This window comes from Phalacrocorax carbo, chromosome Z, assembly GCF_963921805.1.
Source record: "Phalacrocorax carbo chromosome Z, bPhaCar2.1, whole genome shotgun sequence".
NCBI lineage: Eukaryota > Metazoa > Chordata > Aves > Suliformes > Phalacrocoracidae > Phalacrocorax > Phalacrocorax carbo.
In genome coordinates this window covers 13,307,817-13,546,438 of record NC_087548.1, presented here as the reverse complement: position 1 = coordinate 13,546,438, position 238,622 = coordinate 13,307,817, and the positions used below count along the sequence as shown (strand labels likewise).

Genomic DNA, 238,622 nt, shown 5'->3' with positions numbered 1-238,622 from the left:
TTCCCTTCTTTTATTCTACCAATTTTGGCAATGTACAGAAATATGGACTCCCTGATTCAGAAGATACATTTCAGAGCTACATATAAAATACTTATATTTAAATATAAATATAATTTATAATATAAGAATATTATATAAAATATGAAATATGACATTTAATCCTATAATTATACTTAATCCTACAAGAGTAAGCTTTCTTCTGAACTCCTGACGATATTCTCTGGCAGCTTGGCTAAATTCTGCGCAGGAGTTACTGACCTGTGGGCTGGTTATCATAGCTCTAAGTCATGATCTAATAGTTTTTCTGCTAGCTCTGCCGATTTGACTCATTCTTTACTTGGATCGTTTGCAAAACACGTGAGCTAGACAACTGCAGTAAACTTCAGAAATCCAGGAATGATGAGACACACTCACAGAAATAAACCTAGGGTAAGTCTGTTGCTTCTCTAAGGATGTCTGGATGTCTTTTTAATTTATGCATATTGGCATAGAAAATCAGCTGATGGGAGAGTCTGTTAAAGAACACAACTGAGAAAAACCTTTATGCAAAAGAGGAAGCAGTCATCAAAACTTGTCTGTGTAATTATGGGCTATACAAATGTTATAATTACTGAAGCAGAGGAAATGGAACAACTTTAAACTTCACGTTTAAAGTGTGCTTCTGCCAATAGCCAGCAGTTAAAATCTGTCTATCTTCACACCTCTTTGCTTTAGCCCTAATTGATGTTTCCACAGTTCAATAATCTCTGGCATTGCAACCAGGATAAGAGGCCTTTCTATAATCTATTTTTATAGTGTTTATCTGATTGTTTGTCAGAGAATTATCAGGAATCCTTGCGTCTAGGTGTAGATTAGCCCAGGATATTGCAGGTGTTAACAATGTTAGGGGTAGGGGGAAGGGGTCCCTTTAACAGGATAAAGTTTAGAAGTTTTAGAGCAGTGATGATTATTTACTTATTTCCAAGTGATGAAGCATAGTGATGAAAAGGATTATGGGGAAAGCTGCATTAAACTATGTTCTCAAAGAGACTGATAATGCAAAAACTGGGAAAATAAAGGGAAAAAGGCAAAAAACCTACAAGGACCCTTTATGGGAGTCAATATATTTGTCTCTCCCTCCTATAGAGACTAGAGAAGTAGCCACTTCTTGTTATGTGGGGTCAGATGTTCTGTTCATGATTAAATTGCTATATAGTGCACTGGAAGGTCACTCTTTGCTTAATGGTGATCCTTTCTACTCTCCATTGTGTCATGGAGGTTTAGCCTAACCACAGGCTCTCTGTGGAAATTCCCGACAGGTATTATTTTCTCTTTCCTTATTCCTTTGACATTTATTCTACAAAAGCTTTATGGAAGTTGTTGCTGTTTTTCAAGCCATTGGTGCAGAGGGAGAAGCCACCCAGGGAAGGAGCTAATCATCATATAAATAATTGTATCCCTTCCCTAAATTCTTTTCTAGGGCCTGCAGAACTGGGGTCTGAGCCAGGCTCAAGGCACTGGAACAAGCATGCATGAGCAGGGGATGGGGTATGCCATCTTCCTGTCTGTTGCCTCAGTTTAACAAATCACATTACCCAATTTCACACTTGCATCAATTGAATGCGGCCCCGTCCCTTAATAATGGCATCTTGACTTGAAATATTGCTGTGTATCCTTGAAGAGCTGCCCCAGTGCGTCACCTGCATGACCACAGCAGCATGGTCAGAGATGTGCCCCTCTTGCAGCGTCTAATCCTTCTCTGCTGGTAGCTTGGCTTGCAGAGCCCTCAAATCCCCATGCTGATTTTAGGGACGATGTGTACTGGATTGAAGATGCACTAAAAGGGGCTACGCCTGCTCCGTGTCAGTGTGGGTATGTGCCCGGAGGAGTGGGGTGCTAACCACTGCTGCTGGCTTAGAGACGCTGTTTCCCCCTCTGCAGTAGCTTTTGCCACCCGCCGTGTGTTGGTGAAAGTTTCTGACCCACAGGAAAGTGAAATAATCACAGGAACTCTCAGTGGTGCCTGACTGTCTGTGTTGCAGTTTCGTGAGCTCCCAACCAACAGACTTCACTAGAGAGCTGGTTTGATTTCTTCTGTTCTTTGTTTTTCTCCTTTCTTTTCTCTTTCTCTCCCCCTTCCCCCCCCCTTTTTGGAAGAAGACATATTTTTATACCACCTTGTTAAGCTTCAGCATTTTGCATTGTTGGAGTGCTCATATACCTACAAAAAATGTTTGTACTGCGCCCCAGGATGAGGGAACCTGCAGATGACAGCTCTTAGCAGAATTTAGTTTAATTGCACACTGGGGTGGCCTGAAAAGCCTGATGATATTCAGGTTTGCTCAAAGAGGACCTGGAATGACACACAGTCCATGTTTGACCCTGTGTTTGAAGAAGATGCCCTCATGATTGTGGACACTGTTCAACAGTTTGATCCATGGCAGGAAAGGCACTGTCAGAGTAAAGAGTGCTTTGAAAACTGTGTTAAAATACTGTTTTGTCCTCTGCATGGTAAAGCTCATTTTATGTTGTATTAGCAAGGCCAGAAATATGATCAGTCAAGCTTACATAAGAGGGTTTCTTTAAAAATGGGCATGAGCAAGAGACAGAGACCAGCTTGATTTTTGGAGGAAGATGCCTAGACTTTACACAGACAGATGTGATGGCTATGCACGAGTTTCCAAACCCAGCCTTCATTTAGACACATTCATATAGTCTCCAAAGGGAAGAAGGGAGACAAAATCTCTTTTATTTGAGCATAGTCCTCCAAAACACCTTTCCCGCTCTAAAAAGAAATGGAGAGAAGTGCTTACTGAGGATGGTCTTCAGCTCAGTCCTGAGAAACCCCTGATTTTGCCATGTTGCCTCTCCAGTGCTATGTTCCCCATCTAGATGTGTTGGGGACTTAGGTGCAAAAGATGCAATGGAACAAGGGGACACTGTGGGAGGAGTGAAAGTTTGGAAGTTTCCAGAGTCTTTGAAGCTGTTTTGGGATGAAGAAGAAGGGACAAGGAGTGAAGAAGAAAACGCAGGAGACGGTAAAGGATACAAGTACCAAGTTTCCATGTGCTGGGGACAGGTGGACTTGGAAGCAATAACAGGAGCCTCAAAACCTGAATGGTCTCTTATTGTCTTACAGCTGATAAAGCAAAACCTGTGGGTGATGCATGAAGCTCAGTTCATGAAGCTGTAACTGAAGCTTTTCCCAGGCTAATTTCTGGAAAACAGCTGTTCTGCTGCTCTTGGAGTGAAAACACAAAGCTGCTCTGCAGCAAGGAAAACTAATGGAAACCAAAGCCCCAGCATTCAGAAAATCCTGTAAAAATGAAGTCTTTGCAGGAGATAATACAGAGGGAGACTGTGAAACCTTCTAGAAAATGGGTATTGCATCATTTAAACAGAGGGTTAATCTGTTGCTCTGCATGAGTGGGCATGTCACTGCCACCCAGAAGTGACCCAGCAGAGCAGTGAGTCATCTGCTGAAGCAGCCCTCAGCCTGGTAAAAATCCCATCCATTATCCAGCTTTGCTCAGGTCATGTATCCAGCCACCCTCACTTTACAAACCAAACCCTAAGTTACTGATTCGAAAAACCACAAAAAAAAGCACACTCTTTCAAGGCTGTGAGGAAATAAACACCTAAATTCTTGAACTCTGTGACAAGTTTTTCAGACATTACTTGCTGGTTGAAAGGCTTAATCCTGAAAAAGTCCCTGCTTCAAAGCATGCTGAAATCAGTCACCCTGTTTTTGTCATGCTTCTGTAACTAAATATATTGAAAGGTCCCCAAAGCCCGGTACACTAATCGTTTCTATTTATAATTTTGTGAAAAACCTCAGACCTCACCTTGAAGTTTTCTCATAACGGGTATCTTTTTGATTTAAATGTGGTTGTCGATATCTGAGTTTTTCTTTACCTTGTCGTTCAGCCCTGGATGATTGTGGTGACAAAGCTGTTTTCTCTGACCCGCTACAGTAACAGATCCCTTCGGGCAAAGTGGGCTGAGCAGTTTCTTGCCATCATTGCTATGTGGTGTAATTAAAGATCAGTATTGTGTGATTAAGAAGACCTTAATCTGTGCGGCTGATGGGAGTTTATCTGACTGAATGAGCTGCTGAAAAGAGCACTTGCCTTTACCTGGATTTCTCTAAGTGCCTCTTATACTGCTTTATCATTGCTGTCTCGTTGAAGAAGCAATGATCATCTGAAATGAGATCCTGTTTGCCTGCCTCATGGTCCACGCTTTCACTTAATGCCAGTTACTGAAAGAAATAGTGCTCTAAAAGAAAGGGCCTATGAGCCAGTTACAAGAAAGCAGCAGGTTCCTTCAGAAATGTAGCATGTTTCTTGGAGTCTGGGCAAATTGACTTGAAGCGCTGGATCCCACCCTGGAAAACTGAGTTCCAGAGTTACTGTGAGGCTTCAGACACAGCTTACCCATGCACAGAAATATTTCCCGATAGATAATTTGATATTACATGTTTGAAATTCACACTGTGGCATAAATTCCTCCAGTTTGGAGGCAGGCACAATACTGTGCTATTGGGCAGGCGACCAAAAATTCCTATCAGCTGTTTGCAAACAGCTGCAAGTTGTCTCTGCAAGAGAGGAAGGAAGCAACAACAGCTTCTAATTATTTGGAGCTGAAAAACTGATTTTAGAATAGAATGATGTGTTTAGGGATAGTTCTTGGCCAGAGAAACTAGTTAGGTCTATCGAAATTATATTTTCTGACAGCTCCCTGAGTCTGTAGGCTGCAGTCCCAGGCACAGGACTGTGAGCATCCCGGAGCATTGTGGTTTGCACGTGCCCTCTGGAGCCTGGTACTAATGTCACTGGTGGCCCATGGCTAATGTGGGTTCATGGAAGAGGGGATTCACTTTACTCAGTTTTTAATAACAAAAATCGTTTCAGTTGTTTGGGAATATCAGATGAAATTTTAACTTCTGATTCCATATCTTTGTAGATGAGCTGGAGACAGCCGTGGGGCCTGTTTCTGTTTTGCATGAAAGCAACGCATAAAAGAACACAGTGCTGCAAGTTCTGCTTCAACGTCATGAAGGTGCCTGAGTGGAAATTTTAGATGTGTGGCTGTAGTTTGCAGCTTGCTTGGTTAGGGATGAATTGTCTGACTTCACCAGCACGCTAGGTAGGAAGGACAGTAGATGCAAAATGGCCTCCTTGGGGTCAGTGTGAATATACAGCAAGCAACAGGGTGAAGCTCCCATAGCTGTGCTGTTCAAAGCAGGGCAGGGAGCGAGAGGAGGAACATCCATGGCACCTGTGCATTGGCAGGGTCCATGTGACAGCCAAGCCCCCAGCTCTGGCCCCAGCTGCCCATGTGAAGCAAACGGGTGCAGCTCCCTGGCATCTGTGCAGCAGGCTGCAGCCCTGCTGCTGGTACCGATTTAATTTCACACCTGGCATTCATGCTACCTGCAAGCCTCATGGGAAAACATCAAGATGTTCTTGCACATGTGGGTGTCCATTAGCACTTGTCTGTGTATCTTATTCCTCAGGGCCCTCTGGGCTGAAGATCAGGGAGCAGCAAGGGCTGCTCTGCTCGCTGCCATGTCCCTCTGGCAGAGGTCACCCCTGCATCAGCCAAACTGGCAAAAGGAAACCCATGTCTAGCTGGAGCTCCAGCACCTCAAACCAAAGTGCAGTGTCTCAGTCTAAAACGTTTTGATGCCAACCAATGGTAAGCTTTGCTCTGAACTGTCCCTGGGGAAGCATAGGTCTCCTTCAGCTCCCTGTCCTGTGGGGTGAAAGTTTCCTGTATTGGGACAAAGGACACAATTAATAAAAACGATCAAAAATTTTATAAAATTTATAAAATGTCTTCCACTTGGCCACAATGAGCCGTGAAAGATTTTGCTTCTCAGGGCTGTTGGCTTATACAGGTGGCAGGTGCTTGCAGTCCTGGTCCAGAGGTTTGTACAATGCAGGAATGGCAGGAAACTATCCCTGGTTGGTTTCACTCTGATCCCAGCAGCCATGGCTAACTTCCCTCTGTGGAAGAAGTTTATCTTTCATCACTTTCTGGTTTTCTATGTAGCAGGGGGAGGAGGTAAGAAATTGTTCACCAGAAGTGCCCATATCGCCAGCAGTACAGGGAAAGGTACCAAGAGAATTTGCTGTGACTTCCTGTGGCTGACAATATGTAGAGGTGGAAAGGACAGGATCATGGGAGAAGAGTCCTTATTTCAGAATGCCAAACCCTGCAGAACTGGACTTCAAGTAAGATCTGGACCTGCCTGCCCAGTTTAGTTCAGTTCAGAAATGACCAGGCACCAAAATGATCCCGAGCATTCCTGTTCAGCCTGGAGAGATTTCTGGAGAAACCCATCATTTCTGCACATGCCATAATTTCCTCTCCCAAACACCATCCATTTGCATAGGAAAGCAATGATACCTCTGACTTCCCAGGGAAAATGCCTTCTTGCTCCTCTCATTAACCTTTAGTAAAGAAAGCAAGAGTGGGCAAAAATGACACCTACTGGACACATCTGGGTTCCTTCTTAGCAGATGTCTCTAAATCTGAAAATATAAGTCTTTTAAAGCATCTGATGACTACAATGACTTGGCTATTTTGGGGGCTTGAGAGTCTAAGTATTTCTGGCCTTTAATAGGGTTGCAGGGTATTGTTATATTTATAGCAAAATGTGTTCAAATTCAAGATGTCTAAGGGCAAGACCAATGTTTCTCAGGAAAAAATTGCACAATCTCTGTGATTCAGTTCCCCTGCCTGTAAATTGTGGAAGTCCTGTGGTTTTTTTCCCTGCTACATCAGGACTGCATTGTTTAGTCATTGAATGGTATTTTAGAGCTGAAGAAGTATTAAAGATCCTTATTGCTTAAAACTCCTTAAAACACCCTTATGGCACCCATTTTTTAAAAGGATAGAAAGGAGGATCCTGGAAACTACCAACCTGTCAGCCTTACCTCTGTGATGGGGAAGGTCATGGAACAGATTCTCCTAGAAGTTATGCTAAGGCACATATAGGGCAGAGACGTGATTTAAGACAGCCAGCATGGCTTCACCATCAGCAAATCTTACCTGACCAACCAAGTGGCCTTCTGTGATGGAGTGATTTAATCAGTAGACAAGGGAAGACCAACGGATGTCATCTATCTGGACTCCTGTAAGGCCTTTGACATGCTACCCCACAAGATCCTTCTCTCTAAATTGGGGAGGTACGAATTTGATGCATGGACTGTTTGGTGGATAAGGGATTGTTTGGATGGTCACATCTAGAGGATATTGGTCAAAGGGTTAGTGTCTGAATGGAGATCCATGGCGAGTGGTGTCTCTCAGGGGGCCGTACTGGGACCAGTGCTGTTTAACATTTTCATCAGTGAGTTAATGGTGGGATCATGTCTACCCTCAGCAAGTTTGCAGATGACACCAAGCTGAGGGGTGCAGTTGACACACCAGAAGGATGAGATGTCATCCAGAGGGACCTGGACAAGCTGGAGAGGTGGGCCTGTGAGAACCTCATGATGCTGAACAAGGCCAAGTGCAAAGTCCTGCACCTGGGTCGGGGCAACCCCTGGTATCAATACAGGCTGGGGTATGAAGGGATTGAGAGCAGCCCTGCAGAGAAGGACTCGGGGTACTGGTGGATAAAAAACTGGACATGAGCGAACAGTGTGCACTTGCAGCCCAGAGAGCCAACTGTATCCTTGGCTGCGTCAAAAGAAGTGTGGCCAGCAGATCAAGAGAGGTGGTTCTGCCCCTCTACCCCACTCTGGTGAGACCCCCCTGCAGTGCTGCGTCCAGCTCTGGAGCCCTCAGCACGGGAAGGACATGGAGCTGTTGGAGCGGGTCCAGAGGAGGCCACAAAAATGACCCAAGGGCTGGAGCACCTCTCCTATGAGGAGATGCTGAGAGAGTTGGGGTTGTTCAGCCTGGAGAAGAGAAGGGTGAACACCTTACTGCAGCCTGTAAGTACTTAAAGGGAGACTATAATAAAAATGGTGACAGACTTGTTAGTAGGGCCTTAGCAATAGGACAAGGGGCCATGGTTTTAAACTAAAAGAGGCTACATTCAGACTACATGCCAGGAGGACTTTTTTTACCTAAAGGTGGTGAAACACTGGAACAAGCTGTCCAGAGCAGTGGTTGATGCTCTATTCCTGGAAATACTGGTTAGGTGGGATGGGGCTCTGAGCAACCTGATATAGTTGACAATGTCCCTGCTCATTTCAGGGTGGGATGGACTAGATGACCTTTAAAGGTTTCTTCCCGTGCAAACCATTCTATGATTCTATGATCCTTTGTTGATTAAAATTTAAGAGTTGAAAAAGGCAGGATGTTTATTGTCATAGTAGCAAAAAAAGCTCATCACCCCAGACTATTCTGATACAAAAGCAACTTTGTCTGCAGTAGGGTAAGAGTAACTGAATTTTGTTTCTTAACCCTGTCAAATGACAATTCCAGGGTCCAAACCAGTAAGTCACAAGGTTCTGTCCTGGTGTAGGGTGGGCTTTGGGCTGGAGGTCCTCATACAGGTGCATACACTGAGGCCAGGGCCGCTTGGGCAATGCAGGGTGAGAGGGGGCGTGTAAGGTGTACTTCCGTAAGCCTTTACTAAATCACATGGTTCTTCAGATTGGATTTGAGTCCTGTTTTTGGAGTTCACAGCTGACTCTTGATGGGGACATTCAGCCACGCTCAGATATGAATGACTCTGCTTACATACTGAGCAACAGTGGATTTAGTGGTGTTAGAAATGATGGTGAGAACAGAGGGTTATACCTTCTGTGATTTCATAATCCTCATAAGGCTGTTAGACCGAAGCCATCTTATTTAAGCGAACCTGACTCTTCCAAAAAGTACTGTGCTGGGTCAAAGAGGGGATATTCAGCTGGTGAACTGTCACAGCCATCTAAGACAGATGCTGAAAGTTTAACAAATGGGATGTTTTCCCCCACATGTCTACTGCTTCATAGTTACCTGTCTTAAATTTAATTGACCATTTTGTTGTCCAGTTTTTCACTGATGCAAGATTATTCGGCAGTTTCTTGTATATCAGTGCTGCAGTAATAAGGCTGTCCTGCCCCATGAGTATCAGCGCCTTATAGATGGAAGTTATATTTCCATGTTCTCTCTGTTTTGGGGAGATTGCAAGCAATGTAGCTACTGTAAGAAGTTATTGTTGGTTTATGATGTGAAATTCTCTTCTCTGAGAAGTATGGCCAAGGCCAGGATAGGGTTGATGTCAGCACCAACTGAGGACAGGTTCACAGGTGAGCCCCATGGCTTGTTGGCAGATAATGTCAATCTGGAGTTAGATTAGAGTGAGCACAGAACGGAAAAATTTTGAATGTTGCTGCAGTACCTTAAAATATTGGGACTGATACCCAATATATAGAACAAAACATGCTGGTAAAGTGAAATTGTAGAGGAGAAAGTCCTTTTAAAAAAAAAATCCCTGAAAAATGAAAGAATTCCAGAGATCCATCCAGAAGCACTGCATATGCGCTTATCAGCTGAGTATTCAGGTGGGGTTTGGGCTGGAAGAGAAGACCTCACCACAGGGAGGCTTCAGTACCGAGTAATCGGAGCTTTAGAGCAGAAAACTGAATTATACGCCATTTCTCAGTGCCTAGGAGGGAAGTGGTTTTTTATTTTATGGTGGCTTAGCTCCCTCTGCTGTGTATGTGAGCTGAAGGCTGAGGCAGGAGGATTTGGATGGGCTTCTGAGGGAAACCGAAAGGGAGGCTCAGAGGAAAACCATTAGAGGAAATCCTGTGTCAAAATGTGCCAGGCTGTTACTTGTTCAGTGTATTTCTGCTGTTGGTGCCCAACGGCCCCCGCAGCTTCACCAGCACTTGAAGCACCAGTGAGAGGGCCAAGAAACATCTGTAACCCAGTTTATTTATTAGGAGACTGACACTTCCAGTTTCACATGGGAAGATCTTAATTTTCTTCCCATCGGTAAAAAAACAGCTTAATATAAAATAAAAGAACAATGTAACATTTGCATTATTTATTGCTAGGGGAGTTGTTTGCTAGTGGGTAACTAATGGATAGTTAGTGTACATATTAGCATTTCCCTGCTGGTTTCCTTATTTGCCTTGCTAGTTTTCAGTTTCCCTTATTTATCGATTTCCCTTCTCGTGATATTTCTCACTGCAGTAAGTTGAGAACAAACTACTGATGACTATGTGCTGGCAGGCATCTTATCAAAGATACCTCCAGGGCATTTGAAGTGAGTTATTTCATTAGCCTCATTCCTACTATAGATGAATTTAAATAATTAGTGTTTAGGGCTGCTTTAAGTGAACTCTGTTCAGTAAGTTAAGAGGACAAAATACATTAAACAGATCTGAGGTTGGATGGTCTCTGGTCTCTGCCAGCTCCAGCTGGAATGACCAAGGGGTCAGTCAGCACAAGAGTTTGCTTGAGCTGCTAGTTGCTGGCAAAAATCAGCTATCAGCAGAAAAATCTTCAATTCCTGTTAGGTTTGTGTGCATAACAGATCCCAGATACTTCCAAGTTTTACTGTAATAAGATTAAAACTTACTAAGAACTTCCCCTGCCCTAGAACAAGTCCAGCTGGTCTAGAGTCCAGCATGGATTGCATTTGTCAAATGAAGCTGTTGATGACCAGGACTCAAACCCATGCTTGGGTGCCTAAATAAAGGACAAGTTGGTTTTCTCCCATTTTTTTAATAGCAGCACCATTTGAAAATTAGAGATTGCATCCATACGAAAGCCTAAAGCAGTCCATGGGACTCTTTCTATTGGCAATGGGTTTGGGATCAGGCTGTAAATTATTTTGACAGCAGTTAGCAATGGCCTTTGCAAAAGCTCTGTTCATTTCTTCAGGAGCTGTTGTTGAGCAGTGCAGAATATTTTGACATTTCCTCTCCAGGTACAGCTATGTCTAGGTGGGAGAGACAATAAAAAAGCTGCCTCAAAATCTGTGTTCAACTTTATTGTGTAAATACCAGAACTCTGCTATTTCCTTCCTATGTTGTGTTCATCTAGATTGTTTTAACAGACAAACATTGTTCCAGTCTTTGCATATTTGTTTTTCATTTGAACTCAGATTAGATACTGTGACAGGAAGGCTAATATGCTCATTTCAGCCAAGTTTTCATTCCAGAGATGGCTGTTGATTAGCCAAACTATGACCCTGAAAAACCACTGAAAGATGCTTTGAATCAGGCTCTTGGAAGGGCCTAATTGGAAAGATGAAAGTGTGTAAGTTATTTTACCTTCTTTTGCACCAGCTTTTTAGGGACTGACAGCATTCCAGCCCAGGTGACAGGTATATCAAATTTATGATGGTGTCTGCATCCCCTGTTTTTTTTTCCTTTAGCATTACCCCAGCAGAATTATGTTCCTGGGCTTTGTAAGAGAAAAGTAACAAACAATAATGGAAATTAAAGTAATTTACAAGTGAATCAGAAGTAGTGAAGGAAAGCTGCTGCCTAGTTATGCTCAGATTTGAAAAATTGTGCAAATGACTAGTAATTTGATTTAATATGCTTGATTTAATTCAAGGTTACTGGAACACATTATAAATCAGAATGTAGATACTTGTGAGTATATCTTTAAATATACCTGACTACATCACTTTCTACCATGGCAAAGGTCAAGGCACATGGTCATAGTCCAAGGAAACATGAGTCAACCTATAATTGTTTTTAATCTCAGTCTTCAAGGACAGCAGTAATCTGCTCTGCATCTTCAGACACCTGCAGGTGGATTTATTTATTGATCTCTAAGAAGTGGTTTAGTTCTGGTGTCACAGACATTCCCAAAGGGGATTTACCAGGGAGTACAACAGAAAAGTTAATCCCCAAAATGAAGCAGATTCCACTAAATTCTGAGCAAAACACTTCCCTTATTAGAAATTGATTGAATTTGTACCATTGAACGGATGCATCTGTTCTGCTTTATCCCTGATTAGGAGAGCCTCACCTCTGCTGGTGTTGCTAACCCCTGAGGCAGGCAGAAGAATCTGAGCGAGCTGATGGGAATCACATCAGTAAAGCAGGACTGATTTATTAGAGCTGGAGGAGGGGAAAAGGAGATTTGTGGGTGATTAAAACCTGCATTACATCAGGTGCTCCAAGCAATGGCAATTTTTACATAGTAGCTGTAGGACTGATGTCACCAATAAAGAGGCAAACACCCAGGTTTCAGGCCCTTGTTCAAGCGTGACTAAAAATTGAAGATCAGCTTTTATTTTAAATATGTGTAGTCTGTCATCTCTCTTCTTGTATGTCAGATTCTTACTGCCTTGCCTCAAAAAAGTCAACAGTTCTTGTTTTTCTGCTAGATATATGACAAGCTCTTAAAAAATGGCTAAGTCTTGAGCACGGTCATTCTTCTAAGAAATTGGGTTTATAAGCACCATTTCTTTGCATTCAACTACTTCAGGCTTGTAGGCCAATTAGAGAAAGGTCAAAGGATTTGCATGTTTATGCACATTCAGGGCTGAAAATTACTGCATGCTTTAAGCCATGCTACTGCCCCCTTTGCTGGACACAGAGTGCAGAGCTGGGTGGAGGTGGAATTAATTGCTAATCAGTTATCTTATCTGAAAAGCCATTGAGTTAGGAGAAGCAGCACTCAAGAGATGTGGTTGGCTGGGGGGATGACCCCTCACTTCAGGGGCTTGTGGGATCTTTTTTTCTCCAGGCAACAGTATTGCAAATGAAATGAGCACAGTTAAGGCAGTCGAGGGCTTGTTTTGGGAAATGTCAGCACTGCAGAGACATCGCTGAGATGCTGATGCAAAATCACAGCATCATGCTGGGAGCCAAAAGGTGGTGCTGTTACTGCAAGGAAAAGGAGAATAAAGGGGATCCCGATCTCTTCAGTGGTGTTTGGGGTCATCTAGGGAGCAGGGGGAGAGCTAAGGGCTCTCCGTGCTTTTTCCAGGTGATATGGTGCTCACGGGCTATCTTAATGTACAGAACACCTGGTGCTGGGGGGCAGAACCCAGGAAAGCAATAAAACTTGACACAAAAATATGTGTCTGGAGGGAGGGGAAGGAAGAAAAGGGGGAAGGAAATCACAGGCTTTCACCTTGTGAGATATCAGACAGAAAACAAGACTGGAGAGAGGTGGCAGATGATGCTGGGCGGGGCTCTGCAGAGCAAGCAGCCCATCACGCGCTCTGCGAGGAGGCAACCATACAGCTGCTACTCGAGAATAATGTAAACAACGAAATAGAACCATGAGAGGTAAAGGAAAAAGCAGTGGGACAGTGTGGAATCCTTAGCATGGAAGTAGGTGGCAGCAAGATGTAACAAACCCTTCTAAGCTCCTGTCTGGCTTGGTCTCTACAAAGGTATACATCAAATGGGACAGTGACCTAGTCAGACCTAGACAAATTGCATCGAGATTGGCACAATAATAATATTTAGGTGCTGTGCAGGTGGATTAGAGAACTGGTGGTCCAGCAGGGGAAAGTGTTTTCTCCTGTATGTCACCTCCTTGTGAGAGTCCTTCTTCCCATGGCAACCCTCACATTGTGGCAGGGAAGAGTTCTGCATCCAACCTGTTTCCAAAAATACCTCGTTATTGTTGTCCAGCTTAGCAGACACCTGATGTGTGCTGGATTCCGTCCTTTGGAGCTGGAATTGTCCCCAGCAATTGATGTGACAGTGCAATTTGCACAAATGAGAGATTTCAGATTCAGCCTTGGGAGGGGTCCCTCAGGGATGACTTTAGACAACAGTGTGAAATTCAGGGTACAGTCTTGGCTGTTTGGAAGTTGCTGTCTCAAGTCATTTGAGGAAACAACAAGCTAGCCAAGCCCTACTACTCATAGAGTCATAGAATCATATAAATGATTGGGTTGGAAGGCACCCTTAGAGGTCATCTAGTCCAAACCCCCTGCAGTGAGCAGGGACATTGTCAACTATATCAGGTTACTCAGAGCCCCGTCCAGCCTGACCTTGAATGTCTCTCCGAATGAGGAATCCACCACCTCTCTGGGCAACCTGTTCCAGTGTTTCACCACCATCATTGCAAAAATATTTTTCCTCATATCCAGTCTAAATCTACCCCTCTTTAGTTTAAAACCCTCACCCCTTGCCCTGTCACAACAGGCCTTGCCAAAGAGATTTCCCCCATCTTTCCTATAGTCCCCCTTTAACTACTGAAAGGCTACAATAAAGTTTCCCTACAGCCTTCTCTTCTCCAGGCTGAATAATCCCAACTCACTCAGCCTGTCCTCACAGCAGAGGTGCTCCAGCCCTCGGGTCATTTTTGTGCCCTCCTCTGGACCTGCTCCAACAGCTCCATGTCCTTCCTGTGCTGAGGGCTCCAGAGCTGGACGCAGCATTGCAGGGGGGTCTCACCAGAGTGGGGTAGAGGGGCAGAACCGCCTCTCTTGATCTGCTGGCCACCCTTCTTTTGACGCAGCCCAGGATATGGTTGACCTTCTGGGCCGCAAGTGTACATTAGGCCCCCCAGTTTAAGATGGACAGGAAGCTACTTGAGCAAGTCCAGTGGAGAACTACGAAGGTGATCAGGGGATTGGAGTCTCTCTCTTGTGAGGAAAGGCTGAGAGACTTGGGTTTGTTCAGCCTGGAGATGAGAAGACTGAGAGGGGATTTCATCAATACCTATAAATGTCTAAAGGGTGGATGTCAAGAGGAGGGGACTGGACTCTTCAATAGTGCCCAATGACAGGCCAAGGGGCAATGAGCACAAATTAAAACACAGGAAGTTCCAGCTAAACATGAGAAAAAACTTCTTTCCTGTGTGGGTGCCAGAGCAGTGGCACAGGCTGCCCAGGGAGGCTGTGGAGTCTCCTTCCCCAGAGACATTCAAACCCCGCCTGGACGTGTTCCTGTGCCCCCTGCTCTGGGTGTGCCTGCTCAAGCAGGGGGTTGGATGAGATGATCTCCAGAGGTCCCTTCCAACCCCTAGCATTCTGTGATTCTGTGATTGTCAGCTCATGTCCAGTTTATGCACCAGTACCCCGAGTCCTTCTCTGCAGGGCTGCTCTCAATCCCTTCATACCCCAGCCTGTATTGATACCAGGGGTTGCCCCGACCCAGGTGCAGGACTTTGCACTTGGCCTTGTTCAGCATCATGAGGTTCTCACAGGCCCACCTCTCCAGCTTGTCCAGGTCCCTCTGGATGACATCTCATCCTTCTGGTGTGTCAACTGCACCCCTCAGCTTGGTGTCATCTGCAAACTTGCTGAGGGTAGACATGATCCCACCATTAACTCACTGATGAAAATGTTAAACAGCACTGGTCCCAGTACGGCCCCCTGAGAGACACCACTCGCCATGGATCTCCATTCAGACACTAACCCTTTGACCAATATCCTCTAGATGTGACCATCCAAACAATCCCTTATCCACCAAACAGTCCATGCATCAAATTCGTACCTCCCCAATTTAGAGAGAAGGATGTTGTGGGGTAGCATGTCAAAGGCCTTACAGGAGTCCAGATAGATGACATCCGTTGGTCTTCCCTTGTCTACTGATTAAATCACTCCATCACAGAAGGCCACTTGGTTGCTCAAGGCACTGTTGTTCTCTGGCCATGAGAAGCTGCAGTGACCCTCTGAGGGACTGGGCATGGCATTCTGCATCCTCCTTCTTGCTCTGCTATATCGCAGTTGCAGCCCCACTGTGAAAACCTGCCAATGGGATCTGAACTGGTGTTTCTTTTCTCTTCCTGTGACTACCAGCCTTACTGAATGACTGCACTAGAGTATTTGTTAAATGAGTTGGAAGCATTGCTCAGGAGCAGGCTGAGGAGTTCAAGACACCACCCACACCTAGTTTTTTGTGGTTGTAGACTGATGGCAGCAGGTATACGTGCCCACAGTACTGTTCAAGTCATGCATGTGTTTTTGAGAAGTATCCTCTAGTTTTGCAGTTTTGCCTGGCTTATCCTCCAGAACCTCTTTTCCCTCCCAAAGGTAAAGAAAAATAAGTCCAGGAAGAGCAATCCATGACAAAGGGAAAACAGAAGGGTGAAGGGTTAAAAATGTAGGACCAGGAGCCTGAATGGGGACCACCACCACCCAGGTCTCCCTGGAGCTGCTCTGTCTTAACTCTGCCACTCATCTGTGATTTGCTCTGCCTGTGTCCTGGTGCCTCTCCTGGGCTGTGTCAATCCAGTGCCTGATCTCTGGACACTGCTGTATGTTCACAACCATTAGATCTAGAAAGCATCTGCCATGCAAACTCATGTTCTGCTCAGGAGATAAGAATTGGAAAGGCTCTACTTTTGCTCTCTACTTCACAATGCACAGCTCTGATTAATACCAACAGGAGTTAATCAGAGGCCTCGACTGGAGTGCAGCAACATAGGCCTGTAATCAAAATCTTTGTAATCAGAAGCATGCCAAAGAGTAAATGTATGTGTCAGCCTGTCCCTATGACATAGGTGTGTTGTACCTGAACAAGAGATAAGTGGAAATAAACAACAAATGCTTGGAAGAGTAGTTGCTATATTTCTCTCTGTGTTAGGGAGCTTGCACGTAGCTCAGGGTTCCTGCTGTGCAGTGGTATTGTCTGTACTGGCTGTTTCCACTTCTTATCATTAATGTCTTAAAGCTTGTTTATTGAACTCTGGGTCAGTTTATTCAGGTTTAATGACTGTTCCACTGCGTGTTTTCATTTCAAGAGCATGAGGGTTGGGGGAGGAGCGGGTGTGCATTTTGTGTGCTGTTGCATGGCTCTTTCAGGAGGTTGATCTTGGGTCATTGGTTGAACTAGTGTATGAATGATAGGAGTGCCTGTTGTGGTTTCTTTTCCCTTTCCCTTTTTCCTTTTCTCTTCTGCATAGAACTGTGGAATTAAATGAGCCATGTTTTTTTCTTGGTGTTGCTGTAATATTTTTGAGGAAATCATGACAAGGAATTCAATTATAGGATATATTTGTGGTAACACAAAAAAGTTGTGGCTTCAGTAAAAAGCAGATTGGGTTGTTCTGTCTTCATTTTTTGTTTGTGTGTTTCCTAGAGGATACTCTGTGACAGGGGGATATCAAGTTGTAATAAATCTCAGTTTTCTGGGTAGTTCCCACACTGTCTTCTCATGCTTTCACAAGCACACAAAATAGCCTCCAAAAGCCTCCATACCAAACACTTGCAGAGCCTGGACTGGCAGGTTGGGCTGTGTTTCTAAATGCACATCTGGAAAACAGATACTTTGACCTCTTAGTTAACCAGCAGCTTACAGATGTGTCTGTTCACGAGTGAGAGCGCGCACTATGGAAATCGTCATGTAAGCTGCTTCCTGTATTTCAGGCTATGGTGACAAATCATCCACACAGTACAGTGCTTCAGAAAGCCAGGGAGTATTTCACTGCAAAAAGGTTGAAATTTCTCACTAAGAGATGAACATTAGTAGTTTTTTCATCCATCTGATGGATATTCTGAATATCTATCTGAATAGCTCTGAAGGATGTTCTCAGAGGCTTTTCAGTGGGATGTGTAATGGATTTGAAGCATCTCCAGCCAGTTGCCTGTGGCTTATTTTGCTTACCATGCAAGGGGGTTTTTGCTTTTCTGCAGATAGGGATTGCTGAAAGTGAGCCTTTGCTGTGGAAGATACTGTGGATCCTGACCATACCTGTACTCTGCCCTTTACTCCTGTTCACAGTAAGGAAGCTGAACTTAAGATATGAGTCCTCTGAGTGGGAGGACTGGGGCTGCCAGAGACATAAGGTTCCCAGTTTCGCTTTTCACAAGGCCTTTCACCACTTTGTACTTAAAGAAGCATGAGTGTATTATTCTGATAATTTATTTTTAATGAAGAAGTAAAAAGAAAAATGCTGCTGTCTGATTTAAACCTGAAATATCATGGAAAGCACAGTAGGAAAAATGAAGAAACCTGTCACAACTGACTTTAGTGGGGTTTCTTTCCTTAACGTGGTGTAACATTTTCAGCCCTGTGCAATTTGGCTTCTGTGTGAAAGAGTGTTAATGGTCCTCCCTCCTCTCCCGCCTGTAGAGAACTCCCTTTGTGTTAAACATCTCTGCTTTTCAATATCTCTTCTAAAAGTAGTAACTTAGAGCTTAGGTATATCTAAATGCAAAACAGCTCTCCTCCACAGAATAACCTGGATTTTTAAGAATTTTTCTCAATACTTTGAAATCCGAAAAGGTTCTCAACACTCAGTGAACAGTTTTGAGTCTTTGTAGTGTTTTGTTCACTTGAGAAACAATCTTAAGGTCCTGAACAAGGACTAGAAAGACCTATTAAATACCTGGCTCTGCCACAGAATCTTTTCATGGCACTTGTTGAGACATTCAATGAATTTTTCTGATTTACACCACCAATAACTCCTTGCTTCATCAAATTATTGTGATAGATTATATATGTAGCTTTAGAAGGGTTGTGATTGGACTCTAATATGGCCAAAGGCCAGATAAATACTTGATCTGTTATTTTTGGTGGAATCTGCCATTCATCCCCAATAGCTTTTGTTATTTTTAATACAGTATTATTATTAATTATGTGTACCTGCAGAGAGAGTCAGAGATTGACTTGCAGTTGCTGTTGAGCACTCTGTTGATTTGATGGTCATTACAAACACAAGCAATTGCAGATAGAGAGTTCTTGGAGTGACTGGATCTAGCTATAAAAGGGGAGAGCCTGTGGAAGTTAGGATAGTTGTTCATAGCATAACTCCTTAAATTATCTCAGACCCCTTCTTAAATTCAGGAGAAGAGAGTAAAATTTGATTCCATCATTTGGGCTTGCTCCGTAGGTTGGGCATGGATCAAGCTTAGTGATTGAGGTAAGAACATACCTAAGGGAGGGAGAGGGAAAAATTCTAATGGATTTATATTGAGAAATCTTTCCGCATACTGAGGAGCAGTTCTAGTCTAAGAGTGATTTTTGTGCTGATGTTAAAGACCTACATGATGAGCTAATCTGCAATAACAAATTATTCCCAGGTTTTGTGCACGGGCAAACACCATTACTGGGAAATGTGGCCAAACTTGTCTGCAGCATACAAAGCAATAATGAAGTTCTGTGCAAGGAAGTGTATTTAATGAGTGACATCTGTCTCCTTCACTATATCTGCCATCTCCATGGCAGTAATTGCCTCATTTATGTGAATAAAATGTTTGATTCTTATGTCTGATATATCAATTACATCCTGCGTAGCGTATGTTGCACATTAAAATAGTTGATGTTGAAAGCTTTCATAATTAATTTAAAAAGTACAGTAGCCATTCTGCTATATGAGTATGGAATAAATTTGTTTAAAACAAGAAATCATTACGAAACTGTTCAGAGCTCTGGATGTGTATGTGTAAAAGCTATTTTAATGTAAAAATCAAATACATGAGAATGAAATGAGATCAGTCTTGCTTGTGAGTAAACTCTTGTTTGCAAGGCAAGAGCATTCCCTTGGCAGCTGTGTGCTTTTGACTGTATGTTGGGGATACGATGGCTCTTTTTAAAGTAGGCTTGTTTATAGGCGGTGTTGTGGATTCAGAGGATTCAAGTATAACTAACTGGAGGCTTGCAGCTGTATGTGTGTTGTGTGCTTGAAGTCTGTTCAGTGAAGAAAGGTCTTCTGGAGATCTATACACCAACCTCCAGAGAAGTTTCGGGAGTTTTTTTGGGCAGTGGGAGATGAGCATTTTCTGTACCGATTCCTTAAAACTGACTGCACATCTACTTGATTTTTGTCTTTTTCCCACCCATTTCCATAAGAACTACTAGGGCTTTCTTTAGCCAAGTATTCCTTGCTGTATCTGCCTGATTCCTTTGTACCAGCACTTTTCATTCTCTGAGGCTTTCTCTTGGCTGTTCAGCACAAATGTGGCATTACTAATTGTTTCAGTTGGCCAAAAAGGCATGACTTTGCACTGAGTAGATGCTGACTTCATAAAAGCTAGCTTTTTCCCCTGATCCTTTCAGCACAAAAAGAGGTCATTCTTATTTTCTGTATTCCACTTTGACTACCTGCCAAAATTTCAAATTTCAGCCTACGTTCTGGCCGTTACATCATGTATTTTACGTGGGTTTTCTAAGCAATACTTCAGGGATGAATAATGCTGATGCCATTTAAATTGATGTTAAACCTCTTGTGCCCTTTAAGTGGTCTGGAGACCAGTGCTACACAAGTGCTGACTGCTGCTGACAACATCTGTGTGAAAGTGTGTGTCCTCCCAGTGATGTCCATATGTGTTGTTGGTTTTGGTTGAGGGCTTCTTTTGACAAGCTGGGACTTAACAGGGGATTTTTTTCACCAAAATTACTATTTCTACCTCTGAGATACCAACCACCACTGGAACAATAATTACAGTCTGTTCAGGAATGGGATGCTCAATTCTATTTTCTACTGCAGAAACTTGTCTCTCCCCCTTTATTTGGCAAATTTTAAAACTTCTAAGAATGATATTTCAACACATTCCTACAACACTACTGCTCTGAGTAATTTTGTTAACAGCAAGGCTCAGACAACTGAATCATACTGGTGTTAGCAAATATAGCCCAAAAAGGGGAAGAAATATCTGTCTTCCATCTTCTGCCCCATATCTAATCTCTGGCCATTTTTCAGGTTGGCAGTGCAGTATGTGTCAAATGATAGGAAGTGGATCACTTCTGTGAAGTCTCTTTTTTTTTTTTTCCAGTGACCTTTGGTCTGGCAAAGAAAGCCAGGACACGCCTTTTCATAGGGGACAAAATTACCAAAAGAAAGAGGTCTAGGTCAAGTGGGAATCATCTATATCGAAACAAACAATCAGAGGAATCAAAAAATGGAGCACAACTTGTATGTCAGCAAGTTTGCCTGAAAAACTCTTTGGCACGTGCCAGAAACAAGAAATATTGGCAGTGGCAGAACTTCAGAGGAAGGGAAGGAGAGAAATGACAGAAGCATTTCAAGTGAAACTAGTTATGTAGAGGTGCCCATGATAACTTTATTGCTCTCCTGTTGTCTCCAGCACAGCTCCAATGTGTTAGTCTCTGTCCAAAAATAAACAGGATCTGCTAGCTTCAGGCTTCCCCAAAGCTTGACATGGCCCCATCCCAGCAAGATGAACAGATTTGAGCTCTCCCTTTGCCTGCTTTGATGATCTCAAATGACACGTCCTGGTAGATCTTGGTCTTATTGGTTGTGTAATTACATATCCACAGGTGTATGCCTCAAAGCAATTTTCCAAACCACTTGCTTTCAGGATCCCTTTTATCTGCTGACCAATGATTCTAGTCTGGATCTGAGAAAATCTGTCAAAACTGTTACAGTTCTGTGATGGGTTTAAATTTTAACAAGTCAGCACTTCCTAAGAGGAAAAAAGTACTTTTTCTGAGAAAGCTCCCAGCTAGTACCACTCAGGTCACAGTATCTGGTATCTCTCTGAACTGAAAATGGATGGAAACTTTTAGGGCATTTCATCCTGCTCTTCCTGTTCCTAATAATTTGCCTTCAGGAGGTGGGACTTTGAGAAACGCTAAATCTGGTAGATGGGTAAGAAAATGCGATAGTTGGCAGTAGTGAGTGAGATGATCCTGAGAAGCTCCTTAAGTTTCATCTCCTTGATCTATATAGCTGTTGAGTTTGCAGCCTCCAGTTTAATGGCTTGACTGCAATGATCTCATACAACCAACTTGGTAATGGTTAAGATGCCCCTTCCACTGTGCTTCCTTCTTAGCTTTTTCCTATTTTTTGTTCTCTCTTTTGGCAAAGTTCTCCCTTTTCTCTGGTCCCCTTAAGGAGGCTACAGCCTATAAATGTGACTGCTGTCCATGTATTAAAGAACAGGATGGGAGGTACCCTATACCTCCATGTCTCTGTTCCCACTGAAAGGAAAAGGACGGAAGATGTTATATTGACCATACTGGGGAGAAGCTCTCAGAAAAGAGCACTGTTAATGTATCTATATTACATTAAGTAAAAGACTCTTAACTTACCCAGGACTTCTGACTCTGTGTCTTGCTAATTTTGGACTGGGCATGGCTCCTTGGTGCAATGGGAGTTGGAGAAAGGGCGGATGAGTTTTGCTTTCCACTTTGGTCTCTGATTGAAGTTGTTTCCTAGAATAGAGTTGTGTCCTGGGAACTATGTGTTGATATGGGGCTGAGATCTCTAGGCGGTGGCCTCTCATTTCTTTGTCAATTCTATTCCAGGATTGGCATGCATGTATTGAGAAAATGTTACATTACACTTAGAACATATACGCACCAAGAATGCATAATGGGTCAGGATAAAGGTCTATCAAGCCACCTACAATCTCTTTAACGATGACCAGTAACAGATACTTTAGGAAGAATTTAATAAGGCAAGCCTAGGGTGAAAACTCCAATGCTATACTTTTCAGGATCCAGTAATTTGGTACGTGGTGACTTACAGAGCCAGAGATGGTATCTCTGTCTTGAGAAACTCCTGATGGTTTTAATTCCATAAATCCACCAAGCTGGATTTTTAATCCATAAAAACATTTCGGGTTCCCATGGCAGTGAACTTTCAGTTCAAATAGACAGTGTGAAGATATATCTCCTGCTCACTTAGAAGCTGTGCCTTTCTCTGCAGTTAATCTGTTCTACCATTTTGACACCCACCTGCTCAGGGATGTGGGGGCCTTCTACTGCCCTGCACAGTACTTCTAGCTGTGCCTGCCACCTTTCCAGGTCACCTATAGGTAGGGCATCACAAATCTTGGAGACATGCACCTGGGTACCTTCTTCCACTGAGAAAACCTCTTTATTTGTACACTTTTTTCCCCAAATGTATGAATGTGAGATCTTTCCCTTTTGTCCGAGGACTCTTTACTTTCTGTGGAGTCTCTGGTGAGTGATATTGTCAAAAGTCTTTTGTAAAACCATAGCTTGAGTCTATGCTGTCAGAAAACTGCTTCCCAGCCATGCTGGTTTGATGATAATGCAGGCACAGACAGAGGCTGCCTGATTTGCTCCCTGGTGAGTTAACTCAATGAGCATCCGTTTCTGAGAGGTGGTATGGGCCAGGCAAGTGAGGCCATGCTTAGCTCTCCTCCCCATTCTAGGTAGCTCTTCAGTGCTCTGCCAGCATCTTGAAAAAGGCCTTTATGCCATAGCTGAAGGCATGCAACATTTAATCTTAAATTCATATAATAAAAACAGAACTCTGGTGGGCTACAACACAGCCCTTACATCATTTCAGATGCTTAAGTGCGTCTCTTTTCTATCCCTCTTTTTCTTCCCACACCAAACTACCCCAACCAGTTATTTCAGGGCAATTGAAAAACTATGTTTCCCAAAGGACAGCAACTGCTATGAAAGTCTGCACAGAGGGCTAGCCCTGAGCTGTGTGAACATAAGAGGCTCTGGACCACTTGGCAGTCCCTGTAAGCCTTCACTTGCGTTCTAAGATACGCTGAGTTGTCAAACAGTGCTGAGCATGGGAGAGTAGGTGGGTTGCTCTCTTGGGGTGTCCCTTGCAGCTGTTCTGCAGAACTGAACCTACCTTCTGTTCTTCAGGTTTGGACCAGGTGGAGATGGAGGGTCCTGCAAGAGATGATGTTGTCAGGAGGGCAGGTCTGCAGGCATAAGACACATTTTCTTTGAATTACCATGGAATCAGTATGAGAGTTTCTTTCTGGAAAAGACCTAAAAGTGAAGCTCCAAACAATTCTGGTGAACTTTGCTTTTCAGCAGCTGTGCCTGAGCAGCCCTTGCCTACTGCTGCCTGCTCAATTCTCACCTCTGACGTCCTCAGTTATACTAGTGCTGTGCTTCACCACACAAGGTGCTGCATGTTGTGCTGTGTGAGAGCTGGTGTTTGTGCAAGGAACTTTTAAACTACAAAAAAAACCCCACCCAAAAACCCAAAGGAGGAAAAAGGAGTGTTTCTTACAGTGGCATTGCTGCCAAACGAAACATGTGTCAAACTGACTATTCATATCTGGTAGCACTATTTCTTGGCATATTTGTGTTTAACCCCATGTATTCATAAATACTATGGTATGAATCTAGACTGCAGGTCATTGTATTCTTATCTTTAAGCCCATTCCTTCAATGTGTTAATAAAAAAAAATCTGTTTACAGCTCAGTGTATTTTTGTAACAGCAATAACTAAATTAAGCAATAAATGCAAATCCAATAAGCTCCTCTAAATCCCTCTATTCCAGTCTTCTCAGTCAGTCAGTTCTCCCTGGAAACTGGGCTAGGGACTCCTTGCACTGCTGTGTGCGAGGAGGCAGAAGACTGACTCCAGATTGATGCCAGCACATGAGTGAGGAGAAAGCAGGGCCAAGATTCACTCCTTCAAGTCCAGAGGTTTTGCCTTCGCTTCCCTTAGCTTTTTAGCTCTGCACAGCATTGGAAGGGGTTTTTGTATAAGAATGTGAACCAAAATAAAGCTCTGTATCTGGGAATCTGTTTTTACACAGAAAGCTGGCATGCAGAGGTTCTTTTCTTCAACAAGACTCTACTACTGTGAGGCTTCCCGCATACAGTATTTAAGAGATTAGTCCATATGAAATGCCAAGTCATCAGCATTTTATTTCTGGACTCATGGCTGCTACAGCCTTGATGGAGTTTGATGCTTTCCAAGAAGGAGCAGGAATTTCTTTGTGGATATTTACCCATGCTACTCACAGAGCAACTGCTTAGCGCTCTACAGATCAGCCCCTGTGAACAATCTGTATTTTGGAAAAGAGGTTCTGACAGAAAAAACTTTCACTGAGCATAGTTTGCATCAGTACACCTGCAAAACAGCATCTATGACATTCGTATGTCCCTTATGTTAAAATATATGGGTTTTTGTGTATGCTAAAAATCACAAACCCAAAGCATAAAGAATTGCTGGAAAATGAGTGAACTGTGGATCATGGAAAGGGAGATTAATTTCTCAAACAGAAAAACAGAGCCCATGAGAACTTGCCATTTCCCCCAGCCCCACAGAAGATTGCATTGCTGAGAACAAGATTCACTTCTCTGGAATTTCTGCTCAGTGTTTCTGTTCAAAAATAATAGTTAAAAAATGAAACAAATGCACAGTGTGGAGCAACTCATCAGCTGGGAACAGTTCTGACAATGATGCTCGAGACTGCACGTTAAGGCTTCAGTAACATCTTCCAGTCTTGCTGGCAGGAGAAGGAAAAGAGCACTAATTCTTATTTGTTTATACTAGTTTTGGCTGTTTTGAATTATTGATATGTCCCTTGAAACAGTCTCTGATCATTTCCCATTGAGCACAGAGGCATGTGGTGGTAAGCAGAGACCTGGCCTAGTTGCTGGACTTTCTCCTGCTGAACTCAGCATCTGAGATGTTCATAGCAGCAACAGATGTTTCTGCTTTTTAAGGCCTGTGGGAACTTCACTTAACTTTTTTTCCCCCTTCTTCCTTGTAGGAACAAATGCCAGTATAGCCAAGATCCAAAAAGCTTGACCTCAGCTTTATGTTATTATTAGGAGGTATTGTGACTGGATATCCTATTGTCCATTCTCAAGTAATAAAGCAATAGCTATTAATGCTGTATTTGCTTTTTCACGCATAGTTTCTATGTGTTTGTTATTCAGCTACTTCCTGGCAATAAATAGGGGAACACATAATCACTGTTGCCTTCAATGCAAGGGGGTCTGGGAGATTCATCTTGTTTCAAAAGCATTAGGCAAGCTTAAAAATAAGCTTGATAGCAACTAAAACAACACATTGCCTTTGTCTTGTTAGTGCAGTAAGCACTAACATGCTACATTGTATTGAAAGGATCCATTTCAACACTATTCATAAGGTGTGACTCTGTCCTGAGTGCCGAGACGTAGATACCTCAGAAACCTGAGATATGTGTGTTAAACCTGAGACTTTCAGAGTAAGCGACTATATTTGAATTAGTTGGGGATTTGGGGTATTTTTGGGTTTTGTTTTGGTGTTTTTTTTTTTTTTTTTTAAGTTAGAGCTTAAACCTGAGCCTGGCTTCAGTCCCTGTATGTCAATAGTACCTGCTTTTGCCAAAGGGACCCTTGCTAGACAGGGGATTTATGTTCAGGAAAAGACAGGCTGTATGCCATGTTTCCACAGGTAGTTTCTGAGTGTGAATTAACAGCTTTAACTTCCAGCAGAAAGTCCTTAGAAATGTTCTTGGCAGCATTTGATCAGGGGAGGTGCCAAATTCAAGCATCCCTTGGCCTCCCTATCCAAGTCCCAATTTTTTCAAGGTCTCAGCACTGCCTTTTTTCTGAAAGAGAGCTGGACCTCGTTGAGTGGCTGGAGAGGAGCCACAGGGCAAAGCTGTGACTGGGCAGGGCATGAAACACGTCCCTGCTTTTGCAGCATAGGCTCTGGCTTCCCTCCTGCTCCACGATCACTGTCAGCTGCTCAGCAAATAAGCCAGCTGGCTGTGTCTTCTGTGGGGTTGGGAAGTGGGAACGATGTCCTAGGACTGTGGTGGTCACATGCAGTTCCTGGAGGCTAGGAGGGAGGAGGAGGGTGTTCGGGGCAGGCACGGTCTGTCTGCTGTCATGCCCAGCAAAGGAAAACTGATTACTTCTCCCACAAGCTGTTTTGCCATTTGGCTTGTTAGAAAAACTGTTGTCACAAGCCCAAATGCAGCTCTTGGTGGTGGCCTTAGAAGGAAGCTGTGTTGGCAGGGTGACAGGTTCACCATCAATACATGTATATGATAATGACTTAAGGTTAAGTCATTAACCTCTGCAGGCAGAGGGGTGACAAACTGCCCAATGAGGTTACGCTTCAGTCTTGAAATGAAATGTTTTCCTGTTTGGGTGAAAAAGAAAAGGTGGTCCTTTATTTCTCTTTACTGAGCTTCCAGCTTTCTGGGCAGTAACACTTCAGCTGTATCAGATGTTTCAGGAGGCTACTGGGGAAACACATGCTCTTGTTGCTGTGCTGCCTAGGGCTGGTGCAGGGGTTAAAGTCTGCCAGCCCCACGTGTAAAATGTGGTGCTGGAAGGAGAGGAGGAAACCAGTGCCCTGCCATGGGAAATGTGAATCCCTCCAGCTTCCTGCTGTTGCTGTTTGTTTAGAGATGGCTTAAGACTGCAAAATGGGGCAGATCTGGAAGTGGTCGCTTTACCGAATTTTCTGTGTGCTGGCCTGGTACTGTGCGATACCAGTGTATGCCTGGCATACAGCACCCACGGGACAGCCTATGAGACAGGATTTCACCCTGTGATTCAGCAGTAGCAAGGTGCACAACACTTGTCAGTCCTAGCCACAGTGGGGGTGTGACATAAGGATAGCTGCTAGAAATACACCCCTCCCTCGACCTGCTTTGGTCCTCATCCTCCCACAGGAAGGTCCTCAGCATGGAGCTGCCAGCTGAGAGCTGCTACGAGCATCTCTCATGGGGCTTCTTGCAGCCAGATCTGTTCTCCTCCAGCATGGCATTAGCCACTGCAACTTCTCTGCAAGAGCTCAAAGGAGGGTACTCTCCTGTCTACAGCCCAGAAACAGTCACAAAATTGCATTGAATTTAAAAGATATTAAGTTTAAGACAGGGACCAGTTCAAAGTATGGGAGGATCAAAGTGTAAGCAGTCCCTTTAGTTTGTCTTTCTAAAATCTGGCTTTCAGTATATCTTCCCCTAGAAGCCAGCTCAGGATGGAGACTTTCCTGGCCTTTACACTGCATCGCAAGCTGCTTGTCATGTAGCTTTTGCTCAGAGATCCTGTAAATAGATTTGACGTTCAAAAGCAGCAAAGAAATGTTGAATAAAAAGAGATGGCGATAAAGTCCCAACTGACATGCATGAAGGTAGTGCTGTATGTAAGGGTTATGGCATGATGCCTAGTGGATGGGCTTTCCAAAGTTTCACTAACAGTGAGGGAGAACATTATTAAATGCCTCCCATATTGCATAGACTAGAAACAGTTATAATAATACAGAACCTAATGTATGACATTTTGTCTGCTAATGCTTTGTTAGCTGTGCCATTCTCAAATACAAAGACTCCCTACATTCTTATAGTAACAATAATTAAAGCAATAATAAATAAACTACACAAACATTGTCACTTAGCATATCTATACAATGTTCACGCTGATTTTTTCTTTAAATATGTGCAAGAGCAGGGCCTGTGGCCTGTGCATTTGGGGAAGAACTGAAAGGGACAGCTTGTACTGGAAATTTTGCCATCACAGTGACAGTAAAGACCTTGGATCAAGCCCTATTGATGGTGGCTGGTTGTGTGGATAAGACACTAGTGTGTCAGTTGCCATAAGGAGGTTTTGCAGTCTGCCTTCGCATTAATATAAGATATGGTAAACAACAGGTACTGTGTAAGTAGAAGTGAACAGCTGCTTGGTCTGAAGCTGGGATATGGGACAAAAAAGGCATTTTTAACAAAAGTGAGGATGATACTTACAAGACTTAAGACTCCAGTCTCCCACTACCAAGTTTTCTTTCTCTGGCTCAGTGAATATCAGTAGCTTGTGTTTTCAATATTGATACTTCAAATATTTTTTTTAACTTTTTTATATCTGTACATATGGAGTGTTTGGCAAATTCAGCTTAAATTACAAATTATTTCAGATGAATTAAAACTACAGTTTTCAGTGACCAAAGACCTCATCAATTAAATACTTTTGTGTGTCCTGTTGGAAAGTAGCAGAAAGACAATATCCTCCGAAAGACCCTGTTCTCTCCCCCTTTTCCTTTCTGTCTCTGACACTTACTAGTTTTGCAATTGACCCCAGTGTCAGTGGCACCAAGAATAGACCAAGGGCCTCTTTATTCTAGTTGCTGGGCATCCTAAACCCTCTCAAATCTACATTTAGCAGTAACTTTTCATGGACTGGCAGGATGAGAATATTTCTGCCATGATTAGTAACTCCTCATAGTATTTTTATGGATATAAAATGTCAAGAAAGCCACTGTATGTACACACCGAATACACACACAGTACCGTGTATGTTGGAAAAGACCTTTAAGATCATTGACTTCAACCATTAACGTAACACTGCCAGTTCACCACTGCCTTTTCACAACCTGCTTTCAGGTAGTTGTAGAAAGCCATAATGTCTCCCCTCAGCCTCCTCTTCTCCAAACTAAACAACCCCAGCTCCTCAGCTGCTTCTTGTAGAATCTGCTCTCCAGACCCTTCACCAGCTCCGTTGCCCTTCTCTGGACACGCTTCAACACCTCAATGTCCTTCTTGTAGTGAGGGGCCCAAAACTGAACACAGTACTCGAGGTGCGGCCCCACCAGTGCCCAGTACAGAGGCACGATCACCTCCCTGCTCCTGCTGGCCACACTATTGCTGACACAGGCCAGGATGCCATCGGCCTTCTTGGCCGCCTGGGCACACTGCTGGCTCACGTTCAGCTGACTGTCAACCAACACCCACAGGTCCTTCTCTGCCGGGCAGCTCTCCAGCCACTCCTCCCCAAGCCTGTAGCGTTGCATGGGGTTGTTGTGACCCAAGTGCAGGACCCGACACTGAGCCGTGTTGAACACTGTAGAGTTGACCTTGGCCCATGAATCCAGCCTGTCCAGATCCCTCTGCAGAAACTTCCTGCCCTTGAGCAGATCAACACTCCCACCCAAACTGATATTGCCTGAAAACTGACTGAGGGTACATTTGATCCGCTCATACAGATCATTGATAAAGATACTAAACAGGACCGGCCCCAACACTGAGCCCTGGAGAACACCACTTGTGACCAGCCCCCAGCTGGATTTACCTCTACTCACCAGAACTCTTTGGGTCCAGCCATTCAGCCAGTTTTTACCCAGCAAAGAGTATACCTGTCCGAGCCATGAGCAGCCAGTTTCTCCAGGAGAATGCTGTGGGAAATGGTGTCAAAGGCTTTACTAAAGTCTAGGGAGACTTTGTTTTGCAAGGATAGGTTAAGAAGGCAGACAACTTCTGGTGACATCCCACAGATAGCACAGCCCTCTGTGGTATAAATCTGCTGGTCAAATATTTCCTTTCTGCAATGCAATAAACACTTACATTAAAGCAGCCGGTGATGAAATGTGCCTGAAACACAGTTGTGTATGATGCAGTGATCCCATCACTTCCCATGGGTGTGGTGCAGCTTCTGCTTGGAGGCTGGCTCCAACTGTGTCTGTGGGGCAGGACCTGCCCCTGTTTGCTTGCCTCCTCATCCTGTCTTGTAAAACCCTTCATGCAATAGGTGTCTTAGTCCATAACTGGTACTCAAAGACTGTGGCAATACTAACAGATATCTCTGACAATGGAGCTATTTTAGATTTGCTCAGCCTGACTGTGATTTTGCTGTTTGTTTTTTTTTTTTTTTTTCCTTAAGCTTGGATCTTTTGTACATTCCAATTGGAGAGTGAAGTACACTTGGTTCCTATCATAGCAGAGCAAACCTGCTGCACTGATGAAATATTTTGTTTCCTCTTTCCTTTCTTTGTGTGTTTTATATTTAATTTTTTCATTCACATTGTATTTCCAGTTATCTACATAAATGGAAACAATGTTTCATGCTAAATGTTTATAATCATAATGGCACTGTCAATGCATGATGGAACATATTTATTTGTAGCACCACCAAAATATTTTGGCATTGTTGAGAATAATTTAGGATGCACTGCCATCTAATGGCTTCGCTAACAATAGAGGAAACATAAGAGTAAGCTTGGCTCAGATTCAGAAAGAAAAATTAAAAGGTTTTTAGTTACAATAAGGGAAAATGTAATTAAAGTTCATTGCTGAAGATAACGTGTGCAGACTTGGCTCCTTTTTGACTGTTTGGGGTGCTGCAGTCTTTTGCATTCTTCTCTGGTCTGCTATAGGAGTCTATAAGTAAGTACAGGGACACCTTTGTATTTTACTGACATGTAACTTGAAGAATTCTTGAGCCTGTGTCATTAAACTTAATGATGCTTTCTAAACCAGAAGTTCTACTACATTTTTGAATTCCAGTTTTAGAGGTGTCTTCCTCTGGCTGTGGCTTGACCTGTTTTAGTGGTAAAAGAGGGTGAATATATGCAGCCTGTGACACTCTGAAAAAGAGGAGCTTGTCAGGACCATATCTCACCTCCTCTGCTGAGAACCCCCCACAAAACAGCCTTCATGATGCATTTTACCATGATGTCTTCTAAGTGCAGAAACAAAAGCAGCTCCCAGCAAGGCTTTGAATACTTCTACTGGGCAAACATTTCTTTTTGCTGCCAATGACTCAGCCATGTTGGAGCCTGAGCATTGACAGCCATGAGCTGCTGGCCAGAGTCAGCAAAACAGCTGGTGCACGGGAAGACCACTGTGACTGTGAATGGGAAATCCTGCAGAGAGGGTACCATGCTTCTGCCTGTGCTTTGTACAATAGTGGGATTGTTGCTCCTGTAGTCAAACAGGAAAAAATGGTGAATGATTAACAGTGTGAAAGTGTCTTCCCTTGCCTCTGCAGCCCCACCTCTGACTCTGTTCCTGCACTGTCCACCACTCTGTGGCGTTCCCCTGAACACACATGCACTCCCTGTTTCTCTCATAGGACCTGTATTTGGGTCCCCCCAGACTCCTTCTGCTCAGTGCCTGTCCCTGTGTGCCTGATCCAAGCCATGCGCTGCATGCTGCTTTGCTGGTGCTGCACCATCCCAGGAGAATCCAGGGGACAGAGGGACCCTTGAGTGTGTGGTTGGCTATGTACAAAGGGAGATCTTGGGTTAGAAGCAGCCCTGTGGCTGAAGTGGTGCCCCAGAGCATCTTTTCTCCAACTCTGCACCACCCAGGGAATGAGCCCACATTTAGAATTGTTCCTTGATCTGTTTAAACTGATTACCGTTTGTTAAAGCAGCCCTTGGAGCATCAATCAACAGCCCTGTGTAGTACTAAGTGCATGGCATAGTGCAACTGTCCAAGCAGTATTGCAAACTGTTGTATTCCCATCGATGACTCCAAGGGAAGTGGGGAATGTTAACTTCTCATTCCTGCTGAATTTTGTTAGTGGCAGCCTTGCATGCATGTCTGATATCCAGAATGCATAACTTGAATATGCTTTTAAAAACCAGCGTGTACCTCATGTATTATCATTCATATCTCAAGCTTAACTGAAGGAGGTATGGTGATGGGAAGGGTATGACTGCATAAAAATGTGATAGTTACAGAAATAGCCATGGTTGAAGTGGCCCAGCTGGGTAAAAGTTCTAGCTATGAGGTTAAATTTCTTAATTCCCATAAGATTTCAAGAGCTAAATTCACATTCAAGTTCTCTGACATAAACAGTTAATGTATTTATTCATATATTTTTTAAAAAATCCACAACATTATGCTTAAGTTACCTATGCATAATGATGACCTGTGTGAGTGCAAATGAGTTGAATTAAATGACTAAAACTCTCATAAGCATATGAAGATCATTCTGTCAGTGTCCATCCCTAGTTAATGCCTAGTTAATCCCCAGAGCGCATCCCTAGTTAATGCCATAGCCCCCTGATTGATCAGTGCTATGGGCTTGATCCTCGGCGGAAATGAAATCCTGTGCAGCCTTCAAAGAAGGAACTGCTGTAAGTAGAAAAGTCACTCTGCAAATATGTACAAGGAAGTTATATAAAGCAAAAAAATCTGTCTCTGCCCTGTGTGTAGGGACAGCACATATGAAAGGGTTACGCTTCAAAAGGGAAGTTTTTCGTCTCTGCAGTAAGAGGACCAGTGAACAAGAAATGCAGACTGGTGTTTGTCAATGTGTGAAAGGTTTTCAGTAAAGAGTGAGCTGAGGCTATTGAGGCATAACCTCTCCCTACCAGCCTGCTTGCCTGAACCCTAGGCTGAACCCTAGGACAAGAGGTTTCTGGCACATTGCACATACATTTTTCTTCTTCCCAGCTTCTTCAAGCTTGCAGTTGGGTAATCCTGGCCTAGGATCACCCCTGGTCCTAATTGATTTGCACCCAAGGTCACTTTGGCTTAGGTCCTGCATACCCAACAGTCACAGTGTTGTTCTAAGAGTGATTTATCCTCCTACACCCAAATGAGCACTCTATGCCAGTGTCAGATGGTGCGTGCACAACTGGGAAATTCAATTTTTCACTTGGATGCCGAAATTCCACACGGGACGAAGTTCTGTTAAATCTCATGTAACTTTGATAATTTCAAATGAAATGTCAGTTGCCAACAGGAGGTCAAAGGAAGTAATTTAAACTGATTGTTTGTAAAGGAAGCTATCAGTTAGGGTTTAATGTGTTTGGCCCAAGATGAACTTTAAAACAGGATCTTAAATCGCTTTTAGGTTGGCCTTCCTCTGAGCTGACTCCAGCAAGCACAGTGCTGCTCTTCAAATGTAGTAACTGTTTTAGTAATTACTTTTTAAAAGTCTGCCCAGAAAGCCTTGTACAATATAACAGCCACTAGTGACATGATAAGCTAATTCAGGAGGAAGAGTAAAGTCTCATACAAGGGGATTTTTTTTCCAGTACAGAAGAGACAGGAAAAGGTGGGAGAAATTAATTCTTTGTTTCCATTGCAGCGAGAAGGCAGCAGGAATGATTTTGGAAGTCTTCACCTCAGATAAAAAATATGATGTCAGCTAATAAAACCTGCCTTTTTCACAGCATAGCAGCTCATTTATAGCTGAGTTTAGCATTGATTGATTTTGAACACAGTCCTAATTTAATGCAACAGAGTTAGCAACTCTACGTTTTGCTACCTGGGAATGCTGTTGTTCCCTTGGTCTGTTTTGCCTTGCTCTTCCTACCCAACAGTGCCTTTCCTGGGGTGATGGAAAAACCTCTCCTGCAATCAGGCTTAGTGTCCCATTCACTTAATGCCGCTTCCTTGCTCAACAGACCATGTATGACAGTCACTACAGACAGCAGCCCTGTCTGAAGCAAGGGAACATTAAAAATGCTCAGGGAAATCTCCATTCAGCAAAAGTAATCAAAACTTCTGCTTGCAACCTAAAAGGCTCAGTTGTCAACAACCTCTCCTGACTGATACACAGCTGCTGGCTCTTACTGTGCCCTGTGTGCTGGCTTCTCGTCCGCCCCCATGCAGAGATGTCAGCAATAGTATGGGCACTTGCTAAATCTTAAAATACTGATGTTTTGAGCTGATGAATTAATTACAAGTGACTTCTTCACTAGGCTGGTGTCCCAAGCAGTTCCTGGCATGGAGAGCGCCTTTTCTCAGGCAGCTGGGCTAAAACTAAGCTAAAATCAGTTTCTGTGTCCCTTTTAGAAAGAAATTTGTTCATACAGCCCATGTTTGCTCACCTTACCTTGACCATGATCTTCACATTATCTGAGCTACCTATGCACTATGGCTTGTGCCTGGAGTCCCTGAAACAACTTCTTCATCTCTCCTTCCTATCCCCTCCCTTTCCGTTGCATTTACATATGGACAAGCTGTTTGAGTGCTGTGCTAATCCATGTGTGATGAAGTTAAGTTGTTGGCTTTTTCTCAGCTGTTTGTTTCTGGCAGCTGCTCCTTCACAGTAGTGCACTAATGGGGCATGTCATTAAAAATGTATGAGCACAAGGAAAAGATGAGGAGAACTTCTGCAAAACCTGGGATGCCTCTTGGTGTGAGAGAGACACTGTGGGAAAGACCTTGCAATTGTTTGTCATTGGAGCCTTTCTGAAGCAGAGCCAGCAAGCTGGGCCAGAAAGCTGGCAGAGTTTTTGGTTCAGTTTTGGTCTTCATCTGAAGCTGAGGGGCTGTGACTGCTGCCAAAAGCAAACAAAAGAGCTCTCCTTCCCACTGCTGCAGCTTGAGGATTGCAGTGGTTTATGGTGATGGGTGAGGGAGTGAAAAGACGCCGGGGTGGAAAGCTGGGCTGCTGGGCTGCACTAGTTTGCACTGAGTTGTGGGGGCAAGGAGGCCATTCCCATCTCTGCTTCCCAGCCACAAGCAATGACTTTGGAGGAGAGGAGGAGATGCTGTAGAGGAGATGGTTTCCTATCTGGTTTGCCATCATGCTGCGAAGCAGCATCCCATACAAATCTGAGCAGATGCTCGCTTCCCTCAGGCCTCTACCTACATGTGAGAGCAGATGCCACCAGCAGCTTATTGGCAACCCCCAGCCCATGGCTGAAGGGGCAAAGGAAGGGATGACATTGTCATAGAGATTTTCATACATGGAGTCCCACAGGAGTGGGCGGGGTGCTGGGAGGGTGTGCCTTAAGAAGACACAGTGGTTTAACTTTGACATTTTAAAAGAGATGTGGAGGGAAAAAAAATTCATCTATGTTGTATTCACTCCTAATTTATTCCTTTTGTCTCTGTTTCCAGTTTTTTATTTGCTGGGATGAGAGAAAGGACTTTGAAGATGTATGTATTTCCATCTATTTACTTGCCTTGCTGTCCTCACAGATGCTGGAATACAATGAGCAGTGTTCCACTGCCTTTGTACCCAGTTGAGTCTGTGTTTCATCCTTATGCTGAAATTTTGTCATGCCTGGGTTTGTTGCATCTCCCTTTCTCTCCTCTGCTCTGGCTGTGCTCTGTGTAGCTCAGTCAGATATGCACATCCTGGGCATTTGCATGGATCCAAATATTTTGAATAAGAAAGTTTGCCTTGTGATCTATGTGCGTGAACATGAAGGAGTCTGGGCTCTGACTGGGACATACCACAGGTAGTATAAAACTGGCCTTCAAAACTACATTGCTTAAACCATGTTAGAGGACATTTTGTCTCTCTGCTTTGCAATGACAAGGCTTTCTGGTTTGGTCTGTGTTTTGCTGTTTGCCTTAGCGTGACATTTCTCATTCAGACTGACAACCTGACTTTGCTAAGAGAAATACTACCTATCTCCAACTAGTTCTGGTGGGACTTCATCTGTGTGGCTCTTATTCATGTTAACACAGAATCAGTATTCATTTTGCCCAATGGCTGCAGATAATTTGGACAACTGGCCAGAAAAAAGACAGGAATGTGTGTATACTAGCCACAGACAGGGTAAGTACAACTGAACGCGTGAAGATCTGTGAGTTATTTTAATGTTGACCTCTCCTGGGAATTACAAACCAGTGGAAAAAAAATCTTTCCCGTTGTGGGCTCTCATCAGAGTAACAGGCAACTGTAGCTGCTCCCAACACAATTTTTTAGCCATTTAAAAACATAGAATCATGGAATCATTTAGGTTGGAAAGGACCTTTAAAATCATCAAGTCCAATTATTAACACTGTTGAGTTCGCCACTAAATCCATGTATTTCAGGGCATGGTTTAGGAGGCGTGGTAGTGTTGGGTTGATGGTTGGACTTCATGATCCTAGAGGTCTCTTCCAAACTTAATGATCCTAATATTCTATGATTCTAAACCATGTCCCTAAGCACCACATCTACATGTCTTTTAAATACGTCCAGGGGTGGTGATTCAACCACTTTCCTGGACAGCCTGTTCCAATCCATAAAAATACTTTCTGTGAAGTAATATTTCCTAATATACAATCTAAACCTCCCCTCATGCAACATAAGGCCTTTTCCTTTTGCCCTATCACTTGGTACTTGGGAGAATAGACCAACAGCCACCTCACTACAACCTCCTTTCAGGTAGTTGTAGAAAGCCATAATGTCTCCCCTCAGCCTCCTCTTCTCCAAACTAAACAACCCCAGCTCCCTCAGCTGCTTCTTGTAGAATCTGCTCTCCAGACCCTTCACCAGCTCCGTTGCCCTTCTCTGGACACGCTTCAACACCTCAATGTCCTTCTTGTAGTGAGGGGCCCAAAACTGAACACAGTACTCGAGGTGCGGCCCCACCAGTGCCCAGTACAGAGGCACGATCACCTCCCTGCTCCTGCTGGCCACACTATTGCTGACACAAGCCAGGATGCCATCGGCCTTCTTGGCCGCCTGGGCACACTGCTGGCTCACGTTCAGCTGACTGTCAACCAACACCCACAGGTCCTTCTCTGCCGGGCAGCTCTCCAGCCACTCCTCCCCAAGCCTGTAGCGTTGCATGGGGTTGTTGTGACCCAAGTGCAGGACCCAACACTGAGCCGTGTTGAACACTGTAGAGTTGACCTTGGCCCATGAATCCAGCCTGTCCAGATCCCTCTGCAGAAACTTCCTGCCCTTGAGCAGATCAACACTCCCACCCAAACTGATATTGCCTGAAAACTGACTGAGGGTACATTTGATCCGCTCATACAGATCATTGATAAAGATACTAAACAGGACCGGCCCCAACACTGAGCCCTGGAGAACACCACTTGTGACCAGCCCCCAGCTGGATTTACCTCTACTCACCAGAACTCTTTGGGTCCAGCCATTCAGCCAGTTTTTACCCAGCAAAGAGTATACCTGTCCGAGCCATGAGCAGCCAGTTTCTCCAGGAGAATGCTGTGGGAAATGGTGTCAAAGGTTTTACTAAAGTCTAGGTAGACAACATCCACAGCCTCTTCCTCATCCACTCAGCAGGTCACCTTGTCATAAGAGATCAGGTTAGTCAAGCAGGACATGTCTTTCATTAACCCATGCTGACTGGGCCTGATCACCTAGTTATCCTGTATGTGCTGTGTGAGGGCACTCATGATGATCTACTCCATAACCTTCCCTGGCACCGAGGTCAGACTGAACAGGCCTGTAGTTCCACAGATCCTCTTTCCAGCCATCTTGTAGATGGGTGTCACATTTGCTAACCTCCAGTCAGCTGGGACCTCCCCACTTAGCCAGGACTGCTGATAAAGGATTGAAGGAGGCTTGGTGAGCACTTTTGCCAGGTCCCTCAGTACCGTTGGGTGGATCCCATCCAGCCCCTTAGACTTGTGTGTGTCTAAGTTGTCTAGCAGGTCATTAACTGTTTCCCCTTGGACTATGGGGGCTTCATTCTGCTCCCCGTCCCTGTTTTCCAGCTCAGGGGGCTGGGTACCTAGAGAACAACTACACTTACTGTTAAAGACTGAGGCAAAGAAGGCATTAAGTATCTCAGCCTTTTATCCTCCTTTGTCATCACGTTTCCCCTGCATCCGATAAAGGATGAAGATTCTCCTTAGGCCTCCTTTTGTTGCTAATGTATTTATAGAAAAATTTTTCATTGTCTTTTACAGCAGTAACCAAATTAAGTTCTAGCCAACTCTAGCTAGGCTTTGGCCTTTCTAATTTTCTCCCTGCATAACCTTGTGATATCCTTGTAGTCCTCCTGATTTGCCTGCCCCTTCTTCCAAAGATCATAAACCCTCTTTTATTTCCTGAATTCCAGCCAGGCCTGTCTTCCTCCCTTTTGGCTTGTCTTTTGGCACATGGGCACGGCCTGCTCCTGTGCCTTTAAGATTTCCTTCCTGAAGAATGTTGAGCCTTCCTGGACTCCTTTGCCCCTTAGGACTGCCTCCCAGGAGACTCTGTCAACTAGACTCCCAAACAGGCTGAAGTTTTCCCTCTGGAAGTCCAAGTTCTGCTAAGCCCCCTCTTTACTTCGCCAACAATCAAAAACTCTGTCATTTTGTGACTGCTGTGCCCAAGCGAGCCTCCAACCATCACATCGCCCACAAGTCCTTCTCTGTTCACAAACAACAGGTCCAGAAGGGCACCTTCCCTTTTGGCTCCCTCACCTGCCGTGTCAGGAAGTTATCTTACACACACTCCAGGAAAATCCTGGGTTGTTTCATCTCCACTGTATTCTATTTCCAGCCAACATCTTGTAAGTTGAAGTCCCCCGTGAGAACAAGGGCTAGCAATTGTGAGACTTCTCCAGCTGCTTAGAGAATATTTCCTCTGCCTCTTCATCCTGGTTGGGTGGTCTGTAACAGACTCCCACCATGATATCTGCCTTGTTGGCCTTCCCCCTGATTCTTACCCATAAACACTCAACCCTATTGTCACCATCGCCAAGCTCTAGGCAGACAAAACACTCCGTAACATACAGGGCTACCCCACTGCCTCTCCTTCCTTGCCTACCCATTCTGAAGAGTTTATAGCCAGCCGTTGCAGCACTCCAGTTGTGCGAGTATTCTCACCATGTTTCCTTGATTGCAACTATATCATAGTTTTCCACTGTACAATGGCTTTCAGCTCCTCCTGTTTGTTTCCCATGCTGTGTGCATTGGTGTAGATGCATTTCAGTTGGGCTATTGATCGCTCTACCTTTTTGGAGGGAGAAGCTCTAATTCCTACGTGACCATTCCTTCAGGCATGTCCATGGTTTCTAACATATCAACAACCCTCGCATCTTTGCTGTCACTTGGCTCTCTATCCCCTACCTCCACTGAGACAGCACCTCACTAGCACACCATCCCTCAAATGTTGGTGTTCCACCCACAACCTTATCTATAGTGAGCCTGGTTTTATCCCTTTCCTCCTTCAAATATAGTTTACAGCTCTTTCAATGAACCCTGCGAATTCACAGGTTTGACAGTCTGTAGTCTATTGTAGTCTTTTAACTAACATCCAGTTAGTTAAAAGTCAACTCAATTCACCTTTGATAGAAGTCTGATTAGGAGCTTTGCCATTGATTTCCACAATGGCAGGAACCAGCCCTGGTGTTTGTCACCTTGTTCGTAACATACCTCCCATGGCACCTCTCGCTTGAAATGTTCAAGAAATCTCTCCATTGCAGACAAACATGGCCTGAAGTGGGGCCACAAGATCTGAGCACTTGTGTAACTGTCAGCAGAGCAGAAAGCAACATATTTCTCATGAAAACTCTGGATTGCGACAACCTGGAACATACAGAGCAGTGATTATAGCTGGGCCAGGAGGATAGATAGCAATATATAAATAATTCATCACCAGAGTGCACATTTTCAAAGTAAAAGTATTTCATGTCAGGAAATTTATACTTGCCACTCTGTATTTCAGTTGTGAAGGGCTCACCAGAGCTTTGGCAGCATCTGCATGTTAGATATAACATGGGCTTTGTCAGCACAAGCTAGGGTTGCGTGACACATGCTGAATGCCCCAAATTATTTTACTGAGATTGGTAAAGACTGCAGTAAATCAGGAGCAACTGAAGAATAAACATGTGTGAACTAGTTTGCTGGTTTTTTGCACTATTAATGATTACCCACCCTTCATTATGGAGCAGCACGAGTAGCATAGCTGGCATATCTAACCGTTAGCTAATGAATGCATTCACTTCTATTCATGAATTGATAATGGGAGAAGGTGCTGTTAAAGTTATACATTAATCATGTCCACTGTGGAGTGGCTGATGCCATCAGTCCCTGGAGCAGGAGCCTTGCCCATGTCAGGGCTAGGATGCTGCACAGGGCTGTTGTTACCTCAACTCCAAACCAGTGTGCTGAGGGCAAGGAGGAACTGATGCCCACCCAGGCAGGGGAGTGGGAAGTCTGGCATGGATGGGTGAGTGGAAAGGCAGAGAGGAAAAAGGCTTGGAGGAGCAGGCAGTAAGCCTGGAAATGAATGGCTTAGAGGCCAGAGTCGTCTCATACAAACCCCACATCTAAAATAAGTTGGGAGACTCGGTGGCTGGCAAGAGGCCTCAGACAGACACTCCTCAAACATTTCTTCTCCTCTGCGGGAGGCAGTTGGCTGACGATGGGACTAACCTTAGCCAATGGACATGCTGTCTAAAATCAGGGCAGGTACTGAAAAAACAGAGGACCGCTTCTGAGCTGCCCCTTGGCTGCTCTTTAGTACTGGCCTGAGACCTGGAAGAGGAACTGGAGGGAACCCTCACCAAAACAGGCAGAAGACACAGGGCAGCAAGGCCACGCTGATGCATCACTCAGCCAGTTTCTGGGCTATGCCTGCTTACACCATGTCTGACAGCCTGCTTGCTTGCATGGCTGCTCGGCTTGGGAACGCCTTATCCCAAGTGTAATATTTCATACACATTCTTGTAATTCATTGAAACCCCCTTTGCTCTTATGGCAACTAGCCACCTAGATGTATTTAATCCAAAAATAAGTGTTGTAGATTATAAATAGCTCCTGCACACACTACGAACGTATTCCAAGGAAATATTGGACACGATGCCTGAAGGAAGAGTCAGTAAGAAAAGGCAGCTTGGTTCAGCTAAGTGCCAAGGTATGCACTGCTCATTTCCCTTGCTCGGTAGAAATGAGTTACTGTCAGGATTGTTCCTTTGTTTGCTCTTTCTTTCTGAGCATTGCTTTTTAGGCAGGAAAATAGTTGGCCTAACTTTGGTAAGTAATAGCTGCAGAGTCATAATATAAAAACATCTTATTTTCTGGATTATTGAAATCACCCACACCTGCTTGAGAAATCAAACTAAATATCATTTGACAGATACTTGTTTTCTTCGTGTGTCTGTGTTTTTTGTTTTTGGTTTGTTTTTTTTTTTTTCCTGAAGCATGGATCTGGAAAAGCTATTACTTGATACATACCAAAAAAAAAAAGATAAATACAGTTTTCTGGCTGCAAAGGACAATTTGGAATTACAGGAACAAAGTAACTTAATTCTCCAGTGTTTTGGTCCTTCCAGAGCTCTGCTGGAGATGCTGAACAATGTTAAGCCCTTTAATAGAGCTGATGATTTTAGCAAGTCTTTTGCAAGTGCGTGGATCCCTGTTATCAGCATGTCCTGAGGTCTTAGACCTCAGTCTGTGTTGCCTTGAAGACACCTAGAAGGTGTGCATCATTAATCGCCAAGTGCTGTCAGGCCTCTGCGAGGTCTGATAGAGGGGAGCATGAAGGGACCGAGACCCAGATCCTGGAAGGCCTCGGCATGTCTAATGCCTGCTGTCTTCCCTGGCAATATGGAGTCTCTGTGGCTTTGGCAGTCTGCAGCCCAGTGGCTCCGCCACCGGCTGTGAGGAAGCACGTACCTGAACACAGATCTCTCTGTTCTTGGGGTTGTATGGAGAACACCACCCCATGCATTCAGTGTTGCTTGCGAGCCCCTCAGTGGAACTGTTTGCTTTGATTTTATGGTGGTCACCCAAGCAGTGAGCATCACCTCTGGAAACTCATAGAGATCAGTGAGGGCAGCACTGGTAACATCAGGCTCCATGTGCAAAGAGCCGCAGCAGGAAGAAGGATGTCTGTTTTCAGCTTGTGTTCTCGGTTGTGTCCAGTGTAAATGCCTGCAAACGACAATGCAGAAGGAACTGAAACCATGCTCTGGGGAAGGTGCATGCCCTTCACAGCTGCTGCTAAGCTGGTGCAGGCTCTTGCTGAGTCCCATTTGCATGCTGGGCAGTGTTGATCAGATAGGAGACCATGACTTTTCAGTTACCTGTGTTCTGAGCTAGCACGGACACTCCTCTGAGTTACTGTCACATCTTTGGATCACAATGTAGATACGTGGATGGAGAACAGGAACAGAACTGTGGGGTTTGTCTCTAGAAATGCCCTTTTCTTCCATTTAATCTAACGGTTGCTGTAAAGCTGTGCAATTGGTACAGATGGTAAGAGGAGCAGAAGCCAGACGGCAAAAGGCAACATTGATGCTTGGGTGAGTGTATAACGATGCAAGGCATGCAGGAGATCAAGTCCTGACTGCTTGTAATATTAAAGGACCTGCAGAGGGGTAAATGTGAAAAGGAATGTGTCAGATTCATGGGTGTGAAGTACTCACAATTTCTTAGTGAGTCTAATCAGCCTTCTAGTGATAGACAAGGACTAGGGCATTTTTAGCCTGAAGTCAAACCAGATGTAAATTGATTGTTTTGGAGAGGAAGGTCCTTTTCAAGGCAAAATTCTGTATTTATCCTAACAACTAATGCTTCAGTGTATGGACATCTGAATCTGGATTTTCCCTTTTTCTGGCAGGAAAATTATCTTTCCCAACATGCTCTGTTTGCTTGCTGCCTGTGCTTGACAAACATGGAAGTGTCCCGCCATCCATCATTGATCACTGAAAGCATTTTACAAGCTAGAAAGAATAGATTTTTATGGTTTGGTGTTTTTTTGGGTGGTTTTTCTGTTTGTTGGTTTGGTTTGGGTTGGGTTTTTTTCTGTCATTGATTTTCTTCCCTACAAGTGTCCCGTGCCACTGCTCTTCGTCTTTGGCCATCCCCTGTAAGGATCAGGCCAGAAGCAGTACCGTTGCTATTGATAGAGGCGCTGAAAGATTTAAGTGATTTTGTATACTTTTCACACAGCTATCAGCAGAATTATACAGCGTTCACTGCTGATCATGGAGGGTGCCTGGAGATAGATTTTCCTGCACTGAATGTGCTAGAGCCTATTTCTGAGTGATTTATTGTTGATTTGTCAGAGTGGTCAGTCCTCATAGAAAACAGTCTTTTATCTCTGACGCAACCAGCATGGCTTTAATGGGAAGGGACTCTTTAACCGAGACAGTTTAAAAACACTTGCCTTTTGACCCCTTTCTTTGAGATGTGATTGAATGTGTGGAGTGTTTTTGCAAGGAGTGCAGAATAAATAAGCAGTGAGTGAGCTGTCACAAGCTGTGGAGTGAAGGTCGTATTCTTCTTTTTTCCACTTGTGTTTTGTCAGATTAACTTCAATGAAATGGGTGACCGGTCTGAATTGAGCCCATTTCTGTGATGAGTTACATGTGTTGCACCAAATGGCAGAGTGAAACTCTAGTAAAAGCTGTCTCATTTAGAAGGAAATCGGTACTATCAGTACTAATAAGGTGACAAAAACAGTGTGCAGGAGATGAAAAGCATGAAGCATACTGTTATTTCCATGGCAGGGAAAACTGCACTGTCCGTGCAAGGCTGTTGCTTCCACTGTCATGCCAGACTGATTTTCAGTTTAAATAACCTGCCTCAGTCTGTGAGTGGAGGGGTTTATGCTTGGGTAAACTCTATTTGTCCACTTATAAATTACATGCAAGTTAAAACATTCTTTCCTCAATAGATTTAGAGGTAAGGGTCCAGGGGAGCTGTGCGTGCAGACGTGTGTGTGTCCGTGTCCCAGCTTTTCCAAGGAGGGCAGGTGCAGTTAGCACCTCAGGAGAGGCAGATTGCAAAGTCTGTGGCATACCCATATGCCTCTCAAGCCCCTCCCCACCGAGCTTGGCCCATAACTATACGAACAAGGACTCCATAACTACACGACAAGGACTCTGCATTCCCTGAGAGGGCTTGAAAACTTAGGGTTTTCCACCCAGTCGCATCCGTGTTAATGCATCTGTCATTGGAGAGTGCTCACGTCTCCGCAGGAGCTCGAGCCAAAGAAAATACAGCTGGGGGAGATGCCACAGCGGGGGCACGTGTACAGAGTCTCCAGGCTGCATTTGCTTTGGTGCGGGTTCCAAGGATTGCCATCAGCAGAACAGCATGAGGGCTGCTTTCCTTTCCCCTGTGTCACAGACCTTCCCCAGCTTCTCTGCATAGCTTTGAATACGGGCAGTACTTTAAAGCAATGCTAAGGCGAGCTGTGGAAAAGCAGCTTTTTCATGGGCGTAACCACAGCTACCTGAGCTGCTTTGGGCTGTGTGAAGCTGCAAACCAGCCATAGAGCAAGTGAGATAATTTTGCTGCTCTTCAGGTGGGACTGTAGGCTGCAGCAGGCTCTGTGTGCAGGGACAACACCGTGGTAGACACCAGAGCCTACTACCACTTGCTTCGGACGGATTCATAACAGTGCAATTTTGGTTTAGCAGCTCTGGAAGAACACAATGAAATTAGCACTTCAGTGTGCAGCACTCCGCAAAGAAATCTGAATCCCGAACAAGAAGAAAACGACAGTTCTGTATTCTATAGTGTAAAATATCTATTTCTATACATAACAGGTATATGTTACACTTTTAAAGATATATACTTTATATTTTGATACTGTGATCAGGGTCAGATTTTGCCCCTCAAATAAATACCTCAGAGTTTACATAAGCAAACCTGACCAAAGGTGGGAAAGAAGAGATTAGGTCATGTTATAGATGGTGTGCTGAGGTTCAGAGATTAGGACCCACATGCTTAGAGGTATTTAGACTGTGGAAGGTCTGGGCCTACATCATTTACTGAAGGTTATGCAAGCAGTTTGAGGCAGAGGAAGTAAATGATAGCATTTTGTCCACCTTTTTTCTTGCTTGTATGCATAGGAATTACATGTGTGTCTGTGTGTGAGCATACTGAAAAGCACATTTTTGGACAGTTGCTTCATCCATTCTCTGCAGATGTCTTCCACATATGTGGCTTGATGCCTTACTGGAACATCTTTCCTAGAATTTGCAAACCATTGATTGAAACTGATACATCTTTGTTCTTCTGTGAGCAGGATTCTATATTCCAAAATAAAGGCTTGTCGTTTAATCATATGTAATTTAAAAAAACAAACACCCCCCCCGCCCCAACTGTAAATTTTCAGTTAACAGATCTTTCACTAAGGCCTCCTCTTGCTCAAGCCTTTATGCCTAATCTCTGCACTTTTCAGTGCAAAAACACCCCTCCCACACCTTGCTGGGGACCCATCATGACCCAAAATGGAAGCGGGGTGTTAGAGTATGGCCATTTACAAGCTGTTTTGGTGGCACGCACTCGCAACAACCTTGAGTGCTGTGCTTCCTTTGCCAGCCACTTGCATGCTAAAACACGGGTTCCACCATTTTTTTTAATCAAAGGACCACCTAATTTTTGGGGGAGAAAAAGAAATACTTCCCAGGGCCATCTTCCTCTGTGCTGCCAGCATGATGTGCATTTGTAAACAAAAGAAAGAGTGCTCAAACTTTACTTCAATTTTTATCTAGCTTCCCACCTATTTTGTTTCTTGTGTGCACATGTGGGAACTGAGTGGGTATTTTTGTGTAGCTGTGGTTAAAAAGTGATTTCTCAGTCACTTTGGAAGTGACCTTCCAAAGTCTTCCTCACCACCCAGGGCTTCTGGAGCACAGCACTGCCATGGGATGACCATCACAGGAGCAATTGCTACTTTGGTGGAAAGCCTCACAAACCTCAGAAGCACAGGGAACTCATTCCAACTATTGCAAAGGGTGGCTAGAAGGGATCTGTTTATCTTGCTTTTTGTGCACTTAGAGTGATGGCCCAAGCCTTGTCAAAGGTCCCCAGACTGACAAGAAGCACATACGCACCTCGGAGGCCGATGGTATTTGATAGCCAGGATGCCATGGAAGATTTCACATTCTTTAGCTCTAATCTCCTATAACAAAATGGAATTCAAACCTAACCTTCGAGAAAATAAGTCAGCTCTGGTTAGTGTCATGCCATGTCCCATGTATCCATCAGGATTTGTTTTTGGTGGATTAGAGCTATCGTTTACCTATTTTCTGCTTGATCAGCAGTGCTATTGTTTTAGCTGATATTTTCAAAAGGTGTTTATTTTTGCTGCTAATCTACGATGAGTCCTGTAATTATCTGTGAAATAGAGGAAGCAGTCTGGGGCAATTCCTTTCTGTAGTTGTGATGTGCTCTGGAAGCAATGCCTGATGGTCACCACTGCATGTTTTCCAATGTGCCTTTTCCCATGGCTGTTTTAAAAACAATTGCATCACATTTCAGCTACCTTGGTCCCGCATTAAATGTTTTACTAAAAATGTCTCTGACAGAAAGCAGAGACTTTTTGCCTCCTAGATGGATTAAGGGCTGTAACAGTGCTTGTGATGAGAAATATCTTCCCCCTGCCTCAGTATTTCTATTTAATGCACATTTTGTGGCATATTTCATATGTTGGGTTCCAGAGGTAAGGTAACACCTAATACCTACTAGGCAAAATAAAGTAAATATTTTCACTTTCACAGTTTGTCACCTTTTGAAGGTGCAACACAGATGTCTGGAACAAAGCGATAAGAAGCATAATGGCCTTCTTCCCATTTTTTAGCCCTTCTTCTCCTCACCCTCTGCTCTTTGCCACCCAAACATATCTGTTGTCACCCATATCTGTGTACTCTTTCCTGCTCTGACAGATGCTTTGATGGCTGCTCTACCATCCTCCTTCAGGGTGTAATACCTGTTTAGACCTGGGCAGATCTCAGCCCCTGCTGCAAGGCTCCCTAACATTTCTTCAGTTCCTTTCTCTTCCTTGGTTTTCATCTGCTTCTCCCTCTTTTTTCTGTCCTTCCTGTCTCTTCCTTACTGTCCCATATCTGCTTCCTGTAGACCCATGGATCATCTCTGTCAGCTTTTGCTTTCACTCTTTGCCTTTGCTCTGCCTATTTACTCCTTGCTTCACACAGCCTTTAAAGACCAGCCAACTCTGTTAATCATAGACAGGTTAGGAAGAAACTCACCTCTCCTCAGGGAGCTGGATATTATTATTCAGGACATATTTTTTGGCTTTTTTCTGAGATGGGACACTGCTCTAGATGCTTTCTGGAGTTGAAATGCAGTGCAGGAAATCCCCACATTGCCCAAGCCTGGGTGAGTGTTTAGCAGCTGAGCTTGGATTGCACAGTATTCCTTGGAAGTACAAGTCTGGATCTAGCCAGGTTCAGTCTGGGCATTCACCTGGAAGGGAACCTAGTTCTCAACTCACAACACAAGGCCTTTCAAATCCAAAAGGTATCCTAGGCCCAAGATGTTCTTTAAAACCTCTGTTTTCTGCTTGTTTACACTTTCAGTCCTGCTCTCATCTTCCTCAACATGTCAGTGCCGACAGCTGGAGATCTGGTGGAGTTGCCACCAAGGCATTTGATGCAAACACAATGCTGTAGTGGGATTAAGACTATTTACAATAACTGGTTACTTGCTTTTTAATTGAGGCAGATGGAAAATGCACTGATTAAAATGTCAGTTGTAAACGGATTAAGGAAAATCACAGTGCATACCTCTGGCAACTCCAGTGAAACATCTTAAAGAAACAAAAAACCCAGCAACCTCCCACCCTGACGTGACCATCATAGTTCTTTTAAAGGTGGGGATAGGAAGTAGGGAAAAACTACCTTCTATGTTCCAAATCACCATTAAACTTTGAAACCATCTCATTTGTACTGAGCCTAATACAATAGCTCTGACTGAGGTCTGTGACTAGTAGGATAATATTTTAACTGCTCAAGATCTTGTGAGCTCTTCCTGGATGCAAATGATGTCAGTGTATTTCTAAGGAGTCAGAGGTGTCCTGTATGCCATTCTCCTCCTGCTCTGCAATGTGCAGAGGTTGTGCTTTTCCACTATGGAAATAGGCTTCTGAAAAAGCCTCTTTGGAGGTCATCATCAAAGTTTGTTTCTGAGCTATTCCAGTTACCAGCAAAATCCAGAAAAGAAACTTGAATATGTATTATTAATTTAACAACATCATTATGAATGAACTGCAGGAAACTGTGCATCTTCCTACATAAACAGTATAAATAAAACTTATGATAAGCACTTTACTACACTGAATTCCTCATTCTTTTCTTTGAGAGAGTTCCAAAATTTAGTGTGTGGCTTAATCAGCTTCATACGTGCTTGAGTCAGGCAAGTCAAAACTAACATGACCCTGCACAAGGAAAAGCATCCCTCGCACGAGAAATCGCATTCTGCTTATTTACTATATATTAATTCAGTCCCAGATCATTCCTTCCCTGAGGCAACAGGAACATTTCAGTGTTTCCTTAATTGCTGCCACCCTTCAACACTTTCTGGGAAGCAAGCCGTGTTCTCAGGATGGCCCTGGCTGCATGGCTGTTAAAGGTAAGATGAAGCTGATGAAGCAAAATGACTTAACTCTCAACTTTAATGCATTCGGTGGTAATAGGGTTACTAACTGTGAAGTATGGATGTTGTTGCATGGTGCTGTTGAACCACTCTTTTCTATCTACTATTCATCACACTTAAATTCTTCTGTATGTAAAACCTTGGGCCCTACTTTTACAAAGAGTTGAGTACAGGATTAGCTTCACCTGCAGATTACCTTGTTTAACAAGGCTGTCTGTGTGAGTTAAATGAAAACATATCCAAGCTGCTATAATATTTTTAATTAAAAAGATAGTACAGTGCTGATACAGTGCTATGTGGGTGGCAGGCATTAAAGAAAAGGCAGAGATCCTACTTAAGCAATTCAGATTGTGAATCAGATCTGCACTGAATGGCAAAAGTTCTGGAAAAAAAATACTTTTTAGAAGCATACTTACCCCAGCCTATACAGTGATCCTTCTCAAATCAAAGTCCTTCTGAAGTCATGATGCTTGGGTCTGGGTTGGAAATCATCCAGAGGACTGGGGCTCTGTGCTCAGGTATGATTCAATTTCTTAAAAAAAATATCGAGCTTTCTGGAGGGACTGTGACCACTTCTGGAATGTGGTAAATTAAAACCTTTGTTATCTATAGACAGACATGGCAGGGGTTACAGCAGTGCAAACCTCTCTTCATTTCAGACCTTGTCACTGGATACTTTCCAGTTGCAGCAGGAGAGTAAAGAACACTGGGTGGAGACAGGTGTCCCCTGAGCGCTTGGGTCCACGCACCCAGGTCCTGCTTTTGTTCCTGTTATCTCCCCATCAGGAGCGGATGTGTGCGAGGGATGAGGGCTCAGGCCTGCGAGAAAGAGACACAGTTTTCACTGGCTTCAAGACAGCAATTCCTGACTTTGCTTACTCATTATTTGCATAAAGGGAAAGAAGCAATTACAAAGGAATAAACACCTAAAACATCCTCTCAACAGTGACAGCAAAACCAAGAAAAATCTGCCATGCAGAACTCCCTTGCTGAACTGAGGACAGGAATTGAGAGGATGTGCAGCGGTACCTAGAGCAGAGGAATACCTTGAAGTTGGCAGTTCACAGCATGTACAGCAGACCGCAGTGACAGCAGATGCTGCACAAGTCAGGGAAAACTTCTGACAAGCCCCAGAGTTCCCCAAATAAGAGTCCATCTATCATTAGCCTTCTTCTGGGTACCAGACAACATACCAAAGGGATTAACATCTTAATCGTAGCTGATTTAGATATGGGGATCTGCATTGTTTATTTATTTATTTTACTATTAGGGTCTTTCTGTCACAGACAGGGGAAACTGAGGCATGGACCAGTGAAGAGCAAAAAGTAGAAGGAGGGTTGTTCGAGTCCTCTTACAGCCCTTTATTCTATGATTTTTTGATTCTTTGATTACTTCTGTGCTGGTTTAATGGAAGAGCTAGTTTGTTACTTGCATATTCCCAACTTTTCTCACTGAAACAATATATAGGTACAGTCTGTGCTCACATATTTCTCATTCTTCTGGTTGTAAAATTAGGTTATTTATACTATAGGTGAAAGTACAAGTCAGGCTGATTTGCACACCCTCATTTCCCTGGAGCCTTTCATACTTGTAGGAAGTTATGTGGTGATCAAAGCCTATGCATCAGCCAAACACTTTGAAAAGGCATCATCGTTTTGCAGGCTTGCTTCCCTGGTCCCAGGCAGTTTAACCGTGAACACAGGATATGGTACAGTGGGCCAGACCTGATGCACTACTTTATCAAAACTGTGTTGTTGTTAATGTCCTTTTTATGAATGGCAGGAAAGTGGCAGCCATACACAAGGATAAACAACCATCGCAGCAGAGATGCTTTGAACTGCTCTGCTCCTTTGGGAAAGAGATTTAAGATAAAGCAGAGTCCAGAGAGCATTGGTGATGGTGCACCGAGAGACACTCATCACCCCCATGGTTTTGGACCCTTCCATCGCTCTCTGCCCCGCTCACGCTGGGGCAGGCACTCCTGCTTTCCCTGCGGACACGGACCAGCAGCATCACCCACCCGTGATGGCGAACCTTTGGGGAAGAGCAGCGTCCCCGTTGCTCCTGGTAGCAAGGACCGTGCTCCCTGCGGCCGGGGGACCGGGCTGGGGGCGGGGGGGGTGAGGGTTGGTGTCCCCTCACCCCCACCGCACATCTGCCCCGACCCCGCCACATCTGTCCGCCGTGCCCCGCCCCGCCGCGGGGCCGCATCTGCCGGCACATCTGGGCGGGCGCGGCCCCTCCCCGCGGGCACATCTGGCGGCGGCGGGGGGCGGCCCTCGGCCGGGGCGGGAGGAGCGGCGGGTCGGCGCAGCCCCGCCGCCGGCCGGGGCGGGCAGAGCCGGCGCAGCGCGCAGGGGAGCGGCGGCCCGATGGGGCGGCCGGCCGGCAGCCTGACCCCGCTCCGGCTGCTGCTGATCCTGGCGCTGGGGCACGCCTGGACCTACCGGGAGGAGCCACAGGACGGCGACAGGTGGGTGTCGTCCCGTCCCGTCCCCCCGCCGCGGGCCCCCGTGCTCCTGTTTCTGTGCGCTTCCCCCCATCCACCACCTCCTTCTTGTTTTTTCTCCCCTTTCCCCCCCCCCCCTTCCTTTTCTTTATTCTCCTTTTTTTTTTTTTAATTATCCCACTCCCCGCCTCGCAGGGAGGTTTGCTCCGAGAACAAAATCGCCACCACCCGGTACCCCTGCCTGAAGCCCACGGGGGAGCTCACCACCTGCTTCAGGTGAGCGCGGCGGCCGCGGGGGGCGTGAGGGGCGCGGAGCCGCGGGGCCGATGCGCGGCCGTGGATCGGGGCTGGCTGCCCGCGGGGAAGGCGCCGCAACGCCCGGGGGTGGGAGTGCGGGGGGCACACGCGAGACGGCGGCGGGCGTGGGGGGCCGCGGCAGTGGCATCTGTTTGCCTCCCCGCTGCTCCACACTAACCCACCCTGGGATTCCTACCCCACCTCCCCAGCCCCAGAGCCCCACACTGTGTGGAACGGATAACTCAGCCACGTCCCTCTTGCATGCGACATCTCCCTTGGCAGGTCCCGCTGTTGCCCCAGTGAATGGTTTTAGTAACTCACGGCAACTGTCACCTCAAAGGCATTGCCGGAGAGGTTGCGTGTGGTTTTGTTTGCCGTATCCTGGCTGTCAGTCATTGAGAGAGGCTTCCTCTGACCTGGATGTCTAGGATGTCTAGGAGTGCATTTGTGCTGCAGCTGCATCAGTTGCAGGATAATCAGTGAGATCAACTGGATTCACGCCACCCAAAAAAACGTTTACATTTAGGTAGATGAATCATACCCTCAGAATGAGTAAGTTTTCAGCAACCAGCTCTGGGGGAGACTTCGGCAGAGGGCTCTCAAATTAAGCAAGATGAATCCTACACTCCGTTTTCATCTTTCAGCTATGTATTTGAGAAACATCATCTGTTTTCAGAAGAATTTTAAAGCTTTTTTAATCCTGACAAATGTCCAAAACACTTGACAGTAGATGTGGTTTTGAACAAATATACACAAAGTATGAGCACACATGCATCCTTTACCAATGTCCTCTGATTAGTCCCATCCCCACAGATGAGATGTTCCATCTACAAAAGCCACTTCTTGTGAGAGCTTACTTTGTGGGTATGACTGTGCTCTGCCTGTGTGTGTATGTGTGCATGTGCCAGAGAGCCACTTACATGTACCAAAAATACGATAAGGCACACTGATGCTTGTGAAAAGCATTACAGAGATTGTCCATTTCCTCCCAGAGCATTTTCTTTTTGGCATAAACACCAGTGAGCTGAAGATGCATGGTGCAGCAGTGCTGTGCCTAGCTCACATGCTTGGGGCTGGTTCGTGCCCTCCGGCAGCCACAGCCACCTGGGAAGGTGTCATGCTGCTGCCCAGTTCTCAGCAGCGCTAGCATTCTTACAGCCCCTGGGAAGGGTTCTGCAGGGATTGGAGACCACCCTTCCCTTATCTTCTCTCTCCTCCCACTGTGAAGGTGAGGCAGGCCCCACTCATAAGAAGCTCTGTAGCACGTGGCAGCACACAGCATTTTTTGGAGAGAGGCAGTGTGTAGGTTTTGCAGGGCAGGAAAATACTTGGTTGGACCTGCAGTGTTTCTCTGGTTTGGGGGCAGAGCACTGAGGTGAGCAAGGTTGTGCTGAGTGGGATGTTACTGAAGGGAAAAGCCAGAGCAGACACATTGCTGTCCTGCTAGTTACTGCATGTCCCCAAATCCATCTGAGCAAAGTGGGTCTGTTTTGTGTGTATGTGTACGGGATGAGGACTTCACAGGCTCCACTGGCTGCTGCTGACCACCATGCAAAGAAAGCAGGACTCTGTCCGGCTGCCAAGTCCCACTTGTACTTTCTTTCATCCTTGCTGAGGTATTTCTGACCTTTGGGTCCTCGTTGTGCTGAGGCCTCCCTCCCTCCCCAGCTCTCCCCCTGTACAATCCCAAGCAGTATTCACCATCCCAAACCAGCAGAGAGTGTGAATGAGCATTTCCAAATCACTGCATTGCACTCTAGGTTGTTTTGGTTCATGTTTTAAAATCTTTTCTATATCTATGACTGCAAGGGCTGCCTTGCTTTAAAAAAGAAAAAAATTAATTTCAATGTACTCATGTGTTTTCAAGGTCTAACCTTTAGGGTTGGGTGAGGAGGGCTCCAGCCACCACCCTGCGAGCTTGCTTTCTTGTTGTCCATATGCACAAGAGCAGAGCCGCGTCTCTGAAACGGAGGCATGCTGCTCAGCAGAGCAGCTCTGCACAGAGGACATATCTGTGCTGCGGTGTGCTGCTGGTCCTGCCCCTCGGAGGTGTGCCGTGCTCCGATGTGGGCCAGCAGCATCACCCACCCATGATGGTGAACCTCAGGGGAAGGTTAGCACAAGGTGTGCTTCCAGCAGGCACATGGGATTAACCTTGGTAGAATGTGTTCATTGAAGATTCATTAATATTTTGAGGTTGAGGCTGTTAACAATACGGCAGGAAACTTGCAGGTGTTGATGAATCCTGTGGTACCTCGAGGTGGGTTTTTTTTTCACAGGACATTCAGGTATTTAGGAATCAGTTTTCATATCTGGAATGAGAGTGAATGTTTAAAAACTTCAGCTGGACGGAAACTCAGCTGTGGCTTTAGGGAACTTTCACTCCAGGTTTCTGAGAAACTCAATTTTGGTGGTCAAATATTTAGTCTTACAAAATTCAAAATTTCATTTTTTTTATCTTCCTAGGCAGTTTTTTCACAGTATTTAATAATGACAATAGTTATGAATAATAAATTAATTTATATACATTGTTAGAGGTAGTTTAAAAGAATAGTTAATATCAGCTGCTGTTTACTATTAGCATACACACCTAATTTCTTTTCTAGGTCAAAGTACCTTTTGTGTAGAAATTAAACAAACTGACAAAAAATCTATCTCATGTCATAACATGCCAGGCATAAGGCAACATGCAGCACTACTAATGCTCTGCTGTGCAATTAGTTAAATAAAAAAAGAAATAATATCTGAAGTCAGATGTCAAAATTCCTGAGCAAAATTAGTTTTCCAAAGCATAAATTTTTGACTGAAAGCAATCTTATCCCTTTTTTCCTCCTGCTGGAAATTTTCATGAAAATCAGCATGTTTGCAGAGCACTTCAATAAAAATAGCATCTTTTAATCTCAAAAAATATTTCTTGAAAATTTTTTTTTAACCAGATTTACTCATGAATAAAGATGAGCCAAATGGAGGGCCAAGCCAGAAGTGGGGCCAAGCACTGAGAATATACTGGCATTTTTCCCTGTGGTCATAGCAACCTTGTACATAATTAGATGTATTTTTCCTTTTTGAATGTGTGCAGTCTTGGCTTAGCTTGATTTGTATTTTTTTAGATGTTCTCTATATTTATTTTCATAAGAGTACAGAGGAACAGATGCAAAAACCATTGGGAGCTTGTACAATATCTTTTCAGTGCAAATTTCATTTAACTTTGGTATGTAACTGCACAAGGTACCTGGTACTGATGGCCCCATCATGTAGGTACAGAGAATAAGTTCTGCAGATTTGTTGATAATGTCCAGTATGACTTCGAATTCCTACTGTGTGCAAAATTCATCAAATGTGATGAAATCTGAGCAGCATGAGAATATGAGGCCCTGATCACATGTTACTCTCTCCTCTAGCTATTTGGATGTGATGTTAACATGTTTCACTCTCAGATAGACTTTTAAACAATTTGTTGGTATGTTAATTTACATGAATGTTGTTGCAGCTTTCTTCAGTGCTTCCATGTGTTAACACTAGCATGTGACAATTCAGTTTGTACATCTTAGCAGCTGTCCCTTTCATTACAGTCCTTCATTCATTTTCATCTTAAACAGTGCTACCATATATTGTTTCTGTGGTCCAGAAGGAAAAGCAGCATCTGGAATAGGCATCCCGTTGCTTTATCCCGATTGTGCAGCTGTGTTCCCGTAAGGGGATGGTAGTGGTTATGTCACTTCCAAGTTCAGGAGGCTCAACATCTAATCTGCTATATTTTATTAATTGGAGTTGCTCCCTTTTTAAAAACCACCAAAACTTGATCACCTAATTAACTGTTGTATATTAGGAGAGCTAAATATTATATTCAGTTAGAATTCATAGATTGTAGTGACAATGATTCGGAAAGACAATATACAGACGTAACAGAAACATACAGAAACATTTGTTTCATGTTCACATGAAACAAAACCAGAACATTTGCTAGTGGGAAGCTGCCCATCACAAGTTGTAGGAAGATTCAAGCATGAAAGAGATGGGAAAATGAGAATATTTGTATCCCCTGACTGTGCAAATATCTTTCTACTAGACACTTAAATATTGTTGTAAATTGACTTGAAATAAATAGGTTTGCTTCTTTTCAGAAATTTTGATAAAAATAAAGAGCTAAATTAAGGAAACTAGCATACATGAATCAGGCAGATGAATATTTGAACCTGGATCTGCATAACCTGGAAGAACGCTTTAGCCATTGCCTTCATGGGCAAAAGGAAGGGGTTTTTTTTGCTTTTAGTCAGCCGACACCATTAGTCTAATTCCCTCTTACAACTTGCAAATAAAAATGGCTAAATCAGGTGATGAAACTATTTTTTTAAAAACAAATAAACTATTGACCCAGTGAGAGAAACGATCCATCTTTCTCTGACACCATGGTGAACACTCTCTATTTCCTGTATTTTTTGCTGAAAATGAAGTGTGCAAGTTCCTCAAGGAACTTATTATACCTAATTTTGTGTGTAGTGATGGACGCTGCTTCTGCTCCTTCCTTCTGTGGGACCAGCCAGGAGTAGAAGGTTTAGAATAAGAGTGCTTGTCAGAATAGTCCTAGCTAATGATGGTAAAATCTTTGTAAAGGACGTGGCAAACGTTTACATGTTATATCTGCAAATAAGCCCCATGTTGTGGGGCTTAAATCTTGGCCTAGAATTTAATCAGTAACTTTTTTGAAGTATTTCACAAGCAAAAGGTCTTTAAAATAGGATGAGCACATTTCAACATAGGTTGTCAGCTTCTTCATCTGTTAATTAGCAACTTCAAGTATTTTAGAGAGGCCCTCCCACATTTCAGGTTTTAAATTTTGCTGAGAAAGATTGCTCTACACTTCATAACAAAAAGACAATTCAAATGTATTGCAGAAGAGAACGCATGTATACTTATACCCTACTTAATTCTGATGCTAACCAGAGATCGCATGCCTCAAAAAGCATTTCTTTTTACTTGCCTGAATGCTGATATTGCTGGTGGAGCCTTCTATTTTTATAGACTGTATCATTTTGCACATTCTTAAAAGATAAAAGTAATTGCAAGTAAGTTGGATTGAAGCTGTTTCACAAAGAGCAGCACTTTCACTAATATGCCCTTGGGGACCATATGCAATTCATGGTTCCCAGATACCCGGCAAGCATGTTACAGAGCTTTCCAAAAGGAAAAAAATTGCTGTATACAATTTTGAAGCTTTCAGCTGGAGTCAGCAAGGATGACGTTTTGTCATCTTATCTCCTGACTTTTCTTTTTAGAGATTTCTTTTTTATTATTGCCATTGTGTTTCCTCTCTGAACTTTTGCTGACTGTTTCAGTTTTAATAAAATTGAAAGAGCCCCAATTGATATATTATAATATAACAGTAAAAACAAGGAATTTATCTGATTAGAGCAAAGTACTGCTCAATGTCCAGTTATCTTGCAGGGAAATGCACTCCATGGTGGAATTTTGCTGAAAAATTAAAAGGATATGATCCTGAATTTTGTTTCAGTTTTAGAAAACTAAACATACACAACAGTAGTAATTCCACATCTGCCAAAAGAGTTTCTTTATGTTTCAATAAAGTAAAAATTCTTCTTTTCCACGTAGTTCAGTGACGATATGCCATGAGCTGCTAACTCTGCATCATGAGTCTGGCAACAGCAACCGAAAGGTCCCCATGTAGTCTGTGAGGACTACTGAAAAGATCTACAGCAATGCTACTTGGTGATCAGGCTGAAAATGAGGAGTGCCAGAACTTAATAATTTATTCATCCTATGAAGTGGCCTGTGAATAGGCATATAGCGTTGGGCCTTTTGAACTCCATATCAAGCCATCATTACGAAAACAATGTGTTCAGCAGCTCTGTGATATGGCACATCCTTGGAAGGGGTGCTGCTCTCTGAGTCTCGCTAGTACTGATCCTACTCATTCATTCACTCACTAGCATGGTGTTTTTGAAAAGATGCAACAAACATAAGTGTTACCCTAGTTAAAAGGTTTTTGTTGCCTGTTTTACATCTACATTTAAAAAAGAATCTTCCTGGAAGTTGTCATCACAGGTAGACTTTTGTACATATGAATACATAAAATTTTACTTCAGTACACTACTTTTTTACAAAACGGTGTGTGCTATAATGATATTAAGACATTTTCCCCAGTTTTCCTAGACTTTTTTCTCACTATTGCTCTGAAAGTAGCACTTCCAAGCATCATGGTTCTGGCTGCAGCCAGTCCTTAGTTTGATTCAATTTCCTTTGCTGTGATTGCCAAGGGAACAGATTGCTTGCAGTTACTGAGACACATTGTGGATATTTCCTGGTTAAGAGTAACACCAGTGCTACACACGTGTCTGTAGATTTCCATATCATGTTTGGGTGGCCATGACCTTCTGGGTCACTTTGCTGTCTCAGGCGCTAAGGCTAAGGATCTTAATTGTTACTGAACTTTGGTGAGGTTAGGGACACTTGAGATCTCAGGAGATGTGGATGCTGCTGGCTGGAGCAAAGCCTCCTGCAGCACAATGTGGTGTTGCTGCGGTGCTGCAGTGTCTCCTCTGTACAGCTAGTTCACTCCAAAATGAACTAATGTAATTAATGATCTTTCAGAACATTGCATATTTGTTGTGAGTGCTGCACTGAGGTAGGACTTGCTACAATTAAAGGGCAAGGTCTGGCAAATGGTTGTTCCTGTAGTCCAGAAGTTTTTGATGTTCACATCAAAGCAGTTTGGAGAAATCTGGCAAGCCAAGAGCTTTATGATAAGTGCCCTCCTTGGTGGTTTGATTGATAATGAAATCCAGGTGCATTGCATTATGGTTTTCATCTACAGAATATAGGGTTAAATATGAACTGACTTTCCTGGGCATGTTGTCTAGCTCAGAGACTCCAGACAAACAAAATAGTAGCCCCAGGGCCTCCCGTGGCTGATACAAAATATGTTATAAAAATAGGCCGCCAAAGGGAATATGACTTTTGTAATTATACTAAGTATTGTATATGCTCCCTAAGGTCAGGCTGCTTTGTCCTTAAAAAAGTGATTGCAGTCTCTTTTGCTAACAACAGGATGTTATTAATACTTGTGTTACTGCTCCCATTGCGATAGAGACCCATTGAGCTGGGTTGTTCTGCAGTGATTGTGGCCAAAATAGCGAAAACAGAAAAGGCAGAAATGGAAGCATAAAGATATGGAGCAGCAAGGAAGAGAAAGGGAAAAAAAAAAAAAACACCAACAAACCAGGGGCATGGAGCAGGCAGAAAAAAAAATAATATGGATAGAGAAAAAATCCATCTTGCTCGTGGTTTGTGACAGTGAAGTGTGTGACATAAGGGAGGTAATCACTCCCCAAAGAAGTATAATTTAAATGCTTAAAGGCTTCTATTCAAGTAGAACTCAGGAAAACAAAACATAAGCCAAAACCAAACAAAACCATACATGCACACACCCCGGGGGGGATGCCTGTTCTCCCAGCTAGAATTGGAGTTAAGCTTCAGGAGCTGATGCATCTTCCCTTGACAGCCGGTCCCCTTCCTTCTGTCTTCAGTTTGGAAAATCTTCGTCCCCCTCTGTAAAGCGCAGGTCTGTGAGGGGGCAGGAGGAACACATAACAGGCAGGTATTTAAATTGCCCGTTCCATCTTTGCTCAATTCAGATTGTCTTTGCTCATTGTCATAGCACAGAATTATTGGAGAGTAGCTGACCATGAAATATTTAAACTACGCTTGGAAAAATAGATCAGGCTTGCTTGGCATCCCAGATAAGATGGGATTGCCCACACTCTGCTGTGAAAGCCATTGCCCAGTACAAAGAGCATGTGGGCGACAGGTTTTCAGAGACTTCTGCTGTGCTTGCCTGTTCTTCTGTCATTGCGTGTTCAGAAGAACACTTATTCTGTGTGTACAACAAGGTCACACAAAGCAGGTATGCACAAGATACCTGGTGTGACCTGTACCACTGATTTACAGATGTGCAGAGACAGTGCCTGGGATATATCACCTTTCAGATTGCACTCGCTCTTGTGCAATGCTGGTCATTTGGGGCACGTGTGATTTTGGGTTTCATTGAGTTTGTGCTGAATACTCACAACCTTGAATTTAATCTTTTGTTTTTGTCTCCACCACAGTGCCCTGAGCCCTGAGATGACTTTTCTCTCAATGTGTGAATCATTGCTGAGTGTTCAATACCAGTGTCGCTTCAACTGGAGCTTCTGGGGATGGCAGAGGGTTTGCTTTGTGCTAAATCAGTGACAGGGAGAAGATCTGCTGTGGAGACCTTCACTTGTGTCGCTTATGTCTCCTACAGACCCATATGGGTCGCTCCAGGGTTCCTCTCTTTAAAATTCATGCTTACTAAGAGGCTGAGACTTGTGCCTAGCATCCAAATAAGCAGAGCTGGCTTCGATTTATAGCAAAAAAACTTTCCCCAAATTCTGCTCAGAATTTTTTTCTCTGTTGTCCATTTTCTGTTTCCGTGGTTTCAGTTTTCAAACTAATGGTGGCTTCTTTTGTAAACTAACAGTAGCAAATGTCACTCTACTGCTCGGCTTTGGCATTTCTTCTATGTTGTTCCAATTGTGAGCAGAAACAATGGAGAGCAGCATCCACACAGTGCTGACTCAGTTTCTTCTTGGCCTAGGAAAAGCAAGCAATTTGTTTGCATCTCCTTGAGGGTAGCTCTGTTTCACAGTTGAAGAGAAAAACAATTTCAGTTGTAGACAGTAATCTCAGAGCTTAGTTGTGTTTGGAAAATCCTTCTCACTTAAGGAGTGTTTTCCATCATGTTGTGTTCATTTCATTGTTGATCCTTGTTCAAAAAACGAAGTACAAGACCGTAAAGCATTTAGCGTACATGCAGCTATTAAAAACACATTCTTCTGGGTTTTTGGTTAAACTTAAGTTCTAACCACATCCATTTTAACTGATGATCTGTGCTGCAATTTAAATAAGGTGAAATACACAGTGATCATATTCACTGTATTAACATTAGCAACCATTAAGTAGTAAATGCACATCAGAGTTTTTCTGCTTCCATTTCAAATGGGCTGGGAGCTAAAGTGGTGAATACAGAATGTTTTAAGTGGGGAAGAGAGGCAAAGTCAAAGCTATAATCTGAGTTTTCAAATAGATTGTTCTTGGAGAATGAATAGGCTTATTATAAATCAAAGCCAAGTTACACTAGAGAGAGAGTTTGGAGAAATATAGGACAATATTCATCTGGGCTAGCAGGCATATGATAAACAATAGCCTTTCTATGGAGAAATTAGTGGTGCGTGGCTTCTGATGTGAAACAGCAGTGTTCACGTTGGCTTCATAGTCTTACGCTCCCTCATGGGGGAAGGTTGACCACCTAATTCTCCATAACAAGACGCATAATTCCAAGAAGTTAGATGGTACAGTCTGCAAAATGAATAAAGAAATACATAAACTATTATCATAATATTTTATGAGTAATGCATAAATGCTGACAATTTAGAAATCTGTGAAAACACACCAAAAAAACCTATGCTTAGAATTCTTTTTACAAGAAAGAGCAAATAACTTTATTGGATACGTTATTTCATTGTAAATAACTTCCTGCCCAGAGCTCCAATGTCTCAGTGGAATGTTAATATCTCTATGATCACATTCAACACATTTACTATATGTTGTAAATCTGACATCTTGCCTATTCAACAAGATGTTATTATCATACTCAATTTTCATTATAGAGTTTATTATCATAGCTGCACCAAAAAAGTGGTGTTGTTTCCTAAGCATTGCTCTCTGGAATTCTGACAAAACCCCTTAGTTTAGAGATTATTGCCTTTGAGAGTTGAAATTAGTTATACTTCAAACAAAAATAGCCAAAGGGAAAATGATTTAATCTTTATAACAGGATCTGTGGGGAGAATAAAAAAAAAAAAACGGGTGAAAATGGGATTAAGGGTCTTTGGTAGACCTTAGTGGCTGAGAAGTGGAGGGTGAGAGAGAGACTTGATGGACCAGGGGTCACTAGAGCTACTGTTTGGTAAATGCTTGATCCTCCCGGGAATACGCATTTTTAACTGCAGCTTCCTAGGGCAGGAGCAAGGAGCAGTGGCAGACAGGCATATGGGCACTCTGGGATGATCTATGCCTGCCGCTCAGAAATCAGTAGCATGATGAATCCAACTGTGGTTGGGTCGGCACGATGGCCCAGACAGTCTATGGACAAACATTGCCTCAGACTATGACTATTGTGGTGCCTCAGATGTTGGCTTCTTGATACATTAGGTAATATGCCACTTGTACAGAAAATAGTATATTTGCTTAGGCAGATGTAGGAAGGTTGCTTTGATGTATATTTGGATTTTAAAAGCTCATTAGGGTTTTTTTGTTTGTTTTGTTTTTTCCTGAAGAAAGTGTATGTCTACTCCACTGGAATTCCTACTCCCTGGAGGCTACAAATGCATATCCAGAGAGCAGTTGGTGAAACTGATTTAAATTTCAAAACTGAGGGATGAGGAGCCTCTAGCAAATGGGTCATTGTTTCCTTTTTTTTGGAATTTTCCTGGAAAAAATTCTCATTTCAAGCTCTTCTGATTTTAAAACAAAGAAACACAAAATGGAATGTGATTAAAAATGGAGAATGTGGGATAATACATTTTCATCCTACCTTGTCCTGCTTGCCTTCTATCTTGTCTAACAGCAAAACACAAGATATTAAAAACATTACTTCTGAGTGTGCTTCCCTGCCCACTCTCACCCTTCAGTTCCCCACATTTTCTTCTTCCAGACAAAAACCAGTAAATCAGGGATGAGGGAGGGAAACAGAGGACAACCCGACACTTCCCAGTTTTCAGACCTTTCTGTTAAGAGTCTGCTTTAGGAGTCCAGGCTCAGTCTGCTCTCTGAATACAGTCAATGGGGAGAAAGCGAAACAGTTATCCTTCAGGGCAGGTTAACATGTCCTATTTCCTCTTGGTTTTAAAACTTAACGAGAAATGAAAATTTTGCTGTGATATAACTTCAGTGAAGAGCTTTACCCACAGAAGTTTTATGAAGACAGACCTGCATTCCTGGCATCTCCTCTGGGTTTGAAGTAGATTCAGAGTGCATTCAAACCTTCTCCTTGTATCTGATCTTAAACTAGGAGCTCAAGGAAAGTACTTGGCATGCATGAATGTGTTTGCAGGACTGGTCCTTCCTTGATTATTACTCGAAGCTCACCTGTGTTAAAGAATGGCTCTTTTTGTCCCCTGCATGGGCACTAAAGATCCTGTATGAAAATATTTATGGAGGATTGCATTTCCATAGCTCTACTGAATTCCCTGGACCTATAATGAAGTGCATTAGTTTGGGAATTCTTCATAATTCTTCATAGCATTCCATGAAGAAAGAATGCAAAAAGTTGTTAAAGCAGATTGAATGCATCTTACCAACAAAGCGAGTTCTCTGCTTGACTTTCCAAGATAAGTTTATTGACCAGAGTCTTGTTTGTGCTGTTTGTTGTCCTTGCACTGACCCATATTTAAGTTGTGGTTTTACTGAGCGTGCCTGGAAGGCTCCTTGATGGTGCCTCTCTGTATTAACATCAGTGGGAGCACTGCAATCCTGGGATGCAATGTTGTTTAACCTTAGGATGGACTTACCAGAAGTTGAGTTGTAGTTCTAGATCCTGGGCTAAATTTTTGTGCTCCTCAAGGAGCTATATCATGCCAAAATCTGCCTTCAGTTAGCCACTGAGGTTTACTATGGGATGTCAGTATTAGCTACTTCTCCCACTACAAAATGGAGGAAGAAGCCTAATTTATGACTCACAGAAAAAATAACTTGATAGCTTATGCTGAAGATGTAGTGTTCCTGTTGTAGCAAAGAAGGTCGCCATAAATCAAATCTTCAAATAACTTGCTGGACTTTGTTTACTTATGTTGATTTGATATCATTCCAGTTCAACAAAATGCTACTGTTCGAGATAAGAAGAAAAAATGCTCCTTTTTAAAGTATATTTTTTCATATCCACAGAGAGAAATTAGATTTTTGTGATTTTTTTTAATGTTGTAAAAATATCCAGAGTATTTCCACAGTGGGAGTAAGCTAATGGTACATCACTGGAACATCTCCAGTGAAAATAGCTGTGGTGGACTGAAAAGAGCAGCAGAAAACAAGTAGTTGGGAGCAAGAACGGCTAACATGGACACATATATTTATTTACACATCCTTGTTTGCAATATGGACTACTGGATATTTTTAAGTACCAGGAAAAGACACTTCAAACATTTTCATTGACCTTACAGCCATTACAGTTATAAGTCGTTCCAATGAAAAGAAAATTGTTCCAAGGGATTTTCTTTAAGGACTTCACAAAGACGCAATGTAGGACAAATATATCCTCAGGATGGAAATAGAAAGAAAACTTTCCTGTGCTCAGATTTCTCTTAATTGTGTATTAGGACTGAAGACCCTGGCTGTATTCCATATTGTTGAATTTGTTGCTTTGCTCTGTAGGGCTTCTCTTTTGCAAGGAAGAAACAAATATAGCAATCCTTTTATTAAATACCATCTTGACCTTGCTTATTGGAAATATAATGGCCCAGAGGATGAAAAATTACAGCAAGTGTTTATTACTGAAATCTAGTCTCAGTTGTGAGAAGATTAACTGTTTCAAAGGATTCAATATCCTGCCTGCTACAATGGGATGCGTGTGGGAAAAAGCTGCAAAGCAGCATCAGAGAACTGGAAAAGTCTGTGTAATGTCTCACTCTCAAACCACATGATTTATATTTGTGGGAAATGCTTGAGAATACAAGCTTCAGAAGTGGTCCTAGTCAAATGCTACCATCCCTGATTGCCCTATTAGCTAAATGGGGCTGTTACGAGGAAGACCTGGACCATGAATCCTTACATCATCCCAAGCTGCTGGTGATAATGGCAGAGAGAAGTAAAGGCTTCCAAATTTTGGGTTTGGAAGTCAAGAAGTCAAGTGTCAAATAGGTGTTCTGCAGCTGCATATCAATATCTGAATGAAAAGCTACTTTACTCCTTTTTTTTTTTTTAATTATGAAAACTGTAGTTCCCAAGCCCATTTACATAAGATGAAAAAAAGTCTGTTTATGAGGAAGGCTTCTTTGGAAGAGCAGTTTTTTGATAAATACAGAAGCAGATGCTAGCTTCTGTTAGAAATAGGCTTTATATTTTAAATGGTTAAACTGCAGACTTTAAATAATTTGAAGTTTTTCCTTGTTACTGGAGATAAAATGAATTTATTTGTCTTTGAAAATGGTTTTCCATCTTTTCTGTCATAGCAGGAAGACATTCCCCATTCAGAAGACTCCCTGAACCTTTCATGATGTCTTTATGAAGTGTAACTGTTAGATTCCTGGAAAGAATAATTTTTTTTGGCACCCCTTCTTACTGAAGCATGAGTTTTACAAGTAAATGCAAGATTTTTTGGTATTGTTTGATAGCAGCTGTAAAAATAACAAGACACGTAGAGCATGGCAGCTTATTTGCCTGCTTTACACCGACTAAATGCACTATCTTTAAAAGACTTTGAAAGGCACAGACAGCTACTGCTTTTTGTTTGCATTGTTTATAGTAAGCCTTTATTACTTTACAAAATTTTTTTAACTATTTCCTTCTTAAGAAGTAAATTTTCCACAATGTACTTTTCTATTAAATGCTCCAAGGTAGTTCATTGGCTACAGTTGGATGGTCAGTCATTCCCTTTGTAAAGTCAATGTTTAGATGGAGGATTAGCCATAGAGTCCTTAATTATTCATTTTACAGCATATAGATAAAAAACATAACAAAAGGAAATTATTTATTAACAGCATCTCAGTTGTTGAACTTAGGAAGGTTCTGGCAACATCTTAGCTCTCCTAATTGGCAGAGCATGAATTGCCTTGGAAGTAACTTAGTTCAAGATATAACAGCATATACATATCAAAATGCTCCATAAATTACTGTCTCATCCAAGACAGCAAGAATATGTCATGTTTGTTTTCTAGTGCCTGTGAACAAAGAGGTGAGCTAGAGTCAAAACCTGTTTTGCAGAACCAGCGCAAATTGCATGTCGCTCCATTGGCTTTGATTGAGCTTCTCTATATTTATGCTGCTTTAAGTGATGGTGAAATGAGATTTAGCCCCTGGAATTCAGCTTTTGTGAAATGTATCCCAGTTCCCTTCATGATGAAGTAACTTGATTCTATTTTACAAAGAATCGTCTAACTCAGCAGTTGTTGTGTATGAGCAATTAAGTTCTGGATTTTAGAACTTTTCTGCCTCACCATAGATTTTTAAAGTTATTTTTGATTGTGCGTAATACAGGATTATTTTTTTTTAAAAAAAGCAACCAATAAAACCCAACAAAACCCAGCTTCTCTCTTGCATAATTTGGATAATCAGAAGTTCTGGGGTACATATAAATAAATAAATAAAATAAATATATGCAATTTTAAAAAATGTTAGAAATCTTCAATGGACTGGTGTAGCTTCACTAGAAACTATAAGCAGGCCTTTGTATTTACAGCCCTGTCTTGTCAAGATCAGCATAAGTTTATTCTTAGCCCTGTGATGCCCTAAGGGACGGACCGTCAAACCAGTTGGATGCTTCACACAACCAATTCTGGTAGGAGTAAGGTGCCTATATATCATCTCTAGACCTGTGCTTAAGTAGAGGGTGTATGGAATAAAAGATTAGTAAGGATCAGTTAATTCCTGTATGTGGTAGCACTTTGTAACTTACTGACATGAAAAAAAACCCAAACAGATTACAAATCTCATTTTAGAATATGATCAAGTCTGTGTTCAATGTCTTTGACAAGCCAGCTAGGATGATGTGTATTCCCTTATCCTCAGATCACTCTTCCAGTTCTTCTCTGAATTATCCTGCATTATCAGCATCCCTGAACTGCAGACAGCAGAAAAAAACTGCTTAATTTTAAGGTTATGTGTGCTGCTTCCAAATGCCAAGGCAGAACATACTCTCTCTTTTCCCTTGTTAATTATCCAAGAGTCTCAGCAGTGGTTTTGATTACGAGGCTGCATTTTTCCCTTCCTAGATGTGTGACTTTAACTCACGCAGTTCTGTAAAGATAGCTCCAAAGGTGCCTCAAGGTTTTCTTTTTTATTCACTTGCAAATATTTTAATTTTGTTAAACAGTGCTGCAAGTAAGCATAGAGGTGGAAAACACTTCAGCCTTACCAGGAGTCTGGAGAGAATGTGTAAGTCTGCCAAAGCAGTAATTAAATATGCCCAGAAGGGAGAAGCCCCCAGCAGCACCAGGGCATAGCAGGATTACACTGTCCTCCACATAGTCCCTTGCATACTGCTGTATGACATGGTACTGTGGGGTGGGTCTGAGAGGAAATTAAAGACATAGATCTGATCACAAACATAGACATGCACAGATTTTGAACACAAAATTGTTCCTGGATCATTTCCATGCTGGAGCGTGTGGAGTTGGAAGTGCAGAGATGCAGGATGAGCATCCCTGAAATCCCCAATCTGCCAAAGCATGGTGGCAAAAAGGAAAAAGCCCATTAACTTGAATAAATAAGGGGAAACCAATGCCTTTGAAAACTCTGGGTTTTTTGCAAGAGTTCAGAGAGAAACTGAAGCAGGCTTTTCCCTGGGGCATCCAGAATGGTGAGGAGGTGCTCTGAAATACCTTGTTCAGTGGTCTGACAAGAGCCAAGGAATGTGCATCTCAAGGTAGAAAACTGCATTTTCTGTCTGCTTTAGAAATGTCACTCTGGTCAGACTTTCTCCAGTGTTTTCCTAGAGGAACATATGCAGTCACTGGAATGTTTGTGTTTTTCCAACACTCTTGCTTGGTGGATCATCGCCTCTGGTACTTAGATATTTGGGAATGAGAGAAAATAAATAGTGGTCAAAACTTGGCAGGAATTGATACCCAGCAGGGATTACCTAAACCCTTTGCTGTTCCATGTATCATTTAAAGAGGCGGCTTGCTGTAGGTAAAATAAATTTATCTGGCCCAGTGGGATTATTGGAGCAATTGTCTCTATCAGGAGTCAATGCTGGATGTGAGAGGTTCATCAGCGGAAGAGGCACAGGAGAAAAGGTGTGATCTGGAGAACCAGGAACTGGAAATGAGAAAGGCAAGTGTGGTGCCACAGTGTATGCAGTGAAGTATTTTCAGTAGTGGTGAGAAAATTTTAACGCTGCTGTGCCAACCCTTAGCGAGACCTCAGCTGGAATAAACTGTGCAATTCTGGTTGTTAAGTTGCAAGGATGAGGACGTGAAGGGGAAGGCTGTCAAGGCTTTCAGGGACATGGACAGGCCACGCGATGGGAAGTAGTTTAGAGATGGAAAGAAGCCACATGCCTCTTGGAAGGGTAAAAGCCAGTCCTAATTTGAACATTGTATTGCTATTTGAGGGATGATGAGTCCAGAGCTCACATCTAACAAACCAGCAGCCCCCAGGCTGTGGCCGTGCTTACTCCAGCCTGGAGGTGTTTGGGGTCAGCACAAGCCAGCTGTTAGGGACACCAGCTCTACTCACACTGGTGTCTGTGGTTTTACCACTGACTTCTGCTGCAGGCTGGAAATCCTCAGTCTCACAAATCAAGGCCGGGTGCCTTAGTATCAGGTGCTCCTTCCTCTCTGGCGTTCTGGCTGGGCTTTTAGCTTTGTTATTGAAAGTGGTGAATATGGGAAATCTTATCTCTTGTCTGAATGACTTCCATAGCTGTGTTCAACACCCTGTGATGGTGCTGTCTCTTTATGAATGTCTCCCTTGTCATTGTTAATATGGGACAAATAACCCTGGAAACAAGCGAAATAAAGAAATATAGAAAATACTTGCTATAAAACAGAACTGCACTTAAATTGAAGGTCTTCCCAAGGATCTTACTAAGACACATTTAGAGCAAGGCAGGCTTTGTCTAGCCCTGAATGTTGACTTTTCCTTCTGAATCCTAGCAGGATAATGTAGGGGGTTTTTAAATGTCAAAGTCTCTTTCATGGAACTAAACCATGATAAGTCTTTTGTACAGAATGATTTAAAGGGTGAAATAGAGTTAGAGCCTTAATATCACGAATGTGCATGAATTCTTGAAAAATTGGGGTTTTAATTAGTTAACAGTATTCTATTGTAGTAATTTCTGAGAGTGAAGAGAAATGTTTTGAGTATGCTTTTCTCAGTACCTGATCCACAGATCTGAGCATCAGACATATAGTATTTCCAGGGATACGGTTTTGGAGAATAGCCTACAGTGTTGTTCAAAGAACAGAACTCTTTATGGAGTTGTTCCTAGTGGCGGTTTTGGGATGATGTGTCTCAAGACCTGCAAAAAGATAACTTTTTGAGAACACATGCTGCCGGCTCAAATCCAATCCAGAGGCTGCTGGTACACAGGTTGTGATATTTTGGCTTTGCTTTCTTTCGTTAGGAGAGTGAAGAGGTGGGTTGTCTTGTTAGGTGACTTTCACAGATGTTTGTTACCCAATAGTAACAGAGCAAAGACACAGCCTGGAGGTTGACTCTCCAGTGACCCTTAGAGTTGGAATAACCGAGAAAACAGCAGTTACACAAATAAAAGCTTCAAATAAGCTGAGGGCTATGAAAAGGGAGGTTGTTGCTTGTAAGAAGAACTGAACCAATGCCAGGAGAAAGCTGATACAGGAGCAACATGAGCGATATTATCTCCCCAACAGACATGACTGTGTTCCAGAGGCTGCAAGGTCAGACCCTGGGTTTGCGTAAGGGCACATGAAGACAAAATACACCCTTTCTACACTACTGTAAACAGGGATCTGAAACAGGATAATTAGCATTATTAGAATGAGGTCTCTGCTTGGTGGATCTTCTCCGTGTATTTCTCAGCCAAGAAGAACAGAAGAGTCTTTGAAAAAATAATTTTCAGCAAGTTTGAAATGACTAAGTGGTCAGAAAGAGAGAGGCTATGGCCACACTTTCTGCTGTGTGTAGAAATTGCTCAATCTAGATTATTTTTACCATGAGTAGGATTGTACTATGGAATGATGATTTACAGGATGAAGTCAAGGTGAACAAGTCCCAGCCATCCACTTAACTTCCAAACCAATATTTAGAGCTGTTTTCTCCTCACCTTCTGTATTTAAGGGTCATTAGCTCAAATACCAGAGGTTTTGAGGCAGATTCACCCATTTTTATTATTTTTTGAGTCCTTGGGACATGAGTGAAGGACAGCTCAATTGTGAGTCATGGCGGCAGACCATCTCCAAAGGCATTCTAATTGCTTGACAGAAAGAAGCCCAAGCTTGCCAAATATTTGAGAGTTACTGACACATTTAGTGCTAGATATGGTCATGAACAGTTCTTTAGAAACAGCCACCGCAAGCATTGGTGACTAACTGTGAGGAGGGCTCAGGGGTACTGGAAGATAATTTTAGAGCAATGCAGTTGCATGGATACTTGGTTTAGGCACATGCCATGTGGTGACAGTTCTGTAACTTCATATGTATAACAAACAGAATGGAAAAAATACAAATAAACAGTACGAATGACTTTTTCCAGATCCTGATGAAATTGTTAAGTGAAATGTAAGACTCTGTCTCAGTTTAACAATCTGACAAGTCTGATGTCAGGAGGTAAAATGAGCTAGATGAACCATTTTACAGAAAAGTAAACTAGTAGACTTCAGCTTGTGAAGGGGGGTTGGTTGTTTGCTTTTTTTTTTAATTAGGATGTGGACATGATGATATTACTTGCTGTGAGTTAATGTGTTCCCAGCTGCAATGCTTAACTAAATCAAATCCCATGCCTAAACCTGCTGAGCTTCAAGAGGGCTGCCCCAGAGCCTGTGGGGACACAAGCCAGCAGCTGCAGACGTTCTCAGTCCCACCAAGGAGCCAGACCACCTTTTCAGATGGAACAGGTGGATACAAACACTTTCCACAGTTGTATCCTATCTCATCCTTCGATTTTACTTTTTTTTTTTTCATTCTGTTTTGCAATACAAAGAGGAATATGAATTTTTTTTTTTTTTGTGGTGTTTACCAAAGAAAGCTAGAAATTACAGCTTTTTGCTGTAATTACTTGTTACAGGCTAAGAGCAGTTGCTTTGTGTAGTTCAGGATTTGAAAATATAGTTCCAGTCCTAAAGCCAATAGCCGTATCTCATGCTGTTATTTTGGCAGTGTTCTCCAGACGGGGTACAATTTAGCAAAAATGGGTGGAGACCTCAACAAACATTAACTTTCTTGGAAAAGTCTGAAAGGGCCAAATATTATGGGAAGACTGGAAGAACACAAATTATCTGTAATCTCTTGAGAGGTATCAGAAGTAAGGTTTTCTCAGGGAATATATGATCTGTCATATCTATCAACTGAAATGAAAATCCAAATGTAGAATAAATAAGGGAGCAGTGTGTAGAATCTGACAGTCCCTGATATCCCTAATTTATACCTAGGTTACAGAGAAACATGAAGCAGTATTTTAGGATGTGACAGCTCTAAGCTTGCTGTAATTTTTAAGAAAAGACAAAGTGAAGAAGGAGCCATAATTTTAGTGGGTTTTAGCATCCCTGTTCCACTTGTCTTGAATGTGATCTCAATGCATGCTGGTGAATGAGGTCAGCATAGGAAACTTTGTGCTCTAAATAGAAACTAGGTTTATTTTCTTAAATCCCCAGGCAATGCATGATTTGGGGGGAAAGAGGGAGAGAGATCACTGTATTACTAACCAGTATAAACATTGCTTGTTCCTCCAATATAGATTAGCATTTACCATCTCCCAATCTAGTCCACGTAAAAGATTTTTAGACACTCACATGTCATTTGTTCATTTGTTGCATTGCATGGTTTTTTGCCCAAACTAGTCTGGCAATTTTAATTTCTCTGTTACATAGCACTGGTGAAATAAAGGAAGGACCACAGGGACCCTGAGGACACAACTGGTGTTTCGTATTCAGGGGAAGCCAGAGGAGATGTAAATCCTACAGGAGGGGCACTGTGAACACAGCAACTTGTAGTCTGAGGAAAGCCGTCCCGAGCCCCCCTAAGTAAAACCTCTGCTCTGGGTGTGCAGAGCACCCCTGTTGTCCCTGTATCCTTCTGCACATTTCCTGTGGGAAGATGCTGTGGGCTGGCAGTAAGGGCGCACAGCGGGAACTTGATGCATCTCATTGAGGACACTATTTTTTATTGCTCAAGCAATAAATCTAAACCACATCTGTGCCTGGTAATAGGAGCCAGCTCCTGCTAATATCAGTGTCCCCCATCCTCTGGCATTAAAACTGACTGAGTGGGGAAGATATGGGTAAGAGGTTACACTAAGTGCCCACAAAGCCGTAACAGTGATCTGTTTTGAGGAACGCAGTGGTACTTACTGTGGGATAAAAACCTAAATTGCTTGTGTTTTCACTGACATTTTGCCAGTGGTGTTTTAGAGCCTAGACCACACAAGGAAAATGGTGTTCCAGGATATATTGCCTCCTTGAAGAGAGACTCTGAGACTATGACCTAATGTTTATAATTTTAAGAGTTATTGAGAGTCAATTGAAAATGCAAAAGTCCCAAGTGACTGCATTTATCACTTGTGTGATTAGCATGATTGTGGAGCATAAACAGCTGAACAAATCCAAATGGTTCATGCAGTTCATCAAGAGAAAGAAAATTAAAAATATGTCAGATATTTTTGAAAATGTAGGTAAGGCAAGATTTTAAACTCTGCTTAAGAGAGGATGATCAAAGGGTTTTTAATGGGCTTTTCATCATTGCTGGTCCCCATAAATGTCTGGGCACATAAAGTTTACTTGGAAATTGATAGGAATATTGATAGCATCACTGTACTCAGTGGGATTTTACACATTCAGATATGAAAGCTTGCTTTATGGATTACTTGAGAGAGGGTTTGGTTTTAGCAAAGTGATCCTAGGACAAGCTTTACTTTAAGCATAAATATATTCAAATATGCCTCTCTGTCCCCCCTCCCCATCTTTATAATGTACAAAATAAACTTTATAATATATATACTCTTATATATTTATATATTGTTATATCAATACATTATTTTATATGTATATATATAATATATATATATATGTGTAAATAAAATCTCTTTACCTTCCCTAAGGCACCATTTTATAGCATTGCATTTGTGTGAGTGCATCAAAGGTTTCTTTAGGTGAGATTACCATTTGAAGTCTGCAGCATCTTGAAATTTTTTAATGCAGATTTCAGTGTATATAGTTGAAATTGTCATATCTTGGATGACAGAAGGCCAGATATTTAGTGCTGGTCTGTAAAACCTGGAAGACCTGTTTTGTTGTAGGTGAAACACAATTATTTCTGCATATTAGTTGTGTGTTATTTTTACATCTTTGTTGGCTCAAGAAAGAACACAAAATTATTTTTTTTAAGCTTCTTTTCAGAAATATTTATTATTTTTAGGTTTTGGCTAAGGTTGAAGTTAAGCATTTTTCCCATTACTCCATTCTAATATGCCTTCATCCTAGAGAGAGAATCTAGGAAAAGAGAGGAGAAACTAAGAGTGCAATTACAACTGAAAGTTGCGGATAAGTTTCATTGACTTCATAACAAGATTTGCTTTGTGCTGATTTACCCTTTCTTGTTTATATACTATTTTTAAGGCATGTCAATGTTAATCACAAAAAAAAATATCTTTTTTCTCTTTCTTTTTAATAATAAGGGAAATATGAAAATTTTCTTTCTTTTAAAGTGCTCATCTGAAAAAGGATACATAGACAGCTGGCTTATCAGTGGTAACTACTGCCAAAATTATTATCCATACTACTATAATATGGGAATGTTTCACAAATAATTCCTTACTTCCATATCTTCATTTTTTTGTGAACGTAAATTCTGCTGATCCAGAAACTGCAGAGTTGTCTACAAGGCCTTCACTGGAAACCCAGGCTGGAAGGTTCTTGTCCAGGGGGTAGCTTCAAGGCAGATTTATGCAGCTTTCTGCCTGCGTGCAGATGGAGTTTGCTGAGGGGTTGGGAACACTGTTTTCATTGATTTTGTTCTGGTTTTTTCCTTTGGCTGACTTTGCCCGTTTTCGTTCACTCAGCCCCGGGAGTATGCTGTGGCTGGGACCTTGCACTTAATTCACATCAGCAGTTTCAGTAAACACTTAGTAAATAACAGATCATGCACTTAGGAAAAGATATCTTTTGGGATGCATTTCTTTAACAGCTTTAACACCTGTATTACCGATTGGTTTTAACAACGCTGTATGTTGCATGACTGTAATCCAAGAACAGTCATACATTGATTTTGGAGAGGCAAATACTTGCAGACCAAGGGGGCCTTTTCCATCTGCTCCCTCCTGCCCAGCATCAGATCCGCATGTTGGCATCGCTTACGTTTTGGATTACTTTTTCATAAAAGCCAGAGTGATGAGGAGTCGAATACCTCGTTTGCACACGGCATGCCAAACTTCTGTGGTCGTGGTAGCTTGCAGGATGGAGGACTGCCTTAAAACCACCCTCTCCTTCTACCAGCCATGTGTCTCATCTGGCCTCTACGAAGGTGGTGGTTTTCTCAGTAAAACCCATGACTCACATTTTCTGCTTAGATTTATTCTTCAAAATGGCCCTAACACGCGTTTCTCGTAAATGGCCCATAGCGTCACGAGAGCGGCTTGGCTCATCTGCTGTAGCTTTTGAAATCCTAATGACCATTTAATTGAGTAAATGTGAGATAAGCTGTGAGCTAGAGCTGGTTTCATGGCTCTGCTTGCATTTAACAGTGTCGTGGTCTTCAAACGATACGTATCCTAAAGCGTTAAACCATCCCGCTCATTGATGGCACTAAGTTATTTTCCATACCCACCATCTAGCTGCATCTGCAGCTCAGTGCAAAATGCCCTGCAGTTGGGAAGCCACAAATATCCATGTGCACTGTCTTTTGTTACACAGCTTAATGAGATTTCCGCATCCTCTGGGAAACCAGCATGGCCCGCAGATGGGTGATAACCACGGTATTTTTCTACTGCCACCGTGTCCCCATATTTCTGTGATCCTCTCCAAAGAAAAGGCATACTTATGTGCAATGGACTGTAAAAAAACAGAAGTTAGAACAAATGCCAATACTTCGTAGCGTTAAAATGTATTTTAAAAAATAGAGGGAAGGAATACATTACACATTTTTTTGAGTTTCTTTCTGTATGAGCCTTCAGTAATCCTGAGAGGCTGGTTTGTAATTTCTGTGCTAATGGCAGATGCCCAGCAGGAGATAATTACATTTCAGGAGTGCCTGGCTTCTTTTTTAGGGACTTAAAATAACTGGCCAGCAGAGAAGAAATTGTTCCAAATTTTCGTGCTTGGGAAGAGATTTCCCAAACTATAAACTTTTATCAAGAACAAACGGGATATTGAATGAGCGTGCAGGCAACCACTTAAAATCTGACTAAAGGAAAATTCTGCTCCAAAAAACACAAAACTACAGGAATGTGTTTCGTCAAAGTCACAATTCATTGAATTAGAATTTCTCAGGGCTGACTGCTCTCCCCTTCTTACAGAGCACAAACACATAACATGTTTTTCCATTTTCAGACCCTCCAGGTCTTGAGTCTACACAGCCATCAGAGAGAGAGGAGCTTGGTCGTGTAGCTATGACAGGGAATGTAAAAGTTCTGTTAAAACTTTCTATTAATTTGCATCTGCACTGTGAAAAATGTTGGGGTATCAAATTAGAAAAAGAGTATCAACCGGGTCACAGAAATTACAAGCGACTTTTGTCATTGGTCCTTCAGTAGTCACCATGCTGCAGTCTGTGTTTCACCAATCTTAACAGAGCTCTTTTTACGTGATTGTGTATAATGGTGGTATAATATATACTATTAAATGTGTATTTTATATAGTCTCTTTCAGTACTGCTGCAAAACTTTAATTACTAAAAAAAAAAACCAACTAAACCAAACTGTAGAAATGTAAATGTGACTAAACATCAAAATTACAAACTCATTAAAGATGATGAAGAATTGTGCTCAAAACTGGCATCCTTAAATCATTTTGTATTTGCCTCTTAAAGACAATTTTTCATCTTTGAGCTATAAGAAAGCATAGGCTACCTACCTCTAAAATAATGATTTGAACTTACATAATTTCTAAGTATTTTAAAGTGAAGAAATGTTTAGAGTAATTTCGTGTTTCCAGGGGATGCCGTGCCCAGAAATGGAGGAGTAGATCTATTTCTCTGCTTGCACCATGCACATCCACAGGACATCCTCAGCCAGCCAAGCACTGTCCCAGGCTGTAAAAAAAATGAGGCTGAGAGTTTTGAGCTAGTACAGCTCTAACACATTGTGTGTGCTTCTTTCACAGTGAGGACTGTCACGCATTGGAATAATCTCCCCAGGGAAGGGGTTGACTTGGCCACATTGGACACCTTCAAGAGTTGCCTGGACAGGGTGCTGGGCCATCTTGTCTAGACTCTGCTCTTCCCAGAAAGGTTGGACTCGATGATCTCTGAGGTCACTTCCAACCTGGGATTCTGTGATTCTGTGAAGTATTAATAATGCAACCACATCTTCCTCCAGATTAGAAATACGCTTTGCTGTACATTAGATTTTCTATGGAATTGTATCTTCTCTTTAAGGTGGGGCACAGTATTTTTACAGTCTGCATGGTATTTTGAATATAAGTGTTTAAAGGGTGTGTGATTAGACTATTTATTTCTGGTTGAAGCATAGTGGGTGTTTTGTAACACCTGTTTTTGGTTTTGTGGTGATAAATGACTGCCTGACAGATGTGTGATAGGAAATAATGGTTGTCTCAGGCAAGCCAGGGCATCCTCTCCTTGGCATAACCAAGAGCCTGATCTTTTCCTGGTTATGCCAAATTAATACAGACTTACATTCTTGACTAGGAGATTTTTGTGTGGGCAAGAGTTTTGTGGCTTGAAATATAGCCACAGGAAATTAAGTAGTCATTAATGAATTTAGAGTAGATGAGTATACAAACTGAAAACCAAAGAGGACTCTCTGTACTGCTGTGCTGAAAATGTTAGCCAACAATGGATAAAAACCTATTTTGAGAGGTCTTCGGTCACACTGGAAGCTGCAACATCAACTTTCAGCTGCTGTATTGTTGCCCAAAGGGCTCGCTAATATCACACAATTCACTGAGGCTACAAATAGATCCATAATCCGCTTGTGAGAAGAGCTGCTTTTTTAAACTTTGCCTATGTGAATGATGTTAGTCTTTCCATTTTTGGATAAAATTATGTCCATTACACAATCTACTAATACTTTTCCTACAGAAGTCAAATCCTCACACATCTCTTGGGTGTTATTTCTCATGCAAATTTAGATTATGTATTTAAAGACATTTTTAGCCTCTAATGCTGATAATGCTTGGTAAAATTACTTGGTAAAAAGGAATACAACCCCTTCACTACCCACCCAATGCCAGCAGGGATAGCTACAAGCTATTTTCTTACATACTTTTCTCACCCGTTGCCTGTCTTCGGTCTATGAGTTAATCCTGAGGTCAATTAACTGAGATAATTATCTTAAGCTTTGACAATTCGGTTATGAAAGCAGTTGCACATGTAAATAAAAAATAAAACCCATCTGCTTTCAGCACTCTTGCAATTAGGCAGCAGTGGTATGGTTGGCTTATCAGGAACAACAGTGGAAATTTTTATCTCTTTAATTGAGGACAAGATTGGTGCTTGATTAGTGACCTCTTGGGACTTCAAAGTTCTAAGAGAGACCTCAACTATCACATGTGCTGTGGTGATCTGGTGTTTCTTTGTGATGGTAAATGAATACATTTGCACCCCCAAATTTAACTAGTTCCTCAAGGCTTCTGTGATGCTGAGAGAAAGACTTGGTATGAAGTTCAGACCAGATCTTTAGCTGGCATGGTGGGACAGCACAGTGTGTTTGACCTCAGCAGAACTTTAGTCTCTTCTTCCTGTTGATTTAGCACAAGGCTGTGTAATTGGTGGCATTGGCGGGGAGGTCGCCGTCTACCTTCAGAAGAGAGCTATGGGCACAGCATCCTCACTGCTGTGGATTTTTTTGACGTTTTATATGCATGAAAACAAAATGCATCAAAATAACATTCAATCAATAATTTCTATGAATTAGAGGCCTTGCTTTGGTTACGGTTTAGCAGTAAAACTTACACCAAAGGCTTTTATCAGCATTTAACAGGAGTGGAGACATCCATCAGAGTGTAATTAAACTCTACTTACAGTGTTTAATTTGTGCTTTGGTATTGAGGGAGTAATTCCAAAGCTTAGAATTATAAAGGTGATTTAATCACAAAAGATTAAGTAAATCCCAGCTACATTTGACAAGTATTTCACTCTTCAGTAAGTCATATGATCCATAATTATTCTCCAAAAGCCTAATTAGCTCCATTCCTTATTTAAATCATATCTCTTCCACAAGACTCTTCTGGTGTGGCTCGACCTGTGTTGCCTTTTTGACGCATGTTTTGCTAATCAGGCTTCTCATCCAGCCAGTTAATCAGCTCTTCCCTGCCACGAAGCCTAGCTGCCATACTCCCTGTTTAGCAAGATGCTTTAGACATCTCATAACCCAGCCTCAGAAAGCTTGTGTGGCCAAGTGCCCTGGGGCAGGCGATTGCAGGAGTCAAAGGCCAGGGTGATGGAAAGCAGGGTGATTTAAACCTGTCTGAAGAAACCTCTGAAGAGGTTTTTGCTGGAGGCTTTCATTCCACCTGTTGCCCTATGACCTCCTCCACTGGGACAGAGACATGATTTATTCTCTTCATGGAAACTTTTATTTTCTTCCCTCAAAACAATACCATTTCTCTTCTATGTTCCTGTCCTTTTTTTCTGAGTGGGGTTTCTAGCAGGAAAAACTTGGGGTATATTCCCCAAGGTTAATACAATTTCAGTATCGTACTGGGTGCATGTCATTCTGCCAAAAGCACATACTTGGCTCAGGACAAAATCAGATTTTTTATCTCATCAAAAATTCCTCGGCCAGAGTGCATGAACTTTTCCAAATACTTGAAATTATTAATGGAGATGCCTTATGAAGTGTAATAGCAAACCTGCATGTTCCTGTAAGCGGATATGTAATCTGTTCACATCTAATAGTGCTGGGGAACAACATTTGTCAGGGTTCATTTGGCTGCAGAGAGCCCTTGTTTTTCCCCTTTAAAACTCAGTTGCAGGATTTCCACAGTACTTTCTGTTGAACAACAGCAAAGAAACAAAGGAGCTCTCATGCATACTAATGGATGCATGTTTTTGCCTGAAATCTTTAATGAGTGGCTGCAGCTGTGCAAATGCTGTTTCCTCTGCATCAGGGACTGGTTTGGAGCTGGAGGCCAGATCTCTGGAGAATGGTGTAGCACTGCCATATTTTCTATAGCTAAATTCCTTTAAAGGTGGCTTAAACCTCCGCATCTGGCTGTGTTTCTCACTGTACTTTAAGCTCAGCTAAGTGACTGGACTGCCTGGGAGCAGGAGCGTGTAAACCCTGACGCAGGTATCCGAGCAATGCTTTACAAATACATCTCAATTCCACTATGCTCGATTTCACTGATCAGACATATCCCACTGAATTTTTTTATTAGTTTATTTTTTATTCTGTGATGCTCCAAGTAGATAGCAAGTAATGTAGGTGTCTAGAAAACCAACCCAAACCCTGCTGTGGGGTGGAAGAGTGCTAAATGGAGAAGGGTTGAGTTGTTTGAGCTGATAATGGACAACTTTTTTCCATTTTGTTTCATAAGATTGCTTGTTAAGGCCAAGCAAAAGCCCAAGTGAGGTGTACAGTCCAGTCCCCCTCTGCTGATTATGTGTGGACTACAGAGGGGAATTAATGAGCTGTGGTTAATAGAGGCTGCAGGTTTTCAGTTCATATTGCATGGGCTTCACACTAGAGATTGTGAGATGTCACCTGCAACCCCTTTGGGGGTTTTTACACCACCGGAGCTGGTGTCGATGGAGATGCAGGGTCTCTGACCTGACTGGAGCTCTGTACCAAACCTCTGAGGGTAAGAGCGATCGCCATGAGATGGCAATTGCCACGGTTAGGACCAAGGAAGGCAAAGCTTATTAGCAAAGCCTGGGGCAGAAGGACCCCCTGGCAGCAGTGGTTTGGCAATTCAGAGCTGCCGTGTGCACTCTGCTTTGATTGTTTCTCAACCTCCTGGTGTTTCTGTCCCAGTCTCCTGACTTCCAGGTGACATAAACTCTGCCAACAAAAATCTCATTCATTATATACCAAATCATTCAACACTGGAAAGATTCCTTAAAATCACCCTGTGCTCTCAGACTTTTGCAAAGAGAGATTTCCCAGGTGGTCACAGCAGATGTCAGATGTTCTGCTTCTAGCATCTTCAGTGTTTTACCCTGCCTTAAAACAGAGGGATACACCAAATATTTTAAAAATTGCAATCCATAGCAAAGGGGAACTATTTTGCTACATTGGTGCAGCTAAAATGTTTTTCTATGAAGTTATGATATGAAATCAGTTATAAATTTAAAAAAAAAAATTTTAGAGATAAGGAAGTCTGAGTCCTGAACATGAGGTAGTCAATGGCATGTGAACTTAAATTCTCCTTACTCATGTTTTCTTTATTATCCTGTGGAGTTGGGTCTGAAAATAACAAAATGTATAGCCAGACCTGAAGATGAGAAATATCACCAAGGAATAAAGAACATTGGCCAATTTATCTGAGGATAACTTGTTGCAGGCTTTTCTAACAACAGCTTAAGCATGCCAAAATTTAGAACACAAATTGATTTTTTGGAGAAGTTTAAAAAATAAAAAAGGAAAAACAAAAAAAAATTGCCCAAGGAAACATTCAGTGTTTATAAAAAGCCACATTACTGCAGAGTGCACCTCTCATTGTGCCAGGTCCACCTCCCTTGGCACTGATGAGGAGCAATGCCAGTGGCACGGATGCTCCCCATCCACCCTGTGGACCAGGGCACTATGTGATGCTCCTTCTGGTCCTTATCTCTCTGGCTCCATAGATGATCTCCTGCATTCCCCTGCACCCTGGGGTGTTGTTAGTCCCCAACAGTGAGAAGTCTCTTATCCAGCCTGAATTAATGCACTCTGAGTCAAGTGTGTCCACCTCACCCCTGCCATGCTGCAGGTATTATTTGTGTGCCAGCACTGAACGATTCAGGTACATCCCTAAAAGAAGGATGGAGAAGACTAGGGACATAGTCCTGTTACACTACTAGGGACATGGTGTAAAGAAGGAGGACAGTATGGAGTGTAAGAGGCAGGAGTATTGGTAGCAGAAAATACAAATTCCCAGCTCAGGAGAGGCATCCCCGTGAGAGGCACTTTGGTCCCTGATGCAGCATACCTTTGCAGCTGCAGTTTAGTCCCAGATCCTAGACGAAATTGTTAAGAAACTTGAGGTCTTTCCAAGATTTCAGAGAGGCTTTGTTAATGCACTAAAGCCTTTGTTTGACCTTTTCCTGTAATCTTCTGAGTGCAGCATTGTTTAATCAAAAAATAATAATGTCATTATTTTGTGAATAATTATAATAATAATAATAATTGCTTTGTGATTTCTTTTTCACAATTTTTAAACCAGCAGTCATTTACCAAAAATAGTTGAGGTGTTTACATAATTAAGAGCTTTTAAAGAAGATATGGTCTACCTCATTGTCCTGGTTAGTTCAAATATTTAATAAATCCTGTGCCAGATAAAGCCATGGGACATTTGAAGTGGTGTGTGGGAGTAGAAGGACATAAGTGTCACTGGCTTTGGTGAAGCCAAGATTTTCAAAAGCAAATGAAGTCTGTTTACTTAATTTTTGGGGTCCATGGTGATTAACAGGAGTCTGACTTTTCTGGGATGGAGTGGGGAACATTTTGAAACCTGAACTATGGGAGCCAGGACACAAAGATGTCTCAGGTCCCCAGAGAAACTCCTTGACCAAGCAGGTGAAGAGCTGGCTGGGTGCAGCTGAGGGTCAGCTTTTCTGTGTGATGCATGGATGACATATTTAATGCTGGTCATGTGGGTTGGCTTTCCATCGACCATAAAGTCAGTTTAGGGTGCTTTAGGTAGACAGGGCACAGCTCCCTGGGGAGCAATGCAGGCCCTGAGAACAACATCCAGGGGCTGCACATCAGGCTGGTGCAGAGCCCACTGGGGTCCCCCAATTTGACATATTTTGTCATCGTAAAAACACCCATAAGGTTAAAGACAGCTCTGGTGGTAGCTGTTAGACTCCACATTGTGGGTGCCACCTCCTTGGGATGCCACCTCCTTACTGCTGGAAGAGGAGAGGGATGCAGGAGGAATGCCATGACGTGCTTCCCTAAGATAATGCTGGAGACAGGACCGGGATAGATGGACTCTTATTTTGACCTACCTATGGCAGTTTTCTGGTCTTATCATCACTGGTTATTTATGCTGCTCTTATGTCTATTGATTTCCAGAGAAGCCTTGTTTTACAGTATTTAATCTTTCTGGGCATTTGGAGAACACATGCATGTACTTAGTGAGGTGATGGTCTGATTTAGTTTCCCAGTAACTCAAAAATAGAATATACCTCTTACAAAATCGTGAAAGATTTGAAGAACCAGAATGCTACACTTAAAAGTGGCAAAACACTCTGAAATTTGCTTTAGCAGTTTGGATTCACTAATACATTCCTTTTATCCCTCCTAAACTTCTTGGCTTACTTAAAAGATTCCTATCCAGATTGTCTCTAACAAACTCATCCTACAGATGAGTTGCACAATTAAAACCAATCTTATTTTTCTTTCTTAGGCTTTCAGTGTTATTATCAAATTCTGGATTGATTATTGCTTTCCAATCTTAATTATCATGTCATTTTAAGTGCACAGAGGGGTTTTAAAAATAATTTGAGCTGGGATCATGCCGAAAGCTGCATCTGGATTCCTGGAGGATGAGGGAAGCTTTGAAGCAAACAGCTGGTAATTTTGCTGGGTAGAGGAAGGTCAGCACAGTGCTCTCAACCTGTGCAGATATCAGCAGGTACTCTTGGCTTCTATGGCAGAGTTGCTCAACCTTGTGGTTTCATTGGGAATCTTGTGTTCAAGGCTCTGCTTAACACCTGAGCTGCCGATATGTGGCTGTTCTGTGAAAAAGCTCCACTTGGAGGGGAAGGGATGGATTTTGTTGTTGCTGTTAATCGTTAGTTTTAAGCTGTTCTCTGCAGAGACACTCAAGACGATGAACCCAAAAGCCAAAACCATTGAGTGAAGCAACCTACCCACTATGCAGTATCCCTGTGGCTGCTGCAGGCTGCCTCCCTTGGCACTTTACACTGGTGGGATCCCACTCTTGTGAGACCTTGTTCCCTCTGGGGCTGCAGGACCCCAGGGCCACTGTCTTTGCAGCAGTTGAGGTGGTTTCATGGACCCTGCTGTAAGGGTGTGAGTGAGCCCGTCTCATCCCAGACCAACAAGGAAACTTAAAATCACAAGAGGCTACAAGCTCTGCTTGGTGCTTGTTGATTTCTGGAGACACTTCAAACCTGTGGGGCTCTGTTGTTAGCTCAGGTGGTGTCACATCCCTGTGAGCCCAGGTCAACCCTTGCAGCTTTAGGGCTCAAAGAGGAACTCTGATTGAAGATCACTTCCCTCTCTATAGCTCTTCCTGGACGTGCTTAACATGACATACAGAATGGCCTTGCTTGTTGCTAGAAAAAAAGATGACTCCATCATGGGTAGTGTCATCAGGAGTGTTCCATTGGAAATGCCATGTCTGATATTCTGCTTGTGCAAACTGGTGTTTCCCAAGCTAAGTTTCATCTGCAGAGTACTTGGTGGTACTACAAGTTTCTCATTTCTCCCCATCACCTCGTGCCATCCCCACACTGCACCGCCTCAGCTCTGCCTGCATGGCAGCTTCAGGCTGACACCAAGAACTGGGTCAGGGAATGGATCTTGCCTTTTTGTTGTTGGGTTTGGATATTTTTCCTTCTTCATTTTTGTTCATTTTTGTTTTTAAGCCACAGAGGTTCCTGATGTGGCTAATGGAGTGGCCTGTGTCTGGGCTGGGGAAACACCATAATGGGTGCAGTGAATCCCCTGAGAGTAGCAGAGCTGTCAGGGAGGCTGTGCCCCCAGTGCCGCCATTTACCCACAGAGTTATATGTTTGTGCCTTCAAAAAGGATTCCTAATTTTTTTTTTTAGCATGTTCACAAACAAACATATACTTTCAACCTCACCTGCTAGTGCACTGTTGTTTGTTTGCGAGCAACCAGTGTTGCAGGGTGCACACCAAAAATTCACTGGCTACAACAGAGTCCTGGAGCTTTGTGAATTTCCCCTTAAATTATGCATGTCCAATGCTGCCCTCCTTTTCCCAGTCCTGACATGAACAGTGTGACACAACTGAGTTAATTCCAATTATTAGCGTAAACGTGAACATTACCTTTGGTGTGGCAAAGCAACAAGTATATTTCATACCAAGAGTACCAGCATGCTTTTAGGGAAGGTGTGTGTGTATATGCATTTAGCACATTGTATGCTAATGCGAGAAGGCATTCTGGAAGCTGGATGGACTCACTGATCTTTGTGTCACTAAACTTAATACCAAGAAGTATTCTCCCTTAACCCCAAATAGCAGAATTGCACATTTAATTCATTCATTTTTGTAACCAGAAGCATATTTAATTTCAAACTTCTGACTGTCATGCAAAAGTTGAACCTGAAGTACTTCCCAAGTTTAAAAAATCATTGTAATACCTAAAATAAGAAGAAAAATAGCTTGTGTCCAACAATGCTTATTTATAAAGACTTTTAAAGGGGAAAAAGAAGAAACAATGTAGTTTTTGTGACCTGAGCCTTTGGCACCCACCCAAACCCGTTTGCATGCTGAGTCCTCCATTATACTCTTTGTCAAATCTTTCATATAATCCCACTGTCTCTGGTCTTAATCTTAAAAAAATAGGCCTTTGTTTTGTATTTGACTCTGGAGGATAAAGAACAGGAGACTGTCTGCAGAGTTGTCAGACCTGGGTGGGCATTTTAATGTGCCTTATACATTTTTTCTATTGTGTAAGGGCATTTCCCTCTGTCTGTGTGAGTCCGCTGGGTGTCCATTGTTTATATCCTCCACTGGTGTTATCTCCAAATTCCTCTTCTTCTCCAAGGGAGTAGATTTCTCCACAACAACTTCTCTTCCAGGCTCAGAAAAGTTGTCTTCACTCGGCCACTGGCAAGGCACACAGCTCTGCTCGTGGGCTGCCATAGGGTGAGCACTCCTGCAGGGATGAAGCCTATATTAAGCTTTTCTGGAGAAATACAAGGAAAATTGCAATACCTCAGGAGGGAGGGGGATGTAGGGCTGCTCTGCCAAGGGCAGACTTTGTACCCCAGGCTGTGCAATCAGAAACTGAGCTTCTCAATAGACTGAAATCTGCAGCCTCCATTTCTACTGATTTTAGGCTATACTTTATGAGTTTCACTATTTTCTGTAAAGGAGCACTTTGCTTGCAATAGCCACAGCAGACTTTGTGTGCAGCTGTTTATTGCTTTTTGTTGATGCAATTGGTGATGTCAAGTCCCAGTCTCTATCTTTGCATCTCTTGGGAGAACAAGACATATTCAGCTGTCAAAATATCACATTCTGGTGGGGAGGGAAGAAAAGGCAACATTTAGTCTTGGATTTATTTAAACTGTTGTTTGTCACCTATCCCCTCCATTTTAGCTCAGAGTTCGGATAGCCTCCCTGTGCTCCCTGTGGTGCTGAAAAAAATGTAAGACCTTAGATGCTCTGTTATTTTAAGATTAAAACAACATTGAGCTGGCCCTCGTTATGCAACTAAGAATTGTACTTCATAGTTTAGAGAGTTTGTATACCATTAACCTTTTCTTAGCTAACTACATTCTTCTAGTTTTTGCCAAATGTCGGTAGCTCAAGGGTTATGAGTGCAGATACCCTGTAACATGTATTGGGAAAATATTCAGAATTGTGGTCAGATTGGTATGGAAGTGATAAAGGGATGGGTTATTCCATAGCAGCATCTGTCCAGAAAAGCAGAAGGTATCAGTTGGTTGCCTGCAAGTTTTCTGTCAACTCATTATATATATTCATTTTCTGTGAAATGTAATTTCTGTTCTTTTCCCCAATAATGCTATATCATTGTGCCAGCTGAAAATATTTTCTACCTGGAGCTGCTGCTGGTCCCTGGGATCAGTCTAGGTCCTGTGTTTAACCACATCCCTATAATTCGGACATGCAGGGCCCGTGGTGTTGTCCTACATCCACGCCTTTTCTTAAGGACACCTGTTAGAGGATGATTTGCTTTTTACGAGTCAGTTGATGAAACAAAACAGAACTGCAGCACAAACTATTGCCAAAAAGTAAGTGCATATTGAGACTTAAATCACAAGAAAGCCAAGCCTTTGCAAATTGCAACAACAGAGGCTTGCTGCATTTCACCCCAAGGAGGTCAGCAGAGGTGACACCAACAAGAGTAGAAGAAACAGCGTGGTGTGCACATGGGCTTCAGCTGTGGGATCTGTGGGACTGTGATGTTGGGTAAATATGTTTTTACTTGTTTAACTGGAGCAGGTCCTTTGGTTCCTATACACAGAAATGGTCTGTTCCTGTTTGCTGGTGAATCCCCATCTCTCCTAGGTAAATGTGCATGAGATGTGATTACTCAGGGGACCTGGGTGAGCAGGCTGCAGCTGCTTCACATAGCCCTCTGCAATTATAATACTTACTAATTCAGCACTTCTGGCACCTCTTGTCCACCAAGCTGCAATGCCACAGCCTAAAGCACCACCTAAAAACACCAGAATCATTCAGCTGGGTGAAGCTGATGATCCACAAGTCCCAGTGTGAGGTCTTCATGCCTAGCCAAAGTCATTCTCCTCAATACTCTCTGATAGGTTTTCCCCAATTTTCAACCATTTGCAACTCTGGGACTCACAAAGCAGGAGGTAGTTTCTGTATATTTAGTTAAAATAATGGAATTCTCTTCTGCGACTGTGTTCAGTTTCCCCTTTGACTGATGAAAACTTTATCATCCCTTAACAAGTAGCTGCACAGTTCAAATAGCCATTGTGTTGGTAAAATTTATGTTTATTTTATTTGTACATGATTCTTACTGGCTTCATCTGATGCTCCCTGCTTCTTATAATGTGCCAATGATGTAATATCACATGGTACAGTAGAGTCATGCATTTTGAGGGTTTTCAGCTTGGCCGACTCCAGTACATTTTATGGACATTTATTTGGTAAAAGCTATTCCAGCACAAAAGTTCCTCCTACAAAGTCTCTGTTTCTAACCCCTCATATTGCTTAAATCTGGTTTCTGGGACAAACATCTTAAAATATATTTTCCATTAAGTAAAAAGTTTTTCATTTGTAGTCAAGAGAGGAATTATTGAGGGACTCACTTCTGTTGAGGTGATTGCGCATTTGTAGAAACAGGGAGGAATCACAGCCAGGTTTAGCTTAGGCAGATCTGGACCTGCAAAGCCTGGGGCCTGTTTCTGCTGTCACAGGGATGGTTGACCACCGCTGTGATTCCCTGAAACCTCCCTAGCTGCCTGCTATGGCATTGTTATGGATTTCTGACAGATTTCCAGGCTTGCTCTGGCCACATGCACTCCTGAGATGGTGCACTTCCTTCCTACAGCTGGTTCTCCAGCCCTGCTGGTGGCTTCTGTGCAAGAGCTGTAACCTATCCTTGATCTCCAAATCTGCTTGATCACCAGCCCTGGGGCAGTGCTGCCTGTGTGGTCATGGCTGAGGCCAGCTCCCCACATGGGTCTAGACCTGAAGGCAAGCACCTTCTGACCAGTGTCTCTTCAGAGACCCCAGGAAACTGTTTTGTCACTTGGCTCATGCAAGAAACTCATTCTCCTCTTCCCTTTACTCAAAATGTGGCCCACAGGCAACCTGCAGGTTGCCTGCTTCTCGTCCCCACTGGTGGACCTGACATTGCTGATGCTAAGGAGCAGCTCTTCAGTCATCCTTCCTTAGGCTGGTGTATTGCCATGCTGGGGCAAGCAGGGAACATGGGGCCTTTGTCAGCTTCCCAGAGAGGTGGGAACCCAGCAAAGCAGCTGCTGGTCACTAGGATAGCTGTGCAATGACCTCCCTGGGAAGATGCACATGGGGGCTTGGAGAGAGGAGGTGAGCCTGTGAGTCCTGTGGCCTCTCTGGAGATGTAGGCTCTGCCACAGGCATTTTCCTGAGGTGACTTATTCATAGAATCAAAGAATCATTAAGGTTGGAAAAGACCTGTAAGATCATCAAGTCTAGCTGTCAACCCAACACCCGCAGGCCTCCTAAACCATGCCATAAAATGCTGCATCTACACTTTTTTTTTAACACCCCCAGGGATGGTGACTCCACCACCTCTCTGGGCAGCCTGTTCCAATGCCTGACCACTTTTTCAGTGAAGAAATTTTTCCTAATATCCAATCTAAACCTCCCCTGGCACAGCTTGAGGCCATTTCCTCTCATTCTATCACTAGTTACTTGGTAGAAGAGACCAACCCCCACCTCGCTACAACCTCCTTTCAGGTAGTTGTAGAGAGGGATAAGGTCTCCCCGCAATCTCCTCTTCTCCAGACTAAACAGCCCCAGCTCCCTCAGCTGCTTCTCATAAGACTTGTTCTCCAGACCCTTCACCATCTTTGTTGCCCTTCTCTGGACACGCTCCAGCACCTCAGTGACCTTCTTGCAGTGAGGGGCCCAAAACTGCACCCAGTACTCGAGGTGCGGCCTCACCAGTGCCGAGTACAGGGGCACGACCACCTCCCTGCTCCTGCTGGCCACACTATTGCTGATACAAGCCAGCATGCTGTTGGCCTTCTTGGCCACCTGGGCACACTGCTGGCTCGTGTATTTACACAGAATGGGGATCATGGGATTTAGTGATAAACTGTAGGAAATGGGAGAGCTGGTGAAATGAAAGCTTCTTATCCCTGCATGATGTGGCATGCAACCCAGGATATAAATTACAGTTTTCACCAAGTACTAATGGAGGGGCTGTTCCTGAAAAGCAAAGGTAAAGCTGTGAAACATACTAAGCAGCTGTGTGCTTTTTAACTAAACTGCTAGTAAATGACTCCTCAGATAACTACATAGCCTGAATATCTATAGACTGTGGGCGTCATTTGGGTGGGAGAGGTGGGACGCTGAGAAAAGGGAAATTTCTGTGCTTCCCGGGATGTCCTTAGGGTGGGTGTGAGAAGAGACACAGGCTGGATGATAATGAGTTCAGCAGCTGCTAACGTGATGTTATTTTCCCACTGTCAGCGTGGATGCTGTGTTGCCAGGCTGGGTGTTTTTAAGATGATGGATACCTACAGTCTGGTGCCAAAGTTCCTTCAGTCTTTGTGGGATTTTTTTCTTTGTCCCCTCTAAGTTTTAAACCAGTTCTGCTCTTACAGAGCTTCTCAACTTTCTTACTAGTATTTTATATCGTAGGCATAAAATGTATATTTTTTAAGCTGTTGACCACATCTTTTAAGTTCTGCTAATGCCTAATATTATTGACCTTGTCAGTGGGTTGTTATCCTGATCCCTGTTATTCCGAGTGCCATAGACATGGGCTTGTGTGCTTACAGGAACTTGCAGAGCAAGTCTTACCAGTCGCCCAGGTCTATCTTATGTGGCCGTCCTCTCTTGCTATTACAAAGCATAAATATCCCTCTGCAGGCCATGTTTTCCAAAAAGTTCAGGGACAGGTCTCAGTATGCATGGTTGAATCATGTCTTCCCCTAAACAAGAGTTAGCTTTTATTATTTCTAGAGGTTCAAGCCCATTGCTAGAATATTAACGCTACTAGTTTATCTTTCTTGAGGCAGTGTAATATTTTCTTGGCTATGTAACCCATCTTCCTGTGCAGCGAACAGATGTTTTCACTGGATTCCTCACATCTCTGAGGTCTCTTCCCTGGATGTTTTACATTCAGTTAGAATTTATGAATGTGTAGAAACTCCTTCTGGGATGTACTGCATTTCCCAGGGTGCTGGGATGTCTGTGGGCTTTCTGGTGTCTCTCAGCCTTTTGTGAACATAACTTTCCAAAATGCTTTGTCAGCCCAGGGTCTTGCCACCTTTTGCAGCTGACAATTAACAGGCTTTAATCATTATTAACAGCCAAGGCAGGTCTTTATCCTACTATGGTTTTTTTGAGGTTTCTACCCTTTATTTAGAGGTGCGTTTTTTGAAGATGAGTATCTGTCATCTGTACTGCAATGTGCCTGACATGCCTGCACTGCCCCATGAGTAACAGCAAGCACAGCTAATCCATGCTGTTCCTCATACACTTTTCCAGTTGAACATACGCAAACAATTTGAGCTGAAACTTCAGCTTGGCAATATTTGGGTAATAGCTCTGTGTATGGGACAAAGCAGTCTTCCGCTATGGGATTACCTCATGGGAGAAGTCCTTCAATTTGTTCCAGTTTGGCCTCAGAAATATGTTTTGGTTTAGTTGGTGAATTTCTAAAAATGAAGTTAAGACAACTAGGGCAATGGTTTAGATGAATGATTAATGAACACTGATCCAGTAATAGCTGTTCTGTGCAGCTTTTTCATTACCCTAGCTACAGAATAAAAAAAAAAATCCTATTCATATGTTGTTTTACAGCACATGCCCAGAATTAATTCTTAAACTTACTGATTTAAAAATAAATGTTAAGCTCATGTGTTTACAATAAAATTTATCTTTTTGAAGTGGGGTTTTTTACATATCTTCTCTGTCTTTTTTTTCCCCTCCCCTCTGTTTTTCTGCAGGAGAGTGTGATATGTGTTATAGAGATCATTTATCCACCCTAACACATTAAGCGAACTTGGCAAAGGGAGGCATGGGTTGACTGCACTGACTGTACACAGAGCCTTGGGCTGTCCCCTCGTGTCCATCTTTTATCTCACCTGATTGTGCTGTACTGGCCCCCAGCTGTCAGATTGTGAGCTTTAAAGCAGTCATCTTGGGAGATTTTTCGACTCAATTTTTTTTTCAGTTTTCAGAACTTCTCAGCACTCCTAAATCCCAGTTTGGAGTCAGAAAGAGATATGTGTGCTCTGTGCTTGGAAGCTGGGATGCATCTATATCTTGTTCAGAGAAGTGCTGCATGCATCTTTAGAAAGGAGACTATTTGGTTCAGGAGTGGGTCCTTTAATCACATTTGATGATCTTGGATCTTTCTTGGCTTAGCTACAGCTGCTGGGTGTCATTAGGTGTGTTGCTTTGGGCTAAGCCAAAAGGGATTTTGGTATTTCAGTGGCTGACTCGTAGGCACCCGGCCACCTAATGAAATCCAGATCCCAAAGTCAGACATCCAGACACATCTAGGGAAAACAAAGGGCCTGCGAGAGGGAGCATGGTGAAAGCCTGTGAGATGGAGGGGTGCTGCATAAGCAGACCAGTGGGGGATATATGTTAAGATGTTGCTCAGTGCAGCACTGGCAGCTAGGAGCCCTCTCCTGGAGCTGGGTGCTTAAGGCATTGCAGGCACCTTTTTTTAATGGGGGAAGCAGAGACCGTTGTGATGAGCCCTGCGTGACAGTGGGAGGTTTGCCTCACGTGCTGGGTGCACAGGCGCTTGGTCATGGCAGGAGCAAGACACTGATGCCCTTCTGCTGCATGCCCCAGCATGCCCCAGCAGAAAGGTTAGGGGCCCCTGGGGCAAGCGGCAGGGTTGCCAGGGTCAGAACTGGTGCTGCACTTGCGTGCTTAGTCCTTAAATTTATATGAGTTTGGGGGGTATTTGTTCTTCTCTCCAACTGCTTTGCAAAGGACAGGGCTGGATGAAAAAAGCTACATGGAAGCTAGGTATCGGGAAATAAACACTTTAATACTTGCCTTGTAAAGCTGTTTCAACGAAACTGTCCGTAACACGTAATATACTCCGTCATTTCACAAGGCTGAAATACCTCTTCAAATAAAAAGCAGCCATGCTGGCAAACAGTCTTCAAAGGTAGTGAAATAATCCCTAAGGGGAGATCTGCTTTTGTGAGGAATTCCCCAGCAGACGGCTGGGAGATCTTAACAAACAAGTCCTTTTAAACTGCCATGTACTTTGAAGCCTGAGTGAGCATTCATTCATTTGGCACAAAAAGCAACAGTGAAGGAGGGGGGGGGTAAGGGGTGGAAAGGCTTAGTCAAGGTGAAAACGAAGTTGGGTCTTTACCCAAAGCCATTGTGGGTACAAATGAATTGCTTCAGTGGAGGTAATAAAGATATGTTATCCCACATTTAATAAAAAGCAACAGTGAAAATACAAAGAGCTCATTTCAGGCTTCAGTTATCTCATGTTTATTGCACACAGCCCTTTCTACAGGGGCGGAGACCCAAGAAGCGTATTGCCCTTTGAAGTGTGCGCTGTGTGGCCAGTTGCCCATTCGCAGTTTTATGGCTAAATCTGCTTAATATGATCCACTTTCATCTTTCCAGTGGCAGAGGACTCTGCAGAGGGGAGAAGGCAGACAGGCTTCTGGATGAGCCCCCAAATGTGCATTGAGGACGGGGAAACCAGACAGCGCTTCACCCTGGGGCGCAGGTAGAAGGGAGGACATGGGGTGAAGCAGAAGCTGGGCTCGGTGAGATGCAGAGCACACACAGCTTTCAGCAGAAGCAGGGTGCTTGGCAGGACTGTGAGGACCACAGGCTGTGCAGCGCAAAGCACTGAGCAGAGCTATTGTGGAGTGAATTTCTGTTCCTTTTGAGTAGGAATGATACAACCTGGTCATAATTTTTGCTTATCCTGCTAGTATTTTCAACACTCATCTGAAACCATGCAGTTATCTCCAGTGGTTAGATCATGGTATTTGGAAAAACAAGTTTCTTGATGGTGCATTTCCTGCTAACTAAGATATTAAAGTCTGTGGAAGAATCCCCACTAACATCAACAAGCTTTGGACTGGGGCCATAGTCCACTTCCAGGCAGTAATAACCACTGCACATTTTTTCTATCAAAAGCAATTACTTTACATATGAACTGTAATAAACTGGCTGAGAAGTTTACCTTTGTAATGCCGTATAGGAAAAAAGCATCAGTGGACTTGAATCACAGTCATGTTTAAATTTTCTTGTATTAAAACTGTAACGCAATTTTAAAGCTTATCTTACAAAATATTTTCCCTTATGCTAAAGCATTTTGCACTAGATTCACATTTTTAAGCAAGCCCCCAAAAATTCAAGCAAATGGAATGGATTAAGATAGACTTTTTCAAGGAACTGTGTTATGACCGTTCTTAAAATAACATCTTTCTTTCCTCAAAAAGTAGATTGGTGTGCTGTGATATCATTGTGGAGTCATAACTTTGAGAAAAAAAAACTTATTTATATTAACGAAAAATATTTCAGTTGAAAACACTGTCAAAACAATCTCCAGGAAAGTCATTGTTGTGGACTGGAAAGAATGCTACTTCACATGTGTTTAATTATTGGGGGAAAAAAATGAATCTTGCCTTGCATCACAAAAATCAATCTGCAATAACAGGAAATCCTGAGCCATTTATGTAGAAGTTCCTCTTTCATTGGAACTGGCAATTGGTTCCAGCTTCTAAAACCTGTCTAATTCTTGACAGCTACCATAATACTGCCTCAGATGGACTGTATGCAGCAACACTCTGATTGTGAGTCTGACTTAATGTTGTAAATAAAAAAAACAAGCCAACAATGGAAATGACATGTCGGCATACAGTGATGTTCTGTTACTTTTTGGTTATGATCACAGAGGTCAGTAAAAATAAGAAAATGTCCAAATCCATGTGCAAGGAGCTGAATTTTCTCCTTCCTTTCTCAGTCTGTGCATGCTTGAACCTACACAAGCTAAGGAAATAAAAAGTGAGGTCTGAATCACTGTTACAAGTGCTGCCCCAGAGCCCTGCATTCCCAGCCCTGGCAGAGGACACTGTTGCATTAGTTACTGCACAAACACACAGAGGAACATCCTATGTGCCAAAACACTTGTGTTTTGTGATCCAGATCGAAAGGCAGTGAGATGCAGGTGCAGGACATTGGGGTAGTGCAAGGAAGCCACGTGATGGTGTTGGCAGCACATCAGCAGTGAACCATCGCAAAGTCTGTGGTGCACACAAGAGCAAAGGAAGCTATCGAGGGACTACGCAGCAGCCACTGCTTCCCGAGGGTCAGACACAGGAATTTAAACCAAGGCCGTGCAAGGTCTCCCTGCTGGTGAGTAGCATCAGCCCTCTCATCTGTGAGAGCCACTGGTGTCTATTTGACACCTTGTTTGATACTAATATATGCAGTGCCTGTATGACACCTTTTTTATCATCTCCATAGATCATTTAACTAGGAAGTAATTTCACCAGCTCTCTTGTGGTGTTCAGTGTTTCCTCCAAATATAATGGAACTGGTCCAAAACGGCATATATCTTGACATGCGTGCTTTCAGTCTTGTCAGTGGATATACTGTGTATTGTTTGTATTCTGCTTTCCCTTTATGTTCCTTGATTTTTGCTTTCTGATCAGTTCTCTAGAACATGTGCTTTTTTATCCTCCTCTAATCCATTTTCCACCTGGTGCACACACACACACTTACAGACAGAGTGCTTGCTTAAAAAAGAAACCCACAAAACTAAATTAGTGGGATTTTGGCGTAGGGTAAAGCTTGGACAGAGAATCAAACCTCTCAAACAGGACATTTGGTAGCTGTCAAAACAGTGACAGGAAGGCACCATTGTAGGGGTCCCTGGAATGGCCTTCTAGCAGGATGAGGTGAGACTCCCCAAACTGCTGTGCTGCTCAGTTCTTACAGTCCTCCTGGCCATGCTCCAGTGGACGCATGGTCCATTGCTACTGATTATCTTAGAACTAGATAAAAAACATCTCCTACCTGCCTTAAAAATACACATAAGACTCTCCTTTATGACTATTTCTGCAACTGCAAGAGCAATTTCTTCTGGCCATTTGCAAGTATCTTTCCTACATTCAGCTTTGGCTGCACTGGGGAGCCTCTGGGATGACCAGATTCTCCACTCTGATGTTAATACACACAATGAAGTGTACAGGTAGGGTCTGTCAGCTGATCTATGTCTGGGCTGTCCAAAATCCCCACCTGGAGCCCCCCTGCAGCAGAGTCAAATTTTGTGCTGTGAAGCTGGCTAGGAGGAGGGTTGATCCCTGGGTCTCACACTGGGCTCTTGCACTCCCAAGCAGAGACATGCTGGGGAGATCCTGGACCACCCAGGAAATTATTGACTAAGCATGGTGGGTGTGCGCACAGGCACAGCCCCGATGCTTGGCTGCACCACAGATGCAACTGTAAGACAAGTTTGAATTTCATCCTTATATTGCAATTATAACTCATATTCCATAGATCTTACCGCGTGCTTTGCAACCTCTGCATTGAAAGGCAAGCACTGGTTGCTGCCTTCCAGATTCGAGACAAATGTCTACTTTATCACTGCTTGGTTGCTTAATAACCGGTTGATAATTAGAAGCGAAAGTAAGGTGAGCAGCGGGCTCCTTGTGTCACATCCATCTGTACCTAGAGTGGCTCCAGAAGACGACGATCACTGATTATTTTCAGATTCATTACAAAAGACTTGCAAACTGCAAGCCATGTCCATGCTGTTGCATGCTTTTCCACAGCCTGTAAAGTTCATGCCATTTAGCTGATCTTGAAGGATCATTTTCCAGGCTGTGACATGACTAACATATGATTTCTCTTTCCTTTGCCTAAAGCTCAGTGTTTGCTATTCATTTCCTCCGATAATGTTTGTACTGTGTATTTGGAGAAGAATGTGTTTGTCCCTTCTTTTCCTACGTGTGAAGGCATCCTCCTTCTGTAGGGATTTTGTGAGTAGCAATCTTCCACTTGCAGGGGACATCTTCTCTTCCTACGCTATGCCACGGAGTTAATAGACTAGTCATCTATGCTAGTCAGCATCAGAAACCACCACGACTGCAGACAGGCAAGACTAAGATAACCCTCAGCCTGGGTTTCTGCCACAGCTGGGCTGCTCACAGGGGCAACAGCACTAATCAGAAGCGTGGATCAGTTTCCGTACAGAGAGGGATTGAACAGCTAAGGATTTATTTTGGAAAAGAAGAAAACAGAGGTGGAGCAATAGAGGTCTCTGAAGTCAGCTGCAGATCATGCACTGGTTTTCATAATGCAAAATCTAGATGCATTTTATTAGATGTTTAATAAAATTATAAGGTAGTAGGCTCACTGCTGATAAATTATACACAGAAAATTTAATTAAGGGAAGAAAAGTCCACCCTGAGCTCTTGGCATCGTTAACATAAAGACACCAGCTCTGCCTTGCCTGCTCTGTTACTTTTATGAATGACAACCACGGAAAAGAAAGCGCTGCGGAAAAGAAAGTGCTTCTTTCGCAAATAGTGGATAAAAACCTTTGCCATGCAGACTGGAGGCTGTTCTTTATTAATAATAGAAGAAAACAATATAGCTACCCTGGCTGCAGGATGCCCCTTCTAGGGGCAGGCTGGGGACTTGTTACACAATTTGAGGCACTTTGGACTCCTGTTTTTTCATAGGGGGCAGGAATACAACACACACACCCCCGCGCCCCAACATCGGCTGAGTATTCTGTAATCGTCTTATTCAGAAAAGAGATTGTCCAAAATCTGATCAAACTACAGGCTGGCGTGGCTTGGAGAGTTAAACTGCAGCTGTGAAAAGATCACGGCAGGGCTTGCCAGATGTCTTTATTCATTTTTAAGTTATAGACCTCTCTTTCTAATATTTGGATTCTGTGCTTGTTTACCCAGGGATTTATTGGTTTATCTGCGCTGTGAGTCACTGCCCTCTGTTTGGAGAGCAAATGCGTGCTGCCCTGCAGTGTGCTCGGGGCTGGACGTCGTGAGCTGCACAGTGATGATGGGGCAGCTCGCCGCTGAACTGCACCAGCAGCTGGTGGCACTGAGCTGCTTAATGGTTTTTAATGCAAATACATTCGCAGAACTACTTAACTTCAGGTCTCAGATTGAACACACGGTATCTGTCCACATTACATGTTCTGTCCAAAAGTATGGGGTGGCCTGAACTCTTGCCATATGAACTTACCAAAATTAAATTGTCCTTTCATAAGCAAGATTCAAAGCTGGAGACATGTTTTCAGTTGATGTCCGTAGTGAGTAGCATGTTTTGGTGATTCACTGTTGCTGTTCTGCCACATTTTAAAATCAAACCAGAAGTAGGAGCATGAAGGAAAATGGGTGGCTGTGGTGTGTAAATGAATCATTGCTAGGTCAAAAATAACCCGTGGAAACAGGACACTGTTATTTACAGTGTATGTAAAAGTAAATCACAGCAAACAAACTGGCCAAACTAGTGCTGGAGAATGCATGGATGGTTCCTCTGCTGAAATCAGTAGATGAGCTCATGGCTAAATTACAGGCACTGCAAGTAGCATGAAAACAGACTTGAATGGATTGTTTGCAGAACAAAAATGCTCACTTTATTCAGGTTCTTATTGCAAGTAGAATGAAAGATACCCACTTTTAAATGGTAAGATTTGACATTCAAGCACAAATTCTTCTCTTAACCATTGCCACTGAAGTTACCTGAGATATTTGTGAGCACTGTGAGCCTGGATGTAGTTGGTAGTTGTTGCACATTCTCAGTGCTTTGGAGAGCAAGACTTGTCATTCATCCTGTCAGGAGCAAACCCAAGGGATTTGGCATTGGTTGTGCACCTAAGTCAGGAGCAGAGACTAATTATACCAAAGAGTTCACAAATGAATGTGTCGGAAAACAGGCAATAACAATACTTGGGGCGAGCTTTCTCCTGATTTAAGGTATAAAATAAGAATTTCAAAATATTTTGTTGCCTGAAACATTTCTGTGTAAGAAAACTTGAATGTTCTTCAAAGTACCTGGGATTTTTTCTGTTGAAAATGTCATGAAAATTGACAGAGTGATACAAGACACTTGAATCATAATTAATCAGCATTTCCCAATGCCAGATGGGTCTTCCTGGAGTTTTTGACCTCGCCTGTTCAAGTCAGAGACGAGCCGCTTAGCAGGGAGCTCCTGAGAGGTGGTTTAAAAAGTGTGATTTCATTTTCAAATGCTGTAGTTGACATGCGATGATGCAAAGGCAAAATTCATCTGAGAAGTTGTTCACTGTTAACCATTTACCCATTTCAATGGATGCACACATACATAGATATATTTATATGACACTAGGAAGGATCAGATTACTTTGAAAATTACTGGAGCTGAGTTAATTTGTTTCACAATATAGCACAGTATAAAGTCTCACTTCTTTGTGGGACACAACTATAGCAAATAATTCAAGCAACCTCATCCTCTCTGTTATTGCCAGCGAGCTCTCCCATGATGTGAGTGAGTCATGTTGTGGGGAATAACTGCATTGGGATCAACTGAGAGATGAACGTGATGGTGAGGGGAGGCCCTGCAAGATGGCACAAGAGGCTAGTTTGGAATAAAGCAAGTTGCACAGCATCACTGTAAAGCAATCGGGGCAGGAGCCTGTGCACGCACACTGCCTGCCCCGTGCAGCATATTCCATGATCTCGGCATCATCAAAGTGCTATTAATAATTTTCCTGGGAGTCTGGAACACACCATTGTTCTACATAATGAAAGGAAAAGTAAATAAAATAACTCCTATTGTGGCTATTTTAAAATACTCAATCTGTGGAATGCTGCTTTTTAAAAATACTCTGGTTTGGGTTTTTCCCTCCATGTGGACTGACTCCGGCACTTTTCTAGTCAGTGCTGTTCACTCAAAAGTCTGGTATTGATAATACAGAGGCATTAGGGGTAACCCCTTCCCTGCTGTAATTCCACTGTTAATAATTTAATTATGTCAAGGATAGCTGTGGAATTTAACTTTTTGTTTTAATTGTTGCATAGCAAATGAGGCATTAATCAGTCCTTGAACATCCTGCTGGGTTGTGAACTTCCAGAGTGTGTGTAGGGCTTTTCCCCCCTTTTTTAGTGATAATGCATGTTTGGAAGCAGTTGTGGTTCTGACATCCATGTCAAGAGTTCTTCAGATGACATAGGGAGAGATATTAAAAATGCACCCTACCGTCTTTGAAAACAAAGATCATACATGGCATCATTGGCCTGTATCACGCTTCTTAGTCTTTGAGGTGTATATGAAACTGGGTGGCTGGCAGCTACAATAGGACGAGAAAGTAGCATTTTTGGCAACCTCCGACATGATTGAAACAGTCTGTGTGGTCACCAGAAGACCAATCCTGTTTTATTTACTATTTTTCCTCTGTTATTTATAAAACACTGCACCAACATAAATATCCTACATGAAAAGCTTATTGCATCCTGTTTAAAGTAGTTGTTTTGTTGTGTACAAGCCATATTTCCTGGATAGTTAAAACTGAATTTGCCGTCTAACTCTCCCCAGCATTTATAGGAAGATTTATGCAGACGAACACAGATTAATGTTCATTCACATCTCTTAAGTGCCTGTAGCGCTTGAGCCTGGGTAGTAAAGTACCTTTGCTGCAGGTTTCTGCAGGGATGCTGCTATATGGGACTTCTGATTGAATTTGCTGCGTTTTACAAAATTGAAGTAGCTTCACCGTGAATGGTGTAAGAAAGCTACCACAGAGCATGTGATACTAAATGGATTACCAAAGAGCCTTCCTGCTGGCTGTGGTGCTCGCCTGCCTACCTCCTGGAAACAAGCACAGGAACATTTTTTTGTGAGGGGAAGAGAACAGCATGTTTTCAGAGAAGTATCATAATTTTTCCCCTAAGGGTTCATTGAAGAATATTCTTTAGAGTAATTATTTTTCAGTGGGATAAGAAAGCCTGTAGGATTTTAGATGTTGTACGGGTTCTGGAAAAATCCCAGCTAGGGAACAAACTTTCTTTTCTTTTTGTGGTAAAAGCTTATTATTCACAGCAAAGAATTCAGCCTGACAAGAAGCTCAGATCTGGCTTCCATTTTAATAACCCTCCTTCTCCTCCCCTCTGCTCTCCTCCAGCAGACTTTTGTGTTTCTTGCAAAGGTTTTCATTTTACCACAAGTGTAATTCCAAGATGCAATAACATTGTTCCCTTTATTGGGTTGCTTTTAGTTGTTGCTTAGTTGGTAGTGCCGGCTGGTGCACCCAGTCCGTGCTGTGACTCACCTCAGAAGAATGCCCTGAGCGTAGCTTTACCCCATACGGGCAGTGGCTTTCCAGCCTCGCCGGGGCATTGCAAGTTGTATTTTTGTCCCTTGTATCCCCTCGCCGGCACTCTGCAGCTTCTCCAGGACTTGGGGTTCACCTGGTATATCAATTATTTGGTTTTGACTGATACAGGACAGCGCTAGAGGGACACCTAATCCTTTGGATCAGGAAGCAAGCTAGAAATGAAGATGAAAGGAGACGGCTTTCATCTCGCATCTCCATGGTAGTGATCTAAACCAGGCCAAAGCAGGCAGCCTGGCAGCACCGGGAACACCAAGCATCTGAAGGGTGGGCAATTGCCCCTGCCTTCCTGCCAGCCCAGGGCTCCTCTTTGCTCTTCTTCAGCAAAGCAGCTGTCGGCTGCCTCCTTCCTTACACAAACACAGGATCTCGCTGGCGTGTCATCCTCAATTACAGCCATGCAGCTGACGGTTTGCATTCATTAATCATCGCTTAGGAGGAATGCTGGGGAGGGAGTTGTTGTGCAGTTCCCTCTCTTGTGTCCTTGCTGATACAAGGTCTTCTCACATTCTGGTATTAAAAACATGACTCCCTCTTTATCACTGTCTGCAGACAGGGTACAGCTGTTGTCAGCAGCGCCAGCCATCCGGAGGTGCAAACAGCCTCAGCCTTTCGCTACCCCTGTTTCTTGTTTGTGGGTGCAGAGGACAACCCCATGAGTAGTTCCACAGGTGGAGCCATCTGCCCTACACACCGGAGCAGCTATGGGTATCCTGGCCAGTGGGAAAGCCAAGGTAAAAACTTCAAAGAGAAAGCAAAGGGTGTTAACACTCAGTGAGTCTCTGTAGTGTTGGAGCAGGCAGTCTGCAATGAAGACATAGGTTTCTCTGACTTAATAAAAACCAGCAGAGGGTGAGCTCTGCACTGATCCCCAAAGATGACTGAGCACCAGCACATCCCCTCCACCCCACTGGTGCTTGAGACACTCAGCTCCCTGCAAGATCAGGCCCTGCAGTTAGTAAACACAGACAATAAGACTTGGGTTTTCCCCCTGCTCTAGTGTTTTCACTGCCAAAACCAAACTTTATGTGTAACAGATGGAGCTGGTCTACAAACTCAGAGTGCCTGCTCGTCTCCCAGGCTTGGCCTTCGCATGTAGAAAATGGCAGGGAATTCATACTAGCTATTTTAGCCATCTCTGGCAGCTTGATTGATTTTTAAGTGCTACAAAACATGTTTTGCGTTTGAAACAGTTCATTAGAATTGCTGGCTTTGCTTAGCATTGCGACAATGTGTTTAAAAAGAAAACTAAAGAGAAACCTAATAGTATAGCTGGCTTTCTGGCTCTGCCAAAGGTTCAAGAAGTATGAAATTAAATAATATTCTAGCACAGAGTCAACTGCTAGGCTTCAAAGCAGGAGCATATTTAAATTCACTTTGGGGTAGTGGCTACTTTATTGAGACTTTAAAGTGAAAAGAAAAACATAGTCAGCTGTTGTCTTGCAAAACACTCCACCAACATGAGAAGTTACTCTCCCGTGGCTTACTGTTCCCCTACATCGAATGGCATGAAAAGAAAGGAGATGGGGAGCAATGTCTGGCAGTCCTCCACATGCAAGTGTGTGAGGAAGAGAGGGAGGAAAAGGCACCTCTTTATCCTCTGCAGTGCACCAGGAGTTACCCACTGCTGCTGTCCCAACACATGACGGTTGCACAGGAAAGCCCTTTGTGGAGGTGGTGGGCGGATGAGCCCGTGCCCGAAATCTCTGCCCCCAGCCAGGGTCCTGAGGATGGGTGTCTGCCCTGGGGAGAAGGTGGGGTGGAAGATGAAATCCTCTTTTATCAGCACCCCCTTCCTCCTTCGACCCCTCCCTCCCCTTCCCTCCTCTCAAGGACAAAATCAACAGATTTTTATCGGTATGACCCGTTGTTTCTGGGAATGCTGAAAGAGGACATGTAAAAATGAAGCAATGACTGCAGAAATGGGAGGTTGGGGAGAGCTGGAGCTCAATTTCCAGCTCCTTCTGGTGCAGCAAAAATGTTTCGAGCCCTTTTCTCAGGTGACAGCTGGCTTAGGACCTTGGTTTGCATTTGCAGGAGTAGTGACCACGGCTGCACCCAGAGTCACAGGGAACCAGGCTTAGAAAAAACACAGAATGGTGCAAAACCTCTGAAAACTCAGCCTCTTGTGATCACAAATTGCTCCACAGTAAGTGGAGTGGTTTTTTTGTCTTTATCTCCCTGTGTTTCAGCTCCCTATCTGGCAAAGAAAGGAAGAAACTATCCACCACACAGAAAGAAACTGCTTATTTCTGTGTGTATCTAGAATAGTGTGTACCTAACTCACTACATAAAATTAGCTATATAAAAAGGAATACCTAATCATTACAAAAAATCTCTTGGACAACTCATTCATCTTTCTTTTCCCACTGGTAAAATCCTGATTCTGACCGAGTAGTCATGTTTTGTCTTTTTCAGTCAGTGCAGTGTTCTTAATCCTGTAATATTTCCTTTTGGCTTCAGTTGCTGATCTCCAATCTGACTCCTATAAAATGCTTTTTGGAAATGTAGGCATGTTGCTGAAAATGTATGCACACTAGTAAATTTTCTTTATCTCTCATAGCAGTAATGCTTTCAAAAAACTGTAGCACAGATAAGGACGTGTGCACATGAATCTGTCCTTAGCTGACATGTGGTTTTGAAAGTGTTTTCTTAGCCCATTGGTAAGATCACTTCCAGTGTTTCCTTTGCATCTCTTGGTGCTTGCACTGGTCAAGAATTTATTGCAAAAGGTGAAATGTCCTTTCCAAAAATGCAAAAGCACAGATCTCCAGTCAAATGCTGCAGAGAAGTCTATAAACACCATGCAGATCATATAACTGAAAAAGTGATTGAATCGTTTGAGCCCAGTGAACACATTGTCTGGTCACTTTTGGGGTCCTTCTCATCTGATCACTGTCCTGAACAGGGTTTTTTTTCTGTGGACTCTTCCCATCTGCTTTCTGAAGCTCTTTTTGTCACATAGGTCCAGCAGCAAAGCAGCTGCCTGCCCAAGCGCCTAGCAGTGGCAGCAACGCTCCGACCACCCTCTTTCCTCCTGCAAATCAATCCTGTCTTGTTTGTCCTGCCCCTGTTAGAGCTTTACTTTCATATTGAAGGGCTGATAGCACAATCTTGCAAAATATTTTCAATTCTGAGGGAAAAACAGCAGTGCTCCTCTCCCTGCCCTGTGCGGCACTTTCAGCATATAGCCTGTTGCGGTGTGCATGTCGCTGTGGCTCCTGTAAGCTGCTAGGATATCTAAAGATGCTCTAAGCCCTTGAAAGAAGATAAATAATAAACACCACCTGGAATTAGAAATGTGCTATTTGTTGCATGGCTGCTACCTGCAGGGTTAACATTTTTAATGTCTGTTTTTTCATCTGCACGAAGAACAGCCCCAGAGCTGCCCTGTTTTCTTTGGCTGCCATGTTATGGCGGGGCTGGCTTCTCACCAGTGTTCTCCCATGATCCAGCCCTGTTCATCTTTTGGGTCTAATGCTTTTGTTAAATGGTTCTTCACTGCTGATATTTATGTGGAGCACAGTGTGCTCAGGAGAGGCCCACCAAGATTTATGTCCTGTCATGTAAAGCATGTTTTTAGAAATAATGGCATAATTGACTAAGAAAACAACTCCCTTTCGCAACAAGCCAGCCTGTCGTGATGGTTAGCACAGTGACCAAGGGCCACTGGTGAAATTTCAGCTTTTGAAAAATGAATGCTGTATTTATGATGTAGGGAAAGCTTGCCACGTGCCTCCATTAAAGTAGCAGAAGCATACTGGGGAATAACAAGAGCTCAGCCTGAAAAGGGCGTCAGTACAGCCACCAGTTCCTCTAATGATTTAATTATTTGCTTTTGGGTGATGCATTAATGATCATTCCTTGATTTTGGTTTCTAAGCAAGATGCTGCTAAAAATATCAGCAGATTTCTTGGAATTCACAGCATGTTGCGTTCTCAAGTGAGAGCTGAAAGTTGCAAATTATTTGGGAAAAACAGCAGTAGCTTGGGGATCTGAGCTGACGGGATTTGGGGTTGGGCAAGCACTGATTGCAGTGGTTTTTCAGGCACTTCAATGTGAACATTTACCACACAAAGTGCTGGTCAGAGAAAGTGCTGTGAACTGCAGGCACTGCTGCCTCTGTCTCCGTCACAGTGCTCAGCAGCATGTGGTTGCTGACTTGCTGCGTTGTTTTGTTTCCCTGAGTACGGAGACTGGTGACCATGGGTGTCAGGAGGGGATGACTGTGCCTGAGGGCAAAGACTTCATGCGAGCGCCTGCTTTTTTCTGCGTGCAGTGATCTGGAGTACGGGAGGTCTCTGCTGATGTGCTTGCTTTGCAGTGCGCCTTTTCATCATGCCCACCTTACGAAAACCCATGAGAACTGTGTTGCAGGGCTGTGCAGTAGGACGCTTAACCATGTGGGTACAAGAGTTTCTGTCTCCCACGTTTTCTCAAGAGAACAAGGACTTGCCTGTTTTCTTATACATTTATCTGTGCCACTGACTTAATGGGCTGTGTTAGTACACACTACTCCCTTCTTTTGAGAACTGCTGAGAAAGACCTTCTAACTGGGACTTTGTTCTTGGTCTTAGCCTTTCAATGCTGACTCTTATTCCCTGTTAACATTACGCAGTACTAGCAAAGCCAATACCACAGAATTTTTTGCCAGTTGCATTGCCACCACTGGCTGGTTTTTAGACTTTCTGCCAGTCCTGCATTTCCACAAATGCCATGCCAGATGTAGATGGACCTTTGGAGGAGGTCAGCCCCAGAGCTGGTTCATGTTGCAGTGGCCAGAATGCAGGTTCAGGAGCCCCTGGGTAAAATCTCCTTGCTGCAGCTCTAAGGCATTGAAAGCCCTGGTATAAAGTCTTGTTGCTTGTAGAAGTGCAAGTTCATCTATCTATCTGTCCCCATGCACATACATAGGCACATACTGGCCCACTGTGAGCCCCTCTTGCACAGTCATTCAGAGCAAATCCAAACGGAGCCCATCATTCAGCTGGCATGAAGTACAAGCTGAAGTCCAGTCTGCATGGAACATCTGCTGGCAAAATAAATACTGCAGCAGCCTCCTAAATCCACATTTACTTTACACCTATAGGTTGAATTATGAAATGCAGTGAATCCCATTGCATACTCCACATGTTCCCTGTTGACAGTGAAGCAGTAGAAGCAGGCTGGTATCCATCCCTGTCGGAAGCGTTCATGTCAAGGTTTAATTCCAGGAGAATCATTTGGGTTGTTCTGTAAACTAACTGAGCTGATCCATAACCTTTTGTCCGGCTGTGCCAGGGACATGTAGTGCAGTAAGGGGGGAGGCCTTTTCCACTCCCAGCACTTCAGACCACTATCCAGGTCAGGTATGATCCAGGAATGCAGTTGTAATCCTCGTTTGCTTAGAGGAGACCATTTAGCTTGCAGGGTGACATTGGAATTACTACTCCTTTCACAGGAGAGAGATTATGGCCATGTGGGTTTCCTTTCAGATTTGGGTTTTGGTTTCCATTTACAAGCGGTTCTTGTAAACAGAGCCTCTGCTTCATTTTTGCTAAAAGGCTTCTTGTCATAACACTTGGGGGGCTGCTTTATCTTGCCTTCAAAAGAGCCCAGGTAGCTAAGAGCAAGCTGCTCTTGCTTGACATTCCCATTTACAGCAACAGCTTTGAAGCGAATCAAAGCAGACTGTGCAGCCTTGGGCCGCTAGTGTTCAGCTGATGATAGCAGTTTCTAAGGGGCTAAGATAGTGAGGTGGTGGGTAACAGTATGAGCTTAGATAAAACGCTGGCAGATGGCAGCACAAAAGCAGTGCTGGGGAGGACTTCTGCTGTGCCTACCTCTCGTCTACAGCTGGCAGCATCTCTATACCTGCCTGTGCCGATGGGGACAGACAGGCTTTTGCCTGTGGTGCCCACCTAGAGCCAGTCCTCATGAATTTGTCCGAGCCCTACGTGAACCTCCTTAATCCTCTATCCATTACCTCACCCCAGATATTGCAGTTTAGGGTTGCAAGAAAAAGTACTTTTTATCTGTTTTATTTAAGTCTGCTGCCTCATCATTTCCTTGGGTCCTCCCTGAATTTGACGAAGTGAGACACAGCACAGCACTGCTCCACAGTTGCTGAGTTTCAACCCTCTGTCCCACCTCCCTTTCACTGTCCCTTTTTTTTTCCACTGAAAAGACCTTGCCTTATTTACAAGTTTCCCTTCCAGTACTGTTCCGTGGTTTTGAACATCCCTGTTCCTTTTTTCCAGACCTTTTACATCTGAAGATCTGCCCCAGAGTGTGCTTGTACAGGTGTCCTCTCGCAAGCTCCCTCAAAGCTAGGGATGCAATTAGTTTTAGATCTGGAGTTGCCTTCAGGAATTTTGTCCTAGAGCTGTAGATCCTGAGAACCCCTTTCACCTGCTTGCAAGCTGCTGGGTTACAGAGCAGTAGAGCCTGTAACAGGTTTGGGGGCTGCAGCAGAGGGAGGGCTGCTGGAGCCTGAGGTTCCCAGGTGATGCTGGGTACCGGGCATGCAGCGTTCAGCTAAGGAGTGAGGAAGGGGTACCCAGGCTCTGCCTAGCTCTTTGGGCATCCCTGTACAATGGCCCTCTTGACAGAAGGACTTCTGACTGCAAACACCTTGGTGCCAGGAGAAGCGGGTCACTGCAACAAGACAGCAGCTCCACAGTGTCACCCCAACCGCAGGGCTGCCTCATTGGTGTCCCACTTTCACAAGACATTGCCATACATTTCTAGGCCCTTTGGGAATGCTGGAGCAAAGAAAGTAGGTTAGTGCCCTCCAAGACCCTTGTGTGTTCATGCAGCAGGGAGATGTTGAATTTCTGTGCAGCTCAAGACCCTCCTTTTCAGCTCATCCTCTGTGTGCTCCCTTGGTTTCAGTTCAACAGGAAACTTAAATGTTGCTTTTTAAAATTATTATTTCCCACATTCTGTTGGGATGCCATGCCAGACCTTATTTCCTTGTTTTCCTTTCTGCCTGGTGGCCTGCAGGGACAAATCTAGGCAGGCTGAGGTGGGGAAGGCAGACAGGACCGTCCAGCACATACTCTGCTTGGTGCACTTGCCAAGCTCTCCCTCTGCATCCAACTCACATTGGCTAACCCAAGCTCTGCAAATGCGGGGGAAATCTGGATGTGATTCCTCATATATTTAAAAAGCCCAACTATTTGAAGCCCTGCTGAACCCAAGAAAGGCGGGTCTCTGGGGCGCCATGTATGCAGTGCAGTTCAGCACCACAGTGATGGTTTTCTTTTTAACAGCATTGATGAGCCATTGTGTTATATAAGGGTTTTGGCCATCTCTGTGTGTTTTCCTGTGAAATGGTGCCATTCTCTTGGCTTCCTTCTCTGAACTAGACAGGCCTACATCAAAATCTGTTTCCTGAGTGAGTAGCCATTAGTGTTTCCAGAGATGGTCCTCAGTGCATTGTGGGCTGATGCATTTGTTCTCTCCTCCTGTGTTTCTAAGTAGCAAAGAATGTATAAGTAAATAATGATTTGGGGAGAGAAATTGGAAATGGAAAAAATAACTTGAACAAGATTTGATAAAAATGCACTATTTTGATTCAAACTCATGGGTTACAACCATTTCCTGCAAGGCAGTGGGAATTAGAAAACTGTCTTTGTGGGACTTTGAAATGTTAGACATTTCAAAAGTGAGACGATCTCTGTGCCTGTTACAAAACATCAGACAGCAATCAAGTTGTATCTTAGCAAACAGCTATTGGGGTAGAAAGCATACACTTTCTTTCAGCCTGCCATTGCTTTGAGTATATTAATACATTTTTAACTTTTAGATTTTGAACCCATAGTGGGATTACTGTGATCTTTTAATAAGCCATGTTGCTGAGAGGAGATTAACCCCTATTATTAGGAGTTCAGCTAAATGTAAGGCGAAGGCATTAAGCTGAACCAAAAATCTGTGCCACTGGTAAAGTCCATGAGTAACTCCCTTACTGGCAAAATGCTTTGTCTTGCTTGGATTTAAAACAGACCTGCTCTGAAGAGAGTTGCTTATCAGACCTCTTTTCCCCACACTGGTTGAATGGTGGACAGCAGCGTCCTGGCCTGGGACCCCTCAACGTGCTGGGACGAGAGGGACAAGCCACGCAATGGTGGGTGTGAGTCCCCAGCCCCAGCAGCTGAGCCTAAGCCAAGCTGCAGTCTTGCTCCGAAGCTCTCAGTCTGTGCAGCTGGGGAGGCTGGTAGCACCGTCGGGCGCTCCTGGTTGAGTGTGCTGCTGACTGGCTCTGAGCTCACTGAGCCCAGCCGGCAATGCCATCATCACAGGGGTGAGACCGAAGCAGGGGTGCACTGATGTTCAAAGACTGAACTGGAAAAAAGTCAAGGAGTGCAAAGCCTCCCATAAAACACCCATACTTGGGGCTTTGGAGTCTCCTTTTTGCATTCGAGAAGCAGTCGGACACTTCTGATCTGCAAACACCGCTTCTCAGTAAGGAACTGAATCACTTGGGCCCTCAGGTTCTTCTTAGTTTTTCCTTAAAATCAGTCATTTCCTGAAACAGCACTGTTCTTAGGTTCTCCCTCCCCCCTTCTTCCAGTGAACTCTTTGTCACCCAAAAAGAGAAGAAATTCCCCAGCTTAAAGCCTGGGTGTCCTTGAGGCCAGAGGAAGAGTCACAAGGTTTGCTGTGGCTCTTCATCCTGGAAGATGCACTCACAGATTGGCTGGGTCCAGCCTGGTGCTTCCAGGCTGCCTGATGGGTCATGCTTAATTGCTAATTAACTACCTCCAGCCTTTTCTCTGGGAATTATGATAATGAACATAAAGAACTGTTTATTCTAAATGAGACTTCCTGAGGGTAACAGCCTCCTCGGTGCCTGTAGAAATGGAAAGCAAGCCCGAGGAAACACCAGGGTGCTGTGGTTTTTGGCAACAGATGATAAACATTTCTTTGTGGATGGAGCAAAGCATGTAATTTACTGCCCGGCTCTAACAAGAGCTGTCTTGACCATTTTGCTATTCTCTGTCAAAATGCAACAGATAAATCCCAGTCAGAAACTGTGCAGTTGACATTTATGTAGGTAGCAGCATAAAATTTACTGGACTTTATCTGTAGAAAATGAATTCATCATTTTTATAAGATCTCAGACGTTCTCATAACTGCTTCATTGTTTGTGGCAGGGCAGGCAGGTCACATAGTGGGATCACATAGTACCTAGACAGTTGTGCAGCTGTGTCCAAGGACAGAGGCTTCTGTTGGACTCCCTGCTGGGTTTGCATCACACAGGTAAAAGGTGATGATCTAAAGACACTGAGCTTGCTGCTCAAGCACAGTCATCAGTTATTTGTATCAATTCTGAGCCGCATTCACTTCAAAGACTTTCTCCTGGCAAGAAATGACAACAGTTGCTGCTTTACTGCAATTTTGGTGACAACCCAGTGGACAATAAATGTCCTGTTGTCCATTTTTTACCCCCCAAGCCATAGGATAATATAGCAACACAGATCAATACCTGGGCAGTGATAGATGCAGACAGCTGTCCCACTGCCAGGACTATGCTAGCACATTCAAAACGGGCTCAGGCATCTTTGAACAGTCCTGCACGATATTGCATGTGAATAGTGAATTAAATTAATTAAAATTCAGAGATTGGAGTTGTGTGCCAGTAAGAATATGACCTGTGCCATTTAGCACTGAAAATGGGCAGTGCCCACAGGTACCTGGCACAAGTTGTTGGAGGGCCTTCAGGCAAGTCAGGGTTCGTGCTTAGTGGTGGGGCACCCTCAGCTGGTTTCTCAGGGGGGTTAAGTCAGAGACCCTGATACCGGTCTAGAAACTGAACACTGGGCTAGGAAAGATCTGGACGTAGAGACTGGAGTTCCCATTCTCATTATTTTTCACCCCAGCCTGTGTTTTACAGATGTTCCACCTTAGCCAACTGCCAGCGCTCCTGGGTGGTCACTGGGCTGGCACTGAGCCACTGCGGCAGCACATGGGGTTGTACTGTGATGCTCTGGCTGCATCTTCTTCAGGACGGCATTCGTTAAACCATTCTGGCAGATAAAGTAGAGGTTGGACATTTACTGGAAAAGTACAGGGGGACAAACATTATCTCTGATGGGTTCAAGGAGTGCTGAAAGGGAATTTGGTGTGTTGGAAACAGTGGTTAAATAAAGTCACTGTTGCACACAACAGTGACCTTGTGAACACGCAAAGTGCTCACAAATTAAGAAAAGCCAATGTGAACCACACGCCAGCATAATTTTCACTGGACTTCTGTGTTTCTCTGTTATGATTCAGCATTTAATTACATGATTGTAGTCTGGGGTTTTTTTCTAGTTCTGTTTCTGGAAGGGTTTTCTGAGAGGACCGAACACGATGAAGTTTTAGTATTGCAACATCTCCCTGCTTTACAAAACAGCTTAATCCACAGGGAGGGTCGCTAGAGCTACGCAGCTGAGGGGGCGGCTGCCCTTGTCTGCAGCTCTGCAAACAGAGTTCCCCTAAGAGTTCCCTCAAGGCTGACCCCTCTCTTTAGGAGCTCTTGGTTCACAACGCTTGGCTGTCAAACCACAGGCACATGCCCAGCCTCCCACACCGGCTGATGCATTTGTGCGTGGGGGTGCTCGGGTTGTCTCAAGGAAGTACCTCCGTAGGGTCTCCCCACCCCAGTACAGGAGGGCTGCAGGCTGTGGCGGGAGACCATCAGCAGAGTGAGCAAGGAGGCAACAACCTCCTGTTGGTTTTGGTGCCAATTTCCTCTTTTCATGTCTTTTGACCACCTCCCATAGCAGTGAATCTGTGAAAGAGTTTTTAAAAAAATGCTGAAAATTAGGACATTAAAGCCCAGGTTTTCCCTGCCTACCTTTCTCACTTAACCAAGGCACTGGAGTTAGGAGATTTGCCATGCTGTTGCCAGGCTGAGCCACTTCCAGAAGTGTCTGTCCCTCTCTGTTGAACACAGAGGGACCCATGCTTAGCCAGGCCCTTCACTGTGCACATTGACGGAGTGAATTTGAGAAGAAATTCAGCTACTTCACAGAAAATCATGTATAGTTATAACAAGGGATGTGATGGCATTGATTATCCTGCACTCACAAGATAGTAATGTGGGGAACTCTGCCCTGGTCTGTATATATCTGCCTTCCAGGCCCTGTCACAGTTGTGGCTTGAAAATATATTTGGTAGTAAATCTAAGGAATTATCTCAGTGAGAAGCCTAAGAAATCTAAGTAAGAAGCACCAGTTTTCTTGGAGATCTCTTTATGATGAACTTGGTTTCTATTTGCGGCACTGACAATCTAGTGGTTAACATCATGGAAGTAAAACCATACTGTTACTACTACCAGTACTAATTAGGAGTGTGGAAAGGTCCAGAAATCCAAGTCAGAGAAAAACATGTAATACAACACATTTCTAAATGAAGGTGTACTTTTTATTTCAAGGAAAAGTGGGGAGTTTTGTGCCAGCAAACACCACGCAAGCTCTCAGTAAAAGCCACAAGCTCTATGTAGAAGCAGGAAAGCATGGTGATGTTTTTCAGGTTATGGACCCCCCTGCACATGATGACATTTATTACTGCTGAGCACCAGTGCTGTGGATTTTGCTGGATCCTTCAAGGAACAAACAGAAATATGGTCTCGGCGTGACCTACTGCCACCCCTAGTTTCTCAGTTTCACTGTAACTTGGATTGCTTCGGTATCTCCATGTTACTAAGGGCTGCATGTTTTTCTTCTGCATGTAATGTAATCTGCAAACTTCATCTATAGCGAAGTACTCTGCTTAACATCCTGCCTTACCTTTAATTTGATTTTTATTGCTGCATTTTAGGAGATTCATCCACAGAAGTGTCTGTGTGGGCAACAATAAAAAGACCTAGATACATTTATTCTGAGTTATTATCTGCAATTGTGATAGATAGTAGATACTGGATTTCTGTTAGTATTGTGATTCATTTAAATAAAAACCATATGGCCGAAGTCAGCGCCTTGGAGGTAAGTCAGACATCTGGCCGAGATTCCACATTTGGGAATGTAAATGATGCAGATGGTGAGATGATAACGCATGCTGTGCCCATCGGGTTATAACAGTGACGAACAAGCACTTCATTAGGTAGAAAAGTGGGTGAAAAAAAATCCACACTAGGAGGTGAAATTTCTCAAGGAATGTGAGTGATATTTACTTCAGTTTGAAGCTTGCATGCGTTTGGGGGAGTCTCCTTTACATCACACGCTAAACCTTTATTCCAAATATATTAGAGCGTGCCAGATATAATATAGCACTTTCAAACAACTTTGTAGAATCAGATTGATATCTCAGGCTGTAAAAATGTTGGGTTTTCTTCCTTAGAGTGTTTTGGGAATAAAAACCAACTTGTGAACAGAGTAGGAAAGAAAACAACTAGTTTCTCCTATTCTGTATAAAATATTACCTCCAGAATAGTGTAGTCGTGTGAACCGTGGAGTGGGCTCAAAGACAATGCAAGATATCATGTAGGAAAATTGGTGGGAATGTAGAAGCAGTCTACACTGACACAAAATGTATGTTCTGAGGGGAAAAGAAGTATGAATCTTACAATGCTAATCATGTCTTTGCTGATACTGATTTGGCCTCAGATCTAAATCTAGCTTAGTCTCTACAGGCTAATATAGACCGATGCTGAGTGTACAATGTGTTTATTTGCGATATCACCTTTTGGAGACAACATGGACTCTCCAGTGAGAGCTAAAATTAACTCAGGGAGACCCAAAGTGACTGTCATCCATGGTCACACTAATGACAAGCCAGTCAGAAAAAATACACTTCTCCCTTATCTTCTAGACTTCCTTAGCATATTATACTTATTTAAGTACAGCATCAAGTTGAAAATGTCCGGAAGTTTAGTACTGACAGTCAGAGCATGAAAACACATCAGAGGACCATACGTTAATAGGAAGAAATCATCCAAACTTTCCCAAGTTGTTTGCTTTAGGTGAAGGTGTCAACTCTTGCTTATGATCAGAGTCGTGGTTCGTCCTGGGCAGTTGGTCACGATGCACCTGCCATTGCTTGTCAGTGCTTTTCACAGGTGATGGGGCCCCATCGAGCTGCTGGCCATGGCCACAGCCATAACCTCCCTGCTGCAAAAAGCTCTTAGTGTTTTCACTCATTTTATTTCGAAAATAGATTTTAAGAGCCCAAGGTAGATCACACTCAGTCGACGCTTCTCCCATAACTATTCTCAGAAAAAGAGATTTTTAAAACAGTAGGTGACCCCAAGATGTTGCTGGTGCGGTTGCTGTGGCTGAGGCAGATGAAACCACTGGGCACCCCCTTGCACTGCACTTTCATGATTCATCTCCTGAGTACCTGCATCAGCCTTTCTTCTCTTCACCTTGCATGAAGGCAAGAGGTCTTTCCTTTCCAAAGGATCCAGCTTGCTCCCCCCAGCATGAGGAAGATGCTCCTTGTGCCCGTGAGGATGTCCTGGAGGAAAATGGTCTCATCTCGGCAATAACTGCTGTGACATGAAAATGCTATTTAAATACTGTATAGAGAATAAAGCACTAGCAGAGGTGAACATATATGTTGTAGCAGTCGTTTAACCTTCATGTTAAGAACACCACATTTATCAGGTTTATGGTATGGTTCCAGTGAGAGCTGTGCACACAGGTTCAGGTCCCTCCACAAGACTCCAGCCTTCCCTATATTTCCTAGGGGTCAGTAGGTGTTACATTAATGGAACATTTATACTGTAATGCCTTAAACGTGCTAATGGTAAAGGAAGAACAAGAAACATGGAGCTGAGCATTGTCAAGAAACAGTAGCCTGAGCTGTTCAGAAAGGCGTTTTTCCCAGATGCACCAAAATTAGCCTACAAAAAGTGACATTGTGCGAGCAATGCTGAAAGCCCGTGGCAGAGTGATGGGGAGAGATGAGTTCCCACAAGCAAACAAGCATGTGGTCAGCAGTGAGCGCTTCTTAAAGCTGACACCCAGCAGGATGCTTGCCTTTATCATGGCTCACGGAAATAAGGCAGACAAAGCAAAATCCAGTCACCAGATCAAAACAAACGTTTGCGAGTGAGTTGAAAAGACCCTGTGGCAGCAAAAAAAAAAAATCACTGAATGCCACAACTGGGCTGGTGCACAGGACGGTTGTTCAGGATGATCTGCAGGGAGGGGAAACCTGATGAAATAAGGCAAACTGAGGGATGTTTATAAAGAAAAGTGGCGTCTGCTGCAAGGAAAAGCTCTGATTCTGTACAGATGAGCTCTTACAAAGTGCCTGCAAAGGCAGGCTGGTAAAGTCTGAAGCCAATAGTCCTATGTGTGTGCCTCCGAGGAGTGATGTTGGCCCTAGACAACAGCACTAACTGCATATATCCTACCCCATCATCTGGGTAAATTGGTCAGTGACCCTGATTTTGATATCACTCAGGTCTTGGGGTTTTATTACTTCTCAGCCCAAACTTTGAGCCCATTTGGACATTTCAAATGCTGCAGTGATCACAGCTCTGAGTTTCTGCCTGTAGGACTCCTCCACCAGCTTCAGCAGAGTTATCCCCAGTTCACACTGGTTTTAGGAAGGGGTGTAGAAATATAAATTTGATATGTGTCTGCAGGCACCAGTACGTGAAAACAAAACCTGTTTCAATTGTGATGCATAATTAATACAAGGGTAATTCTACAATACTGCAAGGCAAAAAGAAGAAGGAAAGAAGGAAAGAAGGAAAGATGGAAAGAAGGAAAGAAGGAAAGATGGAAAGAAGGAAAGAAGGGAAGAAAGAAGGGAAGAAAGAAGGGAAGAAAGAAGGGAAGAAGAGAAGAAGGGAAGAAGGGAAGAAAGAAGGAAGGAAAGAAGGAAGGAAAGAAAGAAGGAAGGAAAGAAAGAAAGAAAGAAAAGAAAGAAAGAAAGGAAGAAAGAAAAGAAAGAAAGAAAGAAAGGAAGGCAGGAAGGAAGGGATCAAAAGATCTTTGGTTTTGCACCAATAATACCAAAACAGCAGCCAGAAGCATCACTTGCTATTTTGCAAAGGCCTCAGTAGAACAGTAAAATTACACATATTGTAGGAGACAAATGAGCACCACAGAGGAATGGAACTTCATCTTTTTAGATGAAGTGAAATAGCCCAGAACAAAGCAATTACCTGAGACAAAGCACACTATAATGCAAAAGGTTAAATGTGCTTTTGTACGGGCCACCCGACTGTCCATAAACCCGCCAGTTACATGTTGGTAATAACTTTTAGATGGAAAACACCTTCATCACAAAGTGCTTTATAAAGCAACACGGGGTATTTTCTCAGGTATTTACCACTGAGGACATACACCCACTTCTGAAGGACAGCACAGCAGTGGGTTGGGAGCTTAGCCCAGCACACCCCACAGTTCAAACAACAAGAATACTGGGTCCGTTTTGAATTTTGTGGATAATTTCCTTGCAACTATAATTATTTTCTTCCCGTAAAAAAAAAAAAAAGTAAAATAATATTATGCAGTGGGCCAAAAGTCTAAAATTGCTATGCTCCATTTCTTTACATGGAAATATTTATTTCTTGATAAGTAAAGTGAGAATAATGATTATCAAGCAATAAAAAAATATTTTTCTGGGTGAAGCACATACCTTCACTACCACATGTGCAGTGGGTCAAAGTCATACAGCTTAGTTTCTCTGGCTGAGGGGCTAAACCAGCTAAAGCTGTTTTTTTCTTCCCAGGCAGCATAATCTTGGCAAGGTCGCAGATCCTGACAGTGCAATTTTCCTTTTTCAGGAAAGATCTTGTTTAGATGAGTGAATTTCTTAAAGATGGGTAGAATTCGGGGGGTTGGTGGTTGTTTTCCAGCATCAAGCAGCGGTGTGAGAAGTTGTGCAAGTTTCCTCCCAGAAGTCATCATGCTTGAGCTCCCTATATTTCAGCACAAACAAACCCCTCCAGATATGGACCACATCTTCCCCTGCCATCTGAGGATGGAAGGGCCTAGGTTTGAGTCTGTGACCTTTCCCCTCAGCTCCTTTGTTCATCTCAAAGGTTTTTGCTTTCAGGTCTCCATCCCAGCAGCAAGGGCCACCCTGCAGCCGGTCCACTCTTTGGCTCATTTCCACCCTTTGCTCTCAGTGTTTCATAGCTGGCCAAAGCAAAGTGCCTCTTGGTCCTCTCTCAGGCTGTCTAGGCATGATGCCTGGTAGCAGAGCCCATCCCCGGTTTTAGGGCTGTGGGTTACAGGGAGCTGGAGGTGGAGGAGAGGCTTTCTTTCAGTTGGTGGACGGCTGCAAATAGCAAGCACACAGAGTGAAATGAGGGGTGTGTTGACCTAATAGCATTTCAGCGTCTCCTAAAAGTCTTGGTTCAACCTCAGTAGGTTATTCATGGCTAAACCCATCTTCCAGCAGCAGGGTGGGGAGGTAGGAGCAGCAGCCAGTGCCAGCTCAGTTAAATGAGGCAATAGGAAATGGGGTCTCTGTGGGGCTGTGGTTTGCTTGGTTAGGGCACGGCGTGGTCATTCCTGCAATTAGTACTTGGCTAACGGGCGACAGACACCAAGTTCAGGCTCTGTCTGGCTTGAAAGCTGAGCCCTGTGTGGGACATGGCATGGTAGGGAAATGGAAGGAAGTTTCTGAAAACAGCTTTGCTTCTTATTTTTAAAACTGGCCTCGTGCCACCCATTTGGTCACAAATTAAAGAGGAGTGGAATGCATTGACTTTGAGTGGGCACCACCGGTCTGGTGCACTCCGTGCTCAAATCACCACGGCCCATTCGTTGGCAGGAAGATGGGACAGATGGCATTCCTCCTCCTGCCATTTTTAGCAGAGGAGCTAACTGCCACATCAGAAAGCTGCTTTGTGAACTTCCCATCATCTGCTGACTTCAGTCTAAGGAGAGTAGCATCAGCTACACAGGCAGTGCAGATACCACTGCCGCGTCCCAGATACCAAGCCGTCTAGTGACACCATATAAATAACAGCTCGTTCCAGTAATGCTTGTCTGCTTAGCGAATTGTTTCAGGATTTACTCCATCCACCCTACCCTGCAACAAATAACCTGCAGATGTGTGGCTCTAAAAATAATCCTTGGCATTGGGGCCATGGTACAGCATCAGTACGTAATTCAACAAGTTTTTGTACTGCATTGTTTTAAAAATGACTCTTTTCTGTATGCTGGAAGTGGTTCATAGAGACAGATTCTGTCCTAACAGAGACTGCTCTGTACATAGAGAGTATTTTGCTGTCATCTCTGTGGACAGTAAACATGGATCTGACTTGTGAACATTATGTTAAGAATGATTTCTTTCTTTGTCCAATTCATTAAATCTGTATACTTAATAAGCGGTTTCAGCTTTTACAAGGTCTTCTCTGAGAACAATAAAGCAGAGGGAAGAAGGAGAGAAACATCTGGAACAGTGAAACACTTTGAAATAATATATTTTTTAGTGTCTCTATAGAGATTTCCAAGGACTTACATTAAGAAGTTAATTCCATTGCTGCTATTGATGTTGGAAATATATTAGAAGCAAAATTTTATCTTGGTCTTGTTGTTTAGATAGCAATCAGAGCTGGCCAACACTTTTGTTTGAAAATACTGTCATGACAAATAATATTGTTTGTATTTCATTCAAGATTTACTGATTTTTTTCAGTTTTTCTCCTTTTAAAATTTTATTGAATTTAACATGTGAAAATGGAGAGGAGAGGGGAGAGAAAACAGTGGGAGGACACCAAAGGTGCAATTCCATTGCAATTTAGCAAATAACTTTTTCTCCTTCTTTTTCTTTGTCTTTTGTTTGTTAGTTTCCTATTTCTTTAGTATTTTTAAATAATATCTGCTAGTGATACTTTTTGATTTGGCTACCTACAGTTTTGTACACTAATCAAGAAACTGGAGCTAAGATGCACAGAGGCTGAGCACATTATATTCAAGAAGAGCCCAAGGGAGCTGTGTTTGCTCAGTCCCAAGAAGAGGGACCTAAGGGGCAAATTTAATTGGTGCCTCCAGCCACCGAAAGAGGAGTTACAGAGAAGACAAAGCCAGACCTTCATCAGAGGTGCACTGCAAAAGGACATGAGACAAGAGCCATGAGTTGCAGTAGGGACATTTTAAATACATATAAAGGGGGGAATACACGGTGAAGTGGTTAAGCACTGGAAGAGGGTCCTGAAGAAGTGAGGCAATCTCCATGCCTGAAGATATTCAAAACTCACCTGGGCGAGTCTCTGAGCAGTTAGCCCTGCGGTCAAGTGTGCTTAGATCAGATGATTTCTGAAGGTCCCTTGCAACCAAAATGATGCTGTGAATCTATTTTTCTGAAATTGTGGGTGTTTTCCTAGGATTTATTTCTGCTGCTTATAGGATAGCTGAAACCTTGACTTGAAAAATCCACCTGGCTGTGCTGAAGCAGGATCATGCCCTGGTGAATTTAAGCCAGTACTGGAAGCATAAAAATCCTTAGGCATAGGTGGCTGTTAAGCACTCTTATGTGATTCATAATGTATAAAATTAAATCACTATGCTTTGATCGCTTTGCACTCTTATAAAGTATGTGCTCCGAAGATAGTAGCCATGGACAACACCCTCAGACACATGGTGTGAAGTTTGGGGTTGTCCTGTGCTGGGACAAGAGTTGGACTCCATGATCCTTGTGGGTCCCTTCCAACTCAGGACAGTCTATGATTCTATGATTCCCTGATTTCATACCCCTCACCTGTAGATGGTATATAGAAAATGCCCAGTTTCCCATTAATTTGGGACAATCCATATAAACCTCCATACCCTGAGTGGATCTTGCCCTTTCAGTATGAGTCTTCCACACCAGAGAGGCAGAGTATCCAAACACAGATATCCTCCTCATGCTGTCTGTTAGTTTCCAGCTCATTGCTAGAAACCAGGTTGTCATCTGGACATTGAGGGAAGCCAGCGTAGAGAACAAGGTGCTCAGAGTGGCATCTTTCTTAAATTATTTTCCATACTATTTGACTTTCCTAAAAGCTGATGGCTTTGTGTCTGGCTCTCCCCACTTCTGGACTATTTAAATCGGGAGCGTTAGCCTGGCTGGACTTTTTTGCTTTTGTTCTTCCTGGAGTTGAATTTCAAGAACCATCACAAATGTAAATATCTAGACTAAATATTTGAGTCTGTGGCTAGGGTGTACATGGATAGTCTAGGGTATAGATGGATGGCGTGCCTGTTGGGGGGGTATAGGAGCAGGGGTACTTGTCAAATCCCAAATCCATCAAAACCAGAAAGAGATTTGCAACAGTTTCCAATGACAAATGTCAACCAGACTTGGTTAAGTTAATGCCACAAGTGATTGTCTGAAATTGTTCTTCCAAGAAGTCCCATTGTAGCACATCCTCAGAGCTGAGCATGTGCTCACCCATCATCCTAAGTCTTGGTCCAAGTCTGTTCCCAACCTGACATGCGTTCATGGCAAAGCTGCCAGGGATTTCTGCAGAATCAGGATCAGGCCCTTATGTGGCATCTCACCCCTAAGTGAATGTAGACCAAGTTACTAGCTTGTCTCTGAAGGTTAATTGGGATTTATGTCCTGTTTGGAGAAATCTGACTTCCTTGCATAGTTTCTATCATGTTTTTTTCTGTGCATGCGTGTGTAAAAGGCGCTTGCCTTTTATTGTTTATCGAAAGAAGTTTATTAGACATTGCTTATGCAGCATTTTTGTGATCTTGTTGATGAAAGATGGGGTTGGATTGGACTGGATTCAGTAAGTCTGAGAGCTTGCCAGCAATTTATTGCTGCTTGACTCCAGTGACTGAGCACCAGCACAGCAGCCAGCAAGTGAGCACAGCTCCTTACAGCACTGCTCTGGCTCTGCCTTCCATACTGAAATGGAATTTATTACTCTCTATCTTGCATGGATATTTCATAGGAAATTGGAGCTACAAAATGAAGAGTCATGGAAGTTTAAAAAAATCCCAGAGCCAGGACAGATGTGCTATGATTAGTCCTGTACTCTGGCTCACCTTGGGTTAGATAAATAACTGAATGTGTGCCGTCAGCAATACATGCTATTTACAGACTTGGAAGGAAATTTGGCTTGCAGTCCTCTAATTGGAAGTCAGAGGTGGTGGAAAAGAAAGACTTTTGCTTGTTTTTCATACTTTAAATCTCAAAGCTGTGAGCTATTGTAGAACATGGCCTCAATCTTGGATCATCTCAATTGAGATTTAGAAGGCTACTTGTTCTTAGAAATGACAATATATTTATGAGGACGCATTATTCTTTGCCAGTTCATTAGACTATGTAGTTGATGCAAACAGTGCTATCTTTGTGTAAAATACTTTTTTTTTCCTCCTTCAAATTTCACATCTGTCAAACATTAATTTGATTCTGCAAAATCCATACCAACTTCACCTGTGAAACAAAACAAAATCATTTTCTTGGTACAATGCCAGAAAATAAAAGAAATTTGTAAGAAAAGAGATCAAGACAAAGCTGACAGCATGTATATAAAGCTGAGTCTAAGCAGATGAGAACAGTCAAAAGTCTTTTATTTAATCATTCTGCTATTTTTGACATGCTGTCTAGTGATAAACCATATGAGCATTCCCTTGCATTAAGAAAAAAAACCCATACCCAATGAAATAAAAAATCCAGGAAAGAGGGGAAGAAAGTACAGGCCAGCACTGAAGGAATCCCTTATGTGACTTTGAGGATGATGTTTACGTGCATGCAAAATATCAAAAAAATGGCTTTTCCAGTGGCACTACCTTTTTGAAATTGTGTAACATTTTCCTTCTGAGAGTGTCCTTCTTTGCTTAGAGGCTATTCACAGGCAGATTTTTACTTAGTCATTTTTGGACATTGGTATGCTAAGTGAGATACAAGCACTGACGGTTACCATGCTGGCAGTTGGTCTGTGTGACAGATTAGTCTGTGGTTAGTCAATGTGTTTGCAGCACCAACGCTCTGGCTAGGCTAGGGACTGACAAGGGCCAACGTTAGTTCTGGCCCTGTAGCACAGTGTTATGGCTTCCCCGCAAATCTGAAGCCCCAGTCTGTATGGTTCACGTCAAAATCCCAATATGATCTTTTTCTTTCATTATGCATCGGAAGGAAGGATCACAGGAAACTTTTAGAAAAGTCTGTAATCTGCCCAGAAGAGACTGAGAAAACCAATTCTTCCTGTGGCAAGCAGAAGCTCATTAGCTTTTTTTTTTCTTGTGGGGCTGCCTGCAGGCTTTTCATACCAATGCCCTTCTCTGTATCCCAAAAGTCCTAAAATAGTCCAAAAGTGGTGGTCTCCTGGGACTCCTGATTTGCTGAGACAGGGGGATGTGTTGGGGAAGCGGTCTGCCTGCCCAGATTTTATTTGAACACCTCTGCTGAACACCTCATCGCATCTCACTTACTTAAAGGAAACCACAAACCCCATCATGGCGAGATGTCCTGTGCTGTGTCCATGGAGAACAGAGGCCCAGGGATTGCTACAAAAAGAACGGACATTTTTTGTGGCTAACGTCCCCAGACCTGTGATGTTTTGCTTTTTGTGCATTCTCCAGTTTTGTGCAGGTCAGCGTCTATGCCCCACTGATACCCACGCAGCGTGAAGAGTTTCTTGCACCCCTTGAAGTCTTTTTTTGCTGTTATACAGAGGAATGAGCTTCATACATTCACAAATACTGTGCTTTTCAGGGGCTGAAAACCTTTGTATCAGTTTGGAAGGTCCCTTCTGAGGAGAGGAACCACAGTTTATACTCCAGTGCCATAAAACTCTCTTTGACTGTAAAAAGATGACATGAAACAGCACTTTGAAGAGAGGAGGAGTCAGTTAACAATATATTACACTAAGGAGCAGCCAAGGAGCATGTCTGAGAACTTTCAAGAGCATTGACCAGAGCCTCTCTGGGTAAGCACTGGCACGGTTCCCCAGAGTCAAGAGAGGTATGTGGCTTTTGCCAGGAGAGGATCTGGTCCCTGGTTTGCGTTCACAGAAGAGGAGCCCAGGAACTGTGAATCTTATCAAAACTTTCCCATTAGCACTAACTGGAACAGGATTTCATTTCTGGTTTCTGTCCTAACAGCCAGAGCTGAGCAAAAGAGCAGATAGCAGGGCTTTTCTTTTCTAAGAAAAAGAAACTTTGTATGTGGGTAAATTTATTTGACTTAAGTAGCTGATGAGAAACATGGCTTAGACTCAGGCAACACATCGATCACTGAAAATCTGACTTTCAGAAAAATCAAGCAATAGGCTGCAGTAATTTGCTGTCAGAGGTCTGAGTTTCAGCTTTGCTGGTGAAGCTTTGTCTCTGTGGTTGTTAGGCAAATCCTGCTTTATCCAGTAAGTTAAGAGAAATAAAGAAGCACACAGATACACACAGCAGTCATAGGTACTGCAGCATTTCCTAGGCAGTGGAAGACATCACCGTACTTGTGTTATTCACCCTCAGCTGGGACAGCGACTGGAAGGGCCCATGCTGGCCTTGGACATTGCATTACACCCAATGTGAACACAAATTATCTTTACAAAACTGTGAAAAAGGACTAAGTCTAGAAATCATGGCAAAGTGTATGCTGAGCAAGTGTCTGCAGGGAGCCCATCCTCTCTTACTCAAGATTTCGGTATGCATCCCACAGAAAGGCAAACAAAAATAAAGTGCAAAGCTTCAGTTTTACACCGTGTTGCCATAAATCTTCTCTCCATGTGAATTACAGCGAAATTGTGCACAGCTACCGAGCAGCTTCCTTAACACGCTTGCACTGCAGATGGGCTTTGTCTGTGCATGCTTTGGCAGACAGACCTGTCCCTCATTTGGATTTTATATAGAATATGAGAAAAACAAGGTTTGGTTTTGTTTGTTTCTGGGTTTTTTTTATGTACCTTGTTGGCTTGCTTTTATAGCTGCCTAATTATTTTTTGTAATTTAATTGCTGTATTTTATATTTGCATTTTTGCTGCACTGTGTATTTCTTAAAGTCAGGGTGATCAAAAAGAAACACTGGGCAGGCACAATAAGGAGCCAGTCTAACAAAGACATCTTTGTGCAATTAAACACAGACATGCCATGGCCTTTACTGCCTCCGGTCTTCAAGATACAGCACAAGTTCTTCTGAGTTCATGTTATGATGTTGTCTGAAGAAATCTGGTTAAAATTCTTTTTTCCCTCGTTTCCCAATAGGAAACTGGGTTTTTTATTAAATACATTTGTGTGACTGTATTATTCTTACTTTCTACCAGCACCGACCTGCAAGAACAGTGTTGATATATCTAAACCTACACAAAGTGTTAAGCAGCTCTTACGCCCCCTAAACTGTGACTTTTCTGACACTCATGGGTCAGAAACAACGTGTCAGAGAAGCGGGATTTGACCTGCCTGATGACCTGTGGAGCTGCTGCATCTTCCAGTGAAGCGACCTCAGGCACCAGCTGAGCTATAGAAGCTGCCCATGCGTGTCCTCCTAGACCCGATGAATGGGAGGCAAAATGCCCCTGCTTGAATTACTTCTGTCTATGTGGAGCCATCCTGGAGGCTGACTGTCTGTCTGAACCCCAGTGTTGTAGGGATAGAGAGTAATATTTTATCATAAGAACTCACTTTCTGACTCAGTGTAGGGATTCCTGTGTCTGCTTTGCTCCTGGGAGGCAAACATTTCCGAGAGCGGACTCTTCTGTTTCTACTTTTGACATCTTTAGCAAGAGTTTCCTTAACATAGTATGTTAATCTGAAAACAGTATAAAACTTTTCTTTTTCTCTTCCCTTCACATTTCACCTTTGCCTTCCTTTTTTTCAATCACTAAATGGCCATCATGTATCTTTTTTAACATAATTGTCATTATAAAGTTTTAGAGTTGCCCCTTTGCTGAATTTAACCAAAACCTCAATAATGCATCAAGCAGCGCCAAGCCAGCCCTTGTCACAGCCCAAGTTGCTGCTGTATTACTGCAGACAGATACAGGTTAATTATCACTTTAAATGTTTGTCCTGTTATTGTTTGCATTTCCAAAGCATTTCAGCTGCTGTAGAACCTGGAATCACTCTCTTCCCTCTTGCACAGAAGTATTTTCTTGGTTGAGCATACCTCAGTCTCCCTGGCACTGCCGCTGGCCACAGTGTCCCAGGGCAGAGCAGGAGGTGGGCTGGGGGTGATGGCAGCTCTGCACCAGGTGGAAACAATTATGGGAAAAAACGTGGTCCACACTGGATGAGTTACTGCTGATAGCTGCCAGATAAGCTAACTTAATAAAGTGGTAGCTTAATTAAGCCACATTCCTTGCATCTTGCCTTTCGTCCTGCCTGTCTGGGCGATGCTATCAAGCAGCTACCACTTTGCAAGATGGGGCAGGGGGTGCTGTGCTGGTTCACCGCTGTGTGGTAGGCACAGGGGGGACCTGCAGGCAATGGGACATGGGGGCGCTCCTGGAAAGCTCAGCTTCCCTCTCAGTCTGCAAGGTGATGGCCCACAAAGGCCTGCAGCAAAGGCAGATCCGCTGCTTGCCTATTCATGGCTGTGTTTATAGGTATCAAAAGTTTGACCCTAAATCCCATCTTCTGACATTCAATGATCCAGGAGCACCTTGACCTCCAGAGCAGAGGAGAGCAGCTCAACATCTCCCTGCTGCTCCTGCAGCTACCTTCCAGAAACAAAGGGTGACTTTGCGTTGAAAGAGTACCTGTTGCTATGGGTTTTCTTACAGGTAACACAAAAGCTAGACATTGCAGTGGTTGCAATCATCATGCCCAAAACACACTGTAAATTTGGGCTTAAGCAAGTTCCTGAGTGAAGATTGCATAGGAATCGGGCAACTGCTGTATTTTTAATGGCTGAAGCACCCCATTAAAAGCTGTAACAGAAAAGTCTGCCAGAAGTTTCTCCTTTCGGAAAACAGATTTAACGTTAATGAATCAATATAATTTCTACCTAGATCCAGGTTTTAGTGGTTGAGCTTCTTACACAGCCAGGTATTAGTTTGCGTTTGCTGCGTACTCACATGTACAGCTGCATAGCAACCACCTCGCTGAAAGTTATTCAGTAGCTAAAATTATCAGTGGGGACCCCCTCTCACCCCTCATTATGTATAACGAGATCGCTGCTGTGCAACATTGATTAGATATGTCAACCTTGAGCTGGATGCCTGAAAATGAGTATTGCTATTAAAATGCCTTTGCTAATGACCAACTCATGTGTCCATCATTTTGACAGATTTCTCTTTAAGAATGTAAAAAGCTAAAGCATGCAGAAATCCCAGGGTTGCAATGTAATGTTCAGAGAAATGGGTATTGTTGTATTGTATTTCCTGTGCATTAACCCTAAAGTAGCAGTTTCCCTGGCAAAATGATACTGACGGTTGAAGCTTGCTGTTGAGTAAGGGCTGCGCTAATGTAGAGATACGTAATCTTGAATTGTGAACAGATTATCATGGGGAATTGGTTTCTCGAGTGTGATCCTGAAATCAGGACATCCGTCCTCTAAACCACTTTTTTAGGCGTGATTTAAAGCTTTCATGATGTGGAAAATCTTCAGGTATTTACAGAAAATATTTCCAAATCCCCCTACCAGCAAACACTGGTAAAATGCAATAAAAATTGAAAGGGAGGCTGAAAACAAGGGAAGGATTTCTTGAAAACATCTCCTCCCCCCATGGAACTCATTCTGCAAGAAGCCATTGAAGAGAGAGATTTCAGAAGGAACTTGGGTATCGGGTATCTGCCAGGGCAGCAGGATTTTCCAGTCGCTTTAAATGGAGCGACCCCCAGTAAGGCTATGCAAGGCTGTCCTTGTTTCAGGGTGCCAGGGCAGTATTTAATGGCTGTAATTCGGTGCTTGGTGTGGGAAAGGGGCTTGATCAGGGCAAGTGGTTTGGCTATCAGGAGAATCCAGGAAGGCAGATAAAACCAGAGTTTAGCCACAAGAAAGCCAACAAGTCCAGCCAAAAGCCACTGCCAGCCAAGTTAAGAGGAGAGAGGCAGCTTCTGCAAGGTTTGGAGCAGGCAAACTCTTACCCAGGAGCAGGCTCTGCTGGCTGAGGTTTGCATCTGCTGCCACAAGCCACTCTAAGCCTGAAAATCAAGTGGAAATTCTCAGATAGTAGGGTAGAAAGGATGAAAACTGCTGCTCCCTCTTTCTGGTTAGTTCTGGCTGGCACAACCCCACAGGTCAGCATCTCGTGGTAGGGATGCCCTCCGCTCCTTTTCCATCTTCCAGCCCACTCTTAAGCTGGGCTATATCTTCCTCTAAAGAGCAGCTACAAGCAAGCCTTTATCAGCCTCCCTTCTTTGGCAGACAGGAGGAGATGAATGTGTACTTGGAAAGCCATTGGCATGGCTTGCAGCATATGATCAGCCTCCGGAGATGCACCTTTGAACTCATTCCTCCTGCATTTGTTTGTCTTGCAGATAAAACTTCACAGCAGTGTTTGGAGAAAAGTCTAATGAGGGACCACTGTTTGCATTACAAAGCAAGGCTTCCTTTTCAGATGTTCAGCCTTCATTAAGCATAATTTATATTCTAGCTAATCTTTGGAAAAGGGTAAAATATGGAGCCAAAGTTTGTTTTTACATAGTTTGGAGTAATGCATTATTTGTTTGAAGTGGTCAGTTGCAACTGAAGGTTGATTTAAATTCAATGTAATGATGATTTGTGATGCCTGCGTGTTGTCTAGGCGAGTGTTGTGTCATTGACTGCCATGGCTTTAGCACTCTTCTGCATCAGTTACTGAATTAAAGGATAAGACCAAAATGGACGGTTTCCCAGTTTTGCAGATATTTCAGCATGTCCACAAGGCATTAAAAACTGTGAATTTTTAAATGCAGGATTTCTTTTTCCCTCAGACTCATGTATACTTGATAAAATACTGCACTGAAGAGAAGTTTGCTTCTCTTGCGGCAGTCCTGGTAGCCACCACCCTGGGACCCTTTGAAGGTCACTGGGCTCCTGCAGCAAGTAGCTCTGAGGTTGATAAGGGACACAACCATTTGTAAAGGCTCCTCAGCTCTGTTGGGAGTCCTGGTGTCTTGATGTAGTTTGCTGCCTAGAAAGCAAAATAAGCAGATATAGCTGAATGCCTAAATGTTATTATAAGCGATTGTGTAAGAAATCTTAATTTCTCAGCACTCAGGCTTTTTTGTATCATACGCACATAAAAATATCTCATCCTATTGACTCTTCACTGCAGTTTTGTCCCCCTGCCTGTATAAGATACTGTCCCTTGCTCCAGCTGAAATACCTAATATATTTCACTCATCACCTTTCAGGTTTATTAAAAGATGAGAAATGACTGATAACATTTATCTTGTGTGTACTCCTCGCTAAGACTTACCCTTTTCTGCAAGTTTACATTGTAAAGGCAGATGTTTGAAAACAACCTTCACCATATCATGAAAATTATGACCTGAGTTGTGTATGTGGACAGCACTAAGGTGTGCTGCATCCTTTCAACACAAGGGATACTTGGGATGTTAAGTGGGTCAGCATTGGGATACCCAGCCCCAGGCTCCTGAGGTGGCTGGCCATGCTGTCATTTAAAATGCCTCATGGACTGAGTGGTGGGTTTGTATGTTGTGTTCTTTAATGCTCAGATACCTCCAACTGCAAAGCTCAGGACCTTCATATTGTTTGGTTCATCACATCCATGATCTACCTATGACTCTTTTTTAATGGCAGCACCAACCTTTAGAAAATTTATTTTTTTTTTTATTTATTTTTTTCAGGAAAAAATGCTGTAAGGGTTATAAGTTTGTTCTTGGACAGTGCATCCCTGAAGGTATGTGATTTCACTATTCTAACCCCTTGTGTCCCTGTGCGTTTGTCTTTCCCCATTTGCCCTTTTCTCCACACTGCCAGTTTGGAAGAGCATCCTGATATAACCACAGGCTCGGCTGTATCTCATGTGTCAGTGGGGAAATTGTTTCCAAGAAATGGTTGGGAAAATAAAAAAGAATCAGCATCTTCCAAAGTTTCGCTTAGCATGCCAAGCCTTGATCCTCCCTTAAGTACACGGGGCTGCACAGATCTTGTACCATGACCTGCTGCAAACAGAGGGACACATTCTGCTCTTGGCTATGTACGCAGGAGCCCTCTGTGCACCCAGGAGCACACCTTTCCCAGCTAATGGTTTTCACCATGTACCCCTTGGATCTGGCACAGCCAATTTGGCTTGTAAGTGCACCGGGTGTGGGTGACTTGGTGAGTTACCTGCCTTTAGTTATCTATTTCCCAAAGATATCAGCGAGCGGAGAGCATTGCCAAACAGTGTCTCTCTTCCACCGCCTCTCCTGGTCATGGGCATGGCTTCCTTGTCACCAGGGGCAGAGGGCGTTGGGGAATCACTCAGGTTAGTTCATGCAGTAATGAAAAGGGAATGATCCCCACCTCGCAGAGGGGAACTTTCTATACTCACAAAGTATAGACTTTCTATATTCACAAGGGCAGCACTGGGGTCCCAGTGCTTGGAGGTTTCTGCAAAGCGATTTCATTTAGGAAAAGGCTGAGCTCTGCCTGCCTTAACCTTGGGGGAGACTCTGTTGGCTCTACCCAGCTGACGGCTTCACTGAGCAGTAGCAATGTAACTTCTTCAGTTGCTCCCATTGCTTTGCCTGATTCAGGTGAAACTGGCTTTGAAGTTATAGAAGAGGAACTGTCAGGCAGAAGCAAATGGCCAGAGACCACATGCCAATAAACCTTGTTTCTCCAAAAAATAGGTTAAAAAGTTGGTTTATGGTAACACACACTTCTATTTGATGATGTATGGAAAACCTCGAGTTGACCTGAGAGTTTTTGCAGTTTGAGATGGTGATGTTTGAAAAGAAAAGTGACAAATTAACATACTGGAGAGAGTCATCTGGTTTTTGAGTTACAGCCTCCAGCCAACAGGGATTATAACCCAAACTCTCTTCCTGCTGCTTTTTTTTTTTTTTTTAAATTTTTGTCTTCCTTGCCACTGGCTGGAAACATTAAAGCAGTGGTTGCAAAAAAAAGAAAAAAAGAAAAAAAAGAAAAAAAAAAAAGAAAAAAAGGAAAAAACCCATGTCTGCACAACAGAAATTGTGCACTTGCTGCTTCCTTGCAAAGAAACAACGCATCATGCCAGCCTGAGCCCTGGGGGAGCTGGATAGGGTTTGGGTGAAATCGATGTTCACAAGGAGTTCTTTGTCCCATGATTTTCAGTGAGTTTTGTCTTGGGGTGTGTGGCCTGAGATGATAGTTCCAGCACAAGATGGACACTTGGAGGAGGTGGTTGTGATGTGCTGTACAAAGCATAGGAGGCAGAAGCTCTGAATCTATTTGGGGTGGAAAGACGCCAGGACTCTACAGTTTGGCCTCTAGCTTTCCTATGGATTGTAATGATTTTATACACTGGCTATTCACTAAATATAATGGCTACAGTAGGAGAAGTAATAGGAACAAAAATAAAATGAGAGCCATGGCAATATATTATTTTAGGTTTCTAGTTTTAATCTCTTATTACGTACCCACTAATGTCACTTAGTCCTGACTACTAACTGCATCTCAGTAACCTGACAGTTTCTGCCACTAATTGAATATCTCTGCTGGCTGTGGGTTCTCTCCCTTTGCATCTCCATTCCCCCTTTTTCAGCTTGATCTATATTTTGTCTTGAACGTCAGAGGCCACAGCAATTGCTATAACATCTGAGACAATCTTGGGCTGTTGGTATAGGGATGAGAAACGTTATTCAGTGAAGCACTCATTTCACTTTGTTATAAGACATCACTTGGCTCTTCACACATTGTTTTGGCATAATCTTGACAGAGTAGCAGTGTGAAATGCATATCTCAACACAGGCACATAAATATATTACAGATGTGAGCTTATTAGAGGACATCTGCACCTTTTAATCCAGTACTGGCAAGTCAAAGCTCTGAGAAGTAGTTCCAGCCCTGTCTTCTCCATGATTTAGCAGTGGTGGTAGGGAGGAGGGTTGGGAGACAGATAGACCCTCCCTTGTCCACCCTCTTATGGCTGCCTCAGAAAAATACTGATCTCCTTCTTGGACAGATGATATTTAAACAGACTCTTTTCCAAAGGGTTGTGTCTTTGTCCATGTCCATCTTTGGATTCTGTCCTGTTATTTCTCATCTGCCCTTGAAAAGCAACAGAAATCAGTTTAGTCCAGTATGAGTCCATGCCCCCAGGTTCTGCATTTCATTTGCTATGGACTCACCTTCTTGCTCTGGGCTTCAGCTGCAGGAGCAGGGAGCAATGATCCTCAGGAAACATTGAGAGGAGTTTGCTTTGTGTGTCTGATTCCCCCAACAGCACCTCTTTCTGCTGCACCTGACCAGTGAAGCAGGTCAAAAAATATCTCCTCTCTGTTTTCTCCTGATTGATCTCCTTCTTCTTTGCTTTGGAGACTCACAGCTCCAACCAGGTCCTTTTTCATGGTGTCACCAAGAGTAAAGCAGGGACAGATGTAGTCTGATACAGCTTCTTCTGGGGAGCACCTTCCTACCACTGGTTTGTTACTTGAGTTTCTCAGCTGTGGGTTAATTCAGAGCAAAATACTCTATGACAGGCAAACACTAATCAGATCTGCTCTTTCCTCACTAATGCTATTTCAGAAATTTCCTTAGTACAACCTTCCATGCTGCATTGTCATTTCTGGGTTCAGTGAAGTATACATAGAATCACAGAACGGCAGGGATTGGAAGGGACCTTTGGACATCATCTCATCCAACCCCCCTGCTTGAGCAGGCACACCCAGAGCAGGGGGCACAGGACTGCATCCAGGCGGGTTTGAATGTCTTCAGGGAAGGGACTCCACACCCTCCCTGGGCAGCCTGTGCCACTGCTCTGGCACCCGCACAGGGAAGAGGTTTTTCCTCATGTTTAAGTGGAACTTCCCGTGTTCCAACTTGTGCCCATTGCCCCTTGGCCTGTCGTTGGGCACCACTGAAAGAAGTGTAGCCCCATCGTCCTGACACCCACCCTTTAGGTATTTATAGGTATTGATGAAATCCCCCCTCAGTCTTCTCTTCTCCAGGCTGAACAAACCCAGGTCTCTCAGCCTTTCCTCATAAGGGAGATGCTCCAGTCTCCTGACTATCTTCATAGCTCTCCACTGGACTTGCTCAAGCAGTTCCCTGTCCTTCTCAAAGTGGGGAGCCCAAAACTGGACACAGTACTCCAAATGTGGTCTCACTAGGGCAGAGTAGAGGGGCAGGATAACCTCCCTCGACCTGCTGGCCACACTCCTTTTAATGCAGCCCAGGATACCCTTGGCCTTCTTGCCCACAAGGGCACAGTGCTGGCTCAGGGTCACCTTGCTCACAGCCATTTTGTGATTTGGGTTGGCTCTGTGGGAACCACCAGCAAGGAGATTTCCACCTCCTGGACCCTTCCCTAGCTTTGTATGAAAGTAAATGAAGCAATGGTCATGATGTATCTCTGCTAAGGTGGATGTGAAAACCATGTTTAAAGACTAGTTACATAAATTATGGCAAAAGAGAGATGATTAAAAAGGACCGGAGATGTTTAGTCTAGAGAAAAGGAGGCTGAGGGAAAATGTGGTAACAGTTTTTAGGTATGTGAAAATGCTGCAAGGGGGAAAGTAAACTGTTCTTCATGGCCAAGAAGAAAAGGAGAAAAATAATGGGCTTAAACGGCTATAAGGGGAGTTTCGATTAGATATGAGTAAAAAGCTTTCTATCTGCAAGCATATTTAATCTTGGAAATAGAATGCATGCTGGAGCATCTGCAGCCCTCAGGGATTTCTAGGTACAAGTTAGATGAATATCTATTAGGAAAGGTTTATGCATAGCTAATACTGCTTGTGGTGGAAGATGGTCCCTTCCAGTGCTGTTTTCTATTATTTTATTAGGGCACATCTATTCATGGAAGTGCAGGGAGGACAGAGCTCATTTTGGCTCCACTCCGAACAGGCTGAACATGGCACAGGCCGAACATGGCACAGGCCAAGCCCAGCCTGGATCCGGGCATGCTGGCTAAGAAGCAGGCATGTTCACCTCAGTGCTGGGCACACCAGCCTGTTCTCCATCTGATTTTATTTCAGTGGAGAATTAAATTTGGAACCGTGCCCAGCTCCACACGTAACAGGAGTTTGCAGACCCAGCATCACCTAAAAAGCCCAAACTAGCCTCCAGGCTGCCCGTGTTTGAAGGCAAGGACCCTGTATTTCTTCCATGCTTGTGCAAGGCTCTGCGCTATTCGACCCTGGTTCCCTCTGGGGGTCCTGACACTGCCATTCACTGCCACAGCACTGGAGGCAGACTTCAAGAGTTAAAATGAACACACTTGTGAATTAAAAAGGAAAGAAAGGATGCCTGCTATTCAAAAGGTGACAAGCACAAGAGAGGAAATGCGTGGCACCGCTATAAATAGCATTTTTTGTTCTAAGGGACTCTGGTGTAAGATAAAGCAGCTTGTTAAGCCTCATTTCATGCTTTTCTGTACCATGACACGTTGTTGCTTTTACCCCCAGTGCCACACATGGCTCTATATACTCCATACAGCAAATGTAGTTTCAGTTGCTTTGCCATCTATTAGTTAATTTTAATTGTTTGGAAAAATCATCCTACCCAGAGATGTCTGCAAGTCATTAGCTTGAGTCAATCACGAATTTGGGTTTTAATTATTTTATACGGTATATATGGAAACACAGTGCATCGCTGGGAACTCGGTTGAAACACTTAGGTTTTGTTTAGGTGTATTTTGTCTGGAGCAGGGACAGGGTATTTATTCTGTGGCCCCTAGTACCCAGTCACTGGAGGGTCACAGTGACAACCACATGGATGCTGTGTGAAGGATGGTGCTCCTCTGAAATGATCACAGAAATTGCCCCTTGCTTTGGCAAAAATCCTGACCTTCACCAGGATTTGCCTGAGCTCGTTTTGAGACTTATGTGCTGCTTCAGCTCCTGTCTTCTCCTGGTGAGTGTTCCCCATGGACCTGCAAAGCCCTTGCACCCACAGCTGGCCACTGCCTGTCTCCTCCCAGCCCTGCCACCAGCCTGATGCCAGAGGCCAAATCCAGCCCATAGCGGGGCAGGGATGCAGGTCAGACCCTGTTTCAGTCTGGTGTCCATTCCCTGGACTGCATCTCTGCTGCTACATAGCAGTGAAATCAGAAACAGATTCAGCATCTTTCGGGTTTCAAATGGGGACTTCAGTCTTCTGGTATTTCACTGAGAAGCCCAGGCATGACTTACTATACCTTAATCCTCGCATTGCTATTATTAAGAGTGATGATGGTTTTGTAACAATGTGCTCTATACTAGAAGGGTGGTATCTGGCTTTGAACAATTGTGTGATTTTAATTAACTTTTCCTTACGGTATAATTTCTGCCTAGATTTGGCAGTTAGCCTCACAGTGTTTCACAGCATTTTGCCCAGTAAATATTGCTATCAGCACTTAAAAATTTGTGGAACAAAGCAGCAAAAAGCTTTTAGGTAATTTAAAAGTTCTGTGAGAATAATTCTTATATTCTGCAAACTGGGAAAGTGCCCCTTGCTTAAAATCCAACTTTAAGAAATAGTCTAATTACTGTAAAGCTGTAATTAGCAATTACAATTTTACTATAATTCTTTGCTTATGTCTCATAAATGTTTTATTTCTAGGTTTCTTCAATCCTCAAAAACAAAGTAACTTGACTTTGTTACTTAGCAGAGAGGTGAAATATTTCCTGTCATAGTATCATCCAGCTACTGCCGTTGGTATTTTCCTAACCACATTTTTCTCTCCGTAGACTATGATGTCTGTGCCGAAGCTCCTTGTGAACAGCAGTGCACAGATAACTTTGGGCGAGTCTTATGCACTTGCTACCCTGGGTACCGCTATGATCGGGAGAGGCACAGGAACAGAGAGAAGCCCTATTGCCTGGGTGGGTAGAAGTGCGTGTTGAGCTCATCTCTGGTTAATGATGTATCCTGCTCCCTCTGGTCTTCTAGGAGTCAGTTTAGATCTGAAAACTTTCTTATTCTCTTTACTATTACAGAATAAATGTGGTTTTTAACTACATGAGGGATTGGTTCCCAGAACTAAGAGATCTAAATCCCACTGAAATTATTAGGAAGTAGTACCTAAAGCAAGACATACGCACCCAAACACTTTGAAGTCTTGGGCTGATGTAATTTTCCCTTTACTAATTCCTCCTGCAGGTTTTGAGTCATATCTGGAGTTTGGGCCTGAGACAAGGAACATGATTCTAACATTCTAACACCTAACAGTAACCCTTGAAGCACTATAACTATGCCTAACTCTGAAAATAAATCCTTGGGTTTTGATTCAGATGGCCAATATCTAATTCAGGACCGATCACTTACATGTGGTCCTTGTGTGGCTAGTCCTCCCTGATTCAGTAGTCCTGCCCTGTGTGGTTTGCTGTGCCAGGGAGCCAAGATTTGCAGGAATGAGCTTTGCTTGGAAGTTTTCAATGCAAAGAAATGGTCATGCAGTGTTCACTGATAAAACAGCAGGTGCATTAATAATAATAGTGCAGTTTGCACAGAGCTCCAGTCCAAAGCACCAGCAGTCCTTCAGTTATTTGTTTAGCCACAAAATCTCCTGATACCTTTAAAGGAAGTCTTTTATTGTATTTGAGGCCTGAAAACTCTGGCTTTAGGACATTTTCAGCTCTTGTTCCTCTCCAGATATCGACGAGTGTGCCACAAGCAATGGGACTCTGTGCCCTCAGATCTGTGTCAACACCATGGGCAGCTACAGGTGCGAGTGTCACGAAGGCTATATCCGGGAGGAGGACGGCAAGACATGCACCAAAGGGGATAAAGGTATATGCTAGTGGCGGGCAACGGTCCTGGACCAAAGTGCCATCTAAAAGGTTGATCTGTCATAAAAAGGAACTGCTCCCTGTGCTACACTTGGAGCTGGGGGTCTGAAGCTGAGATGCAGGTGATGCCACTGGGGACCCCGGGTTGTTCACTGAGCACCTGAGCACCTGTGGAGCAGTCGTGCTGCATGCTTTCCTGCCCCTCCACCCTGGTTTATGAGCTGCATACACACAGAAGTAAATCAGTAGTCACATCTATAAAGAAAGAGCACAAGTACATTGAAGGACGTGGAAAGTATCTTCCCCTGGAGAGGCAGAGTGGCTGATCGGTGAAACTTGCTGTTACAGCTTTGGTTAGACCATTTCTCCTTGATCCAACTGATAAAAACCATATTTTGCTCCCATACCAACCTGGATTATACCTACTTTGCAGCCCAGGGCTCAGGAGATCTAAGAAAAAAAATTGCCAGATGCCGAACCTTTTAAGCCTTCATTAATTTCACATGTTAATTAAATTAATTTCAGTGAGTTTAATTTGTATTTACATGCTGACATCTGGGGTTAGCAAATCACTATGGGTTGGGTGATTAGTGCCTCTGGGCACTCAGAAGCTCAGAAAAGGCGTGCCTGGGAATTCCATACACCTTTCAAGCATTGCTTAAATAAATTGCTAAATTGTGTTGAGTAACACTGAATTGTGCTGATCCGCAATTAGTTTGTGTGTCTTGTGACTTGGTCAGATTTTTTTTCTTTTCTTTTTATGAAAATAATATGTGATGGGAAAGGGGTAAAAGTGAGGTCTTGTTCTTGCTTTTCACTGTTGTTTTCAAAGTATACCTCTGCTGTGTATAAATGATTTAAAAGTTTTTGACCTCATCCCAGTTATTAAATTACAGCATTTAGGGTACTGCAGATTAAATACTGATATGACAATGTTAGAAGAAAAGAGGAAGACAACAATCTGGGCTCTGGGGAAAAAAACAAAAACAAAAACCCACCAAAAAAAACCCCACACCAACCTATTTTGATAAATGGTGACTTACCGTATGTTCATCAATTAATACATGAACACATATATCATTGGGTGCTCCAAATCCCCCTGGATGGCCAGAACAATTTATAATTTTGATTCTCCTCTGAAAATGTGAAACTGGAGCCACTCCATTAACTTTAATTGTATTTTGTAGTTTTAAAATGTCTTTTTTTTTTTCCCTTATAAGCGTGTGGGCGTCATAAAGGAAAGAGGTGTAACCTATATAATCCCCTTGCAAATAATTTTAATTCAGGATAACCAGCCACTCAAAATATTCAAGGCTGTGGAAACAATTCTAATATTTGAAAATCACCAATTTTACACTGAATGTACACAGCACATAAAAATATCAGTTCCAGTAGTTAATTGGAATGAAATACGCACTATGTCTCATGAGATTTCCCAAATCAGCTGTGTGAAGCAGAGGACACTTTGTGCTCTGTTACGCTGCTGTTCTCCAAGGTAATGTTACTAATTGCGAGACCTCTAGCGCAAATGAAAGAGGAGTTAGCCATCACTATTCCACAGGGCTTGTGTCTGTAACTCATCCCGAAGAAACTCAAGGTTTTCTGCAGCCGCGAGGAAGCGGCCGTAGCAAGGCACCACCCCGCGGTCAGCCCCAGCCCTGCACCGCCCCGGCACCGCGTCCGTGCTGGAATGGGTTCCTAATAAACAGATTATTTGCTTTTCATGGTAGCTGGAACACTTACATTTGATTTTAAAATTTAATGTGAGACATGAAAACACATGTATCCCTTTCCAGCTTTAACCACGTTGCATGTTTCCTGGGGGATTATTATTCACATTTTCATCGTGCCATGCCTGAAGGCTGCAATCCAGGCCCTTTTTTGGCTCTGTAAGTGGGCTTGACTGAGAACTTTGGGTTTATGAGTGGGGCACAAGAATAGGGAGCATTTTTCCCGCATCTGCAGTCATGTTGCTTTTGACAGAGACAATACAGCTACCCGCGCTGAAGCAGGCAAATGAAACCATCTCAGCAGGCTGAGCCCAGATAATACAACACAGATGATCGATTCAACCGTCTCCATGCAAAGACTGCCCGCAGGACAGCTCCCCACAGAGCTCTCCCCAGCCAGCATCTCCTTCTCTTCCAGCACCAGCAAGACAGAGTCTTCTAGCTCACGCAAAGAAAACACATCACTCTGCCGAGCAGATCTCTTATCGATAGGCACCACGGGGCTCACTGGTGTCTCACTGAGATAAAAGGAACCCTGTCAGGACAGCAATGTCACGCGTGAGCTGGACTTCATGCTTTGGAAAGCCTTCACAAAATGGGGCTCGTTTAAGCCTTCTCTGAAATAATTTTAGTTTCCTGGTGTAGGTCTATGCAATAGAAACAGGCTATGTAAGTGCCTTGCTCAGTGCTGGCCAAACTGACCCTGGTAGGTGACCTTTGCATCTGTGCTGCGCGTGGGTGGCTCCATCTAATTGCTTCCTGCCCCCTCAGGCCTGTCCTAGTGGCTTCTGGCTTTATCCATGCTTTATTCTGGCTTTATTCATAGTTTGGTCCTGATACAGGATTGGATGGGGGTACAGCAAATGTTTGATAGATGACTCCTTCCCTGGGCAAATCATCACCTCTGTCTGGTATGAGTTAGGGGGATTCCACCTCTCTCCTGGGACACAGTTCACGCTTGTTTGTGACACTGTTGGACTTCTTCCTCCAACAAGTCAATCCAACTGGATTTGCAGAAATCTCACTGGTATGATATTTCCCAACGTTAGCTGACCCCTCCCCCCCGCCGCATTCATCTCCATGGATTGTTAGAGTCCTGCTTTATCGATACTTGTCAGCCCCATGTACCACATCCTTCTGGAAGATAAACTTGATTTTATAATGAAACACGAGGCCAAATTCACCACTTCTTAATCTGCACATAATTCCACTGATTCTAGTGGGATTGCATTAGGTTTTGACTAGCAGAGGCTCTGGCAGTTTCTCCCTATGACTGTGTGTTGCTTTCAACAGCATTTCTTAACACAATATGTGCATGTTATGAGGGAACTCATTTGGTAAGATAGGTATTAAAAGCAATTTTGGTTAAGACTAGTTCCAAGCCCAAACTTTATTTGAGTCTGGGAAAAAAAAAAAAAAAGACATTTTTTCTAACGGGTCTATAAATGTGCATCTGTAAATCCAAAAATGGACATGTCAAAACACTGTCTTTTTTTAAAAGAAGCTGAAAAATCAGAGAGGGAAGAAGAACTGTATGGGGGAGCCACAATACTGACTTGTGGTCAAGAGAAAACTTACCTTATAGAAATATCAAGAGGTATCTTGATTACAGAATAACACCAGAGAGGTGGTGGTGTCACCATCCCTGGAGGTATTCAAGATCATGTAGATGTGGCACTTTGGGACATGGTTTAGAAGGCCTGGGGGTGTTGGGTTGACAGTTGGTCTTGATGGTCTTAGAGGTATTTTCCAGCCTTTATGATTCTGTGATATCAATTCCTTGTCAAGGGAAAAAAAAAACCCTGAGTGCTGCAGATTCCTTGTTCTATCAGAGAAAGACTTCTACGTAAAGAGGCTTTGGAAGAAGTCAAAGGTAAAACAATTAGCGTTAGCAATACATCAGTGAGGAAGCCAGTGGATGCTGCATATTCAGGTATCTTCACACAAAGGCTGGAGTCCCTCTGGGAGGTGTTGTGGCCAAAGAGTCTTGGAGCCAGTATAGCTGCAATTTGATGAAATTCTAGTATATGTTATGTAGAGTTCATTGGAAAACTCCAAGCAGTAGCTTCTGGCCTTAAATCTTTGAGCCATCTGAACACTGTACAGAAGGCTGTTTAGATATTACCAAGCTGTGTGCTATCAGAAAGGGCTGGGAAGAGCAGCATGCTTACTGCCATAAAAATGCTAAATAAAATAAAAAGGAATATTTTGTGGTATCGTAATGCCAAAGAACTGCAGCTGCGGAAGCAGGCAGTTGATGATTCAGGATACCCTGCAATCCTTTGCCTCCCGAACTTCTGATCAGTTCAGCATTAATACCAACATCTCACTGCTGCTGGTCATTCCAGCATCTTGCTGGAAATAAACATTTCATAGAACCATAGAATCACAGAATACCAGGCTGGAAGGGACCTCAAGGATTATCTAGTCCAACCTTTCTCAGCAAAAGCACGGTCTAGACAAGCTGGCCCAGTACCCTGTCCAGCTGAATCTTAAAAGCGTCCAGTGTTGGGGAATCCACCACTTCCCTGGGGAGATTATTCAATGGCTGATTGTTCTCATTGTGAAAAATGTTCCTCTTGTGTCCAGTTGGAATCTCCCCAGGAGTAACTTGTTCCCCTTACCCCTTGTCTTTTCCGTGTGACTCCCAGTAAAAAGGGAGTTGCCATCTTCTTTGTAGCCACCCTTTAAATACTGGAACATGGTGATGAGGTCTCCCCTGAGCTGCCTTTTCTCAGGGCTGAACACACCCGGTTCTCTCAGCCTTTCCTCATGTGGCAGGCTTCCCAGTCCTTTGACCATCTCTGTGGCCCTGACACCCTCTCCAGCCTGTCCACAGCTTTTTGCATAGCAGGGACCAAAACTGAACACAGTATCCCTGGTGTAGCCTGAAAGAACTGAGTAGAGTGGAATAATGACTTCTTTATTTCTGCTGGTGATGCCCTTGTTCCTGCAACCCAGCATCCTCTCGGCTTGCTGTGCTGCAGCAGCAGGTGATTCACTCACATTGAGCTTGTTGTTGACCAGGATGCCCAGGTCGCTTTCAACAGAGCTGTTCCCCAGCCGGGCAGATCCCAGCCTGTGCTGCACTCCCAGATTTTCTTCTACAAGCAAGCATACCTGAAACGCATTTTATCCAATGGACTAAACATAGTGAAAATAATTTTTTCCTAAATTTGTGTAACGGTAGTCCATAGATGACCATCTGCTGGGTGGAATGTTCCTTATTGGACCCTGCAAACATTTAACATCAAGTACCACATGATATCTTTAGTATTAGTTCAGTTTTTATTTAAAATGATGCAGATGTTTTCAAAATCAATACACATTTTTGAAAAGATGTAGGACATTAAAGTGTGTGTCCAAGTGAGAAGTATAATACAATTGCTGAGCACATTGTAGGTGATTCTTCTGGAAGATTTTGGCTTTAACCAGGAGCACCTGCAGAGTTTTTCCATTACGGGACATGCTCTGAATGGTCAGTGTTCATACGTGTCCAATAACCCTTCCAGGTAATATTGTACAAGGCCACACATCATATGCAGGGCCTCAATACACTTGATGCTTCTCTACAACTACATGTAAAAATAAAAAAGCTCACCTAGGGTTTGCCAGTAAGTGTCACACTGTGTTTTGGAAACCACATTTCTATTTAAGCAGACATCTGTTAAAACAGTGCTTGTTTGTTTGTGAAGCAAAAGTGCTTCACTGCGTTTGCGAATGGGAAAAGAACAAAATAAAACATTTGCAACATCTTTTACAGTTTGAATCATTTAATGGATTCCTGAAAAGATCCCATTCATGCATAATATCACAGGTGTGACCCTTTCTCTCGTATGGATTTAAATCCCTGTCATTAATCTCAATCCCCGTCTCTGCCTAGGCTGATTCCATCACATGGAGGAATAACCAGCGATGATAAAGAGCAGTTTGTGCAAAGTTAATTAAATGACCGTATTGTGAGGGATTTTACTGTAATTTATAGCACATGAAAAGTTGCCCTGTGGGGGACTGTAAGTCAGTTCAGATCCATAGGGTTAGTCTACCCTACATATAAAGATAAAAGAAGGGGTGTAAACTTTTTCAGGTATTAAAAAAAGAAACTCTTTGGGGACTGTTAACTGGAAACAGCTGCTTTAAGAATGAGCTCAGAGCTGTCCCTGCAAAGTTTCTCAGCCTTACATAGCAATTCACAGTCAAAGCATTAATAATGGCAAGATGGTCTCTTCTTTTCACAGTCTGGGGAAATCTAACAACTCTCCAGTTGCTTTTGCAATCACTTTATTAATTTCTTTGCTTTGGATCCTTATATTTGTATTGGAAACTGCTTTCTTTCAGCTGGGCTTCCTGAGAAATCTGAAAATGTGGTGAAATCAGGGACATGCTGTGCCTCTTGTAAGGAATTTCATCAAATAAAGCAGACGGTTTTACAACTGAAGCAAAAGGTATGAACATCGATCAGTCATGTATTTACCAGATCTGCATGTTTTATGGCAATTTAGGTTAAATTTAAGTGTTTGGAGCTGTCACTGTCCTGTGACTCTTGTGACCATAACGATTATGGCAACATATTTTAAATTCATCTAGGAATGGCATCTCTGCCTTATACTGCTGTATTGCTTGTAAGCAGTTGCTAACCAAGATCATGGAGCTGTGTTACCAAGCTCGAGGTAACAGAGGCTGGCAAACACCCATCCCAGTCTGAGCCCAGGTTTCTTGGCAATCAGCGCTGGCCTCAGCTTTTCATTCATTCTGAATGCACAGAACTTTGGACTTGATCCACCTTTAGTAAGTGCAAGACATTCTGCGGACGCAGGAATGAGGGGGAACATGGTTTTGCACTACGGCAGGATTCTTGCCAAATAGGTGGTGTGTGGCTAAACAAAAACATCACTATGAGGTGCGTTACCTTTGATTTTTTAAAAAATAAAAAACCCTCAGCCTTAACCTTTTTTGTTTTCACCTATGTCCTTACAAGTAGAAAATAATGCACTTAAAATCTGCCTTTAAATTGAATTGTTCCTATATGTGGCTTCCTTCTGCACTTGGGTAGGATTGAAATAACCCAGAGACCCAGCCCAGGATTTGGAGAGCCAAGCGCAGGGGTGCAGGTGTAACACTTTTTCTGGTGACACCCCCTTCAAACATTCTGGCTCTCTGAAATGGAAACAATCTGCAGGAATATTCTCAGCATTGCATGTTGACAGGCTGTAATTATTTCACCCAGGGTGCTCATTTAAATTCATTGTGTCAAAGCACAATTTGGTATATTCACTTGTTGCTTTCAATGTAATTCAATGTAATTCATACAGTGCAATTTATATTAGGAAAAAAATAAATCTGCTTTACAGATTTAGAGATTTATAGAAATACAAGGAGGTTTGAGATACTTTTTTGGACAAAAATCTCATAATGTCATGTTTTCCTTCTGAATCAGTATGAAGATAAATGTGGAAGTGATAGAATTTAATGTGTGGTGGAAATTGTGGTTTTCAAACAAATGGTAGCAAATAGGTTAAAAAAGGATATGTGCTTCTGAATGGCTGTTTGTCCAGCCGCAGTCTGTGACGCTGAGCAGGCTCACACAGACCCCCAGGGAGGGATCTGTGGTCACAGTGTTGGCCAAGTCATTTGCTGCAAGAATTGATGGAAACTAATGGCCTTAATTAATGGAAAGTTTTCTGTGTCTAACTTCCACTGTTAGGTGCCTGTGTTCAAAACTCACTCCTGGAAAACTAACACCATCAATACCTGTCATTGTGGGCACTTGCTGTTCAGAAGCCAAACTGAGTAGCTCACTCTTACCTCATAGCTAAGCCTTGTCGTGGTCCATAGCCTAAATTTTCCCCAAGTATCTTCCTAGTGGGACTTGATCTATCTGGCATCCTCAGAAGGAGCCCACTGGGTTGTGCCTCATACAGACAGAGCTGGAAGAGATGGTCCCCCAATACCCTCAGCCTTTTTTACCCCACAGAGAGGAGAGATTTCATCCATGCTGAGAGGAGATCTGGCCTCATGCTGTTTCTCTGCCCAGGGAGAGATGAAGTCTTGTGCTTCACCAGCCACTCCTCATGGCCAGGTTCTTCTGGGGAGGACATCACTCAGTATCTGCAGTTGAATTTGTTCTGTTTTGCACAAAGTTCACTCCTGTCTGCCAGAGAGACAGTTTATGGCATTGATTCTTCAGTTTTGTGGTTAAGGCATTCACATTTGATGAAGTTTATGCAAAATTATATTTACCAGAAGAGCCTGCAAAGGATCAAATCCAGCAAACCCTACAACTGGGAACTGGCGTATGCTTCTGCAAGCAGGAGGTGTAGTTTTGTCTCTCCTTAGAAAAGGACAGGGCTCTGGATAAGGTGGACACACCTCTGGGAAGACTAAAGTCAAGAGGTGCCACCTCTGGTGATGGCACCAATAGCTTTTTGGAGGATTGCAACATCCATTCCAGATCCAGGACAGAGTAGTTCTAGGATCAGGAACAGAAAGTCACCTTTCATGGTCTTCCAGTGGGATGCACTGCCCCAACATACTAGCGGCTGTGGGCAGTCTTAGATTAATCTCCTTCCTGCTGGAAGGAAGAAGAGTGGAAAGCTGGAAAACTATGGGAAAGATATCTGACACATAGCCAACCATTTAAAAAAATCAAGTAAGCAGTTCAGCACTTGGAGTTGGGGAATTGCTGGATCCTACTGCAGACAGTTGTTTAAACATCTTAATTAGAAAGCCATGTGCCACATCACTCCTGTCAAGCACTATGAAAGTCATCTAAACCACAGATCTCCTAGAAACTACCCAAAACTCCAGATGCAGCATGCAACACAATATATAGAAGTCTTGTTTCCAGTACTGTCTTTCTTTAAAATTTACCCCCACTAATATTTGCATGCACATGGAAAAAAAATAATTTCCAAGGGCCATTAAGATTTGGAGCTGTGGATAGAGAAAGCCAAGGTCACTCTGGACCAGGATCCTGGTTCAGTTAAAAGGTGAAACAGATATTACGCCAATGAGTATAGCCAGTCTCTAAGAGGATGTGAGTCAACATCAGAAACACATGGTTTGGCCCCAGTGTATATAATAACCATTTTCGGGCCAGAAGATATCAAAGAGTATGAGCTAGACCAGAGCCTGGGTATTTTGGCACTCCTACTGTATGCTTCAAGTCCAGCTGACTCACTGGGGAAGCATGTGTAGATCCTTTCACAACAGCTACGTGGTTTTTTTTTCAACTTACTAAGTTGCTAAAACAGCCTTGCTGGCAGGAACAAGTGAATATTTAAGCCACAGAAAAGAATACTCTTCCAAATCATCTTCATGATGAGTCTTTACCACTAAATCCACCTTTTTACTCCAGCCTGGCCATTTGCAATATAGCCTGAAGAGTATTCATGGCAGGGACTATATAGTATGTGATGTCTGTTTATAAGCTGGGATAGCAATAGATCCCTAAAATCTGATCTGGTCAGAAATGTATGTACAAGCTCTAAGAGGATATTAATTAATCTGTCACTCAACTGTGGCCACCCCTAAGGAGAAACGCTCACTGACAACACTGAAAATATTCTCACAAAAACTACCTGAAAAACATAATGCTCTCAGGTAGTCACAGGATTTCACCCCATGTCTCGGTTTTAGCATGGCAGTGTTGGCATTGCGGAGCCCTTGGTTGATTTGTGCCACATAATGGAAGTTTTGCAGAATGACGGTCCTTCCATCCTTCCATTTGTATCCAGCCAGGACCCTGCTCTGGACAACATGGACACACCTCTGGGAAACAAGACTTTGCAGTGTGCTGACCAGAGCCAGCCAGTGGACCACGTTGTGCTGGTCCCTGGCCAACGTGGCTGTGAGACCCCCCAGCTACTGATTTTTCCTCTTCAACCCCAGGTGTAAGGTGCTGTGACCCATGGAGCAGCCCTTTACCTTCAGCAGTCCCACGCTTTGGTCTGTGTCACGATGGCTGAGATGTTGGCTGAGAAAGCTGCAAGGTCATTGGTAAACAGAGATGTTTTTCTTTGCAAAACCAAAGATGACAGCCCACCCCAGAGCAGTACATGTGCTGAATCCCCACTTTGTGTGTGAGCAGATTCACAGGAGTAAGCATATAAGAAACACCCTGTAGGGCTTCTGTGAACTGCTGACCTCATCCAGCCACTGATTTGTGTGGGGATGGAGTGAATCTACCAAATTCTTATAAGACTTACATCATGTCACTTAATTTGCCTTTAGTGCAGTCATCTTGTCTTTGAACTTGCAATGCTCTCCAAAACCTGAAACACAAATGGCCAGTAAATCTTCATATTCCTGTCTTCGCACTTTGAATTCCAGCCTGAAAAATCAAACTGGTGTTTTAGAAGTGCCACCAGGAACTGTCTCAGCATTTCTAACTTTTTTTGTTCACTATTGCTTCCTTTGGAACTGTTTGGTGCATCCAACCCCAAACTGCAAGCAGCACTGGCTGCATTCCTTAATGAATAACTTGTTTGCCAAAAGAAATTTGCCCAGTTATACTATGTACTGTAAGTGCATACCATTATTTTTAGCCTGAGCTTTACAAACATTAGGTTTGGACTAAGGGCAGAGTGGTGTATATCAGAAAATTATAGAAACAAGTAGGAGTCTTGAGAACAGTCCAGTGCAGGGAATTCCAGATAGCTGTTTAAAAGCATTGTCACATAGCAGGAGTCATCATATACTTTATTTAATGCAGCTCTCCACACAAATGTTGCAGAATCCAACATCAAATCATCCAGTGAACCAAATTCATTCAGGGCAGCAGCAAAGCTGCTAGATCTGCCCTTGTGTTGCTGAAATAGATCTTCAGTTCTATTTGACAGAGCAAAATTCCCAACCCTACAGGCAGGCACTCACCACTAACAAACTTCTCTCCTCACTGCAGACCAGCGTCCTGGCTTGTCATCTCCCCTCAGCTGTCTCTGGAGAGACTAAACATTTGCAGAGCATTTCTAAATATGTTTCATTATTAATTATATTCAATCTTGGAAAATTAATGTTTAATGGATAATTAAACATCTGATGTAATGGCTAACGGCAGTTTAAACCACAGAGTGCAATTTTTCTTACATTCTCAATTAGTTTAGCTTTGTGTCTCTACAGAGAGCAGATCCAGACATCTGTTGGGTTAAATAGCATGGTTACAGGGCCAGATCCACAAAGGATTTGGACCTGTCATTGAAACCTATGGAAAGTTAGGGGTTTGTGCAGCAATTGAGAACATAAATATCTGAGCAAATGTTATCCTAAGAAAGGGCAGTAAGTGGATAGAGGAAAATTCAAATAAAGAAAAAGAGGTTTCCTGAGAAGATCCTAGCAGTTATGAGACTTAAGTTTTTGACAACTTATTGCTGTATAACTCCTGAATTTCTCCTACCTCCCATTTGGATCGATTTGCAGTATTTCCATGGCAACTTGAAAGGTGAATAGCCTCATGGAAAACATCAGGGCACTGGTTCCAAGGAAAGGAAAGTACCAGAATGAATAAATGGCTTAAAAGCAAATGCTGCCATGTTTTTCATCTGTCATCTTTCAAGCCTGGGCAACCTTCTGGGTATATGATACCTGAGGTGTGGATCATCTCTAGGATTCCCTACCCAGAGGTCATGCCACACACATACACACACCCCATGCATGGAAGACAGAGGAGGTTACCATTTCTGCAAACCTGACTTGTCTCCATGGGTCACCCAAAACATCCTGTGAAAAGGTGTTGTAGACTGTTAGTCTCCAGTACAAAGTTTTCTCATCAGATTTCTGCAAGGTGGTTGGTCAGAAAGATGTACAGGTGGGTGTAAGAGTCCCCAAGCATGCTTCCACCTGGTTCCAACAACTTGTAAGGAGGTCCCATTGTAGGGTCAGGGAGCCAGTTTTCCTTGGGACTACAAAATATGGCAGCAGCTTCAAGAAATCTTCATGTCCATACTTGAAAAAGATCAAGTTGGCCAGCTTAGGAGAAAGTGCTGTCAAAAGCTTCAGCACAGTCGTATTTTTTTTTCTGATTATTTCAATGAAGTATTTAAATATGCTGTTGTTCACATGAAAGCTTAACTAAGAATGTAATTTATTCAGCTGAACGATGAAGAGCTTACAGTGGTTTTTGGTTTTGGCAGGTTGCTTTGCTACCAAATAATGCTGCTGATCTTAGCAAGCAAATCACTGGTGAAAAAGTGCTTGCATCTAATGCATATATCCCCGGCCCCCCAGGCCAGCCTGGCCAACAAGGCCCTCCAGGTAAGATACAGACCAGAGGGATGTGAATGTGCAATAGTGCCATGAATAAAAATTATAAGCTTCAATCTTTCAGTGTGAAAGGATTTCATTGGTTTCATATTTTGATTGTTCTTATTATTATATTTGCATTTGTGCTAAATTTAAAAAGAAAAACTTTCTGGTCATTATGGTCAGCCTCTGCCAACTGTCTAACATCATCCATTGTGTCTTAGTCTCCATGTGTTTCTTGGCATGCAAGCTGTGTTTGTCCTGTATGTGTCAAATTTCTCCCTCTCCCTGGATTATCTCACCTGCTTCAGTTGTCATTTCCTGTATTTCAACTCTGTCTTAAATCACTCTCCATTTCATTTCAGGAATACCTATTGCTTTAGCTCACTCTCATTACTAGAGCAGAAAATGTGCTTTCAGTTTGAGGGGGTTGTTTTTGCCAACTTTTCTTTTTCTTCATCTAGTTTTGCATGGATTCATTTGTTCATTTTATGTGTGTTCCAGATTCAAAGGAATCTGAAAAGAAAAGTAAAACTCCACTCACACCTTCTTTGCTAAGGTATAGGTTGAAAAAATGAGAAAAGCAGAGAGTTCCTAGAGCTTTCACTTGCAACCTGCAGCCAGTGATGCTAAAAATTTTGCAAACTCTGCTGAATGCAGATCTAATTTGGGGTTAGTGATAAATCCAAGGGATTCTAGCATTGTTCTGGGTTTCAGGAAGATTCTTACAGAGGACTATCAGATATTCCTTACAAAGTTTGATTAACTCCCTACTGAACTGCCCAGCCCCCCCCACCCCCACCCCACTTACCCCCAATTTTGCAGTCTTACTTTGGCTTTTGAGTCTTTATCTCATTTTCTTGGAGGATTAGTATCTTCAGTCTTCAGTATATCAGAAATGCAAGGACAATGTGGTTAGAGATTCTGTGTCAGACTCTGAACTGTACAGTGTGTCGCCTTGCAATCTCTCTAACGTAGGCCTGACCCTGCAGGTCTTCCATCTGGTTTCCCCATGACTGAGCTGTCCAAGGTACTGTAGAGTTGCCTATTCCGCTTGAAAACCATCCCCGGTCACCTCCTCCTCTGCCCTGCCGTTAGCAACAGTGCGGCTGGGTCTTCAGTAGGAGTCCGAGAGGTTCATCACTGAACTTGATTTTACTCCTTTTGAAAACTCTAACTGTACGTATTCTGTCCTGCTGAACCTTTTTTACTCTCTGCCTTTCATTTTCTGTTTTTCACATGCCTTCATTATGAAGAAAGTGCTTTCCCTTTTAATTATAAAGCAACTCAGCTAGTGACAGTTACAATGGCCTTCATTTTGTGCAACTGCTGATTTTCTGTTTTGCTTTTCATAGGGTTTCTCTTGAGCTAAACATATGCTTTGTTGCCAGTGTGCTTGCTAAAAACAAACACTCTCTGCTGAGCTAGCAGAAGCTGAAAGGGATATAAAAGACAATGGAAGAACAGAGCCTTTTTTGCCCCTACACACTGGCTACTCTACTGAGCAAAGAGAGGTGCAACCCACCACTGGAAAGGGCTTGCTTCTGTGCCAGTCATGTAGGTGCCTTTGACCCAACATGCCCATGAGTTTTCTGAGGCTTTCTTTTTATGAGATGTTTCTCAGATGTGACTTGTTCTTTTCTTCTTTGTGTGAAAATGAGGTATTTCTGCTTTTGTTTTCATTCCCAGTCTGTGTGCCTAACCACCTGGCAGTGGCAGTCTTGGCTTCTTTGTATACTCAAGGATTAATTGTTTTGTGAAGATCCCTTATAGTTACTGTGACAAAGAGTCATGTCAGGTTATCTCAGACGACTGCTGTGTTGGTTGTGTTGTTGTGGATTTGAGGGTGTTAAGGCAACCAGTCCACTGGGCAGTTCAAAACATGGTCCGTCCCCACTGCTTGTACTGATGATGTGTCCTGAAAGCTCTCTGTGGCAGGTAACCTTTGCTGTCGATTACAGGGGCTCCAGGACCAAAAGGGAGTCAAGGAGTTCCTGGGTCACCTGGACCTCCCGGACAGCCAGGCCCTCGTGGATCAATGGGACCTATGGGCCCATCTCCAGACATATCACATATTAAGCAGGGCAGACGGGGCCCTGTGGTCAGTATTCTCATCTCCTGGCATGCACTGCATAATTAGTCTTATCTCCACAACCTCTCACATCTTTGTGAACACCTTCTTTTCTCTTGCAGGGCCCACCAGGAGCCCCAGGGAGAGACGGTAGCAAGGTGAGGATAGGTACTGTTTTCCATAATGTGGGCACATGCATATATGAAGTGCAGGTTTGCTAGAGAGACCCTCTACACACTTGCAGGAACACCCTTTTACCGTCTTATTTCCTTTGCTAAGATGAAAATGTCCTGTTGTCCCATCCTTCATGTCTTCCTTCTGCTATTTTGTGCTTGCCATTCCATAAATCTTGCAAATAGCCCTGCCATCCTGCCTGTCAAGCAGACTCCTTTTCTACCTCTGCAGCTCTTTTGACTTTTCCATGAAGAAAGGTTGATGCTTTAGCCCACTGCATTAGACTGCTGTTTTGTAAATCTCTCCTGTTAATTGGTTTGCTTGTTACCATCTAGGAGAAATATCAGCAGTGCCCAACTCTGCTCCCGCTAGAAACAGTGGCAATTTCCTTGTGTTCCTCCCTCACTTTTTTTGAGCAAGTGTAAACTGATGATTTTTGATCTGGGGACAATAATTAACAGAGTCTACAGGGACAAACTGTGATTTTTTTTTCATTTCCTTTAGTTACAGCAAACTAACTGAGGTGGTATTGATTACAGGGGGAGCGAGGCGCACCAGGACCAAAGGGGATACCTGTAAGTATCGCTCCACAACAAAGTGGTGTTGATTACTAAGAACAGGTCAGCCAAAAAGAAAAAAAAAAAGCCAATGCTCTCCTGTGTCAAGAGCACAGTGGAGCATACTTTACATGCACTGAAAATGTTAATGGAAAGAAAGTAATTACCGGTTTCCACCCAAGTGTTTTTGCCTACACACCTCCTCCACTGCCGAGCATGGCACTGAAGGCAATAAGTGTGCTCTCCCCTACAACAGCGGTGGGACATCCTCAGAAGGCAGAGCCTGAAATCCCATTCAGAGTGCTAGTTAGTACAGTTTGGTCACTGCTCCTAAGGGGAGCTGGATCCCTGGAACCTTATAAAATCCTGCCCCTTGTCCATCTGTGGGATTTGGGAAGCTATAGGCTTTGAGCAAGTCATCAAGAGAAGGATGAGTATTTACACTCTGATTTCAGGTGAAATTGTTTAAAAATTTGTACCTCATTTTCTCATTGGTGGAATGGATTTTTAAGGGTGTGTCCTGGATAAAACAGTGTGCTTTACTGTGTGAAGTCAGCTAAAAAGAAAAGATTATTTTCTAAAATAAGATAAAACCAGACGGATACTCTCTGCATTATAATAACCAATATATTTAGTGAGTGATGGACAGCAGCAGGGTTACCATATTGAAAAGATACCTTCCAAATATCAGCATTATTGAGAAAAAAAAATAAAATAAATAATAATTACTGATTAATTAGTTATTCTAAGAACATAATTTCTATCAGTTAAGTATGAAGGAACACAGGGAACCAAGATTTATCTCCTCTATTCCCATGAGGTGTCAAGATACTCCTAGGAAGCAAATATAGTAAAGGAACTGTTAAGTAACAAAAGGGCGAAGCGTCTTGTAAATGTAGGCTCTTTCTGCAAAATCATTTACCTTATTTTGAAAATTGTTTCCTGAGCAGGTTGATTCAAAAAGAGAATGTTAACTTTTGGCAATTGACATGAAGCAGTATTTTACTGAGTTACCCCTGCATGAGTAATTATATCAACCTGTTTGAAAACTGTAAGAGTGAGTTATTATTAATGACTGTGCCTTGTGACTGCAGGGCCCACCAGGTTCATTCGATTTCCTGTTGCTGATGATGGCAGACATCAGAAATGACATCGCTGAGCTGCAAGAGAGAGTGTTTGGACACAGGACTCATTCATCAACAGAGGAGTTCCCATTACCTCAGGAATTTACAAACTATCATGACACAGTAGATTTTGGATCTGGAGAAGACTACAAACCACGGGCAGCACCCAGAGACTCCAGGATACAGAAGGCAGCCCATCCTTAGTTGGGCCTACTGAAACATAGAGCCCCTTTAGAGTTGTTCAATATAAAAATGCACTGACAATGTAAAATATATATATATAATATTTCCCAGTTTTCTCTCTGCTTTTCCCCAGCCATGCTGCCTGTACTGTAGCTGTCCTGGTTCATGGTAGCTTCCTTCCAGTAATTCCATGCTGTCAAGACTGCACTGTGCATTGTACCCAGACTATCAAGAAAACCTTCATAGTATATAATATGATTAAGGCATGCTATAGCTAATGGCGCACACCATAGCATTTCATCTGCCCACCTAGCATTCTATGTCCAAATGATCCAGTACCTTGATTTTGCCAGGGGTAGCTGAACGTCATCCCTGAGTGACATCAATAATGAAAACCTTGGGCAACAGTTACTTTATACATGTAAATATATTATACTGCTGAACTCAGGTCTTCAGCTACTGTCCCCAGGCTTAGGAGAGTGTGAAAATTGGATCCCTGTTTCACAGCAGAGGCCAGCTGTAAGTGAAATATCTTCTTCTATTATGCTGCACTATGGCAGAAAAAGGCCAAAAAAAAAAATGGTGAAACAGTGATACAAGAGTGCTGCTTGTTGATCTGGAAATTATTTGGCTTCGTGTTGCTAGAGTATTGTTCAAAGAGAGTCAAAAAGATCTGTTTGTCCTAAACTAACACTACTTTTCCTTTACCGTTCTCCCACTGCTCAGTGTGAAGGCCAGTTCCCTTCCTCAACTTATTTCATGCTGGATACATTACACAAAGATGAGCAAGAGAAAAGGGGATATATAAAGCAGGAAAACCAGGCATAAGCAAATCAGGTAGGCTTATTGGCAAGCACAAAAGCAATCCCAGACTTGCAGAAAGAATTGCATTCTGACCTCCTGTAGATGCACGTCTTCCTCGGTGAAATGCTGAAGTCCAAGTGAAATCAAGATCAGAGAGAGGCCTCACGTTTGCAAAGAGCTTCCATCTGTTTTGTTCCTCTGCTGCGTGAGAGAGACCTAAATGGCATTCATGGAACTGGAGCAGAGAGTTGCAGCGTATTTGGCTGGGTATATCAGGAGTATGAGTAGGTGCAGGTGTGCACATGACAAAACTTTTCAACTGGTACGATGATGGCTAAGGTGAGGTGGGGATCCTGTATTTGTGAAGAGGGATGAAAGAGAGCTCCTTTTTTTTTACACTGGAAAATTGGATGCACAGGTTAGACCAAACCTCATGGGTGATGTATGTCACCATTTCTTTTGGATTACGACAGCTGCTGAGGACTTTGCCGTGCTTGGAAGATAAAGGAGTATATTGAGCACAAAGCTTCAATGTTGTATCTGTGTAGCTGCTAATTCTACAGTGTGTTTAGTGCTGGGTCATGTCCATGTTACAAATGCAAATTAAAACTACTTATTTTGCCATGTTTTTCAGGGCCTGCATGTTCTAATAGAATAAATACAGGTAAAAATATAAGCAAGCCCTTTACAGACAACCCATAAAGGTTTGAATTCCCTTCCATATTCTCTGGGCCAAAATATATTTGGTGTAATCCCTACACCACTGGTACAGGTCTTGTGTAAACAGTTGGCTGCCTAGACCTTTCATATCTTTTGGATATTATCTTAACAGGAAGTGTTCGTTACTGAAATTATTTCCCAACTCCTCGCTATCACTATGCCACAAGCAAGGGCATTAGCTTTAAGAACACTAACACTCTGTATTCCTCTTCACATTATATGTATATCAATATTTACAAGGTAATGACTAAGTCAGTGCGATAGCTTAGAAAAAATGATAGTGCTTTCACCCTCTGGTCTTTGGGCTTCCCTCTGGGACAAGCTCTCCCAGCAGCTCCAGATCCAAGTAGTCTTGTGAACCAGGTACTAGGGAAATCAGTGAGATCTGGGAAGGAACTTGTGGCCAAAAGAGGTATGGTCTTACGCGCAGCAGGCTGAAAGAAACATCTTGAGACAGTATTAAGTGAGGCATTTATGTCTTATTTTCTTAATTTCAAACAGGCAACTAGGTATAAATACCATTGTTCATGAATATGCAACTTTTAAGTAAATTTGTTGAATGGCAGATGTTACATTTGTAACTCTTGCAAATTATGTAACTCTTGCATATGTTTAACACCGCACTCCATCACCTGCTAGATCAGGTCGGTTCCCATTACGGAATTAGTAGCTGCAGGTTTATTGACCATCGGATACTGAACAACGAGTTAGATGAGTCACTTCCTACCTACTGCCTAAATTTTCTTACTCCCTGCCCACAAGAAGATGTGTTCTTAAAAAGGCACTTATGTTATTTCTAAACCCTGCTCTTATAAATATAGACAAATACCAAAAAAGAAGTTCCTACAGTTTGCCCATCAAAATCAGGGGTGGATGACAATTGCCCTGCTGTGCGTAACTATCCAGGGAAGGGAAATTCTGAGATTGCACCAGAAAAGCAGATAAAATACATGGCTCACTCTAAGTAGAGAAATCTGTCCTACAGACTCATGAACATAAAATATGGCACATGTTCACATGGCTTTCTGAATAGAAACCTCAACCATTTCGCTTTCTGGAGCCTGCATTGTTGCCTGTCATGGCCGAGAGCTGGGTTTTCCAACAGACATGCTTACTCCATAAAAAAAAGGTGAAGGAAAGCGCACCTTGGGTTTGTCCTTATGCTTCACCTTCCTCTTTCCAGAATCCCTGCCCCAAAGAGGTTGTCTGAGTCCCAGCAGCAAGGAGGGGACCTGATGGCAAAGACAAGTCCACTCCAGAAGGCACAGGAATTCCTCCAAGCAGGGAAAGCCCCTCTGAGCACAGCTGGCTGGAGAGATTCAGCCTTCTGTCTGCATCCTGCTCAGACCTTTGCATAGACCTTTCTAATTTTTTTTCTGATCGTATGGAAACTTTCACAACACATGTATCAGAAACATTTCATTAAGATTTCTGCATAAACACAGACACTCAGACAGAAAAGTGACATTTTCTTCAGCATACCCAAAGTTTTATAAAGCCAAACCAGAGGAATAATCTCCAATTTTAAGCTTGGTTACCGGGGAGCTAGGGAAGTCATTACCTTGTAAATTATTTATTATTCTGTGGCCCCAAAAATAACAACCCCCTCAAGAATCCAAAATGAGAATGTAGAAACGTCTACACTCATGCCTAGCCTCATTACTAGGCTCATGCACATGACAACTTTGTTTCATATAAATACTATGTATAATTTTATTAGAAATAAATATTATTTTTATGTTAAGAGATCAAGTTATAAGCAGAAGGATAATAAAGAGTTTGTTATTTTATTAATATTAGAAATATATTTAATGGAAACATTTGCAAGAGTGTGTAGTGATGGCAAAATGCTGATTGTTAATGGGTTTAACAAAATAGTAAACCTTGGAAAATGTTTTCTTTCAACACTGTGCCAGGTACAGACAGGATTAGCCTTCCCTGCAAAGCTGGAATACTGACACAGAAGGATTCCTATGTAGTCAGGCCAGACCAGGAAAAGGAAAGGAAAATCAGTTGTAAATGGAATTAAGGTAATCCCTGGACTTAGTGCTGATATCACAGTTTGAGTAACCTTCCTGGAGTATTTTGGAGTTACACGCTAAACCCCGGAGAAGCAACAAAAGATGGGGGTGGGGTCCAAGAATTTGTTAATTTCACATTAAAATCTGTACGTTTGTTCCTATTACACGTTCCAATAACTATACTGTTCACTTTATTTATGTAAGTATATGAAATACTAAAATGTGTATGAAATGACTGTGATTTTATGATGTATGCTAATAACAAAGATATTTTTTCTTATGCTGCTTTTGTTACGCATCCTTCCTCTGAAATACGGAAATGTTGACTGCAAGGGACGAGTGGCAGGAAACCTCCTTATGCTGTCTTTTAGCATTTTTCTTGCAGCTGATTATACACGCTGCCAGGACTATAGGGGCATGACACCTTGCAGAATATGGCGGGTTTCTGCCTTCGTGGAAACAAGGCAGAACCTCCGCGATGAGGCTGGTGCCTCCCACGCCCCGCGAGGGCTACGTGAGGCTGCTGGCATACCCAGCTTCTCTGCAGCCTGGGGGAGCGGCTCGAGGTCCGAGACTCCCGCGCCATCCCGCCACCGGCACTGGGGAAAAAGGGAGGACAAGGTGAAGGCTCTGTAAGGCCCCGCTTGCCCGCGGCGCCTAGCTGAGGCCCTCCCCGCAGCCCCGGGGCCACCCTGTGAGGGCTGTGCCCCACCACCCCGCCCCAGCTGCGGTGAGGAGGAGCGGGAAGGCTGGGCACGCTCCTTCCGCTCCTCAGAGCCCACCCTGCCTTCCCGCCCCGGGGCGCCCCGATGCCTCAGAGACAGGAGCGGAGGGTTGCTACACCCGCGGTCTGCGCTGCGGCGGGACAAGGCCCCACAGCGGCGGGAAATGGCGGCCGGTCCCGCCGCGCCGCGGAACTCCAGCTCCCGGCATGCCCCGCCTTGCGCCTGCGCAGCCCGCCCAGGAGGCCGGGGGCCCCCTCGGCCCCTTCCACCTGGCCGACCCGGTTTCCCTGGCCGGTTCGGCGCTCTCGGTACGCGCCTCCGGGCTCCGCTTCCCTCCCAGCCCGGCCGCGGCGGCTGTATGCAGCAGGCGGCGGGTAGGGGTGCACCGCAACCCAGCGGCGCGCCGCAACGGAGCGGCGCGGTGCGCGGGGGCTGCCGGGAGGCGCCTCCCGTGGTGCCCCGCGGCGGCGGTGGTCGGTGCGGGGGGGCGGCAAGATGCGATTGTCGGTGGCCGCCGCCATCTCGCACGGGCGAGTGTACCGGCGGTTGGGGTTGAGCCCGCGCTCTCGCCTCGACCTGCTGCGTAACCTGGTGACGGCGTTGGTGCGGCATGAGCGCATCGAGGCGCCATGGGCGAGAGCCGACGAGATGCGGAGTTACGCGGAGCGGGTGAGTAGCCGGGGCCGGGGCGGGGGGCGGCGGGCGGCTGAGGGACCCTAATAGCTGTGCCTCCTCGCTCCCCGCAGCTCATCGATTACGCCAAGCTGGGGGACACCAACGAGCGCGCCATGCGCATGGCGAATTTCTGGCTGACGGTAAGTATAACCCCCACCCCGCCAGTCCTTCCCTGCTCTCCGCAGCCCCAGTGCTGGAGCTGAGCGTGCCGCCCCGCAGGAGAAGGACCTCATCCACAAGCTGTTCAAGGTGTTGGCACCCCGGTTCCAGCCCCATCCCGGTAGCTACACCCGCTTGCTGCAGATCCCCAACCGGGATGGCCTTGACCGCGCCAAAATGGCGGTCATCGAGCTGAAGGGGAACCCCTTCCCACCGCTCATCTGCCCGCGCCGCGACACCGAGAAGACGCTGCTCAACCAGCTGCTGAAGGGCTATCGGGAGGACATGCAGCAGGCAGCAGCCCCACAGCCCCCCGAGGGCACCCCTGTCTAGGCACCCCTCAACCCTGAGGGACACCCTCTGCACACACAGGGAGGGAGCTTGGCATAAGCTGCCCACCCCCTGGCCAGCTTGGTGCTGTCCCGCAGCACAGGCATGGAAGGTGGCCCAGGAGGTCAGTCACTAACCTTGAGTTGCCATGACAGGGGTGCAAGCTCAGGGTGTACCTCGTTCTTCCTGTGGTTTGAATAGAGACTCAGCAAGAGAAAGAAATCAAGCTGGGAGCCCTAATGGTTTGTATTCTCTGTGTAAATAAACTGTTCAGAAAGTGAGTTTGCTTCTCTGTGGACTGTATTCACGTGCACCCAGCTAAGACTGGGTTTGTTACAGCTTCTGGTCCACCAGCCCTACTCTCTAGAGCAGCCTCTCCCCTTCACTGTGACAGAGCTAGTGTTCTCTAGAAGCCAGTGTGCAGCCTTTCAGGGCAGGAAATGCAATGAAAAATAAAGTTCATTTTGCTATTTCAGAAGTACTGAATGCAACATAGGATGGTAGCACTGAGGTAGGTCTTAAAAGAGGCGGTACTACATAGACTTGTATTATAATAAGGAGGAAACGTGCACAGCAATATGAATTACGTATACCAAGCTCTTGGTAGACATCTCAGCCTCAGGTACAAGGTTGCAAGAAATCTCTGTATTAACCTCTTAGAATAAAAAGGGAGAGTACCAGAACTTTTTTAGAGAGCTATAACTACTGGGGCATAAAGAACTTAAATGGCTAGCTTTGCCTATGATTTAAAGCACAGCTAATACTTGAAAGCCCTAGCTGTAGCTTCTGAGTGGAGGAAAAAAGAAACAACAAAACAAACCTAAAAAACCCAAAGATACTGCCTTCCTCACTCCAAGTTTCACAAACTTAGGACAAATGAGTGATCTTACGTAGTGAGCTGTATAGAAAGACCAATTAAAAAAAGGTGATGTTAAAGAACTTTAAATTTGTTAATTTTCTCTTCAGGGCATGTCTCACACAGTACCACTTCTGTTTTAATGAATTCACAGAATGGCAGGGGTTGGAAGGGACCTCTGGAGATCACCTTGTCCAACCCCCTGCTTGAGCAGGCACACCCAGAGCAGGGGGCACAGGACCGTGTCCAGGCGGGGTGTGAATGTCTCCAGGGAAGGGACCCCACAACCTCCCTGGGCAGCCTGTGCCACTGCTCTGGCACCTCACAGGGAAGAAGTTTTTCCTCATGTTTAAGTGGAACTTCCCGTGTTCCAACTTGTGCCTGTTGCCCCTTGGCCTGTCGCTGGGCACCACTGAAAAGAGTCAAGTCACATTGTTGTGACACCCACTTTTCAGATATAGGTATTGATGAAACCCCCCAGCCCCCCTCAGCCGTTTCCAGGCTGAATAAACCTTTCCTCATAAGAGATGCTCCAGTCCCCTGCTGATTTTCATAGCTCTCCACTGGACTTGCTCAAGCAGTTCCCTGTCCTTTAAACTTTGCAGTGAGAAAATAAAGAAGCGGGGGGGGGCGGGGGGCAAGGGGCAAAACACTCAAACTACTAAAAGGTCAGTGTTCAGATGGACCTTAATAGTTAAAGATTCTAATGACCTTGAAATTGCCCTCTTTGCAGTTGACCTAGTGTCTTGTTCAAACAGATGTTTTCCCCTTCAGTAGAAGAGGTGAACTAAACTGCTATTGCTGCAGAGATTCCACATTATTCCAAGCTGAGGTTTTAATGAAATACTCAAGAATAATACCTTCTCTATACTTCTTCCTTAAATTGGTCTTCCATCTTAGTTAACTGAACCATGGCACATTACCAGCCATTGATGACCATGCTGACTGTAGCTCTCTGGAGATTTTCCCTGTGCATCAGGAGCAGAGGTGCTGCCCAAGCTTTTAGCATCACAGAATCATTAAGGTTGGAAAAGACATGTAAGATCATCATGTCCAACCATCAACCCAACACCCACATCCCTCCTAAACCATGTCCCCAAGTGCTGCATCTCCATGTTTTTTGAACCCCTCCAGGGATGGAGACTCCACCACCTCGCTGGGCAGCCTGTTCCAATGCTTGACAACCCTTTCGGTGAAGAATTCTCTTCTAGTGTCCATCCTGAACCTCCCCTGACGCAGCTTGAAGGTGTTTCCTCTCGTCCTATTGCTTGTTATTTGGGAGAAGAGACCAGCCCCCACCTCACTACAACCTTGTTTCAGGCAGCTGTAGGGAGCGATAAGGTCTCCCCTCAGCCTCCTCCAGGCTAAACAACCCCAGCTGCCTCAGCTGTTCCTCACAGGTCTTACTCTCCAGACCCTTCACCAGCTCTGTTGCCCTTCTCTGGACATGCTCCAGCACCTCAGTGTCCTTCTTGTAGTGAGGGGCCCAAAACTGAACACAATATTCAAGGTGCGGCCTCACCAGTGCTAAGTACAGGGGGACAAGCACCCCCCTGCTCCTGCTGGCCACAAGCATTTCAAAGTTACCAGGCTGCTGCATACCTTGAAGGCAAAGGCAAGGGCTGCTTTATCTGCATAATCTCTTAGGATTCAGATCAGAAATGTGAATGCTGCTTGATAAGCATAAGTCTATGTTACCTACCAGTTTATTTCAGATAGTTCAGCAGATTAACTTTTCTGTGGGATTGATGAGAAACTGAGAGGTAGGACTTTAACCACTAAACCATTTTCCCTTGATCTGCCCACCTGTCACATTCTTGGAGGAAGAGGAACAATAACTGTCAAACTCTTTTGGTAGAAAACTCAAGGATATGAATAATAAAAATATGTCAAGGGAGGAAGATTCCTGTGGCCCTGTAGTACCAGCTGAAAACACAGTGTTATGCCCATGTTACCATTACCCAAAAAATCCACATTACCCAAAACATCTGTTTTGATGAAAGGACCCAGAAGCAAGAGCAGGTAGACATACACGTAAACAAATGTGAAAACACTGATTTAGAAAGTGTTGTTTAAAAACATTTCATGAGGGAAAGCAAGTCAGCCTCTCTTCTACTTGTCCTTAAATTAATAATCTGAGGGGGAAAAAAACTGTAGAAAAGCTAGAAGCTTCTAAGCTAAGTTGGGGAAAAGTCTTGATACAGATTTTTTTTATATACAAATCCTTAGTGTGCATACCTATTTTTTGCAATAGCTGTATTAAGATTAGGACACCTGACAAAGCATTCATCACCTCACAAGCACAGCATGTAGTCCCTCTAAATGCTATTCGCCTACTATATGTCCTTGAACATTTCCTAAGATTGTGTAGGCTTCTATCAAGAGGGGCGGTAGTCCTACCAGGTTGTCTTGTACTCAGGTGAGTCAGATTTTCATCTGCCTGTAGAGCAAAACAAAGGGTAAGTTCACTGTTAATACATGAAATCTGTAATTACTACTCCCTTCTATCACAGCTGCCAGAGTCAGGTCTTCTCTACCAGCCTTATAACAATGTAATAATGCAAATACTCAGGTCCATATGATCATTTTTATGTCCCCCCCTCTTTCCCTCAGCCCTTCCACCTCTGGATAGTAGATGCCTACCTGACTGCAGCTGTAAGACTCCAATACCAGTCATTAATATCTTCTTGGTCGCTGGACATCAACAACAGTGTCTTGTGTGGAAAGGAAAGCTGAAAGGCAAACAGAATCTTGTACCACTTTGTGGTATTCCCTACCAAGGCAGCAACTCTGATAAAAAGCAGAGCCATCACCACTGAACTCAATTCAGCCCTGCATGCTGAATTCCACCATTTTTTTTCCCCAGATAGAAAAAATTGAACATTGGTACTGGGAGAGGCCAGAGGCTGGACAGTACAGAGCAAGTGCCAGATTCTTCCATTCCTTTCAGCCACAGATGACAGCTCACTTTGACTTAATAGGGTGTTTGGAAGTGGGCAATTACAGCTCTCAGCACATCTTCATCCCGTTTTGTCCCTTACCCCAAGCTGCCCATAGGGGTCCTTCCACTACCATCATCTACAGATCACAACTTGCCCAGGGTGATTGCCAAGACCTTCCTTGACCTAGGAAGACCTGAACTTGAAACCCCTACCTAAGGCACCAGTCCCAGTCAAAGACCTTGCAGCCCTCAGGGCATTAGATGCACAAGCAATTTCTGTTGTGATAATACCCACATCTTTCTTCATTCTGTTTTTCACAGTTTTCTGTAAGCTCAGTCCACAGTCACTGTAATGCTGTGTATTTCTTGTCACCTGACTGTGGGGCTGCCCCCCAAATACATGCTCGGCTGAGGGCACATCAGTCTTATCAAACCCTCCTCACCTGAGCTCAGTGAAGCAAACAGCAGCCTGTACCCCAGAGTGCTCTGGAAGGCCTACACCGTGAAGGGAAGAGGACCTACATCACCCAAGAAGAGAACAGTTTTCCTAACTCAGACTAGTTCATTGCATTTCCTGTTGTCACCTCTCACCATCTCAGTCCTGCTGCTGCTAAGACTGCTAGAGACCTGCTTCACAAGTCTGACTCCACTGATGCTTCTGCCAGGCAGAAGCATGAAGACTTACACTGAGGAGCCCTCCCTGGCTCTGCGTGTGGCCAAACACTTTATCCACTGTGCACTGGTGAAGCGGGTAGACAGCCTCGCATGCCAGTTTGTTCGAGTTCAGCAGGTGCAGTGGGTGGCAGGGCTTGGTTGCAATAAAGATATCAGAAAATAGGAAGAACATCCTGCGCTTCAGTTCTTCTCCCTTTGAAGGCACCACCAAAAGCCAGCCTTCCCGGATATACCAGCGCCCTAGGCACCCAAGGGAAATAAAGACAGTTGTCAGATGATCATTGGAAAAAAACAAAGCAAAACAAACAAACAAAAAAAACAAAACAGGAGTACAGTGAGCTACCCTTGAAGGTTACCAGGTTCTACATTTCCAGCCACTAGAAAGCACCTAGTATCAACTGGGGCCAGCTCATCAGCACTGATAGCAGCCATGAAGAAGCAGTAATCAGTGCAAAACTTTCAGTATATGAGGAGCAGACTGAAGCTGTTATAAATCTACTATGTTAATTAAGATCATATTATGATATGCAAGTCTGTTTAAAGAGACCAGAACAAAAACATGGTTTGAAAATGGTATGCATACCTTTAAATTAACATAAGCCTTCAGAAAACATACAATGAACTATCTTAAATTGTGTTGCCCAATGGTTTGTCTTTACTGGTGAAACAGAAGTTATAATAAATATTAAAAACTTAGGATGTTTCTCTTGTTTTGTTTGTGCGTGCAATTAAAAAAAAAACACCCACATTTCACAGGTCATCTAACTGTATATGGACCTCCAGTAGTTAACAGGTTACAGAATGCAAATAGTCGTTCTCATGAGAAGATGGCAAAGGGGATACAATACAACATATTAAGAAGGAAGGTCTGAATAGGCAACCTTCTCAACCTTCTCTTACAGAATAGAGTCCAGTGTCATCTACCCATGAAATGAACTGAAATAAAATAAAAGGCAGAGAAATCAGCAGGAGAAAAATTAAAACCATTTGATAAACCTAGCTGTAAGCAGCAATTTTAAAAATAGCATCTACACAAAATGGTTTGATTAAAGCAGTGCATCTAACTAGAAGGATTATTGTACAAGACAGCCATCAACTCCTGGGAATTAAGAAGACACCTGCCAACAGATTATTTATAAAAATTGAAAGCCATAATAAGATATTGACATCTGGCCTGGTCTGGGTAACACCTGCCACAGAATTTCAGTCACTGTTTTTCATGCCTTAGCTTCTGGCTGAGGTAATAAGTACCTTTTAGAAAACAACACAATTTTGTTTTAATTATGGATTGTGTCTTATTTGGTACGCTACCATCACAAAACATAGAGGCAAGTGAATTCCTGCTTAGCTTACTCCACAGGACCCACTCATCTTACCTGAATAAGAAACTGAGAAAGAGAAGGGTGAGATGCAGGAACCAGTCCAAGTTTAAAAAAACAAATGGAAGGGAAGCCCAGCATGAGGCTTGTCTGGGGACTGTTTCCTTCAGGCTAAGCTGTGATCAGACTCCCTGGCATACAGTCTGTGTTAGACTGTGCAGGAAGTCTTGGGATATAGATCCATGTTCAGGATTCCCAGGCACACATGGTTTAGGGAATTTTTGTAACACAAGAGCAAGGAAATATCTGTAGGGAAGCTAGGGATGACAGAACACTGCTATGTTATGGAGGCAGTTCTGGCTAAGATGGTATTTGCCCTGTACACAGAAGGCAGCAAGGAAAGCAGGGTCTCTTTTCATTGGGAACAGTGCATCTCAGAGACATTGCCAGCTATGAGATATCCAACTCCAAAGCTACTCCCTTATTCTGAGTCTATAGCATTATGTTTTCTTACCTCTTCTCTCCTAGTAACAGGACTCAATCTTAACCATTCTGCAAAAACTAGCTTGCTTCTGGCAAGCCCCAGCTGCCTCTTACTTTTCTGCTTCTCACATTCAATAGTACCTGTTTTACTCCAGCTCAACGTTTGTCCTACCACATGTCTCAGAATAATCAGAGGCCAAAAAAAAAAAAAACAACCCAAACCAGACCCAACATTTTCAAAAGAGGGCTATTGATGGTCTAGCTCTACTGTTTTGGGGTTGGGCCTTTTTGCCGTGGGGTTTTAGTTCTGTCATTCACGATAACTGATTTACCTTTTTATTTATGCACTAGCCCAATGTGCCCAGGCACCCCTCCTCATGTTCATTCTCAGTATAAGCAGAGCACACCTGAGTTAGCCCCCTTTCATCCAGCATCCCCAAAAGGATTCCATGAAGAATGGGAAAGAGAATTGTAAATTAATCTGCCCATTGACTGAGCATCTTAGAGAACTGTAACGTCTGATAAACAAACTCTTTTTTTACCTGTACAGGTTTGGCTGGGGTAGAGTTAATTTTCTTCATAGTAGTCAGTATGGGCCTCTGGTTTGGATTTGTGATGAAAACAGCGTTCACAATACAGGGATGTTTTAGTTATTGCTGTGTAAGCAGTGCTCAGCATCATGATCTTTTTTGCCTCTCACCCCACCCCACCAGGGATGCACAAGCAGCTGGGAGTGGACACAACTGGGACAGCTGACCCCAAATGACCCAAGGGATATTCCATACCATATGTTGTCAAGCTCAGTATATAAAGCCAGGGGAAGAACAAGGAAGGGGGGATGTTTGGAGTGATGGTGTTTGTCTTCCCAAGTAACTGTTACACATGATGGAGCCCTGCTTTCCTGGAGACAGCTGAACACCTGCCTGCCCATGGGAAGGAGTGAATGGATTCCCTGTTTTGCTTTGCTGGTGTGCAGAGCTTCTCCTTTACCTGTTAAACTGCTTTTATCTCAACCACAAGTTTTCTTACTTTTACTCTTCCAATTCTCCCCGCCATTCCTCTTGGGGATTTTTTTTTTCACCCCAAAATCCCCACGTGTGAATTACAGCCACATTCACAAATACCTGGTGGTGTGCCTTAGAGAACTTTACACATAGTGACTTTAACACTCCTCTCCAGCTGCAGCGCTGTTTCTAGATGACCTCTGCAATAGCAGTGTTTAGTGAGGGCACACAGGGAGCCTCAAGTGACTACTTCATAGTTGCCCAAACTGGACACATTTCTCACAATACATAGCTTGGAGTGTGCTCTCGGTGCAGAGAGCATCCAGTCACACAAGAGGTCATAAAAAAGCCTGTTATCCAATTAGAAAACCTTATATGCCAATGACTGTAACTTTATATATCTCAGCTATTAAGAGAAACACTCTGATTTTTGGCACAGTTTAACCATGCAGGTAAAAAGACTCTTCATGTGAAGGGTGTGAGCAGAAGTCCATGAAGCTTGTAGCTTAAGGTAAAACACACCACAGTCCTTGGGACCTTCACACTCAGAAATCTATGGTTCCTGCAGTGGAGTAGGAACAACACCACTGCTTACACTCTTCCAAAATTATGTGATGTCTATCTTACATTCTCACTCAGGACTTACACCCCTGACCTCCTTAGGTTCCCATTACTAACTTTCTAACTACATATCACCAACTTCTATCTGAACATCAGGGAATTAAGCTGCTGTTTATCCTTACTCAAAAATTCTTCATTAAAAAAACAAACAAACCAGGGCTTGAATTACTAGTTATATTCCTTCACCACCTGTCTATGGAGTTTGGGCAGAAGGGGAAAACCAGTTAATATGTGCTGAGTCAGAGAGGAAGACAGGCATATCTCCTGTTAGCTCAGCTCAGAAGAAAAACAGGGAACTGTCAGTAAGACCCACCTGGAGTCAAAACCTGGGTCTTCTGTCCTTTGAGCAGTTTCTGAACCCGAAGTAGCTGCAATGAGTTCTCTCTCTTATGAATGATGTCTTGGACCCACTGAGATACCTCAGAAATAGATTTCACAGCCTCTGAAATTACAGCAGCATATTCTGAAGTTATCACAAATGAGTATGTATTATGCCTTATCTATCTTGCTGTGAAAAGGTAAGATGAAACTAAGAAGCAAATGTTTTAAACCAAATATCAACAACAGATTTATTCAGTAATTTTGGCAGGAGATTGGACTAGATGACCTCCAGAGGCCTCTCTCCAACCAACACTTCTGCAGTTCTAGAAAACATTTATTTGCCAGTCAAACACTAGACAGATGAATAATTTCCTGAACTTGGAAGCAAAAAGAGGAAAAGTGCCCCACAAGTCATGTTAACTGCTAGTAGATGTGTCATGAAAGACATGAATTATGCTAGAAAATTGAGGCGCATGACCAATAGAGTCATAGGATGGTTTGGGCTGGAAGGAGTGTTTAAAGATCATCTAGTCCAACCCCCCCTTCCATAGGCAGAAACATTTTTCACTAGATCAGGTTGCTTAAAGCCCCATTCAACCTGACCTTGAGCACTTCCAGTGCTAAGGCATCAACAACTTCCCTGGGCAACCTGTTCCAGTGTTTCACCACCCTCACTGTAAAAAGTAGAGCTGCCATTTCTCTGACCTAACCCACTTTCCCAGTCAGTTACTCTACATTTTTATTCCCAGTGTGTTCTCAGGGACATCTTGACCAAGATAGAGGAGGCAAACAGTAATCCACTAGAACCCCAGAGAGAAGAAGATTTTTCTTCATGTGAAAGTAGACAGAGGACAAGAATCCAAATATTAATAGCAAGAAGGCTAACTCTGATCCGAGTGCCAGCATCTACAGATGGAATCATACTTGTGAGTTTCTGGTACTCAGTACTGTCTGGGCTGGTGTTCTCCAGTAGGTCTCTGAAAAAATGCTTGTACCTAAGATAGAGAGAGCAGGTTTATTTCACAAAAAGTTATTTTACAAAAGCATCTCCTGTTAGTGACAGAATGATCAATAACACTCTGCCAGGAGATGGAGTATACACCTCTAAGCCTACCCAAGCAGGTTTTGGTCACAATTCTTTGATCATGTTCATTTTATCTTCAAATTTATCAACTAAATTAACCCAAGTATTTTATATACTTGCAAGCCTTTGGCATTTCCTGGAGATCTGAGAAAAGCAACCACATATTACTTAAGTTCATGAAACTATCTTAGCATTCACATAAAAATGCCTTCAATAACAGACTAATTTCTCTTTGAACTATTTATTTTTTATGTCTGAATGGTAGCATTCATACCATATGTCTCCTGCCCACACAAGAAAATAAAGGCATTTCTATACGAACTCAGAGCTGCCTTTTTCTTTTTTCCTCACCAGCCTTTACCAGTCAGGATCAGATCTCCACAAATGCTTTTTCCCAATAAAGTAAAACTATTTTCAGTCTGAAATGGCAGAAGAAATATCACGTTGTATAGATTCATGAACTGACAGAAGTCATATGACCTGCAGTATATGTAACAGAGTTTTGAGGAAACATGAAAGAAAGACTAATGAAAAAATTAGACCTTCTGTTAAAAAGCCACCATTTTTCCAAACAGTTGGACAGGAACAAATATAATGCTATTTTACAAATTTAAAGGAACGAGCCAAAGAATTACAGTAAAAAGAAAGCTTATGTTTATATCTGGCAAGCTGACTAAAAAAGTTCCATAAATCTACCTGAAAGACTGCTCATTCTGAGTTATTTTCAAAGAAACGAGGCTATCAATCTCTCAGATTTGCTTTAGAACCATAGAATAGTTAAAGTTGGAAAAAACCCTTAAGATAGTCAAGTCTAACCGCTAACCTATCACTGCCAAGTCCACCACTAAACCATATCCTCAAGCACCACGTCTACCCTTCTTTTAAATACCTCCAGGGATGGAGACTCCACCACCTCCCTGGGCAGCCGATTCCAATGCCTGACAACCCTTTCGGTGAAGAAGTTTTTCCTAATATCCAGCCTAAACTTCCCCTGACGCAGCTTGAGGCCATTTCTTCTCGTCCTATCGCTTGTAACTATGGAGAAGAAACAAACCCCCACCTCGCTACAACCTCCTTTCAGGTAGCTGTAGAGCAATAAGGTCTCCCCTCAGCCTCCTCTTCTCCAGACTAAACAACCCCAGCTGCCTCAGCCGCTCCTCATAAGACTTGTTCTCCACACCCTTCACCAGCTTCACTGCCCTTCTCTGGACACGCTCCAGCACCTTGATGTCCTTCTTGTAGTGAGGGGTCCAAAACTGAACATAGCATTCAAGGTGCAGCCTCACCAGGAACATGGTTGAAGAGCAGCTACACAATCTATGGCAGCAGCAGCTGGGTTCCCAGCAAACTATCTGTGCTCTGTATTACCCACATATCCTCCCCAACAAAGGGCAGCTCCTGAGTGCATGTAGCACTCACCTCGTGCAGTCAGCCAGCCTCTTCAAAGGATGCCTCAAGGGGGAAATGCAGCAATCTAGACTGGATCTGTCCAGGCTCAGACAACTGAGAAACGCACAAAAACTGAGGAAGGCATATGGCCCTGATAACCTGAGAGGGAACACAAGCTCCCCCGTGTTCATCAATCTCTTCTCTCTCCAAAAAGCAACCATCTACAAGAAAGGAGAGTCACCATGCTCCAGGTCAGCAATCCACATGAAAGTGGAGCAAGACCATCTCTGGCAGATAACACTACTTCTGCAGCACTTCTGACAGCTTGCTTTTGTTCAGGAGCTAACTTCAGTAGCTGACAGAGATGACAAAAAGCCCCCACTTCAATTCTGCCTGAGGGCTAGATGAAGATCTTAGGAGCCAGGGCTAAACACAGCTACTGTTCTGCATCATCCCCTGTCCACATACACTGATTCCACTTCCCAGGCACACCTTCGGGTCTCTCCATTGCTGTCTATATGCTCCGATTTTGAGACACATTAAGCAACTTCACCTTCCACAGCAACCAAGACACTGTTACGTTCCTTTTTTCCTCTTGTTTAACATCTTGAAGACTTAGAATTGCTTACTTACTGGTGCAGCCTCTGCAGCGGCAAAGGAAGAAGATCCTCTAGCTTCCTCCCTTGAAACTGAGGTCGAGTCTCCTGGAGTTTCTTAAACCGTCGAAATGCCTTATTTTTCCTCAATTGCTCCTGTATGCAGCAGAAAAGGTATATAGCTTTGAGACTATAGAAAGAAATATATGCTCTACTCTGTACCAGAGCTTGAAACTCTTAGAACTCTTACAGTTTAGGACTCCAGTCCTGAACACAAGCATCAACAACTTCTTTTGTAGCTATGGGCAAGCAATTCCCTTTCTCCTGACCACCACTTTGCAGCAGGTAATGGAAGCAATATCCCCTCTTCATACATGCACAGCAGTATGAAGCTAGTATACTCAGAAAATGGAAATAAAGGACAGAAAAAAAAAAAAAGAGAGACACTTAGGAAAACAAGGAGACAAGGAGTCCACCTGTGGCTTTTTGCCACTCATTTCAAGACAAAGCAATGCAGCCCCGCATTCCCATCACATCAAGATAAGTATGCAAAATGGGTTTTTCTCTTAGGAAATAAAAAATGTGAATATATGCATGTAGACAGAAAAGAGGGGAAACATCCCAATACATCCTGCAGCTGGGAACAAACACAGACAAAAACCAGAAGTCGGGTGGTTTAAATTCCAGACACAGCTGTCAGGACTTTGAAAGAAAAATATATCCTTCTGAAATTTCTTGGAAGACAGATTGTATTTTGAGAGGTAAGTGGGAAGGAAAAAGTTTTCTTCTACCATAGAACATAAATCGGGAAATCCCAAGAAAAAGGAAATCCCACTGTTAGGATACATCTGTGGTAGTGGGAAAGACTAGGAGACCTGATAATTCTCCAGAAAGAGATCACTGACCCCTAGTGTTCCTCCTGCAAACTCTCCAGGCTTGCCAGCCAAGGATGAGTGGGCATAAACACAGAACTCCGAGAAAGCTGTACTCAGTGTATGCACATACATACACAGATACCTGAAACAAGCTTCAAAAATTTGAAGCTCTAATTAAGTAAAGAAATTTTCACCATTCGATCATAGCAGGAAGACCAAGAAAATAGGGGCAGCCCAGAAGGAGGAAGAAAACTGATCACTCCAGAAACAGAAGAAAAAAAAAGGGAAGGATGTAGCTGTTTCCCAGAACGCAGAAAGAGAGGGAAGAAAGAACAGGAAGAATAAAGGAGATATTTACCTTCAAGGTTTTATTTGCCTGCTCAAAATTCTCAGTGTAGTGGCCATAAAGCTCTAGATTCTGACAGAAATTTTCCAGTCCTGGTCCCAAATTCCCTCTCTCCAGGTGATGCGACAGAACACTGTGCACAAGAGGCAAAGATAGCTCATGAGGGGTACATTACTGATGGAATTTTCACAGTGCCCTCTCATTTACTCCTATGCTGACCTTCCTTTGTCAGTCTCCACCTCACACTCAGTTTCTGTGCCAGATATGTTTGGTGGTCACAGAGTAAGCTACAGAAAACATCCCTTAAAAATTCAGCAGAGCAGACTTACTAGGTTTAAATCACTATCCAGAGAGCAACTGGGCATCCAGATATGTGAATACAGATCAGCAGTTTCCTGGGTTCACCTGCAAATGCCACCAAGGCTAGCAGCACTAGAATTGAATGCCTGGTTTACAAGCTGTTAAGCTCTATTGCCTGAAATCTTACTTTCTCATCAATATAGGGTCCTCCCCATATAATTACAGGAATCACATCAGTGTGTTCACTTACTGGCTGGCTGAATATATGGATTCCAGGGGTCCAAATATGGTTTCCAACACAGCAGGATTCAGTGTCCCTTTGGCCTTTAAAATTGTCACGAAGAACTAAGTAGGAAAAAAGAAAGAATTTCGAAGTGGTAAAATTCACAGGTCGGTCAAACATGATTTGTGGCACAAAGCAGAAGCAAGAAGTTGCAGCCTGCACACTCTTTAGCTTGAAAGGATATCAAATATGGCGAATGCCTACATAAGATATCTATCATCAGATGTAAGCCTTCTTGGTTACTTTGACCATAACTGTAAACGTGGAACAGCACTGATACATCTATTTCAGTATTCCTCAATGCAGCTGTTTTACACCACCTTGTTAATAATCTTTGTCCTGTGTGTCCCTATGTTTCATACATCTCTGGTATCTTAAGGCGACTCCCCTATACAGTCAAGCTTAAAGATTTATGTCTGTGGACAGACCAAATCCAAGGGGCCAAAACCACAACTTATCGGATATTACAGAGGAGGTAAAAGAATAATAACAAAAAACACCTTTCAGCCCCAGCAGTTGTCCCACACAGTAGGAATGCTTCAAAGTCCTGCTTTTGACCCTTCCCCATGACAACACAAATAATTGTGCGCTGCCTGAAGGTATCCACATATCACAAGGGCTGAAATACTCACTGTGACCACCAAATCCAGCTGCTCGAGGTATTTGTGTTCAGTTTCCAGCAGCTCTTTAGCTGTCCGGCTGCGCTTTCTCTCCCAGCGAGCCCTCTGCTCTTCTACAGTGTTTGTTCCAGCCATAAACAGCAAGGATGAGTCACTCATAGCAGCCTCAGGGCTGGTATACAGGAAGGTGACCAATCCTGGAGAGCCAGGAGAGATGGATGTACAACAAAAGAATAAACTATGCCACAGGGTAAGGTTCTGAGCTACAAACCCTACACTTTAATATGAAGATGGGAAGTCAATTGCTAGCAACCATCATTAACAGTTTCCTTCTGCATTCCAACCCATGGGTACAGGAGCCCTGCATCAACCAGAAGAACAGTGTTAGAAAGACCAGACTGTGAAAGCAAAAGCAGCCCATTACAATACATGTGTAAGCAAACCTCAGGTGTACAATCCCACTCACAAGCCACCGCTTCCTGTGCTTTGCCCCATTCTTTGTGCAAAATTCTCAATAAACCCAAGGAAGTTAGTGGGTGGAAGAGGTACTGCAGGTAGTAGAAAACAGCCATAAGATTTTTCTTGGGAAGGGAAAGGGAGAAAAAGAAAGAGACCAGTCTTGCTTGTTTTCCCATGGAGGTTTCCGAGAAGCAAGCGGTTTGCATTGTCATTTTCTAACAGTAATTTGTGGTTCCAGAGATGAGAGACTGAGCAACTGCTGTGAATCACACTATCCACTTATTAACCAGCTTCACTGCTGCTCTTCTCTTCTGCAAGAGCATCACGGGTTTGTTAGGGAGAAAAACACTCCCTTTTTTATCACCCTCTCTCAGAAAAAGACATATTTGTTAGCAGAGCACCGGTTAAATATTGCTAAACTGATCAAAAAGTTTGTTAAATTGATCAAAAGGCAGTGCAAGCTGTTCCACACTTGCCACGGTGGGAAGTCTGCAGTTTCTCTGGAAGCTGAGCTACCTCCACAAAAGTTCCGCTCCCACGCAGACGAGCTATTCTAATACAGAAAGATGTGTCATCTTAGAGAAGGCAAGTTGTCAAATACAGTCTCCCAGAGACATTTTAGACATCTAAACCAATATCTGAAACAAAACTTTCACATCAAATGACTACCAATACTCATATAATGAGTTAGCAGAAGGCCTGAGAGCTGAGGGACACATGCAGTATTTTATAGTAGCAGGAGCTTCTCCAGAGGTTTATCCTCTTATTTACTCACAACACAACCTCAAGCCTAGCCGAGGCCATGTCTTGGTCAAGCAGGGCAGACCTGGCACCCCTGCAGATGGGGATGGACTGCAGGGAATACCATGCAAGAGCTTAGTGTTAGTGTGCAGCTGCAAAGTACTCACCAATAATAGACTAAAATGCTACCATTCAGAGAGCACCTTTAGCCAGGGTAGGCTGTAGTCATGGCTTTCATTCTCCTGCCCAACTTCTTTTAACAAATAATTAAAAAAAAAAACACAGACAAAAAAAATTATACCAGGTTTGACCGTCTCCCACTTGCACAAAGCAGTGCAAACACTCCCATTGTCCCAAAATATATCACATTCTAACTGTCTCATGTCTGTAGGGTGAGAGTCATCTGGAGCCCACGGACAGACAAGAAAATACACCTAATGGTGACAGGGGCACTCCAGCTCACTTCTTTCTTCTCAGACTCAGAAGTAGCTGAATACTTTCTGTACAGGTAACCCCCTTGTGATGCCCCGTTAGCGTTATTCCCCACAACATTTCTAAGTGATCTGTTTTGAATATCCTCCAAAAATCTCCCTTTATTACCACAGGATAGCTGCTCTTGGTGTCTCAGGGGCGCTAACCGCCTCACAGGCCAGCTCCACGGGCACCCAGCTCCACATCCCGCCTGAGAACGGTGGCTTCTGTGGAAAAGGCTGCAGGAAGGCTCGGCCTCGGAGGCCTCCGGGCGGCTCTTACCTGCTCCTCGCTTTAAAACGGCTCACACCGGAGCAGGGCAGCCTCCCACCCGCAGGGCGGCTCGGCGCTGCAATGGGGTGTCTCCCCGGCTCACCAGACCCGTGCGAGGGCCTCCAGGCCCCCCCACCCCCGGGCTGCGGGTCAGAGCGGCGGGGCGGCCGCTCAGCACCCCGCCGCACACCCGCCGACCCCGCAGCGTCTCGGCCACCGCAGCGAGACCCGCGAGCGGCCTCAGCCCGGGCCGCCCCCTCGCCACCGGCCCCGCGTGGGGTCAGGCAGACCCCGCCGCCCGTTACCTGATGGGCCCTGCCGCCGCCCCGCGTTCAAACGGGCGGCCCCGCCCCGGCGGGCGGGTCCGGGGCGGGCCCGGGGCGGGGAGGCAGGCAGCGGGGGTAGAGTCATCGAATGGTTTGGGTGGGAAGGGACCTGTAGAGGCCATCTAGTCCAACCCCCCTGCAGCGACCAGGGACATCTTCAACTAGATCAGGTTGCTCAGAGGCCCGTCCAACCTGGCCTTGGATGTTTCTAGGGTTGGGGCATTAACCACGTCTCTGGGCAACCTGGGCCAGTGTTTCACCACCCTCATTGTAAAAATTTTTTTCCTTATATCCAGTCTAAATCCACCCTCCTTCAGTTTAAAACCATTACCCCTTGTCCTGTCACACCAGGCCTTGCTAAAAAGTCTGTCCCCCCCTTTCTTATAAGCCCCCTTAAAGTACTGAAAGGCCTCAGTAAGTTCTCCCCCAGCCTTCTCTTCGTCAGACTGAACAACCCCACCTCTCTCAGCATCTCCTCACAGGAGAGGTGCTCCAGACCTCAGGTCATTTTTGTGGCCTCCTCTGGACCTGCTCCAACAGCTCCATGTCTCTCCTGTGCTGAGGGGTCCAGAGCTGGACGCAGCACTGCGGGGGGGTCTCACCAGAGCGGAGCAGAGGGGCGGAATCGCTGCCCTCGCCCTGCTGGCTGTCCAGCAGGCTGTTGCTGTGGGACCTGGCGGAGATGGGTGAGGCTGCTGCCCAGGCTGCAGGAGCAGTTCCTGCAGCTGCAGATCTATGTGAGTGCCCTGGGAGTGGTGGGCACCTGGCTGACGGGCTCTCCCCCCTCTGCCAGACCCATATCAGGACATCCTCATCACCATGAACCCCTTCCAGCCCCTGCTGCTGTACGAGCGAGAGGTGTGTCCCCACCACCCCCCACTGCCCCCCAGCCCCATCACCACCTCTCCATCACTTCCCCCCCACAGGGCACGCTGTCACCCCACATGTTCGCCATGGCCAGCTGGGCCTACCATGCCAGCTGGGCCATGTACCAGCTACCTGAAAGCCAGTGTGTCACCATCAGGTGAGGTGCTGGGCCTGGTGCTCACCAGCGCCCAGCAGAGGTGGGGGCCCAGCTAGTGGCCAGCAGCCTCTTGCTGGGCACTCCCCACTGATGTTTCAGGCAAATCTCATCTCTGATGCTGTTGGTGAGGCAAGACCCAGCTGCGCTTGCAACACATCACTCTTCCCGACCTCTCAGCTTTCCAGACGGGAGAGCAGGCAGATCGTGAACAGAGGTGCATGGCAAACAAAGCCAGCCTTCGTGGAGCAGCTCAGCTGCCGATGCTGGTAACACAGCTAAATATGTTGGGTTTGCTTCTGGAGGGATGTGGCATTGAAAAGATTTAACCAGCTCTGGGGAAAGCCACACAGTGCTTTTCTTTGGTGAAACAACTCCCACCATAACTGCTGTAATGAAGGTTCTATATAACAAAAGGAACCTGATTTCCCAATGTGGAGCTTCCCGTATATAACCAAAGAGCAGGAGAAAGAAAAACAGAAGCTTTTTTGCCCTAAGACCTTTGGGAATCTGGTCAGGGAGAATCTTGTTGTCATGGGCAGTTCTGTGCTGTAGAAGGGGAAAAAAAGGGCTCTTGTAACCAAAGAGCATATCAGTGTCACAAACATTTCACTCAATGATGTCACTATTGTTCTGCTGAAACTGTGCAGGGCAGCAGATAAAATCAACTAGCAGAGAAAATGTCAAACAGCATTGAGGAGAAAGCCTCAAAACACTAACTGCCTGTTCTAGGTATTGCAGAGAACAGTTTAAATGTCATCTCAGTTAAAATGTTAATTGTCAGCTTGTTTGATTTAATATTCCCTTATTTATATTGGCCTTCTGATCATTTTATATTCAGTCTACATGGTGTAGACTTGCTAGGAAATGACTTGCTGAATCACTGCTGAGTGTTGTGGTGGGACTGGGAGCTGACTTTGAGGGTCACTTGAGCCCCACTCATTTCTCTAGCCTACAAGACAACAGTGCCTGTGCTTTACATCAAGTGCTCTCATGAATTGGTGACTGTGGAGTCTGCAGGTGGAAGAGGTGTTGCTGACAGGGCTCTTAGGGATGAAGAACAGTCATAGTATTTGTCTTGGGAGATGCGAGGCAAGCAAGAGTTACCTGTGGGCATTTGCCAAGAAGTCAGTGGTCTGATTGTTCTCTGCCCGCAGTTTGTGGTCTCAGAGATGAGAGTCTGAGCTACTCCTGTGCATATTGCACAGGACATATTAACTGATCTGTGTGTTTTTATCACAGGAAGGACATGGTTTTGCTCTCTGCAAGTGATGAAACACTCATTAATAGGATTACCTGGCATAAGCAAAGCTGGGGTGGCGGGAGAGGAGAAAGTCACTCATGTTAGACCACAGTTCATCAAAACAGCATGGGGGTGCACCGGGCTCTACTATTCTTTGTGGTCTCTTTGATATCTCCAACTTAGTCTGGCAGGTCTGGATGGCATGTTTCAGAGGTTGATGTTGAACACAGTGGCTCCCCCCAGGTGACAAACGCTCATAGCAATCAAGTTGTCCTGTGCTGCAAATTCCACTGGCTACTCTTGCCTTCCTGATCCCAACAGATGTTAGTCACAGCCTGGGTATGCTGTGGTACCACACTTTGGTCTCCTGGAGATGATTTTGCTTTTCTTCACAGTCTGGTGCAGTTACACACCTGCAGCTGGATGGTGTTTGCAGGACCCGGTGAAGATGCTGTCCTTGCTGGAGGGTAAAAGGACAAGCTTGAACTCACTGATGATGACCTTGTGGACAAAGGAAGTAGCTGAAAATGAAAAAACATCTTATATACTTGAGCAGGAGCGCTGTCTGGGTGGCATGTTCTCAACTGGCAAATTGGTCTTATTTTATTTGTGCATACTGATATGGTGATGTCCTGATCTGTGTTTGAGATCAGGTATCTGTTGTAGTATTTGAGGTATTTAGCCACCTATGACACATATTTGACCATAAGTGCAGAGCCACTGGGAGCTACAAAGCAGTAAGGCCACACCAGATGCTGAAAGGTCGAGTGTGGAAATGGAGACCTGCCCTCAAGTATACTTTCAGTATTTCATGCTCTTTTTCCTTCTATGCATACACTAAGGTCCTTTGCCAGTATGATGTTGTCAGTCAAGGACACATTGTCTCACTGATTGTACGTGCCCCCTCCCAGGACTGGGGAAATTGTGCTTTCCAATTGCTGCTTCTCTGACATGGAGGTGGAGGTGCTGGGCCTGTGTGACAGCAGGGTGATGTGCACCACTGCTGCTGTGGGTGTGCAGGCAGTTCTGTGGCTGTGTGCCCATGTGATGACGTGAATGTGCAAAGCTTCTGAGGACTGAGATTGCCGCAGTATCTCAAGATCAGTACTCAGCTGTGGATATGAGATGGATGGGGCAAATCTCTTTGAAGAAAGAGGAAGCTGTCAACTCCAGCATATGTGGGGGAGTTGGTGTATCAGATCACTTTTGGAGAAGGTTGTTTTCCAGAAGTTCAGTATGTTTTTTCTTAAGAAGGAGAGTAAATGGTCTGTCTGGTGCACCCCGTCGAGAAGTGACAGCATGGGGTATACCTGTACTCCCTTGCAGATGGGGGAAAATTCCCCTGAGGAGGGATCAGAACCTCGTGGGACCCACTGTGTAAAGCTGTGGTGTGAGTTTGTACTCAGATATGCATTTTAGCTGAAAAAGTTGTGAAACCCTTGGACAGGAGAGCACTTGCAAGTGATGGGGCACAAAAACATAAGGGGCAGAACAACTATACAGCTGCTGACTCCTTTGCTTTTTCTTGGCAGTGGAGAGAGAGGTGCAGGGAAAACAGAGAGTACAAAGCTAATTTTTGCAGCATATAATGAACATATGCAAAGGCAACTCACAGCTGGAACAGCAGATCCTTCAGGAAGGTCATTACAGGATGGTGCTGAAGATGCAGAAGAAACACTGCTGCAAGACAACTTGTGTTAGGCTCAGGAAGCCTGCTGATGAATCACCACTGGAGCAAAACATAAGACACATAAGAAAATAGTGGATGAGAATGGTGAAATAGCTGACCACAAATTAGGAGGATTGGTAAGTTAGTAATTTTATTTGCTGGGAATGTAGTGGTATCTTAAATGATAGAAAGCTATTGCAATCACTTCTTCAAATATATCAGCAGTAAAAGGGAGACTGGGGAAAGTGTGGGCCCTCTGCTGAACAAGGTGGGGGCCCTGGTGATGCAGGATGCACAGAAGGCAGAGCTACTGAATGCCTTCTTTGCTTCAGTCTCCACTGCTCAGGCTGGCCCTCAGGCATCCCAGCCCCCAGAGGTGGGAGAATGGAAGAATTTCCCTTGGCTGAGGAGGATTTTGTCAGAGATCACCTAGGCAAACTGGATCCTCACAAATCCATGGGCCCTGATGGGCAGCACCCATTAGTGCTGAGAGAGCTGGTGGGTGTTCTTGCTAAGCCACTCTCCATCATCTTTGGAAGGTCGTGGAAGGCAGGAGAGGTGCCCGAGGACTGGAGGAAAGCAAATGTCACTCCAATCTTCAAAAAGGGCAAGAAAGAGGACCCAGGAAACTTATGGGCCAGTCAGCCTCACCTCCATCCCTGGAAAGGTGATGGAGCAGTTCATCATGAAGGTCATCTCCAGGCATGTACAGGAAAAGAAGGTTATCAGAAGGAGTCAACATGGATTCACCAAAGGAAGATCATGCTTTACCAACCTGATAGTTTTCTATGATGGTGTGACTGGCTGGGTAATGAAGGGAGAGCACTGGTTGTTGTTTACCTAGACTTCAGCAAGGCTTTTGACACTGTCTCCCATAACATCCTCATGGACAAGCTAAGGAAGTGTGGGTTAGATGAGTGACAGTGAGGTGGATGGAGAACTGGCTGAACAGCAGAGCTCAGAGGGTTGTGATCAACCGGGCAGAGTCTGGTTGGAAGCCTGTAACCAGCAGGCTTCCCCAGGGGTCTGTGCTGGGCCCAATCCTGTTCAACATATTCATCAATGACCTGGATGAAGGGACAGAGTGTAACCTCAGCAGTTTTGCTGATGATACCAAGCTGGGAGGAGTGGCTGATATGCCAGAAAGCTGTGCTGCCATCCAATGAGACCTGGACAGGCTGGAGAGCTGGGCCAAGAGGAACCTGATGAAATTCAACAAAAGCAAGTGTAACGTCCTGCTCCTGGGGAGGAACAGCCCCAGGCACCAGTACAGGCTGGGAGTGACCTGCTGGAAAACGGCTCTGCTGAGAAAGGCCTTGGAGTGCTGGTGGGCAGCAAGGTGACCCTGAGCCAGCACTGTGCCCTTGTGGGCAAGAAGGCCAAGGGTATCCTGGGCTGCATTAAAAGGAGTGTGGCCAGCAGGTCGAGGGAGGTTATCCTGCCCCTCTGCTCCGCCCGAGTGAGACCACATTTGGAGTACTGTGTCCAGTTTTGGGCTCCCCACTTTGAGAAGGACAGGGAACTGCTTGAGCAAGTCCAGCAGAGAGCTACAGAGATGGTCAGGGGACAGAGCATCTCCCTTATAAGGAAAGGCTGAGAGACCTGAGTTTGTTCAGCCTGGAGAAGAGAAGACTGAGGGGGGATTTCATCGATACCTATAAATACCTAAAGGGAGGGTGTCAGGACGATGGGGCTACACTTCTTTCAGTGGTGCCCAGCAACAGGCCAAGGGGTCAATGGGCACAAGTTGGAACACAGGAAGTTCCACCTAAATATGAGAAAAACCTTCTTTCCTGTGCGGGTGCCAGAGCAGTGGAACAGGCTGCCCAGGGAGGGTGTGGAGTCTCTTCTCTGGAGACATTCAAACCCCACCTGGATGCGGTCCTGTGCCCCCTGCTCTGGGTGTGCCTGCTCAAGCAGGGGGTGGGACGAGATGATGTCCAGAGGTCCCTTCCAAACCCTACCATTCTGTGATTCTGTGGTCATGTATCTCTGTGACACGGGATCCCCTAATCTAGACAAATTTTTCAGAATAATTTCCTGTTGGAAGTAGAACATGGACATCTATTAGAAAAATGAAGTCTTGATTTAATGGTACACCAGGAGAGAGAATCCACATAGCTTCAGTCACCTTTACTTGGCTACTTATATTAACTGTCGGGGACATACCTGTTAACTGGCTAACTTAATATTTGCTATTGTCATGTGCTGTTTCTAGCTGGTTTTGAAACATTTTTGTCTCTTTGGCCTGAAGTATTTCCAGTTGAATTGCTCCCCAAGAAGTTGTGGAATTTTCTGAACAAATCATACCTTAACCTTCCACATGATAGATTAAGCAGAATGATTTTTTGGATTACTTCATTTTAAAGGGTGCAGAGGAAGTATAAGTACTAGTCTATGGTGCCAGAAGCCTTGGATGCTGCTAAAGGAGGTGAACAGACATCTCTATCATGATGGGAAGCATGGAGAAGCCCATTTCCAGGATGCTGGACAGCCTAGAAGATGTTGTACACTAGAAATTTATTTTAGATAATTCCGTGCTCCTATCACCAAATAAGAGATGCAGGAGAGCCCACTCAGCTTCATGTCCCCAAGTGCAACGTTTACCCTGTCACCTTCTCGTGTGCAGTGCAAGGTGCAAAGCTGAGCGAGTACCTGTTAGAGAAGTGACAGGTAGTGCAACAAGGTACCGAGGAGAGGAGTTTCCATATCTTCTACTACATGTCTGCTGGACTGTCTTTGGAGGAAAAGGAGATGTATGGTCTATTGGGTCCTTCATGCTACAGATATTTCAAAGGCAGACCTGAGGTTAGTCTTCATGATGTGGGATGGAGGGGAAAGCAGCATAATGGAGCCTATGCCTCTGCCCTGTTGCTCTATTTGTGGAGCCTGCTACAGGTAGACAAGTGAATGGAAGCTAAAGTGGGTTCTGAATGGATTTGCATGAAAAGATCTTATGGGGTCATGATGGAAGTTGGGATGTCTGGAGTCTCTTTGTTGCATTGCTTTGGAAGAGTTTCTTTCCCTTTCATACCTCCACTGCTCCTGATCTGCTTTGTTTCTTTGGGACTGACTTACTGTGCTGATTGTGTAACAGTTCTGTATGGAATATACACTTTCCAGGTACATAAGTGGACGATTTGGTACACAGGATGTAGCTCTGTGTTGGAAGAACAAATACCAAAGGTTGTGCAGTGCCTTTGACATGGAACAGGACAATTCTGGGGTCATTTAATTTCCATCTGTGCTTCCTGCAGGCATAGGGTTTGTTTCTCACTGCTGTTTTGAAGCTCAGTCCTATTTGTCTCCTCTCCAGATTTTCCAAGTTGCTTCCAAACCACCTGAGTCTGTCAGACTTTGTGTAGAGCCTCTTCCCACAGGCTGTGTGTGCCTTTCCCTCACCCCTCCAACTTCCAGGGCCTCCATGTTGTATGTGTTACACATGTATATGTTACACACTGATAGGTTTTCAGTCATCTTGCTTTTGTGTTTTAGGAGCAAGTGGCCATGCAGACTATCTTGGCTGGTATGTTGTCTCTGGGCAACACGACCTTTGAGCCTGAGGAGAGCAATAGGTCTGTAAAAGTGAGCAAAGCCTCCCAGGGATGGCTGAAGGCTGCAGAAACTGGCAGAGCTGGCAGAAACCTTATGGATATGATGCTGGTTCCCACTGGCATTGTGACTGCAGGAGCTGCTTCTGCCAGAGTTGGCAGAAGATGTTCCTGCCCCAGAGTGTGAGAGGTCCTGAAGAATAAGGAGTTTTTCCAGAAGTGCACAGTATGATCCCACAACTGCATCTGTGTTCACTGCTATTCATTCCCAAAGAGACACCTCCCAGCTTCTCTCTCTGTCTAGAACGAGTGCCTTGCATATGGCAATACCACATGTGCCTTGTTGACTTCATACAATACAAGCTTTTCAAAATTAAATGTTGTATGTTGTTAAGTGTGATGATGCCTTGGAGAAATTCAGGTGTGCAGTATCTGAACACTAGTTCTGTGTTTTTGACAGATCTTGTTAAAGGATACCACCTTAACTGCTATCAATTTTTTTGGTTGTCCAGAATTAAACTTTCTAGTATTTGACATGAAATTATCACAGATTAAGAAATATATCTTTGTCAAGACCATCCCATTTTTATTATGTGGGATGGAAACATTATCCTGCTTTGTTAACAACACAGAACAGAAAAGTGTAACGTATTTCTGCCTTTTCTATGTCTTTTTATTTTGGCCTATTTGAAATCCCAGCACCCTGGGTTTTTGGTTTCACTCCCATCTCTTTGCCTCTTTCCCTCCTACACCGTACCTGAAACAACCACTTACATCTGTTCAGCAGCCAACTTCTTTTTGTCTTACTTCTTGAAGTCTGCTCCTTGTTTTTTGCCCACGTGAGGGGGATTCCCATTAAAGCAATCACTGAGGAGTTCAGCTCTGAGTTCCCTTTGTTTCCTTCTCTTTTGAGTTCATGTGATTCTGTTGTCTGCTGAAGCTCAGACCCTCAGCACCTGCCCAGTCACCTCTGTGTGGTGCTGTTTAATAAGGCATTAAACCACTCAGCAGGGACTGGCATGGCTCCCACAGAAGGTGAAATGTAGCAGCACTGGGAGAGCAAAACAGAAAGCATTTCAGAAAGAGTGCAAGCGTGAGCTTGATCACTGCCAAGATAATGCGTATCTCAGAGCCCACATCTGACTCCAGTGCTGTGAGATGTTAATAGTAATACTTACCTTAGTGTGGAGCTCAAAGGCCTTAATCTGAATCGTGACCACTTTGCACTGTGTTGCACAGATGCCAGGAGATGCAATTCCCACAGGTAGAACACAGGTTTACTATTGACTGTCCTCTTATATTTCATCACACCCAGGGTCAGTTTCGAGTCCAAGAAGATGAACTGTTAAGATGCCTGATTTGTACGATGTCAGTGACCCAAGGCGAGTCCATTCAGCATTTTCACACCCAGCAGCAGGCAGAAGGTAAGAAACATAATGAACTGCAGATGTGCTGGCTAGAAAGACTGGCCCATATTTGGTGGAAGGGTATCCTCACACATCTGCAACCTGTTGGGAACAAAGATGTCTGTCTGTGCCCCTTCATTCTTCTTCCACAGAGGCAAGTATATCAATGTTTATCTATTTAGTCTCTTACTGACTTGTAGAACCATGAATGCTGCTTTTGTTTGACCTCCAGGAGACTGCAGAGATTAAATAAGAAAGGAAGGAATTAGCATTGCTTTCTCCTTCAGTCCAGCCTAGAAGGAAACTGTAGGTATTTGTACAAAAGAGGGGAAGGCTCCTGTTGCGGAGTGCTGGCAGTGTGCAGAGTTCGAGACAGTAGATGGAGAAATAACTGAAAGAATCAGTAAGCACAGTATCAGGGAAGGAGTAAGATGAAAGGAGAGTATGTTAAAGCAGCAAGCACAAGGTGTTATTTTCTTTTCAGAAAGAAAAGGAAATAATCCAAGAGAATCTGTACAAAAGGTTCAGTTCAAATAAAAGATTAAAAACAATTTTTAAAAAGGCATGAAATCCCAGGATTCCTAGATTATTGCTTAAAATAAATGAAAGAAAGAACTGAAAATGGGGAATTAGCTAGTTCTGTTTCCCAAATGTCTTCTCTTGCATAAATCTAGGCAATAAAATAAACTTCTCCCATCAGTAAGTGCATCATGCAGTAGGTCATGTTGATTTGGTCTCCTTCTTAGAATGTCAGCAAGTTTTCCATCAATTGCATCCTCCTCTTGCCCACAGCGTTTAAACACTTGGCAGCTGTGGTCTAGGAGGAACAGAAACATTCAATTTTCCTAGTGCAGCTTGGAGCATCTCGCTTGGTTTAGCAGTGAGGGGATCCACACTTGGTAGACCTGCAGAGGGCAAAGCAAGTCTCTGGATATTCTAAAAAGGGGCTGGACATTTTCTGAAAGGAAATTTTCAATTTTAGATGGTGTCACAAGTGCCCTAGTATGCCATATCTGATCTTGTAGAAAGACTGAAGATTTCAGAAGGAAAGAGATCTTTTTGAGCTTACAGAAGGCAGGGACAATCAGACAGATATCTAATGTTTATATAATCTTTAAAATAGTTTCATGAACCACTAGACAAGATTGCTAGAAGCAGATGTACTGAGCCAGCTTGTGTGTGCTGTGTTTCCTGCTCTCCTTGGAGCCCTTCAGTGAGCTGCTGCTGTTCTCTCTGTGCAGGTGGTCAGGACTCCATTGCAAAGGTGACATATGGCCGAGTATTTGGCTGGATTGTTTGCAAGATCAATGACCTTCTGGCTGAGAACGTCGATCCTGAGGTGGAACCGAGGAAGATAGGTGAGTTCTGTCTGCCTCACTCCTGTTCTGTCCTAAAATGCGCGTCTCTCAGCCACAATGAAGGAAAGGCACGATACGAGTTTTCACAGAGATTGCATGCAGGGATCCATTACCAAAGACATGATCATGATGGAGATACTAGTCAGCAGCATGAAATCCATATGGCCATGGCCAACGTTGAGCAGTTGGTTGGTCTGAAGCAACTGTGAGTCTGTAGTTCTGGGATGCTCTGGTTTTGCAGGGGAGCCAGGGGTGGGAGTGGGGCTTCTCCTAACTGGTTGTCCAAGAAAGTTATGGGATAGGTGCCACTGGTGGCTTGACTGGGATTTTCCTGTGATGCAAGAGCTGGGTAATGGGAAATTTAGTTGTGTGTTGGGGTACATAGCTATCTGGAGGGATGGTCTGCAGGCTCCATAATGTGCTCATCTTCCTTCTTTTAGATATCCCAGATATTTTGGGGTTTGAAAACTTTGCAATGAATCATTTTGAACAGCTTTGCATAAACTTGGCCAATGAGCACAATGAGCTGCAGCACTTCTTCAACCATGTAAGTCTGCTGAGGGTGATCCCACCTTGTGTGGCAGAGAAAGCAGAGCACCAACCTACCTGGCGTATGAAGGAGAGCTTGGGGAAGAACAGGTCTGTTGCCTGGAAGGACAGAAATGGTGACTAGTGAAGCAGGGTGGAGAGCAGCAACCTTCTCTGCTGTGGCAGGGGAGTCACCGGGGCAGGGAAGGATGAAGTAGAAGGGTTAAGCAGTGACCAAAGTTGGCAGAGCAGGGACACTTACACTGTGAGGAGTGTTCCTGCTTTATGGACATGCACCAGTGACAGATGAGATTGCAGAACAGCAGTTTTATCTTGTGCCTCTCATGCCATGGGTGAGAGAGCCATGCCTCTGTCCTCCATTCAGGTTGGGAAGAAAGATACTCAGGGTTGTCTACCCAAGTCTGCTGGGTGCTCCAACCTCTCCTTTCTCTGTTTCAACACATTTTCCAGCTGGAGCAGGCTGCCTATAAGGAGGAAAAGCTGCCTTGGGACACTATCACATTCAACAATAATGAACCTATTCTAGTGAGTGAGAGGACTGACGGAAGGGAATTGCTCCATCCAGCCAAGAGAGGAGTCTTGTTCTTTCTGTCATGGGGAGGAGATGCACCTGAGAAGAACCTTTTCAAAGGGTGGTGTAGTGAGAGTGGATGCCCTGTACTGCTTTAGATATGTGTAATGTGTCTCCTTTCCCACAGAAACTGCTTCTATCCATGGCACTTGGTCTCCTGTCTCTTCTAGATGAGCAGAGTGCATTCCCTCAGGTATGTCTGAGATAGGGTACAGCAAAAATAATGTGGGGGAATGTAGTGATAAATATCTGGGCTGCAGAGAGAGCTCTTATGTTGGAGTGTGGCTTTAAAGAGCAGGATAAACAGGGGTATCCCCATGTGTGACTGATGAGACAGGACAGCCAGATCAGGGACAGCCTAATGATATTGGCATCCCTGTCAAGAGTCAGATTGAGGGTACAGTACAAAACTGTTGCATAGCCAAGGACACTTCGAACACTTTCTTTTGCTTCCATGTGCCCTGATCAGATCTCTCTTGCAGCCTTATTGTTTGATTATAAAATCTGCTTTCTTGCAGGCAACTGATAAGAAGTTTGTGGAAAAACTAAATAGCAGCTTCAAAGGGAATTTATACTTCCAGCCAGGACAAGGCCATGTTTTGAGCTTCAGCATCTTTCACTATGCTGGTAAAGTACATACAGTAGTACTGTTTGCAGGGAGAATGTTGTTGTAACGTATGTAGGAGGGGGGAAATGTGTTGCTTGACAAGTAAGTCTTTTATGTTAAGGAGTGTATGGTCTGACAATGAGAATAACCAAAGTGATGTGTTCCCAGGAGTTGCCTTCTAGGATTCCCTGGGATTTCTGTAAAAGGTATAGGAAGAGAGGACCCCTGAGGAAAGTGGAGCTAGCTCTGGGAAGCATAGGGTATCAGAAGAATCTGTTATACTTACCATCATTCTGTTGGAGCTCTAGTCTTAAAATAGTCCTTTATAAAATAAAAGTCCTGCACACACTGTGCAACACCAGAGGACAGTCTGAAGGCTTTAACTTTACCTGTTAGGTTCCAGAGCACAGCAGTCACAATTTTATTGCAAACACTGAGGAACACAATGAGAGCAGCCAGGTATTTAATGTTTTGAAAGTGGAGGTACTTATTTATACATTCAATGGTATCTAAGCAGCTTGAGGTTTAGGACTATTGCACATAAACTTACTGCCACCAATTTTGAAAGCATAGGCCCAAATACATTGAATTGATTGGAGATAATTTTTGGAGTAGGAGCAGACATGACAATTCAGGTCATTGTAGTATGCCATTTAGTAATCTAATCTCACCATTGTTGAATAAGTTATTAATTGTGACATTCTTTATTACAAAAATTCACACTTAACATAGGAGACTGGTAGGCTGGAGGTGAGAAAGCAAAGGAACAAGAGAAACAAGGGGGTGCATGACAAAGGATGGAAGCCATTTCGTAAGGAAGAGGGGGAAAGCAAGGAAAAGAGTGAAACACCAGAAGTGAATGAAACTTCATAATCAAGGAAAGGAGAACAGAAAAGGTGGATGTCTCAGTGTTATGCTGCACTCCTGTGGTTCTAATGCCTCAGTGCCATCCACAGGGTTTTGTTCCTCAGGATTTGCATCTGAATGGGGTGCATATGTATTTACAAAATTCACACGGGAACTAGTGTACAGAATTCATATGCAAGCCAGAGTGCATTCAGTTTAACAGCTGGTCCTGGCAAGCTGTGGTGGTGGCTTTCACAGCAAGCCTGCGAGCACTGCTGGACTTAGCGACTTGCTGCCTTTTCCCCTAGGTACAATATACTGCTGAGGGCTTTCTAGAGAAGAACAGAGACACCTTGCTAGCCAACATCCATGAGCAATTCATCAATAGTGTCACACTCTGCTCAGTGTGCTCTTCACAGTCATGTCCCTCTGCTATGACAGGGCATCCACACGAATCAAGTCCCACCTTAACAAGAGTTTAAGGTGGGGATGAGGCTTATGAGCTATGAATGTGTTTCACAGCTGGCAGCCCCAGGGAGACTCTGGGAAGGCTGTAGCCTGGAATAGGGCTGCTGGCATATACCCGTTCATTCTCCCCTGGAAAGCAAGGCAGGTTGTATCCTCTTTCAGAGAATTAGCTGCTGCTTGTATGTTTACCCTCAGATCACCCATATTCCCTAGGGCCAGTGCCCGACTGTCTCCACTGGCCCTTTGCATATGCTCTGTTCTTATCTAGAAATGAAGCTAAACAAGCTAAACAAGAAGCTAAAACTAGAAGCTAAACAAGCTTCTAGTTGTTTGCACTGAAAATAGGTGCTGTAAAGTCACAAGCAATGAGTTTAGAGATTATCCTTTTCAAACACATTTTGATTTTCAGGCACAACTTGTTAAAATCTCTGAGATCGTGCATTATTTATCTTCCAACACTACAATCCCTTTTTCCAGTTATTGATAAGCCATCAAGGTCTCCAAGGCTTCATGAAAGGAAACATTTAAAGAAAAGTCAAGTTTCCTTGGAATTTGTCTGGCTGAATACAGTGCTTCTACTGCAGGTCTTTTTTTCTTGTCCTGTTCAGTCCATGCCACTTTATGGCATTTACAAGTAACTGATACATTTAATTTCTATTCTCCACTGTGTTTTTCAGCTGTTCTGCTCAGGAGTGTCTTTCTTCATTACCACGTCCACACTGCTACTGAAGATACTTAGTCTAGTCCCAACTCTTTGAAAGTTCATAAACAGCAGAGGTAACCTGTTCATAGACTGGTTGTGCAGTCCTGGCCAGCTATCCTTAGGTGGCCTGGCTGGGCAAAGGGTTTGGCCCAGATGACCTCGAGAGGTCCCTTCCAATCTCAATCATTCTGTGATACTGTGATTCGCAGAACATGAGACCATTGCATCAAGGATGTGCAAGACTGTCATTAGATCATTCAGTAAATTGAACTTCCCTGAATTTTTTATCTTGTAATTGAATTAGTTGTAAGCTATCTGACTTTTTATAACCTCCCATCTCAACTGCTGTAGACGAGGTTCCCATTTGCTATCTATATTTCTTTAGAAGGTCATTTACAGTTGTTCAGTAACCTGATTGCCTTGTCTTCTCAGTGGCAGAATATAATATTTCTGCATTGTATGCTTCATATATTTGTATTTTCTTCTCTGTTTCTTTAGCTCTTTCCTTGTATTTCTGCATGGTGAAACCTAACACCCTGTCTGTGATTCAGTATTTTTAGGGAGACTTTTGTGTGAAGTGAGGTTCGAATGCTTAAACATGGTTGATTGCAAGCAAAGGTACAAAATTAACCATTGTCTCTGTTCTTCCAGCCACTGTCTCCAGGACAGGGACACTGATATCTCATATGAGAGCCAAAGTATTGCACTTCGGGTCCACATGGCAATTGATAAAGGATGGCATAATTACCTGATATTTATTATTTGAGAAAATGGCTTAAAATGAGAGCAGACAGAAATTGCCTGAAAATAAGAGCAGACAGCAATCTGCCTACAAAAATTTCTCCTTTGTTTTTCACTGGGTTTTATGCTTGCTTATGCTGATATATTTAACTTGTCTTCCCTCCCCTGCAATCCATTCACTCTCCTTTTCCCATCTGCCTTCCAGCAGAGCTCTTTGGATCACAATCAAGCACTTCCAGGGGTGATCTTTTGTTTGGGTCTGGTTTCAGATCGTACCAGGAGCAGACGACAAGTTCAAGAGCACGTGAAAATACTCTGCCAGAGCTTAGTTCAGGTAAAGGGGCCCTGCAGTGCCCCTTGAAATGAATGCAGTAATATTTCAGTGAGAACTTCCAGGCTGCTCAGCATAATTAAAGCATCCAGCATGCAGAAAGGGTTTTTTTCTGGGTGCCGTGCACAGCTGATCATGGTGGGAATGACCCAGTCATTATCAGAGCCTCAGAAGTTGCTGTGAGGAGGGAAAACAGTTCTTGCTGCATGATATTGCACACCAGGCTCTGGCAGTGCTTTGGCTTTTGGCTTACTGGCCTGTTGGTCTTCCTCTGCCCTCACCAGCATTCTCTGATGGTGCTCACAGAGAGGATGTATTCTGCCAACCGGCATTTTGTGCACTGTATAAAGCCCAACAGCCAGAAGGAGCCAGGTGTGGTGGACACCAGGTGGTGCTGCTGCACGTGAGGAAAAGCAACGTCCTTTACAGGTACTTCTGCCACATCTCAGTGGGGAGGGCAGACCTCACCCATAGGCTGTGGTGACAGTTGGAATATGACTGGTCTGAGTCTCCCCTTGCAAGAGAAAGAGTAGGCACAGTTTTTATGCATGTATAAGGTTCTGGGTACTTGGTTGTTTTTGTGACATAGACTGCTAGGTCTGGGTTTTGCAGTCTTAGTTCTCTCCCATTTCTTCTTCATGAATTCAATGAGATCTGCTTGTCAGTCACTCAGATTCATCTTTGCATCTCCTGGATGAGAATATCTACAGACAGTACTCCAGAAAAAATTATGCTTCCCAGAGGAGACTGTTCTCACCCATTAGCCATGGCAACTCTGAACAGGAGCCAAGATGTGGTTGCTTTGACAGGAGCTGAAAAGTGCTGATATGACTGGCTTTGGATATTGCATTAGGTCTGAGATCCAGATGCTTTAAAGAATACTGAAAATTATCAGAAGAGTTCAGAAAGCTCTGTGGCCTGTTTAATGTATATAAGAAAGGACAGGATTAAGAGGGAAGTTCATCCATGCCTCAGAGTACTACTTTGTCCAGATTCATAAGTAAAAAGATATCCTCTAAGGGACAGAGGCGAAGCAGTACCCATGGCTGGAAGGTGAAGTTATTTCTGTCATTGGTTTTTATGGTTTCCAACTTTTAACTGAGAGTGGTTAATCATCAGTTACAGGATGTGGTAAATTCAGTCTTTAACCAAGGAAACATTTTCAGAAAGAAACTTTTTTGTTTTAAACTAGAGAAGTTTAGGGCTGAATGAAGGCATTTCTGGCTGCAGAGGAACAAACTGATGTCCTAATGATCTGTTTCTGTTTGATTCCCTGATCCTCTTTGTGGTGCTGCTTCAGCTCTGGTACAAAGTCCTGCTGGAGACAATCCATACCCAAAGAGACGGTTCTTCCTGGACACCCTCATTTGAGGAATTTGCTGAAAGGTTTGTTAAAACCTCTGAATGTTCCTTGTTAGAAATTGTTAGGGAAGCAACTCTAGTAACTAGATATTAGCAAGGAGAGAAACAGCCTCTTTAAAGTTCACGTGCCTGAGATCATGGGGTTGTTTGCTGTGGGAGGCTGAGTGGGAAACACAGTGATTTATTGTTGTTTGCTGTGAGAATGTGGCCTTGCTGTGTTGTTTTGTTTTTCACAGATATGGAATTCTTAAACCAGATGTTTCCCTCACAAAGGAACGGTGGGAATCCTTCCTTTGTTATGTGCAATTTAGTTTGTTGTTCACAGACTTTTGCTCTGAGTAGCATAGGAAACTGAGTAAAATGAACAAAGTGAGGATGGGTTTTGGTGGTGATGGGGAACACAAATCCCTCAGCAAGGACAGTTAGTATTTAAAAAACACTTGGTAGAATGATGAATTAAATCTTTCTTGAATTGCTATGTCACAATTCAATTACTATAAAGCCTTGCTATCCTGCGGAATGAGCACTGGCTAAGGTACTCAATTTAGAGAGTCACAGTAATGGTTACTGGTGTCCACCACACGCAGTATGGCAGGGGATCAGCACAGTTGCCGGGTGTCTCTCCAGGCTTTTATCCCGATGGCCCCATGAGAGAAGAAGATAAATACAATGCTGATCAAGCACCCAGCACTGAATGTCTGCCAGGCTAGAGACTATGTTTCTGGTCCAAGAATTTTTTGTGTGTACAGGTATAATATACCCCCAGCACTTTCAGAACCTGACTGTTCCTTACACACACAAATGTCCCTCCAGTTTTGCAGTCTTACCCTATCAGCTTTTTCCATGTTACATCTAGGGAAGAAACTCCTCACCTCTTCTTTTCCACTTTCCCAGTCCTGCCTTCCTGCTATGGTCAATTGTGACTGGAAGTGAAAATGAAGCCTGTAGGGCAGCCAGCTGATTTTTTTTTTTTTGTTTTGGTCTTTTAAAAAGAGAATTTGAATGTTCTCCTAGAAAAGTTCTCTCCTGGAAGTAGCTCCACCACCCTTCACAGAGCTTCCTTGGAGTTACTGAAATAATAAGATTAATTCAGATTAATTAATTGATACTGAATTAATAAGAATTGCAAACCAAATTGAGACCCAAGTCAAAAGAGAGTCTTGTGAATGAGAGGCAGCATGGTGTGTTTTCAGACACAAAAATCATAGGATGCTTTTGAGAAAAGAATTACCTTGGATATAGATCCTGGTGCAGCAGAAGCTGGCTGAGATAGAAGGAAAACCACTTCTGCTTTGCTATGTGAGATATTAGCAAAAAGTGCCACTATGGTTTCACAGCCTGGATTTGCAGGCAGAGGGAGGAAGCTGTCTGTGTGGTGCAACTAGTGTATTGCTTTCAGTTCCAAGGGTTGGTGTGTCTTTCTGAGTGACCCAAGCTTTATCACTACAGTCTGCAAAATAAAACTGGAATTGGAAAACAGACTTTCTCCCGGAAGTCTTGCTGTGCCGACCTTGCAACTTGTGTACTCCCAAGAGCATGAAATGAGGAAAAACAGTTCTGAGAATAAAATAGGTTCTGCAGAACTGCCTCCCTGGGCATTGAAGGAAATCTGCCTCTAGGAAACCCGTTTGCTGGTGTTCCTGAATGTGATCCTAGCTGTACCTCAAGAAGCACTGCATACTGACAGCTGGTTACTGAATGTGACTGGGTGACGGGGGACAGAGAATGTAATGCAGAGTCATTGAGGCACTTTCTCCCCCTTCATGCACCTAAAACCACTGGCTGCATGGTGTTCACTTTGGGTGGAAAATTATTTATTTCACTTTTTTCCTCTCTTTCAGGTGGTTGGAGATACTGCAAAGAACAAAGCTGACAGGCTGGATGTGTGGGTAGGTGTGGGTCACTGTTGCTGGGCATGAGGGGCCTGAACTGCAGAGACTTTATACACATGGACGGTTATCTGGTTCTCTTCAGGGAGAAGTTTGTGGCTGTAGGAGAGGCCTGTCCAAAGGGAATGGCAGGAAGATGTGCCAGGGGAGGGTTAGGTTGGATATTAGGAAAAGGTTCTTCACCCAGAGGGTGGTGGAGCACTGGAACAGGCTGCCCAGGGAGGCAGTCATGGCTGCAAGCCTGACACTATTCAAGAAGCACTTGGACAACACCCTCAGACATGTGGTGTGAATTTTGGGGTTGTCCTGTGCAGGGACAGGAGTTGGACTTGATGATCCTTGTGGGTCCCTTCCCACTCAGGACATTCTGTGATTCTATGATTCTATGAAAGGATGATTGGCTGCAAGTTTAGACAAAGTTTCTCACTGGTTCTTTCTCTCCCCAACTTCTCAGGAAGTCATGACTTTTCTCTAAATATTGGCACCAGGACCACCTGGCAAAGTATGTGGAGCGACTGGAAAGAGCAGCAGATGTCATACATAAACGTAAGCACAAAGGCAGGAGAGTCCCTCCACTATGATCTCAGACCAGGGCAAGGAAAAACTTTTCTCCAGTCCCTGCTCCACCATTGCACCTTTGCAGGTGACAGAAAGGCAGGCCAGACTCCACCTCCATGTCACAGCCCTGTGGAGTCAGAATGCTTATTGCAGATACCCATCTCCTCAGTGCTCATCCTCAATCGGGCAGAGCCATCAGACAGTGTGAGCCTTGGAAAGGGAAAGCTTGTGTGCAGGAGAACTGAGGTGAGCAGGGCAAGCGTGTGATTTGGCTGTGTCCTGAGATCTGTGTAGCCATCCTCTGGAGTGAAGGCGTGTTTGTTAGTGGTGTTGAACTGAGGTGAGAGAAAAGATGATGAGTGAAGTAGACCTCATTCCTACTTTCAGAGATAGGCAGAAAGGGATGAAGTTTTGTTTCAGTGTGGTTTTTTTCTTTCCTTTCTAGGTAGCATCTCCTCTGTCAGCCTGTTTCTCCAGAGCAGGCACTGTGGGCGGTTTGGTACTTCCCTCTGCACAGGCTCCATGAGGACTGTGCAACCAGAAGGCAGAGGATGTCATCCTGCCTGGTCCCTCTCTGTTGTACTTCTCTTCTGTATGGGTTGTTGCACTCCTGAAGCATCTAAGCAGCTTCCAGCTTTGCACCCTACAGTATGACAAACATCAGACTGTCACATGCTGTGTTGTTCTTATCCGTGGGGAAGATGTGTGGGTAGTGGGAAATGAGAGATTATGGCTTTCAGTTCATGTGCTTTAGTACCTGGTAAAGTAGGCAGGACAGTGCAATGTCTCTAAAGCTCCTGATGATCCCTGTGATGGCTGCTTATGGGAAAGGTTATCCTGTGGGCTGACAACAAGGAAATCCCATCTCCTACACGGAAGAGTTTTTCTTTTACTCAGTAGTGTCTGAAGGGTACCAGGGAGGCCCTTCTGTGAGACTTTGTTTTTTAGGTATCCTGTGCCTTGGCATTAGAGATGAGAGCTTAGACCTGTAATTAGATTTTTTTAAATCCATGATCTGGCAGCTTAGAAAGTACAGTTCTCGAGTCAGTTTGACTGCCTGCTCAAGTAGAGTCTGAATTGTTCTTTATTAACGTGATTGAAGTGTTGAGAGCTTTGCACTGGGTGAAGGAATATCAGCCAGTGTCCTTCTGCCAGGGATTGGCAAAGGCATAAGAAGCATTTTTCTCCTAACCACAGCTTTTCTCTGAATAGTTTTCAGGGAATTCAGATACAGGTGGAGCTACCTGAAGCTGATGGCTAGGCTGAAGGCTCAGGCACAGTGGCTACAGGAGGAGACAGAGAATCAAAGAAGCCGGAAGCTGGTGGTGGAAGCAGAGGCCCAGAGTGAGTTATCCCAGTCCCACTGCCCCTGTGCATGGCTACTCGTGTGATGATTACCTCAAAGTGCCATAAGCTCCAGATGACGATGGGCTGCCCTTGGCTCTCCTGGGGCTGGGTGCTCCACCAGTGTGGTGGGCAGGGATGTGCTGATGGACATGATCCACTGTTGAGTTGAACAGTTTGGCAGGGGTTAAACCCCCTTGCTTTCCAACCGACCTCAGATAATTCTGGGAGGTTGGGGGTGGCTGGGTTTAACTTCTGATTAACTCTAATATGTTATCGTGACTAGGTTCCTTTTACATTCTCGGAAACAGAATTAAGACTCAAAATGGAGTCAAGTGCTAAGTCACTTTATTGGCCAGAAATAGATACAGAAGAGAAAAGCACAGAAAGAGAAGGGAAAAAGAAAAGGTGAAAAGGGGAGGAAGAGGAAGAGAGCGAGAGAGGGGAGAGAGAGTGGGGCTGTTGTAATAGCTACCACCACAGATCATGCAGTGATTTGTCCATCTCTCTGGGCAATCCCTGTGGTCTGAGCCTTCCCTGCCATCTGAACGGTCTAATGTATTGTCAAGTCCGGTGGGGGGAGAGAGGTTCCAGAATGCTCTCCCCCTGCCTCTGCTGTTTTTTCCCTTTTATATCATTGTTCTCTTGCATAGTCAGTAACTGTTCTGCACACCCCTGCCTCCCACTCGGCGGTGAGGCGCATGCCCAGTACTGTCACTAAGGAGTGCTTGAAAGTTCTAGAGGGTCTGAACCCCCCTCCTCCCATATGTTGCCAGTCGGCCTTGGGCCCAGGTGTATGTGTGGAGGATGAGCATTCCGAGATAACAGGGCACACATTCCTGCCGCCTCGACCTTGGTGATTAAACTGTTCCATCCAGCTGCAGTAGTGATTAGGTTATAGGACTGAAACTTGCCTGCCAACAATGTTGAGACAAGTTTTTAGTCCCTGACACTGATGTTCGTGCCATTTGAAAGTGCAGCTTTCTCTGCAAGGAGTAGAAGCGGCATGGTGAACGTCGTTTGTCTGGCTGTGTTGGGAGGATTGCCTAGCTGTGACTTTCCCACATGCTCCATGCAGCAGAGCCTGTCCCTATCCTGGGCACGTGGAGGACAGTCCTCACGGATCTTGGATGCTAGATTTCATCTACTTCTTTCCTTTGTTGCAGAAAGTATCTTCCTTCCAGTCCCTATGCTGCAAAAGAGGTGCCCTCAGCCTTGTCCCTATCCACCTGATAAGCCACCACAACCACCAGTACCATGGCCACACAGCAAATTAACAGAGGTAGTGATATTGGCTCTGCTTGTGGCCCCTTAGCCAGGTGTGCTGGTTCCCTGCTCCTTCAACCTTCTGCATGCACATGTTCTCTGGCATGTGGTCCCAGGAGGCATTACCATTGTTGTTATGAGAAGTGGGAGGGTCCTTTCCTACTGTGGTTAGTTAAAAAGTGTGGTCAGGACCTTTGAGGAACTGAAAGCAGCTTTTGATAGTTTGCAACTAATCTCGTCTTAAGGGACTCAGGAGTGGGATCACTACCAAAGTGAGCCCTTCAAAGGTCCCCTGTCTTTGACTTTGCTTTCATGCCTACTTTCCCCCTCTCCCCACTTGCAGTCTACTCCCTTTCATAACTTAATTCTTGGACCCTTCTGCAACTCACAGAGGAACAGAGTGCAAAAGAGGCAAAAATGAGGAAAGTCAAGAGAGGAGCAGGTCTCCACTGGTTCAAAGACACACAGGCCCAGGAGATCATGCAGGATGATGAGGCCTTTCCAAGCTGGCTTCATGGCATGACCATCTGGAGGTGAGTATGCTGGACACAGTGACACCACAGCTTGAGCTGTGGCAGGCAGGCAGAAGCTGCTGTGTCCTTAGGAACACTGCATAGGCTGGATTTGCCAGGATTTGCCTCCTTAAGGAATAAGAGTGGCCTGCATAACCTTTCACTTTTGCACTGTGAACTTCAAACCCTTAGGGGAGCTCCCCATCACAGGATGCAAATGCTGAAACTTTACATGGGTCCAGGGAAAGACTGTGGAAACTCATAACAAATAAGTCCACTGTGGGTTCCTAAATATAGAATACTGTGCAGGGAAGGGAGCCTTGGAAAGTACTTGGAAAGGAAATGCACACATGTGTTTACCCTGTTGTGGCCTGTTTGCAGAGACATGATATGGAATGAAGGTGGACTTTTGGTCTGACTCATTATGACTGTTTTCATATCTCTCAGTTTAGGTCAGGAGGACACCTCATCTTACAACAAAGGATACAGAATTCAGTGTACATTTAATTTTTAAAAGTACTAAGAGGGGCTTTAGTGAGTACCCAATAACAAGATTCCCCCAAAGCCCTCAGAGATGGGAAAAAGAACACTTTTTTTTATATGTCTGGCCATCTAAGGACAGTGCAGTATAGGGGGAATTTAGATCCCTATAGGCTGGAAGAGACATACAGAAAGCCCTACCTTCTTATGGAGTTGTTTATGAGACTGTGAACTCACAAGCTTTTTTGGGAAAACCTTTATTTAAATGCTTGACATTTTGCTACTGAGTATGCCTCACACTTCACTCTCTTGGCTGAGCCAAGCACTACTTTCCAAGCAGTGATAATAAGAGAAATTCTGATTATTGCAGTGATCGGATAGGAGCAAGACAGTGTGGTTAGCAGGTAGACATCAGAATTTCTGGCTATAGACTCCCCTGTGTGCAAAATATTCTATGGTACTACATGCTTGCTAACTGCCAGTGTCCCTTATGTGGTGGGACTTGTGTGTGGGCACTGCCTGTCATTTGAACATCCTTATCATCTCGTCCCAGTTTGTAACTTTTTTGTGTTAAAGCTGCACATATCCTTCAGTCTGACTAGATCACAAGTTCCTGGATTTTGTCAGTTTATCAGCATGAACATTACTCAGAGACATTATATAGCACGTCAGCTTAGTAAAGGACATTACAGTAGCTGACAGGTCCCTGGTAGCTGCATTTTTTTCTTTTTTTTTTCTTTTTAAGGTAATTAAGAAGGCCCCCACCCGCATACATGCTTTTTGTCCACAGATCCAAGAATGCAGGAGAGGAATTAGCACCTGGAAAGCAAAACTAACTGAATTCTAATATAGGCTAGCCATGAACACTTCACAATGAAGGGCATAGCAGATCCTCCCCAAAGACACTGAAGACTGAATACTTTTGAAGTGGTGCAGGAAGCACCAGCAAGGAACAGGAAGTTGCTGGATTTAAGTCTCCATATAGTAATGTAAGCTCAACCTCTTGTAACAGAAGAGCCAGAGCAATGCTAAACTGCATTGGTCATTTGCAGTCACCTCTAGCCTGGAGCAGGGCACATGACAAGCACAAAGCAGTGCTGTCTGTTGGGCAAAGAGGGGAAAGACATCCTTCCAGCAGGAATTTTAGAGTGCCAGATTGGGGTAATCCAAGTTCATGTTTTCCCAAGGCACTGGGTTTACCCCACAGCATCCAGACTTCTTCCGTTAGCACTGGAATGTAGGAAATGCATGTGTGCACAGTCCCCTTATCTCAGCAATGCATTTTAATGTGCTCTGTGCTGGAAGGTAGCTGTTGCTATCACACTAGTCAGACCACGGGAACAGGTTTGGAGCAGCTGTGCTTGGAGAGGCTCTGGTTGAGAGTATTGTGCCTCCTCAGCCTGCTAATGCATCCCTGCACCAGCAAGCTTGAGTCTGGAAACCTCTAGGTAGGAACACATGGGGCAGATGCTGGCCTCCCTGTGGACTGGGAGCACTACCATGGTAGCACAGGAAATAGGATAGGAATCCCTGCACAGAGGCTCACTGTCCACTGAAAACTCTTTCCTGCTTCCAGGGAAGCTGAAAACTTGCTGATTGACAAGCCTTTGGGTTGCTTCCTTTTTCAGATCAGCCAGAGCCAACCAGGCTACATCCTGACATAGGAGTAGGTAATAATCCTTGCAGAGAAGGAAAAAGAAGGTCCTAAACTGAGCTATGCATCACTGGAGGAGTTAGCCTCCTCCACAGAGGAGTCCATTGAGGATGATGCTCAGCTTCTCCTGTTGTGGGTGCCTCATACAGTCTGGAGTAGCAGACAAGACATTATGGAGTCTGTCTCTTGCCAAAAACTAGATCTGTTTGTGGGTGGGGTCCTGCGGCTCCAGGGGTGCAGGCCCTGCTTGGGCTGTGCTATATGGCTGAGTGGTCAAACCAGGTTGGAAGAAGCATTGACTGGAGCAGAGGAGAAGAGTCTGGAGGAGGGCCTGAGGAGAGGCAATTGGTGTGATACAAGGGCATGGTATTTGTACAGCCTCAGGCAAAGAGTAGGGCAGAGTTTTAATGTCGACAACAGGCATGGGAGGTGGTTCAGCTTGCTGGAGTTTGGATCTGACTGCTGGTGTTCTCCTGTCACTGACTTTGGGGAAATTGCTGCACCTCCAGCACCTACTAGCACAGTATGTGACACTCCAGCATGGTGCATCTCCTGTATCCTTGTGATATTTGTTACTGAGGCTCCTGATCACATCTGGCCTCTTGAGACAAGTGCAGAAAGCAATGGCTGGGTCCTGGAGAGAAGTTGCGGCCCTGTGCAATGACTATTTCTGTCTGCCTGTCTCCCCAGGAGCAAAGGCAGCTGCAGACACTACATGATCCAGATGCAGCCCAATGCATGTTATGTCATCCTGGGGGAAGACGGAGCTCACACCTCACTCACCAAGCTGGTTCTGTATCACCAGACTGTGAGCATCCAGCCCTTTATGGAGATATTGGCTGTTCCCTGTGGGCAGGTAAATGTTGAGGATCTGCAGCTGGAAAAGGAGATGGGGCATCGGCAGTGCCCTGAGCAGATGGAGTAACTGCAGCAACATCTCTGTTTTGTTTTCCTGTTGGGGGTATCCCATTCTGCCCAAGCAGCTTGGCCTCTTCTGCATGCACGGAGAAATGCTATGAGCGGGACACTGGGGAGTCCTGGAGTGGGGGAGAGGCCCTGGTGGGTGGATGACATGCCCCTGCTCCTGAATGTCAGCAGTGGTTACAGCTCGGAATTCCTCTTTGTTGTGCTGTTTGGCATGTGTGGAGGGTCTGCAAGCCACTGCTGAATTTACTCTTCCCTCCCTCAGAAAAGTAGTGAGAGTTTGGATTACAAAGATCTGGAGTGCTTCAGGCTGGGTCCACCAGCAGTCAAGAGGGAGACCCCTCCAGAGGAGCAGCCCTGCACCTCCACCAGCAGACCTGTTCCACAGTCAGGAGGAGCAGCCGCAGTTCTCAGACACCTGTGTTTCAGGAGGACCAAGGATTGCCAAAACCAACAGAGCCTGGATAAGAGTAAGACAAAGCAAAGCTTAGGCAAGGAGAGAGGCAGCCAACAAGCCTTCACTCACCTCCATTCTTCCAGACGTCTAGTGATGCAGGAAATCTAGCAGGTTAGCTGGGGCATATCCTCTGCCAAGCCTTGCTGCCCATGGCCACTCTGGGACACGTGGAGCTGCCCTACCCAGGGGCAGGAGAGAGGAGGCTTCCACAAGTAGCACTCAATTTCCCAACTCTAGGGTCACAGGTTTTATTTGGCAGTCTTGGGTCAAGGCTGTGTTCACTGGAAGTGCCAGGCTGGGGGAGACCATGGGAGAGGCTTGCTGAGATCCCCAAAGAAAATTCCACAACAGAAGGGGCTGTGATGTGGCCAGTGTCCCAGCCACTGCTCCCGTGATACTGTCTCTCTTCTTCTCACTGCAGGTTTCTTCCACTCTGTACAGAAATATTGTCATGCTCTCAACACTGAGGATGTTGAACCCAAGCGACACGGTAAGAGGAGACAGCACACAGGAGGGCAGATAGCAATTGTGGCTTCCTCAGGAAATGGAAGAGCAACGGGCCCTTCCTTTACTGCTCTTGGCTACCAACTACCTAGAAAGGGAGTGGGAAAAGTGGAGGGCAGTGGCCAGTTTCCATTCCAGAACTGCAAAGAGACCAGGAAAAATGGGAAAAATCAGCATAAGGTTGTGTTCCCAGCACCTTGGTGCACAGTGTGCTTGCAGTACAATAACAGGGCTGCTGGAGGGAGCTCACAGTTTGTTAGAGGCCTGGGTCTGAAAGGACGAGTACTATCAGAAAGCATATCTGCACACTACAATAGTCAGCTACTGTGGCTTAATGTTGTGGAGAGGCATGTATCAGAAGTGGGTCCTGGGCAGAGAGCCCTGGGGGTTAGCAGAGACAATGAGCCAAAGGCAAGGCTGAGAACATAAGGGAAGGCAGCAGTCTGAGGATTTTAAACAAGGTGTCAGCAGCTAGAATCACTGAGGCTGTTATATACTGGCTAGGTTATAGGAGTATATGGAGTGGGCCGAGAAGGGCCATCTGACACAGTTGGCTATGCCCAATGCGTTAATTGTCTGAAGCATCTAGTGGATGAGCAGCTCCCCTGTGCAGCCAGTGGGTAAATCCCTGTCCCATTCAGTTGCTGAAGGCAGGATTAAGCAGTAGAGGTGCTGTTGTACGCCTCTGCAAAAATCTGGATTTGTGCCAGCTGGGAGTGGAGAGGGATGAGAAGATCACGCTGTCGGCTCACAGCCTTGCACCAGGATTGCCGAGCTCCCTGCGTGGTTCCTCTCCCAGAAATTCGTGTTGGAGCATGAGCTGGGGCCTGTCTTGTCTTCCTCTTGAATGCTGAGAAAATCCTCTCCCTGAAGCGTTTGACTCAATTGCTTTATTCCTGTACCTTGGGGATGTTCCTTGTGTCTGAGGTTAGGCAGAAGAAAGACAAAACATGTCGGGTCTGCATAGATCACTGCAAACATGTCGTACTGTATTGCTGAATGGAGCCCTGTTTTTATGTCCTCCACTGAGTTATGTTTCTTGACTTTCTTGCAGGTCCAAGTGGCTCAGCCCTATTCTCTTCCAGTGCTGCTGGGCCTTGCCTAACTGGGTGAAGATATACAGACATACAGCAGCCTTTTTTCTTCTTTCATGGTTTTTTTTTTCTTTTAGTTTTTGCTGCACCCAGCTGGCCCTGTGCCTTTAGACAGGACTGCTGCAGAAATGAACACCAGCACTCAGCTGCTCTCAGTGGCTGAGACTGCAATATCTGGACCAGTCTTATCCTGTCAGAGAGGTGAGAGGACGGAAACAGACGCAGTCTGCACAGACCCAAAGTGCCTGACCATCTGCCTGTCAATATTTCAACATGCCTGGAGACTGCTTGCCTTACACTGTTAATAGTCACAAACTGGATATCTCACAACAATGTCTTATCTCACAGATACCTGTACTGATTTCCTACCTGTTTCTTCTCTAGTCCACTGTCTCTGTGTTGGTGCTGTGTATCCGCTGCTTTGGGTGCCAAGGGAAGCTGAGCTTGGGTTTAGGAATTAAAACGCCCATGTTCACCCTGGTTGGAATCACTACAACATACAGGACCATGCTACTTGTTACGTATTTTCCACCTCTTAAAATAAACCTATTTTCTTCCTATAAGGAGAAGCTTAGCATTTTCTGTGTTTCTGTTACCTGCAGTCAGTTCAGCCACAGACAGCAAACGGAGAGCAACGGCTAATACAGGATCATGTGAAGTGTCTCAGTGGAGATGAAAGCTCATGGGCCAGTAAACCTGGTGTACAACTGCCACCTGTAACAGTGCTCTCCTTCCACACCAACCTCATCTCCTGTGTATGCCACAGGCAAGACCTCCCCTTTGCAGCCTGTGCCAGCTCCCTCTTACTCAGGGCTTGTCTGGCAGATCCCTCTGTACCGGAGGACAGCCACACTGCCCACCCCACTTCACTCCTCCCTGGGAGGCAGAGTGCGGCTGAGTCCAGGTTGCATAGGCTGGCACTACAGCCAGAGAAGCTTGTCAGTGTGATACAGGATGCTTGTGGCACTTGTAGCACTGCCTTTAGCCATGGGACTATTTCTCTTCCCACCCCCCACCCCCCCTGTGCTCTTGGAAGCAGTGGTGCTGAGCTTGCACTGGGTCACAAGGGAGCACTGCTGGGACCAGACAGGGAAGCAGTGGCTGTTTCAGCCTGACATCCTGGCTCTCCCCAGCACTGCCTTGCAGTTTTAACACACCTTTTCTCTTCCTCATGCTGGATTTTGGCAGCTGCTTTGAGGTTGGTTGTTCAGGACAGAACTAGTCCAGGCAGTCAAAGGCTGCTGTTTGCAGAGTCTTCCTGGCTAAGCCCAGGGGCGTTTTGCTGGGCAGCCTTAGCCTCTGTGCTAATGTTCTCCTTGGCTTCCTCCACTGCTAGGCAGCTGGAAAGTCTGCCTTCTGGGTAGCACGTAGAACCACTTCATGGCCAAAACATTTCTAAGAACTTACTAATACACAGAACTGAGGCATGTATGAGAAATGCATTTCAGTAATGGAGCTGATCTGTAACTGTTTCCTAGTTGCTGTGCCACAGAGCATGGTGTGAGCCCAGGGCTAAGATTCAGCTGTAAAACACTGTTTGATCCTGTTCCCTGGCAGGGATAATGCTGAACTAAGGACAGTGGTGAAGAGTGTCCCCCCAGCAGCTGCCTCCAGTACTTCCTGGGTGCTGCTGCAGGCACAGCTCACAGGTGACACTGAGGGGAAGGACATCAGGGGAGCATCAGGACATTTCGCTGGTGCCTGTGCATGGCTTTCATGGGGAGAAATGGGTGCCAGCATTGGGGAAAAGCTGGGAGAAGAGCTAGGAATAGAATAGGCTGCTAAAGTCTAAGATGCAGATTTGACATCTCTAGCGTGGTCTTTGCCTGCATGCTTCCAGCTCATGTCCAAATTCAGGTGCTGGAGCTTCAGCTCTGTGTGAGAGTGTGAGTTATGCTAAGGTTTTCTTTCATCTTCTCCCTGAAGATGATCTTCTCAGTTGAAAAGGAGCAGCTGCATGAGCAGCCCTATCTCATTTCCTATGGCAGCTGCTTCCCTTGTGGCACTTGGAAAAGTTATATCTTAGAAAAAGCAAAGAGCAAACCCTGTAAGCCAAAGCGGGAAGACCATTCATGTTATATCATGCTATAGTTCAGCTGGCATGCAATGAACTGAATGGGATATACTCACATAAAAGGCTGTGCTGGTTTTGGCTGGGATAGAGTTAATTTGCTTCATAGTAGCTGGTATGGGGCTATGTTTTGGATTTGTGCTGAAAAAAGTGTTGATAACAGGGATGTTTTAGCTGTTGCTGAGCAGGGCTTACACGGAGTGAAGGATTTTTCTGCCTCTCCCCCCGCCCCACCAGTGAGTGACTGGGGGGGCACAAGAAGCCAGGAGGGGACACAGCCGGGACAGCTGACCCCAACTGACCCAAGGGATATTCCACACCATATGACATCATGCTCAGTATATAAAGTTGGGGGAAGAAGAAGGAAGGGGGGACGTTCGGAGTGATGGCGTTTGTCTTCCCAAGTAACCGTTACACGTGATGGAGCCCTGCTTTCCTGGGGATGTCTGAGCACCTGCCTGCCCATGGGAAGGAGTGAATGGATTCCTTGTTTTGCTTTGCTTGTGCAGGCGGCTTTTGCTTGACCTGTTAAACTGTCTTTATCTCAACCCATGGTTTTTCTCCCTTTTACCCTTCCAATTCTCTCCCCCATCCCACCATGGGGGAGTGAGCAAGGAGCTGTGTGGTGCTGAGTTGCCAGCTAGAGTTAAACCACAACAGTCTTTTCTGGCACCCAGCTTGGGGATCAAAGGGTTCAAGATAATGACAGGCTTGATTGGAATGTGCTAGATTGAATTTATAGCTGTTATTGCTGTTTACCTATTAATTGGCAGGCTTCTGTGCTTGCGATGAGGCTTGCTTGCCTTACTGTATTCTGAAGTCCAGTGCTCATTAGTGGCTGCTTTTTGCTTTCACCACTTGCTGTACCTCTGTGCTGCTGATCACCTTACTCTGCTGTGCCTGGGGTCACACTGATAACAGCAATGGCAATAAGCCTGGGCTGGCAGGTGGCCAGGGCATTTCTGTTGCACTGGACAGGCTGGAACTCCAGTGTGAACTCGGGTCGAAGGGATTATGACCTGTGGATGAGTCCATGTGGGAGCAGGACACCCCTAAGTGTCTGTGGATAAGCCCCCACCAGAGCAGGTGCATCCCTGTGGCCGCCGTTATGTCTGTGCCACAGCAGGTATACCTCTGAAGGGATTGTGGCCCAAGGATAAGTCCATGCTGAAGAAGGTACACCTCAAAGTGTCTGTGGCTGTAGATAAGCCCTTGCTGCAGCAGGTACACCTTGAAGCATCAGTGGCTGTGCATGAGGTCATGCCAGAGCACCTCAAAGCAAGTGGCCACAACAAAGCAGGTACACTGCTGGAGGGACTGCAGCCACAGATAAGCCCATAACAGAGCAGTTACACCCCTGGAGGGACTAAAGCCATGGGCAAGGCCATGTTGGAGCAGGTTCACTTCTGAAGGGACTGTGGCTATGGGTAAAGCCACACTGGAGCAGGTACATCTTTGCAGGCATTGTGGCCCATGGAGAAGGCCACGCTGGAACAGGTGCACCTCAAAGCAACTGTGGCTGTGGGTAAGTCTATGCCACAGCAGGTACACCCCTGGAGAGACTGTGGCTCATAGATAAGGCTCCACTTGAGGCAGGTACAATCCTAAGGGACTGCAGTCTGTGGAAAAGTCCAAGCTGGAGCAGGGGCAAGGGGAGGAGTTCATTGCAATGTTAAACCCTATGGTCTGGTCCAATGGGACCAGGGTGGAGATTGTAATGGAAATACCTTTTTTTTTGTGGTAACCACTGTTTTGAGCTGCATGTTATGGGAATTGCTATAGCAGGAACCACCTGAACCAATGGAGGACAGGCCTTACAAGAAGCACTAGAAGCGGCAGCAGTGACCTGACCTGAGCTGGCTTTGGTGCCCAGTAACTCCACACAACACACCACCTCTCCTGCCCTGAGCAACCACCAGAACAGATGGAGCCCAAAATCATGGGCTGAATGAACTCAGTGGACATTTTGTGGACATTTGTGGGAATTTTATGGACATTTTACAAGGATGGTCCATAGACTGAGGGAATTATATCTGTGAATTATGTCAAAGGATAGGAAGTGGGGGGGTGATTAATGAAGTCGTATTGGATAGTGTGGGACCTAAGCATGACATAAATGGTATGGAATGAGGATGGAAATGTGCTGGTTTTGGTTGGATCAGAGTTAATTTTCTTTATAGTAGCTAGTATGGGGCTACGTTTTGGATTTGTGCTAAAACCAGTGTTCATAATACAGGGATGTTTTAGCGGTTGCTGAGCTTTACATCTGAACAAACTTGCCTGTAAACAACCTTTTAGCTAATCACCTCTAGGTTAAGACCTACTCCAGATCAGTGTCTTCTGTCCAAACTAAAGCTCTGGCTTGCCTTTTGTCCTTAAGGTATTTGGCCAACAACTCCCCATCATGCTAGCTAAAACAGAAATTTTTGTCTTCCCTCCTTGCATTCTCAACACTTCTTGTTCCTGCTTTTCCCAGCTCTGCTTTTTCCTCTCCTCTCCTCAGTCTGGCCATCATCTTTGATGTAGGCTTCAGGTTTAGGAACGTAATCCCATGACCCAAGGACCAGTACGGCTCTTATCTCTTTTCACAGAATGGGCAGTCTTCATGTCGTATGTTTCCTTTCTGGGCAATGCTATGGTGTATGTTGACATATTTCCTTCCCTAAACGTGTTTTAAGGACCTGTTTGGCCCTCAGCCCAGACAAGGTTCTCCACGCTGCCCTTAGCCTCACTCCAGCTTATGTCAAGTGACTGTAGAGTGTAGTCAGAGCATCTCTGAGATACTACCTTTCCTATGTTGTAGTCAACTTTGCCGTCCAGACCAAATGTTCTCATGTGTGCCACTGCTTTGCGGCAACAATTAGGATAGTCTACTTGACTAGGTCTTTGCTTCTCAACTTGCTCCTCCTGGTGCATCACAAGAGCATAGAAACTATTGTGTGAGATGTAGGGGTCAAACCAGCACATGTTCCTGGCCATAAAGGTGGCCAGTGGGATATGCTTAGAGCAGGCTGAAGAGAAGTGTAGGCATAAAGCCATGCTTCTTCTGCTACATGTTTTGAGCAATACTCAGTTTAATCTTATTCTGACAAAAATATCCTCCTGTCTAGCGGTCCTTGCTGGGTTGCTCTTCCATAAAAGCATCTGACTGCTTTTGATCAATTCTAGATTATTTGGCCTCCTTAGCATCCCTAGGCAATTGATTCCTAAGACTTATGACGCATAGTGATGAATTACTTAAATTTGTTTGGTTTTTAACCTCCTATGTCATTATTTAATCAATATACCCTTGTTTCTATACTATAAAACATCACAATTAATTGCTTCCAAAACACTTCGTTCACTGCACATGATTGTTTGTATGTGTGTTTCTTTCCCTCGGCTGTCTTCTCTGTCCTATGCATTTGATTTTCCTTTTCACCTTTTCTGCCTCCTTTGTATTCTACTGTATATTCTCTGAGAGGGAAGGGAGAAAACACAGGTCCAACCTGTAGGCCCCTTTCCTGAGTGGGGATAACTGGTCTGAACTCTATCCTTCTGCAGGTAGAGCTTCTCCCTGTAAATTAGTTTACATCTATCAACACTGAGTTTAATTTGTCATTTTATCATCCAGTTGTTCATTGTGAGATCTTTCTTGAACTCTGCAGTGGGTACTGATTTTCACTATACTGCAGACCTCAGCCTCACCAGCAAACTCTGTCCCATCACTGCTCACAACCTTTACTGGACCATTTCTGAATGGCAAAAATCATAAGCCCTAGCACTGATGCTGCTGGGACAGCACTGGTACATTCCTCCATCTTAAACACTGACCGTCTTCCATTCACTATCATCAGCCTTGTTATTAACCATGGCAATAAACATGTTGTGGAGAAGAGCGATTAAGGACATTGGTGTAGGACGTGCTGAAAGTGTTTTGGGCATCCAAATACATCCATCTATCCAGCCACACCCATGAAACAGGATTCCCCACTCCTCTAAGGAGTCAGGCATGACTTTGTTCTGCTAGAGTGGGGTTGTTTCGTCACCTTTAATCCCATTTCTTTATGTGCCCAGGGATGCTGTTCCTAATTCCCACTGTGAAACTCAGATTTACAAGACATAGGTCCCCAAATTAACACAAAACTCTTAAAAAAAACAGAAGCCCAACCATGACATCTCATTTGCCTCATGTCATTCCTCTGGTTTCAGGCTGATTTAAGCAACATGTTGCATTAGAGAGATCTGTACTGGGGTTCCTCCAGAGCTCTTGGATAAGTGCCATCTGTCATTTACTGTTTGTGTTACAAATTCATTTTGAAACATACCCTGCTGACGTTTTCACTTGAAGCAGGTTGCCTCATTTGTCCCTACAAAAGGAGGTTGCAGCATGGGAATTTCCCTTCGTTCCTTGCTAGTGTGGATAACTCATTGTGCTTTTCTGCTGGGCCTCTTTCTTCTTTGAATTGTCTTTCACACCTCTGTTATCTGTTCACTCTGTGGCAAGCTTCCAGTGTGAAAACGTATTTTTGTTTTGGGGTGGTTTGGTGGGAATTTTTTTTTTTTTCCAGTTTTTCAGCTTATCACTCTAATGGACTCAGTTATAGTTTTCCATTTAATTTGTTGTGGTTACTCTACTTCAGAGAATTCTTCAGAATTTGGTGTTCCCTGGAAACCTACTAGAAAATCATATCCTCTTAGCCAACTTTCTGCCTCTCACAGCCTACATTACATGAGAGGTTACACACTACTTAAGATTTCAGCAGTTTCACTTTGAGCTCCTTTAGAGCTGCTTTTGAGGAAGGTGGGACACGAAGCATCCAAAGAAGGTGCAGGATTAAAGCCCAAAGCAGCGCCATGGACCTGAGTCCAGCAGCAAAGTTTCGGTCAGTCTTTATCCCATTCTGCACTACATTCACACTTGAATACGGTTCTGGGCAGTTATTGACCCCGCTGTCATTGTATTTTGGGATGCTGCTGACTACACGGGCACATTTGCAGCAGTGTCAATGGAGGAAGAACAGCATTTCTGAGACTCACAGCCGCTCAGGACAGGGCAGGCCAGGCTGGAGCATTTTCAGCTTTTGTTTTGGTCTGTGCATCGAGCTTGCCATGTCTGGTGTCAGCTCTTAGCATCACAGGTCCTGGCAGTTACCAGCTGGGGTACCCCTGGCGTACCACAGATTTTGTTCCCAAAGCTCTGCTTGACTCCCAGTCAAACAAAAGCATTTGGCAGATGTGGATGTTGGAAAATTAGGAAGAAAAACCACTTCACAGTGTCAGAAGACCTGGGAGAGCCTTTCAAAGGGTTTCTCCTGATGCTTTTGTGCCTTGGAAGTGTCTGCCAGCAACAGAGCCCTGCTGCGGCTGGTGTAGGGGGCATCACCACAGCTGCTGAGTCTCTGCCAAAGGCATCATCTCACCCAAATATTGTCTGGGCTGGAATGACAGCAACCACACAGCAAGAGCCTGCCAAGCTGAGGCTGCACCAGCCTCACCCTGCTGTATGAACTGCTGGGAGGAGTGTGGGGGGAAAGTGGCAGGTACAGCAGATGCTCTGCAGAACCCAAAGGACAGCGTGGTGGCTTCCCTGGAGGAACTAAGGCCATGACACCATGCAGATCCCAGTTAGGAGCAGGCAGTTGTCACCCTTTTTTAAGGCTGTAAGAGATTACTTGTGTGTTTGTATGGTTACAAGTTTGCTGTTATCCTGGGTGGAGCGTGAGGGGGAATGGACTGCAATCCCAATGGGTAGGTAATGGCAAGTATTTGTACTGAGGACACAGAAACACTTCTGCAGAAGCCAAGCTGGATCTGGCATGGTCACCCTGGTCCAGAGCTACTACACCTACCACTAGCTGTTTCCTGCAGAGCTGTTTTTATATGCCCAGTGTGCTCCCTAATGCCGAAGTTGCATCAGGCATGGGGGTATTAGCATGGGTCCTGCTCCGGCTCCAAGCCAGCTCTGCATCACGATGCATACATCAGCCAAGAGTGTGGGACACCACGTGGCCTCTGCACAGAGCCACACAAGTGTCTTGGTGCACAATCCCCAGTGTTTTGAGATGGAATGGCACAGATATTTGCTTTAGCTCTTCTGAAAAAGCAGCTGAGCTTTTTCTAGCCTGGAAAGCACACTATAAAGATGTTTATGTGTCTTGGCTATGAATGGAGCCACTTCCATGTCTTCACATCGACAGCACGGTTAATCTACAAACAGTCCTCAAACAAGGGAGAGTTGGAGTTTCAGAGGGGACTTTGTATTTGAGATAGTGCTGCAAAACATGACCCTGTGCCATAGCCAACAACGTTCAGTTTTCAATTGCAGTTCTGTTCTGGTTTTACCCAAATTGAGGTACCACTTCTCAGTAACTAAATGCAGATCTTCCAGCTGTAGTTCCACTTCTCCATAACTGAATTTTTCATTCCTCTGTAACCTGTCACAGAGAAAGAAGAAAGGAAGCTCCTCCGGAAGCATCCGATTTCTCTGAAGAAGACTCACAGGTCATGGGGAGTGGCTTGTTTGTGCCAAGGGCTCCAAGAAGAGGTGCCATTTTTTCTCAAGACCAGTGCAATCAGCCTGTCTAGCTCATGCAACCTCTAGCTCTGCAGCTCCTGTGACCTGCTGCAAACACAGGCCATTCCTCCAGCCCTGGGGTGAAGGGAACTTGGCCGCTTTTCAGCCAGATGGCTAACGGCTGGGGCAGGGGACAGCAGTGCTAACACTGCATCAAAGGCTTAATGAATTCCAAAATCATGTGCTCCACGTGACAGCACTAATGCTCCCCTTCAGCAGCTCATTTGGGATTCAGTTAAAAACACATTTGTCTGACAAGTTCCCAGAGCTCGTTACTGCTCTTTGATCCTGTTATCCCCTTCTGGTTCTGCTGCAGCAAGAGCCATAGGCCGGTCCCGGGCCTCTGCTGGGCTGAGCACTCAACGGGCCCCACAGCTGTCCCTGGGCATTAGCCTGGCGGTGGGCAGCAAAGCAAGGAGAGCAATGCCACCGAGGCTGCCCTGCCAACAGCTGGCTCACAGGGACCTGGAAGCCCTGGCTCTGGGGTGGGATTCCCTCATTTTTTTGCCAGCGTTTGCTAACTTTAGTTTTTCTCTGACTGATTTTATCCTCTGTAGAGGATACAGTTTGAGAAAGAGGCTGGTCTGCAGTTTAATAATAAATGGCCTAGGTTCCTCTGCAGTGCGTGCAGATGACTATGCAGTTGTCCAGATTTTGTGCTTAACACCTGGTGCATTCTGCCTGCACTGGCCAAACTCAGTGTGATGTGTTTTACAGAACTTTTCTGCTTCCTCTTCTCATATATACACACACACATGCAAAATAGTAAAATCATTCTGTGTTCTAAGTTTCAGTGATTAACATCCCTGTTTCATTTTATCTCCTCACTGTGTTGACTCTAGTTTGCTATACTGTATGCAAGAGCAACTTGCACTTGAATGAGTCCCTCTCTGCTTCTCCCCAGTCCAAAACAGCCCAGTTGCTCTTCCTTTGCCCACTTTGTGTAAAATTAATCCCTTTCTGTAGGGATTGCTGCCAAAGGAAATGGCTGATCTAGTTGGACTTGAGTAGGAGAGGAGAATCTACTGTTTGCAGAGGGTTTTCCTTTAGCAGCTGGGGACCGCCTATGGGTTTAAATTTGTAACATGAGCTTTGACTTGGTAGAGCCCGATCTCTGCCATCCTAGTAGGATCTGAAAGGTCTGGAGCTTCTTGGAAGGGGCAATGTCAGTCCAGACCAAATGCAAAGTGTCTTCATTGCTTTCAAGTCTTGGATGCATGTAATGTCCATCTGCAGCAACAGCTGGATATAGCACTGAGGAGCTCTTCTGCAGGAAGAGCTAGATAAATTAGAGCATTAAGTCTCAGCTCTGTGATTGCCTGATTTAATGACACTTAATTTGTTATTGCTAGGTGTTTTGCTAACTCTTTTCTCCTCTAAGAAAATGGGATATGATGTGTCAGACAAACAAAATGCTGGAAGACTAATTGTGCAAGGAGGGAATTACCAGCATCTGATGGAACTAAAACTGTACTCTCTGCATTCCTGCTGTAATTATACCTGCTGGAGAAGAGTCTCTGCCTAACCAGGTCTGCTTAAATTGCCACCAGGAAAGGACTTGTCAATTCATGCTGTGTTAAGCCCATAAGAGACCATAGGATCACCTGGCCAGACCTCTCAGATGGTGCAGGGGAAGGGTTTCATGCAGTCCTCACCACATTGCACAAGGCCTCCTCCCAGGGTGCATGTCAGCTTTGCTGCTAATAGGTGGCTTTTGCCAGGTCATTATTCTGTCTTCTCAGACTGCTCATTTGAAGCTTCGGTGGTACAGCAGCCTATGCCAGGTGCGTTGGGCCATCTCCCCACACTGGGACAGACTCCTGCCTTGGTGGCTCTGGGTTGTCCTGGCATCACCTGAGCAGCAGTGGGAATGGTTGCTCCTATCTGCACTGTGCAGAACATCTGCCCTCCTTCTGCTCCTCTGGGCAGATGTGTGCCTTCCTACCAGCTGCAGCTGCCTGCTGATACCACCCATACACCTCTCTCTCCTGGGAGCACTTTGCTACAGTGCCTGCACAGACTTGCCGTCTTGCTGTTTTGGGCTTTTCCACTTGCCTGGCAGATCAGGACAGATGGACACTGGTGTCATGCAGTTCCGTGGGTTTTCTCATGCTGCCCTTGGTTCCCTCCATTTTGCATTCCTGCCTGGGGCAACAGCATTGGTTACGTTTGCCACAGTATGTTGCAGCAAGTTCTGAGCCCCAACTCACACCACATCCACAGGAGCTCCTGTTGTCCTTCCCACATGGAGATGCAGCTCCTCTAGCAGTGACAAAGCATCCCAGGGGAGCCCTGTGTCTTCTGTTAGCATTTGAAGCAAGAGATGCCTGGTCTGGAGCACGTCAGCAGCAAAACTGATGCTAAAAAAAGCCTTAAGAGGTTATGAAGGGTTTCAGGTAGGAAAGTACTGGGAGAATACTGTGCAGAGAGCTGCATGGGGTCAGGTCCCAGCTGTTATATGAACATTGTGGGAGCACTCTACATTTTGCTTGCAGCATCAGCTTCCTCAGGCATCACATGTGCCAGGAGTCAACGTGACTGAAGACAGCATCTAGGCACAACTGGGTCAGAGACCTGCAGGGGCCAGCTTGGTTGACAACACTGGTGTGGTGAGCTAATGAGGCTACAGGAGGATTTACTAAGGAGTCCTCTGATTCCACAGGAGGCAGAAATACTGACTGGTCTCTAACACAATGGTGGGCTGCAAGTAGGTGTCCCCCACTGAGCTGTGTGGCCCTGGGACACCCCAAAGCCATTGTGCTCAGAGTGCTTCCTGCAGCTCAGACTCAGCACTGCTGAGTATCATCCCATCTGCCTTGCGCTGCCAGCCAAAAGGCACAGATTAAGGTAGCGAAGGAACCTGGTATATGATACCAAGGTCCTGCCAAGAAACCTGGGAAACAAAACTATTTTGCCAGAGCACATTGGTTGGGTAGTGCTTCCCGTGTATGCCAGCACTAAACTCAGAGGTTAAGCCCAGGAAAATCAGGAGGAGGGCAAGCAGGGAGGGGCAGAACCATCTTGGGAAAACCAGCAGTTTACTAATAGCTGTTGTGGTGAATTGGGACATCCTCACGTCCTCTTCACAGTGTCCTCCCAGGAGTCATGATTGCCACCACTGTCGCATGGCTGTGCGTAGGAGTGACACAAGGCATAGCTGGCTCACATGCGTCCCTGCTGCCTTGCACCCCGTGTCCTGCTAGAGCTGTCATCCCCTCCACCCTCTTTCAGGAAGGAGCTATTCAGAGGCATGCAAGGGCCTCCCCAGGAACTGCCGTCTTTGCTAGCAGAAGCACATTTCTATAGGCTTTCCCCCCAGCTTTTCATCATCTCAGCTCATACTGTGCTACTGATCACGTCCACCCCAACACCCCGCTGGCATAGTTATCTGTGGGTTTTATCGCCCAACAATGCGTGCAATGTTATTGTGCTAAAAAGAAAACAAAGCCTAATCCATTTTAAATTAAAACAGTGACCCAGTGTCATGCAACTGATGCAGACATGGTTTAGCTGTGCCGTCCTGCCAGCTCCCGGAGGGCTTCACCCTGGAGGTGCTGGGCTGCCTGCTCTGCTCCCAGAAGACCTCAGCCGCAGCCTTCAGGCTGGGGGGGGGGTGGTTTGCGCAGGCCCCTCTGGTCTAAAGCCTCTGAACTCCTCCATCTCCTAAACAGCTGCATCACTTTGGGTGAAAGGCAAAGCACTGCCATGTGCACAAAGTTAGCAGCAGACAGAAACCAGAGAAGATAGAAACATCTGGGACCTTTCCATGGTGGTATAAGGCTGCTCTAGAGCCTTGGCCAGGTCTGGCCTGGGATTTATGAAGTCTCAAACAGTCTGAAGAGGAGGTGAGCAAGGGTATGGTGTTTGCAAAGCAGGGCACTAGTCCCTTCAGCCCAAAAGACCATTTTTTGGCTATACCGCTTGTGTTCTAAGGAATTAGTTTCTATGATGGCCCCTTGCAGCTGCATTTGTCACCCAGCAGTATTACAGAGCTCGCTAAGTAGGCAAGGCTGGCCCTGGGGGTGCTACCTAGTGGGAGCGCTTTTTTTCCCAGCCCTTCTCCAGGGTGATTTTGTTTCCAGCTAATGTGCGCATGGACACCGGCCACAGACGTTGTGCAGGGCAGACCTGTCGTGCCCATACTAGATTGCACAGTAAAAAGGAATGTTTTGTGGTTGTGATGAGCAGGCTCATCACAACCTTCTCTTCACCCCTTAATCTGGCAAGATGAATAAAGTTTCATCCCATTGTGATGGGGGACACGCTGTGCTTTGTCAGCTCCACTGTGCTGGGCAGAGCTGTTTGGCTTGTACCATGTATAGCTCTTTTATGTTTGCACTGTTGTGCAGCAGTCATGGGTGGGCTTCACCCAGTAACCATCGCATTGCAACAAGTCTTGCCAGTGGAAGCTCTGGCTGTAAATCCCGTCTGAGATCCCTGCCTGTCTGCTCTTCTGCTGCTTGCCACTGCATGCAGCAGGGCCTGGCTGCCAGGCACAGGCTGCCGAAGATCGAGGCTAGCATGTGCTGACGGAACTTAAGACCTGTTAGCCTTTTATAAGCCTGATTTGGGCAATTAAGCCATGCGGCCATGAGTAAAACCTCTTTTGTTTGTGTGCTGCACCTCTCTGCATCTGACCAGTGCCCTTCTGTGACAGTTGCGGTCTCCGTCCTGTGGCTGTGCGTCTGCAGCTGGCACTAAGGCATGGGGAGGATGGGTGCCGGGTGGCAGGATGGAGCTGAGCGCCCTGCAGGGGAGCGCTGGGCTGTGCTGGGACGCACTAGCGCGCTGTCTCGGGGAAACGTGTTTGGCACAGGGCGGAGCCTCATGATTTATGTGCAGCATTCTGACTCTTAGCTCTCCTCTCCTGTGTCACAACTGTGCAAACGTCATTTGTGAATCTGACTTCCTTTTCTTCAGCCTGTTTTGCCAGCTCATCTCTGAAGATGATGATGATGAACAACAGAGATAAGAGTGTACTGGCTCTCCCTTGACTCTACAGTACCTGCTAAGTGTTAGAGAGACCTCATATTGTCTGACTGTTGGCTTCCACACGGTCACCACCAGAGATGCTCAGGACATCCAAGCTTCAGAGCTCAGCTTCTGGAGATGTTTGATGGCTGAACAGTTCCCTCCTGTTGTAAAACACGCTGCCTGTCTGACTATCAAGGATTCTGTAGAGACTGACTCTAGATTGGGGTAATCTCTGTTTTGGAACTTAGTATCAGGGCCCTCTGGTAAAATCCCAGCTGCGCCCAAAGGCTGGTAAAATGAGGATTGCCTGTGAGGTTTGAGCAGCCTGAATCTCTTTGAAGGTATGGCCCGTAAAAGCTAAGCATGCAGGCAGGGAGCATGGCAGACTTAAGGAATGAAAGAGTTTTTCCTGGAAACCCATGCGCTGGAAAATTATCTTGAGTCCTATAAGTAGAATAGAATTAATTGCTACCAGGGTGCTGTGCCAGGAGGAGCTAATGCTTTTCCAGCCAAGGATCTTGGACGAGCAAGTGGGAACAGGAAAGGGATTCTTCCTCCATGAGCAGTTTTGGTGGGGCCATGACTGACGTAAAGGATCCTGTTCTGGTGTCCACATTTTGAAATTACTTTGATGGAAAATTGGAGAGGGCACAGGAAAAAATTACAGCTGCTCTAAGGCTGGGAAAATGTCCCCCAGAGCAAAATTTAAAGGGCTTCATTTGGTTAGTTTATCAAGGTGGCTACTGAGAGTTTCTTTGAGTAGGATGTGGGAAAATACATGGGGACTGTTCAGAATCCTGGACATGGCATGGCAGAACAAGGACCAGCAGCACAGGGTTATGGTCAGACTGCTGAAAAACAGATATGAAGCATACCATTTCAACATCCATTGGAGGAGATTGCTAAGGGAAATCCTAAGCCCCCCTAAATTTTTGGAGCTTTGTCCTTTGAAGGTTTCTGATCAAACCATGTTTCCAAGAAGCAAAGATTGAATCATGCACAAGTTACTGGACTCAGTGCCAGGGGTGACTGGGTAAGGTGATGCATAGCCAGGCAGAATGGTCTAGTGAGTCTTTCACAGCTGTGAATCTATAAGTGCAAACTCCTCTGCTTCTCCTGCCGTGGGATTTCCCACACCCCATCCCAGGTACTTTCTATTTTGTTTTAACTGCTTTAGGTCAATAAGACACTGTCACAGGAATTCAGAGTGGTTATTTTTAACTCGCTGTCCTATGAATTCCCCTTCTTTTAGATATCTGGCTTGTGGTCTTATGGACCCAACAGAGGCTTCATTAGTTCACTTCCCTTTTTGGGGAAGCTCTTAAGGAAGAAAAAGTGTCCATGCAGGACATCACACAGTCACTCCTGATGCCAGTGATCTGTCTGAGTAGCTCTAACCAGCACCAAGTATCTAAGTAGTGAAACATGTTTGGTTTCTAAGGGTATGGAGTTTGCAGTTCTGGGGAAATGTTTACCAGGAAGCATTTCACAACTTTCTGTAAATTACAGAAAAGATCCTCAACTCTGCTTGTTTCTTATTCATTGAGATGTTGTTTCTCTTTCCCTAATGCCAGTTCACACTGCAGAAACAGACAGAGTAATTTCCTGTGACTATAACACGATTCAGAGTTTGCTAGTGGCTTCTAACACTTCCTTTCTAACAGTAGCCACTTCGCCAGTCACTGCTTGCTCAATTTAAACATCGAGGGAGCTAGCCTCAGTTGTTAGTCATTAACATTGTTTCTTAGATGTGGGAAATTATTGTATACAAGCTGGTTACAGAAAATAACCTTATTTTGAGTGATAAAATTTTAATTACATGAAGTAGAAGGTTAAAAATATTTACAATCATGATTTTTAATTTCAAGGACAGCAGCCAGAGAAATAAATTACAGAAACTAGCTAATGAAGTCACCTGGTTTGAGAAGAATGAGGACTTGGCATGGATAAAAAGTGTTCACTTAGTACAAAGGCTGTCTGAAACTTGTGTCCTGAATAATGTGTAAATATTTTAAGAGACAACTTAACCAGCCCTCAGTGGTTGTATAACTACGGTGAGTGAAACTGAGGATGAACAAAGAATCTGCTCATAGTAGTGAAAGTGGTGGATCAGCAAAGGATGCTGTGGCTTGGAGGTGAAGATGTGCATGGAGAACCTGAGAATTTTTCCCAGTCAAGACCCTACAGAGGAAACTCTAATGCCCCACAAAAGGGTCTTTAGTAGTACTTGAAGGGGATTGGGGGAATGACAGAGGGGAGATGACCTCTACGTAAACATTAAAAATCAGGTGTGAAACCACAACTGAATGAGTGTCTGCCTTCCCGTTGCTAGACACAGGAACAGAAGCAGAGGAGTCAACAAAAAGCAGCTATAAGGACAGGCCACCCCACCCAGGATAAAGCTTGAAGATTAAGGTATTCATAGGGCTTGGACTTCACAACCTGAGAGCTACATCAGCTTGCAGGTCTGGTGTCCAGCTGGAGGTGGTGCCACACACGACACCAATAAACTTACCTCCTTTTCAGTGGAGAAAAGCAATCTGGATATCTTTAGATGAAGGAAAGTTACAGAATAAGCAGAAAGAAGGATAAAATGGAATTCATATATGCTAAAGTTTTTTTGTACCAAACTAATCTATTATCTCTCTGGACAAAGGAAGTGTTCTGGGCTACTTTACCAGAATTTCAGTAAGTTATTTGAAGTAATTTCAGGTATGAGTGTTAATTAAAGTGAAGAGGTAAGGACTGTAAAGATTCAATAAAATGGAAAAATAATAGGTCATCTCAAGAAAAGAGGCAATGCGCAGTAAAGAAGATATTACTGAAGCCCACTGAAGTGGGTTTTAGGACCCACTTTCCTAAATATTGTCACTAGGGACATTCACAAAGTGCAAGAATGTGCCAATGACACGAAGCTGGGAAACTGCCATTGCAGTTGGAAATCAAGCTATTGCAGCAGGGTTGTGAAGGTTGTCTGTAGTAGTATGAAACCTCGTATTCCTGAGTACTGATGAGCTGCTGATGAGAACTCCTGGTATAAACTACTGTAGGAAAACAAAAAAGAAAAGCATGCAACTGTGTGCTTACTCTGAGCAGTTTCACATGTAGCAGAAGTATTTTCCATACAACTTAAATTTAGCATGTGTACATTCAGAAAAGATCAATTAAAACTTGAAGAGGTGCAGAGAGTTAATGCATTCAGGAGAAGAAGGGGCATTTGTTTTCTGATAAGCTAAGCTCTTTTGGACTTCTGTCTAACCTTTTGAAGCACAGTTTGGGAAAGGATAGAGTTGCGGGCTATAAATACATTGGAATAAATTCTACTGAAAGAGCAACCTTCACACAGAAACAAATAAATAAATACAATTTAATGGAAAAAACAAAGAAGATTCATAAACACGGAGGTTTTATAATAAACCCAAAGAAGTCCAGGGCAGGAGGAAGAACCCTGCTTTCCACACAGAGCTTAATCAAGTCATAAGGGAGGCAACGTAGTTGTTTTTAACAAAAAGGGATCAGACTCAGTGCCCAGGCAAGTGCTGTCAGTCCTAATTTGCACATAGCTATAGGTAAAATCTTGTTCTGTTTGCTGTAATTAAAAAGATTGACTTATTCGCTGCTTGAGAGAGATCATGGCACAGCTCAGTGATCTTGGAAGTGTTTGCCAGCCCCGAGTCTCCACATTTTTATCCTGCTGGTACAATACTAACACTGGTGTCTGCCAGCAGCGGCTGGGGAGGTTGCTTGCCTACCTGGAACAGACTGACACAGGGATCCAGAGACTCCTATGTAGACCTTGCCTGAATCTAGACTTTCTAGTTACCAGAAGTTTTGATATTTTGAAAGTTAGATTTGGAAGCAAATCTCTTAAAATTAAAATAAAATTCACTTTCTCATTACTCAAGATCCCAAGATAATTTTTTTTCAGTTTTTACCAATGGGTAACAATGGATATATAAATATTGTACTTTATAATTGCATATGGAAACACAGAATTACATACTTTAAAACATCCCTATGAGAGCTGCCAGAATTCATAGCTCCAAAGCAGCTGCCATATCACAGGGGTGGCCTTGGTCTGAGAGCTCCCAGGCCAACAGGCTCCTCTGGCTACCTGCTTCCTGCAGTTTGGTTACAGAGAAAAGCAGACCAGAATCTGGCCAGACCGGGTCTAGAGCTCCATAGCACAGGTGCTGGGATTACTCTGAAATTAGGAGCTATTATTCCAGAAAACCAAGGGACAGCAACAAGTTAATCAACACTCTCGCATCAAAATATTTCTCACCATCCTACCTTAGGCACTGCAAGGTGGTTGTTTGCTGGAGATAGGCTATTCACTGTGGTGGTGGGCTTGGGTGGCCGACAGTACCGGCACAATGAATGTACAGGTGTAGAGACAAAAACAATTGATAGGAGACATTTTATGCAACTTTTGCAATTGCAAAGCAGAGTCTAATATCACCTTGAAGGAAAGACAATTGTTTAGACAATTCTAACCAAAATCTGTAACAAAATACTGCTGGTGCCGGTGTCTGGGATTCACCTTGGCAAATGGCATAGATCAGCTGGGTTTCATTTGGAAGTCTTCCAGAGAACCTCCAAGTCATGAGTGAATTAGCACAACAACTGCACTGACAAACTAGTGCCTGCTGCTGATATATTAAAAGTAACAGACAATAAGCCTACAAAAGAGCTCAGGAATTCATTAGTGTATCCTGTGGGAAAGGATTACTGATACGAGTTTGAATCAGGCCCAAAGTCCCAAAGTTCTTCTAGATGTCCAAGCCTTTCCTCAGCATGAGTTAATTTTCCTAGGAATTACGTCTTTTTCCTGAGGATAAACCCTTTTACAAGCATTTAGAGGTAATCCCTCCCCACAGCACTGGAGCTAAAACAAGGCCAGCCAGTGTTTCCAGAGGTAGATCCACTCTAGCTCAGCCCAACGCATCTCGTGCTGCTGAGGACTGGAGAAGCTTCCTGGTACATTGTCAGTGCTTTGTGCCTCAGGCTGGGTCTGTGCTGAGCTGAGCAGATGTTTGATGCTGTGCATTTCATGATACCTCATAGCAAAGAAAGGCACAGAGCTGCACTGTTTACAGGGGCCTGAATCCAGCTGACCAGATCTCCTCAGAGATAAGTCTACCAGAGAAGCCCAGGGGACACCTTTTGGTGAGGATATTACGTTGGTGTGAACCTTGTACAGGAGGACAAACACTGTGCTCTTCTGCTTGGCCTGCAAGGCTCATGGGATGGGGCTGTGATCCACACACCCACTGTTCCCAGAAGGCACATCCAAAGTGCCCTGATGATGGAATCACCTTTCATTCTAACCGTGTCCCCAGCTGTCAAGTATCACCTCTACAAAAAAGCTGACAAAGTATAAGAGATCACAGGTGGAAAGAAGACACATGAAATTACAGCTTCTGTGATATAATATGCTCAGCCTTGAAGAGCAATGAAGGGGGAGGACAATGAAACCTAAAAAAGATAGGGCAGCAAAGGTGGTGGCTCCACGATTACTCCATTTGTGCAGAGCTGAAGCAGGGAACGCAAGGTCAGCTCTCTGGGGAAGCAGGCAGAAGGGGTATACTCAGGAGTGAGGGGGCAACCACGTGGGGCTTGTCCTGAGAAAGGGATAGACCGAGCCTGCCCTTCCATTGCCATATCCAGATGCCTTCTTCCTTTTCATTCAGGATAAAGGCCATTAATAAGGTAAAGCACATGAATATGAGAAGGAAAGACCATTAGAGTTGTGTTTTATGGTTTGGTTTTTCCCCCACAGTCCCATTTCCTTACACCTTGATAAATGAATATCTTCTTACCTGATGGTTCAATTTATCTGGTATTGGAGGAACAAGGTGAATCAGGATAAAGCCTGCAGTTTGGGAACGCATTGATCCTACCTGCAGGTCACCACCGGAGAGGGGGCTCTCCAGAGAGGCCATGTGCAAGGGAACATCTCTGACATAGCAGAGGGCAGGAGCCCGTGGTGCCAGGTTGCCAAAGGTCAGCAGCTTGTGTTCCCAGCTGCCAGCTTTTCGGGAGAGGTTCCTTCTGCTCGGCATAAAATCCAGCCCCAGACCCAGCTGGATCTTCTGCACAACATGACAGGTCTTGAGCCCCCTTGCAGCAATGGCAGGTCTGTGGATGCAGATGTATTCACACAGGCTACGCTGAGCACATTCATAAAGGAGGGTGCTGAGATGACCAGTGATTTGGGCTGGGAAATAGCTGGGCAAACTGGTTTAGCAGAGGTGTGGGACTTATGGGGCACGGCACAGAGCTGGGATTCTGGCAGTGCCCTGGAGCAAGGAGCCTATTAACTTGTCCGATATGTTCTTGCGTGGGCACAGGTTGCATGTTTGGGGAAAGGAGTTCCCCCATTCCCGTCTGCACCACATGGAAAAATATTTTGATGGTTAGGCTCAAACTTCCTGCTTAATGATTTCAATTGATTGTGCCATAAATCTAGCACCCTGAGAGAGTTCTCTGCTCCCTAATTGTGTACAAGGTAGGATGCTACAGGCACAGACTTCACTTCACCAGGCTAGGCAGCCATGCCTGCTTTGCTCCTTCCTTGCGTGGAAACCACCCCTGCCCCCAAAGAGCTCTGGGGCCCCCGTGCGTGCTGTTTCTGATTCTGACCCTTTTGTAAGGGGAGAAACAAAACCATGAGCAATAACTGAGACGAGGGTTCACCTAAGATTTATACAACAGTAGGACAGGGCTGGGGGGAGGGGGGGTTGTTCTGTTCTTTGTTTCTTTCTTTATAATCCCTGATGTTTACTTCACTTTTTTCTTGGCAAGCAGTTAGCTGACATCATCATGGCTCTCTGATCTCTTCTGTGAGTTGCATTAGCCACTTCCAGTCCACCCTTGTGCCATGCATCCTTGATTACACCTGTGCATCACTCTGCATCTACCAACACAGACCAAAACCTGCTGTTGATGTGTCTGGTCACTCAGCATCATTATTGCCCCCTTGAACTCTTCAAGGCAGCTTCAGTCCTTTGCTACCCTAAATCAGTGTTGCAGCTAATTCTGTTCCATCACTGCTTATGTGCTTTTTCAGTCAATTTATGAAGGTGCTGAAAAGCACAAGCCCTAGAGCAGCTCCCAAGGAAGGCATCTCTGGCACCTCCCTCCCTGTTGAAAACTGACCTGCCATCCTACCTTCCATTGCCTGTCTGCTTAACCACAGACACTGGCGTCTTATAGCATGAGATGTGCTAAGGACATTTGGTGCAGAACCACTTGTTCAAAGATTTTTGGGATCCAGGCACACTATGTACATACACTGAGCTGCGCCCACACGCTTCCCGCCACCTCTGAGGAGCCGCAGAAAGGTGAGACTTCTGCCCAGAGTGGAGTTGGGTCATCCTCTAGCCTCAATAGAAAGAAATGCTTTTCCTAACTGTATATCAGTAAGAGGGGACATCCACCGCTGAGGGGTCCCTCACCTATTGCTGAGGAGAGGGGACACCCATCATTGAGGAGAAAAGTGTCGTGGCTTAACCCCAGCCAGCAACTCAGCACTATGCAGCTGCTTGCTCTCTCCCCATGGTGGGATGGGGGAGAGAATCAGAAGAGTGAGAAAACTTGTCAGTTCGTATAAAGACAGTTTAACAGGTAAAGAAAAAGCCGCCTGCACAAGCAAAGCAAAACAAGGAATCCATTCGCTCCTTCCCATGGGCAGGCAGGTGCTCAGACATCCCCAGGAAAGCAGGGCTCCATCACGTGTAACGGTTACTTGGGAAGACAAACGCCATCACTCCGAACGTCCCCCCTTCCTTCTTCTTCCCCCAACTTTATATACTGAGCATGATGTCATATGGTGTGGAATATCCCTTGGGTCAGTTGGGGTCAGCTGTCCCGGCTGTGTCCCCTCCTGGCTTCTTGTGCCCCCCCAGTCACTCACTGGTGGGGCGGAGGGCGGGGAGAGGCAGAAAAGTCCTTCACTCTGTGTAAGCCCTGCTCAGCAACAGCTAAAACATCCCTGTGTTACCAACACTGTTTTCAGTGTTGACACATCGCCCCATAGTAGCCACTGTGAAGAAAATTAACTCTATCCCAGCCAAAACCAGCACAAAGGGACACCTGCCGCTGAGGAGAGGGGACACCCACGGCTGGGGGGTCCGAGGAGCTGACTGGGGTCCCCCGTCCCCCGCGAAGGAGCCCCAGGCATGAGCCGGCAGGGGGCTGGGGTGGGGTAGGGGCAGCCCCCGGGGGTGTCGGAGGTTCGAGTCTCGGGTCGGGCAGCTCACCTGGCCGGGCCGGGCCGGGAGGCGGCAGACTTTGCCTCCAGCCTCTATAAAAGGTAACGGCGACGTGAGTCAGAGCCACCGCCTCCTCCCCGCCCGCTCCCACGTACGCGCAGCCGGGCGGGCAGGCACGGAGCCGCTGGCCGTCCCGCACACTTGCTGGAGATGAGTCGCGCCGCGCTGCTGGTCTCCCTCCTGCTCCTGGCCGCCCCGGGCCGCCCCGGTGCCGGCAGCGACCAGGACCAAGACCATGACCAGGAGCACGGCAGCAAGGACCCCCCGCACTCCCAGGAGAAAGGTGAGCAGGGGTTCGGTCCGCCGGGCGCGGGGCGCCCCGATGCGTGGGGCACCCCACTGCTGGGTTTGCGGTCTCCTGTGTATGGGGTACCCCGGTGCTGGGTTTGGGTCCCTGGTGCCTGGACACCCTAATACATGGGGCACCCCAATACTGAGTTTAGGGTCCGTGATGACTGGTGTGCCCTCGTGTACAGTGTTTCTCCACCTTCGCAGGATTTGGGATCCTTGATGCATGGGGCACCCCAATGTATGGGGTGCTGGATTTGGGATGCCTAATGGTGGGATCCCCGGTCCTGAGGAGCTCTCCCTTCACTTAGTTTGGGGAGGCTGCTGTACCTCCTGCTGCACCCTTGTTAGGGGTCCAGGTGTGCTCCAGTGTGGGGTGTCCCTGTGCGGCTGTGCCCCCCAGCATTACCCAGCTGTGGGAGCTACCTCGGCCGCCCCCCTCCCCCCCCTCCCCCCCCCCCCCCCCAGCACGTCCCTGCCTTTGTCCGCGCTCCCGCCAACTCCTGTGCAGCCCGACCCCTGCCCAGGGGCTGGGGGCCCCTGCCTTGTGTGCAGCCCTTTTCTCCCACTAAGTCCCTTTTGCATCAGATTAGGAGGCTCGCGGCTGCGGTACGGGGGTAGTCAGGGCTGTGCAGCAAGCAGTGCCTTGCTGGGACCACTCGGAGGGTCCAGCACCGGACCCCAGCGTGGCAGAATGGCAGCCGGTCCCCTTTGTCCTGCAGCATAGTCTCTTTCCAGCGGGGTCCACTGTGCCTGGCCCTGCACCCGCCTTGTCCCCCCCACAGGCTAGTGAGGATGGGGTCCGACCCCACTACGGAGTTGGTGGGGGTCTGCTCCATGGCTGACGATGAGGAACAGGGGATGTGCCTGAACTCGGGGTGTGCCCCCTTCCCGTCCCTCCCCCGCCCCCGAGATCTGTCTTGCTGGCAGCTTTCAGATTTCGGGGTCACTGTTTTGGGGGGAAAGTCCTGGGTCTTTGTTCTCGATCCCTTTCCTGACTGGGGACTGTGGTGTTGCCAGCCCTCAGCAGGGATTCTGGGGCAGCACCATGCATTTACTTGCGTGGGGCTGAGCACTGCACTGGAACATTCCTGTCCCTGGCTACGCACTTCATCCCAGCTTTGCCCGCGGGTTTGTTTCCTGGGATCAGCCTCATAACATGTCCTTGGTTTTGCCTCTGGTAAGGAATAGCCCTGACCTGTGCCAGGACAGCTGCCCTGTGGTGTGGACCAGCAACTGTTTGTTGCCGGTGCTGCTTTTGTTGTTGCAATGAATCACATTACTTACCAGAGCCACTCTTGCTCTATCTTACTGGATAGAGATGGGGGTGCAGATGGTCCTTGCCACAGAGATGAAGTAACCCAGGCCGCAGGGTGGGAGGGTGTCAGGCACCGAGCATACCAGTGTGGTGTGCTGGCAGCAAGCGGCTGGGCACCATGTGGGATTTGGGATGGGTGGGTGGGGAGACTGGGATGGAGATAGCAAAAGGAGGTGAGGTATGGGAGGTGGCAGGGAGGTAGGTAGGGAACAAGGAGCCTGGCCCACGCTGTACCAGTGTCAGGGGCTGAAGATATGGCTGGAGTCCCATGAGGGAGCAGGTCTCAGCTGGGACCTACCAAGGTTCCTGTCAGACACTAGAAGCTGTGTGTCTCAGTACTGCTGCCAGGTGATGTCCTGGCTCCCTCTTTGAGGCTTGTGCATAAGGTAGGCCTAGTGGCCCCCCAGCCCTGGGCACTCAGCACAAGCTGGGGGGGTGTCACTGAGGCTTTGCCAATGGGCTTGCTCTCTGAAGAGCCTCTGGCTTGCCCGGAGTCCTGAGTCCTGTGTTACTGTTTCTTAAAGACACCCATAACTCCCTTTCCCACTGCAGCCTGTTTTGGCACCCAACGTGGGACACAAAAGGTTTGAGATAATAACAGTTGGTGGGCACAGCATTGATTCATCTGTTCTCAATATTAGTTTGTCCAGTCTAATCCATGCTGACTGTGAAGTACACGTTAAAAATTGCTGTTGGCTTTTGTAGTTTGCTGTGCTCTGCAGTGATTAGAGATGTTTTGCTTTGGAGATTTGTTATTAAAACCCTGGCCTTGAGCATTATCTGTTATTTAGGTCTTGCATGGAAGCCGTTACTTTACTTCGGCTACCACCTCATGGAGACAATTAGCAATTATACCTTCTCCTCTGAGAGGTTTTTTATGGAGCAAATACAGAATGGCACCCTAGCTGCCATCTTATAGAATGCTTCCTCCTTCATTACAACAACTTTTCAGTATCTTGAACTTCCTTGGGTATTTAAGATACATCTGCTGGTGTTGCTTTGGCAGATTGTTTCAGTTCTGTCTAAGGTTAATAAGCAATTTAAGAATATCATCCAGAGATCTGCCCCAAGGTTTGATAGCTATACATGGCAGGGTATGTGGGATAGTATGGGCAAATGCCTAAGACGGTGGGCATCCCCAGTGTTGTGGGACTTCACCCCTGCATGAGTGCAGAATCCTGAAAAACTAGTAGAATGTTTGGAGGAAGTATGTTGTCACCCAGGCAATTCCAGAGAAATACAAATCACTACAATGTGCTGGGGCCTGGCCCATGCCTACCGAGTCCTGGTTAACACTATTCAGAACCCCCAAGGGGAAGCAGCAACCACAGCTCAGGGACCAGCAGCATCAGTCAGCGGGTGGTGAGCGGTTGTATCATTTGTGTTTCTGGCTTTTTCCTTTTTTCCCTTTTCCTTATATTATCATTATTGTTATTACTATAATAATTATCATTATCTTACTTTAATTATTAAACTATTCTTATCTCAACCCACAAGTGTGGTTTTTTTTGGCTTTTGCTCTTCCGATTCTCTCCTGCATCCCAGAGGGGTGGGGGGACTGAGCGAGCGGCTGCGTGGTGTTTAGTTGCCAAATGAGACTGAACCACTACAGTCCCTCCTATTCAGACCTGTCCTACCCTTTATGTCCTCTTCTTGCTCATTACCTGATGCCCTTTTCCTCCAGCTAAGCCCACTTCTCTTGCTTAATACCCTTTATTCATCTCATTCTCCAGCTGCAAGCACTGATCTGTTCCCTGGGATTTCCCCATTTTTATCCCTTCTGCTGGGATGGCCCTTTCTCTGCAGCACTCTGCAATTGTTTCTGCTTTTCCCTAGTACTTGCTGGGGCAATTGGGTTCACAGCAAGCAGTAACGTGCCCTGGAGTAAAGCCTGCCCCATGCCGTCCTCCACCCAAACCCTAGGACCTCTGGAGAGAGGCCCAGTCTTGGGCCCCATAGCCTGAGCAGTCCTCCCCCAGGAGTACAAGGAACAACTTGCAGCGACCTGTTACCAGTGGCAGATTAAAGGCTGATCCCAAAGGCTTGCAGTGGGTCAGAATTTATAAACACAAAGGGGCTTTAATGCAGCCAGGCTTGGGAGGGATGAGTGCCCCCATGGGCAGTGCATGAAGTGGTGTCCTTGGCTAAAAGGACACAGGTGCTGCACGGGGTGTGTGTCTGGATAGAGAAACCAGGGCTGTGCTGGTGGAGGTAGGGCTGGGACAGCACAACCCTCCTGTAAAGGGGATCCTCGTGAGGCTTGGCAGAAGGATGGTCAGGTTGTGTGCCCACTGTTCAGACCCCATGCCTGTGCCATTCTTGCCTCAGACTGGCCTGGGGAGCTTGATGCTGGCAACTTGAGCACAGTGGCACAGCCTGGGTACCCTAATCAGGTTATTGCTTTCAAGAGACATGGTGCTTGAATGTGTTTTGCAGGCTGGGACCTTGCTGCTGTGTCTCATCACTGCTCTGGGACCTGTACTCTGTGCATATCTACATGTCCTAGTACCTCCTGGCTCACTGAGCATCAGGAATAGCAGCCCACTTTCCCTCCTCTCTGAGCCATGAGGTCCACGGGTACACCCACAGCCTGGGACTGATCTGCAGACAGGGGCTTCTTCCTTGGGGGCACAATAAGGTGGTCCTGCCCTGGCACCCCTTGTGAACCAGCCTCATCCAACAGGGCTTTGAGCTGGGTCTGGCCCAGGGCTGGGTCTCAGTAGGGAGAGGAGGCTCGCTGTGGCTGAGCACAGGGCATCGTGTGCCCAGCTGATAAGAGAGCAGGATGTCTGAGCTAGAAGCAAGCCTGTTGCCCTGCCTGCCACACACAAGCCATTGAACTTCTGCTGGAGTTCAAGGCAAGCAGGCAGCACTGATGGCTGCGTTGCTGCCAGGCAGGATCTGCGATGTGAAAGGCACACGTGTTTCAGCATTAAGTGCCCTGCAGCTTCAGACTCTGTACCCCTGAACATGTGAAAAGCTGAGGATGGAGGGGACAGACATATAGGGCAGACCCTCTGGTCTGCCTCATTATTGCCTTTCTCTGCTGAGGGGTGTCTCTTGCTCTGTGCAAGTGATCCTGACTCCCCTGGGTACATGGTCCATCCCTAAGTCCCCATGGTAAGGTCTCCTGGGAGCAGCCTGCTGCATTGGTGCCTCTCCTATGTGGGATTAGCAGCAGCTTGCAGTTGTGCTGGCTCCTCACCCTGCCAAAAGCTGCTCCTACCCTTCCTCCCGGGCTGCAGGACATGCCGAGCAGCACACTGGTAATGGCAGCGGCTGCTTGAACTCGGCAGGAAAGTGTTGTTGGGTGGTGTTGGATGTCAAGGAGGGAAGGGAGCTGGCGCTTGGCAGCAGCGCCAGTATCCCAAAATGGGAGGGCCAAAAGGGAGCGAGCGATAGGGGGAGAAAGCATGAAGGAGGGAGGGAGTGAAAGGGGGAAACTCGGCTGGATTGCAGGCTGCTAGTGGAAGGGGGGCGGTGTTTAGTGCTTAGCTGGAGCGGGGGGGCTCTGCGTGGCTGAGCATGGAGGTTTTCTCGCCTGCAAGGGTAGGCAGCTCCTGTTGGTACACTACTATGTTTTCATGCTGGGACCCTTGCACGGATTCTTCTTCCTGCATGTTATCTCCCAGTGTGCTCACTGCAGCAGCAAGGTTGTTTCCCCCCACATTTTTGAGAGTGCTTGGCAGTCCCTGCCAGGACTGTGGCTGCTCAGAGGTACGGCAGAGCCTGCAAAGATCTGCAGCACCCACCACCAAGGTGCAGCCACATCTGTTGTGGTGAGTGGCAGCAGTTCGGCAGAGAGAACTGGCACCACGCAGCTTTCCACGAGAGAAGACATGCTCCAGCAGGAGTGTAGGAGGCAGGTTGAAATTATGCAAATTGACTATTGGGCAGGGCAGTGGGTTAATGTTCATGGCAAAGGGCTGCGAGATTGTAAAAGCCTCCACATGGAAGGGACCAGAGTATTTCAGGGCTCCTCTGAGCCACATTGAGACTGGGGCAGGTGCTGAGAGCTCAACTCAGCACTTAGGCCGGGCTCACCTTGATGCTCTCTTGCAGCACTCAGTGCTTGTGCCAAGGGAGCCCAACCCTGCACAGCTGGGCTTGCAAAGATGCCTTCCTGCACAGGTGGCCTGGCTGTGCCCAGATCCATGGGATGGGGAAACACACTTGTGTGGCTTCAGTGCGTGGATAAGTGCTCATGGGTCCTCTTGGCTCTGGTGCCAAGAGACCCTCAGGGAAGTCTGTTAGAATCAAAGAATCATTAAGGTTGGAAAAGACCTCTAGGATCATAAAGTCCAACTGTCAACCCAACACCCCCAGAGCCTCCTAAACCATGCCACAAAGTGCCACATCTACACATTTTTTTTAACCCCTCCAGGGATGCTGAATCCATCACCTCTCTAGGCAGCCTGTTCCAATGCCTGACCATTCTTTCAGTGAAGAATTTTTTCCTAATATCCAATTTAAACCTCCCCTGATGCAGCTTGAAGCTGTTTCCTCTCGTCCTATCACTTGTTACTTGGGAGAAAACACCGATGCCCACCTTGCTACAACCTCCTGTCAGGTAGTTGTAGAGAGAGATAGGTCTCCCCTCAGCCTTCTCTTCTCCAGAATAAACAACCCCAGCTCCCTCAGCTGCTCCTCATAAGATCTGTTCTCCAGAACCTTCGCCAGCTTTGTTGCCCTTCCCTGGACACGCTCCTGCACCTCAATGTCCTTCTTGTACTGAGGGGCCCACAACTAAGCCCAGGATTCAAGGTGTGGCCTCACCAGTGCTGAGTACAGGGGCACCATCCATGATCGCTGCCCTGCTCCTGCTGGCCACACTATTGCTGATACAAGCCAGGATGCTGTTGGCCTTGGCCACCTGGGCACACTGCTGGCTCATGCTCAGCCAGCTGTCAGCCAGCACCCCCAGGGCCTTCTCTGCTGAGCAGCTCTCCAGCCACCCCTCCCCAAGCCTGTAGCGTTGCACGGCATTGTTGTGACCCAAGTGCAGGACCTGGCACTTGGCCTTGTTAAACCTCATTGTGTTGGGATGAATCAAACTAACTCCTGGTGCAGCCTTTGGGGTGTTCAAAGCTGCTGAGCTGGTGGGAGGCTGCAGGGAGGGTCCAGAGCCCCCTTGGAAGTGGTAACAGAGAGGCATGGGGGATTTGGGAGCCTGAGGTGAGTGGCATGGTGCTGCACAGCAGGGCAGGTGCTAACATGGTGCTATTGCTCAATCTACAATATGATGTTTGAGCTTCTTTCTGTCAAGACAGAATCCGTGGAGGTGAGCAGAAGTGGGGTTCTGGGGCGGGCCGTGCTGGCTGAGGCATGTGCAGTGAGCCAAAGAACTGCATGCCAATCCTGGGCTGCTGTGCCTTACCTGTGCCAGGACTGCCCAATGTGAGTGCCACCTAGGGGGGACTCCCATGCTGATAGGCACCATCACACTGCAGGAGGGGAATCCTGCCTAGCAAGAGGCAAACATAGCTCTTGTAAGCCATGACCATCTCGTGCAGATAGTACCAAGTGGGGGAAGATATGCAGTGTTTCTAGAGTCAGTGTAATCTAGAAAGATTTTGGTGCATAATCAGTGTCCAGGGACCAGGTAACCTCTGTGTGAGCAACGTGGGTAGGATGAATCTTAGCTTGCTGCAGCACAGCTGGGTGCATTCCAGGGCAGTGCCATGTGAGCAGGCATGGAGAGGGCACTGAAACCTGTCCCAGGGCACACATGTTCCTCCTGATGCAGGTAGCTATAGCATGCCCAGCCCTCTGTTTGCTGCCCTTTCTTCATATGCCTTTGGGAGTACCCTGTGCCTGGGCAAGTGAGTCCCAACCATTGCTCTGAGCATCAGAAGCACTGCAGAGGTGAGTCACTAGCAATGCTGGAAGGAGCCCCGGGGACTGTTCCCATCTCTGCAACCCCCTATGCCCCTAAGCACCCTCCAGCTCTTCCCAGCCTGGTTTTGCCATGGCCATCTGCTCTCCAGGGTGGCAGCAGGACCAAAGGCCCACAGCAGCACCCATGCCTGGATCATTGCTGAGGGAGGGCAGGATCCCGCTGGGCTTGGGGCCTTGCATAGGACATCTGGGCCTGGGAAAGTGTGCCTCTTCCTTTCTCACCCCTGAGATGGAATCTGCTCCTATTAATAGCAAGTGGCTGTTGATAGCTGTTGCCAGCAGCAGGGATGGGGACCGGAGCAGTGCCTGCTGGGCCCCTCCTGCATCCTGGAAAGGGTGGCAGGCGCTTGGCCCTGCCAAGAGGCAGAGACGGTATTGGGGCTGGACTGCACCTGCTAAATGCTCCTCTGTGTCCTTGTGTGCTGGGGAGCTAATGGAAGTGGGAGTAGATGCTCACCCTTGCTGCTGGGTGCATGCATCCCTTTGCCCCAAGCCTGTCACAACCTGGCACCTTCTGCTCCTGCCCTTGTGGGCTGGGATGTGCCAACATCCTGTCTGCAATAACAAGCATGCTGGTAAGGACAAGTTAGAGGAGCAGCCCATGAATTACCTGTCATGCCAGTCAGGGCAGGGGCATAATCCATATGGGCCATGTTTCTCTGCCTGGGGCAAATCCAAGCCTGGCTTCCCTTTGCATGGAGCTGGCTGCATGCAGAAGGGCTGGCAATAGCCAAGGTGTTTGGCCAGGGGCATCTGAGAAGAGGCTCTGGGGCACCTCTGAGGCCAGCTCCAGTGATGTGTTGGGAGCCTGGGCTTTGCTAGCCCGAGGAGAGTGATGGTGCGAGGGCTAGTGTGTGGAGCACTGTCATACATTCAGGACCTGCTTCAGTGGATTTTGCTTTCTCCAGATCTCCACACGGGGGAAACCCCAGCCATGGGAGGCTCAGGGCACACCAGGGGACATCCTCCTGTGCCATGGCTACTGTGCCACAGGGGTGACATGGGATGTGCCAAGGTCCTGGCACAAGCTCCCCCATCCTCCCCCCTGCTTTTTCCAGGGAATAGGCTTCTGTGTGGCAGGACCTTTGTGCAGCTCTGCATGTGAATTTAGGTAGTCCGGTGAGTTGGGGCAGGGGGCTGCCAGGACAGGAGCTGGGTGTTTGGTCTGGCACATATTCTTGTGGCAGCCTGCCCCCATGGTAGGGGCATTTGCTGATGAGGAAGACAAGGTTTTTGTGCTCGTTTGATTCCTCTGCTGTGAGTCCCAGAACCGCTTCCCCCAGCAGGAGGGGGGTGTCTGCATAATGCAATGCAGCTCACTGCCCAAACTCCTTGTGATGTGGGAGCTGCTCTTCCTGACACACCCTCCAGTGCTTCAGCATCGTAGGAGTGCCATCAGGACAGCCACTTCCCTGGCTGCTCTTGCTTTCAGAGCCTGAGCAGGGAAGCTGCAGACCTGCTTCGTTAAGCGCTTTGTCTTGGGTCAGTGGGAGGTTTTGGCTGCTCTGGGTTAGCTGCAGGAGCGCTGGTAGAGCTGCTCAGTGACGGAAGCCAATACCTCTGATTTTTCCATTATAAGGATGATAACAAAGCATCAAGCCCTGGGGTTTTCCCTCTGGAGGATAACTGCAGGAGACCTGGCCCTGCTCAAAGGAGGCAGTGTCCTCTGGGAGTATCCCCCTTGCTGGGGCAGAGGGAGGAGTGGGAATGCAAAGGCAGGAAGGGGGATTGAAGGCAGTGGGAGCCTAGAGACCCGCTGCTGGGGCTGGGAGTGCTGCCTGGCAGAGGTGTGTTTGCTGCCAACCTTTCCCTTCCATTCATGCGGTTTTTTCTCTCTTCTCTTTTTTTTTTTTTTAAAGGTCCTGGTCACAGTCACTGGAGCTATGAAGGTAAATACCCTGCAGTTACTCCTGCTTTTTTTCCTACCACTCGGCAGACCCTGGGCCTGAGCCAGCTGTGGTTAATCATTACAGGACTCCTGTGCACACTCCACAGCTCTCCCTTCCCTCCTGTCTGTCCCTGACGTCTCAGTGGTGCCCAAAGCTGGGCATGGATGGGCTGAAGAGCCAGGGTTTGCTCTGATTTGAGCAGGAAGCAGCAGCCCTACCGGGGGTTTCCCCAGGCACAGGCTGTTGTGGGATGCCCCTCGGGGCAGAGCTCCTCCCTGAATGGGAGCTCCCCTGATCCTGTGCCAAGCGGGGAAGCAAGCTGGGATCTCCAGGCTGGACTTGCAGCCGGTGCTGGGACTTTGACCTGCCCAGGGATTAGCTTGTGTCCTCACCTCTGTCCTCTGTCACCCTCCCTCCCCATCTTGCCTGGCCCTGCCCTTCTATCATAGCCTGGGGGGCTTCTCCACAGCACCCCTGATGGGCATCATTGCAGTGCTAGCACAAAAACACCCCTTCCCACTGTAGCAATGGGCCAGGCCTCAGCACCATCACTCTGCTCAGGACCAGGGGCTGGCTTGGACCTGCTAATGCCCAGCTCCATCTTTACATGGGTCCTGCAAAAGGGTGGCCTGGGGAGGAGACAGGGTTTGCACTGGCCTAAGACATGTTAGAAGCAGCTCCTTGCAGTGCAAGGGGAGATTTCTGGGGCATCAGCCATGCTTATCCCACTATGGCACTGTGGAGAGATGGCAGTTCAAACACCCACCCCTGCAGTGTGAGCTGGCCCTTTGCAGGGCCGTACCGGTGTAGTTACCAGCCGGGAACCTGACAGACCTGAGGCTGTGGGCTTGTGTGATCCCAGCGGCACTGTGGTACCTCACTCGTGTAGCAGCGTGGGCTAAGTAGTGGGTTGATACCTGCCAGAGGCCAGGCTGTGCAAGGCAGCAAGCGTGTGAATAGCTGCAGAGCAGCAGCTCCCCGGCCTGCCAAGTCCACTTGTAAATGATCATCTCATGCTCTCCCAAACACCCCAAAAATAGACTTTCCTGGCAGCTTACCATGCTCCGAGACCTTTCCTGATACAGCTGCATGCAACACATGGCTGGTCCCAAGCTAACTTGATGGAAACTAACCTTACACACATGGCTTATTCCCTGGCCAGTGCCTGTCCCCTTCCCTGCCACCCACCAAACCTCCCTTCTGGTGGGCTTCTTGCCCAGGCAGTCTCACTGGCACTCCCTTTCTCCTTCTACCAGACCGGGAGCACTGGCATGTGGACTACCCGGACTGTGCGGGCACCATGCAGTCACCCATCAACATCGACATCACCAAGACCATCTTCAGTCCCCACCTGCGGCCGATCCAGCTCTCTGGCTACAGCCTGCCTGCCAACCAGAAGCTCAAGCTGAGAAACAATGGGCACACAGGTGGGTGCAAAGGCACAGGCAGAGGCTGGAGCACAAGTAGAGGCCACTCAGCCTCTTCCAGCAGAACCAGGCTTCTCTGACACCCTTCCCTATGCTCTGGAAAGGGATTTTCTTGCAGGCTGCAGTCATGTTGCCTTCAAGGCCAAAAGGGAAGCACTGAGCTGTTGAGCCTTTACAGGCCTATGTACTTTCCTGGGTGGAGGCAAGAAACCAGGAGATGGAGAACTCTCCACTCACTGCCTTTGGGAGCTGGCTCCAGGAGTTTGTTAAAACTCATATTTCCTTTAAAAATGTGTCTCTGGTATTTCTGATGCAGGTTTGCAGCCACTAGTTCCTCCCCTGTAATTCATAGTCAGTCTCTGATGTGACTTAGCCTTTAAGGTACCTACCTCTCAGTCTTTTAGGACACAACATTGGCCAACTTCTTTAAGTCTGTACTTCAGGATGTTATCTCAAGATCTTATGAAATGTTTGTGGGTCTTTTGTTTCCTTCCTAGAATTTTAGAACATTTTTGGAAAGTCTGGACACAATTTATTCACATTATTTTAGTTTCAGTTTCACCATGCCAGATATGGAGGAAAACTGCATCTCCTTCCCACTTGCCACCCCACAGCTGGGGATGGTGGATCCTGGTTGTTACCAGCTTTTTCTGGGAATAAGCTGAGTGTTTTGTGCACACTGGTGTCTACCAGTCTCCAAGCTAAGAAAAGGTGGCAGACAAAGGGATTCAAACTCATTGAAGGTGTGAAAAGGCATCTCCTTGCCCTGTTGATGGAGCTAGTGAGATGGAGCTGACCTGTGTATACAGCAAACTCAACAGGTCAGACTCACTGTGCATGGTCAGATCAGCCATGCAGTGCATGCACAGAGCTTTATATTACGGCCTTCTGCCCTAGTGTTCCTGCAGAGTTAAACTAGTTGAGCTCAGTAGTTGCTATTTTAGACACCCTGGCATCTGGTGTTGCTTGGTGTTTAGAAAAGCAGTCAGAGCATTTTCTTTTGGTGGGGGGGAGGAAATAGTTTTTCACATGCTTATAAGGTCCCTTTTTTATTCTGGCAACTACCAGTCTGCTTTATGAAAAGCCATAAATAAATAAAAAGTTGCAAGTCTAGTAAGATATTTGTACAGTTACTCCTTTTTGTAATATAAATTGTATAGGCTGTATAAGCTTTCTAAGGGCCTGAAAATGACTCAGGTAGCTAGTAGAAGGAATGCAATGATTTAGACATACAAAAGAAATGTAAAAGCAGATAAATTCCCTGGGAGGGAGCAGTCTCCCACTTCCCGTATTTGAATTTTGTGAGCCCAGTGGCAGGTAACGAAGGAGAGGACAAATGACTCATCACAGCCCTGTTACGTGGTTAATCCCAAACATGTGCCCTAGCTCGGTGATGTGACTAAGGGACATGTTTCCTTCCTCCTTCTTTATAAGTGAAGGGTTGATATTAAAAATGAGGAAAAGGTGCTTACAAGGATAGGACAGCCTTTCTCAGGGTCCAGGGATGCTCCTCATGTTTTTGCCATGTGTCCAGGTAACTAATCTTTTAGATTTGCCACACTACTGCATGAGTCCAAGATAGCTGGCTAAACCATTTTCAAGGAAAAGGCAAAACCAAGTGTGCATTTACCATACACAAAGAGGCAAAATTTTGGCTCTAAATACTTTCAAAAGATTTAACGCTTCTGTGTCACCAGCTCCAGTGCTGTCAGATACTCACAGGCTATTTATTTACTTGAAAGGTCCCAGCTTGCTAAGTGTTGCAGCCCTTTCTGTTCCACTGCCCTGCTCTGGCAGGTATTCACCACTCTGACAATATTTTTCTCCATGAATTTTGTCCACAGTCTCTTTATAGTATTCTCACTTACTGAATAAATTGTTGGATAACATTTGGCTTGGAGTTAGTCCCTGGGAGTCTCTGCAGGGGCTCTTCACTTTCCAGCATTTACATAGCAGCTATTTTTGAAGCTGATATCTACTAGGGTGTCCTACAACTGAAGCTGAAAGTTGAACCCTGCCACATTGGTGCAGCTCTGGATATTGACTTGTCCATAGCTTCATGAAAGATGGAAAACAAGTTTATTTATGACCAATTTCCACAAGCCCAGGGTGACCCTTTCCCTTGAGACATCTCCTCTGTGTACCTCTGGGATGGACTGGGCTTTCTGTTTTACTGACTGACGTCTTCATTCTGCTTCTGCAGTTCTCCTCGAGCTGCCTGACTCACTGGCCATCACTGGTGGCTATGCCCAGCAGTACCGAGCTGTGCAACTGCACCTGCACTGGGGCTCCCTGTCAGGCCATGGATCTGAGCACACCGTCAACGGGCACCGCTTTGCTGCGGAGGTAAGGGTCCCTTGTGGCAGTACATTCATCTGTTCCTCTCCTGGTGCTGGGCAGGGAAGGTGATGGAGTGCTGCCCCACTCCTAGCGCATGGCCCTGGCTGTCACTGGATGAATGCTGTAACCCCGGGCTGGGATCCCTGCTCCCTGGGAGCTCTGCAGCAGCAGAATTCAGTGTAGGAGGCCACACTTTAGTGCCGAGCCAGAATCACACTGCAGCCTGCGGTGCAGAGGCAAGGAGGAGGCCACCCTCCCGGACATTCTGCCCACAGGTGGGCTGGGGCTGGCCACGTGTGAGCGCTGCAGCCTGTCCCTGCACTGCAGGCTGGTCCTGGGCTGATGGAGCAGGAGCTGCGGTGGTTCCCAGGCTAGGGGAGCCAGCTCCTCGGGCAGCTGTGAGCAGCCTGCTTTGGGAGCTGCAGGGACCGTTTACTCTGTACACACTGTCCTCCTGCTCTACCAGCTCCCATCTGGTTTTATCCCTCCTTCTCCAGCTGCTGTCCTCAAAGTGAGCCCAGCTATGCAGTATGACCCCCTGGTATCTAGGGCAGAGTTCTGGTTTGCTGTCCCTGACCGGGGAAGTTCCTCCAGACAGACCTTCACGCTTGTTTCTTCACAGCAGTACATTTTTTCGGCCCCACCAGCTTATTCCTGTCTTAGGAGGGGTGCTTGTCACAGGTGCATGTTTCTCCTGGCCCTTGCTCTGCCAGGCTGGAGCTCTGTGGGGGTGAGCGCCTCCCGGAGGTGCCCATCCTGCATCAGGATTGCATGTTTCCCTCCCAGATCCACGTGGTCCACTACAACACCAAGTATGACAGCTTTAAGGAGGCAATGGTCCACCCAGATGGCCTGGCTGTACTGGGAGCCTTCCTGGAGGTGAGTCCTATAGATCAGCCCTGGGCGAGAAGGGGTTAGGAGCAGGGGGAGGGTGGGACTGAGGTGAGCAGTGTCAGGCACAGTTTTGGGGACTGGCAAAGGTGCAAATGCTTCTGGGGAGAGAGAGGGCAGTCCAGAGGGCAAAGCAGCCCTGATCAGAGGAAGGGGTCACTGGGATAGGTCACTTCTCACAGCGAGTGATACCTCCCTGCTGGCACTGGCATCACCAACCAGTCTCCATTCAGCCCCTGACCTTGTCATTACTGTGGGGTCTCTGTTGCAGGTCGGGCCAAGGGAGAACCCTTACTATCAAGAAATACTTGGGCATCTGTACAAAATCCAAGAAGAAGGTAAGGCCCTGTCCCACCTAGTACTTGTCTTAGGGGCTGCAGCCCAGCAGAGAAAAGTGCTGCACAGCAGAGAGAAGTTGCAGCAGGCATTTGCCATATATATGTCAGAAGGGGAGACCATTGCACAGCTTGTACAAAAACAGCTCTCCAAGGTGCCCTCTGCTCGCACGTGCTTTCCCCTGCCTCCAGGGCAAACCCACTGCTCTTTCTCTTGTGCAGCAGAGGCAGCAGTGTGGACCCTGCCACATGTAGTGCTGGTCCTGCCTGTTGTCTTCCAAGGGATTTCCCCTGGTGTCACTCCCATGACGTTTCTCCTCTCAGGTGAGGAAGTCTTGGTGCCTGGATTCAACATTGCAGGTCTGCTGCCTGCCAACCTGAAACACTACTTCCACTACAATGGCTCTCTGACCACACCTCCCTGCTACCAGACAGTGAAGTGGACAGTCTTCAACCAGACTATGCTGCTCTCTCATGACCAGGTATGTCAGGGCAAGGAGCTCCACGGTGGGTCTTGTCCAGCCTCTCCCTGCGAGCATGACCTGTCTGTGCGGGTCCCCTGGGGCTTGCCTGACTCCCAAAGGTGGGATGCACCCTGCTCTGCTCATAACATTCTCCTTCCAGATGTCAATGCTGGTGAAGACCCTGAGGAACGATGACAGCAAACCTCTGCAGAAGAATTACCGGCTGGTGCAGGACCTGCATGGGCGACGGGTGCTGGCGAGTTTCCAGACCACCCTGGTTTCAACAAGGCAGCTGCCTTCTGGTAAGGAGTGCGTGGGCATGCTCATGCTGCACCCAGCTGCAGGGATGCAGAGACGGGGTGAGGAGCAGGAGTCAAGGCTTTGCGTCTCTTCCACTAATATAGCATTTGCATGGATTAGCCCTGCCTGGCCGGTGACTTACCGCAGCACTGGTCTTGAGGTCCTGCTCTCCCCCATTTCTGCTCTTCTCTCAATCTGCCTGGGGAAGATGGGTTCCTAGGAACTATTTTATTCTTGGTCTTGCAGAAATAACACTAGCAGGACTAGGGGATGTATGGTCAGAGGGAAACAGCCAGGTGCTAGCATCCCAGCTAGCTGCTTCATCCCCAAACACAATAGCCGAGTTCAGTAGGAGCTGCAGAGGTACAGGCTTGCAACAAGCACCCCAACGCCAAACCCTGCGGAAGGGCAGTGCAGGGGACCACTGCTGAAGGCTGCACTCTGCCAGTGGGGCCATGCAGCCATCCCAGCTGGGCACACGGTCCCCTGCCTGAGGCACCTCCGTCTGCCCATCCTCGGCTTATCCTTGAAGGCCTTTCTTGTGTTGGTGGTTTCCAGCAATGAGTAGAAATTCCTGGTAATTGTCAGGTGTGACTATCACTCTGCATCACTCAATTCTTGTCCGTTGCTGCTCTCTGAGGTCACTGGGGTTTTTCTGTCCAACACCCTGTTCCTTCTCTGTTTTTATGGCATTTCCTACACCTTGTGTCAAGGTGACTAATAACAACAGCACACAGGCTTGGTCCCAGGCCCTTGGGCAATGCCTCGGTAACCACACACTGCGGTGCAAGGCACTTCCCTTCACCGTCCCACCTGCAGCCAGCTCACTAATGGCTGCAGGCTTTTAATCGCTGTGGTCTTCAGCCTGGCTAGCAGTTTCCCATGTGGCACCGCATCAAATGCTTCACTGAAGTTGGGAGAGATAAAATCTACCGCATTTTCTTTGTCTAAAATATCACTTATCAAAGAAGGATATCAGGTTAGGCTGGCATGCTCTATCTTTGGTAAACCTGTTAGATACTTTATCATATTTTCCATTTACCTCCAAGCCTCTTTTTTACCACTTTTTTGCCGAAGCTGTTCCAAAGCCTTCAGCTGCTGAGGCTGGGGTGAGGGGGGAGTTGCCTAGCTCACCTTTTTATTCTTTTTTTCTTTTCCTTGTTTACTGATTGTATCCAATAAGCCCCCACTTTAACAAAGCCACAAAGTCCTTGTTCCTGGAATACTCCCAGATGAGGTTATTGGTCCCCCGCCTTGCATGCATGGAGTTGTTGGGGTTGTCTCGCCACCTCAGTGCTGATAACTGCCTGCTTTAGCCCTGGGGTCACGGAGCACTGAGATGGAGTACTGTTGGGACACGTCTCACTTTGCTTGCTGCTGCACCTCCTGCGCCCACGCTTGTTGATCTTTCCCCAGTCACCCCCAATTCAGGAGAGCCGCTCCTGACCCTGGCTGCTGGGCAAAGGCGATGGCTCCCTCACAGCAACTGCGCAGCTGGATACGGCCCCAGATAGTGCCACTCTGTGCGCGATACCTGAGCCGTGTACAGATGATAATGCAGCTGTTTAAAAGCAATGCTGTCACGCCGGGTAAATATTTGTTGGGCACAGCTCCCGCCCAGTACGTACGGCCACCAAGTTATCCCTGTGTGGGATGCCTGGCTGGCAATGGCCAGCTGCCCCCTCCCGGGGAGCTGCCCACTGTCTTGCTGCAGGCAACTGTCCCCACAGGTGCTTCCTGCTGGGCTCAACCCATGGCCCTCTTTGGGGTCTCCTGCAGAGTTTGGTGCAGTCATGGGCTGCTGCAGTGCTCAGCCCCCTGCCTGCCTGCTTCCCAGGTGGCAGCAGCAGCAATGGGGGGGGGCTTTTGGCTGGGCTCAGTGATGTTTTTGTGTGGGCTGTGGTTCAGGGATTCTCTGTTTTTCTCCCCCTTCCCTCAGTGCATATGGTGGGGTGTCAGGGCTAGGCTTCCTGCAGCAAGAATGCTGGAAGCTGCTGGGGATCCAGCAGGCAGTTCTCCCCTGCCTGCCCATGGATGATGGGCAGTCTTGTGGGCAGCCCTGCTACAGCAGCATGGCCCGAAGCCCTGGTGGTTTGACACTTCCCTCCCCAAATACCTCAGGCAATTTCTTGACTGCACTGTCTCTCTTCCAGGTCATGATGGCACAGCAGCTGCAGGTAACCTAGGGGCTGGCCTGAAATGAGGGGAAGGTGGCTGGGGGTGGCGTACCTGCATGGGAAAGAGGGGTCCTGGCAGCTATGCGCTGAGCTGGGGGACAGGCAGCCATGGTGGGTTTGCAGGGCTGCCCTACCACCTGTGCAGCTGGTACTCATCTTCTCATCTTTGTCTCTTCTGCAGAAGGACCTTCCAGCTCTTCATTTCATGCAGGTAAACCTGCTCAGCTGAGGCTTCTGCCTTTGTGTCCCCTCCACCTTGAGGCTACCAGCCTGCTCCAGCTGCGCCCCATCCCCCTCGGCTGGTGGCTGCAAGGGACCACCCCCAGTGTAACATGCTTGTGCTTGGCTTGCAGGGGATGTGCTGGCCGTGCTCTTCGGGGTGCTCTTCGCCATCACGGCAATGGCCTTCCTGCTGTACATCTACAAGCACCGCAGCCAGAACACACGGTGAGCGAAGGGGAGTTGCAGCAAGGGGAGGCCTTGGGCGGGGTTAAAGGTGGTCTTTTGGGCAGCAAGATGGGTTAGCAGGGACCCTCTGCCTGCTTTAATGCTCCCCCCACTTCTTCCCCCACCAGGCTGGAGTCACCAACCAAATCCAAGGTCATCTACACAGCAGCCTCCACTGAGAACACCGTGTGAGCCCCATGCTGCCGTAGTGGTCCCAGCCCTGGCAGCTCAGCCTGCCAACCCACCTCCCTTCACTCCCATGCCATGCCGAGGGAGGGCCAGCGCTCCAGCATCACTCAGCTGCATGGGCTGCATACACGGACTGTTTGCCTGAGGCAGCATCTCATACAGACTTTCTTATAAAAAAATGGTAAAAATGTCTTTAAAAAAAAAGTAAAAGCCTCTCACATTGCCAGCCCTCTCTGCTGTCCTTGCATGATGCTGTGGGGCAGGAATAGGCACTGGTGGGACTGACCAACAGAGAAAAGGGGTGCATAGAGACCCCGTCTGACCAGCTGAGACAGCATCGGCCTCCATGCCCTGGGCAGAGCTCCAGAGCAAGCAGTGCAGGGCTCCTTGCACAGCCCAGCCCTGCCCTCCATCGCTCTGGGCCTTCTTCCTCCTCTTATTTGTGCAAAGCGGTGGAAAAACATAACGGCTAGGTACAGCT

The 238,622-nt window shown here is 45.1% G+C and overlaps 5 protein-coding genes across 14 annotated transcripts; 4 read left to right on the top strand and 1 right to left on the bottom strand.

Moving 5' to 3' along the window:
* The first annotated feature begins 48,186 nt into the window (after positions 1-48,186).
* CCBE1 (collagen and calcium binding EGF domains 1) lies at positions 48,187-153,601 on the top strand. Of its 3 annotated transcripts, none has more exons than XM_064438272.1 (12): positions 48,217-48,244; positions 50,051-50,741; positions 50,913-50,993; positions 126,646-126,698; positions 132,658-132,792; positions 133,562-133,699; positions 139,767-139,873; positions 145,559-145,679; positions 147,629-147,768; positions 147,861-147,896; positions 148,452-148,487; positions 149,564-153,601. In XM_064438272.1, the coding sequence occupies exons 1-12, from the start codon at positions 48,232-48,234 to the stop codon at positions 149,795-149,797; spliced, it is 1,785 nt and encodes a 594-aa protein (XP_064294342.1). In that variant the 5' UTR covers positions 48,217-48,231; the 3' UTR covers positions 149,798-153,601. The 3 variants fall into 3 exon arrangements, with proteins under 3 accessions (XP_064294344.1, XP_064294342.1, XP_064294343.1); XM_064438273.1 differs by having other exon boundaries at positions 147,861-147,906; positions 149,564-149,710; XM_064438274.1 differs by lacking the exons at positions 147,629-147,768; positions 147,861-147,896 and having other exon boundaries at positions 48,187-48,244; positions 149,564-149,710.
* An 864-nt stretch (positions 153,602-154,465) lies between these two features.
* Positions 154,466-155,491, top strand: MRPL17 (mitochondrial ribosomal protein L17). Its single transcript, XM_064438280.1, has 3 exons — positions 154,466-154,715; positions 154,793-154,861; positions 154,941-155,491. Exons 1-3 carry the CDS (start codon positions 154,542-154,544, stop codon positions 155,211-155,213), a joined length of 516 nt encoding a protein of 171 aa, XP_064294350.1. The 5' UTR covers positions 154,466-154,541; the 3' UTR covers positions 155,214-155,491.
* Positions 155,492-158,079: 2,588 nt separating this feature from the next.
* On the bottom strand, positions 158,080-171,241 carry ARHGEF39 (Rho guanine nucleotide exchange factor 39). 4 transcript variants are annotated; one of them, XM_064438279.1, is made up of 12 exons: positions 170,877-171,166; positions 170,291-170,376; positions 169,859-169,935; positions 168,936-169,120; positions 168,271-168,365; positions 167,733-167,853; positions 166,537-166,655; positions 164,355-164,425; positions 163,423-163,551; positions 159,693-159,922; positions 158,710-158,798; positions 158,080-158,506 (listed from the first exon to the last, which is right to left on the bottom strand). In XM_064438279.1, the coding sequence occupies exons 4-12, from the start codon at positions 169,080-169,082 to the stop codon at positions 158,491-158,493; spliced, it is 1,017 nt and encodes a 338-aa protein (XP_064294349.1). In that variant the 5' UTR covers positions 169,083-169,120; positions 169,859-169,935; positions 170,291-170,376; positions 170,877-171,166; the 3' UTR covers positions 158,080-158,490. The 4 variants fall into 4 exon arrangements, with proteins under 4 accessions (XP_064294349.1, XP_064294346.1, XP_064294345.1 ...); XM_064438276.1 differs by lacking the exons at positions 169,859-169,935; positions 170,877-171,166 and adding an exon at positions 171,173-171,241; XM_064438275.1 differs by lacking the exon at positions 169,859-169,935.
* Positions 171,242-187,563: 16,322 nt separating this feature from the next.
* On the top strand, positions 187,564-198,870 carry LOC104047276 (hematopoietic SH2 domain-containing protein). 5 transcript variants are annotated; one of them, XR_010370648.1, is made up of 7 exons: positions 187,564-187,643; positions 189,461-189,508; positions 191,279-191,410; positions 193,068-193,209; positions 196,013-196,178; positions 196,512-197,193; positions 198,379-198,407. XR_010370648.1 is itself a non-coding variant. In XM_064438639.1 (7 exons), exons 3-7 carry the CDS (start codon positions 191,320-191,322, stop codon positions 198,604-198,606), a joined length of 696 nt encoding a protein of 231 aa, XP_064294709.1. In that variant the 5' UTR covers positions 187,564-187,643; positions 189,461-189,508; positions 191,279-191,319; the 3' UTR covers positions 198,607-198,870. The 5 variants fall into 5 exon arrangements, 4 of the variants coding, with proteins under 4 accessions (XP_064294709.1, XP_064294711.1, XP_064294708.1 ...); XM_064438639.1 differs by having other exon boundaries at positions 197,125-197,193; positions 198,379-198,870; XM_064438641.1 differs by having other exon boundaries at positions 197,125-197,193; positions 198,262-198,493.
* A 21,375-nt stretch (positions 198,871-220,245) lies between these two features.
* CA9 (carbonic anhydrase 9) lies at positions 220,246-238,352 on the top strand. The gene is made up of 11 exons (XM_064437916.1): positions 220,246-220,461; positions 229,542-229,571; positions 230,828-230,998; positions 233,202-233,344; positions 234,125-234,217; positions 234,501-234,567; positions 234,889-235,046; positions 235,189-235,330; positions 237,687-237,716; positions 237,859-237,952; positions 238,081-238,352. Exons 1-11 carry the CDS (start codon positions 220,329-220,331, stop codon positions 238,142-238,144), a joined length of 1,125 nt encoding a protein of 374 aa, XP_064293986.1. The 5' UTR covers positions 220,246-220,328; the 3' UTR covers positions 238,145-238,352.
* Positions 238,353-238,622: the final 270 nt, after the last annotated feature.

Bases quoted from the DNA above. Each gene is read 5' to 3' on its own strand.
- LOC104047276 (XM_064438638.1), top strand. From the start codon at position 191,320: ATGGCTAGGCTGAAGGCTCAGGCACAGTGGCTACAGGAGGAGACAGAG. The intron at 191,411-193,067 runs GTGAGTTATCCC...TGCAACTCACAG, and splicing joins GGTGGAAGCAGAGGCCCAGA to AGGAACAGAGTGCAAAAGAG. The intron at 193,210-196,012 runs GTGAGTATGCTG...CTGTCTCCCCAG, and splicing joins CATGGCATGACCATCTGGAG to GAGCAAAGGCAGCTGCAGAC.
- MRPL17 (XM_064438280.1), top strand. From the start codon at position 154,542: ATGCGATTGTCGGTGGCCGCCGCCATCTCGCACGGGCGAGTGTACCGG. The intron at 154,716-154,792 runs GTGAGTAGCCGG...CGCTCCCCGCAG, and splicing joins TGCGGAGTTACGCGGAGCGG to CTCATCGATTACGCCAAGCT. The intron at 154,862-154,940 runs GTAAGTATAACC...GCCGCCCCGCAG, and splicing joins TGGCGAATTTCTGGCTGACG to GAGAAGGACCTCATCCACAA.
- CCBE1 (XM_064438272.1), top strand. The intron at 50,742-50,912 runs GTGGGTGTCGTC...CCCGCCTCGCAG, and splicing joins GAGCCACAGGACGGCGACAG to GGAGGTTTGCTCCGAGAACA. The intron at 145,680-147,628 runs GTAAGATACAGA...TGTCGATTACAG, and splicing joins TGGCCAACAAGGCCCTCCAG to GGGCTCCAGGACCAAAAGGG.
- ARHGEF39 (XM_064438276.1), bottom strand. From the start codon at position 169,082: ATGAGTGACTCATCCTTGCTGTTTATGGCTGGAACAAACACTGTAGAA. The intron at 166,656-167,732 runs GTAAATATCTCC...TGCTGCATACAG, and splicing joins AGGCAAATAAAACCTTGAAG to GAGCAATTGAGGAAAAATAA. The intron at 158,799-159,692 runs GTAAGTCTTCAT...TTTGCCTTTCAG, and splicing joins GCCAGGGAGGGCTCCTCAGT to CTTTCCTTTCCACACAAGAC.
- CA9 (XM_064437916.1), top strand. From the start codon at position 220,329: ATGAGTCGCGCCGCGCTGCTGGTCTCCCTCCTGCTCCTGGCCGCCCCG. The intron at 234,218-234,500 runs GTGAGTCCTATA...TCTCTGTTGCAG, and splicing joins TACTGGGAGCCTTCCTGGAG to GTCGGGCCAAGGGAGAACCC. The intron at 235,331-237,686 runs GTAAGGAGTGCG...TCTCTTCTGCAG, and splicing joins AACAAGGCAGCTGCCTTCTG to AAGGACCTTCCAGCTCTTCA.